The sequence below is a fragment of the Giraffa tippelskirchi genome, chromosome 1, assembly GCF_054371585.1.
Source record: "Giraffa tippelskirchi isolate mGirTip1 chromosome 1, T2T-mGirTip1v1.2.pri, whole genome shotgun sequence".
NCBI classification, from domain to species: domain Eukaryota; kingdom Metazoa; phylum Chordata; class Mammalia; order Artiodactyla; family Giraffidae; genus Giraffa; species Giraffa tippelskirchi.
Genome location: NC_137275.1, coordinates 101,871,187 through 102,099,084, shown reverse-complemented (window position 1 = coordinate 102,099,084; position 227,898 = coordinate 101,871,187). Strand labels below are relative to the sequence as shown.

General features: G+C 37.9%; 1 protein-coding gene and 1 non-coding gene across 2 annotated transcripts; one reads left to right on the top strand and one right to left on the bottom strand.

Annotated features, from left to right (window-relative positions):
* Positions 1-14,444: 14,444 nt before the first annotated feature.
* On the bottom strand, positions 14,445-193,595 carry LOC145504500 (bifunctional heparan sulfate N-deacetylase/N-sulfotransferase 3). Its single transcript, XM_081485496.1, has 14 exons — positions 193,166-193,595; positions 180,025-181,169; positions 132,199-132,286; positions 121,873-122,027; positions 98,518-98,703; positions 93,949-94,077; positions 52,199-52,381; positions 49,611-49,707; positions 45,577-45,700; positions 41,231-41,405; positions 37,111-37,281; positions 35,615-35,724; positions 21,046-21,148; positions 14,445-14,682 (listed from the first exon to the last, which is right to left on the bottom strand). Exons 2-14 carry the CDS (start codon positions 181,045-181,047, stop codon positions 14,563-14,565), a joined length of 2,664 nt encoding a protein of 887 aa, XP_081341622.1. The 5' UTR covers positions 181,048-181,169; positions 193,166-193,595; the 3' UTR covers positions 14,445-14,562.
* On the top strand, positions 151,200-151,271 carry TRNAG-GCC (transfer RNA glycine (anticodon GCC)). The gene has a single exon. It is a non-coding gene; the product is annotated as a tRNA-Gly (tRNA).
* Positions 193,596-227,898: the final 34,303 nt, after the last annotated feature.

Genomic DNA, 227,898 nt, shown 5'->3' with positions numbered 1-227,898 from the left:
ACTAGAGATCTCTTCAAGAAAATTAGAGATACCAAAGGAATATTTCATGCAAAGGTGGGCTCGATAAAGGACAGAAATGGTATGGACCTAACAGAAGCAGAAGATACTCAGAAGAGGTGGCAAGAATACACAGAAGAACTGTACAAAAAAGATCTTCACGACCCAGATAATCAGGATGGTGTGATCACTCACCTAGAGCCAGACATCCTGGAATGTGAAGTCAAGTGGGCCTTAGAAAGTGTCACTACGAACAAAGCTAGTGGAGGTGATGGAATTCCAGTTGAGCTATTTCAAATCCTCAAAGTTGATGCTGTGAAAGTGCTGCACTCAATATACCAGCAAATCTGGAAAACTCAGCAGTGGCCACAGGACTGGAAAAGGTCAGTTTTCATTCCAATCCCAAAGAAAGGCAATGCCAAAGAATGCTCAAACTACCGCACAATTGCACTCATCTCACACGCTAGTAAAGTAATGCTCAAAATTCTCCAAGCCAGGCTTCAGCAATACGTGAACCGTGAACTTCCAGATGTTCAAGCTGGTTTTGGAAAAGGCAGAGGAACCAGAGATCAAATTGCCAACATCCGATGGATCATCGAAAAAGCAAGAGAGTTCCAGAAAAACATCTATTTCTGCTTTATTGACTACCAAAGCCTTTGACTGTGTGGATCACAATGAACTGTGGACAATTCTGAAAGAGATGGGAATACCAGACCACCTGACCTGCCTCTTGAGAAACCTGTATGCAGGTCAGGAAGCAACAGTTAGAACTGGACATGGAACAACAGACTGGTTCCAAATAGGAAAAGGAGTACGTCAAGGCTGTATATTGTCACCCTGCTTATTTACCTTATATGCAGAGTACATCATGAGAAACGCTGGGCTGGAAGAAACACAAGCTGGAATCAAGATTGCCGGGAGAAATATCAATAACCTCAGATATGCAGATGACACCACCCTTATGGCAGAAAGCAAAGAAGAACTAAAGAGCCTCTTGATGAAAGTGAAAGAGGAGAGTGAAAAAGTTGGCTTAAAGCTCAACGTTCAGAAAATTAAGATCATGGCATCTGGTCCCATCACTTTATGGGAAACAGATGGGGAAACAGTGGAAACAGTGTCAGACTTTATTTTTTGGGGCTCCAAAATCACTGCTGATGGTGATTGCAGCCATGAAATTAAAAGACGCGTACTCCTTGGAAGGAAGGTTATGACCAACCTAGATAGCATATTGAAAAGCAGAGACATTACTTTGCCAACAAAGGTCCATCTAGTCAGGGCTATGGTTTTTCCAGTAGTCATGTATGGATGTGAGAGTTGGATGGTGAAGAAAGCTGAGCGCCAAAGAATTGATGCTTTTGAACTGTGGTGTTGGAGAAGACTCTTGAGAGTCCCTTGGACTGCAAGGAGATCCAACCAGTCCATCCTAAAGGAGATCAGTCCTGGGTGTTCACTGGAAAGACTGATGTTGAAGCTGAAACTCCAATACTTTGGCCACCTCATGAGAAGAGTTGACTCATTGGAAAAGACCCTAATGCTGGGAAGGATTGGGGGTAGGAGGAGAAGGGGACGACAGAGGATGAGATGGTTGGATGGCATCACCGACTCAATGGACATGGGTTTGGGTAGACTCCGGGAGTTGGTGATGGCCCGGGAGGCTTGGCGTGCTGAGGTTCATGGGGTTGCCATGAGTCGAACACGACTGAGCGACTGAACTGAACTGATTTATTGAGCGCCTATTACATGTCAGAGATGACACCCAGAATGCGGGGATACACTGATGAAAGGAAACAGATGCATTTGCCTTCATGAAGCTTATTTGAGTAGGGGAAGACAACAATGTTGTAAAATCACTAAACTACACAATTAGTTATAAGATTATAGGTACTATGGCAAAATAAAAATTAGATCAGGGAAATGGGAATCAGGAGAACTGAGGAAAGTGAAATTTTCTGTAAGGTTGTTGGTGCTGGCTTTTTTAAAAAAAGATGATATTTGAGCAGGGACTCATAAAACCTGCAGGAGCTGACCGTGTGGACCACCGAGGGAGCATCAGCACAGAAGCTGTATGTTAGTCAGTACGGAAGCCTGCGCAGCTGCCGCAGAGGGAGGAAGGGGCGAGGCGAACTGCAGTCTCCAAGGCGATGGACATCAGGTCACGGAAGACCTCAAACTCTGGAAAGGAGAGCTGCTGCGGGATATTTAACACAGGAGTACTTTATCTGTAAAAAGGTTGTTTTGGGTATAGAGTGGACAGTAGATTATTAGGACTGAGATGGAAGCGGGGAAGATATCTAAGTTAAAGAAGATGTTATCTCAGAGAAGCTGTGGAGTTGGTGTCTTGACAGATTGAATGTGGGGTGTGCTAATCAAGAGAGTGATTGTCCCAACATAGCTACAGGTTCACCCCACATTCAGGGCAGTATTACACAAGGGCATGACTCTCCAGGTGTGTCCACCACAGGATGGAACAGCTTATTTCATAGGAAGATGAAAATCTGCAAATGTGCTCCATCTGCACACTCATGCCTAGTAAATCACTATCCCTGGCTCTTCCTAGCTGAGGCAATCTAGCTTTACACTTGACCCTGGCTGTTTGTTCTTTTTCTGTGCATCTCCATTGTTGCTAACTGAACCTGGGACAGACTGCTTATATAGTGGGTATAAATTCCATAATCTACAACCTGTGCAGAAAGGTAGCTTTGTTTAGTTTTCAATGACTGTCCCATTTTAGATTTAGGGATTTTAAATTCTATTTTAGAAACAATGAAGAATTAAGCCAAAGACTTTCAAATTGTGGTGCTGGAGAAGACTCTTGAGAGTCCCTTGGACTGCAAGGAGATCAAACCAGTCAGTCCTAAAGGAAATCAACCTTGAATATTCGTTGCAAGGACTGATGCTGAAGATGAAGCTCTAATACTTTGGCCACCTGATGGAAAGAGCTGACTCACTGGAAAAATCCCTGATACTGAAAAGATGGAAGGCAAAAGAAGCGGGTGGCAGAAGGTGAGATGGTTAGATAGCATCACTGACTCAATGGACATGAATCTGAGCAAACTCCAGGAGACAGCAGAGTATAGGGGAGCCTGGTGTGCTGCAGTGTACGGGGTTTCAAAGAGTCGGACACGACTTCGCGAATGAACAACAATAGAAACACCCAAATTAAGAATGCTTCTCTCCTTTTTTGTCAGGGTGGTCTTGGACATGAGGAAGAAGGTGACACCGGGCCTCAGACGTGTCTGTCTTCTGCTGACACTGGATGAATCTCATCAAGTTTGGTCTTTGGTAAGTGGGCTCTGGCTTCCATGGTCTGGGCTCTTCGTATCCTGCAGTCATCAGTCTGTGCAGGTCATTAGATGTCCTGGTCCTGGCTTACAGTCCCTTTGGATCTAAAAAGGCCCATTCTTAGTGATTTCTGCAGCTTCCAATGGAGAATGGGAATTTCTATATATTCTTCTGTGCCACTGTGGAACCTGTGCAATTTTAGATTGTATGCCTAGAACACCATGTCCTGTTTTCACTGTTTTGTTCCTGTGCCATTAGTGGGCAGAGCACACAGAGGAGGTTGCTGTTTGGCAAACCTTTATTTGGAAAGTAGGACACAACTTTCTCTCTTCTTGGAGCCTCAGTTTTAAAGAAAATCTCCAACTAAAATAAATAAATTTATTTAAAAAATTAAAAAAAAATTAAAAAAAATGTAAAAAAAAAATAAAATAAAATAAAGAAAATCTCTCGTCCTGAACTCATACCCATGTTTGCCTCTCTTCTTCCTTTCCATTATTTCTTCATCTCCAGCCAGGAAACCTCCAGTCTGGGAGTGGAATAGGAAGTTGGTAGAAGGTATAGTCTGGCTTTCCATCTGTTTTCTTTCTAGCCTATTACTTATGGTATAAGTTTTGGCTTTGGTACATAAATTACTTTCAACTCCTATGCCAGTGATTCTCACATTTTTTGGTCTCAGGATCCCTTACATTTTAAAAAATTATTGAGGACTCCAAAATTTATAAAAGTTATATCTATCAATATTTACTGTACTAGAAATTCAAATTGAGGAACCAAAAATATTAATTCATTTAAGAACAAGAGCAAACCCATAATATCATAGTTTTAATAAAATATAACTGTTTTCCAAAACAAAAAAATTAGTGAAAAGAGTGATGTTGTGTTACATCTTTGTAAGTCTCTTTGTAAGTCTCTTGGCTTAGTAGAAGATAGGTGGATTCTGATTTCTGTTTTTGCATTCAGTCTTTTTTGTTGTTGCTTTTGCTGAAGTGTGTAGAGAAAATCTAAGCTTACCCAAATATGTGTTTGGGAAAGGGGAGTGTATACTTATAGCCTTTCAGGTAATTGTGGATATTTTTCTTTGATACTCTGCTAAAACTTGACAAGTAGTATTTTCTTAAAGGCTATTTGTAATGTGGAATCTGAAACCAAATCAGAGACCTTTTCACACTCTGCTACATTAAAAACTATTAGGTTATCTTGCCTAAGAATGGATGTTTTACCATTATAATGGTTGCACTACATATAATGATTTTTGTAACCTCATACATCAGTTGTTTGGAAAATACTGGTTTACTATTCAGATCTTCCAAATGTTGGTACATTTTAATATATAATATTAAAAGATCGTATTTGTTAATATCACCATCAGTCTCATCAGAGAAAGTATTTAAATAATACTATGCTGTTAAGCTCCAAGTAATGCATACAAGATCTACAACATTCTAATTTTCACTTGAAAGCTCAAATTTTATCATTGGCAATAAATACTGTTATTTATTGTTAATTGTTTTTCTTAAAGTGACAGCCTCACTTTTTTCATTAAAAAAAGTCTTAAAATTCTCAAGTTTGAATAATCATAGTTCCTGCCATTCTTTTAAGTCAAAATGATGCTCTGTGAGTGAGGCGACTAGTTTTTGTCAAATTAAATAAATTAAAACAGAAGTTCAATTTGCAACTCAAATAATTGCTCAGGTGCTTTTCCTTGAGACAGCTATCTATTTCAGTGTATGGTGGAGGTACTCCAGGTATGCTTCACATTTTGAAACAGAGAATATTAAAAAGATAGGTATTGAAGGGATGAAATTGAATGGTATTAATAATCCTTAGTGCCTTGTTGAGTGTTTTCTTAACCGAAGCTGACTTTGTAAATGAGTGTCTGATGGTGGAGAATAAAATGATCAGGAGACGTCTGTTAAAGCACCAGCAGTTTCAGCAGTTTTACCCATTATTACTCTTGCAAAAACAGTGAAAATATCAACACAATGACAAAGGAATATGATCAGTTCAGTTCAGTCGCTCAGTCGTGTCCAACTCTTCGTGACCCCATGAATCACAGCATGCCAGGCCTCCCTGTCCATCACCAACTCCCAGAGTTTACCCAAACCCATGTCCATCGAGTCGGTGATGTAATCCAACCATCTCATCCTCTGTCGTCCCTTTCTCCTCCTGCCCTCAATCCTTCACAGCATTAGGGTCTTTTCCAATGAGTCAACCCTTCTCATGAGGTGGCCGAAGTATTGGAGTTTCAGCTTCAACATCAGTCCTTCCAGTGAACACCCAGGACTGATCTCCTTTAGGATGGACTGGTTGGATCTCCTTGCAGTCCAAGGGACTCTCAAGAGTCTTCTCCAACACCACAGTTCAAAAGCATCAATTCTTTGGCGCTCAGCTTTCTTCACCATCCAACTCTCACATCCATACATGACTACTGGAAAAACCATAGCCCTGACTAGATGGACCTTTGTTGGCAAAGTAATGTCTCTGCTTTTCAATATGCTATCTAGGTTGGTCATAACCTTCCTTCCAAGGAGTATGCGTCTTTTAATTTCATGGCTGCAATCACCATCAGCAGTGACTTTGGAGCCCCAAAAAATAAAGTCTGACACTGTTTCCACTGTTTCCCCATCTGTTTCCCATAAAGTGATGGGACCAGATGCCATGATCTTAATTTTCTGAACGTTGAGCTTTAAGCCAACTTTTTCACTCTCCTCTTTCACTTTCATCAAGAGGCTCTTTAGTTCTTCTTTGCTTTCTGCCATAAGGGTGGTGTCATCTGCATATCTGAGGTTATTGATATTTCTCCCGGCAATCTTGATTCCAGCTTGTGTTTCTTCCAGCCCAGCGTTTCTCATGATGTACTCTGCATATAAGGTAGATAAGCAGGGTGACAATATACAGCCTTGACGTACTCCTTTTCCTATTTGGAACCAGTCTGTTGTTCCATGTCCAGTTCTAACTGTTGCTTCCTGACCTGCATACAGGTTTCTCAAGAGGCAGGTCAGGTGGTCTGGTATTCCCATCTCTTTCAGAATTGTCCACAGTTCATTGTGATCCACACAGTCAAAGGCTTTGGTAGTCAATAAAGCAGAAATAGATGTTTTTCTGGAACTCTCTTGCTTTTTCGATGATCCATCGGATGTTGGCAATTTGATCTCTGGTTCCTCTGCCTTTTCCAAAACCAGCTTGAACATCTGGAAGTTCACGGTTCACGTATTGCTGAAGCCTGGCTTGGAGAATTTTGAGCATTACTTTACTAGCGTGTGAGATGAGTGCAATTGTGCGGTAGTTTGAGCATTCTTTGGCATTGCCTTTCTTTGGGATTGGAATGAAAACTGACCTTTTCCAGTCCTGTGGCCACTGCTGAGTTTTCCAGATTTGCTGGTATATCGAGTGCAGCACTTTCACAGCATCAACTTTGAGGATTTGAAATAGCTCAACTGGAATTCCATCACCTCCACTAGCTTTGTTCGTAGTGACACTTTCTAAGGCCCACTTGACTTCACATTCCAGGATGTCTGGCTCTAGGTGAGTGATCACACCATCCTGATTATCTGGGTCGTGAAGATCTTTTTTGTACAGTTCTTCTGTGTATTCTTGCCACCTCTTCTGAATATCTTCTGCTTCTGTTAGGTCCATACCATTTCTGTCCTTTATCGGGCCCACCTTTGCATGAAATATTCCTTTGGTATCTCTAATTTTCTTGAAGAGATCTCTAGTCTTTCCCATTCTGTTGTTTTCCTCTATTTCTTTGCATTGATCGCTGAGGAAGGCTTTCTTATCTCTCCTTGCTATTCTTTGGAACTCTGCATTCAGATGGGAATATCTTTCCTTTTCTCCTTTTCTTTTCGCTTCTCTTCTTTTCACAGCTATTTGTAAGGCCTCCTCAGACAGCCATTTTGCTTGTTTGCATTTCTTTTCCATGGGGATGGTCTTGATCCCTGTCTCCTGTACAATGTCACGAACCTCTGTCCATAGTTCATCAGGCACTCTGTCTATTAGATCTAGTCCCATAAATCTATTTGTCACTTCCACTGTATAATCATAAGGGATTTGATTTAGGTCATACCTGAATGGTCTAGTGGTTTTCTCTACTTTCTTCAATTTAAGTCTGAATTTGGCAATAAGGAGTTCATGACCTGAGCCACAGTCTGCTCCCAGTCTTGTTTTTGCTGACTGCATAGAGCTTCTCCATCTTTGGCTGCAAAGAATATAATCAATCTGATTTCAGTGTTGACCATCTGGTGATGTCCACATGTACAGTCTTCTCTTGTGTTGTTGGAAGAGGGTGTTTGCTATGAGGAGTGTGTTCTCTTGGCAAAACTCTATTAGCCTTTGCCCTGCTTCATTCTGTACTCCAAGGCCAAATTTGCCTGTTACACCAGGTGTTTCCTGACTTCCTACTTTTGCATTCCAGTCCCCTACAATGAAAAGGACATCTTTTTTGGGTGTTAGTTCTACAAGGTCTTGTAGGTCTTCATAGAACCGTTCAAGTTCAGCTTCTTCAGCGTTACTGGTTGGGGGATATTCTTGGATTACCATGATATTGAATGGTTTGCCTTGGAAACAAACAGAGATCATTCTGTCATTTTTGAGATGGCATCCAAATACTGCATTTCGGACTCTTTTGTTGACTATGATGGCTACTCCATTTCTTCTAAGGGATCCCTGCCCACAGTAGTAGATATAATGGTCATCTGAGTTAAATTCACCCATTCCAGTCCATCTTAGTTCGCTGATTCCTAGAATGTCGACATTCATTCTTGCCGTCTCCTGTTTGACCACTTCCAATTTGCCTTGATTCATGGACGTAACATTCCAGGTTCCTATGCAATATTGCTCTTTACAGCATCGGACTTTGCTTCTATCACCAGTCACATCCACAGCTGGGTATTGTTTTTGCTTTGGCTCCATCCCGTCATTCTTTCTGGAGTTATTTCTCCACTGATCTCCAGTAGCATATTGGGCACCTACTGACCTGGGGAGTTCATCTTTCAGTGTCCTATCTGTTTGCCTTTTCATACTGTTCATAGGGAATATGATAAACTGGTATCATTATGAAAATAGTTCTGACCATGCAGATTCCCTGGAAAGGACTCGGGTGTGCCGGGGGACCACAGACTCTGCTTTGAGAACCATGTAAGCACTAAGTAAGACTCTGTATCACCGCAGAGGTCTTGCCCACCTGTTAGTTTCCTGGATAACATCCACCAGCTGATGCTAAAATCAGTTGCCAATTACTGTTGGGCCTGAATATTTATACTTATTTTTAAAAAATGATAGATTATTGCTGTTACTATTGATACTAAAGTAGTACATGCACTTGGAAAAGAAAATTCAAATGCTTCTCCCTGGTCCTGCACTCCAGCCCCATTTATCAAAGGTAAGTAACCATTCATATCCGAGTTGTGTTGATTGCCTCCATAATACCAACTATCATTCACCTTATCATCTTGGTTTGTCAACTTGAAGCATCATCGGTTGGTTCACACATGAAGGACAAGAGGTTTGGCTCATTTAGACCCTTATTCCTTGATGTGTGTAAATGTTTAACTCATTTATCCTCTTGGTCATCTTCCTATTTTTTTTTTTTAGCATATATTTATATTTTTGTTTTTTGTTCTTTTGGTTATGTTTGTGGCCTTAAATAATGTATTGAAAAATAGATTTTTGTTGAACTTACCACAGGCTAAAAGCAGACCAGAGTATTCTCCAAACAGAAGTGAGGAAGGAAGGATTGAAATACTCAGACCCCACTCCCTGCTTCCAGCTTTCCCACCTAGATAATTTGTGGCTCCTGCCTGTGGCAGAATGTGTGAGAGACAGGGAGAGCCACATGTCACAATAAATGATGATAAAATGGAACAAGGGAAAGAGCTGGTACTGATGATCTCATTTGACTTCTTCCATTGAAGGATGAGGAAATTGAGGCCCTAAAGGAAAACTGTTTTACTCAGTGTTGTTTTGGTTAAGAACCGGTATCAGGGCCAATATCTATGTTAGTCCAATCGATTCTGTCTGCTATTCCAGTTGTACTTAGTGTATCCTTAATTGGGGATAGAGGCAACATGGTTTCATCAAGTTGATCCCAGGTGGGAATGAAAATTGGTCAGTATTACATTTTCATAGCTTTTTATTGTTTTTAAACTTAGAATCTTTAACTTCGTTTAAATTTGTCAATTTATTTATCTGTCTGTAAAGCAGACCCTTTGTTTTTGATAGTATATGTTTTGTGGGCTTTTAAAAGTTTTGTTTACTTTGAAAGACATAAATTAAGTTCTGAAAAAATACACTGTAGCCCTAAGAGTATATCGCATCGTGAGCTTGCATTTCTGTTTAAAGTGGTTGAAACTGAAAAATTCAGAATGAGAATGGTATTTACCAAATAGAGAAAAGAAGACCAATCTTTCTGGTCCAACTGTATAAATTATGCATAATATTTAAGAGCGAGATCTGCCTTCCATTTCACTTATTGATTTGAAGAAGAGCATTTTGGCATTAGAAATGCAGACAGCAGGCATTTCCTACACCTAATTTATTCCCTCATAACCAAGAAACAGCTTGATATAGACGGTATTATGTAAGATTTGTCACAGATCCTGGGTGCTTTGGAAATGTTTCACATTTCATTCAGTTTAATTCTGTTTTCTGTATGAAAAAATGTGGGTAAATACATTCTTCCTAGCAATATCTTGGAGAATTTAATTTGTGGAATTTGCTTTGACTTCTGTGGAAGGAATTGATAGGCAAATAAAATATTTGACCTGAATCTGGCTAGTGGATGTCTTTCTTAAACACTTACTGACACTGTTCATGATTCTTCTTTTTCTAAAAAGGAGATGGTGAAAATATAGCAGGTTCCAATTTTAGTGATCTATTAATCTTCCTGTCTGTAACTTTTGGGAATAGACTGAGAAATGGTAGAAACTCAATGAGTAAGTTAGGTACAGGATTAAAGGAAGAAGGTGGAAGTGGAGGGCAAGAATAAATTTCACCTGCTAATAAATAAATGAATACATTTTTGTGACTTTTGTTAAGAAACAATATATAGAGAACTGTGTAGAAAATAAATTGACGACAAGATAGCAGGAACTTGTTAGTAGCACTAGATGGGGAGAAATGGCCCTAAAATTCTCTTAGCTACCGTTGGCCACAGGTGAAAGGCTTACTCAAAGTAAATTCTAGATTTTCCTGGGAATGGAATCAATGACACATTGTGTCTTTAGCTCTTATCCTCAAAGCATAAATTAATGGCTTGACCTTATAAAATTTAGTTTGCTTTTAGGTAAAGTGAAAAGAAGTTAAACATGTCAGGCCAACACAAATAATTTCTTAAGGATTATCCACCACAGGTATTCATTGTTCTTTCCATGACTCCTAACTATTTGGGGGTGGATGTGTGTGTGCATGGGGTGGGGTGGACAGTATGAAGGCGGTAGCCATCCTGTAGGTGGTAACCAAGCCATGTCAGTTTTGGCAGAATAGAACTCAGCTTTAGAGAATAATTTGAAAATAGAGAAATCCCTTCATTCTGAAATATTTGAAGTGCTCAGTGCCTCCTCCTCAGTGAGCCTTAAACATATCTCCTGGAAAATGCAGTGCTGATATCTCTTGAAAGTAAAATATTGTAAGTCATTATAAAGCCAGTAACATCGATGGGGTTGATTTATTAACCACTCACCAGTTGGTCTCAGAGTAAATAGAACATAGGATGGCACACATAGAAAATTGGGGGTCAGATGTATCCTAGACTGGAGAACTGTGTGTCTGGGAGATAATCCTATGAAGAATCAACTGGTGTATGATGACAGGGTGGGTTGCAACATGAGAAAGCCTGATGTTTAGAAAAGAAAGGGACTGAAATAGAGAAAAGGAAGTTTTGTGGAAAATGTAGATAAATGTCTAACTCTCCTGACCCCCTCCTTTTTTTTTTTTTTGCAGAGATGGTCTTTTTTGCTAGATTTTTAAGAAAAGAGAGACGAGCTAACTCCTTATAAAGCTCTAAAGAAAGCAGCTGATTTGCGGGGAGCAGAGCAGAGCACTAGGAGTAAGAGATGCTAATACTTCAGGTTCCCAGGTCCGTTAGGTAACAGCCGTGTGCTTTTCTCACTTTCTAGTTTCATGAGTGACCCTAGGAACTGTTTTGTATCTACTAGAACTAAACAAAAACTAACTAATATTGATTAGAAGATCTGTTTAAGGGTATATCATTAAAAATAAACTCATGTCTTCCTGGGAAGTTTTCCATGCATCTCTCCATTTTGAATTGTATTAGTGGTATCTTTGTTCTATGACCACCTCCCACTTGGTCACAGGCAAACACCGACTATCAAACAAATGCCTACTTGTTACCTAAAATCACCAGGCTCAAACTCTTTTCTTATCACAGTTTATTGTTTTACATATGAGGTACCATGCTACTATCAGAATTATATCCAGGTTTTTTATTTTAAAAAACTCAGAAAAAAAAATGTTTCCATTAATTTCATTCAATGTGAATGACAAGAATATTATAGCTATAAACACTGAAATAACCATTTCGTTTCTTCCTGAGGAAGTTTCATATTTTAAGCAATGAAAAAAGAATGTCATACAAAGCTAGTTTGAAATCACATTATCTCTTTCTTTCCCTACGTGTATTTATGTTACTTTCAGAAGAGCATAACAACCACCTGGAATATCCAATGTAGTAAGTATGTGTGTCCCCTAGAATTTGAGTTGTCTTCCAGATACACTGAGTGATCAAAATTCCTTTCAAAGGTTTGCTGCTCTGCTGCTGCTGCTAAGTCGCTTCAGTCGTGTCCGACTCTGTGCGACCCCATAGACGGCAGCCCATCAGGCTCCGCCGTCCCTGGGATTCTCCAGGCAAGAATACTGGAGTGGATTGCCATTTCCTTCTCCAGTGCATGAAAGGGAAAAGTGAAAGTGAAGTCGCTCAGTCGTGTCCGACTCTTAGCCACCCCATGGACTGTAGCCTACCAGGCTCCTCCATCCATGGGATTTTCCAGGCAAGAGTACTGGAGTGGGGTGCCATTGCCTTCTCCGGGTTTGCTGCTCTAGGTAGCATAATATCTATATTATGAATAAGTAAATTTTGGCATGATCTCTTCTTTTTTCTCCTTTCATCCCACAAGCATCAGTGTGTTTTTAACATTTCTTAAAGGGTAAGCTGTTTAGTTGACTCAGTTTATCCAGACAAAATTACACCATTAGCAGCTTTGTTTAGAAGTTTAAATGTACATCTCATCCTTGAAGCGTAAATGCATTGTTTTTCTTCCCCTTTCCTATTTTTTTTTTGAATCAGTAGAAATGTTGTCAAAATGAGAACACAATACCGTATGTAACTGCTGGGGCCTGTTCTCACTGTGTTTGACCCTCTTAAGCTAATTTTCTTAAAATAATGAAGATTAAAGGCTGTATTCATTTTCTAGTATGTTAGGCATGTGCTGTTCATAAAAGGTAGCGGTAAGCATGATGTTTACCATCTTTGTCCAAATGACTTTGATTTTGCTTTTACTGTCAGGGATCTTAAAATCTGGTTCTTTGTCTAATTCTTCCTGATAATAGCTTGTTTGTTGAAAAATTGGCTTATCATTTGGGTATACAAAACTTTAAAACATTTAATTAATTATTATAATATAATTTTAGAAATGAATAGTGAAGGTATCTCAAAATTTGTTTTCTAATTAGTGAATAGTTGATAGAGTTCAATTTCACATATTATAATGGCCATGAAACTAATTGGGCATAATTTTTTTTCTAATCATACTTTTGGTAACATTCATAAAAGCTTTTATAGTCATAGCAGGGAATTTATTTACTACTTAATTTCTTATGTTATAGTATATTTAAAAACTAAGTAAATATAAGCACAGGAAAATCAGCATGACATTCTTTTCTGTTTTTGAATACTTTATTAATTATATAATCATTAAAAATTTAAGTGTAAGGTATATTTTAAGAACCATGCCTGGCTCATCTTGGTACTTCCTCCATTTAATTTAGTAGATAACCCATAAATTTAACTGTGTTCTATTGTCTTCCATGAGAGTAATGTACAAAATGTTCTAAAAAACTGGCACTGAGCTTTGATTATCTTTTTCTGCCTTGTACCATTGCAAATACGAGATTAAAAATCATATTAATTTGTTTTTTGTCATAGATCTCTGCATTATACAATTCCATTTTGAATTATCTGAAAAGATGTAATTTTTCTGTAATTTAAATGTAAATAACCCAACATATCATCTGGAGAAACTGTCCTTAGTTTTCAGTTAATAGGTTTTGTTCTTGGGAACATTAAGAAAAAGTTGTTTACATTAAAAAGTCAGTCTGTTTCTGGAGATGACATGGACCTCAGATTCTGAGCAAACGTTTCTGTAGAACCAGTGAGAACTACTGGAGTTGATCTGCAGCTCACAGCAAAGGGACATAAGTTGTCAATCAGATATCTTCAGACCCCTACAATTTCTTGCTTTTAGAGGATTTAGTCAGTACACTTTATATTGCTTCTTACTGTTTTGGTACACTCAGTGTGTTTCTATTTCCCATCCAATAGCTGGTACAACATACCTTTCAGAATAATAATTATGTAATGATAGAGACATTAGTAACTTTTACAGAAATGCACTAGACTATGTGGATGAAAAATCATTTTTTCCCTTCTATAACACTTACCTTTTTTTTTTTTTTTTGGATGCAATAAAGCTCAGATATAACTTTCCCACTCTCTGATCTAGGACAAATTGTAAATTATAATTCTTTCTAAATACTTCAGTGGATTTTATATTTTTGCAAGCAGTTTTCACGGGCACTAGGCCTTTGGCGCTTTATGCTACATTGTGATGTTTTTGTTTTGTAGGACACTTAATAGAATCAAAGAATAACAAAACATTCTACAGGCAAACAGCAGCCTAAAAGTCTACAGAGACATAATCTTAGTTGATATATAAAAGTGTAAATATTACTACGAAATGGAACAGTTCTGCATTGGTATTTGATATTTATATTGGTTGCTATTGATGAACACATAAGTGCACAGTAGTCTCCAATAACCCCACAGGCTCAGATATGGGTTAAGAGAAAGGCCATAGGCCTCAAGGCTTGTAACAAATACTTTTAGTTTTGTTTTGTTTCTAATCATCCATGTGCCAGCACATGGAAAGAACTTTGTTTTTCTTTTCTCATTTGAAGAGGTATATTTTTAAACCACCTTTTGGTAGCTCCTGGAAGCTCTGGGAGAGGTGAGCATTCCACGGAGATGCATTCTTGAGCTTTCTCACAGTGCTATCTCACTTTCTGCAGCTCCTGCCTCAGCCAGGACGGCAGAGGCTGCCCCAGTCTGTGCAGCAGCTTAGAGAGTTCCACGTTGTGGTCACGATAGTAGCTGGATAGAAATGCTCTGCTCTGAGGTGGGAGGAGGAGATACAAGGACATTCAATTTTATTTGTTAGAGTATACTTCATATACTTTGACGATGTTTATTTATTTCTATAGATATTTACATAGTGGCTTAAAATTGATTTTAAGCATGCAGACTATTTATTTAGCACAATATAGTCAACAAAAGAGTCCAAAATACAATACTTGGGTGCAACCTCAAAAATGACAGAATGATCTTGGTTCGTTTTCAAGGCAAACCATTCAATATCACAGTAATCCAAGTCTATGCCCCAACCACTGATGCCAAAGAAGCTGAAGTTGACTGGTTCTATGAATACCTATTACACTTTCTAGAACTAGCACCCCAGAAAGACATCCTTTTCATCACAGGGGACTGAAATGCAAAAGTAGGAAGTCAAGAGATACCCAGAATAACAGGCAAGTTTGGCCTTGAAGTACAAAATGAAACAGGACAAAACCTAACAGAATTTTGTCAAGAGAACATGTTAGTTATAGCATTTCCAATAACTCAAAAGATGACTCTACCAGACATCACCAGATGGTGATGAAATCATACTGACTATGTTCTTTTCAGCCAAAGATGGAGAAGCTCTATACAGTTAGCGAAAATAAGACCTGGAGCTGACTGTGGCTCAGATCATGAACTCCTTATTGCAAAATTCATGCTTAAACTGAAGAAAGTAGGGAAAATCACTAGCCCACTCAGCTTTGACCTCAATCAAATCCCTTATGATTATATAGTGGAAGTAACAAATATATTCAGGGGATTAGATCTGGTAGACAGTGCCTGAAGAACTATGGATGGAAGTTTGTAATATTGTACCCAAGGCAATGACCAAAACCATCCTAATGAAAAAGAAATGCAAGGAGCTGAAGTGGTTGTTTGAGGAGGCTTTACAAATAGCTGAGGAAAGAAGAGAAGTGAAAGGCAAGGGAGAAAGGGAATAATATACCCATCTGAATGCAGAGTTCCAGAGAAGAGCAAGGAGAGATAAGAAGGCCTTGTTAAATAGAGGAAAACAATAGGATGGGGAAGACTAGCGTTATCTTCAAGAAAACTGGAGATCTCAAGGGAACATTTCATGCCAGGATGGGCATGATAAAGGACAGAAACAGTAAGGACTTAACAGAAGCAGAAGAGATTAAGAAGAGATAGCAAGAATACACAGAAGAGCTATACAAGAAAGTTCTTAATGACCCAGATAACCACGATGATGTGGTCTCTCACCTAGAGCTGGACGTCCTGGAATGTGAAGTCAGGTGGACCTTAGGAAGCACTACTATGAACAAACCTAGTGGAGGTGATGGAAATTCAGCTAAGTTATTTCAAATCCTAAAAGATGATGCTGTTAAAGTGCTACACTCAATATGTCAGCAAATTTGGAAACTCAGCAGTGGCCACAGGACTGGAAAAGGTTAGTTTTCATTCCAATCCCAAAGAAAGGCAATGCCAAAGAATGCTCAAACTACTGTATGGTTGTTCTCATTTCACATGTTAGTAAGGTTATGTTCAAAGTCCTTCAAGCTAGGCTTCAGCAGTACGTGAATTGAGAACTTCCAGATGTGCAAACTGGATTTAGAAAAAGCAGAGGAACCAGAGATCAAATTGCCAACATTTGCTGGATCATGGAGAAAGCAAGAGAGTTCTAGAAAAAACATCTGGAAGGTCCATCTAGTCAAAGCTATGGTCTTTCCAGTAGTCATGTATGGATGTGAGAGTTGGACCATAAAGAAGGCTGAGTGCTGAAGAATTGATGCTTTTGAACTGCAGTGCTGGAAAATACTGTTGAGAGTCCCTTGGACAGCAAGGAGATTAAACCAGTCAATCCTAAAGGAAATCAACCCTTGCATATTCACTGGAAGGACTGATGCTGAAGCTGAAGCTCCAGTACTTTGGCCACCTGATGCAAAAGAGCTGACTCATTGGAAAAGATCCTGATGCTGAGAAAAATTGAAGGCAAAAGTAGAAGGGAGTGGCAGAGGATGAGATGGTTGGATAGTTTCACTGGCTCAATGGACATGAATTTGAGCAAACTCCAGGAGATACTGGAGGACAGAGGACTGGGGCGTGATGCAGTCCATGGAGTTACAAAGAGTCAGACATGACTTAGCAGCTGAACAACAAAACACAGTGACTCTGTTCTTCAAAATACACAGTCCAAACACATAAATGTTTTCACTAGGGAAAAGGCTTTTGTGTTAAACATGTGGTTTATTTGTGCAGAATTAAATGTTCAAGTAGCTAGATTGAGTTTAGAAATATAGCTGTAACAACTGATTGGTTCCAGTATTATGCTCTATTAAAACCATTCTGGCTTTGGAGCAAGAGTTGGTAAATCTATAAAATAAAACACTCTTGTCATCATTCATTTACATGTAGAATTTGAAGATAATATTTTCTTAAGAGCACTTTTAAGGCATACACAAAACACTCACTGTTAAAACAGTACTGTGGTAAACCTTAAAAATATAGTAGGTAAATCAGATAAACCTATAACCTGATATATTTTCACTATTTGACCCAAGGAAGGAAAGGAATGCCTTGTAAACTATCCTGATTTACAAGGAGGTAGATTTTCCTTAAATAAAGGAAAATATTTTAATAATTTAAATTGTAAGAAATGGAAAGTGCTGTGTTGTAAGTGGTGTTTGGTGGGGTTCATATGTATTTCAAATGACTGTGGTTGGGAATGTCATGGAGGGTGGGTTTCTGGATCTTTATCTGTACCTCTCCACTCTACTATTCTGAGGGTTCAGTTCAGTTGAATCTTTAAAAGATTAATTTTAAATTAATCTTATTTTCTTCTGCTGTTCTCTTAAAATATCATATCTGGTACCCCATCTTAAATGCCATAGAAAAACGTCATTTTATGTTGATAACTTCAATGTAACATAGTGGTTTTTGCAGTAATTACAGTCACTGGAACAAGACTGACCATCTGTGCTATACTGTAACCATCACTGCAATCGAGGGAGAACCCAAACCTTGTGTGGTCATGTGTCAAGTCTCCCTGCTTTTCTCTGTTTTGGTCTCCTCAGTCATCAGCTCTAAAACCACTGACAGGCGATCAAAGGAGAACCCCACACCTTTGTGTGCCTCATGTGTCAGTCTCCCTGCTTTTCTCTGTTTTGGTCTCCTCAGTCATCAGCTCTAAAACCACCGACAGGCCCAGCTAGCACACCCTGGCCAGAGAAAGGTGGAGACAAAACATTCCCAGATCCTCTGTCTGGGGGCCTGATCATTCTGTGCCTCCTTTGCTGCCAACCAGACCTGGAATCCAGGGCTGAGCCCAAGGCCTTTGTGTAGAGGCTTCCCCACTGTGTTCTCTCCTAACATCTCCCTTTGCATTGTTCCTCTTTATGAATGAAGCCCTGGGGCAACAGCAGCCTGGGACTGCCCACATCCTGCCAGCTTGCTCCCCAATATTTCCCATGTGAGAAAGGCTTCTCCAACATCTCAACTAACTTTAGAATCGAACCTCCTGAGATCCACATCCTTCCTACATTCCCTTGGAGTTTCATATCAGTATCGTACCTCCTGATACTGAGGATCATCTCAACTACATCTCAATGTATTGGCTTTTTTGGCATTATTTTCAAACCTGACAGCCTGTATCAGCAGCCAAACACTTGTCCTGTGCCCTGTTGAGTATGTTGGTCCCCATAATCAAGTACCCCTTCTTCTGCTCCCTCATATGGCAAGATAACTGATAGGAGATTTGTAAAGTACAACGCGTCCTATTTGAGAGTCTAGTATGTTCAGGCCAAAAATTACTAGGACAGAATTCAGTGATATGCAGAATTTATTGTACATACATTGTTATCTGATGATTATTCAGAAAGGCTACTATTTTAGATGGCAAATCAGATAGAATATAGAATATATGCTAATATATGCCAGTGTAGTTCATTTTGTGGAAACTCACATGAAATTAATGTAATAAAAGGAATAATAATGTATACTTCTATAATATAAAACATGATAAAAGAAGGAATCATATAATAAATTCAGTATCAGGTTGTTTATTGGACTATTATTAAAGAAACTATAAAGTGCTTTTGATTTGGAGAGGTAATTGACTAAATGGTTCATTCAAAATGTCAGCTTTTATTCCTTTCCTATAATACATTTTGATAAACAAAGCCAAAGTGGAAGACAAATAATCCACCAAATCTTAATTTCTAGGATCAATTGTATCCTATGATGGTTTGGTGATACTTGTGGGGAAGGGTGCTGATCTTTTTTCTGTAGTAGAAGGAGAAGCAAGCAGTGTGGTGACTTACTGCTTACTCGAATCTGTTCTACGCATTTGTGTTTTCATTACCCCCAGGAAAGATGCCTTACTCTCGCCTCCTGTCTGGGCATTATCTGTATGAAGTCAGCCACCCTACTCCCTCAAATAAATCCATATGTATCAATATTATGATATAATAAGAAAAATAAATTTGGTTTTGACTCTGGTTCTGGCAGAGAGCTCCTAAGAACCTTGTAATTTCCTGAGTTACAGGGGTGAAAAGAGTGTCTTTTGTTATATACAGTAAGTTCCTTTAAACTTTGCCTAAGTTTATGCTAATGGTGACTCCTATGGGTCCCTAGATAGCTTCAGACGGGGGCTGGTTGCTAGAGAAGCCCTGGTGCTCAGGACCCTTCTGGACCTTGTCCTGTGTACCTCTCCATTTATAATAATAGGAAGTACAGTATTTCTTGGGCATGTGAGTCATTATATCAAATCATAAAACCTGGGGAGGAATCCTTGGGAGCCTCTGATTTGTAGCCAAGTTGGACAGATGTGTGAATAACCTGGGGCCCCACTGCTTGCTACTGGAGTCTGAAGGGGGCAGTTCTGTGGGACTGAGCCCTCAATCTGTGGGGACTGTGCTTAATCCTGGGTAGTTGGTGTCAGAATTGGATGAAATTGTAGGACACCTACCTGGTGTCTGCAGAAAATTACAGAATTGCTTGGTATGGAAAACCCACATATCTGATGTCAGAGGTGCTTGAGAAAAAACATCTTAGGAATGTATTACATAGAAACCTTATTTAGAGATATGGAACTAGTGATACCCTGAAAAGTTCTGGTTTTTTAATCTTTTTCTACCATGAATTTAATATCATGTCTCAGTATGTGTTTGATGGGAGTAAAATAAAATGCTAAGAAAGATGTTCTACAGTGTCTTAAATGTTTTAGTTTCAGTAAATATACAGAGAAATAGCTTTCACATACATGAAAATGAAACATTTTATATTGCTGTCTTGAAATGCTATGGAAATCACCCTTGAATATTTATTAATGTGTATTGTTTTCATAGTGCTCTGAAGGTATATTTTAATAATCCACCAAAGGAAACTGTAGTTCTGAGAGTACCCTTTGTTTATCAAAACAACAGTAAGAACCCCCACAATGTCTTTTAGATAGAATTTAATTATGAGCTTAGTGAGGACAAAGCTCTGTCTCTATCAGATTGGAATAATAAAAAAAAAATGGTCCTGAAAGTCTTCAAGTATTAAAAAGGATTCAGATAAGTTCAGAGCACGTTAAGATTCTCAGACCACTGTAGGATTCTTAGTTACCACAATATATTAAACATCGTGGGAAAACAGTCTCAAATAATGTTTTAATTTTTGAGTTAGTTTTTTTTTTTTTTAATAAAATCAATCTACTTGCAGTCTTATGTCCAAACCGCACATTAACTGGGCTGATTATGAACTCAAAATATTAATAAATTTTAATATATGTGTAGTAAGCTTTAAAGTGAAAATACAGGGCCAGCAAATTGGGAAAACTAGCTTTAAGTGACCACCATGGCCATGTCACCATTTGGAACAGAATAAACATGACGTGTTACATGTTTATTGCAAAGTTTGGGTGTCTCCATTCTCCAGAGCCTAAATTATCTGCTAGTATGTTATACATTTGGGAAATATATTAATTCTTTAATCTTATTATCATATTAGCAATTCAAAACTTAGTATACCAGTAATTAATATTATTATGCAGGCCACATTTACCACTACAGAGAGACTTAGTGAAAATAAAATCTTTTGGTCCTATTTTCAATTTCCAGTTGATATATTTCCTGCCCTGGTTTCAGTTAATATTTTTAGTGCTAAAATTTCTGTGAATGTATCTCTTTTTGGAATGAGATGTTGCCTTCTTTGTTCTGATTCAAAATGGCCTTTATTCTCGCATGACAGGTAATATATCACTGGAAAAATCAACAAGTGAGCGGGATGCGTCCAATCCAAATGTTACTTTTTATTTTTATAAAGTGAGTTTTTTATTTTAATCATTTTTCTAAGAAAATAGATATATTTTTATGTATCATTTTGCTTATTTAGTTTGTATTTTTAAGCTCTATACTTACATCAGGATCCATTGGAGGGTATTTTCTTCCTTTGCTCTTTCCAAGGCATTTTGTTTTACCTTCTTCCAGTAACTGACACCAGAAACCTTTATGAGAATCAAACCTTAAAAAGACACAAAGATCAAAATAGTAGTTTTCGAGCAACAAATATTATATACTGACCAAAAACATGGAATATTTTAATTTGGATATTAATCTATAACTGAGGAAACTGGCATATTTTTTGACTACATCACTTTACATAAAGTTTTTGGCATACTTCTGAATTCTCAGTCCATCTGTCATCTCTGTGAGCTTGCCAGGTTTCTAATAGAAAAATTGTCAGCAGAAGGTCTCCTATTAATAGAAATTAATAAGCCTACCTCCTTCATCTGGAAGGAAGAGTTTTATAAGTTTCAAGCCCATTCTTTCCTTTTGCAGGGTTTAAAAATGACATCAGGCTTCATCCATATCTGTGGATTTACATAGTACTTTTATCATTCGATTACAGGTTAATAGAAGAGATAGGGTTTTGATGTGTCATGGAGTGATTAATTTTAGAATTCTCTAGCTATAATCCATTTAATTTTTTTTCCAGAGATACTTTCTTATTTTGGTATGAGCTCTGTATTAAAGTAATAACACTTACAAAATGAAGATTTTATGTTATAATTATAATAAAAATAATAGCACATTAAATTTATATTTTAGTTTACCAAAATATTTCATATAACTCTTTTTCATTTGAGCTTTCATTATAACTCCTTAGTGATATGGAGTATAGCATTTGTCCCATTTAGTGGCACTTAGCTTAGTGTTTGGCTCTTTATGAACACTCACCAACTGTTAGTTGAATAAAAAATGAGAAAGAAGGAAATGTTTGTCGAGGTTTATCTATCTTGGACTATATACTTTTTAAGTATGCAGGTGACAAGTCAAGTCTGGGCCTCCTGACTCTAGCTCCAGGGCCTTTTCTTCTTTACTGGTCTCTGGTTATTTGTATTATCATTCATTATGAATATATAATAATTTCCATGCTTGACTATAAAAGTGACTGCTAACAGTATTCATGATTCTTTCATTTGCTTTGTTATTCAGTGATTCTATTGCTATAATTTCTTCTTCATTAGAAATTATTATCATTTAGGACCATGTTTTCTTTTGTTTTCAATCCATACCACTCAGAATGCTGCATCTGACTCTTTCTTAAAATTATAGTGTAAACAATGAACAACTGGAAATCAAAATAAAAACACATTTAATTTAGCATAAAACGTGAAATACCTAGGGGATAAATTTAACACAAAATATGTGCAAGATCTGTGCACTGAAAACAATTGTTAAGAGAAATTAAAGAAGACACAAACAAAAGAAGAGCTGTACCGTATTCACAGATCAGAAGACTAAATATTTTTAAAATATCAGTTCTCTCCAGATTTATCTAGAGATTCAATGTGAGTTCAATCAAAACTCCAGTGGACTTTTTTGGGTAGAAATTAAAAAGATGATTATAAAATGTGTATGGAAATAAAAGCTAACAATTTGTTTTAAACAAGCCAAAACAATTTGAAAGAGGAGATCAAAGCTGGAGATCTTATACTATTTAATTTCAAGATTTACTATAACGCCACTATAATGAAGTCTATGTAGTACTGGAACCAATGGATCAATGAACAAAATAGAATCTAGAAACAGACCAACACATCTACAGTCAACTGATTTTTAAATGTAGTTCAGTGGGAAAGGACAGTCTTTTAAGCAAATGGAACTGGAAAAATTGGATATCCATATGGAAAATATGAGTATCAATCCCAACCTCACACTGTATATGAAAATTAACTTGAAATGGGTTATAAAACCTAAATCTAAGAGCTAAACTAAGAATTGTGGAAGTAAACATAGGGAAAAACACATATAAAATTTTTGTACCTTTGTTTAGGCAAAGATTTCTTAGGAAGAATGGTAAAAGAATAATGATAATTTTGAATACTTCAAAATTTAAAACTTTTGCTTTTCTAAAATACTCACGAAAATGAAAGGAGAAACCACAGGTTGGGCAAAAGTATTTGTAAAATGTGTATCTAATAAAGGACTTATATTCAGAATACACAGCTAAACTCAATAAAAAAGATGACATTATCAGTAAAAACTGAATAAAAGATTGGAATAGACACTTCATCAAAAAAACATAGATGAATGATCAATAAACAAATGCAAGTTTGCTCAATATTGTTAGTCATTAAGAAAATGCAAATTAAAAATCACAAATGAAATATCAATAGATACTAGAATGACTTAATTAAAAAAGACCAATACCAAGCATTGACAAAGATATGGAACAGCTAAAACTGCTAAACTTTGTTAGGAGAAATTTAAAGATATTACAGCCACTTGGGAAAATTTCTTATAAAGTTAAATATGTCATTACTTTATAACCCACTAATCCCATTTCTAGGTATTTACCCAAAAGAAATGAAAATATATGTCCACACAAAGATCTGTACACAAATGTTCATAGTAGCTTTGTTTACAGTAGTCCCCAAATAGAAGCAACCTTATGACTATCAACTGGCAAAAGGATAAATTGTGCTATATTCATAAAATGGAATACTATGTAATAATAAAAAACCCCAATTACTGATGATGTAACATCATGGAGGTATGTCAGAAGTATTATGCTAAGTAAGGAAGTAGAAGAGGGGAAAAGATTGACTGTAAGAGAGCATGAGGAAACTTTTCTTTAAAAAACTTTAAAAAAACTTTCTTTTTCTTTGTGATGGTGTATACATGTTTGTCAAAATTCATCAAACTGTACAATTAAAATGGGTGAACTTTATTATATGTAAATTACACATCAATAAACCTGATTTAAAATTATATTCCGATTGAATGTGTGATTTAGAGAGTAGTCTTTGTGGCTAATCTTGTAGACTTGGTAACTATAGCCCTATGAGAAGAAGGCAAACCTGTATCTCTGTATCTGCACTGCTTTGGGTATTAGAGACACTACAGGATTACTCACATCCCACTTGTTCAAAGCCCATTTCAATCATTATTAAAGTGATTATGTGGACTTCCCTGATGATCCAGTGGTTAAGAATTCACCTGCCAATGCAGGGTACACATGGGTTCGATCCCTGGTCCAGGAAGATTCCACATGCCTTGGCAACTAATTAAATTTTTAAAAATTATTTAAAAAGTTAAAAAAGTGATTGTGTGTGGGAACAGGACACAACATGATATGTCTCCATATTGCTCATTTTCTTGTTTGAATCTGTAAGGCAACTGAAAAAATTAGTTTCATACTCAAAGGTATAAGAAAGGAGAGCATTAATAAATCAACTAAGTTCAATAAAATAAATCATTAAAAAATAAAGGCTGATTGAAATAATCTATACATGAAAGCTGGGAAGTTTTAATACAACATTTCTGAGAGTCTGCTATTGATATAACATTTTCCATGAACATTTTGCCATTAGTAATTTCCATAATTGAACTCTGATTCATTCAGGCCAGCTATTATTATGAGTTTTTTTGTTGTTAATACACCTAAATGTAGATACATGTCTGGGTCATACACATACCTTATATTAAAATGAGCAGTCTTCTGACATAATGTTTCTTTAAGGAACATTAAACTTCACACACGTTAAAGTTAAAAATCAAAATAAAAATAGGTTTTTCTTTCACCTCTGGTAACTGATTACATCTCATGCAGTGAGCTGTCATGCTGGACTTTACTGAGAAAAATATGTGTCTGTGTAGCTGACACCTAGCCCAGACATCTATATGCATAAGTTCACAGGCAGTTGTATAAGTGTATCATAGTGGAAACAAAAAGGAAAGGAAGGAAGATCATATTATTTTTCAGGTTGCCTGAGCAGGTGAGGGACTGATGTTGATGAAGGACCTTGTAAGCAATTCAGATCTCAAGTGAAGAAGCTTGACAGGAGATGGAGAAAGATCTTATTCCAGTCTTTTTATAATATCAGCAGCGTCCCTCAGGACTACTAATATCTGGTAGAACAGCAAGGAAACAACCTTTCCATGTAGGCACTGGCAGCTAGTCATTTCATGTGGGAACTAGTACTGGCTAGGAACATTTTGGAGAAAAATTAAGTGTTGTTTAGTGTCTCTCAATGTTTACCCCTCCCTGGAGGTAAGGTTACTTTATCATTGTGTCCCCAGAGTCATGACATAATATTATCATTCAACAGATCTTTGTGGAATTAAATTTAGAATAAAACAAGAATGGACTAGTACTTAAGTTTGTATGAAATATTGATATCACCTGGGGATGTCTAGAAATAACTGGAAGAGACTTGTGGGCAGGGACAGTCAAGATTCTCCAATGACTCAGCTTCCAAATGGTAACATTCTCTTTGTTGATGAAAATGTGACCCTCATCTTACCCTTGGGCAGGTGAATTCCAGGGAACATTCAGATTATACTTAGGTGCAAGGCTGTTTGAAATGTCTTTACATTGAATTGTTATTTTCATGAATGAATACTAAATTGTGTAGATATCCCAAATTTTCTTAAATCTATTTACCAGACTGGTTCCAGCTTTTGGCTATTATGAATAATGCTGCTGTGAACAATTCTTTGTGAACATAGGTTTTCATTTCTTTTGGGGTAGATTCGTAGGCGTGGCATTGGATTATTTGTAAACGTCTGTTTAATTTCTAAAAAACTATAAAACTGCTTTTCTGAAGTGGCTATACATTTACTATCAGCAGTATATGAGGTTACCAATTTCTCCACATTTGTGCCAATATTTGGTATTGTCTTTTGGATTATAGCTATTCTAGTGGTATTTTGATGTGGTTTTAATTTGAATATCATTATGATTATACATTTTTTGTGCATAGTGACAGTGTGTCTGGAGATGAATTCTTGTATTTTTATTTATTTATTTTTAGTGTATTTCAAAATTTATCCTGTTTTAATCAGTGAATAGTATTCCATTGGATGTATATATCACATTTATATTTATTTTTAATAGAAGTATAGTTGATTTCACGAACCTCCATCCACAGTTCTTCAGGCACTGTGTCTACCAGATCTAATCCCATGAATCTATTTGTTACTTCCACTGTTCATGACATTATACAGGTTCGTGACATTGTACAGGAGTCAGTGATCAAGACCATCCCCAAGATAAAGAAATGCAAAAGGGCAAATAGTTGTCTGAGGAGGCCTTACAAATAGCTGTGAAAAGAAGCGAAGTGAAAAGTAAAGGAGAAAAGGAAAGATATACCCATCTGAATGCAGAGTTCCAAAGAATAGCAAGGAGAGATAAGAAAGCCTTACTCAGTGATCAATGCAAAGAAATAGAGTAAAACAACAGAATGAGAAAGACTAGAGATCTCTTCAAGAAAATTAGAGATACCAAGGGAACATTTCATGCAAAGAAGGGCACGATAAAGGACAGAAATAGTATGGACCTAAGAGAAGCAGAAGATACTAAGAAGAGGTGGCAAGAACACACAGAAGAACTATACAAAAAAGATCTTCACCACCCAGATTACCATGATGGTGTGATCACTCACCTAGAGCCAGGCATCCTGGAATGTGAAGTTAAACGGGTCCTAGGAAGCATCACTACAACAAAGCTAGTGGAGGAGATGGAATTCCAGTTGAGTTATTTTAAATCCTAACAGATGATGCTGTTAAAGTGCTGCACTCATTATGCCAGCAAATCTGGAAAACTCAGCAGTGGCCACAGGACTGGAAAAGGTCAGTTTTTATTTCAATCCCAAAGAAAGGCAATGCCAAAGAATGTTCAAACTACTGCACAGTTGCACTCATCTAACACGCTAGCAAAGTAATGCTGAAAATCCTCTAAGCCAGGCTTCAACGGTACTTGAACCGTGAACATCCAGATGTTCAAACTGGATTTAGAAAAAGCAGAGATCAAATTGCCAACATCCATTGGATCATAGAAAAAGCAAGAGAGTTCCAGAAAAACATTTACTTCTGCTTCATTGACTATGCCAAAGCCTTTGACTGTGTGGATCACAACAAACTGGAAAATTCTGAAAGAGATGGGAATACCAGGCCACCTTACCTGCCTCCTGAGAAATTTGTATGCAGGTCAGGAAGTAACAATTAGAACTGGACACGGAATAACAGACTACTTCCAAATAGGAAAAGGAGTATGTCAAGGCTGATATCGTCACCCTGCTTATTTTACTTATACACAGAGTACATCATGCGAAATGCTGGACTGGATGAAGCACAAGCTGGAATCAAGATTACCGGGAGAAATAACAATAACCTCAGGTATGCAGGTGACACTACCCTTATGGCAGAAAGTGGAGAAGAACTAAAGGGCCTCTTGATGAAAGTGAAAGAGGAGCATGAGAAAGTTGGCTTAAAACTCAACATTCAGAAAACTGAGATTATGGCATCTGGTCCCATCACTTCATGGCAAATATAAGGGGAAATAGTGGAAACAGTGAGAGACTTTATTTGGGGGGCTCCCAAATCACTGCAGATGGTGACTGCAGTCATGAAATTAAAAGATCCTTGCTCCTTGGGAGAAAAGCTATGACCAACCTAGACAGCATATTAAAAAGCAGAGAGATTACACTGCTGACAAAGGTCCATCCAGTCAAAGCTACGGTTTTTCCAGTAGTCATGTATGGATGTGAGAGTTGGACTATAAAGAAAGCTGAGTGTTGAAGAATTGATGCTTTTGAACTGTGGTGTTGGAGAAGACTCTTGAGAGTCCCTTGGACTGCAAGGAGATTAAACCAGTCAATCCTAAAGGAAATCAGTCCTGAATATTCATTGGAAGGACTGATGCTGAAGCTGAAGCTCTAATACTTTGGCTACCTGATGTGAAGAACTAACTATTGTAAACAGTGCTGGGATGAACACTGGGTAAGCAGCCTAGATGCCCATGAGCAGACAAATGGATAAGGAAGCTGTGGTACATATACATAATGGAATATTACTCTGCCATTAAAAAGAATACATTCGAATCAGTTCTAATGAGGTGGATGAAACTGGAGCCTATTATACAGAGTGAAGTAAACCAGAAAGAAAAACACCAATACAGTATACTAACACATATATATGGTATTTAGTTAATCAGTAAAGATAACCCTGTATGCAAGACATCAGATAAGTAGAACAGTATTATGGACTCTATGGGAGAGGGTGAGGGCAGGATGATATGGGAGAATGGCATTGAAGCATGTAAATTATCATATGTGAGATGAATCTCCAGTCCAGGTTCGATGCATGATACAGGGCCCTCGGGGCTGGTGCACCAGGATGACCCAGAGGGATGGGATGGGGAGGGAGGTGGGAGGGGGGTTCTGGAAGGGGAATACATGTACACCCATGCTGGATTCATGTCAATGTATGGCAAAACAAATACAGTATTGTAAAGTTAAAAAAATAGATAAATAAACTAATTAAAAAAAAAGAACTAACTATTGGAAACAACCCTGATGTTGGGAAAGATTGAAGGCAGGAGAAGAAGGGGAAGACAGAGGATGAGTTGGTTGGATGGCATCACTGACTCCATGGACATGAGTTTGAGCAAGCTCTGAGAGCTGGTGATGGACAGGGAGGCCTGGGGTGCTACAGCCCATGGGGTCTCAAAGAGTCAGAAGCAACTGAACTGAACTGATAGTTGATTTACAACGTTGTGTTAATTTCTGCTATACAGCCAAGTGACTCAGTTGTACACACGGATACTTCCTTTTTTATATTCTTTTCCATTATGGTTTATCCTGGGACATTGACTATAGTTCCTGGTGCTATACAGTAGGACCTTGTTGTCCACCCATTCAGCATATAATAGTTTGCATCTATTAACCCCAAACTCCCGGTCCATCCTCCACCCACCCACTCACCCCTTTGTTGTTGTTGTTCAGTCACTGAGTCACGTCTGACTCTTTGAAACCTCATGAACTGCAGCATACCAAGCTTCCCTCTCCTACACTATCTCCTGGAGTTTGTTTAGGCTCATGTCCATTGAGTCAGTGATGCCATTCAACCATCTCATCCTCTGTCACCCCCTTTTCCCTTGTCCTCAATCATTCCCAGCATCAGGGTCTTTTCCAATGAGTTGGCTCTTCAAATCAGGTGGCCAAAGTATTGGCACTTCAGCCGCAGTCCTTGAATGAATATTTAGTGTTGATTTTCTTTAAGATTGACTGGCTTGATCTCCTTGCTGTCCAAGGGACTCTCAAGAGTCTTTCCAGCACCATAGTTTGAAAACATCAGTTCTTCAGTGCTCAGCCTTCTTTATGATCCAACTCTCATATCCATACATGACTACTGGAAAAATCATAGCTTTGACTATATGGACCTACGTCAGCAAAGTGATGTCTTGGCTTTTTAAAACACTGTCTAGGTTCGTCATAGCTATTCTTTCAAGGAGCAAGTGTTTTTTATTTTGTGGCTGCAGTCACCATCTGCATAGATTTTGGAGTCCAAGAAAATGAAATCTGACACTATTTCCACATTTTCCTAATCTATTTGCCATGAAGTGATAGGACTGGATGCCATAATTTTGTTTTATGAATGTTGAATTTTAAGCCAGCTTTTTCACTCTCCTTTTTCACCTTCAAGAGGCTCTTTAATTCCTCTTCACTTTCTGCCATTAGAGTGGTATCATCTGCGTATCTGAGGTTGTTGATATTTCTCCTGGCAATCTTGATTCCAGCTTGTGATTCATCCATACTGGCATTTCGAATGATGTACTCTGCATTTAAGCTAAATAAGGAGGGTTCAATATATAGCCTTGATGTACTCTTTTCCCAATTTGGAACCAGTCTGTTGTTCCATGTCCAGTTCTAACTGTTGCTTCTTGTCCTACATACAGGTTTCTCAGGAGGCAGGTAATGAGGTCTGGGATTCCCATCTCACTAAGAATATTCCACAGTTTGTTGTGATCTACACAGTCAAAGGCTTTAGCATAGTCAGTGAAGCAGAAGTAGATTTTTTTGGAATTCCCTTGCTTTTTCTATGATCCAGTGTATGTTGGCAATTTGATCTCTTGTTCCTCTACCTTCTCTAAATCTAGCATGTACACTTGGAAGTTCTTGGTTCACCTATTGCTGAAGCCTAGCTTGAAAGATTTTGAACATAATCCTCCTGGCATGTGAAATGAGTGCCATTGTGCAATAATTTGAACATTCTTCATCATTGCCTTTCTTTGGGATTGGAATGAAAACTGACCTTTTCCAGTCCTGTGGCCACACTGAGTTTTCCACATTTGCTGGCATATTGAGTGCAGCACTTTAACAGCATCATCTTCTAGGATTTGAAATAGCTCAGCTCGAATTCTGTCACCTCCATCTGCTTTGTTCATAGTGATGCTTCCCAAGGCCCACTTGACTTCACACTCCAGGATGTCTGGCTCTAGGACAGTTTCCTCCTTGGCAATTACAAGTCAGTTCTCTATGTCTGTGAGTCTGTTTCTCCTTCAGAGATAGGTTCATTTGTGTCATATTTTAGATTCTACATATAAGTGATATTATATGGTATTTTTCTCTCTAAGAGTTACTTCACTTAGTATGATAATCTCTAGTGGCATCCATGTTGCTGTAAATGGCATTATTTCATTCTTTTTCATGGCTGAGTATTATTCCATTATATATACATACCACATCTTCCTTATCCATTCATCTGTTGATGGACAATTAGGTTGTTTCCATGTCTTGGCCATTGTGAATAGTGCTGTTATGAATGGCTGCATGTATTCTTTTTGGATTATTGTTTTGTTCAGATATATTCCCAGTAGAACCCTGGATCACATGATAATTCTATTTTTAGTTTGGTGAGGAACCTCCATACTGTTTTCCATAGTGGCTGCACCAACTTACATTCCCACCAACAGTGTAGGGGGTTGTCTTTTCTCCACACCCTCTCCAGCATTTGTTATTTGTAGACTTTTTAATGATGCCCGTTCTAACTGGTGTGAGGTAGTACCTCACTATAGTCTCGATTTGCATTTCTCTAGGAATGGAGTCTTTTTATAATAATGTCTGAGACAACTTAAAAAACTCATTTTAAGGTTTTAGTTTTTTAAAGATAGTACTTCCTCTTGTTATACTATTCATTAGTAAAACTTCACGATGTTCTTTTTCTCTGGTTTTTGTGCCAGTTTGAAGAGCTGAATAGACTGGCAGTGCAGGCTCCAGAGGAATAAGTGTGTTGCAGCCCTGCCACCTCAGCTCAATTTTGAGTGACATTTGGCTTGGCTTTTCTGTGCCTCAGTTTTTGTAGCTGAAAAAAGGAGCTAATAGTACCTAGCACACAGTATTGTTATATATAAAGTATTTAGAACATATAAATGTATACTGATTTTGAAATGTTATAACCACTTTTAAAACAAATTTATATGAAATTGGAGTAGATTATTTTCTTCCTTTTCACTTAGCATTTCCAGCTGTTTCACAGGTCATCTAAGAACCAGCAGATTTTAGCTACTATGGCTACTGTTTTTTGCTACCAAAAAAGTTTTATTTTGGCACAGTTTTACTCAAACTCATCTTAAACGGGAAAGGATTCTTTGATCAATAGATTTGGTTGCCAGAGGAAGTGATATTAGAAACAACAGAAGCAGCTTCAGTTCTTTATGACTTAGGTAACCCCATCCATAACAAAATACACACACACACAATCTTCATTTAACTGTTCGCCTTCAAATCCTTATTGTCCATTTATTGACATTTTCATAGTAAAATTATTATTAAAAATTCATATAACTCAGTCTGGTTTCATTCATGTTAATGAACAGGTTAACTGAGAAATAGAGAAGTCAGGTTCAGTAAGTGTGAAGACTTGTCACAGACATTGATGGCTGGATATAATTGTTAGTGGATATATTCATGGGAAAATTAAAAGTTTACATTTTTTTCATTTTAGTTTATTTTAGTTTAGTTTAACACATATATAAACTGTATGTGCTAGTTTAGTTTAGCATGCCACACTAAGCATTATTTTTTCTGCTTTTTCTTAAATGATTAGACAGCTTAAACACTATATAACACATAATATACAAGCTAAAATAATGTTGGTATATCAATCCTATTTATAGTTTAGTGATTAAGGTTATATTGAACAAGAATTGTAAAATGTGAATTACTTAATTGAATGAGAACATTCCTATTCATATTTTTTAAAACTTATACTGCTTATTTCCAATAACAACCACACTCACTAAGAAAATTTGATTTATAAAAACTGGTTTTTTTGGTTGCACTGCACAGCATGTGGGATATTAGTTCCCTGACCAGAGGTTGAATCCGTGCCCCCTGCATTGGAAGCATGAAGCCTTAACCACTGGACCACCAGGAGAGTCCCAAGCAGATAAGATGTTTATGTATTCAGTGTATCATCTAAAATCCATGATGACAGTACTAAGCCATTTTAAGATACCGACTATCCATTACTGTATGAAATTTGGAAGTCTTGAACACTTCTGTAGTGACTGTGGAACGGAAAAAATAATACTCTTAATGATGGAGATTTATTGCCATTTTTTTTGAAAATAGTTTTGAAACTGGAACATTTTATATTGAAGATAACCAGGAGATTGTAGATCTCTCACACTGGAGTACTCTTTTGTGCCAAAATTGTATGGTAAGACTTTTGCAGAGGCCTAGTTTCATTGATTTATTGTATTGTGTGCAAAGAACTGAATTTATGTGGTTAGTTGAGAATTCATATCTGTTTGCAGTTTAGTACATTATCAGAAGGCTTTAAATAATTTTTTAACTACCAAAGAGGTAGTCTTCACTATCTTTAGCAGGAAAAATATAAAGCAGTTAAAGACATGCATTTTGTACACCCAGTCATCCCCAACATGTCCAAAGCACCACAGAAACAACTTAGCAGTACAGTTATTTTAACAAGAATAACTAAATTTTGAGGGTAGGATTCAGAACAACTGCAAAGGGCATGGGTGAAGGAGAATTCAGACCTAAGTCAATGACATGAAATTCCAAATATTCTACAACAGGTACACTGCTGTTTTTTCCAAGGTGGGTCAGGCCAACTGATTGAGAAGAGAATATACAAAGAAACTGAATGGCAGTACATTATCTTTATCAGCAGGGTGAGTGCTTGGGCAGCCCTACTGGACCAGAAACTGTGGTTTCAGAGACTACACATATCTTATCTTGCTACTTCACCCACTGAGCCCCCAACCAGGTTACAGAACCATATAAGGGGTAATTTTAGTCAGACACATCTCAGGTGCAAAGTGACCCACAGTTCTTTGTATATAGTATTTTGCTTTGGTATTAATTCCCTTAAGTTTACACTCCCTTGACTTGGCAGTGGAGATGAATTAAAAGCTTGCTGCTGAGCTGGATACAAAGGGGACAAAGACACAGCATGCAGGTCAAGGACCATTCCATAAGAAAAAGAGATTCTGTCTTTATAAAATACTTCAGTTCTTCTTTCTGAAATGCAGTGCTTTGCTACATACTCTATAAAAAAGATCCAAAGATAAGCCAACTTGAGTTAGAAACCTGTTTAGAAAATAAAAGCTTTCTTTTCTAAGAGATACTTAAAAAGACAAAGCAGAAAGTGGGCTCGAATTTCTAACTGAAGCTAAAATCACTCAGTTTTCTCTAAGGTCAAGCTGAAAGTTAAATACCTGAGGCTAGTGTCTGTGTAGGTACTTCAACTAAGCTCACCAAAGCTCTGATAGGACTCGCACTATAGAAAACATGAAGGTCAGAGGGTTAACAGCAACAACAGAGTAAATGACTCTTAGAGCTGCTGCTGCTGCTAAGTCACTTCAGTCGTGTCCGACTCTGTGCGACCCCACAGACGGCAGCCCACCAGGCTCCGCCGTCCCTAGGATTCTCCAGGCAAGAATACTGGAGTGGGTTGCCATTTCCTTCTCCAGTGCATGAAAGGGAAAAGTGAAAGTGAAGTTGCTCAGTCACGTCAGACTCTTAGTGACCCCATGGACTATAGCCTACCAGGCTCCTCCGTCCATGGGATTTTCCAGGCAAGAGTACTGCAGTGGGGTGCCATTGCCTTCTCCGAAATGACTCTTAGAGAGGAAGCTCAAAATTCTTGGGTTCCACTTACTCCTTTGTCCTCTAAATCAAAACATCTCTCTTACATGTGTGTCTCTACGTATGATTTGTGCAAGATGTTTGCAGTATCTGATGATTGTCTGCAAACCTTTTAAGGTTTGGTGGTGGGATGGTGAAAAAGTAAAGGAATCCTGTATCTCACTTTCTAAACTGCTACAGCATGAAGAGTACAATGAAAAGAGAAAATCAATTGATCTATAGAACTGAGTTTTATACTGAGAAATAGAATGAAGAAGAATCCCATACTACAGTCTTAATTGGTTTCTTTAAGGCTCAGTCTGTAACCTTAAAATTATATATATATGTATAAAATGCAATCATATTTATAATATAAAATTATATATCTATATAATATAACATTTTATATTATATATATGTGATATATATATTACAGAGAGAGCCAGGTCCACGGCTCATCCAACTGAGGCTCTCTCAGTTGCTTGTTCCAGTTGCATGTGAAATAAGAAGAAACACATCCCTCACACACCTCATTGCTGGGCTTCCCAGGAGGCTCAGTGGTAAAGAACCTGCCTTGCCAGCAGGAGATGTGGGTTCAACCCCTGGGTCGGGAAGATCCCATGGAGGAAAGCATGGCAACCCACTCTAGTATTCTTGCCTGGAGAAGACACAGACAGAGGAGCCTGGTGGGCTACAGTCCATGGGGTCGTAAAGAGTTGGACACTCATAAGGAGTTGGCCTAAGCGACTAAACAGCAACAACAGTAGCATAAATGCACAAAGTCAGATGGAGGTTTTATTTAAAATGTTAGATAAAGTCCAGAGTCAGGATTAAAGTGAAGCAAGAGAGGTAGGTACCTTGGCCACTCACTCTCAGGTACTTGTGGGGTCCTTAAATCCTTGGTGCTTTTCTTGTGTCACCCTGGCTCCCACCCTGATGGAATTGACTACTTAAGAAAATCAGTGGGAACCAGCAAAAGAAAACCAAACCAGAGCTGTAACAGCTGAGGCCTCTGAAGAAGAGGTGACAAGGTTAGTAACACAGTGGGTAAAGACCAAAAAATGGAAGTATGTGTAAGAGTAATAATAGCACCTCTCTCTCTGCTTATTCAGCCACCTATTGGGCTACTTTTTGCTGTGTGACGTTCGTTTTTTAAAATTACACAAAAGAGAGGAGTTCATAAATCACCTAGTTCAAGAGATCTTTTTATACTTCCAAGAGGTCTCAATACTAGCTGGTTAAATAGGCTTAGTGCTTCCAACATAGTTTCAGTAACCTCTTTTAAGGTTAGTTGTTGCTTTTAAGACTTAAAACACTTTGTTCCTCTCTTTTCCTTCCAGGGAAGACTTCCCTAGTTAGAAATCAATAGAGGATTTTGGACATTTCATAGCCAAACTGTTGACATGTTCTTTCTCAAGTAGTTAACACCAACTGGAAAATAATCAGTATGTAAGGGGCAGCTAACTCAATAGCTGCATCACAAAACTACAACTTCTCTAAAATCAGTTCTCTGCTGAAACTTCAGTAAATTAATTAGAATATAAACTTACGTTAATGCTTCTGAGTAATTGTAATGAGGAGAGACTCCTAGAAACTTCTGTACTTCATCCATCACTGTAGCAGGATCAGTTCTTAGCTGTTGCCCATCAATAATTAGCAGCTAAGTGACCAAGGAAATTAAAAAAAAAGACAATGCAGATTGGAAAAAGACATGTAACAGCATGATACAAAAATTTTGCACTTTGAATTTATTCCATGAAAGACACTGTACTGAGGGGATTTGCATTCATTGTTGTTAAGACTTAACCAGACCATCCTCATTAATGACAAAGAACAAAAAATAAATAACACTAATTAAATGCATTCATGTTTTATAGTTTGAGAAGTCCTGCAAACACTTTGAAAACAAAAAAAATTGAGGGTACCAAGAGAGCTTAAGAAAGGTGACTATAAAACCACAAATGAAAATCAAGTTTAAAAACAGATAAAGCAATGATTCCATGATTCAAGGTGGGAAGGGGACTTGTAGGAAAGAAGAAAAGTGACTGTGGACCAGGTACCATGACACAGAGGACATATTATTTTCCATGATTCCAGTCAAAGGAGCAGCACTGTAAAGTTTTTAGAAATTCTTTGATAACCCATTTGGAGAAAAAGGTAAGATTCCTAGAAAACCTTAAAGTAAACAGATGTTCCTCAACAGACTAAAGGGGAAAATTTGCTTGTTACTCTGGTGAGGGAAGGGGGTGGTCCCAGCAAGATAAATGACGGGACGGTGATGAAGGGCCATAAAGCCTAGAAAGCAATTCCTGCTCACACATCTTCTCCAGTGTTTCTGTTTAGTTTACACCAGCATTGTTCATTAGAAATTTCTGTGTTGATGGACATACTGTGAGGCTGTGGTATCTAACTGGTGGCTATTGAACATTTGAAGTGTGGCTCATATGACTGAGAAATAATTTCTAATTTTATATAATTTCAATAGAAATTTAAATAGCCATATATGCTTGCATGTATGGTATCACTGTGGCTAGCATGGTTCTAAACACACAGGTATACACTGTGTTTGATGTGATTAGATTGCTTTATGCAATCCAGTATAGGGGCTGGTTTTGTAGTCTAGGCTAACACTAGGCAAAAGAGAGAAATAAGGCTGCCAAGAAAAACATAGGACTTGTGAAAAATCCAGCAAGGTGGTTCAAAGGGAAATAATGGCACTGAAAGCAAAACAGTGTTTGCCTTGTTTGGTTAAGACGTTCTCAAGCTTTATTCTCAGAATAAGAATCAAGAGTATCAAGCTTCTGAAGCTCTTAACAATCAGGAAAGGCATGCACTAGAAAATAGGGCAGGGAGAATTATCCTGAAATGCTTCTAGAAAGAGAATTAGTTTTTCTACCTCTGCCTGTTATTGTTTGCCAGAGTCTCAATTACAGCTAAAGAGTGAATGCTAGCAATGTTTTAATGAGTAAAAATGCCCTCTATCCTAGAGGCAAAGTCATTGACTTAATGAGACTGTAATATGATGTAGATTCTTATCGCTCAATACCTGAAAGGGGGGGAAATAAACAAGCCATCTCTCGATGTGGCTGGCATACCACCCTGGGACCAAACATCTCTTCTGCAAGGCTCTAAGCTCGGAGGATGCATGGGGCCCAGCTGAGATCACTTCGTAGAAACTGAATTTCAGAGCTGCGGGGTCTTCATGTGATCGCTGATGCTATGATGAAAAGGTGGATAATTAAACTGACTTGAACCATAGGCATAAATAATTAAAAACCAATCTCTGTGACAAGTCTCAAAGCTAAAGGAAGGAGTGCCTCACTGAGGGAGAGTTATTTGTTTTGCAATTAATAAAGGATGAAAATGCTTGCTTGGAGCATCAGGCTTTAAAATTACGACACTGCTGAGAGTATATTTTTGAGAATTATTTGGTAGAGGCGGAATTCATCTTGATAGAATTTCCTAACCTATTTTTCTGAGTCATTTCCATAGTGTATATGTATATTATTCTGAAAGTAAACTTTTGAAAGTCACCTTAACACCCCCCTTTCAGTCCGTAAGAAACCATTTATCATGTCCAGTTAATATCCATAATGCACAAAACACTCTGCTAGTTCTGCCACATAGTTTTGTTCCATCTAGTAATGCAGTTTTAGAAGAGAAAAACACTATGGGATATTCAAATGGAGAAACTGGTGAAAACTCTGACATGTGCATTATCTGAAATCCACAGCTTTTATCATATACACTCTAGTATCTAAAAGCCAAGATTATTTTACCTAATGGTAACCTCTGTGATGAATCAGAACCACTTACTGTATAGAAAATGCAGACAGCAGCAGTCCTAAAAGGAAAGCACTTCATAATGGCTCAGGCTCAGGCCCAGGGGTCTGAGGAAATCACCTTTTCCCTAAATTGGCCAATAAATATTCAGGCTTAGTGTGGGTTTGTGGATGTTTACCACATCTAGTTGAGTAGCAAATTTGCAGCAATTGAGATTCAAATTACTATACTACAAACTCTACTAGACTTTGTTAAGGCCTGCATTTTGCCACTGTGGAGTGATTTATTTGTAGTATTTAGGATGTTTTGTTAGCTTTCAGCCTTGAAGCTTCCTTTTTCAGCAAATTCTCAATTTTTCAGGGGCTAAGTGGTTGCCAAGCTCCAATTTTCTGCTTTCTCTTCGAGTCAATTAAGATGTGTTTCTTTTTTCTCCAGATACCTAGCGATAAAGGTAAAAGGCGCAAGATCAAATCAGTCAATTTGCTGTATTTTTGGTTTAAAGGATGGTTCTAGGAGCTGGGCATGACTGATTAGTGTGGAATTGTGGATTTCATTTTTCCAGGATGTCTCACTCCCTGTTACGCAGATTATTATCAATATGCCTGTCTAAGGTCCCATGACATTTTCCTACTCTGTCCCAGCCATGAAGCCTTTCCTGACAATCTGTTCTTTCTTTAGTGAATCTGGAAAAATGGCTTTTGTTTAAAAAAAGGACCCCATGCTGAGAAATTTTGTTCTTTAATATCATAGATTGTCAGAAATTTAGATGTATGAGATCAGTGAGAATGCAGCATCCAGTCTTGTCTGGAGGATCAGAGCTATGTGGGTCACTTTAATTCAGAGAAACAGCCTTATTTCCAGCCCAGGTGCATAGTTTCAGATAAAGGATTTCTGGATATAACATTCCATGTATATCTATTTTTCAGGAAGTAAGTCTCTTAGTCTGTTTTTCAGCCCTGGCCCTGCTTGCTCCTATCAAACAGTTCATGTTAATTTTACCTACATTTCTCCCCATACAAATCCTCCCCTTCTTTGGGGAAATGCCTGAGAGTTCTTCAAGTGTTCAGGCTCCTCCGCTGCAGCCAATTAATACACCTAACTTGTCCCTGGTGGTCTTTATCAGGTAGGTTTTATTACTCTGTAGGAGTCTATCTATCACTTAATACTTTCTGATTTATACGCTGGTTATTTAAACATATTTCTCCAATTAGACTGAAAGCAATCTCAAGTGTAGCATCCACATTTGTTAATTTACTTTCAAATCATACTTAGAACAATACTTTGCATGTGGTAGTCATTAAAATTATTTAATGAAGGGATGAACACATGAACATTAGGAAAGTGATTTTTAAACTACAAAACTGAGGAATGATAACTAAGGATGCTGTGCTATGCTACGTCACTGCAGTCGTGTCCAACTCTTTGCAACCCTACGGACTATAGCCCATCAGGCTCCTCTGTCCTTGGGATTCTCCAGGCAAGAATACTGGGGTGCATTGCCATGCCCTCCTCCAGGGGACCTTCCGGACCCAGGGTTCAAAGCCATGTTTCATTATGTCTCCTGCATTTGGAGGTGGGTTCTTCACCACTAGTACCACCTGGGAAGCTTCTAACTAAGAATAATAGAGACTAAAGACACTGACTCTATTAATTTTGTTATATGCAGATGACACCACCCTTATGGCAGAAAGTGAAGAAGAACTAAAGAGCCTCTTGATGAAAGTAAAAGAGAAGAGTGAAAAAGTTGGCTTAAAGCTCAACGTTCAGAAAATTAAGATCATGGCATCTGGTCGCATTACTTCATGGGAAATAGATGGGGAAACAGTGGAAACAGTGTCAGATTTTATTTTTGGGGGCTCCAAAATCACTGCTGATGGTGATTGCAGCCATGAAATTAAAAGACGCTTACTCCTTGGAAGGAAGGTTATGACCAACCTAGATAGCATATTTAAAAGCAGAGACATTACTTTGCCAACAAGGTCCGTCTAGTCAAGGCTATGGTTTTTCCAGTGGTCATGTATGGATGTGAGAGCTGGACGGTGAAGAAAGCTGAGCGCCCAAGAATTGATGCTTTTGAACTGTGGAGTTGGAGAAGACTCTTGAGAGTCCTTTGGACTGCAAGGAGATCCAACCAGTCCATCCTAAAGGAGATCAGTCCTAGGTGTTCATTGGAAGGACTGATGTTGAAGCTGAAACTCCAGTACTTTGGCCACCTCAAGCGAAGAGTTGACTCATTGGAAAAGACCCTAACGCTGGGAAGGATTGGGGGCAGGAGGAGAAGGGGATGACAGAGGATGAGATTGCTGGATGGCATCACCGACTCGATGGACATGGGTTTGGGTAAACTCCGGGAGTTGGTGATGGACAGGGAGGCCTGGTGTGCTGCGATTCATGGGGTCGCAAAGAGTTGGACACGACTGAGCGACTGAACTGAACTGGAGTATATTTAATGTTGCTGTTTTTTATTAAACTTTTTCCATTTGGTGATTAATAAAATATCACTGAGGCAGTTTTTTTCCTATTATTTTTAATATTTATTCAGGTAAAAATGTATGGCGCATAAGTTTTATTATTAGAATCTGTTAAAATTCTTTCAAATTGATCGTTTCTGTGCTAGGTTCTAATCATCATAATGGCAATGTTTATATGTGAAAGAGGCTTAAAACAGGGGACACTGGCTGGGCTTTCAAGGATGAAGAATTCATTCTTATATTCTGTTTTGCTGCTACGTTATTTCTTCAATACAAGTAGTTATTTAAGCTCTTTCAGAATCAAGGTCATCAATCTATGGTCCATGGGCTAAATTTTGCTTGTTGTTTGTTTCTGTAAATAAAGTTTTACTGGAACACAGTTAGGCTCATTAATTTACATATTGTCTATGGCTGCTTCTGCAATACAATGGCAAGAGTTGCAATTATATGGCCTACAAAGCCTGAAATATTTACTCTCTGGACCTTTACAGAACAAAACCTCTGACTTTTGCTTCAGCGGAATCAGGTATATTTCTTATCTGTAAAACTGAGATAATAATAGCAGCATTATGTACATATTAGATGAAAAGAATGATTTTAAATGATAACATTTTACTTTTAAAATACAGATATATAGAAGCACACATACAAGCACATAATATTTTGTTTGCTTTACTTTAATTTCTTCATTATATTAATATATTTTATTAAATTAATCAAATGAATGCAAAATTAATAAAAACTAAGGGAACATGTCTTTATGGAAACAAAGAGAAATTTATCCACTTTCTTGAAGATGTAAGCTAACAAATCTTTTTTGTTAAAACCTGAGGCAGTGACTATTACTGAAAACCACCCTCCCTTCTCTATACTCCTCTTCTACTTGCTGGGTTTTGTCAGTATTTTCCTTACCTGGTACCAGGAATATGCTCGGTCTGATGGGTCAATGAGAATGGTGATGATCTTGGCTTTGGGGACCAAAGAAGCCGCTCTTTTAGGAGCTTCCTCTGAGTGGAAGTAGTTGGCACTCTTCTCAAACAGAAAATCAGTGGTAACATTAGATGGGACTGGGAAGAAATCCATATACCTAGAAAGGGAATATTTCTCAAAATGAAACTGTTGTTTATACTCATACCCTGGTGAGTGAAAGATGTTAAAGGTGTCCCACAAACAAAATTCATTTGTTTCCTAAAAAAAAAAGAGCCTTTTTCTTTAAGGCGTTTGTCCCACAAGCCTGTTAGCAAGGGAAAAACATACAGAATACTAATAGTGTATTTTCAAAATGCTTTTCTAAATACATTTTCTTTGTATTGTACTTAAGATCAATAAAAAGGTATGGGAAATAACAAAAATGTAGATACAAAGGGATCAAGTGGCAATAATCAACCTAACTGTATAAAATGTATCTAAAAGCAGAAATATTTTACTCCATGAGCCTCTGGAGCCAGACAAATATGAGTGCTCAACCAAAAAGAAAACTGGATCAAAACAAATAGTGTGTTCAGTTCAAAGGCATTTTAAACAGACTTAGACAAAACATTTTTTACTTCATCACAAGTAAAAAAAATTTCATTCCCACCAGTGTGTTGCCCTTACATTCAACTATAAAGTGTCAAAGGGCAGAACAGATGTGGTGTGAAAACACTGCCTATTTGCTTACGTTTTCACATAAAGAGCCGTTTATATTGTTTAGAATAATTATAGAAGTTTAAATAGTACATATTTCCAGATATGAAATACTATCAAATTTTCTAAGGTCAGGTTCTGTATCCTTAAGTGAGGTGAGATTTGTCACCAGCAGAGTGAAGACAGGAATACCTAGCTGTAGCCTGAAGCACAGAAATGTAGGACGTAATGGAATTTGTATAATGTGCCATTTGTACAAAATGTCAAATACAAGTGAATTCAAGCATATGATGATGGGTATTTCTGAAGCCTCAAAGAACATCTTTTAAAGGCAAAGGGCCTTTTTAGAAAGAATGTGCAAATTTAACTTTTAGGGTTTCTTACATTTTATAATAAAGGCATCACCTTCCAGACCCACACTGTCTCTAATTCATAAGCCACAATGATTTTGAGTTACCAAGACAAGGTAGTTCAATAATTACTGAAAAAGAGAGCCATTAACATTTATGTGGTGAGTTCTTTTTGCAGTGTGTTGTTTTCTTCCATTCACACAGTAAAGCTCCTAGTAGGATTCCAGTTGTTACCATATTACATAATTTGGCTGGCGCAACAAAGTGATGTCTTGAAACTCAGGGCAGCACAGAAATCATCTTATGTTTTCTGGAAATTGCTTTGTTGGTCATATGTCATGCTGGCATTCCTTTCTTTTAGGGGTAAAGACATGTCAACATTTCTGGAAAGTTTGATCTGCTCTCTGTTCTGGTATACACTCTATTAATAGAAGGTACCAAATTTTAGGACACTTTTTAATTTAGATGCCCACACTTGTTCCAGGGGTGCTAAGGTCATATCAAGTGTCTTGCTGCTGCTAAGTCACCTCAGTCGTGTCCGACTCTGTGCGACCCCATAGATGGCAGCCCAGCAGGCTCCGCCATCCCTGGGATTCTCCAGGCAAGCACACTGGAGTGGGTTGCCATTTCCTTCTCCAATGCATGAAAGTGAAAAGTGAAAGTGAAGTCGCTCAGTCGTGTCCGACTCTTAGCGACCCCGTGGACTGCAGCCTACCAGGCTCCTCCATCCATGGGATTTTCCAGGCAAGAGTACTGGAGTGGGGTGCCATTGCCTTCTCCTCAAGTGTCTTAGTGGTATCTTATTTGGTCCGAGCTTGCTTATTCTGAGAAAGGATCCAAAAATCACAAAAGAAGGGCAGGAGGTACTGAATTCAGATAACTTTTAACTTCTGAAAACTGTATCACCTTCCTGGTAGTCCTCTACAACTACAGCACTTTAGGCCCTGAAATTGTCCTCAAGCAGTTCTGGATCTTGGACCTATAATGTATTGATTTTGTCTGACTCCAGAGGCTCATGGAAAAAGCAGGGGCCAGTTCTTGTTTGCTTATGTGCCCACATTTTTTTAATATACTGGGTGGTACTTATAGGCACTTGAAAAGTGTTTGATGAATATACAAGGTGGTAAAGAATTCAGCTTCATATTTCCAGGGTGGAAACAGGTCCACATTTGGAGAATGTGAATTCAGGTTATTCAAAGAATTGGTGAGCAAAGTAGAGTGGTTTAATAATTTGGGGGTTAAACGTGAAATGCCTGCCTCATTTAAGCTTTGCTACTCCCATAACAGCTCAGCACTTTTTTTTAAAAACTGAAAGATGTAAATTTTGCAATACTCCACATTTATTTGTTTCTGGGTTGACCCTGTATTTCTAAGTGATTTTACTCAGAGCCAGATTAAGATGTTTAGGGTTTCTAAATGTTAGCAGGGTTGTACAGCCCTCCATGTGCTGCTCCAACCATCCACTGCCTCCCCAAGTAATTATAAAAAATAATATTAAACCGTAGAATATAAAACTTAACTGTATGCCTACACCAAACATTTTTCTTAGAAATTCTGATTGCAAATTTTGGCTATTTTTATCAAAGATGGAGTTTTTTCATTTTCATTTGCCCTGCTTTGCTTGTGCCCTAAACCGGTGTTTAGGTTGCCTGTTAGGGAAGCCCTGGTTTTGCCCAATTCTCCAGAAAGAACAGATCCATATATCCAGATTAATTAACTGTGCTTGGGCTAATTCTGTAAGTGACCTTGGCACGCTGAGACACACAGACTTCAACCTTGTGACTCTGTTGTCCTAAAGGTACTGCTGAGGTGCTGACACTTCAGGGAGAGGCAAGGCTGAATACGTTTGCTGTCCTTGAGAGCAAAGCTCTAGTTATTGCTAATAGATTGATATTTACAGTTATTGTTATTTGTATTAATTGCCTTTTATAAATGCATAATTTGTCAATCAAAAGTGTTTACAATTGGGGTATTTTTAGCAAGTTATCATTAAAATCTTTAATTGCTCTTTCGTTTTCTACTTATTTATGCCATCTCTTTGGAGACCATTTAAGGGGCTGTTCATTTCTGTTATAGTCCCTATACACATTACTGTCTAAGGAACAGCTTTTTTTTTAAAAAAATTGAATATTCTCACAGATATCCTCAAGTCCCAGGGAATCTAAGTATTATTGCGTTCCTCTCTACTTCCAAAGCAGTTTTTAATCAACCCCTTTAATCTTGATGTAAACAAGTACTAAATGTTTTATTCTACTGTATACAAGTATATTTATTTAAGTCAGTGGGAAAACAGCAACTGAAGTAGTTGATGGATCCTTGACTCTCACAGCTATTATTTAATACTACATAATCAATCAATATCAACCAGTGTGCTGAAGAATTGGCAAGAAAATATATAATAATTAGAATATATATAAATCCTAGTAGGAGCTCAGTTTATACTCAATCCATTTCTTTAGCTTTCTGTTTGGACTGCTCACAAGCAAACCTTGAGGGCTTTGATACATATAAAATAGAGATCATGCAATCTGACAACAGAAGTTAATATATAACACCTGTATGCTAAACTACATGCAAAATGTTTATGTTCATGCTCTACAGTTGTTATAAGAATTTACTTTTACACCACTTTCTGCACAGAATTTGAACATTAAAAGAAAGACTTCTAGATAACATTTTGGGATTAACACGTTTGTAACACCTATTCCTCCTACATTACATATTTTGTGTATAGTAGACATTTTAAGTTTTAATTTTAATTAACTCTTTTCCTCAAATAGCTGATATGGTTCTAATTTCAAAGGCCCAAAATTAAATTTTGTATATTGTTGATAGCTTTTTTAAAATAGCTTTCATTACTCATGAAATGCATATAGATGTCTAACTTTATTTATTTACCTTTTATACCAAAGTAAAATAGTATCTTATATGTGAACTGTAGCATCACTTTAATGCAAAGTACATAAGAACAGAAAATTATGAAAGTGTTTTCTTAAGAAATTAAATTCTTGTGTATTAGGTATTTCTCTTTTTATTTGTAATTACCATCAAAGATAATTAATGCAAATTAAAATTACACATGAGTCTCTTGAGGTGACAAATCCCTTCATAAACTGAGAAAAGTTTGTTATGAATAATTTCTGTGCTCCTTCATGTTATTTAATCAAGGCACAGAGATAACTACTATTTGTGGCTAACAGACTTAAATGTTGATTATAAGCACTAATTTAATACTGTGCACAGTACATATACTTTTAGATTTATACTAATAACCCATCTTACCAATCAATCCCCCTGTGGTAGTTATTTCTATTAAAGAACTGTACCTCCTCAAAGGTTTTTGGGCTGGGGGAGTTACTAAGGATGGAAGGATGCATAACCAGGAACAAATACAAAGCAGTGGTTCCTGAAAAGACAATAGAGGTTCAGAGATTAATTGAATGAAAACAGTTTCCTACTATTAGCATTTGAGTTGTTAATTAACTGTATTACAATGATCCAAACAGATACATATAAGTAATCCTTGAATTAAATTGAATAGATAACCAGCATCTTAAGAAACGAATTCTAAAAAACGAGGACAGTGTTATGTGAGAAAAGGCCTGTTGTAAGAACTGCAAGAACAGGCTTTTGACCTCAGTTCAGTCATTGACTTTGGCTTTTTGCTTTGTCTTGATTTATTAGTGGAAAATCACCTGCCTTAATCATTTGTTAGGCTTTCTCTGAGGCCAAAAAGACATATTGTACCTGAAGATATTTTGATATTAATAAAGTACCATGTAAATGAAAGACATCATTATTTAACATAAGATATTATATTATTAATACTTGGGTTCCCCTATAAAGTTCCTCCGAAAGCCTATGCTAAGTCACCTCAGTCATGCCCGACTCTGTGCGACCCCATAGATGGCAGCCCACCAGGCTCCGCCATCCCTGGGATTCTCCAGGCAAGCACACTGGAGTGGGTTGCCATTTCCTTCTCCAATGCATGAAAGTGAAAAGTGAAAGTGAAGTCGCTCAGTCGTGTTCGACTCTTAGCGACCCCATGGACTGCAGCCTACCAGGCTCCTCCATCCATGGGATTCTCCAGGCAAGAGTACTGGAGTGGGGTGCCATTGCCTTCTCCACCCAAGGCCTATGAAAGCTTATTAATTTGAGACAGAATGTAAACTTTTAACCAGTTTGTTTAAGTTTGAATGTACTTACATACCTATACAAAGTAGTGTCAAAATTGTTTAAATTTCTAAATTTGAAAAAAAAAATTGGTGCCTTTTCTTGGTGACATAACACAATCTGCATTTTTGGAAAGAGGGTGGCATGTCACAGGTACCCATGTAGATTTGTTAGAATAACTCTTGTCAACAGCAATATTATCTAAAACAATGAGTTGGAAGAGGCAGTGTTTCTAGATTTTATCTGAACCAAACAATGAACATTTTATCTACAATCATAGATAACTATAGGGAATGGAACACAGTAATCAATGCTTACAAGGTAAAAATGGTCTTCATAATCAATGCTTACAAGGTAAAAATGGTCTTCATAAACTCGACTTAAAACAGTGGTTCTCAAACTTTAGCATGTATCAGGTTCACCTGAAGTGAAAGTCAAAGTCACTCAGTCGTGTCCAACTTTGCGACCTGGAATTCTCCAGGCCAGAATACTGGAGTGGGTAGTGTTTCCCTTCTCCAGCGGATCTTCCCAACCCAGGAATCGAACCAGGGTCTCCTGCATTGCAGGCGGATTCTTTACCAACTGAGCTATTAGGGAAGCCCCAGTTTCACCTAGAGAGCTGTTAAAACAGAGCTGGGCCTGATCCCAGAGTTTCTGATTCAGCACACTTCAAGAATCATTGATTTACAAGAAATATGGGACAAAACCTAAAACTTGTTGGGGAAAAAAAAATGTTCCATTACTTGAAATCCATAGTAAAGCTTTCTAGAGCATAATACTTCAGAGTCTGATAACTTCTAGGATCAAGAGTTTTATTTCAAGCACTTACCAGCTGTTTGACCTTGAATAAAAAATATATGACCTAAGTCTTAGTGGTCTTTTCTGTGTAGTGGGGAAGAAAATACTTAGCTATTACAGCTTTATGAGGGTCAAGTGAGGTAATCTATTTAAAAATAGTTAAAAAGCTCGATATCTGAATATTGTAAGGTATTTTTAAAAAATAACATTTTTTGAGCTAAAATTCAGTAATGCATTTTAAAAAATTGAAAAGAATATAGTGTTTGTAAAGATGAATAGCTATTACAATATGAAAGAAGAAAACAGGTTAATCCTTTCTGAGATCAGCTGATAAAATTCTTTTCTGAATTTTATTTTTAAGAATTATATCATATTACTTGCTTTTAATAGCATGATGAGCATTAATAAGACAAGCAAAAAAAATGAATACAATCTAATTATCTGCCTCATCAGTAAAAGGCACACTGTAATTTATCAGTGGTCAAAAAATTAAGTTGTGGTTTCTGAATTCTGTCTTTACCTACTCATATTCTTGGGTCTGAATAAACTGTCGTGTGTGTGTGTATTTCAACAACATAATCATAGACACAAAAACAAGAATTCAAAAATTTAAAAAAAAGCTTCAGGTTTTCTGTTTTTGTTAGTTTCAACACTAAAAATATTTTAATATCCAGATGACTATACCTTTATGCAAAATTATTCAGAAAAATACTTTTGGCAAAACTAAAGATTAAAAATAAAGGTAGTTAATTTTTATGGAACTGATACAAGAAGCTATGTCTGTCCACTTAAAAAATAATCTCATAAAATATCAATAGATACGATATGGATGAATCTCAAAAGCAATATGCTTAGTGAAAGAAGTCCAGCACAAAAGATGTTTTATATTTCCACTTATGTGAAATTCTATAAAAGCGAAAACTACAGTGCCAGAAGGTGGTTTTCTGTGACTGAGGATTGGGGAAGGAAAACTGACTAGAAAAAAGATGTGGAGAAACTTTTTAGGGAGACAGAAGTGTTCTAAATCTTAAATGTTGTAGTGGTTACACCACTGTGTACAATTTCTGAGATTTATAAAACTAGCATTTAAAGTTGGTGAATTTTATTGTATGTAAATTATATCTCTATAAAACTGGGAAAATTTCAATTTCTATAAAAAGGATTTAAAAATTCCCTTCCAAAGGTAAATGTCATATACAAATTGTACCATAAACATTTGGAAACCCAATTGAGCTGAAGATGACAAGTAATAATTCTGCCATTTAGCCATGATATTAAAATGTCTGCATATCTAGCATAACACAAGGGGAAGTATATCTCGCAGGGCTTTCTGGAGCAAACTTGATTTGCCAAGCTTCCGAGAGAAGATGCGACCATTAATGACAAAGCTATGTGATGACAGTGGGAGTTTGCTAAAGAAACTTTAGTTTAAATGTCTTTCTAGTTGCTTCTTGACTGTAAATTAGGACAAGTGAGATAAATAAGGATAAGGGAAGTATGTGTCATATTTATTGTTGTTTTCAGATTGATATTTGTAAATGGGACTAAGAGAAAATGAATAGGTTAACTTAACTGTGTATATTACATAGAATTCTCCCAAGTTATTTCTGGAGAAATAAGGAAAGGAAATGTATTCCCCTTAGAAGGGATACGAAATGGCTGTTTTCTGTGAAGCTAGAAACGAAGAGCCCCAAATAATTTATCATGCAGGATACAGCTTGAATGTCTGGCATTTTTAAAGCTTCCATTGGGCTTCATTTTAATACTGTTTCTTACAGCAACAAGAAGTTTATGGGAAAAATTGTACACCAACTTAAAAAAAGGTGCCAGAGATTTCTTCTGGGTATGAATAAATATCTTTCTTAACACAAAGTTTTGTTTATGCTTAGGAATTCTGCTTGTCAAACATCCTTTATAAACTTTTGGAAAATAGTCATTTCTGCAAGAAATAGTTCAGAAATAAACTGTGTCAGGAAGGTGTCAGGAAAAGGCTAAATTTCTGGAAGATTTATAGGTACTTATATGTGTCCATCTTGAAATTTGATGAAATCTTATAAGTCACTCTTCAAACACATGATCAGTTTTGATTTTAGAAATGTTAATAACAGCAATTTTCAAATAGAATCTTTGGGAAAAAAGTAACAATCGCCACCAAATTGATATTAGCTGGATATTCCAACTCTGTAATATCTATTTTCATCCTTTTTTACTTTAAAAAACAAGAGAATAAAATGTTATTCATTCATCAATATTTACAGGGAGTTTGAGAAGTCATTGTGGCAAGAATTCACTGTCTAGTCATCAGAATTTTTATACGTGTTGATTATAACATAAAAAGTTCTCACCAGTTTTCTGGGGTCCTATTACCAAGAATTTTGGTAAGCGATCACAGGTTTTTTCTTTAGACCAAATGTCTCTGTGGCGTTTGTCATCACAAGGATTCTAAACAGGAGAAAAAAACAGAGATGTGTATTTTTTGTGGCTGCCCGTTGTGTGCTAGAGTTTTTCAGCTTCTGTCATTGAAAAGATATCCCCAGAAACAAGGCTATGGTGGCTCCCTCTTTTAAATGAAAGTCGTAAAGTGGCATCCATGGAGGATTTCAAATAAGTCCTTTTCCATCCTGAAGGTGAGTGTTGACTGAGGAGGTGAGGGAGGGGAGACATTTCCATTATGGGTAAACAGCTTCATAGCACTAAGGGTTTAATTATTTTTTTCTGCTATTGGCAGCTCTATGTCTTAATTGTGTGTGTGTGGTTTAAGTTTTAAAATAGTGAGCTTGTTGGGCAGAGGCTGAGCTTGCTTGCACTGCTAACCTAGAAGAGGATACACTCTCAGCACTCAATAAGTAACTGAAATATATAAGGTGTCAGATTTTTATTCTAAGTAACTTCAAGCTTTCCTGCTGTGCTTCAAAAGGAGATGGATCTGGTCATAACAACACTGTTTAAAGAGACAGCAGATTCCTTTCAGCTGCATTTAGAGGTCAGTGAATGTATGTCTAAAACTATAACTTTAGAAACTATGATGCTGAAAAGCACTAAATTTCAGCAAAAGGGTAAAATGAGGGTGAATTACTACCTTAGGGAATCTGCTTTTGGACAATAGTACTTAAACCAAACTCACTGTGCAAACTGCATCTAGAACATCTTTAATTTTAACTGCTAGCTGAATATTACATACATAAACAGTTACGGCACTTTTAATACTTTTCAGGAATAGGCAAATGGGACAGTGCTCTATTTCTATTCAATTAATACTACATGCGTAGTTAAACACACCTGCTTATTTAGCATAAACAACAGATTTTAAGACTAAGGTGAGGGTATATTTTTTTTGGTACTTGTTCTGGAGAAAAAGTGGTTTCACCTGAAATAATAATGATTTCAATTTTAAAATAAGGTGTTAAATTAGCAGGAAAGTTTCATATCTTTCCAGTGGCTGACACTTGGTGATGTTCTGTAGTGGTTAAGATAAAAAGACAGATGTTCTAAAAATCTTAACTGCCAAATAGTATGCAGTGATAATTCTACAACCACCAACTTTAACCTACTAAAACATGTAGTTATATATCTTCTTGGGGTTATCTGTTTGTGCCTACGAGGCAATTAGCTCAAGTTCACAGATAAATGAATAGAATATAAGTGCAGAGCTTAGTGCAACTTTAATCTGTGGAATTTACTGAGTTCTACTTCTAAACAACAACACCTTCTGAAGATCGTTATTATTATGCCATCAGCTCTGTCAGTAATTCTCATTTAGAACAGTGAATCACAATGCAGTGTCTGGAGCCATGTGGCCCAGAATTCATTACCATTCTGTCACACAGTAGTTGTATGACTGCTGAAGTGTCTCAGCCTCTCTGTGTTGCCCCAGTTTCTTTATCTGTAAAATGGGGATAATAACTATACCTCATAGGGTGGCTGTGAAGACTGAATGGATGAACATATGTAAAGAACTCAGTCAGACATATAATAGGCACTATGTAGCTACTTTCTAAGATTATTACTTTCCCCAGGTCCTAGGGTGGGCAATTTAAGCTCAAAGTGTGTTTCTGTATTTCTAGGACACATAGAGTGTAAGCTTTGAAATCTGGGTTATGCCTGGAACCGTTTGAATGTGCCACATTTACGTGACATTTTCTCTTAAGAAGCTCAGTGATTTTGTCACTAAACATTTTCCCCATGTCCAAAGTAATACCTGACTAATGCTTTTGCCTATATTCTGCAGCTGTCGGTGACCCTGTGGTTCAGAAGCAGATAGCAGTTCTGCACTCTCTTCACCTACCCCTTTAATGTTGTTTAGTCACGAGAGGTATACGGATGTGTTCAAGGCTGACTCCCTGTCTAACACATGCCTAAAACCATCTTCTGTTCTGTCAACCTACTGCAATCTGCAAATTGATCCCTCACTCCTGATTGAAAATATGACATCACTGACCCTCTCACTGAGCTTTCAGCATTCATAGTTTCTAAAGGGCCTGGGAACAGAGAATCTGGCTCACTATGAAGTTTCTCAAAGCTACTGCTGCTGCTGCTGCTAAGTTGCTTCAGTCGTGTCTGACTCTGTGTGACCCCATAAACGGCAGCCCACCAGGCTCCACCGTCCGTGAGATTCTCCAGGCAAGAATACTGGAGTGGGTTGCCATTTCCTTCTCCAATGCATGAAAGTGAAAAGTGAAAGTGAAGCCGCTCAGTCGTGTCCGACTCTTCGAGACCCCTTGGACTGCAGCCTACCAGGCTCCTCCGTCCATGGGATTTTCCAGGCAAGAGTACTGGAGTGGGTTGCCATTGCCTTCTCCGTCAAAGCTACTAACATTTCCAAAATATACATTATTTTTTCCCCCCGATGCCTTCACTTTTCAGATTTGTATTAACTCATAGAACATATGTTTGTGGGATTAATTAATTATACCAATTATTGACCCAATCTTACCTGCCAGAGAGGGTCTTTTTGATCAGGAAAGAGCTCAAAATATTTGTGAGCCAGCTGCACTGGAGGCAGAGTCTGAAGTCTCAAATTGGTCCAGCTCTGCACGAAGTTGGCCAGGTTGACAAATGTGTATAATCCCAGCCGGTCATTCCCGTAGTTAGACAAATGGGTCATGAAAATGCTGATCTGAAAAAGGCAAATGAACTTCAGTGTAAACACAAGTTATTTTCACCCTAGGGGGCAGTGCAACCATAGCAATGCTAGTTTTTCTAAAGAACTCTTTGCATAGGGTTTCAGTTCATGAAATGTTTTGGAATTTTGGACATATCTCAGATATTCTCACTATATTAATGCACTACGGAGGATGTGTTATTAGTAAGACTTGGTGAACATTTTTTTCTGAGGTTTTAATGTATTTCATAACAAAAAATGAGTCCAGCTGCCATAGCCCTTGTTGGTGCGACTTGACCAATGCTGAATAACACGTCCTAGATGTTCACACATAACGGCTTCACGATATGTGAACTATTCATAATTTGCGGTAGTAGGAGGGTGGGATTTTGTAATTTCAGTCAACTTAATCTGGTTTGTAACATAATACATAAAGTTAATGGACACAAATAATGAATGAGTTGTCATTATTAGCATTAGCTGAAAATCCTCTGATATGTATTTATTAGAGGCCATAATGACAAAAGACCAGCAACTGAAGTTTTACTAAGATAACTATCAACTATTTTCCATCCATAATACTCTGAAAGTCTTTTCCATATTTATTGAGTCTATTATTTCCAATATCAGATACTTGAAGAAAAAGTTTTCAAAGTTTTTAAAAGTTTTCAAGTTTTTAAACTTGAAGAAAAGTTTTCAATGCTTCAATAGGTAAAATAAATTCTTCCTATGCAAGCAGGTGTCCTAGATCAAATCTATAAATTGAAAAAAAAATTTTAGCAAACATGGGGAACTTTTTATAATGAAATAAATTTGAATTCTGTAGGTTTAATTAAATTGGTAAGGAATGTAGAGAGGGCATTTTTATAGCTATTGCTTTAAGTGAATGCAAATAGTTTTTTTGGTTAGTGTTGACAAATGGAAATAATTCTGCATGAGATTTTCAATGGCAATGAAAACCACTGTGGCATTTATGCTGCTATAAAAAGATCATAAAAATAATTCATGTGATAATAGTGTGCTCCTAAAATATATATCGTCATATGAATGAATAGTAATAATGGTTATTTTAATCATCATAATAATGAACATAATAGCTTCATTCATTAAGAGACAGAAATATTTAAGAAAATTTATTGAGGTAAAGTGGTAGCGATGAAAATTTTGATATAGAGAATCAGAAAAATACAGTTACTTGTAACTATGAATAAGGAAACAGTGATACCCTATATTCTATTGAACAAATCACACAGACTTTAACATGAAAAATTTCAAGTATGATCAAGGATATTTGTGTTTCTATTCATGCTGCCTGATTGTATTTAATATCTTAGAACTTTTACAGACAAAGATACTTCCAGGGTGATTTTACATAGCTACCAGCACACCGATGCACTCGTGGAGTTGATTGGTAAGACTTTTACCATTTAGGGTATTTGTGAAAAATGAGACTTTTAAAACTTAACCTTCTGGTTATTATGATTTTTTTTTAATAGTTTCAATTGTTTGACTTTTCTCACCCCCTCCTTTCTTCCTTCAAAATTCATCAAAACAGTAGGCTATTGAGAGACTTAAAATCATTCTTAAGTTTGGAAGTTCTTTTCTAATATCTACTATAGGCAGTCTTTCGTTATTTGTTTTATATGCCACATTTTTCATTGTAGCCCAATAACAATGGCAAAATACTTCATGTTGCCTTTCTACTAATTTTTTCATACAATGTAAAAAATACATATGTTAACCTAGCTAGCCACTAATTCGAATTTATTGCTTTATTTTTATGAAAAATTTATCAAAAAAATCTGTCTGCATTTCACTTGAACACTATCTGCATTGAACAGAAAATGAAAAACTTAGAGATACTGTATGACCTTCTGATACAAGTGCATTTGACATCCCTTTGAATTTATTTTTCAACACTGGAAAGCATTTTATGCTGTGACATTTAAAGCACAGTGCCACATTTTTACTTGTATGAATGCAGAAAGTAAAAAAATACCATTTTTCTGGTAAAAACAGAAGTGGCCCAAAGTGAATATGAGCTGGTTGCTGACATTGCTTTTGCTGAAACTGTACCTGATGGGCAAGAATTAAGGTTATACTTATAAGGTGTTGAACTTAATCCTGTAAAAGAAAAGCTACTTAACCTCCAACCAGCGAACCTTTTCTAAGTGAAAGTTTCCTAAGTTTCAATTCTATTTTTGTATGTCTACTTTAACATAATGCAAAGTGTACCATTAGCAAAAGGACTGTGTCAAAGTGATGGTTTTGTAATGATTGTCATCTCATGACACTATTCTAGGCTTTGGACTCAAGCCTGGGATTTGTTTTGTGCTCCTTAAAAGAAATATATTTGGTCAGGACATAAAGCATCTCAATTTCTTTTTAAACTTTTTTCTAGGGGGTGAATCATAGTATTCTCACCACATATACTGTTACATGTATCTTTTTTGATGAACATGTAGTCTCTCCAAGTTTTCTTTATTATGTTTTAGTTAGGAAGGTATGCATGCACAACAAGCAACAGGACAGGTGGGAACAGATATATAAGGAGAAAGTTTTGGTCAAAAATTAGCTTGCTTTCCAAATAGTATTCCTTCTTTTGTCCCGATCTGTGACAACTCTAGTGTCTCTTTACTTCTTGGCAATCCCTCACCTGACAGCAATGTCTACACAGAATAGAAAGAAATGAAGAAGGAGTTTGAGAAGGTTGCCATTTCAGGGAAAGTAGATATTAATCTTTTCCTAAAGAAGATGCTTTTATAATTTTAAGAGCGTTTCAGAACTGAGGGGTTTTGTTTGTTTTGCTTTAAACAAGGATTGAATGTATCAAAATAAGTTATCTTTACTATAGATACAGAATCCAATGAGAAGGAAAACGTCAAAGGAAGTAAGCACACTGCAAGCAATTCTTGTTGGTACTCAGAAGACTAGCTGCTTAAAATTCAAATCATTGGAAGTTACCAAAGGCATAAAGTCTATCCAATTAACAGCTGAAAACAATTTTAGCCCGATTAACATATATTTGTATAGCAAGATACTTACGTATATTTTTTTTTCTGTAAAGGCAAAAGGTGAATGCCAAACATCATATATCCTGGCATTTATGAGAAAGGAAACAGTTACCAGTTGTAAAAGAGTGACTAAGAGAAAGATATGGGAAGTTTTATCTACACTTTCCAGCCTCAACCATGTGACTCGGATAAGTTCCAGGCAGAAGAGATGAATGAACTACTACCAAGAAGAATAAGGAACAAAACATAGATCCTGGTGCAAACGCAGTTGACGATGCAGTAATTACTCTGTTTTGAGAAGGTCAGGAGGAGGGGAGACAAAATTTAGGTGAAGAAAAAAAGTATGTTATCCATACCTATATTTGTTATAAACTATGCCATTTATGGGGCTTCCCAGGTGGCACTAGTGGTAAAAAAATCGGGTGCCAATGCAGGAGACAAAAGAGATGGGGTTTGATCCTTGGGTCGGGAGTATCCCCTGAAGGAGGGCATGGCAACCCACTCAAGTATTCTTGCCTGGTGAACCCACAGACAGAGGATCTTGGTAGGCTATAGCCCACGAAGTGACTTAGCACGCACACATGCCATTTATGATCATGCTGCTTAGTTCAAATCCACCAACTTTCTTATCCTATTTGCCAGATGCTCTGATTGGTTCTGTAGAGGTACAAATATAAATATGATGCTCATTTTTCATGAGTCTTGTTTGTGAAAAAGTTTAGAATTCAAGAGGCACAAAAGGGTTTATAATGAAAAAGTCTTACCTCCCACCTCTCTCCTTTAGGCAACCAGTTCTGTTTTGTTTTGCCTAGCATACATACAAATTCAAAAGCCTAGCATACATACAAATCACCTAGGAAGTTTATAAAAGTTCAGATCACCAGGCCTTACACTCTGAGATTCTGATTTTCTGGTCTGGAGGGTGGCCTGGTACCTACATTTAGAGGAGCATCCCAAGGTGTTCAGATGCAGGTGCCACTGGAATATGATTTGAAGAAAACCAGCCAGACCCACCATTTAAAGCATCAGCTTTTCTGTAGTGATTCTTTTTAATATGTTTTAAAAACAAACACGACACATTTATGAATATGGTTTGATGTTATAGACTTAAAGCTAACCATGGCACAAAGAATAACTTGGAGAGTGCCCTTGGCCAGGCCTTTGGAGGGCTTCTGCATTGTTGACATATGCGTGGAGATCCACAGAAGACTGTGATAAAAAGAACTGGTTCACATAGATACATGCTATTGGTTCCTAAATCTCCTTCAACCCTGTTTTTTGTTTTTAAACCAAAGCAAAACTCTCTGTTTTGTCATGTACCCCTTAGATGCATATTGCCTTATAACTTCTCTATTTAATAGGCTGCTTTTCATATTCATTTTTACTTTATTTCATAGCATTTAAAAGATGTTCTGGAAGAGAACAAGCATAAGGTAATTAACTTCTTTAGGGAAAAAAATAAGGAAAACAGTTCATTTTTATAGGATAGTGATCAAACTGTGGAAGTCTTATTACCAAAAAAAATATGAGTTTCACCACTGTCAAGATGGTACATCATTCCATGAGGATGTCTCTTTCTGGAAAATAAATTAAAACTTCTGAGGAGAAGGTTCTTCTAATGAGGCCCTTGGCCTAAACCTCCAATCCTATAATTTCACAGATCAAACCCTCTGATAGTTTCTCACTGCCTTCTGAATTAAATAAAATTCAGGATGTCATCCTAAATTACATCATGCTTCCAGGTTACTTTTCCAATCTTATCTGTGTTCAGGGCACCAATCAGCTTGCCTTGCTTACTGCTCCCCAGTGTTCCCTAGACTCACTTACCTCCATGCTTAGTTCATGCAGTTTCTTTAGAAACACTGCCTTCCTTTTCTACTTGTCAATCCTACATATCCATAGGCTTACATCTAATTTTTCAGATCTCTCCAGGCAAATGCAGTCTTTCAAAAATTTGAGCCTCAGAGTATTACAGTTTAGTCTTTCTGACATTTCTTAACTCTGACTTGTATTATGCTTTTAAAAAATACTTGTTTTATTTGTGTCTAGATTGTCAGTTCCTTGGGGGCTGGCATGAGGTCTTTTCAACTTTATTCTCTGAACTTCCTTGAGTTTACTATGTATAGTATGCTCCTTGTGTTGGCACTAATAATCTTACTTACAAAGTTGGGCAATCTAGGGTCAGTTATTTTTTTCAGTGCCATTCATTCTGGTAATCCTTTAGCACCATTCAAATTGTTAGCCTCCTCAATGATTTATTCTTGCCTCTTCTAGCTTTATCCCTGTTTGTTCTGTACTCTTCCCCCGAACTTTGCCCACCCATTCTTCACTTATTTTTTACTGCCCATTCCCTTCTGTTTCCTGTGAAACTTCCTTCCTTTGTAAATTAACGGTATCTTTAGGTCTTTGACTTTAGCCTGCATTGTGGTTAACAAAGTGGGCTGTACCACATATTGGCTCTTTGATCTTAGCAAGTTAAACTCTCAGTACTTTAATTTACTTATCTGAATGGAAAAAAGGGGATAGAAAAATAGTAACTACCTCACAGTGTTGTTCTGATGTTTAAATGTAATAAAACATGTAAAGCACTCATTGGCACACAGGAATTGCTTAACGTGTGCCTGCATGCTAAGTTGCTTCAGTTGTGTCTGACTCTTTGCAACCTTATGGACTGTAGCCCATCAGGCTCTTGTGTTCATGGGATTCTTCAGGCAAGAACACTGGAGTAGGTTGCCATGCCCTACTCCAGGGGATCTTTCCAACCCAGGGATCGAACCCGCATCTCTTATGTCTCCTGCATTGGCAGGTGGGTTCTTTACCACTAGCACCACCTGGGAAGCCCCAACTGCTTAATATCTAATAGCCATTTGTTATTTTTTTTGTTGTTATATTACTATGGGTTTGGAGGAACATCAATTTTCATTTATAGCTTCCTTCCAGCAGCTCATCAACCTTATCTATATCTTAGTCTCTTAATCCCTTCATTTTTTCTGCATCTGCCAATGTTCATCTGATTACTTCCTTCATGAGGCAAAATTCTATGGTCAGTAATTTGAACTTCTCTCCCACTATCACCTCAGATTCCCAACCATCTTTTTGCTTTCTATTGTCTGCAGGTCTGAGACTTTCCATCAATTTTCCATTCAATTTCTTCACTCCCATGTATGGATGTTCAGCACAGTTAGAGAAAAAGTATACAGTGGGAGCTATCCGGGTCACAGGGCCCCCAATTTCAATGGAATCCTCTATACTATTGATATTCTCTTTATACATTCTTTATCTCTTCACTCTTCAGTAACCTTCAGCAGCTATTTCAAACTCGCATTCTTCTCTTAAGGCCTTTTTCTCAGTCTCCACTATCCCTAATCTCCCTAGTTTGTCATCTTGTGATTAACGGTCATAAGGCAGGAACTCTTTCAACTCCTACCCTCTCTGTAGATATTCGTCTTCTAAAAATTCCTCCTGATGCCATCAGTGTCAGACAGAAGTGTTCCATTTTGTTTTCAAGACCCAATATATCTCCAACTGCCTTTTACCCCCTTTACTTTCAACTCCTAAGATCTCATTCTCTCATTTATTCCTCTGTTTCCCTCTATTTTTAATCTGCTCTATTGTTCCTTCCCTAATACCTGAAAACATGCTTGAGTCTCTCTCACCTTAGGCTCTCTCTTGAGCTTTTTTATTTTCTAGAACTTGTCCTTCCCAGCCAGGTTCTCTAAAGGAGCAGCGTAGTAAGTGCTTTCACATCTCATTTTCATTCACTTTTTAGTCTTTTGTAATCTGGATTTTGTTCCCACCATTCCATTGAAAATGCCTTGTCAAAGGTGAGCAACTCCAAACATAATTTCTGCGGTCTTAAAAAATCATTGTGTAACTCACACAGTAAACATTTCAGATTCATGGGATACATTCATTAAAGTAACCTTATGGCTTTTTTGCACCGTCCCTTTAACATTTACTCAGTGTGGGTGGTTTCCCCTTATCCCTGGATGAGGCTGGGGCAGGCGGCGAGCCCTCCCAGGTTTCTTTAGTGAATAGATAGCTCTCATGTAGCTTTAAGTTGCTAGCACAGTGTTGATTTACTAGTTTAAATCTCCTTGTTCAGAGAAAATAATCAAAACTCCAAGCTTGATGCAATATTAAATCTTCTCCTTTCTCTCAGCTGCAGCCTGGTGCAGGAGAGAATCTGCCAGAGAGCCTGAGTGACTCTTCTCCAATGGTTGATGTTATTCTTCCTCTTGCTAGCTGACATTTCTTATCCCTTAGTGTTTGGGACATGGAGAAGGAAGGAAAAGGAGACAGGGAATTATTACATGGTTGATAATGTCATGAGATGGAGCATGCTTAAGTCATTCGAGATCTTTGGTGATACCTCTTCCAGGCCCCATCAATGCAGTTTCCTTTATGAGGCTCAGTCTTTAGTGGAGTCCCTTTAAAAGGATTCTCAGATAACATTCCTACTAAGAGTTCCACATCTGGGCCCTGAGAGCTAGAGGCCTTTGACCTGACTTTGGAAAAGAAGGTACATATTTTTTATAAGTGTCCTCCTCCTCTTTAAGTCCTCTAAAATAACTTACTTATATATAAAAATCTATAAGTAACACTGTCATCCAATGAGTTATATTTCCTAAAAGTGAATTATTTGAGGAATTAGGTAAATCAGCTTAAGAACTGGAGTTTTAAAATGTTACATTTCTGAAACTGTCAACGCTTTCAGACAGTAGCAACAACCCAGAACCACATGTAACAGACCATTGTAGCCAACATCTCTCTCATGGTTTAGTTTTATGATTCATGAGGCAGACTCTAGCCCAAAATGTCCCTTTTCTGCAGGGAAGCCATAGCAAGCTCTCTTATCGTTTCAGTGACCTTCACCCCAGAGCTGAGATGAGCAGCAGGTCATTTATCCTCTGCTCTCCCACAGGCAGAAAGTGGTAGGACCATGCTCACTGTAAAGCACAAGTCTCTCCAAAAATCTTCCTCACAAATTCCCCTTAATTTCTGGAAACTTGATCATTTGATTCTGGATATGGGTGAGACATCTGAAATTTTTTCATGGTGGTCCCAGGCACAGTTCACTTTGGTGTTAGTATCTTCCATATTTTTGTGCCATTTTATGCTAAAAATAATTTTCATTAACCTTATCACCCTGTCCAGTGGGAGAAAAAAGATGTCACTCATTTTTGAGGCTTAAATTCATTGAGTATCGTTTTTCTATCTGGCTTGTGCCTTGGTCATCATTTAAGAATCTCAAAGGAAAGCTCAGCTGCAGAATAATTTGGCAAAGGGCCCTTAACATTTTGAATTTGGGATCTGATAGGTTTTATAGGAAAGCTGGAATGGTAAATCAATTGCTCTCAATTAGGGACAGGTTTCAAAGGTACAGTGATGAGGTCAATGTAATTTAAAGCAATTTAGCTTGGAACATTTTTCTTTTTTATAACATTTATGCCTCTCACTTAATTTTTCTGGCTATACATTCAGAACTGCAAGTTCAGCCCTTTTATTACAAGCTAATGATTGATGATCAATTAACATTTCTGTTAGGTGCCAAAAGAAGTAATTCTACCGGTTTAATGTACTGCCATTACTTCAGCTGCTGAACAAATGTTTACACACACACGAGTGTCTCCAGCTCTCAGATCACCAGTTTTCAGTGAATTCTGAGTTGTGTACCTTGGGCATGCTGATCTGATATTGTCTCTGCATTACTCTGAAAGACTCTTACTTATTCAGACTAGAAAAACAGCTGTTCTCATTCTATTAGACTTACAAAGTGACAAGATAATGAATAGTTACAGCTTATCATACATTTAAAAATGATTAATTAAGAGAAATCTTTATTTAAGCAGCAATGTAGTATAAAAGTTATACTCAGTTTTGCAATGAAATTTTTTTTTTCCTAGCAGAAAACATTTTGCTTCTTAGTTTTCTCTGGCATAATGAAGACGTAGAGAGGAGATGAAATTAAACATCCTTTAAGGTGTCTCAACTGAAAAAACCTGACAGAATTTTTAAAAAGCTTTCAAAGTAAATGTACCTGCATGAAAATTTGATTTTGGCTCATATGTGAACGAATTATTTCTAGGTAATCACAAAGATCAGCTTCATCATCAGGAGATTTCAATTAATTATATTTGCTCATAAAGCTGAATTCACCCTGGGGGCAAAAATAACCATATGAAATAAGTGTATTTATTTTGTACAGAAAAGCTAGTTTTTAAAAGCTAGGAACTAATTGTCAAGTTTCTAAATATTCAAAGTCATTAAAATTTTTTCTTTTTACTTATTTAAGGCAGTCCCTTTAATAGTGATTTGTAAAATGTTGACAGATTTTGGATCTCCATTTTGCACAGAAATTTGAGTAGAGGGTGAGGACTCAGAGGACAAGAAAGAACAATGCTCAAGAATAAACTGCTGCCGCTGCTGGGCTCAGATGTGTCCAGCTCTTCACAACTCTGTGGACTGTAGCTCGCCAGGCTCCCCTGTCCAGGAGATTTTCCAGGCAAGAATACTGGAGTTGGCTGCCAGTTGCTACTGCAGGGGATCTTTCCAACCCGGTGATTAAACCCAAGTCTCCTGCATTGGCAGGCATATCCTTTACCACTGAGCCACCTGGGAAGTCTCCCTATACCTTCAATGGGAGGAAAAATGCCAGGGCTGAACTGGGCCTACACAGGCCATAGCTTAGTTCTGACAAAAAGAAAAAGATATTTTAAGAAAGTTTAGCACAGTGTAGCATAAGTGAATTAGTTCTTTTCAGGGCTTTGAAGGAGACCAACCAGATATGAGTCAGCTAAGGTGCTGTATGAAACTTTATTAAAATTAAGCTAACTAGAAGGGCTAACTAAAAGAAATGGATAAGGAGAAGAAATAGAAAGGATTCCAAACCCTTATGAGTTAGCACAGCTCCTACTGCCAAGGATATTGGCAGTTTGGAGGGTCTCTTTAAACTGTAGTGGGTTAATGCTATGATAGAGGTTTCTAAAAGGTGATTAGGGCATAAAAGATTGTAACTAAACCAAGTATCTTGTCTGTAGTAGGAACCCCACATTTGATTTATTTCTTATTATTGCTGTAAGTTATAAGTCCTCTAAAATAACTTATTTACAGGTAAAAATCTGTAAGTAATACTGTTACGTAATAAGGAGTTATAGTTTCTAAAAGTGAATTATCTGAGGAATTAGGTAAATAAGTTTAAGAAGAAGTGGAGTTTCAAAATGTTTCTTTTCTGAAACTGTCAACCCTTTCACACAGTAGCAGCTACTCAGAACTATACATAAGAGGTACCAGGAGATTTAATGAGGTTATTAAGTTTGAAATGTAGATTCTAATTTCTACTGAGGTCAGTGATTTGATTGGATAGCATTATCATCATCACCACAATCAGATAAGCCTCATACAGATCAGAATTTTGAAAGAACTTCAAGGGTTTTAATAAACAGTTTCATTAAACACCAATGTCTAGGGAATAGTGCATGCTGAATAAGAAAATTTACCTTATTTGGTAGATAACTGGGCAGAGGGGAGGAGGGCAGGTTTCCTTTCCAACCATGAAGGGAATTTTCTGTACTTTGATAAATATGGCTCCCATTTAAAGCTGTATGTAGAACTCTACTCTGACACTCATTTGTGTTAGTTTGGTTGAAGCAGTGACCCTCCAGGCATTCAGGTGCTTCGTTGGTAAAGATGGGATGGTAATTATATTTCCCAAAGGTTCAGGCTGCAATGCATGATTTTTTCCTTTCTTTGCTTAAACACACAAACTAATACTAGGTGTATTTCTGTTCTTGGATGTCTACATTCTTCCTTTATAAAAGTTTATTCATCACTACCAACTTCTGATTATCTCTCTAACCTTATAGCTACCCCTCTGACTTTAGGCCTCACTTCTTTTAAAACTTATTTTGGTTAGGTAATATTGCTTCATATAAAATCCTAAAGGCATGAGAAGGTATACAGTGAAAACTCTTCTTCCTCCTGTCCTTCAGCCACTCAATTCTTTTAAAGAAGCCACCAATATCACTGGTTTGTGTGTTCTTCCAGAAATATTATATGTATACAAAATCATGTATGTATATATATTCCTCCTCTTCTTTTTTATTTTTAAAACACAAATGGAAGCAAACTGAACACATGGTTTTATTTTACGTCTTGAGTTTTTTAAGCTTAAATCTTGGAAACTGTTCAGTATGTGTACACAAAGGGACTGCCTCTTTCTTATTGTATAGATGTACTATAATTCTGTTGTATGGATTGCTCCAATTTATCCAATAAGTCCTTGTGATTTTATGCTATTATGAATAACCTTGTGTGTCCATCAGTTCACTTTTTTTGCAAGTATATCTGAGCTTAAATTCTTGTAAGTGGAATTGCTGAAAATAATATGTGCATTTGTAATAATGATAGATATTGACAAGTTGCCTTTCATAGAGATTGTGCTAATTTACACTCCTGCTAGCAATGTGTAAGAGTCAGGCCTCGTTTTTGCCTGAACCACTCTAATAACTTCCTGAATATCTCCTCACTTTTATTTAGCCCAGCTCTATTATATCCCATATGTGCTGTCCTGTGCTTTGTTGCTCAGTCGTGTCCCAATCTTTGCTACCTCATGGGCTGTAGCCTGCCAGGCTTCTCTGCCCATGGAATTCTCCAGGCAAGAATACCGGAGTGGGCTGCCATGCCCTCCTCCAGGGGATCTTCCCGACCCAGGGACAGAACCCAGGTTTCTTGCAATGAAGGCAGATCCTTTACTGTCTGAGCCACCAGGGAAGCCCATATCCCATATGCTCACACCAGAAAAATCTTCCTAAAGCAAAACTCTTTTGCTTAGAAAATAATAATAACTCCATATTTTCTACTAAGTTAAATTCCTTTACCTGGCACTCAGAATCCTTGATGAAGCAGGCCCATATTCCTTCTTGAGTTTTATCTTCCCCCACATACACTCTCTAAGGAGAAAATGGAACTATTCATTATTCTGCAAACGCTCATGCTCTAGGGCTACTATCCCTGTCCTCTGTAAAGAATGCTTCTCTACCTATGTGTCTTTCAGGCTAAATTCTATCCACCTTTCAAGGACAGTCTCAAATTTTACCTACTTAAAGGTCAAAACTGATTTGGTTCTTTGACTTACATTCTTTATTCTGCTAATAGTGTACACGTAGAGTAAATAAGGGCTTTCCCGGTGGCCCAATGGTAAAGAATCTGCCCACAGTGCAGAAGATGCAGGAGACATGGGTTGGATCCCTGGGTTGGGAAGATCCCTGGAAGAGGGCATGGCAACCCAGTCCAGTATTCTTGCCTGGGGAATCCTATGGACAGAGGAGCTAGGCGGACTATGGCCCATGGGGTCGCAAAGATTAGGACATGACAGAAGCTTCTGAGCAGCAGCAGAATAAATAAATATTTCTACTATTATCATTGACTTTTGGCTCAGACGTAATTCAAAGCTTTTTGATTGTGTAGATGCTTAGTTCATGGATGACAGAAGGAAGAGGTCAGAAGCAGAACCTGGTGCCAGGTTTCCAGGGTGAGTGTTGTTGAGGGTGGTGGCAGGGAACACATACACACTGAATGCTCAATATGTGGTGGCTATTATATATTTGTAATCTCATGACTCATAAGGAACGGATATTATGATCCCCATTTTACCGTCAGACAAACCAGACAGCTGAGGCAGGATCTAAATTGAGGCCCTACTGGATGCGAAGCCTGGACGCTCTCACATTGCACTACACTGATGTATCTGGCAGAGAAGAGCAGCCAGAAATGGCTAATATCTTAAGTTACATTTCTGAAGATGAAGAAAGAAAAACCTACAAAATGCTGATATATGAACATTAGTATAATGACTGGAACCATTCAATGTAAAGCAACCTGCGCTTTGTGGATGTCAATTTTATTAGAGAACAAGGAGATAAGCAAATTATGTCCAGAGCAGTCTGATTTAGAAGGCAGGGAAAGGTTTACTGTATCTAGCAAGACTTCAACTCTGTTTTTTAAAATGATATGTGAATAAGTTAACTCTACTGAAAAATGAACTCACCTGTCTGATAAGTTAATTCTATCTGAAAAATGAACTCACTTGTCTATTGTTGGTCTGTCATTCTGTAAACAGAGGATAAATGGGTAGGGGTGTGTATGTTTGTGTGCATGTGTGTGTATGTGTATGTGTGTGTGTGTACACTCTTGAGATTTTGGCTTTCTCTTTGAGTGTCCATATGTCTTGAAGCTCATCTGCATCAGTGAAAATCTTCCCTATTTATACACAAACTGGTATCACTATAAACTGGGAGATAAGGCTGCTCAACTTTAGATAAATGTTGGACACATAAAAAATAGAAGCAACAATAATATTAACATTCTTATTATTAAATTAAAAAGAAACTAAACAAAAATAAGTGTTTCTAGAATTAACAGCTTTTTTTGAATTCACAGAAAATGAACTTAAAAGCCACTTTAATATGAGGCCAAGCAATTATACAGGTATAGAATGACTGAATGCTCAAAATTGTTAGGTTTGTTAACTCTAATTTCAGAATAAACTTGTTATAAACAAGTACACTCATATAAAAATTAGTTCAGCTAACTTTCCTTGCCTTCCAAACTTATCATATCAGTTGCTTTTAAATTCTAAATGATATTCAAAAACCAGTTAATAAGAAGCAACAGTATCTTAGAGGGTTTTTGTATCTATAGATCTATATATCTACATACACATGCACATATTATATATGGTATAAAAATATATAATTTATAATAAATATAATATAATTATTTATCATTTTGATTTAATCTTATACTTATTGACTTTAACTGACAGGGATTTATCGTTTCAAATCTTACATATTATACTAATGTTGGTAGTTGATTTTCTATTAAAGTAAGCTTTTCTTATTTATAAGTAATTACAGTGAATAGAAACTATTACAAATATTTTAATCTGCATATATACATGAAGTAAAATGCTTTCTAGAATATTCAATAAAAATGATAAAACATCTCAAATATTCCTTGAAATTCAACAGGCATTTACAAATATACTTTAGCATATGCATCTGTTTCAATTATATTTTAATGTTCTTTAGAAATGTAATTGAATGGCTATTTTACATCATGTGTTTCTTTAGCATTGTTACTTCTTAAGAAACATAAGGGGGTGGGGTGGGGGAAGATTAAAAAAAAAAAAAAAAAGAAAAAAAGAAACATAAGGAACCAATAGGATATTTTGTACAGAAGTTTGGTGAATCATATTTACTGTCCTTGAAGTAAAGTATACAAGTCTGACTTATTTGTGCCTCATTTCATTAGCCAACTGAGTAAGAATGCAGAAAAAAAATTGATAGAGAACAAGGTACTTCATGGAAAATGTAAAGGCCTAGGGATGGTCTGTAACCATTTAACTTCCATGGTCAGAGGGCACAGGTGAGAATGCAGACCACAGTTTATTTCTTTGGCATATGTAGAATAAAAGCACCTTTATACTGATCAGGTATGGACACTTGATATTGTGTATTATTACACAATATTATTAATAAGAATGTGTTAGTTAGGATTATCCAGAGAAATATAGCCAACAGGATGTATGTATATGTGTATGCTTGTGTATTATATATATATGTGTGTGTGTGTGTATATATATATATATATATATATATATATATATATAAGGAGGGCATGGCAACCTACTCCAGTATTCTTGCCTGGAGAATCCCATGGACAGAGAAGCCCAACCCACATTATGAAGGGTAATATGTTTTAGTCAACCTACTAACTTAAATGTTATCCTATCTAAAAAATATCTTCCCAGATACATCAATGTTTCTAGAATAATGTTTTACCAAATATCTGTATGCCTTGGCCTACCATGGAATTTGTAAAATTAGCCATCATAGAGAAGATGAATACTTTTTTCTAAAGGCTTCATTTTCTTTTTCAATAACAAGCATAACAAAACAATTCATTAAACTTTTTTGTGTCACATGCATTCTCTTTAGAACTAGTTTTATGAGAGGGCTTTGTTAGGAAAGAAGAGGGAGAGAGAGGTGCAAAACTCTGCAAAACTCTAACCAGGACAGAGGTTCTATGAGTGAGGAGGTGCCTTAGCCACCCTCTGACTCCCCTGGGTAACTGTGGGACCTCCCATCTGCGTGAAAGCCTCCATAGTCTGTCTGCGTAGACTGGGGCCAAGGCTTCTGGGTCTCCACATTCAGTCCAGGTTCCTTCATCCCAGCCTGACAAACATAGAAGTCAGGATCTGTTGACTTCTGTATCATCAGGCAGCTTAGCCAATGAACAATTAAGAGGATGTGAAAATGCAGTTATTTTAGCTTCAGTTTCATCTGAGGGCCCAAGATAAAAGCCGTTGAATCCTAAATTTCAGGGTGAGGGCCTGGACTGCTTGACTCGTAAGGGAAGTGGTAACAAATCTTTCACCATTCACCGTCTTGAGGACTGTTGTTACTAAGGAATTTGACTGTTCTTTGCCCCTGGTTCCTGGGAGGAAAACTCTAAACCCTTAGAATTGCCCTAGTGATAGAAGTTCTTTGTTATTCATGGTGAGTCCTAACAGTTTATGCTTTTGAGGTGACTCACAGTGGACCCTACATAGCTTATGCTAATGACTCAGAATAGGGATAGGCTAAGGCAGACTTTGGCAACAAAGGTCCATCTAGTCAAGGCTATGGTTTTTCTAGTAGTCATGTATGGATGTGAGAGTTGGACGGTGAAGAAAGCTGAGTGCCCAAGAATTGATGCTTTTGAACTGTGGTGTTGGAGAAGACTCTTGAGAGTCCCTTGGACTGCAAGGAGATCCAACCAGTCCATCCTAAAGGAGGTCAGTCCTGGGTGTTCATTGGAAGGACTGATGTTGAAGCTGAAACTCCAATACTTTGACCACCTCATGCGAAGAGTTGACTCACTGGAAAAGACCCTGATGCTGGGAAGGATTGGGGGCAGGAGAAGAAGGGGACTTCAGATGATGAGATGGCTGGATGGCATCACCGACTCGATGGGCATGGGTTTGAGTAGACTCCGGGAGTTGGTGATGGACAGGAAGGCCTGGCGTACTGCGATTCATGGGGTCGCAAAGAGTTGGACACGAATGAGCGACTGAACTGAACTGAACTGAAGGCAGAAAGAGCAATCATGTGATTAAAGGGTTGGAGCTTTAACCTACGTGATATCAAACTCAGCTTCTCTGAAGGAGAGGTGGAAGGAGAGGGCTGGTAATTAAGTTCGCATGTGGCCAGTGATTTAATCAAACATGCCAATGTAATGGAATCCCAATGAAAACCCTGGACACTGAAGGTCAGTGGTGCCTCTCGGCTGGTGAACACACTGACGTGCCGTGACGTCACCATGAGCGGCGAAGCAGCGCTGGGTTCTTTCCCAGGCCCCACCCTCTGTGTATCCTGCATAATAAGACTAATCATAATGGCAGTGCTCTCCTGAGGTCTGTGGGCCATTCTAGCAACTTGTGCAACCTGAAGGGATGGGGCAATGCCTGAATTTGTAACCAGGAGACCAGGGGGATCCCTCAGCCACTTGGGGCTGGCATCTGAGATAAAGGCAGTTTTCTTGGGAACCGGGCCCTTGAACCTGTGGAGTCTGATGCTAATACAAGCAGTTAACATCAGAACTGAATTGAATTACAGTACACTCTTTTCAGGTGGGCGTAGAATAGGATATGAAAGAGACAAATAGTGAAGTGGTAGAGGGAGTTAGAAAATTAGAAATTTTCTTTAATGAAAATTATTGATGTACCATGAGTGCCCTCCTTCTGACTCTTGTGGAGGAAGTGGTGCTATTTTTTCATCTTCAGACTAGAGCGTCAGGACTACACTGAGAGATTAATATATTTTTTCAGCATTATTTAGGGCAGGGGCCCTAACCGTCGGGCCATGGACCAGCACTGGTTTATGGTCAGTTAGGAACTGGGCTGCATAGCAGGAGGTGCTGCTGCTGCTGCTAAGTCGTGTCCGTCGTGTCCGACTCTGTGCGACCCCATAGACGGCAGCACACCAGGCTCCCCCGTCCCTGGGAATCTCCAGGCAAGAACACTGGAGTGGGTTGCCATTTCCTTCTCCAATGCATGAACGTGAAAAGTGAAAGTGAAGTCGCTTAGTCGTGTCTGACTCTTCGCGACCCCATGGACTGCAGCCTACCATGCTCCTCCGTCCATGGGATTTTCCAGGCGAGAGTACTGGAGTGGGTCGCCAGTACCTTCTCCGATAGCAGAAGGTGAGTGAAACCAAAACCAAACACCGCCCCCTCACGCCCCCCATGCCGGTCTGTGGAAAAACTGTCTTCCACATAACTGGTCCCTGTTGCCAAAAAGGTTGGGGACTGCTGATTTATGGAACTGAAAGTGAAAGCTTAGTAGAAGAGACAGCAACTTATATAAACAAGAGAAAGTAGTAAAAGTGGGCAAAACTTGGTGATGGATGAGTAATAATTAACAATAAATGATATTGGAAAAAAGGGAAATAAATGGTACCTGGAGCAAGAGGAACCTTAAGTTGGTAAATGAATGAACAGTGAGTCAAAAGAGGCAAGATAAAGATAGGGAAAAGAAAAAAATGGAAGAAAATATTTATGGTTTCATGGTTAAAGAGAGTTAGTTGGTAAAACTGACATGGATAGGCTTTTAGATTAAAAAAAGAGGCAGGTATATTTTGGTGGAAGTCTTTTGAGTACTCTCTGTGAGGCAAGAAAACAATCTGAAATCAAGCCTAAATGCTGGAGCCCTGAAATGATGAAATGAGTCAGTGGGTGTAGAGCCATACACACCCAAGAAAGGACTGCTGGTAAGAAATGGAGTATTATAAGGGCAACGTGAAGTTCTCTGTAGACTGTGACGAATATTCAGGGTTCTAGTTATGGGTTTCAGCTGTCAATCTTATGAGGGAATGGTGGGTCAGAGCATAAGAAATGACAAAATCAGAGGTGACAATGTGGAGGCAAGTGGAAAGGAAGTCACAGAAAGGGATTCTCAAGAAGGCTACTGAAGATGAACTCAAGGGTATCTGCAACTGGTGGAGTGACTATGAAGAGAGTTCTCTCAAGGCTCAGAGAGTCAAGGAGAAGTAAAAAATTAGAACGAAAATTGTGCCAAACATTTTGTGAATGTTCTTCCTGAATTGGAAAGAGTGGTGGGAGCATTTAAATAAAAATGACATCTGATAGAAATGTTTAAGTTAGTAGCACACTAACTCCTTTCACTCAGAAGCATAGATGCTTAAGAGCATGTTGGGCAGCGCTGCTGAAAGCTCTGTTCAACGCTGGTTAGTTCACAGTCCAGCCAGCCATTCCGAGTTAGGAATATACACTTAAAAATTCTGAACAAAATGGTGCGTTACTTCCTATATGCTTCATCAGATCTGATTTCTCTTGTAAATATAAGTAGGGATCATTTGCAAAATAACAGAGTAGAATTTCCTGTGCAGACAGATGCTTTTTATATTTATAAAGCTTGAGCTCTTTTTTTCCCCTCTTTAATGCTCTGGGAAACTGGAAACTGATATGATTTTTCATATCAAGTTTAGTTTAACATATGGCAGAGAACTCTATGAGACGATCTCCAAACGTTGCAGTTAACAGTTTCCAGCCTACACAGGAAGCGGAGCTGTGCTTCTGACGCATTCCTGTTCTATGGGAAGACCACAGAGAACAGCCTAAAGTTAAACCACAGAAACTGTGTGTATACAAAGTGCAGCGTTCAACTGAAGCCACAGTAGCACACAAAGCTTTGGTTGATGTTTCAATTCCACTTCTACATTGTTCTAGCAAAACATTTCAAGGCATATCGATAACTAAGTAGCTTTTAAGTCTATTCTTGGCTTTTACTTAAACAAACAAAAAATAAGCTCTGAATTTGGATATTGCATATTCTGAGGGGCCTCAGTTTAGTAATCACCTCATGTTTGTAAGTCTTCTACTAGATTCTTCAAAACAAACACCTCATCCATGCAGAGCCCTTGGGGAAGAGTCAGGATGATCTTTGTGCAGAATAGCTTTCAGGTACTACATTCCTCCTGTATTACAGAGTATATGAAAATTAAAGTATTGAATATATCAATTATCTCAGCTTTGCATAGAGTTGTATGTTTTGTTATAAAACCGTTCTATTCTACCGCATAGTTATGCTTTTTGAGTTCTTGGGTGCTTTTTATTAGGTGTTTTTGTTTTTTGGGGGGAGTAAATTCCTACTTTCTTTGTCAACTTTTATTTTCCACTCCCATTGCGCTAGTATTCTTTCTCTCATGTTTGTGCATAATATGTCCCTTAGGATGAGAAACCAGACTAAGCAGTGTGGCTTAATTCTGTTTAAAACTGAGACCCTTCAAGGCTCTGAATGTGGGCGAGGGATAGTCTATCAACAAAGCACAATGACAGAGAAAGAATGAGGACTTTTCTCTTTCTGTTTCTCTTTGGTCAAATTAGGGAATCTCTTTGAACCCCAGTTTCCTCATCTATGATGTGCCTCATAGAATTGCTGTTGAGATTGAATAAGTTAATATACACAAAGCCTCATGGAATTGTTGCTAGAATGAAACAGAGTCCCTTACGACAAGCATGGGCTTCCCTGGTGGCTCAGATGGTAAACAATCCATCTACGATGCAGGAGATACAGGTTTGATCCCTGGGTCAGGAAGATCTCCTCGAGAAGAGCCTGGCAATCCACTCCAGTATTCTTGCCTGGAGAATTCCATGGACAGAGAAGCCTGGCAGGCTTCGTGAGCTCGCAAAGAGTCGGACATGACTAAGGGACTAACACTTTTGCTTTCACAACAAGCATGGTGCCCATGGCTTGGCTCAAAATATCAACAGGTTCCCTTTGTTTCTTTTTCTCCTGCTCAAGGGCCCTTCTGGCTTATCGCCTTGTTCTTGCTGCAGTCCATACAGTTGTGACAGGGAAACAGCAGAATTACAGAAATATTAGTGTTTCACCACTTATCCTATGGAATTTTACAAGGTGTTAATATTTTGAAATTTGAAGAAAAAGAGAATTTATATGCTCAAAAAGTATTGTTGAACCAAATCCCCTAATATAATACCTTGACGTAAATAATTTCTATAAATGGTAATTCATAGTTGAACTGATTTATCATTATTTGTTAATAGAAACTCTTGTGTTAGTACTTTAAAAGTCAGTGCTTTATCTGTTAAAAAAGATGATGGAAACTCATTAAAAGAAAAATTATAAAATACAGAAAAGCAGGAAGAAAAATCTCCCAAATTTCAACATCCAAAGATCCATTTCTTTTCAGTACTTTTATCTATAGTTTTATCTATAGATTTTCAAGTCCAATGCTGTAAAGAGCAATATTGCATAGGAACCTGGAATGTTAGGTCCATGAATCAAGGCAAATTGGAAGTGGTCAAACAGGAGATCGCGAGAGTGAACATCAACATTCTAGGAATCAGCGAACTAAGATGGACTGGAATGGGTGAATTTAACTCAGATGACCATTATATCTACTACTGTGGGCAAGAATCCCTTAGAAGAAATGGAGTAGCCATCATGGTCAACAAAAGAGTCCAAAATGCAGTACTTGGATGCAATCTCAAAAATGATAGAATGATCTCTGTTCGTTTCCAAGGCAAACCATTCAATATCATGGTAATCCAAGTCTATGCCCCGACCGGTAACGCCGAAGAAGCTGAAGTTGAACGGTTCTATGAAGACCTACAAGACAGTCTAGAACTAACGCCCAAAAAAGATGTCCTTTTCATTATAGGGGACTGGAATGCAAAAGTAGGAAGTCAAGAAACACCTGGCGTAACAGGCAAGTTTGGCCTTGGAGTACAGAATGAAGCAGGGCAAAGGCTAATAGAGTTTTGCCATGAGAACACACTGGTAATAGCAAACACCTTATTCCAACAACACAAGAGAAGACTCTACACGTAGACGTCACCAGATGGTCAACACCGAAATCAGATTGATTATAGTCTTTGCAGCCAAAGATGGAGAAGCTCTATACAGTCAGCAAAAACAAGACCAGGAGCAGACTGTGGCTCAGATCATGAACTCCTTATTGCCAATTCAGACTTAAATTGAAGAAAGTAGGGAAAACCACTAGTCCATTCAGGTATGACCTAGATCAAATCCCTTATGAGTATACAGTGGAAGTGACAAATAGATTTAAGGGAATAGACCTGATAGACAGAGTGCCTGATGAACTATGGACAGAGGTTTGTGACACTGTACAGGAGACAGGGATCAAGAAAATCCCCATGGAAAAGAAATGCAAACAAGCAAAATGGCTGTCTGAGGATACCTTACAGATAGCTGGGAAGAGAAGAGAAGTGAAAAGCAAAGGAGAAAAGGAAAGATATTCCCATCTGAATGCAGAGTTCCAAAGAATAGCAAGGAGAGATAAGAAAACCTTCCTCAGCGATCAGTGCAAAGAAATAGAGGAAAACAACAGAATGGGAAAGACTAGAGATCTCTTCAAGAAACTTAGAGATACCAAAGGAATATTTCATGCAAAGGTGGGCTCGATAAAGGACAGAAATGGTATGGACCTAACAGAAGCAGAAGATATTCAGAAGAGGTGGCAAGAATACACAGAAGAACTGTACAAAAAAGATCTTCACGACCGAGATAATCATGATGGTGTGATCACTCACCTAGAGCCAGACATCCTGGAATGTGAAGTCAAGTGGGCCTTAGAAAGCATCACTACGAACAAAGCTAGTGGAGGTGATGGAATTCCAGTTGAGCTATTTCAAATCCTGAAAGTTGATGCTGTGAAAGTGCTGCACTCGATATGCTAGCAAATCTGGAAAACTCAGCAGTGGCCACAGGACTGGAAGAGGTCAGTCTTCGTTCCAATCCCAAAGAAAGGCAATGCCAAAGAATGCTCAAACTACCGCACAATTGCACTCATCTCACATGCTAGTAAAGTAATGCTCAAAATTCTCCAAGCCAGGCCACAGCAATCAGAGCTGAAAAAGAAATAAAAGGAATACAGATAGGAAAAGAAGAAGTAAAACTCTCACTGATTGCAGATGACATGATCCTCTACATAGAAAACCCTAAAGACTCTACTAGAAAATTACTAGAGTTAATCAATGAATATAGTAAAGTTGCAGGATATAAAATTAACACACAGAAATCCCTTGCATTCCTATACTCCAATAATGAGAAAACAGAAAGAGAAATTAAGGAAACAATACCATTCACCATTACAACAAAAAGAATAAAATACTTAGGAATATATCTACCTAAAGAAACAAAAGACTTATATATAGAAAACTATAAAACACTGATGAAAGAAATCAAAGAGGACACAAACAGATGGAGAAATATACCGTGTTCATGGATTGGAAGAATTAATATAGTGAAAATGAGTATACTACCCAAAGCAATCTATAGATTCAATGCAATTCCTATCAAGCTACCAATGGTATTTTTCACAGAACTAGAACAAATCATCTCACAATTTGTATGGAAATATAAGAAACCTCGAATAGCCAAAGCAATCTTGAGGAAGAAGAATGGAACTGGAGGAATCAACCTGCCTGACTTCAGGCTCTACTACAAAGCCACAGTCATCAAGACAGTATGGTACTGGCGCAAAGATAGAAATATAGATCAATGGAACAAAATAGAAAGCCCAGAGATAAACCCACGCACCTATGGACACCTTATCTTCGACAAAGGAGGCAAGAATATACAATGGAGGAAAGACAATCTCTTTAACAAGTGGTGCTGGGAAAACTGGTCAACCGCTTGTAAAAGAATGAAACTAGAACACTTCCTAACACCATACAAAAAAATAAACTCAAAATGGATTAAAGATCTAAACGTAAGGCCAGAAACTATAAAACTCCTAGAGGAAAACATAGGCAAAACACTCTCCGACATAAATCACAGCAGGATCCTCCATGACCCACCTCCCAGAATATTGGAAATAAAAGCAAAAATAAACAAATGGGACCTAATTAAAATTAAAAGCTTTTGCACAACAAAGGAAACTATAAGTAAGGTAAAAAGTCAGCATTCAGAATGGGAGAAAATAATAGCAAACGAAGCAACAGACAAACAATTAATCTCAAAAATATACAAGCAACATCTGCAGCTGAATTCCAGAAAAATAAATGACCCAATCAAAAAATGGGCCAAAGAACTAAACAGACATTTCTCCAAAGAAGACATACAGATGGCTAACAAACCCATGAAAAGATGCTCAACATCACTCATTATTAGAGAAATGCAAATCAAAACCACAATGAGGTATCATTTCACACCAGTCAGAATGGCTGCTATCCAAAAGTCTACAAGCAATAAATGCTGGAGAGGGTGTGGAGAAAAGGGAACCCTCTTACACTGTTGGTGGGAATGTAAACTAGTACAGCCACTCTGGAGAACAGTGTGGAGATTCCTTAAAAAACTGGGAATAGAACTGCCATATGACCCAGCAATCCCACTGCTGGGCATATACACCGAGGAAACCAGAATTGAAAGAGACACATGTACCCCAATGTTCATCGCAACACTGTTTACAATAGCCAGGACATGGAAGCAACCTAGATGTCCATCAGCAGACGAATGGATAAGGAAGCTGTGGTACATATACACAATGGAATATTACTCAGCCATTAAAAAAAATACATTTGAATCGGTTCTACTGAGATGGATGAAACTGGAGCCCATTATACAGAGTGAAGTAAGCCAGAAAGAAAAACACCAATACAGTATACTAATGCATATATATGGAATTTGAAAGATGGTAACGATAACCCTATATGCGAGACAGAATAAGAGACACAGATGCATAGAACAATTTTATGGACTCTGAGGGAGAAGGTGAGGGTGGGACGTTCTGGGAGAATAGCACTGAAACATGTATATTATCATATGTGAAACAGAACACCATTCCATGTTCGATGCATGAGACAAGGGCTCAGGGCCGGGGCAATGGGATGACCCAGAGGGATGGGATGGGGAGGGAGGAGGGTGGGGGGTCCAGGAAGGGGAACACATGTAAACCCATGGCTGATTCATGTCAATGTATGGCAAAAACTATTACAATATTGTAAAGTAATTAGCCCCCAACTAAAATAAATAAATTTATTAAAAAAAAAAAAAAAAGAGAGTCATAAAATAAAAAAAAAAATTAAAAAAAAAAAAAATTCTCCAAGCCAGGCTTCAGCAATACGTGAACCATGAACTTCCAGATGTTCAAGCTGGTTTTAGAAAAGGCAGAGGAACCAGAGATCAAATTGCCAATATCCGCTGGATCATCGAAAAAGCGAGAGAGTTCCAGAAAAACATCTATTTCTGCTTTATTGACTATGCCAAAGCCTTTGACTGTGTGGATCACAATAAACTGTGGAATATTCTGAAAGAGATGGGAATACCAGACCATCTGACCTGTCTCTTGAGAAACCTGTATGCAGATCAGGAAGCAATAGTTAGAACTGGACATGGAACGACAGACTGGTTCCAAATAGGAAAAGGAGTACGTCAAGGCTGTATATTGTCACCCTGCTTATTTACCTTATATGCAGAGTACATCATGAGAAACGCTGGGCTGGAAGAAACACAAGCTGGAATCAAGATTGCCGGGAGAAATATCAATAACCTCAGATATGCAGATGACACCACCCTTATGGCAGAGAGTGAAGAAGAACTAAAGAGCCTCTTGATGAAGGTGAAAGAGGAGAGTGAAAAAGTTGGCTTAAAGCTCAACGTTCAGAAAACTAAGATCATGGCATCTGGTCCCATCACTTCATGGGAAATAGATGGGGAAACAGTGGAAACAGTGTCAGACTTTATTTTTGGGGGCTCCAGAATCACTGCTGATGGTGACTGCAGCCATGAAATTAAAAGACGCTTTCTCCTTGGAAGGAAGGTTATGGCCAACCTAGATAGCATATTTAAAAGCAGAGACATTACTTTGCCAAGAAAAGTCCGTCTAGTCAAGGCTATGGTTTTTCCAGTGGTCATGTATGGATGTGAGAGTTGGACGGTGAAGAAAGCTGAGCGCCGAAGAATTGATGCTTTTGAACTGCGGTGTTGGAGAAGACTCTTGAGAGTCCCTTGGACTTCAAGGAGATCTAATCAATCCATCCTAAAGGAGCTCAGTCCTGGGTGTTCATTGGAAGGACTGATGTTGAAGCTGAAACTCCAATACTTTGGCCACCTCATGGGAAGAGTTGACTCGTTGGTAAAGACCCTAATGCTGGGTAGGATTGGGGGCGGGAGGAGAAGGGGACGACAGAGGATGAGATGGTTGGATGGCATCACCGACTCGATGGACATCAGTTTGGGTAGTCTCCGTGAGTTGGTGATGGACAGAGGGGTCTGGCGTGCTGCAATTCATGGGGCCGCAAAGAGTCGGACACGACTGAGCGACTGAACTAACTAACTGACTGATCTATAGTTTTTTTTAAAGCAAGATTCTGATACCTTATATATAATTTTGAATCCTAGTTATACATAATATAGGGCTTCCCTGGTGGCTCAGATGGTAAAGAATCTGCCTGCAATGCAGGTTCAATCCCTGGGTTGGGAAGATACACTGGAGAAGGGAATGGCAATCCACTCCAGTATTCTTGCCTGCAGAATTCCATGGACAGAAGAGCCTGATGGGTGCATGGGGTCGCATAGTCAGACATGACTGAGCAACTAACATAAATATACACATCTTTTACTTCTCATATTATTGCCAAATTATTTGTACACACAAATGTTTAAACCTGCGTAATAGCCTAAGTGGACATTATGTATACATTTCCTTTCAGTTGGACATCATTCCATTGTCTTTTCTTATTACAATTAGCACTTTAAAAAAAATCTAGAACGTAGACTGGCGATTCGTTTCACATATGATAATTTACATGTCTCAGTGACGACCTGGAGGGATGGGATGGGGAGGGAGGTGGAAGGGGGGTTCTGGAGGGGGAAAACATGCACACCCATGGTGGATTCATGTCAATGTATGGCAAAGCAAATACAATATTGTAAAGTTAAAAAATAGAAAATAAACTAATTAAAAAAAATCTAGAATAGATTCCTAGGAGTAGAATTATAATGTTAAAGGATAGGAAGATTTCTTTTAAAGGCTTTTGCCAAACTGGAAAACGGCAATCTCAGAATTATAATTTTAGTAGAGAGGACACCTAGCCGAGCCTCCCTGGCATTTCACTGTCCTGTTTTCTCCAAATGAGTGTCTTAGCATCTTTCACCCAGGATAGCAATCTCACCTGGGTTTGCTCACTTTACTGATGCCAGTGCAGTGAGTACTCAGATGGCCTGGAGATACTTTTGAACCCTGACTTCTAGTATCTATTAAATACCTAACTTCTAACAAGAGAGATCTGTATTGTTGTTATTATCTCATTGGCCCCTTATCTTGCTGAGTTCCTGACACACTGAGTTTACCTACAAGCCCTACTGAACACAGGGTTCACTGGTTTGGAAGGAAAGATATGGCCAACCTCCTCCTCTTGGAAATCAAAAGGCCCAATTATCTGTGGGACTGATACCTCCCCTGAAGACAGTATCATATGACCTTCAGAAAGAACCACAATTCTGCTGAGACCCAAGACCAAAACCTCAGAAACAAATATATGCAATGACAATATGGCTTCTGTGGGGGCCTCCATCCAAGACAGGACATCACTGATGCCTGTAGTAGGAGCACAGTTCTCTGGGCCCTCAGGCAAGTGAGGTCCAGTAGAACACTGAGCATTAGTGGAAGACAGCCATGAAGAAAGGCAGTGGATTAAACCCCGCAAAGCAAAATCTTGTTAAGATCCTACTAGTTACTACAGGGAATGCTGAGATAATCTAAACCTCAATTATAATACAATACAATATGCCTTGGAGGTAAGATTGAAATAGTACCAAGCATCCTGCAGAGAATATCAAATAGGTGAAATTCTAATTTGGACGTTACAGAACTTTCTTACATTATCCTGGCTAACTCTGATTTTCCTAAACAGAATTCTCAGGCATTTTGGGGAACAGTGAGAATTGATCTGGCTTTGACTTAGTTCTTCTAGAGCTGAAGTTCCTACAACCAAGAAAAGAGTGAGTAGACAGGGAACTGAGGCTTCACATCACACAAGAAGCTCTCTGAGATGTGTACACAGAGATTTATGGAGAAGATGCATAAGAGGCATCAATTAAAATAGAATATTGTAAACTACCTGCTGTTCCTAAAACACACCAAGCACACTTGTGGGGTTTTTGTACTTGCTGCTCCCTCTGCCTGGAGATAATATCAGGGAGGTAAGGGTTCAGTTCCCACAGGGTCCTGTAGGTCACCGTAAGGAGTCAAGCTTCTACACTGAAGAAGGAGGTCTGGAAGAAGTGAGCAGACATAATAAGATCTGACTTACAGTATTTCCCATTCAGTTACTTGAGGAGTATGTTATAAACCTAAGAAAAGCAAAAAATTAGGACCATGAATATCTGAATATCCTTTACCTATTCTCCAACTGCTTATATTTCACTCCATTTGCTTTGTATTTTCTTTGCTTCTATCTTAAATGTACCTGTTATTTTGCTAAATCACTTGAAAATAAGTTGCAGATAGCAAAATACTGCCACTAAATCCTTAGCATATACAGTGGAAGTGAGAAATAGATTTAAGGGACTAGATCTGATAGACAGAGTACCTGATGAACTATGGACAGAGGTTCGTGACATTGTACAGGAGACAGGAATCAAGACCATCCCCAAGAAAGAGAAATGAAAAAAAGCAAAATGGCTGTCTGAGGAGGCCTTACAAATAGCTGTGAAAAGAAGAGAAGTGAAAAGCAAAGGAGAAAAGGAAAGATATACCATTTGAATGCAGAGTTCCAAAGAATAACAAGGGGAAATAAGAAAACCTTCCTCAGTGATTAGTGCAAAGAAATAGAGGAAAACAATAGAATGGGAAAGACTAGATATCTCTTCAAGAAAATTAGAGATACCAAGGGAACATTTCATGCAAAGATGGGCTCAATAAAGGACAGAAATGGTATGGACCTACAAGAAGCAGAAGATATTAAGAAGAGGTGGCAAGAATACACAGAAGAATTGTACAAAAAAAGATCTTCATGACCCAGATAATCACGATGGTGTGATCACTCACACTCACCTAGAGCCAGACATCCTGGAATGTGAAGTCAAGTGGGCCTTAGGAAGCATCACTACGAACAAAGCTAGTGGAAGTGATGGAATTCCAGTTGAGCTATTTCAAATCCTAAAAGATGGTGCTGTGAAAGTGCTGCACTCAATATGTAAGCAAATTTGGAAAACTCAGCAGTGGCCACAGGACTGGAATAGGTCAGTTTTCATTCCAATCCCAAAGAAAGGCAATGCCAAAGAATGCACAAACTACCGCACAATTGCACTCATCTCACACGCTAGAAAAGTAATGCTCAAAATTCTCCAAGCCGGACTTCAGCAGTACGTGAACCGAAAACTTCCAGATGTTCAAGCTGGTTTTAGAAAAGGCAGAGGAACCAGAGATCAAATTGCCAACATCCGCTGGATCATCAAAAAAGCAAGAGAGTTCCAGAAAAACATCTATTTCTGCTTTATTGACTATGCCAAAGCCTTTGACTGTGTGGATCACAATAAACTGTGGAAAGTTCTGAAAGAGATGGGAATACCAGACCACCTGACCTGCCTCTTGAGAAACCTGTATGCAGGTCAGGAAGCAACAGTTAGAACTGGACATGGAACAACAGACTGGTTCCAAATTGGAAAAGGAGTACATCAAGGCTGTATATTGTCACCCTACTAATTTAACTTGTATGCAGAGTACATCATGAGAAACGCTGGGCTGGAGGAAGCACAAGCTGGAATCAAGATTGCTGGGAGAAATATCAATAACCTTGGATATGCAGATGACACCACCCTTATGGCAGAAAGTGAAGAAGAACTAAAGAGCTTCTTGATGAAAGTGAAAGAGGAGAGTGAAAAAGTTGGCTTAAAGCTCAACATTCAGAAAACTAAGATCATAGCATCTGGTCCCATCACTTCATGGGAAATAGATGGGGAAACAGTGGAAACAGTGTCAGACTTTATTTTTTTGGGCTCCAAAATCACTGCTGATGGTGATTGCAGCCATGAAATTAAAAGACGCCTTCTCCTTGGAAGGAAAGTTATGACCAACCTAGATAGCATATTGAAAAGCAAAGACATTACTTTGTCAACAAAGGTCCATCTAGTCAAGGCTATGGTTTTTCCAGGGGTCAGGTATGGATGTGAGAGTTGAACTATAAAGGAAGCTGAGCACCGAAGAATTGATGCTTTTGAACTGTGGTGTTGGGGAAGACTCTTGAGAGTCCCTTGGACTGCAAGGAGATTCAACCAGTCCATCCTAAAGGAGATCAGTCCTTCAATCATTGGAAGGACTGATGCTGAAGCTGAAACTCCAATCCTTTGGCCACCTGATGCAAAGAGCTGACTCATTTGAAAAGACCCTGTGCTGGGAAAGAGTGAGGGCAGGAGAAGATGGGGACAACAGAGGATGAGATGGTTGGATGGCATCACTGACTCAATGGACATGGGTTTGGGTAAACTCCGGTAATTAGGGATGGACTGGAGGCCTGGCGTGCTGCGGTTCATGGAGTCGCAAAGAGTTGGACATGACTGAGTGACTGAACTGAACTGTACTGAAATCCTTAGCATGCATCATCTAAGAACACTTTAAAATCAAATATAATCATGTCTAAGAAGATATAATTAATTCAATATCGTCTATTGTCCAGTTCCTATTTGAATTTCTCTATTTGTTCCACAGTTATATGTGATAAATCATATTTTCCAAAGATGTCCCCACCCCCGCCCCACCAGTTTCTCTCTCTTCTAGAACTCTGTCACTCCCTTGTAGAGAGGTGGAATCAAATTCTCCTCCCTCTGAATGTGGGCAAGCAGCATGTGAGCAGACACGCTGCTGTGACTTCTGAATGCCAGGCAGTTCTGCTTCTGCCTTGGTCATCCTGACACTTGATGAGTTCTGTGTGAGTGTTGGAGGCCTTCTTGCTGTGAGGAAGGCCCTAGAAGCCTGAGGGAGAGGTCACACAGGAGAGGGTGGGATGATTTGAGAGAATAGCATCAAACATATACATTATCATAGGTGAAACAGGTAACCGGTGCCAGTTCAAGTTTGATGCGTGAAGGAGGGCACCCAAAGCCGGTGCTCTGTGACAACCTAGAGGGAAGTCGGGAGAGAGAGGTGGGAGGTGGGTTCAGGATTGGGGGGGCGCATGTATACCTATGGCCAGTTCATGGTGATGTATGGCAGAAGCCATCACGATATTGTAAAATAATTATCGTACAATTAAAATTAAAAAATTAATTAAAAACAAACAACAAAAAAAAGAGCCTCTAGACAGTGAGGAGATGCCCTGCCAGCCAGCAGCTGTTCCAGCCGCCAAGTTTTCAGCTCTAGTCACCATCTGACTGCAGCCTCAAGAGACACTGGAGACCAGTGTGCAGCTGTCCCTGAGTTCTGACCGATAGAAACCCTGAGTCATGATAAAATGATTACTGTTTTCCTTTTAAGCCACTGTGTTTTGGGGACACTTTGTTACCCAGAAGTAATAACTAGAAAAATGACTTTTATAATATATATTTTTTTAAATAATTCAGGATTGAATGAAGGCTTAAGAGTTAAAAATTGTATTGGGTTATTATGTCTTTTGGGCTTCCCTGCTGGCTCAGATGGTAAAGAATCTGCCTGCAATGCAGGAGACCTGGGTTTGATCCCTGGGTTGGGAAGATCCCCTGGAGAAGGGCATGGCAACCCACTCCAGTATTCTTGCCTAGAAAATCCCCATGGACAGAGGAGCCTGGCAGGCTATAGTCCATGGGGTTGCAAAGAGTCAGACATGACTGAGAGACTAAGCACAGCACAGATTACATCTTTTAGTTTCTTTTAAACTAGAATGATCCCTCTTCTTTAATTTTTTTAAACATGATATTTTTTGGAAAACTCCAGGACATTTGTTTTATAGAGTACACCAGATTGTGGACTTGTGAGGTTGTTTTTTCATGATTAAATTCAAGGTTAAAATGTACTGTCACGGGATTTCTCTGCTGATCCAGTGCTGGGACTCCATACTTCCAATGCACGAGGTGTGGGTTCAGTCCCTCGTTGGGGATCTGGATCCTACATGCTGCAACTAAGAGTTTGCATGCTGAAACTAGGGATCCCACATGCCACAATTAAGATGTGTCATAGCCAAATAAATAAATAAAAACAAGTATTAAAAAAAATCACAGCTGGGACAAATTCTGGGGGCTACAAAGAGACTAAAAAATCCAACTACCCCCTTAAAAAAATGTACTGTCAAAAAGATGAAAAGGTATCTTTTAAAGTTCTTTCACTTTTAGAAAGAATGTGGTAAAAAACATGAAATCTACCCTCTTAGCAAATTTTTAATGAACAGTATAGTATGTACACATGGTTGTACAGTAGATGTCTAGAACTTTTCATCTTGCATAGCTAGACCTCTATACCCACTGAATAGCAACTCTCCATCTTCTCCCTCTAGCCCCTGGCAGCCACCATTCTACTTTGTTTCTATGAGTCTGACTACTTTAGACACCTCAAAAAATGGATTTATGCAGTATTTGTCCTTTTGTGACTGGCTTATTTCACTTAGCATATAATGTCCTCAAGTTTCATTCATGCTGTAGCCTATGACAGGACTTTCTTCCTTTTTAAGGCTGAATAATATTCCACTGTGTGCATATATACCATATTTTCTTTATTCATTCATCTGTCAAAGGACATTTCTTGTCTATTGCAAATAATGCTGCAGCGAACATAGGACAGCCAATATCTCTTTAAGATTTCATTTTCAATTCTTTTGGACAAATATCCAAAAGTAAGATTGCTGGATCATATGTGTTCTAAGTCGTTCCAGTCATGTCTGACTCTTTGTGACCCCATGGACTGTAGCCCACCAGGCTCCTCTGTCCATGAGATTCTCCAGGCAAGAATACTGGAGCGAGTTGCCATGTTCTCCTCCAGACTGGACCATATGGTAGTCCTATTTTTAATTTTTTCAGGAAACTTCAATTCTGTTTTCTATAGTGGCTGTAACATTTCACATTCTCTCCTTAGAGGTTGCACTACTTTGCACCACTATGATGTATGAAAGTATCTGTTTTCCCACAGCCCTGTTAACAGAATATTTTATCAGTCTTTTGAATTTTTGACAATATGGTGGATAAGATATGGTATCCCAGTATCTTTAACTTTGGATTTTTCTTCCTGTGCATGAAACTGACCATCTTTTCATAAAGTTAAGTTCGGTTCAGTTGCTCAGTCGTGTCCGACTCTTTGCGACCACATGGACTGCAGCACGCCAGGCCTCCCTGTCTATCACCAACTCCTGGAGTTTACTCAAACTCATGTCCATTGAGTCAGTGATGCCATCCAACCATGTCATCCTCTGTTGTCCCCTTCTCCTCTTGCCTTCAGTCTTTCCCAGCATCAGGGTCTTTTCCAATGAGTCAGCTCTTTGCATCAGGTGGCCAAAGTATTGGAGTTTCAGCTTCAACATCAGTCCTTCCAATGAACACCCAGGACTGATCTCCTTTAGGATGGACTGGTTGGATCTCCTTGCAGTCCAAGGGACTCTCAAGAGTCTTCTCCAACACCACAGTTCAAAAGCATCAATTCTTTGGTGCTCAGCTTGCATTATAGTCCAACTCTCACATCCATACATGACTACTAGAAAAACCATAGCCTTGACTAGATGGACCTTTGTTGACAAAGTAATGTCTCTGCTTTTTAATATGCTGTCTAGGTTGGTCATAACTTTTCTTCCAAGGAGTAAGTGTCTTTTTATTTCATGGCTGCAGTCACCATCAGCAGTGATTTTGGAGCCCAAAAACATAAAGTCTGCCACTGTTTCCACTGTTTGCCCATCTATCTGCCATGAAGTGATGGGACCGGATGCCATGATTTTAGTTTTCTGAATGTTGAGCTTTAAGCCAACTTTTTCACTCTCCTCTTTCACTTTCATCAAGAAGCTCTTTAGTTCTTTACTTCACTTTCTGCCATAAGGGTGGTGTCATCTGCACATCTGAGGTTATTGATATTTCTCCCGGCAATCTTGATTCCAGCTTGTGCTTCCTCCAGCCCAGCGTTTCTCATGATGTACTCTGCATATAAGTTAAATCAGCAGGGTGACAATATACAGCCTTGACATAGTCTTTTTCCTATTTGGAACCAGTCTGTTGTTCCATGTCCAGTTCTAACTGTTGCTTCCTGACCTGCATACAGGTTTCTCAAGAGGCAGGTCAGGTGGTCTGGTATTCCCATCTCTTTCAGAATTTTCCACAGTTTATTGTGATCCACACAGTCAAAGGCTTTGGCATAGTCAATAAAGCAGAAATAGATGTTTTTCTGGAACTCTCTTGCTTTTTCGATGATCCAGCAGATGTTGGTATTTGATCTCTGGTTCCTCTGCCTTTTCTAAAACCAGCTTGAATATCTGAAAGTTTTCGGTTCACGTATTGCAGAAGCCTGGCTTGGAGAATTTTGAGCATTACTTTTCTAGCGTGTGAGATGAGTGCAATTATGCGGTAGTTTGAGCATTATATACAACCCCATGGACTGTATGTAATTCTCCAGACCAGAATACTGGAGTGGGTAGCCTTTCCCTTCTCCAGCGGATCTTCCCAACCCAGGGATTGAACCCAGGTCTCCCATGTTGCAGGCAGATTCTTTACCAGCTGATCCACAAGGAAGCCATTTCATAAAGTTAATGACTTTCTAAAGGATATCTCTGAATGGCATGTTGGGAGAAATGAAAGCACAGTAATGCAAACTCTTGAGTCAAATGAATTCTGTGAGTAGGTATTTTCAAGGCACCTAGACTTTCCTTCAAATTCAAAGACAGTGTACATATATGCATGTATGTTAATCCACTGTCATTTATTGAGTCTACTATGCAACAAAACTTTGCAATATATCGCTTAAAAAATAGAATAAAACAGGATGTTTTCTATTAAGGGATGCACAAACTATTGGATGAGAAAGATAACTGATTATAGTATTGGGGGCCAGTTATGTTACGGTTATGCCATGTTCTATGAGAACACAGAAGAGAAACGGGAGAGTTGGGGGAAGTCTTCTATAAAAAGATGACAAATAACTCAGATTTTCTGGAAAGAATGCCAGCCTGAGGTAGAGGCACTTGAAGGCACAGAATGAGATAACAGGTCCTGTTTAGGGAACTACAAATTCTTCTGTATGTGTGGAGTGAAAGGTGGATATATGAGATAATTGAAAAAAGAAACCATAAAGGTGTGTAGGAGTCAGGCTTAATTTTTTCCAAGTTAAAGATTTTTTGTTTGTCTATCCTATAAGTTATGTGAAACTATGAAAGGATTAAACAAAGAATAATATAATATTCATTTCTTTAATATCTAATTTCTTAAAAATATCCATTTCAGTGAGTTGAGAATTTACAATATTCCTATCTTTCTTAACTGTAGAATCAGAAAGATTTGATCATGCTTCTTGGACTATTCTTAATTTCACAGTGGCAATTAATTATATAATACCAGTTAGTCATGAAGAACACTGATAGAAAAATTGGGCTAATATGGAAAGTAGGAAACAAATGATATAAAGTGTCTTTTGGCTTTGCAAATTTAAAAGTCTACATTTAATAGAACAAAAATTGTTTTAAATGTTGATGTTATATGTCACATCAACAAGATTTATTGTTTTAATGCAAAAAGTACATAGTTTATTATTCATAGTTCTTTTGACAATTTTCCTTAGCTATAACTGCTTATTATAGCTTGTTTTCAAAAGCACCTATTTTTTGTTTTTCACTCAATATGGAGATAGGTTGCTTTTTCTAGATAATGGCCAGAAATTTTAAGCCATTCTCACATTTTCCTGGTACCAGGTAACTGAGTCCTATTAAGCGGTGACGTGCGTCACATTAAGGCCAGTGTAGCCAGGAGTGCAGAGGCAGTGTGTTGCAGTGGTGGAAGCACAGAGCCCAGAGTCAAGAAGGCTGAGGTTCTCTTCAGAAAAACAGGCATGATCTTGAGTCTAAAATTGGGTGATCAAGTAGAGGAATTTTGTGGTTCTTTCCAGCTTTTTAATTATCCATTGTTCCACGTCAGGCTAATTCATCATCACTTGTAAAAACCTGCCAAACATTTAGGGCCCCGTAAAAATTTCCTGGATCCTGGATTTCTTTCTCTTGAAAGCAGAGAATCTGTTAGAATGTAGTTTTATTAAAACCAGGCTTGTTATTACTCACATTTGGATATGCCCCTAAGTCAAGCGATGCCCCTTAAACATAGCTATTCTTGCTTTTAGTTAATCATTTAGAAAACATTTAGTGACCTCTTACTAGATATAAAACATTAATCCAGATACCATGGGAAGCACAAAAATGAAACACACACAGATCATTCTGTAAGAATGTCCCCTCATATAGGAGAAAAGGTGCTATATATGGACACAAATAACTGTGCAGGAAGCAGGTGTTAGGTGACATATGGGACAGATAGAGAACAACTGGAACTGAGTAAATACTAACTCTTCCCCTGATATATCACCAAGGAAATAATTACATTTTATATCCTTCACTGTTACTGTTACATAATTCTTTATTATTGTTGTTTTTAATGTAACATTTATATGTGTGCGCTGGTTTTGAGAGTATACATGTTCAATGTAGACCTATAAAAATTAGGCAAATGAGTGAAAATCATCTTTAATCTTATGATCTAGGGAAACCTTTGTTAACATTCTGCTGAATTCATTCTAGTTTATTTTCATGCTCACATCTACTTTTCTAATAACTTACTTTTTTCCATTAAATATAAGTATTTTCTGTATCATTAAAAATTATTATACAGTGTATTTTTTAATGGCTGAATGTATTCCACTATGGGGGGAACATAATTTGCTCTTGTAGTACCTCTATCCCATTGTTGGACATTAAATTTCATTCATTAACATATTAAATTTTTTAGCACCTGCAACATGCCAGAACTCTTCCTAATTTGAGGATATAGAGTAAACAACACACAAGATGTACATGCCATCTTAGAACTTGCATTCTAGAAGCAAGATAGATAATAAAATGATGAATAAAATTAATTGATCCTGTCTAAGAGAGCTGCTTACCTGAACTTTACAAGTTTCCAAGTTAATCTTCAGGCCTTTTCCAAAGAGGTTCAGCTTACTCCCAGATCTCTGGGACTGGCTGAGACCATACTGACTGTTCCCACAGGATTCAGATTCAGGCTAGAGAGCAGTCACAGGACCTGTTTCTTCCAAGCTTCTGCTGAAGGGATGGGCCTCAGGCAGCCCACTCTCCAGTCAGTATAGAATGGAGGTTGGAGGCAGTTGTGGGAGACCCATAGCCAGGAGCAGTCAATTCACAGCAGAACAGGACCAATCCTGGCTGACTCAAAAAAGCAGGTGGGGCCAAATAGATTGCCTTCGGAATTTGATCTCATACATCAGAACAGGATGAGGTAGTCACTAAGTTAGACTTCAAGCTGAATCTTATATGCAAAACATTTGATGCAGTCACATTGGGCCATGCGTAAAATTAGTAAAATGAGGGTGCAGAAGCCATAAATGAGCAGCACTTTTGAGGCAGACAAGTAATATATAGTCAATAGTAGAAAAATGAGACACTAAGACACCTGAAAAACATCTGTTGTGTTTTTATTACTCAGGCAAGATCAAGATCGGTAATTCTCATTCTTATGAACCCTGAAATAGCCATGGGCTCAGAAGAACCCTCTAATCCTATGGGCCCCCATTGTTCAGCCTTCTGGAGTCCCACACTTCCATTACTTGGGTTAACTGGAGTGAGTCTGTAGTCCTTACAACCAGGGGAACTCAATGAAAACAAGTCTCAATAAGGAAGAGACAACTACATATATGAAGAACGGTACACAACAGTACATAATTCAGCCCCATCCAATGCATGATACAGGTTTTACTTATGCTTTTGATTTGAGAATTGTCTTATTGGAACCTAGATTTTCTTTCCTTTTAGATTCATTGTATTTTTTTTTTAATTAAATTTTATGTTTTTGGTACCAGGCCACTAGCAGCGAAAAATATTTTGGTAACAGTAGAACACTGGAGATGAGAGATATTCTCTTTAGGAATACAGTTATCTTTGCTGTGATCTATTCTAGTGTAACTCTGAGAGGTACTTCGTTGTAGCTACCTCTCATCCCAGTACTGGCAAAAGTTATTGTAGCACCTTGGTATTATGTTAACATGTAGGAAGAAAAATTTAAAAGCACATTAAATAATATCCTGCTCATATTTTCATTTTCAACTCAAGTGTATATGAATATATTTAAAAGTCTTATGTATGTTTCACTACACATCTACCTTTTTGAAGTAAGCAACAAAACTCATTTAGCATTCTCAGAAAATACTACTTCTTATCATGGTCTGGAGTATCACTGAAGCTCATAATTGCTATCTTTCAAATCTGCTATAATTAAATTTTTTTCTTTCCTGTAGCTAATAACTACTTGATTCCATCAGATTTTCTCATTCTCATTCAGTCCTTAAAAAGTGTCATGTGCTAAATTACTAGCATGCCTACTTGTACCTGGACCTTTCATTTTCTTTTCTTTTTTTAAAAAACTCTTTATTTTGTGTTGGGGTATAGCCAGTTAACAATGTTGTGATAGTTTCAGGTGAACAGCAAAGGGACTCAGCCATACATATACATGTATCCCTTCTCCCCCAAACTCCTCTTCCATATCCAGGCTGCCACATAACGCTGAGCAGAGTTCCATGTGTTATACAGTAAGGACCTTTCTTAATTTTAACACAAACTTTATCCAGACATTTTATTTTGGGATGGAGAATTGATGGGAAACAGGCCATGGGAAACACTCCTCACTCTGTTCTGCAAGGCAGATCTCACTAACTAATGATAGTAGTCTTTCCTTGGCTAGGACGTGGGCTGAGTCTAGAAGTGCGCTTCTTAACCACAAGTCTCTAGGGAACTACATTTGCTTCCAAAAATTGGAGTTTTCGTGCCAGATGAAGTTAATTTGGATTCCTTGAATATATTTTGGTATCTAACAAGATCTGTCATTTATTTTGAATACCAGGATTTATTTGAAAGTAATTGTCTACTGAAGGTTTTCTGAATCAGAAAAGAACAAGTTTTGGGAAGTTTTTTCTCCCATTTATTCCCTGTGAATCTCCTCAGTAAGACAAACAAATTTGCCAAAGGTTATTGATAAAGGCCTGAAAAGTAGCAAACTTTGCTAAACATTTGAAAGGTTTGTTCAGTTAGTTTAGTCCAAATTAGTATCCAAGATTAACATAAGCTTTACTATGAGATTTTTTTCAGTTAAGAAAATAATATGGTTTTTAATTAGTAAAAAATAAATATTTATAAATATATTCGATATGACCAATGCAAAGAAATAGAGGAAACAATAAAATGGGAAAGACTCGATATCTCTTCAAGGAAATTGGAGATACCAAGGGAACATTTCATACAAAGATGGGCACAATAAAGGACAGAAATGGTATGGACCTAACAGAGGTAGAAGAGATTAAGAACAAGTGGCAAGAATACATAGAAAAACTATACGAAAAAGGTCTTAACGACCCAGATAACCACCATGGTGTGGTCACTCACCTAGAGCCAGACATCCTGGAGGGTGAAGCGTAGTAGGCCTTAGGAAACCTCACTATGAACAAAGCTAGTGGAGGTGATGGAATTCCAGCTGAGCTATTTAAAAATCCTAAAAAATGATGCTGTTAAAGTACTGCTGTCAATATGCTAGCAAATTTGGAAAACTCAGCAGTGGCCACAGGACTGGAAAAGGTCAGTTTTCATTTCAATCCCAAAGGAAATGCCAGAGAATGTTCAAACTACTGTACAATTGTGCTAATTTCACATGCTAGCAAGGTAATACTCAACATCCTTCAAGCTAGGCTTCAATAGTATATGAACTGATAACTTCCAGATGTATAAGCTGGATTTAGAAAAGGCAGAGGAACCAGAAATCAAATTGCCAACATTGGTTGGATCACAGAAAAAGCAAGGGAATTAAAAAAGAAATCTGCCTCATTGACTAAAGCCTTTGACTGTATGGATCACAATAAACTGTGGAAAATTCTTGAAGAGATGGGAATATCAGACCACCTTACCTGCCTCCTCAGAAACCTGTATTCAGGTCAAGAAGCAACAGCTAGAACTGGACATGGAATAATGGACTGGTTCCAAATTGGGAAAGGAGTACATCAAGGCTGTATCTTATCACCCTGCCTATTTACAGAGTACATCAGGTGAAATGTTGGGCTGGATGAATCCCAAGCTGGAATCAAGATTGCTAGGAGAAATATCAGCAACCTCAGATTTGCAGATGATACCACCCTAATGGCAGAAAGCAGAGAGGACTAAAGAGCCTCTTGATGAGGGTGAAAGAGGAGAGTGAAAAACCTGGCTTAAAGCTTAACATTCAAAAAATGAAGATCATGGCATCTGGTCCCATCACTTCATGGCAAATTGATGGGAAAAAAGTGGAAATAGTGACAGATTTTATTTTCCTGGACTCCAAAATCACTGTGGACAGTGACTGTAGCCATGAAATTAAAAGACACTTCTCCTTGGAAGAAAAGCTATGACAAATCTAGACAGTGTATTAAAAAGTGGAGACATCACTTTGCTGACAAAGGTCCATATAGTCAAAGCTATGGTTTTTCCAGTAGTCAAATGTGGATGTGAGAGTTGGACCACAAAGAAGGCTGAGTACTGGAGAATTGATGCTTTCAAATTGTGGTGCTGGAGAAGACTCTTGAGAATCCCTTGGATGGCATGGAGATCAAACCAGTCAATCCTCAAGGAAATCAACCCTGAATATTCATTGGAAGGACTGATGCTGAAGCTCTAATACTTTGACCACCTGATGTGAAGAGCTGACTCATTGGAAAAGACCCTGATACTGGGAAAGATTGAAGGCAAGACGAGAAGTGGGTGACAGAGGATGAGTTGGTTGGATGGCATCACCAACTCAATGGACATGAGTTTGAGCAAACTCTGGGAGATAGTGAAAGACAGGAAAACCTGGCATGCTGCAGTTCATGGGGTCACAAAGAGTCAGACACGACTTTGCAACTGAACAACAACAACAATTGGTCATGAATGATCTAGTTTTGAATTTCTTCTATGTTAAATACAACTAATTTGGTTTAGAAAGTTCTGATATTACAATACTACTAAGAATTTCTTAAGTGCCAAAGCAACTGTTGTTTAAAAAAAATCAAATAAATGATTACCTGTTCACAGTCCTATTGCTCTTTGATGAAAGGAAATAGAAAACATTAGAATTTTACAGATTATAGATTAAGGAGTCTTAAAATTATGGTGATAATGTTACCATATTAAGAATATTTTAACTGAATTTTCAGTTCACAATCAGGCATTGGTTTAACTCTTTGGGTTGAATTGAAGAAAAAAAAGAAGAAAACCATATGAGATGATTCCAAAGAGACTTCTATTTGTAAAGAAGATAGAAGAATCAGGTTACTTCTGATATATAAATCAGAATTATTTATATATTGGCCAGTAGGAAAGTTAATAAACTTCCAAAAGGCCAAATGCCGTACTAATTCAGACTATAGTGATTTTTGGATATATGTGCTGATTTTGCCCAAAGATGAGTTAGCCTTACTTACTTCTATCTCATTTTCTAGGAGCTGAGAGATAGACAGCTATTGAATACTAGTAGACAATGAAAAAATCTGCAATTTTGATTGCAAGACCTGTAAAATTAAGGTCAAGAGAGGGGTCTTAGAATTTTTCTCCCGTTTGGAGAATTACATTTTCTTTAAAATATTGAATATTACTGACATTAGGGACAGATTTACTATAAATAAATACAGCTTTACATTTTATATCAGTGATTTTCAGAAGGGAGATAAAAATCCCTTCTTTTCCTTATACACCTTACTTCAATTAGTTATTTCTCATAAACTCTATGACACTTGCCTCAAACAGAAATAAATACAAATGGTTCCTTTGGGAGCTGACACCTTGGTATTAAGAAGTAAAGGAGAAAGAACAGTAGCAGCCCAACAAAACAGGCTGCTCTGCCCTGGCCTGAGACAGAGCAAAACAAGATCTAATGTGAATGTTCCAGCAATGACCATATTTGCTTATCTAATTTCTCTCCCATCTCACTTCTACTTTTACTTTAAGTAAGAAAAAAATCGACGTATAGTCACCTAAATGAAAAACTGGTCCCATTAGGAACAGAAGAGTTTTACAGGTGAAAATTTTATTCTGCATAAAAGCAAGAATATCTGAATTTTGATCACTTTCCAGTGCAGAGAAGGGTTTGCTAGAGCACTTCTTTGGTTCTTCTGTAAGTTCCTCATCTCATTACTACTTGAAGAATTAGTTTGCCTCCATTACTAAATGTGGTTCCATTTAGTTATTAATTGCTGTTTTATAACTGAAACTTCATATTGATTTGGGTGATAACTACCAAAACCCTGGCCTATTTGTCATCTGTTTTGTCATTTTTCATTATTTATTTGGAGAAGAGCTCAAAGTACTTACTGGGTTGAGGACCACAGTGAAGAAAAGTTCACCTCCCTGGATACTCTTGTCCAGCTCTTTAGGACCTCCTGGATATTCTTTATAGAAAATCGTGTGAGTGAAAAGCCCACAGGTTTGTCTTGGAAGAACCTGAAGGAAGAATGAACAAGTAAGGAAAAAGTTCCCTTCAACCAATTAATATGCTGACATAGCTTCTTCCCTCATGGAAGATAAAGTTGGTGTCATTATTCAACTCTTTACTGTGGTGGTTTAGTTGCCAAGTCATGTCCAACTCTTGCGACCCCATGGACTATAGCCTGCCAGGCTCCTTTGTCCGTGGGATTTCCCAGGCAAGAATACTGGAATGGGTTGCCATTCCTTCTCCAGGGGATCTTCCCAACCCAGGGATTGAACCCAAGTCTCCTGCATTGCAGGCGGATTCTTTATCTCTGAGATCCTTCATCACCCAAATCCTTCATAATCTGGAAAGTGGGGATGACATCACTATAGGAGGAATACTGAAGACAGTGGAAGAAATATGTGAAAACTAAGATAGACTTTGAATTATTTTAGCCACTTATCTATTTTAAATCTCCAACTCATTACTTCTGTTATGAAACCTAGTATGTTCCAGCATCTTATGAAATAAAACAAAAAAAGTAAAAATGAAATTTAAAAAGTATTGGATTTGCCTGTGCTATACATTATAATTCTAGTAGGCAAAAAATTTAAGAATAATACTTCTATCAAATTCTACACATGCATTAGAAAATGAAGTCAATTTGTAACTTAATATGATTCTTAGGAAATAACGTTTTAAATTAGAACAAATATTTGAGACACAAGTCATAGTTTCTGCTCTACTCTGAAAGGACTACTGTAGGTTGTAGTAACTGCCCCAAACTCTAAGTCTGAAGACTGCCAGTTCCAAAAGGAAGAAAGAGATTATGCATTTGGTTAGCAATTTTTGTAATGTATCACAAACAAAATGATAAAAAGGTCTCTTAGTAAAAAGTATTCTTTTTATCCTTTGTATATAGAAGCCATTATTTACTTCAGTTACACATATTTGTGATAAGGATTTTTTTTTCAAATTCTTACAGCTTTCCTGGTAAAATGGCAGTATGATTTTAAAAGGGTGAGCAAAAGCTGTGCAAGATGGTATAATCTTTAGCTAAATTTTATGTAATGATTTCTTTTGTCATTACGCACTTGAAGTGGTAGAAAATAAATGAATATATTTAGGAGAGATACAAGTTTTACAGAATTTTAAATAGGCAAGTCTTCAGCTTATTGTCCTAAGCAATCAATCTTCAGTTTTTGCCGTCTTGGTTCTTAAAGCACAGTTGGTTCAGTTAGTGTTGTCAAAATATTACTGTACAGGACTCCCTATGCTTTGCAATTCCCTAGAAATATACTGGCTCTTTTTCTTTCATTTGAATGTGTATTATAATAAATTTCAATCTAGTCCTTGAAAGTTTTCTTAGAAAACATGATTCTCAGCTCAATCAATATATTATATATTGCTGTGTAAATCAAAACTGAACATATCCTATTTATTTTGGTAAACTGGTTAAAGTTATATCCTTAGAAGCTATTTTATCTTGATGAGATCATTCAGAGAACTTCAGTTTAATTGCAGAGTATTAGCTCTGATGATGTTTATGTTTAAAAGCATTATATATTCTCATAATGTTATACACAAAATCAACAACAAAAAAGAACTAAGTGCAAAAATATTCTAACCGAATCAAATATATTCCTTAATAACTCATGGAAATACAATTTCCTGGAAATAGCAGTTATTAATTTCACAAATACTGATTCAAAATTCTATGCAAATCCAGGTGGGAGAACACAATGGTATATCCTTTATATTCAAGAAGGATTTAAAGTGTATGGGAGGTAGAGAGAATTATCTCAAAGCTAAATAATGAAATGCCTACATGTAATTAAATGCCAGGTTAGTTTTACATTGTAAATATGCATGATTCTGAATCACTTTTAGGATTTAGTTTGAATATCTTGCTTGTAAAACTGTGGTAACATAAAGAGCCAACTTTGGGACTTGATTATCTAGCTGATTCTATGCAAAAGAGAGAGAGAGAAGTGAAAAGATATTTGAGTCTCATTTATTTCTCAAATTATTTGTATTTGAACAGAAGGAAGAGGAAGTGTTAGGCTTTACCCTGCAACTGTGGGGAGGATCACACTTGCTGAGAGGATGCGAGTCACTGTGAGCCCTAGGATGGTCAGTGGACCACCGAAGGAGGCTGAGGAGACCATGAGGATGTAGGAGGGTCATTTCCCATTGCTTTGCTCCCTAATTCCAGTGCTACAGGACACTGACCATGTTTCTTGAAATAGCTCTCTTGTGTTAGAGAAGGAATAAGAGGTTTTAGGCATTCTGCTCTCTAGAACTGTTTCTGGGAGTGTAACACTATCAAATTCAAACTCTCATATATTGATAAGCCCCTGGAAACCTTACAGCTGCTGACCCTAACTAACTAGGAGATGGTTATGAAAACCATAATCACAAGAAACTCTGCTAATGGACCTAGAGCCAATATCCTGAATTTGGGCTTCCCTGATGGCTCAGTGGGTAAAGAATCCACCTGCAATGAAGGAGATGTGGGTTCAATCCCTGGGTCAGGAAGATCTCCTAGAGGAGGAAATGGCAACCCTCTCCAGTATTCTTGCCCGAAAAATCCCATGGACAGAGGAGCCTGGTGGGCAACAGTCCAAAGGGTCGCAAAGAGTCAGATATGACTGAACGATTGAGCATGCATGCACAAGCAAGGCCTGAATCTAGAGCAACTGCCAGTAAATGTTCCTGGTAAGTGCCACCCATGAGGCTGCTGGGAGGAGTGGTGGGAGTCTCTACCAGTGGGTATCTCCATTAGAAAGAGTAAGCAAACAGTCAGGTCTGTCATCTAATTGCTTTGAGATCTCTGGCTCTCTTCAGAGAGTCACATTTAACAACCGGGGATTAGGGTGGGATGTCTTGGTTTTCCATCAGTTCCTTACTGAATAAAGAGGAAAACTGCCCTATAACGCAATAGGACTGGAGCCTCAGAGCCTCTGGTTAGGGCACAAACACCTTGAAATGTGGTAAGTCTTTATGTTCCCAGTGGAGTTACAAGATGATATGTTATGGGAATTCAGAGGAGAATAAGACCAGTGTAGGCCGGACCTAGGTGCTGAACAGCTAGACATACACCAAGGCGCTTTATGTTATATAAGATATGGGACTTGATACTGAAGAATAAATGGAATAGGAATAGGTAGAGAGTGGTCAGAAAGTCTTTCAAGGTTGAAAGGATGACAAAGGCATGGACAGTGATATTGCTGCAGATCTTTTTGGCTGGAGTGAGTCTGTGCTAACTACGGGAAAATAGGAGCTAGAAAGGTAGACTTAGTTTAAATTGTTTTTAGGTCCCTGCAGAGCAAGTTAAGAGGTGTAGAAACAACTGGAAAGAATCAGGTTAGGAAGGTCAAGGTGAAGGCAGCATTTTAGGATTAAAGGGTTGGCATTGTCCATGGGATGGACTGTGGTAGGGGGTGGATAGAAGCTGTAAATAGATGAAATAGGAATCAGCCCTGTGGTTTATGCATAAAAGTCAAGGCAGTGAATTAGGCTGTGAGAAAGGTAGTGAATATTAAAATATAATGAAGGAATTATTGATGGAATGTAGAGACTGATTGGACATGGGGTGGGTAGTGCAATGTTCAAATCGCTGAACTGAATTAGGAATAGCAGGACCAATAGCTGGAATGAAGGGAAGATGATAGGTTTCATCTGAGGTCTTATGAGTTTGATTTGTAGACAGATCATCAAAACCCAGATGATCAGAATATGGGTGTGATCTAAATGTATGTCTAAATGTGTGTCTAAATCAGGAGACCTATGCTTAACACCACAGTACTCTTTAGGTCTTCTGATTTGGGAAAAAAATCAGGATTTTTTTTTCCTAATTACTTACTTTGAGAGGCCTCACAAGTAACAATATATCTTGACAATATATATTTGTCACCAGTGTAAAAACACAAAACCAAATAGAGACACTTTAGAGAGAATTTGACAACAGATATAAATGACTTAACATCATCTCTCATTTGTACTCTATATTATGACTTGTTAATGATTATGCAGGACATGTGGCTTCTTGTAAATACCTGAGTTTTTTTTTTTTTTTTTTTTAAGTCTGACATTGATAAAGAGGACAGTTTGGCTTGTAAAAGAGTGGCATGGTTAATATACAGAGAGATGGTGTTAGTTTTACATGCTAAGTAACTGAAGAAATGATGGCTTCTATAAGTTATCTGCAAGTTCAATGTAATATCTCCTTAGTGGTTTAACATCAGTGCCTGTTTAATAGCAGTAGTGTCAGTAAAAAAAAAACACTTTAAAGTTATGTCTGAAGAATTGAAAAAAAGTGTCTATAACTATAACATCCTTTGTTTGGATATGAAAATGATGTTTCCTGCTGCGTGGAGCTTTCCCTCTGTTAAGCTTTTAATATTTTGTTCTTGTCTTTCATTCTTTCTGGCAGAATGTGGTGTGCCCTACCCATACAGGAGGATGCTCACCATGATGTTTTTGTGGATGAAGCCCCTCCGGTATCTAGCTGGTTTCAGGTGTGGGTATTCTTCAGTGCTGGTGATTCTAATATTCCAAACTTTCTTCCAGGCTTCATATAGCTGAACATGTACAGGATAGACGCCTGAATGGTGAGGGGCCACTGCATAGCCCATGTCAGTAGGAATGCCATGCTCCTAAGACCAAGCAAATGTTAGTTAGAATGTGGGAATATTTATCTGCATCCTATTTTTACCCCAAGATTTTCACATATGCTATAAATACATTTGCTTCAGTCCATCATTACTTAATTATATGGTAAAATTAAAGTGATGAATATGAAGACCTCTGGACTTCATGAAGCCTGATAGCCATTCCACCAGTCTCAATGATGATGCATTTGTATTAAGAGGTGGTGAGACAGGACTGGCAATTTTAACAAACGATGTGAAAGAGCCTGTGTTCAGTGTATCCTGTAACAGCCACATCTTTTTCTCTCCTCACCATCTCAGTAAGTTAAATGACAAACACTTACTGTAAAGAACACTCAGTACTTCCCACAAAATAAAACCAACACTTGCTAGAGGGACAGAACACATTCTGCATTCATTAGACTTGCTAACAAGATTTTACTTTGCCTGTGTCCCGGTTTCTACCAAGTTTGCCACATTTCTGTTGGTCTTTCTTTTTTTTTTTTTTAATAAATTTATTTATTTTAGTTGGGGGCTAATTACTTTACAATATTGCAGTGGTTTTTGCCATACCTTGACATGAATCAGCCATGGGTTTACATGTGTTCCCCATCCTGAAACCCCCTCCTACCTCCCTCCCCATCCCATCCCTCTGGGTCATCCCATTGCCCCAGCCCTGGGCATTTGTCTCATGCATTGAACCTGGAATGGTGTTCTGTTTCACATATGATAATATGCATGTTTCAATGCTATTCTCCCAGATCGTCCCACCCTCACCTTCTCCCTCAGAGTCCATAAGACTGTTCTATGCATCTGTGTCTCTTATTCTGTTGGTCTTTCAAGGAGAGGGCCAGTAGCAGACAGTGTCCCCTGCCTTGGTAGAAGCACACACTTTTGACTAGGAAATGAGGTAAAAAATTTATAGACTAATTTTCTTTGAAGCCAAAGCTTGGTTACAGTGAAAGTAGGAAGTACTGAAAGAACCTAACAATCTGGAAATTCAGTTGATTTGAAATCCAGCTTTGGTATATAAAATGAATCCAGCTTAAAAATTTTCTAAATTAAACACATACACTCCCTCTCTGTCCCCCTTCTCTCCCAGCTCCTGCTCCTTCTATGCACTTGGTCTTGACCAAGTCTCAAAATTCCAAACATAAATCTACGTGATAACTGGGCTATTTTGGAGGGGGCTTGGGACAACTTTGTATAATTGTAATTATTCTTCTTCATTTCAGATGGCCCACTAATCCTGATAAGTGTCTTTTGCATATAAGATGAAATGCTTTTTATTAAAAGAACACTCATAGCTTCAGTAGCAGACATGTATTTTTTTCTCCTAAATGATATTTTATTTTTTCTACCTGTATTTTTAAAAAGTTCCACCCAAATAGACTTCCCGTGAATTAGTTGTGGTTATTCTTCATACCAAAGCACAATTTCACGTACAGAGAACCATAGTATCAGGAATTATAGAAATATGCTACAAACGGATATGGATAAAATGGAAAAGGCATGGCAAGCTTTGCTTTTCAACCTAAATAATAATAGGAGGTGAAGGAAGTATCTGAGCACCTAAGCACAGAAGGATCATGGGCTGCCAGTGGTTTGTCATTACTTAAGTATCTGTCAGACTTCTTCAGTACGGCAGAAAAGGCTCCCAAAATTTGGTCCCAACTTACCTAACATAGATTATGTCCTATTTGCATTCATCTCCCCACCCCAGTTTCTGATGATTCCCTTTACATCTTTGCTGTACATTGTACATATTATCTACCTAACTGGAATGCCCCTTTTCTCTTAACTTGTAAGTCTTCATCATTCAGAACTCAGCTCAGTCAGCTGTAGTTGAGGATGCTGGAAAGGGCGCTGGCACACTGTTGCTGTGAGGAAGAGAATGAGTGGGTTGTGAGGTGGAGTGGATTGTACTTGTGTTTCCGAAGAGTGGGAGGAAATTTCCATGTTCTTCACTTTATTTGCATCTTTGTTAGAAATTACCATAACTAGGCAAATATTATCTGGGCTTCCCAGGTGATGCTAGTGGTAAAGAACCTGCCTGCCAATGCAGGAGACGTAAGAGACACGGGTTCGATCCCTGGGTTGGGAAGATCCCCTGGAGAAGGAAATGGCAACCCACTCCAATATTCTTACCTAGAGAATCCCATGGACAGATGAGCCTAGCAGGCTACAGTCCATGAGGTCACAAAGAGTCAGACACAACTGAAGTGATTTTAGCATATTAGCAGGCAATTATTATTATGTCATTTAGAATTAGAAGCAGCAATTGAAGAAATAGTGAGTAATAATTTCCCAAAACTGATGGATACATTAAGAAATCTGTTAAACTTCAAAGCAAGTAAGTTTTAAAAAAAACCTAGATTTACAGAGCAAAGCTGTAAAACTAAAAGCAATGATAAAGTCTTAAAAATAGCAAAACCAAACAAAAACTTTTAAAGGGGGAAAATGTGATTGACAACTGACCACTTGATAGAAACACTATAAATGTGAAGAACATGGAATAAAATATTTTTTAACCAAAAAAAAATTGAATTTCACTACAAAGTGAATTGAAATATCATTTCTTTTCTTCCCCTTGGTTTTCAAAAACTCCAACTAAGGCAATTTTTTTCAACTAAAAATTACCAACATATACTTTGTGTTAGAAAAAGTCAGTGAAATATTTATCTAAAGTGGTTTAAGAACAGGGGTGTAATGATAATGGACCAGTAGAAAGCAAGTGAATTTCAACCACAGAAATTTAAAGGAAAATGGTGAACAATTACAGGTTAACAGCTTTTAAAGGGTATACGGGGAAGCAAGAATGAAATTCACAGTGACAGGAGCAACATTATAAAATTCAAGTATCTCCAAATGTGTGAGAAATTATGCTGACAGAAAGCTCAAGGTAGTTTTTAAACATCTGTAAGTGGTCAGCTATGTTTTCAGAACACCGTATAAGAAAAGGACTGTCCAATAGAGCAGAGACATTCCCCTTATTTTGGAATATTTCCCAGGCAAGAACATTGGAGTAGTTTGCCATTTCTTTCTCCAGGGGATCTTCCACCTAGGGATCGAACTGCATGTCCTGCCTTGGCAGGCGGATTCTTTACCACTGCACCGCCTGGAAAGCCAGGAATATTCCCAAATATTTGCAAACCAACATATACACAATTTCTGTTTTAGTTTTAGCTCTTAACTCTAAAGAACTACTGAGGTTCTTTAATCTCATCTTTGATTTGTATGCTGATGCACTGAGGCACAATGGTAGCAAACTCCACTTCTGGAGTCAAACAGATCTGGCCATTTCACTCTTGCATTTACCACCTATGTGGTCTTTGGAGAATGATTTATGACCTCTAAACCTCATAAGGGGTTTGGAGGAAATTCAATTACATAATACATGGAAAGCCTTTAGTGCAGTTCCTGAAAAATGATACACATTCAATGAATGTCTAGCACTGTTGTCATTACTGGTCTGCCTCCATTTTTAAATAAGCTATCATCCTACTTAACTCAATGATATTAATTAGGTTACACTAGATAGTACCACATTCCTGTTGACGATGTATCTTTTTGAAGCTGAGTTTTGGGCCACTGCTGTGATAAAAAGCTAGTGGTGTGTGTGTGCTCGGTCATATCGGACTCTTTGTGACCCCATGGACTGTATCCCACCAGGCTGCTCTCTCCGTGGGATTTCCCAACCAAGAATACTGGAATGGGTTGCCATTTCCTCCTCCAGGGGCTCTTCCTTACCCAAGGATCAAATCTGTGTCTCAGCTATAATGTGGAATTATGAAAATATTGGGCCACCCTTTCTCTGTGAATGAAAAATAGGCCCTTTTTTCTACTTTCACTGTGGACTTGGGGATTCTCCCTTATGAAGCTCTGTGCCTTCTATCCCACTCACTATCCCCTCCTGGGCCTGCTTTCCTCCTGATCTGTCTACCCTCAACCAATGCCATGTGGCTCCAGCCTGTGAATCACTGGGCATTATTAGTTAGTAGGTGGGCTGTTTTAAAAGAGATGAAGGCAATATAAATTGGCCCCCAAATTTGCATTCAATAGCAGGAAGAACACCTGAAATATTATTGCACAGAAAAGTTTGGGCTAAGATTGCAGGTTGTATGTTCTGGAAGGCAGTCTATTATGTTTTAGAAGATTTATTCCTAATGCTAAACTCCTGACTGATTATTCTCTTCCAGATCTTTTTCTTTCATCTTCCAGATCTTTTAATTGAATTAAGTACACTATTATTTTGGAATCTGGGTCAAAATGTCTAAGAGAGTAGACATTTTAGATTAAAAAGTTAATTCTCCTTATTATTTTCATTAATCCTTGATTGAAAGTAGCATCTTAGATCTAGCATCTGTAATCAAAATTTCCCTAGTAGAGGACATGGACCAAAAAGATTGGGGATTATGTCTATGTTACTATAAAATGTATGTTAAATACTTAGAACACAAGCAGGGTTAATTAGTCTCACAACTGAACTCTGCAACTCCATCTCTCAAGCTCTACCAGACAGGCTCTTTCCCCGGGTTCCTCCATGCGACTAAATAACATGATCAGTTATCAGCCAACAAGTTGTTGTGTCCAAAAGACAGGCTATTCTTGACACGTTTCTTCATTCTCTTCCTAATCTAGGTCATTGTCATGTTCTACCAGGATGTCTCTAGTATAAATCTGAAATCTATCCACTTTTCTCCAGTTCTAAAATCAGCATCATCATCACTACCCTAACCCAATCTGCCACCTTATTCCATGGCCTCCTAACCATTCTACCCATTCCACTCTTGTGTGCTTCCAATCCATCCTCTACATAGCAGCAGCCAGAGTAATGCTTAACACCCAACTATGACCCGGTGACGTCCTACTCAAAATCCTTCCACGGTTTCCGCTGGCACTTAAGATAAAATACAAAATTCTTAGAATGGTCATGAGTCTTGCACGGTGTGAGTTTTGCTCCTCTCTCTTGCCTCATTTTGTACCACCCTCCACATTTTACTGTATTTTAATCACATTAATTTTTCTGGAAAGTCACCAAGCAATTTCCACCCTCAACATCCTCCCACCTGTGATCTTTCCAGACTAGAATTTCCCTACTCTAACTCTTCACTTAGATAAATTTGATATCTCTCTTAGTTACTTTATTTGTGATATCTTCAGAGAAGCCTCCACTGACAAGTCCCAATCTAACTTAAGTCCACATTAGACTGCTCTTAGTAGTGCTCATCTTTTTTCCATGGTACACAGCACAGTTTGTAAGTGAATATTCCTTCATATAATTATTTCTTTGCTTTAAATAAGTGCTTTAAAATTTTTTATTCCTGTATTTGTTTTGGTTGTGCATGGTGCTTACTGCTGTGCGCAGGCTTCTCGTTGCAGAGCACGGACTCCAGGCACTAGGGCCTCAGCAGCTGCAGCACATGGGCTCTGTAGTTGTGGCCTGTGGGGTTAGTTGTTCTGCAGCATGTGGGATCTTCCTGGATCAGGGATCGAACCCAGGTTCCCCTGCGTTGGCAGGCAGATTCTTAACCACTGGACCATAAGGCAAGTCCCGTATAATTGTTTTCTTAATGTCTCTCTTCCTCATTAAACAATAAGCTCCATGAATTCTGGGTTCTGTTTTATCCACTGCTATAAGCCCAGTGTCTTGCCAACAACAAGCACTCCAGTAATATTAATGAACAAGTGTATGAACTGATTCTGACTACCTCCCTCCCATTCTAATTTTTACTCTCTCAATTATCTCAAACTGTCAGTTCTCTGCAGAATGGACATATGGTAACTCACAGAGAAATTTAACACCTATAAAATTAACACCCATGTAAGTAATACTTCAAAACAATTTGGAGACTACAGTTAAAGATTATTATTCAAGTAATAAACAGACATTTATTATTATGAACTTATATTTAAACTACACTGTATAGAATTAAAAATTGCAAGATTTTCCTAAATTGTATGTTCAGATGTTTCCACATGCAAATATGAAGATAACACAATTTTATTAAGCAAAAAGTGATGTGGTATTTCTCAGAAAAACTTTCTCAAAACCAAAAGAATAAAAGGATTCAATTGGCATTCATGTATTTGAGAAACACAATAACTTCATTCCTGAAGAAATAATTGTTTATTACTATCCTTGATAGTTGATGCTTTTGAACAGTAGTGTTGGACTCTAGAGTCCCTTGGACTGCAAGGAGATCAAACCAGTCAATCCTAAAGGAAATCAACCCTGAATATTCATTGGAAGGACTGATGCTGAAGCTGAAGCTCCAATACTTTGGCCACCTGATGCAAAGAGCCGGCTCATTAAAAAAGACCCTGATGCTGGGGAAGATTGAAGGTAGGAGGAGAAGGGGACGACAGAGGATGAGATGGTTGGATGGCATCACCGATTCAATGGACATGAGTTTGAGCAAACTCCAGGAGATAGTGAAGGACAGGGAAGCCTGGTGTGCTGCAGTCCACAGGGTCACAAAGAGTCAGACACAACTGAGCAACTGAAGAACAACAACAACAAATCCTTGGTAATATTTCTTATTTAAATTCTTGCTAGTAATCAAGAATGATACTTTACTTTTTTAAAATTGTAATTAATTTACAATGTGTTGTGCCAATCTCTGCTGTACCAGCAGAATGACTCAGTTTTATACATATATACATCTTTTTAAAAATGTTCTTTCCTATTATGGTTTATCCCAGGAGATTGGATTTAGTTTCCTGTGCTATACAGTAGGACTTTGCTGTTTATCCATTCTAAATAATAGCTGGCATCTGCAAACCCCAAATTCCAAGTTCATTCTTCTCTCTCCCTCCTTGTCCCTTGGCAACCACAAATCTGATCTCTGTGTCTGTGAGACTGTTTTCTGTTTTGTAGATAGGTTCATCTGTGCCGTATTTTAAACTACATGTAAGTGATATCATATAGTATTTGTCTTTCCTACTTACTTCACTTAGTGTAATGATCTTGAGTTGCATCCATGTTGCTGCATTATTATTATTTTTTTTTTATGGCTGAGTACTATTCCATTGTATATATGCACCATACCTTCTTTATCCATTCATCTGTCAGTGGACATTTAGGTTGTTTCCATGACTTGGCTACTGTGAACAGTGCTGTTATGAACACAGGGGTACAAGTATCTTTTTGAATTATAGTTTTGTCTAGGTGTATACCCAAGAATGTTACTTTATTTTTTATATTTTCCTCTATTTCAGTCTTTCTAAAGAGAACATTTTAAATTTCCACTAATGACCTGAAAATGTGTTGCATATTTCCATATTTTTCAGATTAGCATGTACACAAACTAATGTAATAAAAAATGTTCAATGATAGGAAATCAAACAGACACTCTGAAACAAAACAAAAACAAACATTCTACATTCTACAGTTGGAAGAAAATCTAAAATTTCTTTACAAACTTCATTACAAAGTAATTTCAAAATACTTCTAAATGCTTTTTTGAAGTTCATTTGCATTAGAATGTCCCATTTCTTCAGTATATAGAAGTTCATGCTTTGTTTAAATATCTCATAGTATTGAGAATTTACATTTACAGATAAAATGGGCTTCCAATAAAGTATACCTATGTTTATATTTGGTAGTATATTTTGGAGTTGTTTCTAGAAGAAAATGGTTTGCTTTGGTTTTTAAACTGGCTTCTTTAAAAGCTGTGGCTGTATAAGCTATTATTTCACACAGAAAATAATGCATTTTTTCAGATAATAGGAGCTTGTTTTGAGAAGTGAAATTAAAACCTTTTCACTAAAAGACATATGCATATGCATGTATATATACACACATGTATGTATACACACAATATGTGAAGAAAACAAATTCATAAACTATTCCCTTGAATTTAAGAAGCATTTTAAGCTTCTAAAGAGTGCTTTCCTAAGGTAATACTAATGATCAACACATGACTTTTTAGCTTATGAGACCCTGTGGGGCCTCTGGCACTGGGAGTGGTCCTAGAGCAGTTGCTGTAACTCAGAGAGGGAAGTAAGAAATGGAATTGATGGTGGCCCAACATATGTAAAGTTACTATTTGAAGGAATCTTATTTCCTTCTTCATCTAGAACCAAACTAGGCAAGTCAGGATTTATCTTTAGGTTAAGGAATTAGATTTGGTACTGAGTGCTAAGAGTGTAAATATTAGAACACATTCCTGTGATTAAATGATGGTATTTCTGGCATGGTATGTAATGGGAGATCTTGAAAGAAATAACTCCTTTAGTAAAGGAAGCTGAGTTTTTATTTTTTTCAATTGTAAATTAAATTGTGAATTGTGCAAGTAATCACTAAGATTCAGATTTAAAACTCTGTGTTTCTTTGACATAATCCTTGTGGTGTTTAGAAATAGTCTCATATTTGGATGCTAAATATAAATGCACTATTTTAAATCCATGATCTAATCTTAAACTAACATGTATAATTTTCTTCTTACATATTTCAGGAAGTGATAACACCCCAAAATGTGATAGGCATATTTACATAAATCTGGTTAGTATTTATAGATCTGGCTACTAGATTTCTTTCTAGTTTTTCAGTGTGCTCTTCAATTCATAATATAAATTCTGTTTTCTGGCTGGTATGTGAAAAATCTTCAGTGATGATCATGGTGTTTTTTAGATTTGGCTTATGAGTTTAAAATCATCCTCTGTTGGCAGCTGTTGTATAATTAAAAAACTGGCTGGTCTTCATCATCCCTGGTTCCTGGGAGGTAAGTCCTAAATCCTTGGAATTTTCTAAATGATAGGAATGTCCTGTTATTCATGGTGGATCCCTGAGACCAAAGATCTGAATTTACGTTAACAAAATGACTCAGTTCAGAATTTAGCCAGGCCTGAAAGACCAAACATCCGATTAGAGAGTTGGGCATTGAGCCAGCTTATATCAACCTGACCGTTAGGCACAGGAGGAGACTTTGATACTGAGTTCAATCATGTGGCCAGTAACTCAATCAATCATATCTATGAAATGAATAGATATGGTTGTGTGTATGTTAGTTGGTCAGTCGTGCCCGACTTTTTGCAATCCCATGGACTGTAGCCCACCAGGCTCCTCTGTCCATGGGCTTCTCCAGGCAAGAATACTGGAGTGGGTGGTCAATTCCCTTCTTCACGGGATCTTCCCAACCGAGGGATCAAACTTGGGTCTCCCACATTGCAAGTGGATCCTTTACCATCTGAGCCACCAAGGAAGCCCCCATGAAATGAAACTCCAGCAAAGACATGGAACACCAAGGCTGAGGCAAACTTCCCCAGTTAGTGATATTCCTGTGGGTCTAGAAACCCCAGGAAGGTGATGGTCTTTGTCTCACAGTTTGGAGTTTGAAAAAACATGACTACAGTAACAAAGGGCTTCCCAAGGGGTTCAGTGGTATAGAATCTGCCTGTGACATAGGAGACATGGGTTTGATCCCTGAGTTGGGAAGATCCCCTGGAGAAGGAAATGGTAACCCATTCCAGTATTTTTGCCTGGTAAATCCCATGGACAGAGGAGCCTGGTGGGCTACAGTCTGTGGGGTCACAAAGAGTCAGACAGGACTGAGAGATGAGACAAACAGCAACAACAGTAACGAAAGTCACAAAAGTCTTTGGATAAAGGTGTTAATAATGAGATCTTGTTTTTATAGTAATTCATAAAACAGAGGTATGACCTTATCCTTCTGAAGTCACTCAGATCTGGAGAGTCTGTAGTGTTTTATTAACTATACAGTGAGAAAAGAATCTTATTTTTCCCATATTCAAAGAGAGCCATAGAGGGAGGGATGGATTGGAAGTTGCGCATTAGCGGATGCAGACTATTATATATAGCATGGATAGTAACAAGGTCTTATTAATGTAGCGCAGGGAACTATATTCAGTATACTGTGATAAACCATAGTGGAAGAGAATAGGAAAAGAATATATACATATATAACTGAATCACTTTGGTATATAGCAGAAATTAACACAACATTGTAAATCAACTGTACTTGGATAAATTTTTTTTTAAAGGTAAATAAAAGATAGTCAAACCCACAACATAAAACAATCAGTGTTTACCAGGGAGTATCAGGGATGGGGAATGATTTAGTGTCATGGAGGAAGCACAAATTTAGACGTTCTAGGCTCAATCTTAGTGCTGCCCTTCATTACTTATATCACCCTGAGCAGGTTACACAGCTTCACCAAACCTCAATTCCTTTATTTGCCAAGTAGGGGTAATAAATTATCTTACTGTATTGTAGAAAATAAAACATACAAGCAATGCTAGAGGTCAAGTGCCATTTGATTTCCTTTCATCTGATTAACATTATTCTCTTTCTTATTGAAACAACAAATAAAACAAAGAAACAAAAGTAAACTAAGACTCTTTCCACCAGTACTTCCAGTTCCCCCTCAAAACTGAGGATTCTTATTTGAGAGAAAACATCCCTTAAAAGAAGATATGGGGGCTGAAAATACACTATTATTATCAATCTTATCTAAAAAAAAAGTTTCATCAAACAGTATACATTTCTTCTGGAAAAAGTAATTGATATTGTATGTAAAGTAGGAGATTAAAATATCCTTGGTGAACCATAAATTTGATAAGGCCATAATAATGACATCAGCAAAAGCCCTTTCTTGACATCAAATATTCCTCTTCAAGTATCCTAAAAGAATAGCTGAATTATTTGAAGAACTTTAATGAAATTTAGTAAGCCTAATGCTTTAAGAAATTCCAGAAACACATATAAAAATATCAAATCACTATGTTGTGTAACAGGAACTAACATGGTATTGTAGGTCAGTTATACACTGCAGCCATGAAATTAAAAGATGCTTACTCCTTAGAAGAAAAGCTATGACCAACCTAGACAGCATATTAAAAAGCAGAGATATTACTTTACAAATAAAGGTCCATCTAGTCAAAGCTATGGTTTTTCCAGGAGTCATGTATGGATGTGAGAGTTGGACTATAAAGAAAGCTGAGCACCAAAGAATTGATGCTTTTGAACTGTGGTGTTGGAGGAGACTCTTGAGAGTTCCTTGGACTGCAAGGAGATCCAACCAGTCCATCCTAAAGGAAATCAGTCCTGAATATTCATTGGAAGGACTGATGCTGAAGCTGAAACTCCAATACTTTGGCTACCTGATGCAAAGAACCGACTCATTGGAAAAGATCCTGCTGCTGGGAAAGATTGAAGGCAGGAAGAGAAGGGGACGACAGAGGATGAGATGGTTGGATGGCATCACTGACTCGATGGACGTGAGTTTGAGTAAGCTCCGGGAATTGGTGATGGACAGGGAAGCCTGGCGTGCTGCAGTCCATGGGGTCGCAAAGAGTCGCACATGACTGAGCGACTGAACTGAAGTGAATTGAACTATACTTCAAAAAACAAACAAACTCATAGAAAAAGAGATCAGATTTGTACTTATCAGATGTGGGGGATGGGGGAGTGGGAACTGGATGAAGTCAGTCAAAAGGTGCAAACTTTCAGTTATAAATAAGTACCAGGGATATAATATACGACATGATAAACATAACAGTTGTTAAGACAATAAATCCTAGGAGTTCTGATCACAAGGAAGTATTTTTTCTATCAATATTTTTTGATTTTATATCTATATGAGATGAGGGATGTTCCCTAAGCTTATTGTGGGAATCATTTCATGATGTATGTAAATCAAATTATGCTGCACTCCTTAAACTTGTACAATATTGAATGTGTATCAATTGTATCTCAATAAAACTGGAAGAAAAAAAAGATCGCAGAAGCAAAAGTTAAGCTAATAATTTAGTACCAATAAAGAAAGAGGGTATACATACTTAGCTTCATTTTCATTTGTAACCTCTAAGAAAGAATTATTTTGGGGAGAGTGATTGATTTTCTTCTAGTCTCCCCTAATAATTATGTAATATATTTCAAGTAAGTTTCCATTTAACAGAGCATGCTGTTTTCCTCTCTTAGAGTTCCCTTCAGAATTTCTGAAGTGTCATCATATCTTTGTTGAGTGTCTCATAAATAAATATACCACTAAAGGGTGCATTTTGTAAGAATACTCAACAGAATGATGTAAACACTTGTACTTTACACAGGCCAGGTTGATTTTTTTTTTTTTGAATTGCTAAGATTTCTTCAAATAAACACATGAATGGGGGTTTATAGAAATGTAAGAAAAAAAAGGAATCTATGAGGCTTTACTTTTTTATGCTGTAGCAAAATAACTGAAAATAAAATTATCTAGAGACACAGTGAAGGAATTGGAGGGTTTAGTTTAATCCAGCTTTCTCAGAGTTTGAAGTTATGAGTTTACTATGGACCTTTGGGGTCCTTGAGAAATAATAACGCTATAAACAATTCAGAGACAGGCTTAAACTCCCAAAGTATTTGCAAACACATTTAATCTTTTTGAAAATATATAAAGTTGAATAGACTAGGAATCTTTAAGACTTCATGGTATTAACTTTAACTGAAGTAATAATACTGACAGAGTAGAAAAGTTGATACTGATCTTTGTTATAACTACTGCATACCGTCTTGGATTTATAATAAACATCAGGACAGTTAATACTTGTGTGATGGCTGCACAAACACAACAAATTGCATAAATCATATAAACAGCAATTAAAAACAACATTGTAAAAATCCAGATTTTAATATTCTGAATTTGTTTAAATTAAATATAACTATTCAGAGAAATTAGTAACATTCCAGTCATGAGGTTTCTATAATAGCAATCAGTAACAGTATCAATGGCATGGGCAACTTTCAGTTACACAAACCATGCTGGTTATGGGGCTTTGGATCTTGACCGGCCTGAGACCAAATCCTTTCCCCAGTTTTCACTGGCTGTGTGATTTTAAGAAAATTACATAAGCTCTCTGAGCCTCACTTTTTGCATTTCAAATATGGGAATAACTAGGTTCACAGGTATCTGTTTGGATGAATTGAGGATACGTGGAAAGCACTAAGTTCAATGTCTGGTAGATATCTGGAGCTCAAAATGTTCTCTTCTTACATTTCCTCTGGAGACTCAAGAACCTTTCTCACTGAAAAGCAAGGTTCTGTTTCACACAGGGAAAATGGAATAATAGAATTTCAAGTTGCACAGCTTTCCCTATCTGAGCATAAATTAAAGGAAAAGAATGGGGAATTGGGGAGACTAGTTTGGATGCTGCTGCAGGCATCCAGGTGTGGAAGTGGAGTGGAGATGGGAAGTTTTGAGATGGAGCAGGAATAGTAAAAAGAAAACTCACAGAAACTACTGAATAACCGGGAACTTGAAGGGGGAGGTACAAAAAGGTGAAAATAGACACAAAGTTAGCAGTTGTATAGATTTTACTTTCATTGATGGATTGATCATATTCAGGGTGAACACTCAAAATATTTACCAGTCAACATGCCATCCACTGATTGGTCAGACCTGCTGCCAGCTGTAGAACTGAAGCTGGATGTTGGAGACTATGAGCCAGGCCTTCTTAGTTGCTGAGTAGTTGGGAGGCTTGGAACATGCATGGGTAGGGTCTAAGGTGGTACTGGGGGTATTGACATTTTTCAATATTGTAATAACTGGTATGGCCATACCAGTACTTTTAATGTGAATATTAACCCTGATAATATATCCCTTGCTCTCCTCTTTACGTCTTGCCCTCTCCAAGTTCTTTCAGCCATTCTTTTCATGAAATAAATTATATATTTCACCGTATTGGTCATCCTGACTGAATATTGGCTATTGGCTTTCTTAAACTGTGCTGCTTCCATTGGTCCAGAAGCAATCTACCAGCTCAGAGTAGACTTTGTGAATTCTGATTTAAACTCTGTTTCTATTAGGATAATTAGAATTACACTTTGTTTTCAATATCAATAAAATGACAACCTAATGTCCTTTTTTTATAAAGTGCTTCACTGAAGTGAAAATGATAAAATTCATTCATTCTCTAGCTGGCAAGCAAACTAATTAAAAGATTATTATATATTCCTTAAGCCAGCAAGTCTTTCAATATATTTTAAATTACATTTTGATACTGTAATCTTTATTTCCATTTTAGAAAAGTTAATGTGCTCACTAGCCTAAGAAGTTGCATAATTGACACTAGCCATTTCAGATAACGTAAATTAGCAGGTTCTGCTGAACTTGGAAAATAGGAGGAAAAGGACACTATGTGGAAGAATAATGATAATGCAATCAAAATGTACAGTCCTGGCCACGATTCTCTTTTCAGGATCCGGAACATTGTTCTACAGCTACCAATTTTAAAAGTATTGTCTATAACAGTGCTAGGTGACGAGTGCTATGATAAAAATTTCTACTGATTATTTTATCTCTAAAAATTAAACTACCATAATTCACTAAAATTTAAATCCAAGTTTCCAGTTGAGAGTATATATACTGATGGTTCTTTTGATATTTAAATGCAGTAAGTTCGTTTATTTTTCAAATAGAATTTTATCCAATTTAAAAAACTATAAGATATTTCCACTGTGTTGTAGGTCAATAATTAATGTTACAATTAATCTTTGCCTCAGAAATGGTCCCTTTCAAAAAATCCCCTGTTGAAATTTCATCTTAGTACCTGAATTATCCCATATTTGATAACTAAAAATAGTTTCTAATCAACTTCTAAAGCTGTATTTCCTGATGGCTGTAATCATCAAATGCAAGTTTGCTTAGAGGATTTGCTTGACCTTCCATAGTAAGCAATTAGACAGAGCTTTCAAAGCTAAATTAAAATGGACATCAAATTCCCTTGTGAGACAGAAGTGTCTATATTGTGCCGAAGGATTAATAGATAAGATGTGAAAATAGCAATGAAAATAGCTAGTGTTTGGCTGTAGATGGTGACAGAGAGGATCCAATCAAAGAGTCTTACATCGTAGCCTCAGATTCTCTTGGTTGGAAAAGAATTTAAATGTCCTTTAACTAACTCCTGTGAATATTAAATTTTATCCATGATGTGTAGTCTTGTTTGAACGCCCAGTTGCTTCTTTGTATGTGCTTTCAGTTCCTTCACTGTGAAACACTCATGCTCCTCTTTAAATTTAGAGCTTCCAAGCTGGTGGAAAAAAGCAGAATGTGACCCAATTTACAAATGCAATATTAGCACAATACTGCTTGTTCCATCTAGTGAGTGGAGAATTGAGGCAGAATCTCCTCCAGAACAGTTTCTTTGAATTAAAGTAGACTCTGTATCTAGCAGCAATGGAGACGCAGACATAGAGAGCAGACCATGGACATGGCTGGAGGGGAGGAAGGAGAGGGTGGGATGTATGGAGAGAGTAACATGGAAACATATATTACCATGTGTAAAATAGACAGCTGATGGGAATTTGCTATAGGACTCAGGGAACTCAAACTGGGGCTTGGTATCAACCTAGAGGGGTAGGATGGGGAGGAAGGTGGAAGGGATGTTGAACTGGGAAGGGAAACTTACAGCTGATTCATGCTGATGTTTGGTAGAAACCAACACAATACTGTAAAGCAATTATCCTTCAATTAAAAATAAATAAAGTTTAAGAAAGTACCACTGGGAAAAATAAAATAAAAAGTGCCATTGAACTCAAAAAATAAATAAATAAAGTAGACTCTGTATCTATACATGATGGGGCTTCCAAGGTGGTGCAGTTGGTAAAGAATCAGCCTGCCAATACAGGAGAGGAAAGGGATGTGGGTTTGATACCTAGGTTGGGAAGATCCCCTGGAGTAGGGAATGGCAACCCTCTCCAGTATTCTTGCCTGGAAAATTCCATGGTCATAGGAGCCTGGCGGGCTACAGTCCATGGTGTTGCAAAGATTTGGACATGACTGAGCACATACAACCAACCTGTATCGATACATGATAAATGCCATTTAGTCGTGTGGAAAGTTCCCCTGATTCAGTTGTTTGTCTTCCTTCCCAACATGTTATAAACTCTGCCTATCTCAAGGAGCATTTGGGAACCTAAGGGAAATGTTGGCCCTATGAATTTCACCTCTAGTTCTCAATTTCCCTGATGTTAGCAGAATTCCCAAATACCGCCTTGGGTTACCAGGCAAAAGAGAAATCTAGACTTATACCTGTGAATTGGTTTAGGAGGCTAGTGAGAAAGCTTGGAATCACAATTTATGGAGTTTAAAAATAAAAAAGGATTTCTGGTTTTAAATCCTATCACTAGTGAGCTTTATCACCATGAGTGGGTCACTGTCATCTCTCTGACTTTTCCGTTTTCTTCTTCATGCTGTGAGAGTAAGTATACCCACAGTTCAGAGCTGCTATAAGAATTTAGGGAAATAATATAGAATATATAAAAAAATTAATAAAACCCTTGAACTTTTCTTATTGCATCTTTAAATTTAACAGCAAAGCAGCTTTGTGACTCATGCCTTAGTGGGCATTAGAGAACACATACTAGAAAATGTAGGATTCACATGAACCAATGTCTTCTCAATATAAAATAAGCTTTTAAACTTGAGGATCTTCATTCCTGTTACCTGTCATTCTAAACACAGAAACCTAGGCAAAAACTGAAGATGGCAGTGTTATGATACTGAATAGAATGATAATAAAAACAACAGCTCTTCTCTACTGTGTGTTATATACTAATCACTGTTCCCAAAAGCTTCTGTTCTCTTTCATGTTGTTATGACCCAGGAGGGACTGATCCTGGATCCAGTATCTTTTTATGTGTGTCTTTTGTTTGTTTGTTTGTTGTTGTTTTTTTATTTTTTTTTTAATGTGTGTCTTATGCTAACAAAAAAGCCAATTGGTTCTGTAGTTGATTAAACTTTTATGAATGTTCTCTGCTGCCTCAAGACCATAATTTGGGTTGTCAACCGGAAACTAGGAATGGCATTTTTAAGAAGTGTCCTCTGTTTAACATGTGAGGTTAAGAATGACCAAATTTCAAATTTGAATTATTCTTTCAATTCATGATGATTTCAAGTTGAGAATTCCAAAATATATGTACAACTCCTGTACACGCCTGTTCTTACTATATGTACTTTCAAGTAGTTACATTTAAGTATAACCATAACATTGGCATATATATTCTTGCAGCCAAAGATGGAGAAGCTCTATACAGTCAGCAAAAACAAGACTGGGAGCTCACTGTGGTTCAGACCATGAACTCCTTATTGCCAAATTCAGACTTAAATTGAAGATAGTGGGGAATACCAATAGACCATTCAGGTACGACCTAAATCATATCCCTTACAGTTATACAGTGGGTGTGACAAATAGATCCAAGGGATTAGATCTGATAGACAGAGTGCCTGAAAAACTATGGATGGAGGTTCGTGACATTATAGAGGAGGCAGGGAGCAAGACCAATCCCAAGAAAAAGAAATGCAAAAAGGCAAAATGGTTGTCTGAAGAGGCCTTACAAATAGCTGTGAAAAGAAGAGAAATGAAAAGTAAAGGAGAAAAGGAAAGATATACCTATTTGAATGCAGAGTTCCAAAGAATAGCTAGGAGAGATAAGAAAGCCTTCCTACGTGATCAATGCAAAGAAATAGAGGAAAACAATAGAATGGGAAAGACTAGAAATCTCTTCAAGAAAATTAAAGATACCAAGGGAATATGTCATGCAAAGATGGGCACAATAAAGGACAGAAATGGTATGGACCTAACAGAAGCAGAAGATATTAAGAAGAGGTGGCAAGGATACACAGAAGAACTATACAAAAAAGATCTTCATGACCCAGATAATCATGATGGTGTGATGACTCACCTAGAGCCAGACATCCTGGAATGTGAAGTCAAGTGGGCCTAAGGAAGCATCACTATGAACAAAGCTTGTGGAGGTGATGGAATTCCAGTTGAGCTATTTCAAATCCTAAACGATGATGCTGTGAAAGTGCTGCACTCAATATGTCAGCAAATTTGGAAAACTCAGCAGTGGCCACAGGACTGGAAAAGATCAGTATTCAGTCCAATCCCAAAGAAAGGCAATGCCAAAGAATGCTCAAACTACCGCACAATTGCATTCATCTCACACACTAGTAAAGTAATGCTCAAAATACTCCAAGCCAGGCTTCAACAGTGTGTGAACTGTGAACGTCCAGATGTTCAAGCTGAATTTAGAAAAAGCAGAGGAACCAGAGATCAAATGGCCAACATCCATTGGATTGTGGAAAAAAGCAAGAGAGTTCCAGAAAGACATCTACTTCTGCTTTATTGATTATGTTAAAGCCTTTGATTGTGTGGATCACAACACACTGTGGAAAATTCTTAAAGAGATGGGAATACCTGACCACCTGTCTTGCCTCCTGAGAAATCTGTATGCAGGTCAGGAAGCAACAGTTAGAACTGGACATGGAACAACAGACTGGTTCCAAATAGGAAAAGGAGTACATAAAGGCTGTATGTTGTCACCATGCTTATTTAACTTATATGCAGAGTACATATGAGAAATGATGGGCTGGATGAAGCACAAGGTGGAATCTAGATTGCCAGGAGAAATATAAATAACTTCAGATATGCAGATGACACCACCCTCATGGTAGAAAGGGGAGAAGAACTAAAGAGCCTCTTGATGAAAGTGAGAGATGAAAGTGAAAAAGTTCACTTAAAACTCAACATTCAGAAAACCAAGATCATAGCATCTGGTCCCATCACTTCATGGCAAATAGATGGGGAAACAGTGACAGACTTTATTTTTGGGGACTCCAAAATCACTGCAGATGGTGATTGCAGCCATAAAATTAAAAGGCGTTTGCTCCTTGGAAGAAAAGCTATGACCAACCTAGACAGCATATTAAAAAGCAGAGATATTATTTTGCTAACAAAGGTCCATCTAATCAAAGCTATGGTTTTTCCACTAGTAAAGTATGGATGTGAGAGTTGGATTATAAAGAAAACTGAGCATCGAAAAATTGATGCTTTTGAAATGTAGTGTCGGAGAAGACTCTTGAGAGTCCCTTGGACTGCAAGGAGATCCAACCAGTCCATCCTAAAGGAAATCAGTCCTGACTGTTCATTGGAAGAACTGATGTCGAAGCTGAAACTCCAATACTTTGGCCACCTGATGCGAAGAACTGACTCATTAGAAAAGACCCTAATGCTGGGAAGGATTGGGGGCAGGAGGAGAAGGGGACGACAGAGGATGAGATGCTTGGATGGCATCACCGATTCAATGGGCATGAGTTTGAGTAAACTCCAGGAGCTGCGGATGGACAGGGAGGCCTGGTGTACTGTAGTCCATGGGGTCGAAAAGAGTTGGACATGACTGAGCGACTGAACTGAACAGATTAATATTGGCGTATGTTGATTCATTCATCCAAATCATAACAGAATACTATTATTCCAGATACTGTTCTATTTTCAGGGGAATATAACAGTGAATGTCATCAAATATGCCTTGGTAAAATTTTTTTTGAAGGCTACCAAAACAACAATAACAACATACCTAGAAATCTTCTCTATCACTTCTTAGTTTATCTTACATTAGTACTTTCTTTTATTTTATGTATGCATTTTCCTCTTTTACAAATTCCTTCCTTTCTCCACAGATTTAAAAAGAAACTACAAAATAATTTTCTTCTCCATATCCTCTCTTGCTGATTAACGTTGCTAATATTAGCAGTCTTTTAGATTTCTGAAGATGACAGAATTACTGTTTGCTGCATTGAGGGGATTTTTAGTGCTATTACAAACTGTGGCAATGTTTATCCACTTCTACGTGCTGTTTACTAGTCCTAGTTATATATATATATATTTTTGGGAAAAATCGTGGCTCTCCATCTCACCGGAGGTTGCAAATACTGTCAACATATTCAAAATACTAGCATGTAGGGAACTATTTGTGTTTTCTTGATGAAATATCAAGGTCTGAAAAAGGTGCATTTGAAGCCATTTGTTTATTTCGGGGAGTAGATTGAAGTTAAAAGATAAATATGGGCTCCTGATGCTACCCATAAGTATTTGTTCTTCTATATTCTTGTGGAAATAGCAGTATGTTTCATAAATTCTAAACTTTTGTTGTACAAATTTGAGTAAGATAGTGTTTGAGTCATCTATTCAAACCTCTTGGAGCTTTAGAAGTTTATGTAAAATACATTTTATGTTAATTGGGCAAGTAGCCAACAGCACTTTCTTAAATTCTGATTAACCAAAAAAAACTAATAGTTACACAACTAGGGGGCCAGCCAAGGGAGATATAACATGTGCTCTTGTTTCCACAGGATTCCACATAGTTTCAGGGTTTAAAGACTGTAACACTGGAAAAGGCAAAGATGCAAGAAACCTCAAAATTGAGATTATACTTCAAATTAGTCATTTCTAGTTTTGGTGCATGTTCAGTTCCTTCCAACTCTTTGCGACCCTATGGACTGTCACTCACCAGGCTCCTTTATCCATGGGATTCTCCCGCAAGAATACTGAAGGGGGTTACCATTTCCTCCTCCAAGAAATCTTTCCAACACTGAGATCGAGCCAGCATCTCCTGCATCTCCTGCATTAGCAGGCGGATTCTTTTACCACTGAGCTACCTGGGAAGCCCCTAGTTTTGGGGTCAGGACTTCAGATCTATAGAAAAAAATTTTTGGTCTGTCAAGGGAGTGGTTATATTTTAGAATTTCCCAAATCATTTCCAAATTAACCAGTGTAATGTATTTTAATTCTTTTGCACACTAGCCTTAGCTTACAATTAGTAGGATTTACCTAGAAATACAGTATGTGAACAACACTACACCAAAGCCTTTGACTGTGTGGATCACAACAAACTGTGAAAAATTCTTAAAGAGATGGGAATACCAGACCACCTGACCTGCCTCCTGAGAAATCTGTATGCAGGTCAAGAAGCAACACTTAGAACAGGACATGGAACAACAGGCTGGTTCCAAATTGGGAAAGGAGTACGTCAAGGATGTATATTGTCTCCTTGCTTATTAAACTTACATGCAGAGTACATCATGTGAAATGCTGGACTGAATGAAGCACAAGCTGGAATCAAGATTGCCAGGAGAAATATCAATAACCTCAGATATGCAGATGACACCACTCTTATGGCAGAACCGAAGAAGAACTAAAGAGCCTCTTGATGAAAGTGAATGAGGAGAGTGAAAAAGTTGGCTTAAAGTTCAACATTCAGAAAACTAAGATCATGGCATCTGGTCTCATAACTTCATGGCAAATAGATGGGGAAATAATGGAAACAGTGGCAGACTTTATTTTTTGGGGGGCTCCAAAATCACTGCAGATGGTGCCTGCAGCCACGAAATTAAAAGACGCTTGCTCCTTCGAAGAAAAGCTATGACCAACCTATATAGCATATTAAAAAGCAGACCTTTGCTATTTTTCTAACAAAGGTCCATCTAGTCAAAGCTATGGTTTTTCCAGTAGTAATGTATGGATGTGAGAGTTGGAGTATAAAGAAAGCTGGGTGCTGAAGAATTGATGCTTTTGAACTGTGGTGTTGGAGAAGACTTTTGTGAGTCCCTTGGACAGCAAGGAGATCCAACCAGTCCATCCTAAAGGAAATCAGTCCTGAATATTCATTGGAAGGACTGATGCTGAAGCTGAAACTCCAATACTTTGGCTACCTGATGCAAAGAACCGACTCATTGGAAAAGACCCTGATATAAGGAAAGATTGAAGGCCGGAGGAGAAGTGGATGACAGAGGACGAGTCGGTTGGATGGCATCACTGACACGATGGACATGAGTTTGAGTATGCTCCAGGAATTGGTGATGGACAGGGAAGCCTGGAGTGCTGCAGTCCATGGGGTCGCAAAGAGTTGGACACGACTGAGCGACTGAACTGAACCTAGAAACATGGTCTGATGGTTTTAGATGTATTAACAACATAATCTGTGAACACTGTAATATGAGTTTTGGGGTTTGCAAATAAGAAAAATGCTGTAATAAATAAAGATATATCACACTTCACTTGCTTTTTGAGAGGTAATTTCTGCTGCTTTAATTGTTCATCCTACAAATATTCACTGAGTGTGTTTATGAAATGGGAACTGTGATAGACAGAACATAGTTCTTGCCCCAATGTACTCTCTGCCCAGGGAAGGAGAATGCTGGTTAAGTAAAGAGTTACTTGTCTGGACTCCCTCCACATGTTTGTGTGCCCATTAGGATAATACAAAGATAAACACCCTCCCACCCCAAACATGCTTTATTGGCTTGTTAACCACTCTATACCATCTCCACTCATCACAAGCACATTCTCCCATGTACCGGACTTATTAGAACTTTAACTGTAAATTTTCCTGTCCAGAATCAGAATCCTTTTACTTATCAAACAGTGTGTCTTGCTCAGTCAAATGAATGTTCCATCCCTGTGTTATATGTATTTGATGTCTTTGAAATGGTTTTCTTCCCATTCCTCTCGCCTTTCCAGATTGAGATTTCATTAACTCCTGCCAGCAAACACCTCCTACCTGGTGTTTCCCTCAGCCTCATTTAACTGCAAATTCTCCCTGACACTTAAATCTTATTCTTATTTCAGAATGTACCTAAAATCCTATTTACACAACATTTCCCTGGGTACTCTCAATGACACTTCTCTGAATTGTGGATTTTAGGTCTATACAGTTTGGCACTAGGTCCAGGAATATCTCATTTTACTGAAGACTATTTTTTTAAACTGAACTATAGTTGATTTACAATGTTGTGCTAGTTTCTGTTGACAGGAAAATGGCTCAATTATATATCTATATGTATGTGTGTGTATATATATATTCATTTCACATTCTTTTCTATTATGGTTTATTACAGGATATCAAATATAGTTTCCCGTGCTATACAGTAGGACCTCATTGTTTATCTATTTTATATGTAGTAGTTTGTATCTGCTAATCCCCAATTCCTTTTTTATCCCTCCCCCATCTCCTTTGGTAACTGTACCTTTGTTTTCTAAATGGAGATTTGTTTTATCTGTTTATTTTGTCTTCTCAGTGCAGCAGAAAGCTCTTTCTGGATGTGAACCATATTTTATGAGCTCTGACCACAATGTCATGTAGCTGAGTCCTGTGAGTGTCCTGAAAATTTCCTTTTAAATTAGACCCCTCATGCATTAAGCATAGTGATGAGCATCCAATACAAATTCAAAAGTCACATACTGAAAGGCTGCAATACCAAGTTTTTCCGACTATCACATAGAAATGCCTGCTTAAAAAGTGCCAGTATGCCCCAAACCTCTAAGATGTTCTCAGTGTAAAAAGCCAGTCACTTTAGTAGTCTGTGCACTTTAGTTCAAAGTGAGTTACTTACTAAGGCAAATTTTTTGTTGAGAATCATCTGTTCCACCAAAGATGACTCATTATGGAAGAGGTGGGGCTGCATATGGCTCCACATATGTGGAAACCACCAGAACTCATCAACAGACCCCAAAAGATGGTCATCCCCTTCATCTTCCTCTTCAGTTCCTAGGGGGTAGGGAAGAGGGAAAAGATTATTCAATTAATTTCAGCTACACTGATTGCCTGTTCATCTGTAGGAATATCTATCTATCCATCCAATTATGTAATCCTATATATGTATTTAGAAGATACCATTTATACTATCTTACATACATAAAAAACTTTGAACATGAATTGTAACAAAGGAAAATCTGTTACTTGGGGAACAACCAGAGACTATAATACAACTCTAAGTTTTAAAACATGAGACATGCATATAAAATCGGTGCAAGAAGGAAATACAAAATCATTCCAAAGGACTTTAGAATTTTTAACTTTTAGGATCTTTGTATAGTTTAAGTTTGGAGAGAAATGGGGATAAGCAGGGAATGCAGTCCAGGGAATATGAGTGGGAAATGTGTTGTGGAGCTCTAATAGTATTTAGATCACTCTGACATGGGTTGTTACACAACACTGCCAACAACATAATTCCATAATTTATCTGGGTTACTCTTTACATTTGTGAATCAGTTCAGTTCAGTTCAGTTCAGTCGCTCAGTTGTGTCCAACTCTTTGGGACCCCATGAACTGCAGCACACCAGGCCTCCTTGTCCATTACCAACTGCCGGAGTTTACCCAAACTCATGTCCATGGAGTTGGTGATGCCACCCAACCATCTCATCCTCTGTCGTCCCCTTCTACTCCTGCCCTCAATCTTTCCCAGAATCAGGGTCTTTTCTAATGAGTCAGTTCTTCGCATCAGGTGGCCAAAGTATTGGAGTTTCAGCTTCAACATCAGTCCTTCCAATGAACACCCAGGACTGATCTCCTTTAGGATGGACTGGTTGGATCTCCTTGCAGTCCATGGGACTCTTAAGAGTCTTCTCCAGCACCATAGTTCAAAAGCATCAGTTCTTCGGTGTTCAGCCTTCTTTATAGTCCAACTCTCACATCCATACATGACTACTGGAAAAACCATAGCCTTGACTAGATGGACCTTTGTTGACAAAGTAATGTCTCTGCTTTTTAATATGCTATCTAGGTTGGTCATAACTTTCCTTCCAAGGAGTAAGCGTCTTTTAATTTCATGGCTGCAATCACCATCAGCAGTGATTTTGGAGCCCCCCAAAATAAAGTCAGCCACTGTTTCCCGATCTATTTGCCATGAAGTGATGGGACCAGATGCTATGATCTTAGTTTTCTAAATGTTGAGCTTTAAGCCAACTTTTTCACTCTCCTCGTTCACTTTCATCAAGAGGCTCTTTAGTTCTTCTTCACTTTCTGCCATAAGGGTGGTGTCATCTGTATATCTGAAGTTATTGATATTTCTCCTGGCAATCTAGATTCCAGCTTGTGCTTCTTCCAGCCCAGTGTTTCTCATGATGTACTCTGCATATAAGTTAAATGAGCAGGGTAACAATATACAGCCTTGATGTACTCCTTTTCCTATTTGGAACAAGTCTGTTGTTCCATGTCCAGTTCTAACTGTTGCTTCCTGACCTTCATACAGGTTTCTCAAGAGGCAGGTCAGGGGGTCTGGTATTCCCGTCTCTTTCAGAATTTTCCACAGTTTATTGTGATCCACACAGTCAAAGGCCTTGGCATAGTCAATAAAGCAGAAATAGATGTTTTTCTGGAACTCTCTTGCTTTTTTGATGACACGGATGTTGGCAATTTGATCTCTGTTTCCTCTGCCTTTTATACTAATGCATACAAGGGAGAAAAAGGGAAATGTGGGAATTGTTATTGAAAAAACTAGAGAAAACTGAAGGAAAGAAAAAAAAAAGAAAGATGGTGATGGAAAGAAGCTGAGAAATGAAGTCATCGCAAAACAGCCCAAGAATCACTGTGCTCCTTGCTGGGACTCATGTTTGTCATGCTTGTCCTTTCTTTCAAGTTCTTGGAAGCAAACTTTCCATCAAGAAACCTCTATTTCCTTGAGAGTCAGCTTTGTTGTTCTTCTGAATTTCATATTTGGGCTTATTTTATTTCCTTCATTTTCTCTGATCTGCGATTTAGTTGCGTGTGGGAAATGAAAGAGTTCTCTAATTTATATGAGGGCGTAGGAGTCTCTTTTTATACTTCTCCAGGCAGAGTTTCTTTACTAAAGCATAAATGAGAGCAGTGTAAGTTGTCTGTCCTGGCATCTCATAAGATGATGTTAATCATCACAAAATTATGCAGTCACACTTTAATTTCAGCGATGACACTCAATTCAGTAAGGTCCTAGAACAGTAGATTCTTCAAATGATGTCCCTTCTGCATGGAGAAAAATGTCCTCATATTTTCAATAGCAGTTCTTATGTGACTGATTCTGATGGGTCTCTAGAGGCTAACGGTGGAGGACAGACTGCTCCTCCAGCACAGCCAACCAAGCCTACTGCTTGTTACCACCCCTCTTTCATTTAATTTTCTGAAAGAATGAAGGTAGCGCCTACTGGCAGGAAAAGGATCAGTTAGATCTTATGATTTATTAGGCAATTAAAAAGACCAAAGATAAAGATGTACTACGAGGCTGCATGCTTGTTCTAATGTATGCAGAAGGAACAGGATTAGTGATATAGAATGGGTGTAATAACATAATCTTTCAATAAGGACAGTCTTCAATTTCACTTTCATATGCTTAAGTACTCTGCTGATGTGAGGGAAATCTTGCTCTCTGTGTAAAGGGCATATTTAAATCGAATCTGTTTTAGTTTCCTTATTTTATTCTCTTTAGCATACTACTCATGTTACTCTTGTTACTCATGTCAGTAGAGTTGAACAAGTACAGCCTTTGGAGTTAGAAGCTTTTTAGTTTATTTCTAGGTTCCAACACATTTGAGCTGTGTGGCTGTGGGCAAGTCATAGAACCCCTTTAATGTTGGTGTTCATGTAGGCAAAAATATGGACAGCAATACCTATTTTATTCCTTCTGTGAGAAAGTGTCTGCATAGTCCAGGCACATACTGGGTAATTGTAAATGCCCGTGTCCTTCCCTCCGGTATTTGTTGCTCCTGTTCTTGCATCTTCTACGTGTCTCCTAGAGTTTTTTCTTTTTTTCACTACTGTACTGTATGGGGGGCGGAGGCTCACCAGAGTGTTATGTGACAGAGGGGACATTGTATTTAAGAATTTAAGAACTGATCAAGCCATTATATTAAGTAATTGCTTGATTAATGAGTCACCCACACCAGGCATTCTTGGGGCTTCTAAGCTCTGAGAAGCCTTCTAGAAAGGAATGCGAAAGAATAGTAAGATACAGTCAGGGGCATAGAAATCTGATGACCCCAGTCATGGCAAAGTCTTGTGTCCTGCTACCTTTTAGGTAATAAATAAGGTGGCCCTGGGAAAGAGACATTTGCTAAGTGTGACTGGTGATGCTTAAATATGTTTTTCTTTTTTTTCTGACATAAGGATGATGCTCTTGGTTTCCCTGCAGTTAAATGTCTCTACTTATGTACTCTCCTCTTGCTTAACATTTTGCATGTCCTCAGCACACCCTATTAGTTAAGATTACAAGTCAATTACTTGTTGCAGTTTTACTTTCGCATACTGAAAATAAGTAGATTTCTCTTAGGGTTTCCTAGTAATCAGTTCATTGCTGATTTCCACCTCCTCTGGGAAAAGTGAGCTGAGATTTCCTAGTTTATGAATAAAGCCACCCCTCCAACTACTTTTAAGCTCTATTCTCTGTCTCCTATAGTTCCTACCTTTCCCTATCTTTCTTCTTCTCTCCTCTTTATTCATTTTTCTAGTTGGCCTTTACTCAAAGTTTATATATGAGGACAGTGCAACAGATTTCAGAATTCTTTGGAAAGATTGCTCAGGCATTTGTTGTCCTTTTCTGAGCATCATAGAGGGCCCCTCTGATAGGCTTATGTAAATTCATAGCAGGCATAACTGTAGGCCCTTCCTTTTTTCTTTACAGCTCTCCCTTATCTGATTTCCTTTAATTGTACTTTGCTGATGTTTTACATCAGAATTAATTATATTGAGAGTAAGTATCTGTTGCCTAATACTTCAAACATTATGATAAAAAACAGTTGAAACATAGTTATTCCTGGTTTGATTATCCTGGCTTCTTGTCACTCCTTTATTTCTCCACTTTACCAACTTTTGTCAGAACTGGAGAGAGAAGAACTCAAGTCAAATTCCTCAATTTTAAGTGTCATTCTTAAGTTGTTACAAAACTACACTGAAATCTTATAGTTAATGTAAATTATTATTTTATTATGTATCTATTTAAATAACTGATGTCTCTTCAATATTTTTTCTGTTGTATTTCCTACTGTGATATTATACTAAAAACTATCATTGATTGAGACTATCTTAACTGTTTTTCAAGTATTGTCTCATTTAATTCTCACTAGAACTCTGTACCTGAAGCCACTAACTCCATTTTACAGATAAGGAAATTGATATTTGGAAAGGCGATATAATTTGCCACAAGTCAATGGAAATACAGGATAGAACCTGAATTCAGAATCTTAATTCTAACCCAGATTACACAACTCCAAATTCAGGACTCTTAACCATCATTCATGGACCAAATGTGGAGTTTAGAGATAAGATGAGCATTTTCTAATTTATATAACTTTGCTCTTCACATTGTTAATTAATTCTCTGATATAATTAAAATTTACAAACACTATTGGTTCTCATCTGCAACACTATTTCAGATGGTTACTGCAGCCATGAAATTAAAAGATGCTTGCTCCTTGGAAGAAAAGTTATGACCAACCTAGATAGCTTATTAAAAAGCAGAGACATTACTTTGCCAACAAAGGTCCATCTAGTCAAAGCTATGGTTTTTCCAGTAGTCATGTATGGATGTGAGAGTTGGACTGTAAAGAAAGCTGAGTGCTGAAGAATTGATGCTTTTGAACTGTGGTGTTAGAGAAGACTCTTGAGAGTCCCTCGGACTGCAAGGAGATCCAACCAGTCCATCCTAAAGGAAATCAGTCCTGAATATTCATTGGAAGGACTGATGCTGAAGCTGAAACTCCAATACTTTGGCCACCTGATGCGAAGAACTGACTCATTTGAAAAGACCCTGATGCTGGGAAAGATCGAAGGTGGAAGGAGAAGGGGATGACAGAGGATGAGATGGTTGGATGGCATCACTGACTCAATGGACATGAGTTTGGGTAAACTCCAGGAATTGGTGATGGACAGGGAGGCCTGGCATGGGGTTGCAAAGAGTTGGACACGACTGAGCAACTGAACTGAACTGATTGGTTCTTGGTGATTTGGAAAAATATACAAACCTGAAGAGCCTATAGATAAGGGGAAGGCACCTTTTGCCACTCAGCTTCCTTAATCAAGGATTGCCAATTAAATAATAAAAATCCATTTTTTCCTAATATATAAGACTTGGGCTCTGACTAAATTTAAGAGTATTTTTTTTTTTACACTTAATTCGCTATATAACCTTGGGCCCCTCTAAGTTTCTATGTTATTATCTAGAAAACAAGATAACACATTCTTTAATTCCTAGAATTCAATGAAAAGTTACATGAAAAGTGCTTAGTTAAGTACCTAGAATATGGTATTTCTCACTAAAAGGGAATTATAATTTTTATTCTTTCATCTCTTTATCTTTCACAAAATGCACAAATCTTTCAAAAACTAAACTAAGCCAAATAAGATGAAACCCTTTCCTAAAATAAAACTTACTAGTATGATCGTGCTGTTTTTCTTCTTCCCTTCAAGACTGAATAAAATAGAATTTTAAAGGAGTTACTCATTTAGAAAGGAAGACACTGTAATTCAATTAAACTTTACAATATCCAATTTTCAAAGGATTCAGATTATTAAATATTATATCTGTTCCCACTGAAAACTGATTTTACTGGTTTTAGACAACCCGAGCTAAGTTTTGTGGGAACTTTCAGATCTTACAGAAAACTCTGTCAAGCTTTCTCCTTAGCTTCCTTCCTCCTGTGCTCTACTCTCCTTGGCTTAGAGAGAGAGCACACGTACTGTGAGCTGTTTGGGAGAACCCAAGAAGGGAAGAGGTGAGTCTCTCAGAAACAGAAATGAAGGGGAGCAGCTGGTGAGAGTCGTTCTCTAGTATCAGCATTGGACAAAAAAAACTTAGTTGCCAGGAATGTTTCCATGTATTTCTATTATGTTTGGGATAGAAGTTTTTAGTTATTCTTAATGTTTAGGGTGATTTTCTTTCACAACACAACATGGTCAAATTTTATTCTCTGACCTTGTTCCTTATAAATACTAATGGTGAAAAGAAAGGTAATTTTATTTTCACCCAATCCTTTATTCATTAACTCATTTTTTTTCAATAGGCACTGTTCTGCTTGTTGGTGTTACAACAATAAAGCGTTTGTAGAGTGATCATTTTAGTGAGGAATGATAACAGATAATTTACAAATAAAGTACATTCAACATCCATACATTTAGCAATCTAAGAACAGAAGGGATCTTCCTTAAGCTAATAAAGAAATTGCTTTGAAATTGTCTTCACAGCATAGCTAATTGCTTTGAAATTGTCTATTGAAAGAATTCCTCTCAAGAACAGGAACAAAACTACTTAAGGGTTTCCCCTGAGGTCAGGAACAGGACACGAGCATTGTTATCACCATGTTTATTTAATATTTACTGGACATCCAAGCTAATGCAGTAGGCAAGGAAAAGAAAAAAGATTTCATAAAGCTCAGAAAGGAAGAAATAAAATTTTTACTATCCAAAAATTGTATGATTGAATAGGTAGAAAATCCAAAGGAATCTTGAAAGTATAGAATTAATAAGTGAGTGTAGCAAGGCTGCTGAATATTAATATCAGCACACAAAATCAATTTTACTTTTACATATTAACAGAGAAACGGGGAAAAAACTTTAAAAAAGACACCATTAATTATTGCATCAAAAAACTCACCAAGGAATAAATAGAAAAATAGCAAAGCTTTGTCAAGTATAATTAAAGAGGACCTAAATATGAGTTCTTCCCAGTTGGAAAAGAATTTGCCTGCCAATTTGCAGGAGACGCGAGAGACTCGGGTTTGATCCCTGGGTCAGAAAGATCCCTTGAAGTAGGAACTGGCAACCCACTCCAATATTCTTGCCTGGAAAATTCCATGGATAGAGGAGCCTGGCAGGCTACAGTCCTTGGGGTGGCAGAGAGTCAGACATGACTGAGCATACACTGAGCACAAACATGTTCAAGCATAGGAAGACTCAATGTTTAGTACAACAATTCTCCCCAAATTAATTAACAGATTTAATGTAATTTCAATAAAAATTCTACAGGGTGATAAAGCTGTATATTGTCACCCTGCTTATTTAAGTTGTACGCAGAGTACTTCATGAGAAATGCTGGGCTGGACGAATCACAAGCTGAAATTTGATTCCAGGAGAAATATCAACCACCTCAGATATGCACACGATACCATTCTAATGGCAGAAAGTGAAGAGGAGCTAAAAAGCCTCTAGATGAGGGTGAAAGAGGAGAGTGAAAAAGCTGGCCTGAAACTCAACATTAAAAAACTAATATGGCATCCGATTCCATCATTTCATGGCAAACAGATGGGGAAAAAGCAGAAGCAGTGCGAGTTTCCTTTCTTGGGTTCCAAGATAGCTGTGGACAATGACTGCAGCCATGAAATTAAAAGATGCTTGCTTCTTGGAAGGAAAGCTGACAAACAGCATATTAAAAAGCAGAGACATCACTTTGTCAGCAAAGGTCTGTGTAGTCAAAGCTATGATTTTCTCAGTAGTCATGTATGGATGTGAGAGTTGGACCATAAAGAAGGCTGAGCGCTGAAGAATTGATGCTTTCGAATTGCGGTGCTACAGAAGACTCTTGAGAGTCCCTTGGACTGCAAGGAGATCAAACTGGTCAATACTAAAGGAAATCAACTTTGAATATTCATTGGAAGAACTTGCTGAAATGGAAGCTCCAATACTTTGGCCACCTGATGTGAAAAGGTGGCTCACTGAAAAAGACCCTGATGCTGGGAAAGGTTGAAGGCAAAAGAACAACAGGGCTACAGAGGATAAGATGGTTCAGACAGTATCATTGACTCAATTGACATGAATTTGAGCAATCTCTGGGAGACAGTCAATGACAGAGGAGCCTGGTGTGCTACAGTCCCTGGGGTTGCAAAGAGTAGGACAGGACTTAGTGACTGGACAAAACAACAGCAGCAGCAACAATAAAATAATAATTCTAATGAGGATCTTTTTGGATATGGTAAGCTAATTTAAAAATTTATAGAAAAATGCAAAAGGCCAAGAATAGCCAAGGCAATCTTGAAGATGATGAACAAACTTAGAGGACTTAAATAGCAGATATTAGTATCAACTTTGATGCTTTGACCACCTGATACAAAAAACTGACTCATTGGAAAAGACCCTGATGCTGGGAAAGATTGAAGGCAGGAGGAGAAGGGGATGACAGAGGATGAGATGGTTGGATGGCATCACCAACTTGATGGACATGAATTTGAGCAAGCTCCCGAAGTTGGTGATGGACAGGGAAGCCTGGAGTGCTGCAGTCTATGGGGTCGCAAAGAGTCGGACATGACTGAGTGACTGAACTGAACCAATTAGTATCAACTATAGAGTTATAGTAAATAAGACAGCATGATGACACAAATAGAACCAATGAGAAGGAAAGTCCAGAAACAGAGTCCACACATCTATGGTCATCTAATTTATTACAATGATGACACCATAGTGCAGTGAAAAAAGGATGGTCTTTTCAATACTTGGTACCAATTAGACATCTTTATGAAAAAAAGAAGGTTTCTTTCTATTCTTTTTGTTGTGGAGTAGAACCCTCACCCTGAAATTACAACAAGTGTCTTCAAATTAATTAGAAAACAACACTAGCTCACAAAGCAGGTATCTTGACCCTTATCTCACACATACACAAAAATCAATTCTAGATGGATCTCAGATGCATACCTTTTAAGAATGTAGGGACATATTTGCATGATTTTTTGACATGCAAAAATGTCTTTAAAAAGACACAAAAAGGAAAAAAAGATAAATTGGACTACATTTTGTTCATCAAAAAGTATCAGTAGGAATGTAAAATTGATAAACCACACATCAGGAGAAAATATTTGCAATACATATAACTGACAAAGAGGTCATTAAGAATATATAAAGAATTTCTACAAGTCAATAAGTAAAAGCAGACAACCCAATAAAAGTACTAAGATATTTCAAAACAGAAGAGATACAAATGGTCAATAAAAACATGAAAGAAACTCAGTTTTACTACTTGTCAGTGAAATGTACATTCAAGCCATAATATGGTATCACTACATGTGCACCAGAAGGGCTAAAATAATAAGATAAATATTAATAATATTAAATACTTGGAGGAATATAAAACAACAAGAAAACTCATATAGTATTGGAAATATAAATTGATATCACCACTTTGAAAAAGTGTGTGGCATTTTCTGCTAAAGCTGATCATAAGTATACCATATAGCCAGCAATTCTACTGGTTGATAAACAACAGAAATAAATATTTATGTCCTCTGAAGGACAACTATTTTTAACAATAGTTGTGTTTAAAAAGTTCTTAACATGACTATTCAAAAAAAGAAAGGCTAAGATTGAAAACAACCCAACCATCCACATTGGAACAGAATGGAATAAAGAAATTTTGTTAAATTCAAACAGTGAAATACTACAGAACAATAAAGTTGAAAGAAATACAACCCTGCACAGTAATGTCTGCAAAACCAAAATAATGTTAGACAAAACAAGCTATACATAGACGAGTCCATTTATATGATTCTTTTTATACACAGCTTAAAGCCAGGCAAACTAATTTATGATATTAGAAGTCAGGATAGTGGTTTTCTTGGTGGGAAGCTAATGACTATAAAGCAGCACAAGGGAGAGGGTGTGTAGATTCTGGTAGCACCTCTTTCTTGATCTGGGTGCATTAGCTCTGTACACTTTGTGAAATTCATTGAGCACTATACTTATTGCTTATACAGTTTTATATATGTAAATTATAGCTCAATAGAGAAAAGGCCATTAAATAATAACATGGTGAATAAACTTTCAAGCTATTAACATTTGTAAAGGTGAAAAAATAAGTTAAATGAAATTGAGTAATATGAAGAAAATAAAGTAGTGGAGAGACATAAGAAGGTGTGAAGAGGAGGGGGTCACAGTTTTAAAGAGAGTGGTCAGAGAGGCCAACTATGGGGATGGTTAATCTCTGTCTTACCTGTATGGTAAAATTTCCCTGAAAATCCCAGGTTGAAAGTAAAATTTGTGATTTGTGCACGCAAAAGATTCTGAGTATCAAGCAGGGCCTGAAATACATAATTAAAAAAATGTATCAGGTAGAGAATGGCTTTGAGAAGATATCTTCCTTTAGCAGTCAAAAGGAAAAATACTTCTTTAGGCATGAGAGAATTAAATGATGGAAAGTAGTTTTTTTACCACCTTACAACTTAGCAAGATGGTTCTGAGATTACATAATTACATACTCATATATTTATTCTTTAGATGCAGTAAATCAGCAAAATGTGTCAGTTAGAAAAAGAAAGTTAAATGAAAAGTTTATTCTTCATGTTCGAAGGAATTAGTATCTAATACATAAAATACATCTCATTTTACCCTTTAGGGGATGTAATTCACCAACTGTCAAAAAAAAAAAAAGACATTCTTTTAAAGTGAAATTATGTAAAAACATATATTGAAAGAAACAGTTGTTTTTCAGATACCTCTTTGGTCTTCAAAATCCAATTCTTTTTAATCTGTAAGTCTTAGATTCCCCAAAGATAGTGATTATTCTTCAAAAATGGGTATCATGGTAAAGTAAATTTCTAATTTGCCCTTTCATTGGAAAACAGATAAACAAACTTTGTACTAATGACAGGTAAAGCTATTTTGAGGTTTAATTATTATATCGTATAAAGTATCATGCTATGAGTATTTAATGGACTTCTCTTTCTCCTTTTCTTTCTCATTCTTATTCAAATTCACATTCTTTTCCTCGTCTTCCCCTTCCCCGGACTATGGTAGTTCAGTGCCCACCTAAAGGAAGCAAAAAGTAACTCTAAATGGTACACTTGTAAAGGATCTTAGTTAATACTTCTTTTATACATGAAGAAAATCAGGAAAATGATTTACCTATTTTCACAGATAAAATCAGTGGTATGTCCTAGATTAAGGATACAGATCACCTGATTCCAAGTTAGGTACTCTTTTTACTGTACCACACGAAATCTTTTCCTACCCTCCCATAGGACAGCTGGACACAACGGAATCTCTTCTTAGTTTCTGATACCTGGAAGCCCTGCCCCCTCAGGCTCATGACCTGAATCTTTTGAGAGGATAAACAGATACTCATTTTATTCAGAGACCCTCTCACAACTGCATGTGTTCAACAATTACTAGTTGCCACTCCTCTCTTATTGCTGCTGCTACAATTACTACTACTAATTTGTTGTTGTTATCGTTAGTGATAGATAATACAAATCTATCTGAACTTTACCCTTCATTTGTTAAAGTGGAGACAATTACATAGTTCATAGAACTGTAATGAGGAATGTAGAAGATGTAATATATGCAGGAATGTCTGATAAACTTTTTAAAAAGTGGCATAAAATATTAGGTGTTCATATAATTATCAGCAATATATTACATGTTAATGTAATTATGTGCATTATATTATTGATAACTGTATCTATCTATATATTGTGTACCTCTCATCTACTTACTTTTTATTTTAAATACAGCTGACAAACAATATTATGTTAGCTTCAGGAATATAAAATATTAATTTGACATTTAAATACATTATGAAATGATCAAACCTGAAGTCTAGGAATCATCTGTGCCCATACAAAGTCATTACAGTATTACTGACCATATTTCTTATGCATATGTATATAAATTACATCCCCATGACTTAATTATTTTGTAATCAGCAGTTTGTACTCTTAATTTCACTTACCTATTACTTTAATTTCACTCATTTCCCCAAATTTCTTCTTTTTGGGAACCACCCATTTGTTCTCCATATCTACGAGTCTGTTTTTGTTTTGTTTTGTTTGTTTTTTAGATTCTACATATAAGTGAGATCATATGGTATTTATCTTTCTCTGTTTATTTACTTCACTGAGCATAATACCCTCTAGACCCATCCATGATGTCCCATGGCAAGATTTCACTCTTTTTTTAAATGGCAAATATTCTACTGTATATACATACTACATCTTTATCCATTCATATATTGATGGACCTTAGCTTGCTTCTGTATCTTGGCTGTTATAAATAATACTACAATGAAAATAGGGTTTTTTAATTAGTGATTTTGCTTTCTTTGGGTAGATACTCAAAAGTGAAATTGCTGTGAGATATGGTAGTTTTATTTTTAATTTTTTGAGGAAGGTTTATACTGTTTTCCATAGTGGCTGCACCAATTTAAAACCACACCAACAGTATACAGGAGTTCTTTTTTATCCACATCCTTTCCAGCACTTGTTATTTCTTGTCCTTTTCTTAGCTATTCTGAAGTGATATCTCATTGTAGTTTTTGTATTTCCCTGATGATTAGTGATGCTTAACATCTTTTTCTGTGTGTGCTGGCTATCTGTATGTCTTCTTTGTGTTCTCTGTTTTTTTACCACAATCAAATAGGTATATATATATATATATATATATATATATATATATATATATACACACACACACAAACACAAATACACACACACACCCATACACACATTTCGTAAGCTTCCCTAGTGGCTCAGTGGTAAAGAATCGACCTGCCAGTGCAGAAGACCAGGTTCAATCCCTGGATCAGGAAGATCCCGTGGAGGAGGAAATTGCAACCCATTCTAGTATTCTTCCCTGGGAAATCCCATGGACAGAGTGGCCTGGGAGTCTACCATCCACAAGGTTGCAAAGAGTTGGACATGACTTAGAGACTAAAGCAACAAAAAAAACTTATACTTAGATATACAGATGTATAGATAAGTGAAATTAGAGCCATAAAGTAAAAATTAGAACTGTACCAATTATAATTAAAAATATAGTTTTGAATTTTGCCTTTTCCATTTAACAGTATATCACGAGCTTTCTCTCATCACTTTAACCATTCAAATGCAAAGTTTTTAATCTATTGATTTTAATGGATGTTGAATATTACATCAAATGCATATACTATAATTTATTTAACCATTTTATACTACTGTTGTACATTCAGATTGTTTACTTTTTTGTCTAATATAAATTCTGCTCTATGTATCAATACATATTTATATAGCAATAAAGTAACCATTTCCTCAGTGGAAAATAATTCTGCTTACTCTTACCAAGCAAAACAATTTCTGAGCAAATCTGAAAATGCTTATAAAAGTATTGGGCTTCCCTGGTGGCTCAGTGGTAAAAAATCTGCCTGTCAATGTGGAGACTTGGGTTCAGTCCTGGGTTGGGAAGATTCCCTGGAGAAGGAAATGGTAACCCACTCCAGTATTCTTGCCTGGGAAATCCCATTGACAGAGGAGCCTGGTGGGCTACAGACAATGGGATCACAAAAGAGTTGGACTGGACATAGCAACTAAACTACAGCAAATAAAAGTATTATAGAGAACATAATATCCAATAAACATTATAAGAAAATTGTATTTGAATACAATTGAACACAAAAATTTGACTATTTCCAAAATTATTTTTCCAAATTTGAATCTCTATGTTACCCCACTAACTTAGTTTTTCAAAGCTTTGTTCTATAAAGCCAAAAGCAGTTACAGGCATTAAAACATCTAGTTGAAGGCAGAAAAAAACAGCAAAAAAGATCTAATTTAAAGAAACAGGGGTCTGAGAACTGAGTGAAATGGGAGATTTTATATATCTTTGGATTTTCTCCAAATTTCTTTAACAGAATGAACATATCAATTAAAGCAAATCTAAAAGACAAAATTTTTTAAAATAACTGCAAAAGAGTTTTATATGGAGATTTATGTTAGGACTCATTACATGTGTGACATTCTTTGGAGAATTATCTGCTAGCTTTTTGTTTCTTATCTGGGCTTCCTAAATTATATTTTGACTTATTTTATCTTTTGATAGTTAACAAAAGTAGTTGGCGACCAAATTAAGGCTGGGAAAGAAATTTTAGTGTTTAATATGGTTTTTTAGCAATAGGCAAAAGTATGTTTCAGCACAGAATTTTAGAGTTAATATTTTCCTAATCAACCAAATACTAATTATAATATAAATATGTATAATGTAGCTAGATCTGCTAAAGTAAACAAAAACAATTAGGCAGCTAATTACCAATATAAGCTCCTGTATCTCTCGTTCTAAGTACACATACACACAAACATCAGAGATATTCATGGGTTTGGCATGAAGATCAAATGAGAACATGGATATATGACCTTAATACCTTTCCTAGCAGCAGAAGTGGAGTTTTAGACCTATGAGTGGAATTTTTCATCCTTTCCTCTGTCAAGGAACCTTAAAAGTTCCTTATCATCCTGTCACAGAATTCCATCTTCTATTTCTTACTGTTGTTCACTTGGTGTAAAGTCAGGCATATGTCTAAAATTTTAAATGTTATTTTTAAATTGAGCCTTGGCATTTTTGTAGTTGTCTAATCAGCACTGGGGCTTCAGATGGCTGAGTGGTAAAGAATCCGCTTGCCAATGCAGGAGACACAGGAGATGTGGGTTGGATCCCTGGGTCGGGAAGATTCCCTGGAGAAGGAAATGGCAACTTGCTCCAGTATTCTTGCCTGGAAAATTTCATGGACAGAGGAACCTGGTGGGCTACAGTCCATGGAGTTGCAAACAGTCAGACATGACTGAGCACACACACGTTATCAGCACTGAGGATTTTAAACAAAAGAGGAATATGGTCCACGTGGCTGTATTATAGCAACGTTTACAGTGCTGTGCATTTCTTTCTAAGTGACCTTGTATGCTTAGTCACTCAGTCGTGTCTGACGCTTTGTGACTCCATGGACTGTAGTCCGCCAGGCTCCTCTGTCCATGGGATTCTCCAGGCAAGAAGACTGGGGTGGATTGCCATGCCCTCCTGCAGGGGATCTTCCTCAACCCAGGGATTGAACCCAGGTCTCCCGCATTGCAGGCAGATTCTTTACCAACTGAGCCTCCTGGGAAACCCTTAGTGAATCATTTATTCTCCAACAAAATGTTCATGTATTTTATTGTTTGTATTGTAGTAAAAGAATAATGACAATGTTTTTTATGGAAACCAAGGAGAAGACAGTAACACAATCATCTTGAATTATTCGCTGATCATACCTAAACAGTCCAAAGCATAATTATATAACCTCTAAATCATACACATGAGAGATGGTTTGCTAGAAAATTTATTGGACTGAAATTGGCAAATAATGACATATGAGTAGGAAAACAGAAAACAAGTTAAGTACCATTCTCATTAAGCATTCATTTGAAATTGTTATACATATTCTATTTAGCTTATGGCTGTACACCCAAATAGTCAAAATGCTAATGTACTTTTTCAAAAAAGAAATAAAAATAAAAGCTAGTTCTCAGCACCTTTAGGCAACTGTAAGTTGTATCCCACTCATTCAATTATACAGAAAAGGTTTTTATGTGTTGTAATAAACATAATTTTTAAACCTTAGTAATTTAAAATACTTGCTTCTAGCAGCAAAGCAGAAAAGGATGGAGAGGTATAGGATTCCATATGAAGGGACTAAAACATCTCAACCCATGTACTACTGTTCCAGAGCAAATTAGGTTTCCTTTAACAGTTGCAGAGTTATGTTGGAAACCCCTTAAGTAGCATTATTTGTTCTGCTTAAGAAGTGAAAGTGGTAAATACTTTATAAAAACTCTGAGAACTAGGAGTTGGTGAAGGACAAGGAGGCCTGGCGTGCTGCGATTCATGGGGTCGCAAAGAATTGGACATGACTGAGAGACTGAACTGAACTGAGTATTTATTTATTTATAATCATTCATTCGGCTCTCCCCTTCTACAATCATTCATTTAGCTTTCTAAGAGAGTAGATATGACATCTGTCTTTATGATGCTGGATCTGCAGTGCCCAAAGCAATGCCTGGCACATAGTGGGCTCCAAATAGCTCCTTGTTGAGTGAATGAAAGAATAAATGAATGGAGGTAATGCCACGATACTCCCCAACCAGAAGAGGAAAGAACAACATGAACTTTTTTGTAGGACCACTAAAGAGTAAACAGACGTGATGGCTTCCATGAAGAGGACATAGGAATTAGGTTGCACAAAGTGGGTAGATCATTAACACTGGACAGGAGCTGTTGCTTTGGTGAGGGCTAAGTAGTGCTCAGATAAACCTGTGGGTGCTCCAGGGAACGAGGTCCAGTGTGACCCAACAAGGAAACTTTGAGTCTGGCTTTAGATCATGTCATGGAACCTGTTTGGTTCCTTTGGACTGAAATGCTCTATAAATTTTCTTCTTTTTTTTAGTGAAAGCTAGGGTAAAGACACAAGTGTATACTTTGCTTAGCAACTTAGTCCACTAGAACCTAACTGTAAATCTATAAATAAAAAAGATGAAGTCAAAACAACAGGAAGCATGAATTAATCATATTGAACTTATTAAAAAAAGTTTCATGCTCTCACTTAGAATCACTTTTACATTATAGGTTCTGATAAGCTTTATGAAATGAATTCCAAGAATATGGCAGATTAGATAAATTTGAAGTTATGGAAACTAACTACAAGAAAAAGTGCTGAAGCACCTAATGGAAGAGTTAGATAGAAAAGCATAAATTACTACAAAAAATAAATACATATATATATATTACAGTGGAGGCAAATGACCTGACACATCACCATAGCTTCTAAGGCTTCCCTACATTATAACCCAATCAGTGGTCAATAAAAATGAATATCGTAAGGTTGAAAAAGTTGTCCCATTGATTTCATAAGTCAGCTTATTAATTCAATATACATTCATTGAGTGCCTACTCTATTTTATGTCCTATGTTAGTTGCTGGGATAATCAAATTAGACTTATCACTCAGTCACAGGAAGTTTTAAGGAGAAAATGAGATAATATCTGAGAAAAGTCTCTTTATACTTTAAAGTCCTAAACAATGTATAAAAATATTAATATTGTCTAAAATAAGTTTTCTGGGAAACGATTTCTATTTTTAAAGTCAGATGACATTCTTGAATGACTTACAGATGAATCAAGCAATTTCAGGCATCAACTCATTTTTCTCAGCTCTAGCCCACAGGCTTTCTTATTGTCAGGGAAAAACTCTAAGCTGCTTCCGGCATGTGGGCCTTTGTTCTTGCTGTTCTTTTTCTCTTCCCCATATAGTCACATTTTTGATTCACATTTATGTCTCTGCTCAAATATTACCTTATTGAAGAAGCTTTCCCTGGCCATCCTTTTAAACTTTGCAACAACACACCTCCACCCTGAGGCCCATACTTTCCCATCTCTTTTTCCCTACACTATTTTCTACAGCACTGTCATGCCTAATATGTTGTACCATATGTTTGTTTATTGTTGTCTACTCCCACTGAACATAAGGAACATGAGAGCAAGGACTTGACCTTGTATGAAGACTGCCCACTGCCTGATATGTAGTAGGTACTCATAAATATTTGTTGAATAAATAAATGAATGAATGGATGCTCCTGAATTGAAATTTAGGGTAGTTTGAGCTGAAGCACAAGTATAATTCTTTAGCCAAAGTTGGGACTGAAATTGAGAAAAAATTATTTGGACCAGTCCACCTTCTTTGAAACAGCACTAAAAGCAAAAGAATAGAAGCTCTAAAGATGGAAAGAGAGAAAAGGCCAGTTGTCTCGACGAGACCAGAAATAGAAATGTCTAACATCTGACAAAGACTTCAAGCCAAGTCAAGCTACCAGGATAACTTCCTCTGACTTTCTGACAACATTTTAATTGTGAGGCTATTCAGAAAGATAATAGTGTGGTTTCTGGAGGGAAGGTTCCTGGGCTTGAATCCCAGCTCCAAGTACACTAAGTAATTTTTCACACTGGCAAGTGCCTTTCCTTAAGCCTCAATTTTCTTATTTCAACAACACTGTGTTTCAATACCTATTTCATAAGGTTGTAAGTTTTGGATGATATAATCTGTGTAAAGAGCACTGTCTGGAACATAAAAATCATGATAGAATTTTAATACTTTAGCCTAAATCTAAAAAAAGAGACTTAAAATCATCACAAGAATGTTTAACATTGGGGCTTCCCAGGGGGCGCTAGTGGTAAAGAATCCGCCTGCCTATGCTGGAGAAATAAGAGACACCGGTTTGATCACTGGGTTGGGAAGATCCCCTGGAGGAGGAAATGGCAACCCACTTCAGTACTCTTGCCTGGAGAATCCCATGGACAGAGGAGCCTGGCGGGCTACAGTCCGTGGGGTCACACAGAGTCAACTTAGCATGCACATATGTGTAACACTAAAGTGACAAATATCATATAAAGTGGTTTAAAAGGGAAAGAATGATAGATATAAAATGGAATAAATTATAATAAAAATTAAAAAGTGCACATTACTTTGGGTGCTAATATTAGCTCTGTATGGACTGTGCAGCAGTGGACAGAGTGGAGGAAGGCATATTACTACAACTGGAAAGGGGAAAGATCCAGAAATTCTTTCATGGAGGAGGCTTTCCATTCCTTCAGAGAGCAGGGAAGAGCAGGAAATATTTGGCAACCAAAACTTGACTAGAGAGTCCTCTGCCTGTGGCTGAACTAAGAATGCATCGTAAATAATGAGAATCACACAGGAGAATCACAGAATCTGAAGCTGGACAATTTTTAAGAGATGGCCAAGCCTGGTATTTCTCAAACTGTTGCACTGAGGTCACTATCTTTGATCACGAGGATAAGCATATTACTGCTGATCCCTCATACCCCCAGGACTTTGCTCTATAGACTGACATGATTCCTACCAAAAAAAAGAAAAGAGAGAATAGTTTAAATTATTCATGTTAATTTATAAAACCAAACCAAATCAAACCAAACCAAGAAAAATTAATTTTTAAATTAAATTTGGAAAACACAATTCTATTCATATACATTATTTTATCTTTCATAGCCGATCCAATCAGTCCATTTCATAAAACTCTTCTACTTCATAAAACTCTGGAATTTTGGTCCAGAATTATTTTATAGTAAAGAAGCCTCTTTAAATGCTGGAACTAGTTTACAAGACATCTGAAAATTACTTATTTCTGATTAATTTACCTAAGAGAAGTATTTCCTTCCTTTCTTGATTTTTTTTCTTCTTTTTGAGTGAATAAAGTTATGAAAGGTTACAAGGTTCAAATAAATGGTAAGATGAAAATCAAAAGCAGTACTGGCAGATTTCAACATCAGATTTTAGATTGTTTATTTGTTAATGAAAAAAATAGTGGTTTGTTACTATTGCTCTCCCAGCCTTGCATTATTTCAAGCTTATCTAGTAAACAGGAAGTTCATTTATTCATCTGTTTGAATTAGTTAAAAGCCAAAGAACTTACAATTAATGAAAAGTTAAATGGGAAGCATGAATTAATAATATTGAACTTTTACTGACTTTATAAATTACTGACTTTATATTTAATTACTGACTTTATATTCAACCCACAGGCTCTAATAAGATGGGGTAATCCATTCCATTTTAGAATGAGCCTTTCAGTTGTTTGTAAATATCTCAAAAAATGTCTTAAAGCAGAAGTAAGCTTCAAATCAGATTTGCTCTCAAAGTTTAACATACTCTTTAAAATATTCCCCATTCACTTTTTGTGAAATGTGGTATCAAATACAGAAGTGCTCAATGCCCCACCAAGTCCTGTCACAGCAGGGCTGTGCTGGGTATGAGGGTGGAGGTGGAGGTAGTTTAGGTGGCTTCTTATTCCTAATGGAAAAATAAAGGGTCCTGTGAGACGATGCCATGAGGATCAGGCATTCCTTTGCCATGAGTGCTCCATAGGCTGGAAGTATACAGTTGTTCCACTCATTTGTATGAGTAGCAGGTGGTCTCTTCCACTGGTGCTCTAAACCTTTAACCCTTTGTGCGGTTTCTTCTAGGCATGGTCTTTCAGCTATAAGAAGGGTGACATTTAATCTCCATGATGGAGTTGGCTTGACATGTGCCATCTTTGACTAGATTTTCTTTCCTAGTTATCATTCTGCTTCTACCCTTGTTTGCAAAGTTTATGTCTTAACTCTTCATAGCTCAGGTTCAACAGTGGGGGTCCTAGTTACATGAAGCCCTTCTTATTCTTAAGTATATAATTTTTAATAAAATGCTCTGTCATGGGTCTCTCCTTTGGAAAGAAATTGGGAACACACACCAGAGGCTGATGTGTGACTGATGTGGGGGATTCACATACACAAAAGCAAAGCACAGAACACAGACTTCAGTGCTTTAGTCTTTGAAATTATTAAACAGACTATCTAAAGTCACATTTGTCTGACATTATGACTTCAGACCATTCTTCTAATAATAAATCCTAGGCTTGATTTAAATTTTGAGTTATAATTGGTAGGTTGACTCTAAACTTGGGAAAGATGCCATTATTTTCTTCTTTTTTCAGTTTTACTGAGGTTATTTATTCTACTTAGGTCATCAAATAGTTATTTGCTCTTGGTGACCAATTTCAGATGTAAATAAATGAGCTAGATGGGAATCCTCTTACTACCTCAGAAGGCGTCCAGGACAACATCTCTTCAGTTCCCTAGTGGAAAATTTTTTCTTCATAAATCTAATTTAACATAAAACTAAAATGAAAGTCTAGTCAATGACAGAATTGGCTAGAATCAAAAGGCTCTACAGTACTGTCTGCAGTGACTTAAAAAAATTTTATATATACATCCTATTACTAAGGAAGAGAGAATTTACGAATCAAATTATTTAACTTGTTTCTGCAAGATTGATTAAAAACTTTCAAAAAGCTTTGAAACATGTTCTTTTTCCACAGAGCCTTCCAATATCATAAATTCCAAATAGGAGTTAAACTTGTCATTCCCTGACCTATAAAAATCAATTTCCTTAGATGAAGAGACCAGTTGTGACCTATACCTGCTTTTGTTTGTCTTATGTAAAAATCTCATAATAACATCATTAACTATCAGAGGGTCAGCAACAGTCTGAACGTGGAGGCTGTGAGTTCACACCTAAACTCCTCAACTGAGGCACAGCTGATGTGGCAAGGAAGCTCCTAACCACTTTGTTCTTTATTCCTCTGTTTGAAAATACAGATGAAAATATGCACAGCTTTCAGAGTGGGCTTTAGAAAGGCCCTCTTTGCAAACACAAGGAAAATCTTTGTGTTAGTTTCCATTTAAACATTTCAGCGATTAATGAAGTTACAGAAAGTTGACAAAAACTAAATGACAATTTCTTTGTTTTGGCAGTTTGTTACTACAGATCACATAAAACTGACATTCTAAGAAACACTATAAAAATGCTGATCGGACTGAGAGGAGAGTGCTTCCTCTGAAGGTCCTGTGAGCAGCACGAGGCAGAGCTGGGCACGCCCTGGCCATGCCCCAGCGTGAGTCAGCTGAGCACAGCAATGGCCATGCAGTTGTTCAGATAATTTTGAGTTTCATATTTATTTGTAATCTGTGAATGTTAATTTGCTTGCCATTCACAATTAGATGCCCTAGGAACAACCTAGGGAATACAACATTTTATTTTGACCATGGTTTTAGTCACTGCAGATAACCCTAAAAATCTGCTTTCATCAAATTCTGGATAGCATGATTTTGATAAGGAATGGTTTGAAACACTATTTCCAATTCTCCCATTGCTATTATTTTTATTCTCAATATTAAAAAAAAAATACCTAGCACTGGACCTCACCTAGATGACTCTCATTTCTGCAATTCGACTGGTACTTTCACAGAAAACCCAAGTGGTGACTAAGGTTTTATTGTAGACAGTTCCACTTACTTTCAACTTCACTTTAAAAAAGGGTGGGAATTGAAACCAAAGAAAGAAAATAATGCAACATTCAAAACCTAGTATGGTGTTTCCTTATGTCTGACAACATCCCACAGGTTGTACCTGGGGACGCCTATCCTAGTTGAGAATGGTTAAGATCAGTCTCCCTTGTGTTAAAATCTAACCTTCTAAATCTTCCCACACTAATATTTTTGTATTGGTATGAAAAGATAATGTTTTTTGTTAGTATGTTTACTTATTCATCTACACTCTCCCTGTATTCATGTTCTTTCTATATACATATATCTGTATACACATATATATTGTTGTTGTTCAGTTGCTGAGTTGTGTCCCACTCTTTTTGTGACCCCATGGACTGTAGCCTGCCAGGATCCTCTGTCTAGGGGGATCTTCAGGCAAGAATACTGGAGTGAGTTGCCATTTCCTCTTCCAGGGGATCTTCCTGACGGAGGGATTGAACCCGCATCTCCTGCATTAGCAGGTGGGCTCTTTACCACTGAGCCACCTGGAAAGCCCATATATATATATATATATATACATATATATATATATATATGTATATACATAATATAAATGTAATCTTTCTTGAGTATAAATTAGTCTTTCATTTATGTATCATACACACAAAAAATATTTAAAATGGAAGAAGTTGAGACCAAACTGTTGAATGCATAGCATTTATAAGTTCACTCTTTATATTACAGAGAATAGATTAAGGCTGAATATCCTGAGAGTTAGGGTCTTAAAAGTTCTCTATTGTGACTTTCCACAAGCAAGAGTGGCTTTCACATTGATACAAAACGTGATTTTCTGTCCTCAGGCCAAGCTGGTAGGCAGATTGCTTTTATGAAATTCCTGTGAAGCTGGCAGGAGGTGACTCATATACATAAATGCCTCTTTCAATCAGAAAGAAGGTGTCAGAGGGCAGGTGGGTGGTGTCTGAGTGACTAAGATTTAAGATGTTAGGGGTACTGAAAAAATTCTCCTAAAATGAAAGTTTCTACGGAGATGTACACGTGAGGCTCTGGATCACATAGATGAATCAAAGGAAAATGTTAAAAGATTTTTTACTACATTGTTTGAATCTCAGTCTTTACTTCATAACTCAATGCAAAGAGAAACTCACATATAATCTTAAACTACTCATAAATTAAAAGCAGTACAGACTTTAAACAAGCTCTAGGAATGAGCCTTGATTCCAAGACATTCAAATTAAAATACTAAGTACATTGTATGAAAGGGACAGAGAAGTTATGGGTATGAAAAAGGTGTGAGAAAGTCACAGAAATGTTTAGCAGTAGCCACAGACTACATTAGAGGAGGAGTATATTCCTGAGAAAATAAGGGACTACTCACGGTAAAGCATCTGCCTACAATGTGGGAGACCTGGGTTCAGTCCCTGGGTTGGGAAGATCTGGAGAAGGAAATGGCAACCCACTCCAGTACTTTTGCCTGGAAAATCCCATGGACGGAGGAGCCTGGTAGGCTACAGTCCATGGGGTCACAAAGAGTCGGACACGACTGAGCGACTTCACTTTCTTTTCACTCACTATCTCATTCAAGTAAAATAAAACTTTCTTACTAATGGCAGTGGTATGGAACAGAAAAAAAAATCTTTATTGAAATCCTTGAGAGGATTTCAGAAAAACATGAAGTAACAAAACGGCCAAGTATCTAGGTAGTAGTCCATAATAGCTGACGTTTTCAGTAAATGCTCAGTGGAACAGATAAAAGCCAATACAGTGATTGAACTCCTAGCGAAAGCTGAACAGGTTGACAGAGTGAAATTCTTTATTTCATGGCTTTGTGTTCTGGTTTTCTCACAAGACCATGTTATATGGCTACTGTTTTTTCCCTCTAAAAAATTTAAAGGAGGCAGAACAACAGCAACAACAAAAAACAAGGGTAGATCACGTATGAAGTTGTTTTAATAGTAGCCAAGAGTGACCACTGTGAGCGAGGGTGGGGTCTGGATTCAACAACATTAGCAACGAAAGGCTGCAAAGTTTTTTCACTCACTTATTCTGTGTGTTTTTTTGGTTGACTGGCTTTCGCTCTAGTATCAATTTATTATTTTCACGGACTATATGATTACTTTCAATGATTGTACCAGAATAGTTTCTATTACTACCTTTCCCCGTTCATATATGTTTAAGATTATATATGAATTCTAAATATCCTCAGGCAGTTCTGGGACATTTGTCTGAACCCTTCTATCAGATATTTAAAAACTTTTATTTTGGAGTTTTCTTGATGTGGTGAATTTCTGAGAGAGCCGGAAGCATTATTTCAGAAAACTTCTGATTTGGTTCACTACTGTCAATAAAGATTTCAGGAAACATAGATCTTAATTCTGCAGCAAATCTATAGCAAACCTTACTCCAGTGTTAGGAAGCAATCATTATTTTCCACAGCCTGATTTTTTCTGTAGTTCTTTAAAGAATGTATAATCGATTTTCTGAGCAGAGTTGCTAAGAAAGAAAATTCCTTTGGAACTGTTAAAAAGGCAAGTTTTTACCTTTGTTTGTTGTAGTGTAGCATGAGGAATCTATCTTCCAAAGTTAAAAGGAGTTTGTAGGATTTACCTGAATGAGGGTTTTGTTATTATTGCAGGCTTATTATAATTTATTTTCATAATTTGTTTAATGGCTCTCAAAAAAGCCAACATACTACAGAAGTGGTCATGCTTGCATTTCTCAAATATGTCATTCTGTAATTAAGGTTCCTGAGAGAGATTTGAAAGCTACCAAAACCAGGAACCATATATTCAAAATGACTGAGAAAAACATGTTGATTGGACCTATGTATCTGGCAATAGGCTGTGGTACAAAAAGTGGCATTTAGGCTACAAGTATAGCTCAAACCTAGCAAGTTGTATATATTATTGTTCCTAAAGATGGGCTTCCCTTGTAGCTCAGTAGGTAAAGAATCTACCTGCAAGGCAGGAGACCTGAGTTTGATTCCTGGGTTGGGAAGATACCCTGGAGAAGGAAATGGCAACCCACTCCAGTATTCTTGCCTGGAGAATCCCATGGACAGAGGAGCCTGGTGGGCTACAGTCCACAGGGTTGCAAAGAGTTGGACATGACTAAAGTGATTTAGCATGCACATGTGGATTCCTGATAAATGCTTCAATAACAACAAAAAGCAAAAGAGCACCCCAAGGTACATTTGGCAATGGGCCCAGTGGTGTTGGTTTAGTGAATGAGGTGTTTTAAGTACTTCTCATTAAGCTGCACTTATAGCCAGTTCTAATGAAAGCTAATATTTATTGAGCAATGGGTACTCAATGTTTACTAGGCTGTGTGCTAAAGATGGACAATCTCATTTCACTTATTCAGCAATGTGTTGTTGTATTATCTACTTAATCTATTCAACAAGTAGATACTATTATTTAATTCATTATACAAAAAAAGAAAAAAAATTCATTATACATATAAGGAAATTGAAGCACACAGAGGTTAAGTAAATTAAGCAGAAATTAAAAACTGCAATTTTGATTCAGTTAAAAAAAAGATGCATAAGGTATTCCTTTGCAAGAGTTGACTTATGTGATTTGGGGATTTAGTTCAGTTCAGTTGCTCAGTTGTGTCCGACTCTTTGCAACCCCATGAACTGCAGCACGCCAGGCCTCCCTGTCCATCACCAACTACCGGAGTTTACACAAACTCATGTCCATTGAGTCGGTGATGCCATCCAACCGTCTCATCCTCTGCCATCCCCTTCTCCTCCCGCCCTCAATCTTTCCCAGCATCAGGGTCTTTTCCAATGAGTCAATTCTTCGCAACAGGTAGCCAAAGTATTGGAGTTTCAGCTGCAGCATCAGCCCTTCCAATGAATATTCAGGACTGATTTCCTTTAGGATGGACTGGTTGGATCTCCTTGAAGTCCAAGGGACTCTCAAGAGTCTTCTCCAACACCACAGTTCAAAAGCATCAATTCTTCAGCGCTCAGCTTTCTTTATAGTCCAACTCTCACATCCATACATGACTACTAGAAAAACCATAGCTTTGACTAACTAGATGGACATTTGTTGGCAAAATAATGTCTCTGCTTTTTAATATGCTGTCTAGGTTGGTCATAACTTTCCTTCCAAGGAGCAAGCGTCTTTTAATTTCATGGCTGCAGTCACCATCTGCAGTGATTTTGGAGCCCAAACAATTAAAGTCAGCCACTGTTTCCATTGTTTCTCCATCTATTTGCCATGAAGTGATGGGACCAGATGCCATGATCTTAGTTTTCTGAATGTTGAGCTTTAAGCCAACTTTTTCACTCTCCTCTTTCACTTTCATCAAGAAGCTCTTTAGTTCTTCTTCACTTTCTGCCATAAGGGTGGTGTCATCTGCATATCTGAGGTTATTGATATTTCTCCCAGCAATCTTGATTCCAGCCTGTGCTTCTTCCAGCCCAGCGTTTCTCATGATGTACTCTGCATATAAGTTAAATAAGAAGGGTGACAATATACAGCCTTGATGTACTCCTTTTCCTATTTGGAACCAGTCTGTTGTTCCATGTCCAGTTCTAACTGTTGCTTCCTGACCTGCATACAGATTTCTCAAGAGACAAGTCAGGTGGTCTGATATTCCCATCTCTTTCAGAATTTTCCACAGTTTATTGTGATCCACACAGTCAAAGGCTTTGGCATAGTTAATAAAGTAGAAATAGATGTTTTTCTGGAACTCTCTTGCTTTTTCGATGATCCAGCGGGTGTTGGCAATTTGATCTCTCCTTCCTCTGCCTTTTCGAAATCCAGCTTGAACATTTGGAATTTCACGGTTCACGTATTGCTGAAGCCTGGCTTGGAGAATTTTGAGCATTAGTTTACTAGCATGTGAGATGAGTGCAATTGTGCAGTAGTTTGAGCCTTCTTTGGCATTGCTTTTCTTTGGGATTGGAATGAAAACTGACCTTTTCCAGTCCCGTTGCCACTGCTGAGTTTTCCACATTTGCTGACATATTGAGTGCAGCACTTTCACAGCATCATCTTTTAGGATTTGAAATAATTCAACTGGAATTCCATCACCTCCACTAGCTTTGTTCGTAGTAATGCTTCCTAAGGCTCACTTGACTTCTTCCTAAGGCCCACTTGATTTGGGGATTACAGGTTCATAGAACTAAATCCATGTTAACTTTAAAAGCATGTATTGAAAACACTAATAAAATGTAACACAGGTCCATTACGAAAAAGCTTTGGTGGTGTTGGAAGATAATTCTGTGTGCTATTCTTGCATGCCTGCATGTCTGTGAGCAGAGGCACTGACTATCTTGGCTTGGAACTGTCTTTTCAAGGATGTTTATAGAACAGACAGCTTTCCAATGTAGAGGCAGTATCTCTGCTCAGAGCAAAGGGCAAGATGCCTACTCTCCAGTATAAACAAGACCATGTCTATCCTTGGGGCAAAGATCACACAGGATTACCACCCATTATAAAAGATTTGGATTCCTCGACGATAGGATTCCTCTCCTGTAATGCAATCCATTGCATGTGCGGGTATCAATCTAGACTTCTGCACATCACCCTGCAGGAACAGGGACTTGGGGAACCAGCACACATGTGAATACTCTGGCTGCTGCTATTGCTGTGAGTAATATAACACTTTCTCTCTGCCCCAGGAGTCTTGCACCTTCTGAGAGCATCCCCGAAACTGTGGCAGGTGGACTTGTTAGCTTGCAAACAGGATGAAATCTCAGACCCTTCCCAGTTCTTAAATGGAAAAAGGAGAATTGTAAACATTCAAGGACAGGAAAAGATCGAGTCTATTTAAGATACTATTAACAGCAACTGCACAAGGATGTATGTGGGAAAATAACCATCCCCAAAGGCTGTGTTTTAGGACAAACCAGAGCAGCTTTAGTATAGGAATTTGTGTGTGTGCATAGAGAAAAACAGGATAGGGCAAAGAAAACATATTGCCTGAAACCATGGGATACTAATAAATATACATGACAGTAAACAGCTTTCTAAAGACAGTACACTGTGCTGCACATGATTTATATGTTTGCTCCTGGCTTAAAAATGAGCACCAGTACTAGATTCACAAAAGCTGTTAAATTCTTCTGATGTTCAGAGCTGCAGGAAACAGTTTCATATCTATAGACTCAAGAAGCCAGCAGGCTGGTTTGTAGCTTTATGCAACTATTTTATCTGGCAAATTGAGTGGAGAAAGAAGGGTTAAATTACCATGAATTATAATTCATAGTTAATAAAATATAACTGGTGACAGTAAGTAAAAACACCACAATAGCTTAATGGTGATATGGCAAAGAGGCATTTTTTTTCACTTTAATTTTACTTCATTAACACAGTTCATCCTCTGAGGGGCAGGGGATAACGAGACCATAGCAGCCTTGGCCTCTGGATCCTGCTAAGTCTATTTAAAAGCAGCAAACAACCTGATTTAAACTTCTATGGGTAGAAGACCTGAATAGACATTTTTCCAAAGAAGAAATGCAGATAACCAACAGGCACATGAAAAGATGTTCAGTATTGCTAATTATCAGGGTGATGCGAATCAAGGACACAATGAGATATCACCTCACACGTATCAGAATGGCTATCATCTAAATGAATATAAATAATGAATGTTGGTGAGGATGTGGATAAAAGAGAACCCTTGTACATTGTTGGTGGGAATGTAAACTGGTGCAGCTACTATGGAAAACAGTATGGAGGTTTCTCAAAATACTAAGAACTACCCTATGACCCAGAAATTCCTTTCCTAGGTATATATATCTGAGAAAAACAAAATACTAATTCTAAAAGATATATGTGCCCCAATGTTCACAGCAGCATTATTTACAATTTCCAAGATATGGAAGAAACCTGTTTTCATCAACAGATGAATGGATAAAGATGTGGTACATATACACAATAGGATTAAAAGAATGAAAATTTTCCATTTGCATCAACATGGATGGACTTAGAGGATATTATGCTAAGTGAAATAAGTCAGACAGAGAAAAACAAATAACTTACATCATCATATACATGTAATCTAAAAGTAAAACAAACTAGTGACTAAAACAAAAAAGAAGCAGACTCACAGATATAGAGAACAAATTAATGGTCACCAGTGGGGAAGAGGGAGGGGCAATAGAGCAGTAGGGATTAAGAGGTACAAACTATTATCTACAAAACAAGCTATAAGAATGTATTGTACAATGTGGGGAATATAGCTAATATTTTATGATAACTATAAATGGAGTATAACCTTAGAAAATTGTGAATCACTCTATTGTATACCTGTAACTTGCACAATATTATACATCAATTATACCTAATAAAAAACCCAAACCACAGCTTCCCTGGTGGCTCATATGGTAGAGAACCTGCCTGCCATGCAGGAGACCCAGGTTCGATCCCTGGGTTGGGAAGATCCCCTGGAGAAGGGAATGGCAACCTATTCCAGTATCCTTATCTGGAGAATTCCATGGACAGAAAAGCCTGATGGCTACAGGCCATGAGGTCACAAAAGGCAGACACGACTGAGTGACTAACACTTTCACTTTCACACCTCAATAAAAAAAAACCCAAACTGAAACAAAAGAGAAAAAGGAACAAATTACTGGCCAGCACAGAAGGAGTTCTTAACCCCAGGTGCAGTTTTCCGCAAACCAGACAAGTGTAAGATGCTGAGCCACTCAGGAGGCAGTTCAAGATGGCCACAGAGTAAGACCCTGAACTCACCTCCTCCCACAGACACACCAAGTCTACAGCTACGTATAGAACAATTCCCACAGAAAAAGACCCAAAAACTAGCTGAACTGTTCCTCCACAAAAAAGGATAAAAGAGCCATGCTGGGATGGGTAGGAGAGGGAGAGATACAATCTCTCCAAATGTGTCTCCTACCCACCCAGTGCAGCCAACCATGGTTGGGAGGTTAGCTCACAAAAATGGCACTTCTGAGGAGTGAAGTTTGTGTCCCACGTCAGTCACCTCAACCCTTGGGACCTTCACTGGAGAGACAAGCCCCCCAAACACCTGGCTTTTAAAACCAACAAGGTTTATGTCCTAGAGGCCCAAAGGGCTATAAGGAACTGAAATTCTGCTGTTAAAGTGCTTATGCGCAGACTCACTAACTCCAGGACTAGGGCAAAAGCAGCAGTTTGAAAAGCACCTAGATCACATGTGAAGGACATTCAGTGCACTTCTGAGTATTTAACTCAAGAAAACAAAAATAACTAATTTGAAGAGAAATATGCACTCCTCTGTTCATTGTAGCATTATTTACAATAGCCAAGATACGTAAACAACCTAAGTGTCTACTGATGTATGAATGGGTAAAGAAGATGTTTTCACACACTCACACACACACACACACACACACACACACACACACACACACACATCCAATGGAATACTGCTGCTGCTGCTAAGTCACTTCAGTCATGTCCGACTCTGTACGACCCCATAGACGGCAGCTCACCAGGCTCCGCCGTCCCTAGGATTCTCCAGACAAGAATACTGGAGTGGGTTGCCATTTCCTTCTCCAGTGCATGAAAGGGAAAAGTGAAAGTGAAGTTGCTCAGTCATGTCCGTCTGTTAGCGACCCCATGGACTGTAGCCTACCAGCCTCCATCGTCCATGGGATTTTCCAGGCAAGAGTACTGGAGTGGGGTGCCATTGCATAAAAAGAAAATCTTGTTATTTGGGACAACATGGATGGACGTTGAAGGTTTTGTGCTAAGTGAAATAAGCAAAACAGGGAAAGACAAACAATGGATGATTCACTTACATGTGGGATCTGAAAAACAAAACAGATGAACAAATAAAACAAAACTCATAGATACAGAGAACAGACTGGTGGTTGCCAAGGGGAAGATGGAGGGGATCAAAAGTTACAAATTTCTAACTATTAAGTAAATAAATCATGGGAATATAGTGTACAGCATGGTGACTACAGGCAAAATATTATATTGAATATTTGAATGTTGCTAAGAGACTAAATCTTAAAAGTTCTCATCACAAGAAGAAAATTTTGTAGCTTTTTATGGATACAGATGACAACTAGACTAGTTCTGGTGATCATTTTGGAGTGTATACAAATATTTAGGTGTACATTATGTTGTACACCTAAAATATAGTGTTATATATCAATTATACTGCAATTTTAAAAAATTACACTTGCAGTAATTAAAATGACCATTCCACCCAAGGCAGTCTGCAGATTTAACACAATCTCTATTAAATTACTGATGGAATTTTTCACAGAAGTAGAACAAAACTTTTTAATATATATAGAAACACAAAAGACACTGAATAGCCAAACCAATCTTGAGAAAGAAGAACAGAGCCAGAGGAACCATGCTCCCTGACTTCAGACTATACTACAAAGCTACAGTAATTAGAACAGTATGGTACTGGCACAAAGACAGATATATGAATAAATGCAACAGGATAGAAAGCCCAGAAATAAACCCATGCACCATGGTCAGTTAATCTATAACAAAGGAGGTAAGAAAACACAATAAAGAAAAGACATTCCCTTCAATAAACGCTGCTGGGAAGTTTGGACAGCTACATGTAAAAGAATAAAATTAGAGCATAATCTAACACAATATACAAAAGTAAACTCAAAATGGATTAAAGACCTAAATGTAAGATAAAATTCCTAGAGGAAAACATAGGCAGAACACCCTTGGGCTTCCTTGGTGGTCCAGTGGTTAAGAACCCACCCTGCAATGCAAGGTACACCAGTTTGATCCCTGGTCCAGAAAGACCCACATGCCATGGAGCAACTAAGCTCATGTGTCACAATTACTAAGCCTGTGCTCTAGAGCCCATGAGCCACAACTCCTGAACCCATACGCTGCAACAACTAAAGCCCATGCATCCTGCGTCCCTGGTCTGCAACAAGAGAAGCCACTGCAGAGAGAACCCCGTGCACCTCAACCAGAGAGTAGTCCTCACTTGTGCAACTAGAGAAAGCCTGCATGCAGCAACAAAGTCACACCACGGTCAAAATAAATAAATAAATCTTAACAAGAAGAATGCTCTTTGACATAAATTGCAGCACTATTTTTTTGGATCTGTCTCCTAGAGTAATGGAAATAAAAATAAATAAATGAGGGACTTCCTTGGTGGCACAGTGGATAAGAATCTGCCCTCCAATTGCAAGGGACATGGGTGTGATCCCTAGTCCAAGAAGATCCCACATGCTGCAGTAGCTAAAGTCCATGTGCCACAACTACTGAGCCCAGATGCTGCAGCTGCTGAAGCCTGTGTGCCTGGAGCCTGTGCTCTGGAACGAGGGAAGCCATCACAATGAGGAGCCTGTGCACGGAAATGAAGAGTAGCCCCCACTCACTGCAACCAGAGAAAGCCCATGCACATCAATGAAGACCCATTACAAACAAAAACGAATAAATAAATACATAAATTAACTAAAAGAATAATCAAATGGGACCTAATTAAACTCAAAACCTTTTGCACATTAAAGAAAATCATAAAGAAAATGAAAAGACACCCTATGGTCTGGGAGAAAGAAAATATTTGTAAACAATGCAAGTGACAAGGAGTTCATCTCTCAACTGTACAAAGAGCTTGTACAGATTAATATAAAAAACCAAACAATCCAATAAAAAAATGTGTAGGGGATCTAAACAGACATTTCTCCAAAGAAGACATACCAATAGGCACATGAAAAGATGCTCAATGTTGCTAATTATTGGAGAAATACAAACAAATCTACAACGAGGTATCACTTCACAGTGTTTAGAGTGGCCATCATCAAAAAGTCTACAAATAATAAATGCTGGAGAGGGTGTGGAGGAAAAAAAAATACCTTTCTACACTACTGGTGGGAATGTAAATCGGTATAGCCACTGTGGAAAACACTATGGAGTTTCCTTTAAAAATTAAAAACAGGGCTACCACATGACCCTGCAGTCCCACTCCTGGGCATATATCCAGACAAAGCTATAATTCTAAAAGAGACATCCATATAAATGTTCATTGCAGCACTGTTTACAACAGCCAGTACATGGAAGCAACCTACATATCCATCGACAGAAGAGTGGATGAAGAAGATATGCTATTAATATGAGCCATGAAAAAGAATGAAATAATGCCATTTGGAGTCACATGGTTGGACCTAGAGATTATCATATAAGAAAATCAGACAGCGAAAGACAAATATCATATGATATCATTTATATGTGGAATCTAGAAAGATGGTACAAATGAATTTATTTACAAAACAGAAATGGACTCACAGATATGGAGGGCAGGCTTGTAGTTATCAAAGGGTACAGTGGAAGGAGGGAGAGCTGGTTTGGGAGTTTGGGATTGGCATGTGCTTAGTGCTGTACATGGGTGGGCCTGCCATTTAGCACAGGGAGCTATGCTCAGTGTTTTGTGGTAGCCTATAATGGAAAAGAACAAAAGACAAGAACATCACAAATTACTATATGTGTAACAAGTCTCACCTGTTACATATGAAAGATCTTGTCATATGTATTTTAATTTAAAAATGAGTAAATTTATATATGTAAAACTAAACAGTACATATTTATAACTCAATGTACTTTTTATATATACAGATAATATATAATCTACAATTTGCATACATAATTTGAAAAATAAACTGAATTTTATATATACAATGAATGCATAAGTGCAAAAAACTTTCCATAAGGTTTTTTTTTTTTAATATATATATGGCACTATAATTTGTAGGAGAGAAAAGGAATTCAACATGTGAGTGTGCAAAGTATAGTATCATTTAGACTTCTTCAAACTTTATGATGTAGGTATTATCATCACCCCTACTTTAAAGATAAGGAGACGGGGGTTCAGACTGGTTGAGTCACTTGTTCAGGTCTCACGACTTGCATGGATCTGAGATTTGAGCACAAATTTGCTTTCCAGAGCCTCATTATCTTTACACTTTAAATCTCTTCCTTGTGCAACAGAGAGAGATAAGAATCTAGACCGACACATAAATTTACCTTCTTAGAACCTGTTTGTTTTTTTTCCAAAAGAGTCATATTTTTTTTTCAATAAAACACTTTCAACTGATGTTCTTCCTCAGAGAAAAATAATCCATGTCTTTAGTAATTGGTCATTCATATGGTAACATGGAAAAGATACATTATTATTATAATTCTTTAAATAGCCTGATATCCAATGGGGATTTATTGAGAGAGCCCATGTGTATTACTCTGTATATTAGGGACAGAGAAGAACATGAAAAAAAGGATGCTACATAATTTTACTGTGAGGACCCTATAATCTGATGGAAGAGTATATATGTGAAATATGAAATGGAGGACAGTTTGTGATCCAGAACTTCAAGTGAAATTTTTATGAATTAATTTAGGAAAAAGATGTATCTAAAAACAACAAATGAGATAAAGAACTCTTTCAGACTCTCCACCATTTCTCTGACATCTAAATGTATCTGAGCCATGACCTTAACGGTGAAGCACCTCAGGGCCGGTCCTGTTTTATTCTCTTCTCTACTGTCTTCTCCCAGGTGATGTCATCCAGTGCCAGGACTGGAAATGTCATCAATATGTTAACGAGTTCTTGATTTATATCTTTCCACATGACTTCTCCTTGAACTCTAAGCTTGCATGCTCAACTGCCTGCACATCTCCACTTGGACATCTAAAAAATGTTAAAAACAAGTCCAAAAGAACTCTTGATTTTTCTCCCTTGTTGTTGTTTTCAGCCGTTAAGTCGTATCCAGCTCTTTGTGACCCCATTAACTGCAGCATGCTAGGCTTCCCTGTTCTTCACTGTCTCCCAGAGCTTGCTCAGACTCACGTCCATTGAGTCAGTGATGCCATCCAATCATCTCATCCTCTGTTGCTCCCTTCTCCTCTTGCCCTCAATCTTTCCCAACATCAAGGTCTTTTAACACCGTAAGATAGGCACTGCCCTAAGTACTTTGCTGCTGCTGCTGCTAAGTCGCTTCAGTCGTGTCCGACTCTGTGCGACCCTATAGACGGCAGCCCACCAGGCTCCGCCGTCCCTAGGATTCTCCAGGCAAGAACACTGCAGTGGGTTGCCATTTCCTTCTCCAGTGCATGAAAGGGAAAAGTTAAAGTGAAGTCGCTCAGTCGTGTCCGACTCTTAGCGACCCCGTGGACTATAGCCTACCAGGCTCCTCCGTCCATGGGATTTTCCAGGCAAGTGTACTGGAGTGGGGTGCCATTGCCTTCTCCGAGTACTTTACATGTACTTAATTTATTTAATCCTTAGGGTATACTTATGAGATGGGTGTATGATGGGTCTAATTTTACCCAAAAGGAAACTGAGGCACAGAGGCTAATAAGTAAATTGGCCAAAGCTAGTAGCTGATGAAGATGAGAGTCCCGCTTAGCCTGTGTCCACAGCGCATGCTCTTCCAGCCGGTGCAGGATACTCCTTTTCCCTCCATGGCCTCCAACTCAGGGCACATACCACTGTCAGGACAAACATCTTAGGATTTGCCCTTGATTTCACCTTTTCTTGAAGTCCCCTACATAATGTCCATCGGCTGACTCATTAATGTCTCCAAACTAGATTCCAAACCTGCTGTCTTCTTGTGGTGATCCGCCTGGCCAGCAAAGGGCACCTGACTGTGTTCTAACATTTGTTTCTCTACAGTCCATTCTCCATATGACAGCCTGTATGGTTTTTTCAAAAAACTAAATTTGACCCTGTTACTGCCATGCCAAAGATCTCCAATGGTTTCTCCCTGAAATTAGAATAAAATCCAAACTCCTCTTGAGGAGAGAGGCAAGAGGCTGCCTTCCTGAACTAATCTCACTGCAGGGTCCTTCAGGGCCACTGGGCTGCACTCTTACTAGCCTCCTTTTTCTCCTTCCTTTTCTCCTTCTCTTCCATTTCTGACCACATGCAGCTTGTTCCATAGCATCTTTCTGCATGGGGACTCTCTTACCCTAGGTCTTTGTATTCATCCCTCTCTCCAGTCTCAGGCCAAATATCACACCAGAGAAGATTTTTTTATCTAGTTTCTCCCAAATCAGAACTCTCCTGTGTCCTCCTGCCCTGCCCTGTCTCTGCACCTTCCACCACTCTTGACCTCACAGAACCTGTTTTATTGTTTTTCACTGTGCTCATCTCTATCTGAGATTTATGTGTTTATTGTCACTAGAGAGGTAAGATGTATATGGGTAGTGAACTGGTCTGTCTTGGTCACCACTAATATCCCCAGCTGCTAAAAGAATTTCTGGCACATGGTAGATATTCACTTTTTTGAATGGATAACCAAAAATAGTCTCATTTTCTTCTAGCTGATTTTGTATCTCTCAGGTATTCAAAAGAACTAATTTTACTCATGTTAGAATTTTATCCAAAATACTGCTCAAATATTCTTTCCTGGTATATGACATGTTCATAATAAAAACTAGCTTAAATGTATTGAGGGCCTACTGGAATTAGGCATTTGACATACACTGTCATTCTCACAAATGGCATACATGCTGTGAAGTAGGTATTCTCACTTTAAAGATGTGGAAACTGATGATGGGAGAGATAAAGAAATTTGCCTAAGCTTTCTCAGCTAGAAAGGGAGAGAGCTGAGATTTGGACCCCGGTTGATTTTTGACTTTAGATCCCAAGCTATTTTCAACAGGAATATTATGTTCAGCTATGCAACTGGCTAGAAAAAATAAAGAATCAGAAAGATGAAATGAGAAGTTTTTCAGTCTATGAAAATGAGAAAGGTAAAAGGGCAATGGTTGAGGTCTATAAATGGTTGATGTTGAACAGAATGATTACAAATTTCTTAACAGTTAGGGGCTGGGAAATTTATTTCACATTAAAAGTAAGCTTACAGAATGTACTACAATAACAGATGGTAAGAGTAAGTATATAAATATTTTAAATGTTATGCTATAAATGGATAATAACTTATTCAGGGGAACCAGTGTCTTGGAATTATCTCTCTCACCTGAAGAGGTACAAGTCAGGGAGGCCAACTATACCTTCTCACACACACCCTCCATGTAGGGCTGTTAGGTCAAGCTTATCATGTGGACAGACAATGGAATTCTAGCTCCCAGAAGAGGGTGTTCTGCTCACCCTGCGCGCGCGTGTGTGTGTATGTGTGTGAGCGCTCAGTTGCTTAGTCATATCTAATTCTTTGGAGAAATATCAATAACCTCAGATATGCAGATGGCACCACCCTTATGGCAGAAAGTGAAGAAGAACTAAAGAGCCTCTTGATGAAAGTGAAAGAGGAGAGTGAAAAAGTTGGCTTAAAGCTCAACATTCAGAAAACTAAGATCATGGCATCCGATCCCATCACTTCATGGCAAATAGATCGGGAAACAGTGGAAACAGTGTCAGACGTTATTTTTTTGGGCTCCAAAATCACTGCAGATGGTGATTGCAGCCATGAAATTAAAAGACACTTACTCCTTGGAAGGAAAGTTATGACCAACCTAGACAGCATATTAAAAAGCAGAGACATTGCTTTGCCAACAAATGTCCGTCTAGTCAAGGCTATAGTTTTTCCAGTATTCATGTATGGATGTGAGAGTTGGACTATAAAGAAAGCTGAGTGCCCAAGAATTGATGCTTTTGAACTGTGGTGCTGGAGAAGACTCTTGAGAGTCCCTTGGACTGCAAGGAAATCCAACCAGTCCATCCTAAAGGAAATCAGTCCTGAATGTTCATTGGGAGGACTGATGCTGAAGCTGAAACTCCCATACTTTGGCCACCTGTTGCAAAGAACTGACTCATTTGAAAAGACCCTGATGCTGGGAAAGATTGAGGGCGGGAGGAGAAGGGCATGACAGAGGATGAGATGGTTGGATGGCATCACTGGCTAGATGGACATGAATTTGAGTAAACTCCGGGAGTTGGTGATGGAGAGGGAAGCCTGGTGTGCTGCAGTCCATTGGGTTGCAAAGAGTCGGACGCGACTGAGCGACTGAACTGAACTGAATTCTTTGGGACTGCATGGACTGTAGCCTATCAGGCTCCTCTGTCCATGGAATTTTCCAGGCAAGAACACTGAAGTGGCTTGCCATTTCCTTCTCCAGGGGATCTTCCCAACCCAGGGATTGAACCTGTATTTCTAATATCTCCTGCATTGGTAGGTGGACTTTTTACCACTAGCACCACCTTGGAAGGCCCTCTGTTCATCCTACTTCACCATATAATTATTCTGTTCCAATCAATTCATGATGGGCTTCCCATAGTAATATTTAAAAAAAAATCTCACATAGTTACCTAGCAGAAGCCTTGGCAATGCTTAAATCTAATGCTCTCATCTCAGAAAATGAAACAAACCCAGAGATAATGATTTCTAATTTATAAAGTTCTTTCACATTATAGGTTTACCACATCCTCACAAAGGCCCTCTGACAAAGCTGGTACAGTTATTTTCATTATCATCCTTACATGGGTGGGAAGAATGAGGCTCTGAGTGGTTACATACACGTCAGTGATCTTGTCGTTACAGGAGTAGCGTGAGGTGCTGAGACTTGGTATCTTTTGAAAGAGGCTGCATGAACTTTGTCCCTCTGATACTAATGAGAGTCTCAGTTTAATTTGTGAGAATTTTCATAAGGTTTTCTTGGATTATGCATATGTGTAGTTTAAATACCAAGTAGTCGCTAGGTCATGTCCGACTCTTGTGACCCCATGGCCTGTAGCTCGCCAGGCTTCTCTGTCCATAGGATTTTCCAGGCCAGAATACTGGAGTGGGTTGCCATTTCCTTCTCCAGGGGATCTTCCCAACCCAGGGATCGAACCCAGGTCTCCTGCACTACAGGCAGGTTCTTTACTGACTGAGCTACCAGCGAAGCCCTTACCAAGTGGAAAACATAGTATTCTACTTATGGAACATGAAATAAAAGGAAAAATGATAACTAGTTGGAGAGATCTATAAATATAAGGAAAGCAAGTCCTCCCTTTAATTACATGAATGAATGAAAGTAATTTATGATATGTTAGACTGGGAAGAAAAGGAGGAGATCATCACTGATATCTTTTTCTTTGCAAAGAGATAGCATCCTAAAGATCAATAACAAAAGCACCATAATGGAAAAATAGACAAAAGGCAATTCCCCAAAGAGAAATACAAATGTGCAATAAACATATGAAAGTGAAAAGTGAAGTGAAAGTCGCTCAGTCGTGTCTGACTCTTTGCGACCCATGGACTATAGAGTCCATGGAATTCTCCAGGCCAGAATACTAGAGTGGGTAGCCATTCTCTTCTCCAGGGGATATTCCCAATCCAGGGATCGAACCCAAGTCTCCTGCATTGCAGGCAGATGTAAACATGTGTGACCATGGTAATTTGCTCTCACATTTAAATAAAGATAAAATTTTAAAAATTAATGAAAATTTTTTTTTACCTTTTAGATTTTCAAACATTAAAGAATGACTAAATTCAGTCTCTAGTGGGAATTAGGGTAAACTTTTTCTTCCGTCTTTTCTCTTTATAGTTTTCTACATTGTTTAATTGCTTTTATTACAAAGTACGTGTATTATCTATATATTTGAAAACAAAATTTATGTTTTATACAAAATGATGGTAACGATAACCCTATATGCGAGACAGAATAAGAGACACAGATGCATGGAACAATTTTATGGACTCTGAGGGAGAAGGCGAGGGTGGGACGTTCTGGGAGAATAGCATTGAAACATGTATATTATCATATGTGAAACAGAACACCATTCCATGTTCGATGCATGAGACAAGGGCTCAGGGCCGGGGCAATGGGATGATCCAGAAGGATGGGATGGGGAGGGAGGTGGGTGGGGGGTCCAGGAGGGGGAACACATGTAAACCCATGGCTGATTCATGTCAATGTATGGCAAAAACTATTGCAATGTTGTGAAGTGATTGGCCCCCAACTAAAATAAATAAATTTATAAAAAAAAAAAAAAAAAAAAAAAGAAAGAAAAAAAACAAAATGAACAAACAAGTGTAGCCCATTCTAACTGTAGCTTTTTAGAGACAAATGTTTAAAGCTTTCTAAGATACAATTCTTTTCTTCATTCAAAAATATTCCCCTTTTGAATGATTTTTAAAATCATCTGGTGGGGTACCTCTAGCCCACCTATAATTTTCAGCCCAAACCTTTGTGATTTCTTTGATTTTGTATTATAAGCACATTCACTTAGACTTGAAACACAAAGAATACATCCCACTCTTCTGTCTCCCTACCTGCTTCCTTTCTTTGGTCCTTTGTCCCTCCCCTTTCTTCCCTCCCCACCCAATACCACTTCTCATCCTAGTTCTTATAAAGCTCTTGCTCATGGCCCTCTTTGCCTCCATAATCCTTCTTCCTGAAAGATCACAGAAGCAACATACCTCTCATTAATTTACTGTGTTAAAATTACCCATTGTCATCTTACTAGGTCATACTAAGCTATGAATTTGCTGGAATCACCACCTCAAATCTTCTGCTTCCTGTGCCTTCATGTAAAATCTACTCTATCTATATCCATAAGAAGCTTCACATGTATACACATTGGCTAAAGTATTGTTGAAGAGTCTTGCTGTATGGCTCAAAATAAGAACTCTTTAAGCATTAGGTTGAGCATTAGGTTGCAAAGCTATTAATTCTGTTATGACCTGCTTCCATTATATTAGTGCTTAACTATGTAGAATTAACTATTTTTATGAAAAATTTAACATTTTTCTACAGAGAAAAGTAATAGGACCCACGTCTTTGTATCCTGCAGTAATACTGAATGCAGTTTATTTAAACCAGTATTTCTCCAAACTTGCACATTTTCCATCTACATTAGAATCATCTAAGTGAACATATGAAATATAGCTTCCTTTGCTCTCCCTAGATCTACCAAGGAAAAATATGTGAGTGTTGGACTGGGAAATCTGAAGTTTAAACAAGCATTTTAAATGATTATTTTGCCACTTCTGATTTGGAAACTCATGAAAATAGTTTCATTTTGATAAGTGACTAAATACATCTAGACATCTCTGAGTGAAAGATTGTCAAGATGAAACTAGGGGAAAATTCTTGGATTGTTCCTTAAAAAAACTATATAGCACCCTGCTTTTTGTTAATTTACAAGTTGATTCATCACTGGTGACTTTAAAAGTATCTCTGTTTTAGGCTCATCAACAATAAAATACAACTGTAAACTGTTGACTACGTCATACACAGGGGCTTAAAGGGAGAACATAAGTTCAGTAATGATTTTGCTCCTTAAAGGCATTCAATTATAATAGAGAGCCAGTGTGAGAACGTGATGGCTTAAAAGGAAGATGTTCAGTGAATCACCATCCTAGGCTGCCCTTTCTCTTGAAGATGTTACACTGACATTGTATTAATTACCAAGTGTACAGAGCCTCTGCTAAAGCTCTGAATTAACCTGAAGGGTTGATGAACAGCCTTCTGTCACTGGCATCCATTAGAGATTGATCCCATCCAGGGAAACAGAACTTTTTGAACGTAACAAGCTACTGGGTCTTCACCGAGAATGGCGATTGAGTACTCATTAGTTCTTGTGAGACTGCAAGCGACAGTGATTTTGGAGGTCTAATTCTAGCAATAAAGTTTTAACAAGAATGAAAAATACAGCTTTCCTCTTCAGTTATTCATTTGCCCCTCAGTCAGACCAACGGCAATGCTCCCGTATCAGTTAAGAAGTGTCAAAGCCTGGGAAAGTATTTTTTCTTCTCTCTTTATTCTCTTCAAATGCTGCTTACATTTCTAAAGCAGATTAGCAAATTATGCAAAAATATTTTGAATATAAACCTAAACTATTTTTTAGTCAAAGCAAATACACTATAGTTAAAATGAGCCTTCATTACAATGCCTTCTTTCTCTTCAAAATATTGTCAGATAATTTTTTTGTTAAAAATTTTGTTAAACACAAAACCTCTTAAAGGTATTATTCAGTAGTAGATCAGAAATCCAAGTGTGGCAGGATACAAAATGTTGTGATGACAGCAACTCTAATCTTTGAATGGTTTATTTTTAAAACCACTCAATTCAATTACTCAAAACTATCAAGTAAGTTGTCTTTCTATGTGGACTCAAATACCTTGTTTCTTAGGATTTTTGAACAAGGAAAGGCTGTTATATGTTGTTCTGATGTATATAGATTATTTAATCCAAGACAAAGAACAGAATAGTGAAGTGCTTTTTTTCCCCACAGATTATTGTTCAATGTCCTAACCAGCTGGCTCAATTTCTACATGCAGTTTTTTTCTTTTTTTGGAGAGCTGATTCTACTCAGTATATATAGTTCAGAGAGAAAAATAGAGACAGTAAGTTACGTAAAAATAAATATGTAAATCTAAAGGGGGAGAAAATGAGGCACTGCTGTACAAATCCAAACACCAGGGAATCAAGGCAGGGGAGAGGAGGAGAGAAGGGATAAGCAGATGGAATAGAACTCTGCTGTTGTTTTTGGGTTGGGGTAATTAGAGGATGGATTCTAAAGAGAGTAAAGTGGTAAAATAAGGACTGAGGTGGGTGCAGGAACACAAGATATGTCAAAGAAGATAAAATGGAAAGAGAAAAAGTGTGTAACAAAGCTGATGATCAGTGCTTAAGTAACTTTATGGTAATTAGTCCTAATAAACTGGTTTTTTATTAAATTGGTTTTTAGTCGATCTCATAATACCTGCACTTTAAGAAAAAATGGCTTTAGAAACTACTGAAGTAGTAAACTAGTGATAGTCATACATCTGCTTCTACTGAGAAATCTTTGGAGGCTAAATTTCTTAAACTGCCCAGGTGAATAAAGGGTTACTTGCTTGCTGGTGTGAATTTGTAGAGTGTAAGGAATAGGAAAAGTTTATGAGCAGAATAACTTAATTTCCCTGATTAATTACTACTGACTCAGAAGGCTGAATTCATTATTCGAGAATAGGTTGGCATCCAAGTTTCATTTCCCAATGAGAAGAGTAGTCAAGTCTTTCCGGGCACTGAGCAGCTGTAACAATTGCGGACATGATTACACGAACAGCATAATTTGTGGCAGAATGCTGCCTCCTTCTTCCCCTTCTCTCCCCAGATAAACAGGTCCTAAGCCTTGAGACATGAGGGCTTCCCAGGTGGCACAAGTGGTGAAGAACCCGCCTGCCAATTCGGGAGACATAAGAGGTGCAGGTTCATTCCCCGGGCTGGGAAGATCCCCTAAAGGAGGGCATGACAACCACTCCAGTAATCTTGCCTGGAGAATCCTATAGACAGAGGAGCCTGGTGGACATGGGGTCACAAAGATTCGGACACGACTGAGGCGACTTAACATGCACACAACACAAGCCCTGAAACCTGTGAATATGGTAACTTACATGGCAAGAAGGATTTGGCAGATGTGATTAAGTTAAGGACCTCGAGATAGGGATTGCGTAGGTGTATCAGTCTGATCACATGAGTCTTTAAAAAGTGGAAAACCTTCCCAGTTTTAATCAGAGGGAGACGTGACTATGAAAGAAAGGCACAGAGATCTACTGTTGCTAGCTTTGGGAATGAAGGAAGGGAACACAAGCAAAGGGATGTGGATAGACTTCGGAAGATAGAAAAGGTGAGGCAGTAAGAACACAGTGCTGACAAGACCTGGAACTTTACCCAGTGAGACCCATGTGGAACCCCAGGCCTCCAGAATTGTTAAATGATAGTCTGGGTTGTTTTAAGCCACTAAGTTGTCATTGGTTACAGCCACAAAAGAAAACACACAGCTTTTTTAACAACTGGTATAATTAACAGCAATTATTATTTATAATCACTCAAATTATTAATATGAAAATGAAAAAGCACCTAATCTTTTAAGGTAAAATTCCAATATGTAAATTTTATTTTATTTTATTTTAATTTTTAAAATTAGTTTATCTATATTTTAACTTTACAATATTGTATTTGTTTTGCCATACATTGACATCAAAATTTTAGTCCACCTAGAAGTTTAATGAAACTAGTTGGCATATTTCCTTGGTCTGTTTATAAACAGTCCATAAATGTAAAGTAGATCTCATAATTTATTTTCATATTGTGATTTTAAGACTTATTTAGTGTGAGTCTATAGTTCCATTATGCATAAACAGCCCATAAAAGTTAAGAATACAAAAAGTGCTTTAGCTATTAATTCATTCTTCCCAAAGACAAAGAGACAATATATCAGCATTTACTTCATTTGAAAAAATGTGTGTACTTAAAAAAGTATTAGGAATGCCTATATAAAGCACATTAAAACATCATAGGAACTATAAAATCTGAGTGTATACAGAGAGAAAAAGTTAAATTATCAGGCAATTTCTGTTCTTTTTTTTTTTTTTAATAAATTCATTTATTTTAGTTGGGGGCTAATCACCTTACAATATTGTAGTAGTTTTTGCCATACATTGCCAAGAATCAGCCATGGGTTTACATGTGTTCCCCTTCCTGGATCCCCCTCCCACCTCCCTCCCCATCCCATCCCTCTGGGTCATCCCATTGCCCCAGCCCTGAGCATTTGTCTCATGCATCGAACATGGAATGGTGTTCTGTTTCACATATGATAATATACATGTTTCAATGCTATTCTCCCAGAACGTCCCACCCTCACCTTCTCCCTCAGAGTCCATAAGACTGTTCTATGCATCTGTGTCTCTTATTCTGTCTCACATATAGAGTTATCGTTACCATCTTTCAAATTCCATATATATGCATTAGTATACTGTATTCGTGTTTTTCTTTCTGGCTTACTTCACTCTGTATTATGGGCTCCAGTTTCATCCATCTCAATAGAACCGATTCAAATGTATTTTTTTTAGTGGCTGAGTAATATTCCATTGTGTATATGTACCACAGCTTCCTTATCCATTCGTCTGCTGATGGACATCTAGGTTGCTTCCATGTCCTGGCTATTGTAAACAGTGCTGCGATGAACATTGGGGTACACGCGTCTCTTTCAATTCTGGTTTCCTCGGTGTGTATGCCCAGCAGTGGGATTGCTGGGTCATATGGCAGTTCTATTCCCAGTTTTTTAAGGAATCTCCACACTGAGCTAGCACCAAAAGTATCTGTCATTATGTCAATCCCAATTCAATCAAAACTGCTAAAGTGGTAATAGTAACCAGAACTGCAGGCAAAGTGCCTAGAAAGAAGAATTTTGGTGCCTAGGCAGGTGAACTTAACTCAAATCTTCAAGTAAAATCTGCCCTGGCCATATCATTCCAGTTACTTGAGTCCAGGGCATTTCAAGAAGTAACTGATTGTTTCAAACTTAAAATTAAATCCAGGCCAGAGCTTCAGATATGACCCATCAAGCTGTAATAGACTCTGTCTTGGATCAAATTTGCTGCAGAGTTTCATAGGAAGGATTTGATATGGACACCCCATTGCTGTCTTAGGAGGAAACTAGGAACCAGTGTGTGGTGGCAAAGCTGAGGTTGTGGAGCAGGTGAAGCTGCATTTTGTATCCCGGGACTGCCTCTTGCTGGTTGAAACATCTTAGGCAGGTTAATCTTACTGAGTCTCTGAACCTCAGTTTCCTCATATGAACTGATGTACTTATAGTCATTGTTTTATAGGATTTTTTAATGAGAATTAAATGATAATAAATATAAAACACAAAACAATGTATGTACTCTGTGTTACCTATTTGGGGGGTAGTTAAGTACCCCCATACCATTTCTGTCCTTCATTGAGCCCATCTTTGCATGACATGTTCCCTTGGTATCTCTAATTTTCTTGGAGAGATCTCTTGTCTTTCCCATTCTATTGTTTTCTTCTATTTCTTGGCACTGATCACCGAGGAAGGCTTTCTTTACTCTCCTTGCTATTCTTTGGAACTCCGCATTCAAATGGGTATATCTTTCCTTTTCTCCTTTGCCTTTTGCTTCTCTTCTTTTCACAGCTATTTGTAAGGCCTCCTCAGACAGCAGCCATTTTGCTTTTTTGTATTTCTTTTTCTTGGGGATGGCCTTGATCCCTGTCTCCATGTCACAAACCTCTGTCCATAGTTCATCAGGCACTCTGTCTATCGGATCTAGTCCCTTAAATCTATCTCTCACTTCCACTGTATAATCATTAGGGATTTGATTTAGGTCATACCTGAATGGTCTAGTGGTTTTCCCTACTTTCTTCAATTTAAGTCTGAATTTGGCAATAAGGAGTTCATGATCTGAGCCACAGTCTGCTCCCGGTCTTGTTTTTGCTGACTGTATAGAGCTTCTCCATCTTTGGCTGCAAAGAACCTAATCAATCTGATTTCGGTGTTGACCATCTGGTGATGTCCATGTGTAGAGTCTTCTCTTGTGTTGTTGGAAGAGGGTGTTTGCTATGAGCAGTGTGTTCTCTTGGCAAAACTCTATTAGCCTTTTCCCTGCCTCATTCTGTACTCCAAGGCCAAATTCGCCTGTTACTCCAGGTGTTTCTTGACTTCCTACTTTTCCTCAATATGACAGCAAATTTGGAAAACTCAGCAGTGGCCATAGGACTGGAAAAGGTCAGTTTTCTTTCCAATCCCTAAGAAAGGCAATGCCAAAGAATGCTAACTACTGCACAAATGCACTCATCTCACACACTAGCAAAGTAATGCCCAAAATGCTCCAAGCTAGGCTTCAACAGTACATGAACTGTGAACTTCCAGATGTTCAAGCTGGATTTAGAAAAGGCAGAGGAATGGGAGATCAAATTGCCAACATCTGCTGGATCACTGAAAAAGCAAGGGAGTTCCAGAAAAACATCTATTTCTGCTTTATTGACTATGCCAAAGCCTTTGACTGTGTGGATCACAATAAACTGTGGAAAATTCTGAAAGAGATGGGAATACCAGACCACCTGACCTGTCTCTTGAGAAACCTGTATGCAGGTCAGGAAGCAACAGTTAGAACTGGACATGGAACAACAGACTGGTTCCAAATAGGAAAAGGAGTACGTCAAGGCTGTATATTGTCACCCTGCTTATTTAACTTATATGCAAAGTACATCATGAGAAATGCTGGACTGGATGAAGCACAAGCTGAAATCAAGAGTGCCGGGAGAAATATCAATAACCTCAGATATGCAGATGACACCACCCTTATGGCAGAAAGTGAAGAAGAACTAAAGAGCCTCTTGATGAAAGTGAAAGAGGAGAGTGAAAAAGTTGGCTTAAAGCTCAACGTTCAGAAAACTAAGATCATGGCATCCGATCCCATCACTTCATGGCAAATAGATGGGGAAACAGTGGAAACAGTGACAGACTTTATTTTGGGGGGCTCCAAAATCACTGCAGATGGTGACTGCAGCCATGAAATAAAAAGACGCTTACTCCTTGGAAGAAAAGTTATGACCAACCTAGATAGCATATTAAAAAACAGAGACATTACTTTGCCAACAAAGGTATGTCTAGTCAAGGCTATGGTTTTTCCAGTAGCCGTGTATGGATGTGAGAGTTGTACTATAAAGAAAGCTGAGTGCCGAAGAATTGATGCTTTTAACTGTGGTGTTGGAGAAGAATCTTGAGAGTCCCTTGGACTGCAAGGAGATCCATCCAGTCCATCCTTAAGGAAATCAGTCCTGAATATTCATTGGAAGGACTGATGCTGAAGCTGAAACTCCAATACTTTGGCCACCTGATGCAAAAAAAGCTGACTCATTTGAAAAGACCCTGACGCTGGGAAAGATTGAGGGCAGGAGGAGAAGGGGACAACAGAGGATGAGATGGTTGGATGGCATCACCAACTCAATGGACATGAGTTTGAGTAAACTCGGTAGTTGGCAATGGACAGGGAGGCTTGGTGTGCTGCATTCCATGGGGTTGCAAAGAGTTGGACACAACTGAGTGATTGAACTTAACTAAGTACCCCCAAACATATCATTATAAAATAGTACATCTTTTATGGGCCTGTACGCCATCAGCACGGAAATACAATAAAAGATCCATTTATGTTTTGATTTATTCCTAAGAATTATGCAATATTTGAAAAATCAATCCAAAGAAGGAAGAACCCTGTAAATTTTTTTCCTTTCTTCTTCTCTTCCTTTATAAAGAATTGTGTTTCATTATTCATCAGTGTACCCCTTGAAATCCTTATCATAGCACTTTGATGGAGTAGATGTTCATTTTCTGAAGTGGACTGAATATCTCTAGCACCTAAATCTGTACTCAGAGTTTTCCTCTTGTCATCTCCTGCTTGTCCCCAAGTTTGTCATTGCCTGGTTGAGCTTTCATACTATCTACGATTGTTTTGCTCTTTATCCTGCTTGGGGTGGATTCACCACATCAGATCTTTAAAAATGTAAGCAGTCACCAGATATTCTGCTTATGTATTCATGTGGTGTTCAGAAATAGCATTTTGTCTCCTTTAAATAATTTAGAACTCATTCTTTTAGAATGTCAGTGTATAACAAATGTCTCCTTGATATTAATAATAATAGAGATGCATTCCATCTCACAATGTAACAAATTTAATAAATTTAAGTAGAAGTAGACTATCGATATAAAAGTCTTTCCCTTTGCTAAACTATTTTCTTATTTCCCCATGTTACTGCCGAAAATTATTTTCAGAAAATTATTTGTTTCATATAATTGTCTTCATAGTTGCTAGCACACTATGGCTACTTGATCTTGACAATAATATTGAGAATGATTCTTTTCCTGTATATTATAAATCACATTGTATCAAATTTACAAATCGGTGTTCTACCAAACTAAAGGAAAGGGAGAGAAACATTACATAAACATTCACAACAACAGTTCCAAATTGCCTAACTTTTTTGACAATTATAAAAGAATTATGGTCAAGGGGGATTCTGATACATCTTACCAACACAAACATTCAGGTGACTTCTAGGGAGCCGTATATTTCCAAATATGAGCAGCAATGGTTATACATGAAGAAACCATCAACTAGACTCTGTAAATTCAAGAAAGCTATCTTTCAAAGACAAGAGTGAATAAAGACATTTACATACCATAAAATTGGAGAGAGTTTACCATGAATACACTCATTAAAGGTACATCTAAAGGGTATGCTCCAGGAGAATGAGATTCAGTCATTCAACAGGTATATAAGGAGCCAGGCACAATTCCAGATGCTGGAGATACCTCAGTGAACAGACAGAAGAGAAAATCTTGTCCCCACAGCATTTACATTTTAGTAGCCAAAGTCACAAACCAACAAAAACAAGTAATCACACAGAGTCTGTTCAGTTGTGGGCTGTAAACCTTTAAGACTGCTCTTTGAAAAGAAAAAAGCCTGAATTTGTATCATTTACCAATTTTTGTGGTAATACTACCCTCATGTAAAAATTCCAAACTACTGGCCATGTTACTGAAGCCGGGAAGAGATGTATACAGTTGACCTGGTGGGCATGTGTGCGCCAGTTTCAGCACATTATAGATGATCACAAGTTTCAGGGAAAAATTTAGCAGGAAAAGATGAGAAGTCTTGGGGGTTGCCATTTTAAAGAGAATGGTCAGAAGAAGGTGACCAAGTGACCAAGTGACCAAATGTCACCTGAGAAGGTGACATTTGAATAGAGACCTGAAAGAAGTGTGGAAGAACCAATTTAGCTCACACCCAAGTGAGCCATGACCCAATCTGGGGGAAAAGCATTTAAGTCAGAAAGAACAGCAAGTGTAAAACCCTGAACCGGGAGCTGGAACAGCAAGGACCGTAGGGGGGATTAGAGTGAAGAGGAGCAGAGAAGGACATGTGATCAGTGAGTTACAGAGAGGGTAGAGGAGACTAAGAACTTTGGCAGTTATCATGGTTGAGACTGGAAGTCATTGGAGGGTTCTAGGCAGAAGGACATGATCTGAATTGCATGTTAATGACATCACTCTGGCTTACCTGTTGAAAAGAAGTAGGCTAATCTAATTAAATCATGATGATAGTAAAAGGAAAATGTCTAATATCTGGGATTAAACAGACAAATGCAGTTAGCTTTATTTTGGGGGGCTCCAAAATCACTGCAGATGGTGACTGCAGCCATGAAATTAAAAGATGCTTGCTCCTTGGAAGAAAAGTTATGACCAACCTAGACAGCATATTGAAAAGCAGAGACATTACTTTGCCAACAAAGGTCCATCTAGTCAAAGCTATGGTTTTTCCAGTAGTTATGTGTGAATGTGAGAGTTGGACTATAAAGAAAGCTGAGTGCCGAAGAATTGATGGTTTTGAACTGTGGTGTTGGAAAAGACTCTTGAGAGTCCCTTGGACTGCAAGGAGATCCAGCCAGTCCATCCTAAAGGAAATCAGTCCTGAATGTTCATTGGAAGGACTGAAGTTGAAGCTGAAACTCCAATACTTTGGCCACCTGATGCAAAGAACTGACTCATTTGAAAAGACCCTGATGTTGGGAAAGATTGAAGGTGGGAGGAGAAGGGCACGACAGAGGATGAGATGGTTGGATGGCATCACCGACTCAATGGACATGAGTTTGAGTAAACTCTGGGAGTTGGTGATGGACAGGGAGGCCTAGCGTGCTGCAGTCCATGGGGTCGCAAAGAGTCGGTCGGACATGACTGAGCGACTGAACTGAGTGCAGTTAACGTCCATAACAGGAATGGCTCATCAGAGTGGTCAGGGAGGGAAGGACTGGGAGTCTGGGATTTGCAGATGCAAACTATTTTATATAAGATGGATAAACAACAAGGTCCTACTGTATAGCACAGGGAAATATATTTATTATCTTATAATAAACCATAATGGAAAAGAACATATATATAGATACATCTATCTATCTATCTATATATATCTGAATCACTTTCCTATACATCAAAAATTAACACATTGTAAATCAGATTCTCAAGTGGTGCTAGTGGTAAAGAACCTGCCTGCCAATGCAGGAGATGTAAGAGACATGGGTTGGACTTCTGGGTCAGGAAGATCCCCTGGGGGAGGGCATAGTAACCCACTCCAGTATTCTTGCCTGCAGAATCCCATGAACAGAGGAGCCTGGCAGGCTACAGTCCATAGGGTCACAAAGAGTCAGATATGATTGGAGCAACTTAACATGCATGCACACATACTTCAATAAAATAAATTTAGAAAAAAGAACGACTCATCAGCCAAAGGAAAACAGAGATGATTGGAGACAAAGTAGCTAGCACTTGCTGACTGAGGTGTGAGAATATTAATATTAGCACTTGCTTAGCACATATGTTTAAATTTCTGGAGAAGCCACTAGTGGAAACTGTATATATATATCAAACCAAGAATAGGTAGAAAATAGAAGAAAACTGACAGTAAAGGAAAAAAAGGAGAGAAAGAGAAGACACAGAACAAGTGGGACAAATATAAAGCACAAAATAAGATAGCCGAAATTACTTTATACACATTGATAATCATATTTAAGTGTATGTAGACTGATCATGGAGAAGGCTATGGCACCCCACTCCAGTACTCTTGCCTGGAAAATCCCATGGACAGAGGAGCCTGGCAGGCTTCAGTCCGTGGGGTCGCTAAGAGTCGGACACGACTGAGTGACTTCACTTTCACTTTTCACTTTCATTCATTGGAGAAGGAAATGGCAACCCACTCCAGTGTTCTTGCCTGGAGAATCCCAGGGACGGGGGAGCCTGGTGGGCTGCCGTCTATGGGGTCGCACAGAGTCGGACACGACTGAAGCGACTTAGCAGCAGCAGCAGCAACAGACTGATCATATCAATTAAAAGACAAATGTTGACATAGTAGATAAATAAGAGAATTCCAGAGAGAGTTGTTTTCAAACCTGATTCATAATGTAAAGAAAGAAGATAGAGCAAATATAAAAATGAGATAAAGTAAAATTTTAAAATAGTAACCCCCCCAAAAAAGCTGATTGTAGCTCTACTATTATTAAGGAAGCCATAGAATAATAAAATATTAAATTAATATATATACATATGTAAAAACCACACACTTAAATAATAGCTTCAAAATAGGTAAGTTAACAACTGACAGAAAAACACGGATATATTTACAATCTACTATCAGAGTTGGAGAATTAAACACACCACCTTTGGTAATATTAGTTAGTACACTCTATTCCTTCCCCTTCATCCAAAAAAAAAAAAAAAAGAGAGAGAGATCAAAACAGGAAGAATATAGAAGCTCTGAACAACACAGGTAACAAAGATGAGCTAATAGATATACCCCGAATGTAGAATATATGTTCTTACAAGCAATACTGTATCCAGTCAAAAAGTGACTCTAGCAGATGGAAAGTGTGGTATCAAACAAACACATGTTTCCAGGGCATAATGCAATTAAAGTGGATATTAGCAAATACAAGATAAGAAACATCAGAGATAATGGAAAGGAATTAGAGAAGTATGGGCTTACAGGGGGAAAAAAGGTTGGTGCTATGTACAGGTCTTGACATCCATCCAGAGCACTGTCAGTAGTGAACTATCTGGAGAAATTTGTGGCCCTTCTATTTCTGCTTATGACAGAACAATTGATTGCAGTTGCCTTTTCCCTGCAAACATCTGGTGTGTTAGGTTCTTTTTCAGTGACTTTATGAAGCCTCTGGTTTGACCTCAGCTGGGGCAGAGAAGGTTCTTGTCAGAGGGTAAAGTCAGGCAGCATGAAGCTCCCCTTCACTGAAGCTTCCAGTTTCAGCCTCCGGGGTGTCAGCCCCTCTGCACGACTGAGAAGCCCGCCAGGTCTGTCCTCTGAGCCTGATACCACTGACTTCTCAGAGCTCTATGGCTTCCTACTTCTGTTTGCAGCACTTTCTTTTCCCTAAGCGGTCTGGGGCCTGCAGTTCGCAAGAAAAATGATGATAAAATCACTCACAGCATTTTATTAAAGACTGAAGAACTGTCCTCTCAAGAGGCTACTTACAAAATGTAAGGGGCAATCGACAAACAGCCAAACTGAGGAACAGTGCAGTGTAAGGAAAGAGAAGGAAAGGTTTGGGTAGTGAGGACAGGGGAGGGTTGCTGAGCTCCTCTGACCATACTCAGGCCCCTGCTCAGTGTGCTTGGGATACGGCCGGGCTGGTTCTTCATTTTCTCACGGACGTTAGAAAGTCTGTCAAAACTGGAAAGAGTGTATGTGCCTATGACAGAAAGACAAGCAGGGCAAATGTAGCCATGAGAGTAGTATGCAGCTCTTTTATCTGCTGAGAGCACAGATGCACAGAGTTCAGTAAAACCCTTAAGACCACTTTTATCAGAGCCTCCCCTCTGTTCTACGTCCCATCTATCTTAGGGCTAAAATGTTACACGACGTGGTCTAAGTCTAAAGGTATAATGAATCTTAGGCCAAGACTGAATTCATTCTTCTAGGAGAGAATTTAAATTGTTAGTATTCACTCCATCATGCTGGGCTTTCATGTATAACTTCAAAATGCTTTAATGGGAGAAGCATCTATTTATATATCACTTTCCTTCTCCAAAAAGCTTTTTTTCTCCCAGAACCACTAGTCCAGGAAGTTTGAGGACAGATCTTAGAACACTAGAAACTTGAATTTTATAACATCACAAAACTAGCCCAAGGTAAATTTGAGACATGTCTTGTCCATATAGATCAATTACACACACACACACACACACACATCCTGACTTCAATTTTACTGAACATAATACTGCCTCTATGAAGCGTATTTTCACGTCTAAACTATTTAATATGTTCTTTGGTTCTTTAAGGGCTATGGCTTGTGGCATAGCTCTGTAACTAATGAAGACAACCCCTTAGATTTGTTATTTATTTTCTTCCTCTTGAAGAGTCATGTGTTTTGTGCTATGTCACAGTTTCTTCTTAGCTTTGAGGCTCTTTGAAATGTACTCATATTATTCAATAGCAAGGCAGGTAAACACTGATACTGCATTGCTAATTTTTATCTCCCAATTAAATGAGGAAACAGTTTTTTTGTTCCATGTGAGCTAAAAAAGCACTTTTGCAGTAATTAGCATTCTTGTTAAAATTTATATGATATGCACCATCCTTCTAATTTTGCAAGAAACATCATAGTATGTCACCTTCAATTTCCTCACATTCCTTTCAGTTTTCCTAATACATAAAACAGGGACCACATAATACTTGTTTTTTAGTGGTAATAATTAAATAAAAGAGCTTAATGAAAATATTTCTGTTAATTATGGACTATTAACCACTGCATCCATGACCTTTTCTTAGACCACCTGCTCTTGGATCTTTCTTCCTAGGAAAATATCCTTCCCTTACCCTAGTTAGTTAGGGAGATCCATCATTCCAGTCTGCTTGGGACTGAGTTGTAGCCTTGAATGCCCTTAGTCTAAGCAAACCAGGATGGTTGGTCACTCAAACTCCAGTCCACACTCCAGCTAATTTCTCTTCTTTTATATCAAAGTTTCTCTACTGAGCACTCTATGCTCTCCTTCTTCATATCTTAAACTTAAATTTACTCCTGAATTTACTTAAGCTGTGCTTCTATTACCCTGGATTTTTATAAGAGTCCCCAGTGACCTGTATCTTTTGCCAAAGGAAACTTGCCAGTTCTTACCTCGGTGGACCCTGATAATAGATTTTATATTGCTGTTCACATCCTCACTGAAGCCCTTTACTCCCAAGGCTTGTATAGCATAACTTTCAAATCTCTGACTATTTTTTTTGACTCTTATTCATGGGATTATCTTTCTCCATTTGTTTTCTGAAAGATGATTTTCCTCAAGATTCTGTACTCAATCTTTTAATCTTTTTTTCTTATCATTCTATAAACATTTTCCTTGGCTGATCTGACATACTTTCTTGCTTTGAACCATCCCTTATACAGCATGGTAGCTTCAAAAACTACACTTGCTACCCAGACTTCTCTAGTGAGCCAACTACTTGTTAAACATTTGTATACCTGTATGCCCCAGATGCACTTCAATAAAACTGAAATTTTTACCATGACCTCCAATGACCCTCTTGCTCTCTCCTCTTTCTTTGTCATTGGAATAATCAACTGTCATTCAATGATGCTAGAAATCTTTTAACTTTAAAGAATTTTTTATTTGGGTATAGTTGATTTACAATAATGTGTTTTCCACTGTACAGCAAAGTGACTCAGTTGTACATGTATTCTTTTTCATATTTTTCCAATATGATTTATCCCAGGATATTGAATATAGTTCCTTGTGTTATACAGTAGCACCTTGATGTCCATCCATCGTACATATAATAGTTTGCATCTACTAATCTCAAACTCCCAACCCTTCCCAAGTCTGTTCTCTATGTCTGTGAATCTGTTTCTATTTCATAGATATATTCATCTGTGTTGTATTTTAGATTCCACATATAAGTGATATACAGTATTTGTCTTTCTGACTTCTCTTATTATGATAATCTCTAGGTCCATACATGTTGCTGCAAATGGCATTATTTCATTATTTTTAATGATTGAATAATATTCCATTGTCCTTATATACCACATCTTTATTCATTCATCTGTTGACAGACATTTAAGTTATTTTCATATCTTGGCTATTGTAACTAGTGCTGCTATGAGTACAGCAGTGCATGTACATGTATCTTTTTGAATTATAGTTTTGTCTGGGTATGTGCCCAGGAGAGGGAGTGCTGAACCATATGGAAATTCTATTCAACTATGCTAAAAGTCTTAATGTCATTCTTGGTTATATTCCCTTTCATCTCCATTGACTCAGTTACTAAGTTGTTCAGTTTTACCTTCTATATAGTTCTTAAATTGGTCATTCCTTCTCCATTCTTATTCTCATTTCCTAGTTTCTAGAAATCTTCTTTTGTCTGAATATCATCGCTACAGCCTCTCAAATCATCCTATCGCTATAGATTTGCCTTCTCAATTTGTCCTGCTTAGTAGGACTTAATAGTTCTGGTATACAGCACACAGTATAGGTGTTTCACACAGCATTACTTACATAAAACCACACAGGCACCTTTACTATTGTGCTCACCACATTGCAAGCTACCTATGTGTTTATCACTCCCACCCCATCCCTAACAAGACAGTGGTACACTGATTAAGGAGGAGCCATGCTTTATTAATCTTTGTATCCCTGGTGCCTGACTCCATGGCTGGCATATAATACGTCTATACCAAGTACTAAGCAGGAAGATGCTCAGCACTTTTTTCAACTATGTGCTTTCCGAATTTCTCTAACTGTACTCTCTCTACCCTCTCTTCTAATGGGATAAGACCAAGGTGTATGATTCTACGATTCTATTTCACTTTCACTTTTATATCGGGCTTCCCTGATAGCTCAGTTGGTAAAGAATCCACCTGCAATGCAGCAGACCCTGGTTTGGTTCCTGGGTCAGGAAGATTAGCTGGAGAAGGGATAGACTACCCACTCTAGTATTCTTGGGCTTTCCTGGTGGCTTAGCTGGTAAAGAATCTCCCTGCAATGCAGGAGACCTGGGTTTGATCCCTGGGTTGGGAAGATTCCCTGGAGAAGGGAAAGGCTACCCACTCCATATTCTGGTCTGGAGAATTCCATGGACTGTATAATCCATGGGGTTGCAAGGAGTCAGACATGACTGAGCGACTTTTACTCTATTCACATAGCACCAAAAATACTTCACATGTAGGACATGCTTAATAACTAGTTACAGAATGAATCAGTGAACAAATGAATGAATGGGTGAATGACTATGTTTAGACACAATCACAGATACAACTTAGAAGTAGTTCAAAATCAAAGAATTCAAAACATACTTTCTTTTAAGCCTTTAGGTTGGTTAGAAAGTATATTCCTATCTAAATGTGAGCAATTCATAAAATATTTTACAATGTTAAATTCTTACTGAATTTATTCAGTAAAGTTTTTGTTTTTTTATACCACTTAAAAATGGCTTAACCTTAAGAGCACCAAAGGCATTTTGTATTTTGTATAATTTTAGAGAATATATTAGAGTTTCATAAAAATTTGGAGATTTATCTAGCTTATTTTTAAATGACATAAGAACATATTTAGGCAGTTTTAAAGACACATTTCAGATATAAAGCTTTAAAATATTTTTATCATAATATTTTAGAATGGAAAAATTAGAAAGAATTATATATTGTTTATAATTTTCAAGGACATAATAAATGTTTAAACTACCAGCTCAGTTTTAATTTGGCTACACTTTCAAAGACTATCTCAAAACTTAAGCACAACTTTTTTATTAATTAATTTATATTGACTTAAAAGGAAAAATCTAAAATATTACCAAGAATATGAAAGTTTTTTTTTTCTTTTCAGTCTTCACACTCTTATGGTAACATTTAATAATTCTTCTGATATCCTTAGTTCATTTAAGTAGTGTGATGAACATTACTATTGTTTGCCAGATGCTCAGTGTCTGGAGAAAAGAATGCAGTTTCAAGACTTTTTCCATCTGATTCAGTACTCTGTATTTTACCAAAAGGTCAAAACTGTATAGAATAAAAAATTATGTGTCAAATTTTTCCTTTCACTTTTATGTGAAATCAATATGTAGTGTAACAGATAGAATCCAATGGCATTTTGAATGTGAAACTAAGATGAATGTAGATCATTTTAATTTTAAATTCCATTAATATTAAACAGCCAGTCACATTATGTAATAAAATACCTTCACAATGATAATCAACTATCTTCAAATAATCGTTTTCTGTCTAAGGGCAGCAGCTTACATAATGAGAAATCTAATCCAATATAAATGTAGCATGATAGGTTTCATGTATGAACAAGAAGTGTTCAATGAATTTTGACAATTAATGTAAATCCTTCTGTGTATATGTGAATAAGTTTGCTTGTGTATTCATAACTCTCCACATTTAGTAGTGCTAATTTTCAGAGTTTCAAAAAAAGTAATAAGAGAAAATGAGTCGTACATTTAACTTGCCAAACATCTGAACTTGCTACTTATGAGGTCTTTAATTCTTGAAAATTTGTGGGAGTATTTATTTTCATTAAAACAAATTCACCATGATTTCATATTTAAATGGACTAACGTCTCAGATTCATAATCATTTGCAGAGGTAGACATTTCTGGAAAGTAATTAAACAAAGTGGTTTCTATCCTGTAGCTTTGAATACACACAGAAATGCATTTCAGGACTCTGCCACACTCAATCCTTTAGTACACTCTTCATTTTTTTCTTGATTCAGAGAAAAATAGATTATCTACTTAGCTGTTCTAGGGCTGAGATATATCCCCATATCTCAAAAATAGCTGAGGGTAGGCAACTCATCCCAGTTTGCCTAAGAATTTCCCCGCAAAATAAAAATCCTCTGTCCCAGGAAATCCCTTAGCCCTAGACAAACCTACTGAGAGATGAACTACACTTTGAGATAAAGAGCCTTACCTGAACATCATTGGTGTTCATTCTTGTTCCTTCCTTTCCCACAAAAATATCATCAATATCCACGAGAATGTACCTGTCCAAGGACAAAGTGAGCCTCTTCCCTGACAAGAAGGAAACAGCATCTATGAAGATAAGCTTGTGCAACCAAAAGTTCAAATTGTTGCCAAAGAGAACTCTTTGAATTCCATCATGGAGCCCCAGGTCATGTATGACAGTGGCGTAAAAAGCACCTTTAGAGATGGGAGGAGACAGGTTTTCTGGGGTCTTTACTTTGGCAAATATTACTGGTTGGTAGGCTGAGTGATTAATCTGGAAAACAGTCCAGTCAGTTCCAGGTAAAGAACCTTTTTCAAGCTTGGAAGATTTGGTCACATGAAGCAATGGAGAATGAGGATTAATACAACAATCTTTTACTGCAAGATTTCCATACACAGAAAAAGGGAAGCCTTTCAACTGAAAGCTCTGTAGGCTCTTCTCACTAGTTTTGTGGAATCCAATGACACCCACACCATATTCAACACAGTATTTATCTAAAAGACTTCGATTCCAAGCGTCCATATTTATATACTTTAAAATGTTCTCATAAATAATGAGAATATATTTGCCTCTAGATTTTTCAGTAAGTGCTGGAAGATCCCCTTTGCCAGGAGCAATTTCAATGTGATACTGGAATCTACTGGATTCTAGAATCATAATGATGTCCTGACCAAGCGATGAGTACTGGCTCTCCACAAACACCAGGACCGTGGTGTCTGTGCTCGAGGCATCAGAGAGCTTCGCTGGCTTCACTGCCATCAGCCGGGATGGTAGGTGCTGGAAGTCCCCACAGTCTACTTCTAAAGCCATCTCAGACAGTTCATTTTCCTGTTTGTAGCCATTGTACAGGTAGTAAGCAGAAATAATAATGCTTACCATACAAAATGTGGCAAGCAGAATCACTGTCCTTTGAAAGTGTCTGTGCAGCTTCATGATAAAACTCATGTTGCATATACTTCCCTCAGACTGTTCCAACAGAAGCACCATAAAAAAATGAAAGAAGAAAAGAAAAGATGATGTTTCAGATACGTTTCCAGTTTCAGTCAATAGTTTATGTCACCATTGCAGCACATTTGTATCACTTGATCAGGACTCACAGAAAATATAGCCTGAAAAGTAGAATAAGATACAATAGAATATTAAACATTCAATCTGCAGCATTAAAATGAGAAAGTTTTTATCTTGGTGACTGGCACACGTGGCACCCTGTTAGGCAGATGAATTGGTATCTGCTAATTAAGAAAACCTGTCTTTTCTTCTCCCAAATATGAATGAGGACAAGGGAGGAATGGAAAGAGGGAAGGGCTCCACTGAACAGAGGTCTCTACCCCTAGTATACAAAAGGCACTGGACTAACAAGGAGTTTCCTTTTATTCCTTGAGCTTTGGATCAAACTGTATAGATCATAATAACCATTTTAATAACTGTATGGATTATTATAATATAAACCTAATGCCACAGAGATGTCACCTGAGCCATACACTGTCACAACATGCAATACAGGTCCAAACTATTTGTGTTAATTACATACACTGAAAAGTCATAAAAGTTTGGATGTATTTGATTAAATGCTACAATTAAGATACCAGTTTCTACTTTTTAGAAAATCTCAGTAATTATATAAAAAGTACTATGTTTTTTTAAAACATAATGAAAACAACTGCAACTTCATGAAATACTTTGTTATAATTTCAATTCTTTTTCAAGTCTTAGTAACCTTTGAAAAATTCAGTAACTTTTGAAAAATAACAAGAAAGAAATATGGGTGCTTTTTAGAGCAGAAGTTTATTAGGTCTTATGGTCCTGGAAATTTTCAAGGAAATATCATGGGATATAAAAACTATTAAGAAAGATCTTATTATTGCCCATAAGACAGGATGAAAGCTAGCTGTATGATAGCTGAAAGCACTAATGGAGAATACCGCAGTTGACGTTCTTCATAAGATTAGGGTTTATTACACTTCTGTCTAGTATTAATTGTCACTTTGGCCCTGGTACCTTCTCAGTAAAATGATAAGGTTAGAATAAATGATCACCAAGAACATTCTGGCTCTCTATTATACAGAGTGAAGTAAGTCAGAAAGAAAAAAACAAATATTGTATATTTTAACGCATATATATGGAATCTAGAAAGATGGTACTGATGAACCTGTTTACAGGGCAACAATGGATATGCAGACATAGAAAACAGACTTATGGACACAGGCGGAGGGGGCAAGAAGGAGAGGGTGGAATGAATGGAGAGAGTAACATGGAAGCATATACAGTACCATGTGTAAAACAGACAATGGGAATTTGCTGTGTGACTCAGGGAATGCAAACTGGAGCTCTGTAACAACTGAGAGGAGTGGGAAGGGCTGGGAGGTGAGAGGGAAGTTAAAGAGGGATGCCTGTGGTTGATTCATGTGGATGTATGGCAGAGGCCAACACAATATTGTGAAGTAACTTTACTTCAATTAAAAATAAATAAGTTTTGGAAAATAAAGAACATTCTGGCTCTAAAATTCTGTGATATTCACCTGTGAAACAATCAATAAGGAATATTTTGAGTAATATGTTTATCTTTATGAATAATATAATATTCTGTAATTGCAGAATACTTATAGGATAAATATCTTACTTATCCTATAAATTATATATCATACTTTATTCATTCAAATATTTAGGGAAACTATATCATTCACTCAAGTAATTATGGGATAACTATCTTTTTATTTCAAATATAAATCATCAGCAGAATGAATTTCTTTAAAGGGTCCCAAATTATAAGGTAGAGACAGTAACTTGAATGCAAACAATAATGTATGGGTTGTTGATTAGAGACAAATGTCTGTCACAGGATGAGAGAAAAAAAGACACCATGGCAAGTGGGGGTGTCTGCAATGTGGGGAGGGGCTGGATTTGGGCAGAGCCTTGAGGGATGAGGGTAAAATGAATAGGCATTTGAGATAGAGAGGATTTTACGGAGGAGGAATGAGTACAGTATTGGGCAAGGGACACTGAAGACTTGAAGGAAAGAGTAAGGAATACCTCAAAAGTAAATTGTATAAATATAGGTAACTCAGATCATAGAGATCAGATAACATAGAAGTTTATTGTCAAGAAAGCCTTGTAGGGAACCATTACTTTTTCCTGATTTGGGAAATAAAATGAATTAATCAAGAATGTAGACGGTATCACAGGGCAGTGTGAGAGCAACTCTGGCAAGCCAGTGCAGGCTCATCTCTCACCGTCCAAGCACAAACTGTTTAGTGATCACAGAGCAGACAGAACATGGGCATGGATGAGTCTGAGGGACAACTGCAAAGAGAGGAGGTGCTGGACTTCATATGTCACCAAAGGTCTATGGGACCCCACCCTTGGCCGAGGGAAACGCCATTAAGGGATCTGACACACTCCAAAAGAAATCCTACTCTAAAAGATTTTCCCACAGGTTTAGGTGTAATTCAAGCAAATCAAAATTACCAGAGAAAACTGAGAGTTTTCATTGTAACTGTAGCTATTTCATTTTGAAAAGTAATTGCACTTTTAAAGTTAGGTACATGTTTATGAATAACATAATAGTCTGTGGTACAATAGCAGGATATAAAATCTCACATCTCTCTAGGCCTCTGTTTTAGTTCCAGCTGTGAAATGTTTCTGAGTGGATACAAAACCTGTTCTCACTTTTGCAGTTCAGATAGCAGTGTCTCATAGTTTGTTCCTATTGTCAGAAGTGAAAGGCATGTAATTCATAAAATCCTTACCTATGATGAGACAGGGTGGTGAGGTGTATTTGCTCTCACTGTGTAAGATAGTTACTAGAAACCTATCAAAGCTGCCACCTCCATTAGCAGGAATAAAATACTGAAAAACGTAGGAAACAACAGCCAACACTATGTTGCACATAATGAGTAGGGATTTGTGCTGTACAGACTATGTCTACTAGAAGTTTCAGAAGAAAGAGCAAGAGAGAATAATGAAACTGAAAGTCAGTGGTACTTGCTAAGAGACATGGTGCTTGAGGGGGACATAGCGTGATGGGCGGATCTGGGTATGAGGATGTGGTGCACATGCCCAGCATAGAAACCTGGCAAGGATGAAATGCAATGATTACAGCGCATTTATCTGAGAATCAGTCTAAACTAATCATAAGGCACTATGTATTGGACTGAAAATGGAAATAATGTTTCACTGAAAAAGTGCTGCAGATTAAAGTGACTGTGAACACAAAAGCGTTGACTGGGAAATAGCACTGGATGCAACTGAACAGAAGACAGACAATAAAAATAGGGTTTACAGATGATTAGTGTAGCAGTGACACCCAGGATGGACAAAGAACAATCATACGAACAGAGAGAGTACATGCTGCATTGCATGGAGTGAAGAAGCAGGTGGAATCAGAATAGTCCCAGCAAAGATGCTGCTGCACAAGCCAGGTAGGGGTGGTCTGAGTCCAGACAAGGGTGGTTATCAGAGAGGATGACAACAAAGAGGGACTCAGGAGGAAAAGAGAAAAGGACATGATTACTGGTGGGGGCGGGGGTAGGCAGGCTTAGGGACTAGGGGAATAACAATGCCAGTAATAAAAGCACCATGGCACAGAGTGGAAATTGGCTTGAGCGACTGCTGGACACTTAGGGTTCAAGCAGGCGACCAAATGATGCGTGAGGAGATAGCAAAATCACAATGTTCTACAAAATAGTTGGATGTTGACAAATAAGAAAGTCGAGGAAATTGACTAGGGTCAAAATTGATGGGTTGCAGGCAAATCTCAATATGCTGCACAAATTCAGTTCTTCAGGAAAGTCTTTCCGACCAACTCCACTCCTCTCGCCTCTAGGCCAGGTCCCCAGATTATATACTCTAATTATAACCACTTTTCCTTTAAGGCCTCTACCAAAGGCTTACTATTATTAGCAACATGATTTGTTTAAGGTCTCACTGCTTTTTCAGAGTGAACTTTCCGAGGGTAGGTTTCATGTTATTCCCAGTGGTCTTTTAAACAAGACACGGGATAAAAACATTTTTAAAGGTCAAGAAGATCAACAAGCCAAACACTTCAGTATAGTGACAACTGTGTTCCTGAAGTGCTCTCACAAAAATATATTAAAAAGTACAGACTCTGCATGGTCTGAAGGGCTCTCTGAATGACTGAAGAACAGGCACATGAACTTGTGGGTCAAGAGAGTTTCCATGGACACCACTGTCTTAAAGCACAGAGTTGACAGCTATGGTTGAACTTGGCTACCTATTTGACCATAATAAGGAATATGCTGAATGGCCAAGAAACTGTATATGAAACTGAGAATATCAACAAGCCATTTAGGCAGGCAAAGTTTTGGAACAGTCACAGGAGATACAGGAAGTTACAAGGTTGGGCTGGTTATAAGCATCACCACCTCATTAGGATTTCCTATAAGGCACTCTGAAGCAAATCACATCTGTGGGCAGGGAGAATGCCAGCAACAGCAGCTCAGCTAACATTAATGAACACTTAACTATAAGCCAACACAGTCTGAGGCCCTTTAAAGGCTAAGCAGCCTGCCCAAGGTGCAACAGCTTGTAGTAGCTGAACTGATTTTGAACCTGACAGCCCACATTCAAGATATCATCTACCTGGGAAGGCAACTGCAAACATGTCCCTTTCATGCTAGGAACATGTAAGAAATGGATATCAGGCATCTCTTCCCTTTAGATGCTGCAGTTTCCTCATTAAAAGTGAGATACTTGTGGTACCTACTTAACAGGGTTTGTTTTTTTTTTTTTTTACATGCACTAACTTTTTATTAGTCATTTTATTCTTTTTAAAATTAATTTAATTGGAGGATGATTACAATATTGTGATGGCTTTGATGAGGATTATGAAATAAAAGTGTAAAAAATCTCTTAGAAAATTATCTGGCACAGAGAATGAATATACTAAATGGTACCTGTGATGATGATGATGATGGTATAAATAACATAATAAAATGAGAGAAATATCCTGAAGATGACCAATAAAAATGTACTAAGAGTTCATAAAAGGATAGCTACAAACATTTGAGTATAAGCAGCGTGGTGGGAGGTACAGAAAGTCCACTTTTGATGCAGGAAGTCAGATGGGTCTCAGAGCAGAGGAAGAAGCCCCAAAGAGACATAATTGGCACTGTGTCCATCCGTGGGCTTCTAATTCCTCCCCCTTCTCCTAGATGAGCTCACACGCCCCCTGGCTTTCATTACCAATGATGCTCCCCCCAATTCCAAATGTTGATTTCAAATTGAACTACTGACTTGGTATAATAACAATTTCCAGTAACCATGCCCTTTCTAACAACAGACCAGCCACTCCTTGCCTCCACTAGAACTGCGTCACAAGCAAGCTCAACCTGTCCATAACCAAACTTGTGATCCACCCTCTAAACCTGTCTCCATCTTCCTACAACCATCTGGTGGCTCCTCTCAACACCTTCTTTTCCCTCACTTCTGCCTATCGAAATAGACCCAAGTGCTCTCATTTCCATTTTCCAAAACGCGTTGGACAAAACGCCCTTCTCTCTTTTTCCCGGCAGGGTCCCTCTCACTTGAACCACCTCAACAACTAGCCCTACCAGAAACCCTCTCAGCTCCCTCTCTACTTTTCTCAATCCAGCACCAAAGTACAACTCTGATTTTCTTCCCAGCTGAAAATCCAGCGATGGCCGCCAATCTCACTTGCTGATGAAAACTCACATTCCTGTACATATCCCATAAGACCTGAGACATGCTCCCCTCTGCCTCTGATGTCTCAGGCCTGATTCAATGGTGTGTTCTCTTAAGCTCTGCACAGGAGCTGGGCCTGAAACTCTTTTCTGACCTAGGATGCTCTCACATGCTGTTTTCTTTGTTTGGGAGTTTTTTCTGCTCTCCTCATTTTACTTCATTCTCCAAATCCTGTGGCTCTCTGCGTATATGTCCCAGCCTCGCAAAAACTTCCCTGCTTCCCCTGATCTGTCAGGTCCCCGGAACACACTCTCATATCACTATTTACTTGTGCTCTGCAGCACGTTCCATAGTTATAATTAGTCATGGGATTTTCTGGGGAATATTTCTTCATAGTTTGGAAACAGCTGGAAGCACCTGTCCCGTTCACTTCTATACTCTTGATATCAGCACAGTGCCTGTAGTAAGCACATTCCACTGAATACTTGAAAAATGGGTGAAAAAGGGCCTCTACTAAATTTACGAATGGTAGCTGCAGTCACAAACTGGGGAAGTCATGAAGTAAAACCGTCTTCCATGAATGGATACCTCGATCAGCCACACTGGCCCAAACAGTCAGGGTGATAATATAAACACTGTGAACGGCAGTGACCACTTTGACCATAGCCATCAATCAGACACATCCAGAATGTACCTTTTACTGGCTTATTTGAACACCCATTTTTCCTCTTCTGATAGTTCTCAGAATTCAGAGTGGTTAGAGTTCTTTTGCAATTCATTTGTTTTTAAAAAGGAAAACATCTGTTTTTTCACCACGGGAACATTAGCCAGCCATTATTTAATTATCTACCATTAATGAAAGACAAAGGGAGCAATTATTTTTTGGGAATCACAGGCCATTCTATACACATAGTGAAGAACTGACTATATACAAACCTACACTTTGCAACACACCGCACAATCTGCAGGGGAAAGCACCTACTTGTCCCTGTGACCTATCTTTTTTCTTCCACTCTCTCCCACCATCATTCCAAAGTAAAAATCAATTTCTAAATGAAATAGAATCATGTTGGCAGCATAAGGAATGTGAAAAAAAAGATTGCCATCTGGAAAATGAGTATTAATAACTAAAGAACTTCAGGTTCTAACATAAATGAAAGATATTTAAAAGATCTTGACAGTATTCCTCTTTCACAAAATTAACCATATTGTATAGTATTGAAAAATGCATTGAGACGCCTCAAATACATTGCATGGATTTGCTAAAAGTGATTTTAGCAATATTAAAAATTGACAAAGAACATGCTTTTGTCTGAGAAAGAATGTGTGAAATTGTGTCATATTTATTGAACCCTGCTGTGGTAGGCAAGTAAGATGCTGATTTATATGGACTACAAACCAAGAATATACTCTTGTCTCTTAGAACTGGGCTTTTCTTTTTTTTTTTTTTAGAGTGAATGTACTTTAATTTACTGGCATTGTCAATCTTTTGTTTTAAAGCTGGATGGGAAAAAAGCTGCACTTACGGGGGTATTAGCTTTGTTTAATACATTAGATGGAAAATGAATTTCTATTGCAACTTTCCATTCTTTGTACTTAGAAATTATGAAGGAAAGAATCCATTTTGTTCACTTCCCTCAGTGGTGTGCCATCCAGTGAGGCAAGAGAAGAAAACTCTCCCACTGCTGCTTGTTTCTGCCTCTATGACTTAAAGGTGAAAATGTCTGCCTCTATCTTCTTAAATTCAGCTAGAATGTATGTATCAATGCACACCTAATAGCAGGCCACTATGCCTACTGCCAGTGCAGCTTTCAGCACATACTCTAACCTGTGTCATTTTTATCCTTCTTCAGAGACATGGGAACAGAAGATATTAACCCAGCCTCTTACTGTTTGCCTGGAGCGTAAGATATAAAGTTACAGATCAGGTTTTGGCTGTGTTTTAGGGCAGGTTACATGAAGTTGCGAGGCAGACGCAGTCAATCTGCATAGAGGATAAAAAAGAGCAGAGAGGAGCAATGAAAAAATATGATAGGCAGTCCTGAGGAGGTCTGAGGTCCTGGTTCTCTTACTCACTACCCCATGGATGCATCAATGAAGAGGTCAGATAAATTACTCCTCTGTTGTCATGGGCACCTTTTAGAACAAGTGAAACTCAACCCATTTGGAGTAGCAAGAGAGGACAAAGAAATAACCTAAACTAGACTATATATAGCTCATTAAGGAAGGCATCACACGTAATGGTCCTGGGAACTACTTTAAGCCTGGCACAAAAGTAGGTGCAGAGTAAATTTTTCTTGAATAAATGATTGATCATTTCATACATAAGGGGAGAGGTGGTAGAAATGACTGGAGAGGTACATGAGTTTCCTGTGTTATATCAAGAGGTGTATCAAGCACAAATATTTGAAGCCTATGGAGAGAAAATGTAATTGAGTTGTTAAGGGCATATACATTAGAATCAGAGTCAAACTGAATCCAGGCTTTACCACTTGCCAGGGATGCAATCTTTGACAGGTAGATAACCTCTCAGTGCCTCAATTTCCTCATCTGTGAAGTGGAAATAATTACAGTATCTACCTCACATAATCTTTGTGAAGATTACATAGCTAAAAATTAATATATAAACTGCTTAAACAGTGCCTGGTACAGGTGTCCATCCTATGAATGTTGGCTGTTATTTATTTAAGATTTTTTGATGTGGACCATTTTTTTAAAAGTCTTTATTGAATTTGTCACCGTATTGCTTCTGTTTTCATGTTTTGGTTTTTTGGCCCCTGAGCATGTGGGATCTCAGCTCCATCACCAGCAATTGAACCTGTACATCCTGACTTGACGGAGAAGTCCTAACCACTAACACACCTACTACTAAAATTCTAGACAATAGCACTTAAGTTTAGTTTTGCATTATTCTTCAATTTTTTTTCATGTCCCGTTGTCCAGTCCTCCAGAATAATTTCCACAGTGTTGGGCTATTGCCCAGAGGACAGGAAAGGATCTCTGAGACCCTTATTTTCCAGGTGAGGGACCAAGGCCCAGAGCCAGTAAGGGAGTTGTCCAAGACTAGAGCTCTCATGGCAGAACCCAGCCTTCAAGCCAGATCTAGTTTCATGTTATTCTCAAACACTGCAATCAGAGAAGATTTAAAAGTGAATTGTATGTAAAATGGATACCCATCAGTGAGATGCTAAAAGGTTTCAGTACAGAACTCTACTACCTGATTTTTTGGCAACAAGTGGTGAAGAATTGGGCTTCCCTTGTGGTTCAGCTGGTAAAGAATGTTCCTGCAATGTGGGAGACCTGGGTTCGATCCCTGGGTTGGGAACATCCCCTGGAGAAGAGAAAGGCTACCCACTCCAGTATTCTGGCCTGGAGAATTCCATGGACTATACAGTCCATGGGGTCATAAAGAGTCGGACACAACTGAGCAACTTTCACACACACAAGCGAAGAGTTACATCTCTCAGTAATTTGCAGGAGTTTTTGTGAAATAATTTATTATATATAATAATTGCAAAAAAGTAATTACAGAAGGGCTTGATATTTTCCTAGTTATACAACTTACATGAAATTGATGAGCAATGTTTAACACAACATGAAGGGATAAATCACCCACTGTGACATCCCAGAGCCGAGAATATGGTTTTTATTAAAAGCAAACAAGCAGCCAAATAAACCAATTGGTTTTCTAAAACCAATTCTTTGGGTATTATAAGAGAATCTTCAGTTATAAAACAATTTTAAGCATTGTTCAGACTAGTTATCATCATAATGCAAGCTGTTACTTTTGTGGCCTGGTAGCATCCTCTAATCTGGACAGCTGTTCAGAGTTCATGCATTTCAGTGTAGATGCTCATTTCCAATAGTCACAGCACAGGATAGGTAAACTTCCACTGTCTTTTCTCTATTGTCTAAACTGTTAAGTAATTAGAAATCCAAGGCATTTATTTAGTTGAGAATAGTGTTTTTATTACCAATTCTACTCCCCTGTTTTTGTAGCACAAACAACAAAGTATTTTATAGCTCAAATTTTATTTAAATTTAAAAGTTGCCATTAATCACCAAAGAGCAGTTGAGACTCTACCAGGATTCAATGAAGTCATATAAGATTCTCTGAATTAAATGCAAATTTTGTAACTTCTTTATTGTTTTAAAATTCTTAACTGACAAGTCAGCCTTTAATATAAAGATTCTAGCTCATAGTAACTTTTTTTTTTTTTTTTTATTTGCTGCATTTTACATAGTAACTTCTTCAACAAAATATACTATTCAGAAAAAAAGAACCTCAAATGCCTGGTTATCTCTTCCACTGTATTTTTTTTCTTTTAACAAATCTTTCAGTCAGCACAAATTAGTCTAACATTTGTTGTAATCTTCAGAGACAATACTTTTCTCAAGGAAATGTATTAAAAGAGAAGGGAAGGAAAGGGAAAGGGCTAGTTGCTCAGTCATGTCTGACTCTTTGAGACCCCATGAACTACTGTAGCCCATCAGGCTCCTCTGTCCATGGGGTTCTCCAGGCAAGAATACTGGGTATGCTATAACTCAACTGAACTGAACTATAACAAATCTCTCTAGAATGAGATAAAAGTTTTGTTTTATCTAAAATAGCTTATTAACATGAGAATCTTTATTCTAAAGACTATGAAGAGAATTAACTCATGTGACCAGTTTAATATCAATATTTACTTATACAAAGAAAGAAACCTCTGTTTTACCATCAAGACCATAGAGGAAAACAATAAAAATATCAGAGAAATGGCAGATATTGTCTGTGTTAACAGGAGAAAGAAAAGGCGGAAAGCTTCTGTTAAGGCAAGACTCTTGATATGTTCAGTACTATTTTCCAAAAGAATGTCTTTCAAATTTATTTTTGAAATCTCCTTCTCAAATTCAATATTAATAGGGAGCTATGGCTGAAGAAAAAGGAAAAATTTGTCCTTTAGCTGAGTATCAGATGTTTGGGAGTTTCTCTTCCACATCATTCTGCTCTCTTGTGGTGAATAGCATTATTCAATAGTTGATAACATATTTTCTAAGAAAAATAAAAAGTGGATTTGAGATCAGTTTCACATGTGTCTTAAGATTTGATTTGTATTTTAATATCAAGATGTAGCTGTTTACATCACTTAGGAGTGATTTCCTTAAAACTGTTCCAGATTACATATGTTGCTATAACCAATATGTTTATAGAGAATATGGATAAATTTCAACTTTAAATGAGTTTGAGGCTTAAGTAGCTTCCAGATATTAGAAGAACTAGTCGGAAGATCATCTAGGTAAACCCCTTAAAAAAATCTTAGTTCTTTAAAAAAAAAAACGTAGATATAGTAAATGGACTATATATGTATTTTCTTTTAATTTTAAACTTCTGTATTGAATACTTAGGGTATTTCTTACCAGTTGCATTTAAAGTTATTAACTGTATAATCTTAAATGATATTTATAAAACTAATTGCATCAAATAGAAAGATTTGTTGAGGATCATTACTATATAGATAGATAGGTAGTTGTAGTTTAAATCTCCAATGTTGCTTACAAATTTCTAGTCCAACAAGCAACAGACATATGTTCTGTTTAGCAAATCTTCTGAAGAATAATTACAAGTCGTTGGTGGAGATCTGAAACAATTGTAAGAGATCATTGCCTTAATACTTTAATTTTATAAAAGAGAAGCTTTAAAATTAAGCCAAGGTAAGACATTTCTTTGTTTCACTCAATTTAATTAAATGATTTATTTCTTTTATAAGGATAAAATCAGGCACTTGTTCAATCCTGAAATTCTTAGATCAATTGTAAACAAAGTTGCTACTCCTACATTTATGAGTTAGCCATTAAAGTGTAGTATAAATAAATAGATACACTTACCTGGAATTAAAACGGAAAGAGCTGCAGAGGTTTCAGAAAGTTTCAAAAGAAGAGAAACGGAAAGAGCAGTATCCAGTACCAGTGGCTCAGGCTTTTTGGTTTTACAAGTGGCAGCACTACCAGTTCAGACCCAGTACCCTTGTGTTATGTAACATCTCATTAATATTAGCCATCAAACTGCTACCAAGCTGCTGAGGCACTAGAGGGCAAGAGTGTCACGTGCAAGACCCGTCGCCAAGGGACAGGTTTTGGTACCACTTGGGGAAGACAGATGCTAAATAAGCTGATAAATACGATGCCTGAAAGCAGCAGCGAACTAGAAATGTTTCTCAAATAATATTTTAAATGTCAATTTTCTGTCCAGCTGAAGAGTTAACAGGTTAATAAATATGTATAAGCAGATAACCACACCATGCAAAACTTTCGGGATTGTATTTAAAAACCTCCAGTTACCCAGGAAGCTATCCTTCTTTTCTTTGTCTAAATAAACTTATTTTTAACAGGCGAGGAAAGATCGATTAAATAAAACGAGTGGCAGTCTCAGGACCCCTTTAAACCGCGAGTAACTTGTCCTGACCGTGCGCGCCGCTGCCTCTGGAGTCCGCGTTCCAAGTCTCCGGGGGCGGGTGTCTGGGCGAGGACCGCCCGGTCCCTGGTGATTCCCTGGGGCTGCGGGCGTCCGCGGGATCCTCCGTCCCGGGTCCTCGGCCTCCGCGGCTCGGGGAGCGCTCCCCGTTCGGGCGGCGCTCGGGGGCGACGCGGTACCGGGATCCGAGCGGGGGCGACGCGCGGGCGGCCCCTCCCCTCGGGTGCCCGGGTCCCTGCGGCCGCAGCCGGTGGGCGCCTCGCGGGTCCCGCAGCGAGGGCGGCGCCGGGCGGGAGCGGCCGCGGGGCGAGCGCGGCGGGCGCGCCGGGGACTCGTGCGCTCGCTCGGACGCGCTCCGCGGCCCCGGGACCCGCCCGGCCGCGCCGCCGCCGCCCTCACGCCGCCTCCCCGCTCCCGGCCCGCGCGCGCCCGCCCGCCCGGGGAAAGGGAGGAGGCGGGAGCCGGGGGGCTGGAGGCGCCTGCATCCGCCCGCCTTGCGCCCGCTTCTGCTCCGCCCGACTGCCTGCCCAGCCCTAGGCTTGGGGACCCTGGGTGTCCCGCCCCGGTCGGCCGGCTCCGACGGTCGCCAAGAAGGGTTGGACCGTTTGTGGGAAGTGGGTGTGAGTTCCAGGGGCGGTGCGGGGAAGGTGCGGCGCACCCTCGTGGTCCCCTCAGGTCGCGCTCCCGCCAGTGACGCTGAACCTGACAGAGCGCCGCGGGCGGCTTCGAGGTTGTAAGCTGGTAATTGCCTCGACTCGCCGGCTTTCTAAAGGCCACGTGCTGTGTTCCAGCTCCTGAAGACAGATGAAGGCCAACAACTGGAGCGACATTTTGGATACAAGGTGTGAGGTTGCACTTGTCCTAAAATATAGGTTGATCAGCAGCCTAAATTGAACGATTTTTTCCCTTTTAATTTCTGTTTTGATCCACTGAGTGGGTTCCCATGCCCTTCTCCAGGGGCTTGATCCACTAACAACAGCATATGTGAAAGTTTTAGTAAGTGGTGGAGGTGGATCTACTAAAGATATACGTTGGACTGGATTTTTATGGTTTTGCCTCTAGCTGCGCATTCCTACGCATACCCTCGTTTACTTTGGAAGATCAAGCCAGCGCCCCTCAGCCCATTTTACTCAGGTGATGTCAACCACTCAGTGGGTGAACCACGACTCTCGTGTGGCCACTGGAAGATTTATGTCCTCTTAGTAGTAGCTAGGGTTGGTTTACAGAAAAGTATGTGACCAAGTCTGGCCAATCAGAGACAAGAAAGCACTGTTTGGGGTCAATTTTGCCCCCCTTAAAGAAGGGACTCCTTTCTGTTGGACTTTGCAGAGCGAATTGTGAGCCTAGAGCTATTTTGTGTCATCATGTGAAGTCTGAGAATGCAGATAGTACTCAGAGAGGCGGACGTGGGAGCTGGAGGAAAGTTAAATCTAGATGGGGATATTTGAGCTCTGAACCCAGCTGAAAAAAGGTCCTAACTCTGGATATTTTCAAATATGAATCACCAAATTCAGTTTTGTCTTAAGGCAGCTTGAGTTGAAATTTCTGCTCAGTTAATATGAAAGAGACCCAAAATGATAACAGAAATTAAACATTTTGGTAGATTACTAATGGGAGCATTTGAATATTGTATGGCAGGACTTTTGATTAGATCCTAATGTGGAAATCTTAAAAAGCCTGAAGGATTTTGCTCTTTTGAAAAAGAGGTTACAGAAGTAACTGAACCAATTACTCCTTCTGGAAGCCAAAAAGATGTCAAGATGGTAGAATTATTTCACCAGATGACATGCGTTAAATTGGTTTTACTTATTTATTTATTTTATTATGGTGTTCCCTCCTCCTCTGCCCCCAGAGTCTTGTGCCTTTCAGGAATTTTAAGATTCTACATTTTTTTTTTTTCATACTTCTTTTCCAAACAACTTCCTCTGTCATCCAGGCACCTTTACAGTCTTCATTCCAATGATTAAAAAAAAAAAAGAAATTATTGGATATCTACTAAATGATCCTGGAAATACAATAATATTTTAATAAGAAAATTAAAGCAGGGACATTTCCTACCCTTCTGTTACTTGTTATGTATTGATATAGGGATAGGAAGTCAGACTTTTCTACAAAAAAAATAGAAAAGTTCTACAGAATAATTCATTTAGTATTTTTATGACTGTATCTTGAGGCTTTCTTCAGCTAGGTGTGCTGGAGGCACAAATTTTCTGATGCTTGGGAAGAATTGCTCCCTTCACCAGTGACTGCTACCCTATCCATCTATCTGGAAGTACAGACACCTTAGAAAATGTGAAAGTGTTAGTCACTCAGTCGTGTCCAGCTCTTTGCTACCCCATGGACTGTAGCCCGCCAGGCTCCTCTGTCCATTGGAATTCTCTAGGCAAGAATACTGGAGTGGGTTGTCCTTTCCTTCTCCAGAGGATCTTCTGGGATTTTTTTCCTATGAGACAGACAAATATTACAGTGCTATTCCACAAGTTCCTATCTGTGCACATGTGAAATTTCAGTCAGTGTAATAGCAGATTGGTATGTTGCCTCTATTTACTTACTCTTTACTTGCCCAGCAGAAGATAAAGTGGCAACAGAGACCACTGTCAACCATTGTTCCCTCTAGCCCTTCCTTCCTGTCATCTTTCCTTAACTGAGAAATATTAAAGCCAGGGAATAATTTTTCCTCTGAAGAGATTCCAAATTGCAGAACACTCATTATAGAGAGCAAAGAACCTGTGGCATGGCTGAGGCAGAGGTGGAGAAGGTGGTCTGGTCCAATGCCTCACGTTTGCAAAGCACTTGTATAATTTAGTATAATCTCTAAATGAGTTTATACAATATTTTTTAATGTGGTAAATGTGTTAGGTTTATTTTAGACTTATAGGATAAACCACAGAGTTTATAGCTTTGGCATATCTACTATTACTATTTATATAAATATTATGTACCTCAAAAATGGAAGAAGTTCAGACTTCTATCAGTCTCTGAGAAACCCTGAGACAATATGAAATATATTTATTAGAGGCCCAGCTTCCAATCCGAAAGGAAGAATCTATAAATTAAATACCTGTGGAAACCGTTAAAGAGAAGAGGCAAAGAAAAAAACTATACATTTTTGTATATTGAATATTCAACCCTTGAATTTAGTTACTCTGAAATAAGACTTGAATAATGGAGATTTAAAAATTTATGCTTTTTATAGTTTAAAAATTATTTCTGTCTTTGATGGTCTTTTCCCCCTTCATCTAAATACTTCTATATAGAGGTGATGATTATGAAGGAATAGGAAACTCATTTCAGTTTGCAGAGTCTTCTATTTTTTCAGTGTCTAAATTAAAGCAATGTAGTATTCTAATAAGTTTTTTAAAATGCAAGTATTAATAAAGACTACATCAGTATTTCTGACCTGAAATAGCTAGTAAGTGTGTGTGTGTGTGTGTGTGTGTGTGTGTGTGTGTGTGTGTGTGTTAGTCGCTCAGTCGTATCCGACTCTTTGCAACCCCATGGACTGACCCGCCAGGCTCCTCTGTCCATGGGATTCTCCAGGCAAGAATACTGGAGTAGGTTGCCATTTCCTTCTCCAAGCTAGTAAGTATAAGTATTACTTTTCTTGGAAATATTCAGTTTGGGTTTATAGTTGTGGTAAATAATGACATTATAAAGCTGCTGAAATGTAATGGGATAAAGATTTAAAAGAAAGCATATTCTAGCTAAAAACTGCTAACTCAGCTCAAGGAAACATACCCCAGATTTCTTTATTGTCTAAAGAGACGTTTAAGTGGAAATAGATCGAAACCAAAAATCTCAACAAAGTGATTGGTTAGGATGAAGAGAAATGAAAGTGTTATCTGGCTTCTCAAAAGCCACAGAAAAGGTGAATTTTACCTGCTTCTAAGTCTCCTTACAAACAGGCCTGTGAAAAGTGTACTAGGTTGATTTAGTAGAATGAAAATCTTGCCTTATTTTATAAAGACCAATTTAAAACTTAATAGACTACTTTGGAGTAGTGGTTCTCAAATTTAGTGTACATCGGTGTAATCTGGAAGCTTTATTAAATCAAAGGTTGCAGGGCCTCACCCCCAGAGTTTCTGACTCACTAGGAGTGGGGTAGGGCTGAAGAATTTGCATTTTTCGCAAGTTGCCTGGTGAAGGTGATATTGCTTATCTGAGACCACACTTTACGATCCTCTGGATTAGAGCACTATTGAGAACACAGATTGTGTGGTTTTTTTAAAATGTTTATTGCTATCTTTATTTATCTTCAGCCTTTTTTTCCAGGAAGAGATTTAAAGTGGATGGTAGTGGGGGGAGGGGGGGGGGTGTTATTACACCTTACAAAGTTCCTGAAGGGCAAAAGACCCTGCCTGTGGCACTCCTTTGATGCAAGACCCAGGCCTGGAGAACTGTGGTCTGTAAGAATGAACATTTATTATTATATAAATTATTTGGTTTTCAAAACTAATTCTCTTTTTTTTTTTATGTTGACCATAATATACAATAAAGTCAAGATTTTAATTGGCTTCCGATACAATTGATTAAGTAAATCATCAATGAAAAGGAAATTGTTTGTTAAAAAATATGGGGTCTTTGGGATAGTAAAAAGTAGCAGGATTTTCAAACAGGTGAACAGATGCTGTGCTTACCTCTTTGAGGGCTGCCTCCCTTCCTGGTTTATTTTGTGTCTTTCATTGCCCGTAGGACCAGAGTCTTGCACAGCAGCGATCATTTAAAATGAAGTAAAGAAGAGAAAGACATTATTTCTTAGATAATAGGTAATGTTTTACATTGCCGCTGATCAAGGAAATCACCTTATTCTATTACGTCATTAAAAATTGTTTTTATTCTCTAGCCAAAAATACCTCTACACATTATTTTCTATCATTTCTGTTTAATTTTCAAATGCTTTGTCCTCAAAAATAGCTTTTTCCCTAGTATGCAACTAGTTTTAAGTTCTTCTGTTCTGATCATAATGTATGTAATTAATTACCAGCCTTGGGTAATGGCTACTTGGTAGTATGAGCATATTCATATCCATAGATTTAGTATAAACTATTGAAATAACTGTTGTTTTGTTCCATTTTAATGGGGAAATATGAGTAATTGTCAAATTGTAGAACATACTGTGTGAGTCTTCAAAGCTATCTCTTAGTAAATATTCAGGCAGAACCAAACATCATTAAGGTGTTCCTTTGATCTAGCTTGCAACATTAAAACATCATTTTATAGCTTGGCCTCATGCCATGTAGTACAAGAGAGATTCATTGTGAAAGAAAAATGGATGATTTCTCTTTCAGTTTGTGTGTAAAACAAGCTTCATAACAAGACCACAGAATACTTTCCCTACCACTTTAGTATGATGTTTCTCCATTATATCTGATCCTTCAATTTCAAGAAATTGAAGAAAATAATAAATATTCAAGAAGTAGGAGTTGTATGAATTAATTTTGTTTTGCTCCTCTGAAAGTATCTTTGAAATAGTGACATGGGAAGTTGTTAGAACAAAAGAGAAATAGCAGAGAAAATTGAGATGCCCTGTACATTATGGATCAACACATCCAATATTCTTAGGCTTGAGGCTTTTGGATTGAACTGTCCACCAAACATTTGAATTAAGAGAACTTTGAGCATAAAATTGAAAATTTAATTGGGAAAGGGAAAACTTATGCATATAGTTTTTCTCCCCCAGACCTGAGCAAGTACTCTCAGTAGTATAGAAGAAATAGAAAATGGAAACGCAGTTCACTTAGCATCAAATTTAAGTGTTGTTCCGCATCTTCTGCCTTCTGAGGAAAAAAAATGTAGATTCCCTTACTAATTTTTTTTTAAAACTCACACCTGAAATCAAGCACATACACTTAAAAGAAATAAAGTTACTGGAACCTAATGGTTAAACCCAAAGTAGTTTTCTCCAAAGTCTCATTTTAATTTTAAAGTTGAGAATCCATGATCACTTTTTTTTCCCTCTGCCAGATAGAGCTCAGCCCTCTGGAAAAGATAAATACGTGTTGGTTGGACAAATGAATCTAGAACTTAAAATGTTCTTTTCCTTAAGCCCTTTATGTAAACTATATTTAAGAATTCATCTTTGAAAGATTCCATTTGTAGTTTGTGCCTATGGTTTTGTATATAAATTATACATTTAGAACTTAATTCTTTTGTTGATCACAGCAGGGAATAAGGTTAGCAGAGACCTTCTAGAGTTCCAAAACTTGTCATAGCCTTGTGTTTACAGCAAAAGAAAAAATTTAAAACTGATTAAAGAGCTTGAAGTGATAACGGAAATGTTTTTTATCCAAGCCTGACTGTTCTGGGGGCAAAAGCTTTCTGGCGCTTGTGAAAAATCTTAACTTTAACTCAAGATAGAAAACTATTCATTTTCAGCATAGGATAGAGTTTAAACCATATGCTAGAAGAACCATATCAATTTAATTTTATTACTTTATAAATAATAAACTATGTATTAGCATTCTTTGAAGTCAGTCTCGGTTACTTTATATACTCTATCTCTGTGAGTTTTATACAACTCCTTTACCTAAGAACTTAACCATTTTGACAAATAGTAATGATAGAACCCTTACACATTAATAACAGATACTGCAATGAACCCCTACACCTTAATAACAACAGACACTGTAATGAGACAGAAAACAAGTACTTACCATGTGTTGGAAGTCTTCGTATGCTGTGTTATGTAATGTATATGTTAACTCTCAGGCTCTCCTTCCCAGCTTGATGAAGTAAGTGGCCACACTGGGGAAGCCCATGTGTCAAAGAACTTCAGGAGTCCTCAGAAAGCCATGAGAAGCCTCTGGGAATCGTGGCCTCTTGGAGTCAAGGGCAGTCAAGGGCAGCCAGCAATAAGCTGAACCCTCACTCCTATAAGCATAGGAAACAAATTCTGCTAACAACCTGGGTCATCTTAGAAGGAGATTCTTCCATAGCTGAGCCCCCCGATGAGAATGCAGCCTGGCCAGTATTTTCACAGCAATATTATGAAACCCTAAGCCAAGGAACTAGCTAAGCTGAGTCTGTATTCCTGACTATGGAAACCATAAGATAATAAATTGTTGTCATTTAGTTGCTAAGTCATGTCTGACTCTTTTGCAACTCCATCACTTTAGCCCACCAATCTCCTTCTTTCCATGGGATTTCCCGGGCAAGAATACTGGAGTGTGTTGCCATTTCCTTCTTCAGGGGATCTTCCTAACCCAGGGATTGAACCCACGTCTCTGTCTCCTTCATTGGCAGGCAAGTTCTTTACCACTGAGCCACCAGGAAAGCCCAAGATAATAAATATCTTGTTGCTAAAGTTGCTAAGTGCATGGTAGCTTGTTTTGTGGAAGATAACTAATATACTTCCTCAGAAACAGTTGGCACAAGCCCTATGCCCTCTTTTTCTTCCTTCCTGTCTTCTATCCTTTGCCTAAAACTCGGCTACATCTTTACTGGACCAAAGCTTTGAGGACCACACTTTTGGAATGCTGGTGCTTTGAGCTGGAAGACATCTAAGTTTCTAAGGGGCAGGGAAATTCATGTGAGCATAACCATTTATCTTATTTTAGCCATTATTTTGCTTTTTCTAGTTTTCTATCGTTATTCAAATAATATTGTAAATATTATTAACTGGACTTTGTTTCATTTTATTGTTTATTACAATAAGAATTTATGTTTATTATTGGAGATTGGGAAAGAACAAACAAATATCACTTATAACTTTATACTCAGAAACACCCACTACTAACATGTAGTGTATTTCTATAAATACTAAAGTATTTTGATGTAACTGTTGGGAAAAAAGACATCTATAGCAAATATTTGTGACATTTAAATGTCATGACTTCTCCGTCATTAGGATAAAGTTTATTGAAATTACTTTAAAACATCTGCTTGGAATATGGAAAATGCAATCAAACAAGCGTTTGGCAAGAGAGAGACAGGATATCTTTTTTTTTTCCCCCACTAAATTTAAGCTTTTTTAAAAAAGTCAATTTAGGCTGTTTGTTTTTGTCTTCAGAAATACAACCTCTATATTTAAGCAGATAATTCAAGTTCGAAACTGCTGGCTATTGACATGGGAGTTAATTTTGGGCACCCAAAATATGTAGGTTTTTTTTTTTTTCCCACATTCCATATGAATCTCAGATTATTGCTTAACTTTGTAAACATATATATGAGTTGTGATTTTGCTAATATTTTCACATGCTAGTTAAAATTTGTTTGGACTCAAACTTGTATCTTTCATTACAGCTTTTTAAAAGTTGAAGATTTGCTAATCTTAGTTTGAGAGTTTTAAACTAAAAATTCTGAAGTCCAAGATTCTTAGTAGTTATGATCTTCTACATATTGGTGCCAGTCTGTCTTTACTAAAGTGCCTCCCAGAACAACCCTCAGCTCTCATCCTGCTTGCTTACCCCGAATAAGCTTTCTAAAGCGCTCCGCCACACCTTAACTCAGCTCTCCAGCTTATTATGATCACACCCCCTCTGCACTTTATTTTTTGACCTATTTTTAAAAATATTTATTTATTTTTTATTTATTTGGCTGTACTGGCTCTTAGTTGTGGCATGTAGGATCTATTTCTCTGACTAGGGATTGAACCCAGGCCACCTGCATTGAAGGTGGAATCTTAGCCACTGGGCCACCAGGAAAGTCCTCTCTATACCTTAAATGGACCCATCTTTTAAAATTCAGTTGAACTGTCAGCTTTTTCATAGAATCTCTTAGATCAAATCAGACCTTTATGATTTCTCCAGAGATTATTTCCTCTGCACCTACCCAGATGGCATTAGAACTTGATACTTTCTTATAATTAGACTTTCTTATTCCTGCCTCTCATCTGCTTGTCTGTATGGCATAGAGATTGATTAGCATTTTTGTTGGAAAGTGAATTGATAAATACAGCTCAAATCTCTATTAATAGCTGTATTTTCCACTTATTAAAATGAGTAGAATCATTTTCAATGAAAAGTCTATGAATTTACTTCATCCAAGGGGAAAGATTTGAGAAGAAAATAGAGAGCAAGGAAATACAAGCCTGAATTTTGGAAATCGGTAACTTTAACTTCTGAACTAAAGTCATATTAAGGACACACTGTTCAGGTCATTGTGTTTCAGTGTATTGTCCTTGAAAGGAACAAGCCTGTCCATGTGATTTTACTGCATTTCCTTTGGAAATGAGGAAAACTAAATAAAATGATATGAGGAGTGCAACATGACATTTTCCAAAAAATGATAATTTGTAGAAACTCTCCAATTCGAGGTGAAGGTGTCAGTTAGCACTTAGAAGCTTTCATGTTCAAGAGTACTTCACAGAAAATAGATAACCAAATTGAGGTGCTCCTCTTTTGAAATCCTCCCAGGGTATTTAGCTGCGTCTTTGTACTATAAGGCCTCAAGAGCCCTGATGGCAGGATCCAAACAGTGTTCAGGTTTGATTATGTTCCTTTTTATTGTGCTTGAAGGGTATTGTGCTTTTTTTTTTTTTTTTTTTGCAAACTGAAGGTTTGTGTCAACCCTGCATGGAGCAGGTCTATTGGTGCCATTTCCCCAACAACATTTGCTCACTTTTTCTCTGTGTCACATTTTGGTATTTCTTACAATCTTTGAAGCCCTCCACTAACCAAAAGATTATGACTTGCTGAAGTATCAGATAATGGTTAGTGTTTTTTAGTGTGAAGGTATTTTTTAATCAATATATGCATAAAGGTTTTTCAGACATAATGCTATTGCACACTTCATAGACTATAGTACAGTGTAAACAAAACTTTTATATGTACTGGGAAACCAAGAAATTTGTACAACTTACTTTATTGTAATATTCAGTTTACTGTGGTAGTCTGGAACTGAACCTGCAATATGTCCAAGGGATGATTGTGTTTAATGGAGTAAGTTGTAATTTTTAAAAATTTAAAAAATTCTCATAATTATGTGAGCCTTTCCAGGCGATACAGGAGACATGACTTCAATCCCTGGGTCAGGAAGATTCCCTGGAGAAGGAAATGGCAACCTGCTCTAGTTTTCTTGCCTGGAGAATTCCATGGAGAGAGGAACCTGGTGGGTTACAGCCCATGGGGTCACAAAGAGTAGGACATGACTGAGCACTACCTCCTCCTCCTCTTCTTCCTCATAATTATGTAAAAAACGGAAATGAATTTCCTAATTAGAAAATCAAAATATAGGTGGGATTGAAAAACATGACTTGATTGTTTGCAAAATACTTCAATTTTTGCAAATACTTTATTACTTCAAAATAATTCAGTTTTATTAAACTCTTAGATGATTCCATGTATTATCTACAGGTAAAGCAGAGATTCAAGGTACAGGCTTTCAGATGTTCTACTCAGTGGTAGAATGAAGTCTTCAGTTCTGATCCTTTAACTCCTTTGAACAAACTCTCATTCTTGTGAAAAGGAACATTTATTTATGGTGGTATGGCATTTTAATCCATGCCAGGTTATTAAAGAATAAAAACTCTTTGTTATTTAAATTTCAAAAAAGCTGGTAATTATCCTAAATTGAACAGTTCTGTTTTCTCTCTCACTTTCTGGGATATTTCTTTCTGCAATGTTTCTTAGACTTGGCACAATTTTAGATTTAGCCACTTTCTGCTTAATCAGGGTAGAGTGGGCAGGGGACTGTTCCTCTAGGAGGTAAAGCAGAAAGCTGGTGAAAGGGGGGATAATTTACTTTTTCCTCTTCATTGACAAATTGCTTTATACATTTTGATGTACAACTCCAGATTACATCTTGTTGCAGTCTTATTTTCTAAGTTTCTAGGTAAGGTAAAATATTCCAATGATTTGCCATTTTAAGAATAATTTTCAATTTTAGATGTAGAGGTGCAGTACTTTTTAAAATTGTGTGTGTGTGTGTCTGTGTGTGTGTGTTGCTCAGTTGTGTCCAACTCTTTGTGAGTCCATGGACTTTACCCACCAGGCTCCTCTGTCCATGGAATTCTCCAGGCAAGAATACTGGAGTGAGTTGCCATTTGCTTCTCTGGGGATCTTCCTGAGGAACTGAATCTGGGTCTCCTGCACTGCAGGCAGATTCTTTACCATCTAAGCCACAAGGGAAGGCTTGGTTTGGAATACAACTACTGTTCAGTGGTGAGATTTACAAGGATGCCACCACCTTGAACAAAAACTACTCAGGGAATATATGAGTGACAGCATTTGAATTACCATCATTAAATGTGCTCTGGTAACAATTGCATATACATATATATATAACAAATAAATATAAATAATATATAAAAGAAAGTGCTAGTCACTCAGTCATGTTTGACTCTTTGTGACCCCATGGACACAGGATAGAATTCCTTTGTAATTCTATTTCCAAATAATAACACCTTGTTTAAAAATGGAATTTAAACATAATGGCAGAAACAATATTGAACTTGGAATTAAGGGTGCTGAGTTCTGCTCATTATTTCTCAAATAGACTCTCTGAATCAGAAGCATTGGGAATATTGTTAAAATGCAGATTCCCAAAATCTGACCAAACACATTAAACTCTAGTCTTTGGTGGAGACATATGGGTAGCTGTATTTTTACCAATCACCTTAAGTGAGTCTTATACACTCTAAAGTTCAAGATCCTCTTTTCCTATATCTGCTTCCTAAATTTTCCTTAAGTTTCTTTTATTTCCTATTGATATAAACTGCTCTGTTGATTCCATTGGTCTTTAAATACCATATTTGGGGCACAGCAGTCATTTTTTAATATTATTATTTCTTCTATAAAATACAAAAAAATTAAAATCTGTAAATATAGTTAATGATGAACAACATTGTAGTCATTTCCATATGAGCTATTTTTGAACTGAAATTTCAGAAGAATTTAGTCCTGTGTGATTTCCCTTGCTCCTGATTTTTGTAGGCCTTTGCTGATGGCTCAGCAGTAAAGAGTCTGCCTGCCATGCAAGAGACTCGGGAGATGTGGGTTCCATCCCTGGTCGGGAATAGTTTAGTGCTGCATGATTTCCCTTGCTCCTGATTTTTAGATCATACAAAAAATTTTCTTCCCATAAAAAATATAATATTGGTGTTATGTTATGCCCTTAGAAGAAGATCTATAACAGAGATGAAGGAGATACACAATCTTAACGATCACACTGCCACCAAATCCTATAAGGATTCCACAGTCAGGTTTTATTTCAACAAGATTTTCGTACTGAAGAAAAGCACTGAAAATAAAACTGGAATGATTGAAGAGCTTTGAAGAGGGATGAATAGAATAATAAAATGAAATTATTGAGAGAGGTACTAAAATCAAAGATGATGATGAATCTTCACTCCTCTGTTAGTACCACAAGCTTCATAAGGGCAGTGGATTCTTAGAAAATTCCTCTGAGTACTAGTTTAGCTTGATTTAAAAAATATATATTACTGCTTCTTATTAACATATTTTTCCCCTCTTCCATATTATTCTGACTGAATAGTAGGGAAAAAGCACATAATTCCTTTGTAAAAATAAGGAAACTATAGTATGAAAGATTTTTTTTTTTTTTATTGCAGAGGAAGAAAAGAGGATATAGACCTGAAATTGAGTATGCTTTATGTGGTTGTCTGAGATAATATTTGAGTGTAGCTCAGCTAGTAAAAAATCTGCCTGCAATGCATGAGACCCTGGTTAGATCCCCAGGTTGGAAAGATCCCCTGGCAAAGGGATAGGCTACCCACTCCAGTATTTTTGCCTGGAGAATACCATGGACAGAGGAGCCTGGCAAGCTACAGCCCATGGGGTCCTGAAGACTCAGACATGACTGAGCAGCTATCACTTCACTTCATGACCAATGACACTGTTACTGGTCCCCATGCCCCAAATATCTTCATATCTCATCTGCTAAAAGTTTTACACTGGGGAGATTGGATTATAATTTTTCATCATGTTCACATCAGTCACTCAGTTGTGTACAATCCTGCGACCCCATGAGCTGCAGCATGCCAGGACCCTCTGTCCAACACCAACTCCTGGAGCCCACCCAAACTCATGTTCACTGAGTTGGTGATGCCATCCAACCATCTCATCCTCTGTCGTCCCCTGCTCCTCCTGCCCTCAGTCTTACCCAGCATCAGGGTCTTTTCCAATGAGTCAACTCTTCGCATGAGGTGGCCAAAGTACTGGAGTTTCAGCTTCAACATCAGTCCTTCCAGTGAACACCCAGGACTGATCTCCTTTAGGATGGACTGGTTGGATCTCCTTGCAGTCCAAGGGACTCTCAAGAGTCTTCTCCAACACCACAGTTCAAAAGCATCAATTCTTCGGCGCTCAGCTTTCTTCACTGTCCAGCTCTCACATCTGTACATGACTACTGGAAAAACCATAGACTTGACTAGATGGACCTTTGTTGGCAGAGTAATATCTCTGCTTTTAAATATGCTGTCTAGGTTAGTCATAACTTTCCTTCCAAGAAGTAAGTGTCTTTTAATTTCATGGCTGCAATCACCATATGCAGTGATTTTGGAGCCCAAAAAAATAAAGTCTGACACTGTTTCCACTGTTTCCCCATCTATTTGCCATGAAGTGATGGGACCAGATGCCATGATCTTAGTTTTCTGAATATTGAGCTTTAAGCCAACTTTTTCACTCTCCTCATTCACTTTCATCAAGAGGCTCTTTAGTTCCTCTTCTATTTCTGCCATAAGGGTGGTGTCATCTGCATATCTGAGGTTATTGATATTTCTCCTGGCAATCTTGATTCCAGCTTGTGCTTCCTCCAGTCCAGTGTTTCTCATGATGTACTCTGCATATAAGTTAAATCAGCAGGGTGACAATATACAGCCTTGATGTACTCCTTTTCCTATTTGGAACCAGTCTGTTGTTCCATGTCCAGTTCTAACTGTTGCTTCCTGACCTGCATACAGGTTTTTCAAGAGGCAGGTCAAGTGGTCTGGTATTCCCATCTCTTTCAGAATTTTCCAGTTTATTGTGATCCACACAGTCAAAGGCTTTGGCATAGTCAATAAAGCAGAAACAGATGTTTTTCTGGAACTCTCTTGCTTTTTCGATGAACCAGCGGATGTTGGCAGTTTGATCTCTGGTTCCTCTGCCTTTTCGAAATCCAGCTTGAACATCTGGAAGTTCACGGTTCACGTATTGCTAAATCCTGGCTTGGAGAATTTTGAGCATTACTTTACTAGCGTGTGAGATGAGTGCATTGTGTGGTAGTTTGAGCATTCTTTGGCATTTCCTTTCTTTGGGATTGGAATGAAAACTGACCTTTTTCAGTCCTGTGGCCACTGCTGAGTTTTCCAAATTTACTGACATATTGAGTGCAGCACTTTCACAGCATCATCTTTCAGGATTTGAAATAGCTCAACTAGAATTCCATCACCTCTACTAGCTTTGTTGGTAGTGATGCTTCCTAAAGCCCTTGACTTCACATTCCAGGATGTCTGGCTCTAGGTGAGTGATCACACCATCGTGATTATCTGGGTCGTGAAGATCTTTTTTGTACAGCTCTTCTGTGTATTCTTGCCACCTTTTCTTAATATCTTCTGCTTCTGTCAGGTTCATACCATTTCTGTCCTTTATTGAGCCCATCTTTGCATGAAATGTTCCCTTGGTATCTGTAATTTTCTTGAAGCGATCTCTATTCTTTCCCATTCTATTGTTTTCCTCTATTTCTTTGCACTGATCACTGAGAAAGGCTTTCTTATCTCTCCTTGTTATTCTTTGGAACTCTGCATTCAAATGGGAATATCTTTCCTTTTCTCCTTTGCTTTTCCCTTCTCTTCTTTTCATGGCTATTTGTAAGGCCTCTTCAGACAACTATTTTGCTTTTTTGCATTTCTTTTTCCTGGGGATGGTCTTGATCCCTGTCTCCTGTACAATGTCATGAACCTCTGTCCATAGTTCATCAGGCACTCTATCAGATCTAGTCCCTCAAAGATAACATTAAATGGAAAAATATAAAAGCAGAAAGTTCAGCCTAAGACCTTTATGGAAGAAAATATATAATTTACTTTTGTCTTGGGGAAAATGTGATGTGTGTAGATTAGTCATTTGTAAAAAGCACTGGCTGAACATTAATCTTCCTTTTCCCTGTACCATTATGTAACTCTCACCACATGGAACCCTTGGGTTAAATTTAAGATTTTTAGCTTTAGCAATTGACTTTCAATTTAGTATAAAATGGTTTTTCACATTTCCTAAAATTCATAGTTAATATGATAAAGAACTTAAATTTTAATACTAGATATAACTAAGAACATTTCAGGGTATGTTTATCACTTCTGAAATATTGGGTTATAAGAACCAATTAAAAGAAACATATCATAGCTCTAGAGTTTTTATAGTCTCAGATGTCAGAAGTATTCTGCCTTGAAAGTGGATAAACAAATAATTATGAAATATTTATAAGAAATGTTAACATACCAAAAATCAATGGCATTGAGGCACTTTTTCCAAGTGCCTTTTTTTAAAGAACTCATCAATCAGTTTGACCTCTGTCTCTTAGACACATGATATTATTCAACACATGTCTTTTGCGGTGTGTTTCCTTCTAATCCTTCTGATAATAGATATAAAGTAGATCTCCAAGGAATGCCCTAGCCAAAAGACAGAAATACAGTAAAAGAACAACAAGAAGAAACATGAGGATAACGATTAAGCTACAATTGAAAATAAATTATCAGTTATTAGAGAATGACTCACCACCTCAATGGACATGAGTCTGAGCAAACTCTGGGAGTTGGTGATGGACAGGGAGGCCTGGCGTGCTGTAGTCTATGGGGTCACATGGAGTTGGACATGACTGAGCGACTGAACTGAACTGAACTGTTGTATTACCTGTTTTTGTTGTTTGGTCACCAAGTTGTGTCCAGCTCTTTGTGATCCTATGGACTCTAGCCTACCAGACTCCTCCCACGGGATTTCCAGGCAAGAATACTGGAGTGGATTACCATTTCCTTCTTCAGGGGATCTACCTTACTCAGGAATGGAACCCACGTCTCTTGCATCTACTGCACTGGCAGGTGGATTTTTTACCATTGAGCCACCAGGAAATCCCACTAAAGAGTATTCAGTTCAGTTCAGTTGCTCAGTTGTGTCTGACTCTTTGCGACCCCATGAACTGCAGCACGTCAGGCCTCCCTGTCCATCACCAACTCCTGGAGTCCACCCAAACCCATGTCCATCGAGTTGGTGATGCCATCCAGCCATCTCATCCTCTGTCTTCCCCTTCTCCTCCTGCCCCCAATCCTTCCCAGCATCAGGGTCTTTTCCAGTGAGTCAGCTCTTCGTATCAGGTGGCCAAAGTATTGGAGTTTCAGCTTCAACATCAGTCCTTCCAATGAACACTCAGGACTGATCTCTTTTAGGATGGACTGGTTGGATCTCCTTGCAGTCCAAGGGACTCTCAAGAATCTTCTCCAACACCACAGTTCAAAAGCATCAATTCTTCGGAGCTCCGCTTTCTTCACCTTCCAACTCTCACATCCATATATGACCACTGGAAAAACCATAGCCTTGACTAGATGGACTTTTGTTGGCAAAGTAATGTCTCTGCTTTTAAATATGCTATCTAGGTTGGTCATAACCTTCCTTCCAAGGAGTAAGCATCTTTTAATTTCATGGCTGCACTCACCATCAGCAGTGATTTTGGAGCCCCCAAAAATAAAGTCTGACACTGTTTCCACTGTTTTCCCATCTATTTGCCATGAAGTGATGGGACCAGATGCCATGATCTTAGTTTCCTGAATGTTGAGCTTTAAGCCAACTTTTTCACTCTCCTCTTTCACTTTCATCAAGAAGCTGTTTAGTTCCTCCTCTCTTTCTGCTATAAAGGGTGGTGTCATCTGCATATCTGAGGTTATTGATATTTCTCCCGGCAATCTTGATTCCAGCTTGTATTTCTTATTACTTAGAGCAAATTTCGAATAGCTAGAATTAGAAACAATTTTGTTTCATGTTTACTAAGCCAACATTGTTTGCCAATAGGCGTTTTCTGAGCATGAAATTTCTAGTTATGTCATGTGTAACTTTTATAATTCCAACAGCCATTTGGCACTTTGTTCCTGATCATGGTCTAGTAGAAGTGAATTCTGTATCTTTAGTAAAGGAATATAACCTTTCTTTGTCTAACTGCTGTAATATTTCTTCTTGTTGACATCAGCAATGTCCAAAGTACTCTTATCAAGGTACATGTGGTACAAATGGAACAAACATAAAATGATTTATGCACACTTGAGTGTGTCCTACACTTTATCAAATGAAGATGAATTGCTGTACTTTGCAGGGGTGCATTGTCTCTCTCCCTCAAATTCTTTCTTAGTAGATTTCAAGAGCTTGCACTTAGGTCTACTGAAAATGTGTTTTACTATAGTACTACTGTTTTTCTACTTTCTGTTGTCTGCTACATGATGGATCATTGCAGTGTTCCTCTAGGGAATCTTGGTTGAATTCCATTTTGGTCAAAACTCAGCATACACAAGATTTAGATTTCTCTTAATATTACTTGTTCTTTTGTGGTTTATAAGGAAAGATTTCCAACTGTGTATGTGATAGTCAAGTTTTTGACTTCTATGATTTAACTCAATTTTCCTTTTGCATGTGTATCATTTTATGAGGTCACTAATGAACTTTCTACTAAAGTACTTTGGTTAAAGCATTTTAGTACAAAGAGTGGCTTTTAGGGATCAATAATTATGGCAAATAAAGTAATGCATTAATGTAGGAAAGAGCATTTATCATTAATTTCATGAGTGCACATTATCTTGTAGCTTAATGGACAAGCTCACTTCAGTCTATCACCCTATAGAGTATTATCCTTCATAGTCTGACTGCCGCTTTATCAGCAAAGTGTTAAAGCAAAGAATTAAGAAGCCAAAGAAAGACTATGTGATCTCACCCTTAAGCCTCAGGGAAATATTTTGCATAAAATCTGTTCCCTGATGCTTTTAAGTTTAGGGTTGTGAAGATTCTTTGATTTTTCTTGTTTGATTCTGCCAATGTGCTGAAAGGTCAAATGGGAAAGACAATTAAGTAATATGGATACTGAAAGACTTATTGTTCCAAAACTTAAGTAGTACACATTCCATTTCTAAAGAAGTCCATAATCATTCATATTTGTGTGAAAAGAAAACCTTCAGTCAAAACTGTATTACAAATATATACCAGTATAACTGTTAATCTATTTAGGATCCAGAGATTTAATTTTAAAGTACTTAAAAATATTTTAATCTTGCTCTATAATTGAAAATTCAAAACGTAGTCTTATGTAAACAACAGAAGATCTCTAAAGTGTTTGTAAGTCAGTGAACTGGATTTTCTTTTTATAGCAGTTCTTGTTCCTTGTGCAGCAGGAAGGAGGGGATCCCATTGATATTGTTATCCATATCTTATACCATTTTAATAATGAAGCTACCAAAGATTGAAGGACTTAACCAACTTGTTGAATTTTACATAAATAAGTGATAGAACAATGCAGGTATTTTGATTTTGAAAGAAAAGCTAAATGGCACAAAAATCAGAGGAAATTATAGATTAGATAATCCCCAAACCCAAAATAACAACACAAGATTTGCCTCTAGTTGCTTAGAAAAATCCTTCTGCTACTTTCATATATTTTGTGAAATCATCAATTCTTAACTGTTTAGAACAAGTAAGAGATTTCCTTCCTGGTGTAATTATGAGTATGTACTAAAATGAATAAATAGCATTAAATTTAAAACTTTTCAATTTCAGATGAGGTTTTTAACTGAAGAATTAGGCATTTTATTGAAGAATTTAGGCACTAAAATATTTTAAAATATTTATTTTGATTTATATTAATATTTGGGACTTGTCAGGTGGCTCAGTGGTAGAGAATCTGCTTGCCAATGCAGGAGACGTGGGATTGATCCCTGGGTTGAGAAGATCTCCTGGAGTAGGAAATAGCAACCCACTCCAGTACTCTTGCTTGCAAAATTCCATGGACAGAGGAGCCTAGTGGGCTACAGTCCACGGGATCACAAGGAGTCAGACACAACTGTGCGACTGAACACACACACAATCTTTTTTATAGGTTGTATCTATCCCATTAAGAATGGCTCATTTTATTCCAAGCTTAATTTACTTTTCTTTTAATCAAAAGCCTCTTCAACATCTGATATTGCATTGTATTTTCAAGCTTGACCTATTAATTTGATCATATAATGCTGTAATTATTTATTGGAATATTCACTCCTTTGCTTCTCCCCCTCTTCCTTTTTCAGTAAAATTACATTATGTGCCTGTCATAGACTATTCCTTTAATGTAAACATTTTAATCTTTAAATATAAATGTTAGTTGATGAAATGGGTCTTTGATTACATAATATTTTCTATTGAATATTCTTCAAAAGATATGTGAAACACTTATTGAGTTCTTTTTCAGAAACTATATCCTCTAGTACAAATCCTAGGATCGAGATTTGTTCCTGACAATTCTCCCAAAATGTAGCTAAGCTTTTTTTTTTTTTTTGATAAGACACATGGAAGTCTAGCAAACAAAAATAAAGAACAGTCTTTGCAAATTATACATTTAGTGGAGAAACTTACCTCATTTTCAGTATTATCAAGACACATTTAGTATCAGTCTATTTAAAGGACTAGTTTAAAGAAAAATAATAGAAAATAAACTTGGATAGCTAATGTTAATGTTTACATATATATTTTTTTAAATCTGGAACTCAATTTCATGACAATTGTCTTTAAGCATGTTGTATTTATCATTTATTACTTATTATTATCTCTTATTTTGGTTAAAGCAAACTACACAGAAAATACTTGGGGTCATCGATAAATAGTCTTTCATGTGATAATCCTTTTGGTGGGAAACACATTCTCATAATTTACTACTAAGTCAAAATTAGATCAATAGGTTTTGTTGTAATCAATTCTGTATGGCTGCATTGGTCAATAAAGAACCGTCTAACCACAACAGCACCTGAAGAATAAGCAGGAAGTATGTGTATTGCTGGTGGCAAATGAAAACATCTTGTCTTTCATAACCTCCCTAAGAATATTTTGTGTTTAGTTATAATCGTAAAGTTGAAGCTACATAAAATTTCCTCAGCTATTTCCCTGTTATTGTGAATCCAATCAATGGAAAACACTAGTCAAGGCAGTCATAAGAATGAACTTTAAACACATCTTATTTTGAAGACTCAAGTATATAGAATTATTTCAGAACTAAATGAAAATACCATGAATAAAGAATTATTTGAAAGGTGGATGTATTTGCAGTATTGGAATATATCAGAATATCAGACAGTTAAGAATATTATAGGTATCAGCTTTAGGAAAATATTTGTTGTTGTTATTCAATGGCTAAGTCATGTCTGACTCTTTGTGACCCCGTGGACTGCAGCACACCAGGCTAGCCTGTCCTTCACTATCTCCCGGAGTTTGCTCAAACTCACATCTATTGAATCAATGATGCCATCCAACCATCTCATCCTCTGTCACCCTCTTTTCCACTTGCCCTCAATCTTTCCTAACATCATGGTCTTTTCCAGTGAGTTGGCTCTTTGCATCAGGTGGCCAAAGTATTCGAGTTTCAGCTTTAACATCAGTCCTTCCAATGAATATTCAGGGTTGATTTCCTTTGGGATCGAGTGGTTTGATCTCCTTGCTGTCCAAGAGATTCTCAAGAGTCTTCTCTAGGACCACAATTCAAAAGCATGATCCTAGAATAAGAAAATATTGGGTTGGTCAAAAAAATTGTTGGGTTTTTCTATAGCATCTTACAAAAAAACCCAAATGAATGTTTTGCCACCCCAATAATTCCATGTGGATGGTTTCATGATGAATTATCATGTTGATGGCAATGTGGGTTGGGATAAAGTGAGGAAAGTTCTGTATTTTTAAATAATTTTCCTGTGGTGTCAACACGCATTATGAGGATATCTCACTTTTACTTTTTTATTTAGGTAAAGAAAAGTTGATTATCTAACTTTTTGATCCAGTATTCCAAATAAGTGCTTCCCAGGTGGCACTAGTGGTAAAGAATCTGCCTGCCAATGCAGGAGACATGGGAGACATGGGTTCGATCCCTGGGTTGGGAAGATCCCCTGGAGTAGGAAATGGCAACCCACTCAAGTATTCTTGCTGGAATAATCCCGTGCACAGAGGAACCGGACAGGCTACAATCCATGGGGTCACAAAGAGTAGGACCTGAGTGACTGAGCACTCATGAGTACCAAGTCCCATGTTGAAATTTCTGACATTACTAATATTCAAAAGAATGCAAGTTTAAATGACTCAATTATCTTTTCAATTGATGTAGACATTTAAAATGATAATTGGTTAAGGCTGGCAAGTTTCTAACAAATCTGGCACCTTAAATGTGAATTTATATACCTCTAGGAAAACACTTTGGCTATATATATCATAAACCATAGAGAAGTTTATACTCTTTAACTCTGTAATTCTACTGTTGAAAATTTGCCCTGAGGAAACTCTTTAAAAGGAGGGGAAAAAAGGCTTTGAGTGGCTGTGTCAGGCCGCTGAGCCTCTGCGCCAGAGGTTAGCGCTGAGATCCGGGCACTGCAATCCTGAGGACCCAGGCCCCTCTGACACCTCCGGCCAGGGAATCAGTGGCATCCACAGTGGGAGGGGTTGAAACGGCCTCAGCTCCTCTCGTGTACTTCGCCTCACATTGCTGAGAGCTTGTCCCGGGCACGGGGACACCCCTTTCGTCCTCCTTCCAAGGATCACTGGACTGATGGACGCCCCAGTGTCCGAGGGGTGGACTGCGGGCAGCAGCAAGGTGGTCCTCTGTGATGCTACCCAGCATTCTTTGCCTGTGGACTGAATAACTTTGCAAGCCTGTGGACTGTAGTGGTGGCTGAGATCCTTTGAAACTAAAGCAGACTCTTACTTGGAGAGCTGGGAGTCTCTGTATATGTTCCAAGGAGGCTGTGTGGTTAGTCTCACAAGTTGAGAATACCCCACCACCCCTGCTGGTTCTCCCTGCATGAGTGTGCATGAATGGTGCTCTTGAATACTTTCTGTGAGTACCACTCGCAACTGTTCCTGGGGACACTTTTCTTTAAAGGATCAGCAAGCATTCAGTTCAATTCCAGATTCGTGGGGTTGTTGCACACCAGATACTGCTTGTCTCACTAAGATGAGAGATCAAGCCCTGAGCCTTTGGAGTGGGAAGACTGACTCCAAGACCATAGACTACTGGAGAACTAACCCTAGGGAGATCAAATAGTGAGAACTCCCACAAAGGAAATGACTTGAATTCAAGACCTGGTATCACCCAACCACCAGTAGCACCCTGTGCAGGATGCCTCTTCCAAACAACAAACAAAACAAAACTACAAACTCAATCATCAGCAGAAAGGATTGCCACCTCACTCAGCCTTGCTCATCAGAGGAGAAACAAGCAAACAAAGACTCAGGACAAATATCACCCAATATGAAGCTTACACAAACCACTGCACCAACCTTAGGAGGACAGAAACCAAAAGGAAGAAAGAATTGAGCCTTGAAGCCTGGGAAAAGGAGACCTCAAACAGAATAAATTTAAAAAAATGAATGAAAAGAGAGAAATACAGCACAAATGAAGGAATAAACTAGAAACACAGAAGTCCAAATAGATGAAGAGGAAATAGGCAAACTACCTGAAAAAGAACTCAGAATAATGATAGTAAAGATGATCAAAAACCTTGAAAACAGAATGGAGAAAATGCAAGAATCAATTAACAAAGATTTGGAAGAATTGAAGAATAAACATACAGAGACAAACAACACAATTACTGAAATTAAAAATACTCTAGAAGGAATCAATAGCAGAATATTTGAAGCAGATGAATGAATCAGTGAGCTGGAAGATAAAATGGTGGAAATAACTTCTGAAGAGCAGAATAAATTAAAAGAATGAAAAAAATTGAAGATAGTCTCAGAGACCTCTGGGACAATATCAAATGCACCAACATTTGAATTTTGGGGGTCTCAGAAGAAGAGAAAAACAAAGAATATGAGAAAAATTTTGAAGAGATTATAATTGAAAATTTCCCCAATATGGAAAAGTAAATAGTCAATCAAGTCCAAGAGGTGCAAAGAGTCCCATACAGGATAAACCCAAGGAGAAACATGCCAAGACACATACTAATAAAACTAACAAAGATTAAACACAAAGAAAGTATAGTAAAAGGAGCAAGAGAAAAGCAACAAGTAACATACAAGGGAACCGCATACTTTTAACAACTGATCTTTCAGCAGAAACTTTGCAGGCCAGAAGGGAGTGGCAGGATATATTTAAAGTACTGAAAGGGAAGAATCTACCTGGCACGGATCTCATTCAAAATTGATGGAGAAATCAAAAGGTTTTCAGACAAGCAAAAGTTAACAGAATTCAGTACCACCAAACCAGCTTTACAACAAATGTTAAGGAGATTTATATAGTCAAGAAATACAAGAGAAGAAAAAAAATCTACAAAATCAAACCCCAAACAATTCAGAAAATGGCAACAGGAACATATATACCAATAGCTACTTTAAATGTAAATGGATTAAATGCTCCAACTAAATGACACAGACAAGCTGAATGGATACAAAAACAAGACCCATATATATGCTGTCTACAAGAAACCCACTTCAGACCTCAAGACATATATAGACTGAAAGTGAGAGGATGGAAAAATATATTCCATGCAAATGGGAAGCAAAAGAAAGCTGGAGTAGAAATCTTCATATCAGACAAAATAGACCTTAAAATAAAGAATATGACAAGAGATAAGGAAGGGGACTGCATAATGATCAAGGTATCAATCCAAGAGGAATACATAATGATTGTAAATATCCATGGACCCAACATAAGAGCACCTTAATACATAAGAAAAACACTAAAAGATATAGAAGGAGAAACTGACAGTAACGCAATAATAGTAGGAGACTTTAACACCCCACTCACACCAATGGATAGATAATCAAAACAGAAAATTAGTAAGGAAACATGTCTTAAATAATACATTAACTGAGATGGATCTCATTGATATCTTCAGGACATCCCATCCAAATGCAGAAGAATACATTTGCACGTCTCAAGTGCACATGGAACATTCTCCAGGACAGACCACATCTTGGGTCACAAATCAAACCTCAGTAAATTTAAGAAAATTGAGATCATATCAAGGATCTTTTCTGACCACAATGCTATGAGACTAGATATCAATGACAAGGAAAAAAACTAAAAAACACAAATACATGGAGATTAAACAATACATTTCTAAAGAACCAACAGGTTACTGAAGAAATCAAAAGGGAAATCAAAAATTTTCTAGAAGCACATGACAATGAAAACACGACAACTCATCACCTATGGGATGCAGCAAAAAGTAGTTCTAAGAGTGAAGTTTATAGCAATATAATCTTACCTCAAGAAACAAGAAAAACATCAAGTAAACAACCTAACTTTACACCTAAAACAACTGGAAAAAGAACCAAAAAACCCCCAAAATTAGCAGAAGGAAAGAAATCATAAAGATCAGAGCAGAAATAAATGAAATGAAAGAAACAATAGTAAAGATTAATAAAACTAAAAGCTGGTTCTTTGAGAAGATAAACAAAATTGACAAATCTTTAACCAGACTCATCAGGAAAAAAAGAGAGAAAATCAAATCAACAAAATTAGAAATGAAAAAAGGAGAGGTTACAACAGACAGTGAAGAAATACAAAGGATTATAAGAGACTATTGTGAGTAACAATGTGGCAATAAAATGGATAACCGGGAAGAAATGGACAGATTCTTAGAAGAGTCAATTCTTCCAAGACTGAACCAGAAAGAAATAGAAATTATGAACAACCCAATTAGAAGCACTGAAATTGAAGCTATGATCAAAAATCTCCCAAAAAACAAAAGCCCAGGACCAGATAGCTTCACAAGAGAATTCTATCAAACATTTAGAGAAGAGCTAATACCTATCTTTCTAAAACTCTTCCAAAAAATTGCAGAGGAAGGAACACTTCCAAACTCATTCTACGAGGCCACTATCACCCTGATACCAAAACCAGACAAAGATAACACACAAAAAAGAAAACTACAGGCCAATATCACTGATGAACATAGATGCCAAAATTCTCAACAGAATTTTAGTAAACAATTCAGCAACACATTAAAAAGCTCATACACCATGATCAAGTTGGGTTTATTCCAGGATGCAAGGATTCTACAATATACACAAATCAATGTGATACACCATATTAACAGATTGAAAGATAAAAACCATATGATAATCTCAATAGATACAGAAAAAGCCTTTGACAAAATTCAGCACCGATTTATGATTAAAACTCTTTAAAAAATGGGCATAGAAGGAACCTACCTCAGCATAGTAAAAGCCATATATGATAAACCTACAGCAAACATTATTCTCAATGGTGAAAAACTGAAAGCATTCGCCCTAAGATCAGGAACAAGACAAGGGTGTCCACTTTCACCACTATTATTCAACATAGTTTTGGAAGTCCTAGCTACAGCAATCAGAAAATAAAAAGAAATAAAAGGAATTCAGATGGGAAAAGAAGAAGTAAAACTCTCACTGTTTGCAGATGACATGATACTCTACATAGAAAACCCTAAAGACAGTATCAGAAGATTACTAGAGCTAATCAGTGAATGTAGCACAGTTGCAGGTTATGAAATCAATACACATAAATCACTTGCATTTCTATATGCTAACAATGAAAAATCTGAAAGAGAATTTAAGGAGTCAATCCCATTCACCATTGTAACAAAAAGAATAAAATATCTTGGAATAAGCTTACCTAAGGAGACAAAAGAACTGTACATAGAAAATTATAAGACACTAATGAAAGAAATCAAAGATGATATAAACAGATGGAGAGATAGTCCATGTTCCTGGGTAGGAAGAATCAATATTGTGAAAAATGACTATACTACCAAATGCAATCTACAGATTCAATGTGATCCCTATCAAATTACCGATGGCATTTTTCACAGAACTAGAACAAAAAATTTCACAATTCATACAGAAACACAAAAGACTCCGAATAGCCAAAGCAGTCTTGAGAAAGAAGAATGAAACTGGAGGAATCAACCTTCCTGACCTCAGATAATACTACAAAGCTACAGCCATCAGGACAATGTGGTGCTGGCACAAAAACAGAAATATAGACCAATGGGACAAGATAGAAAGCCCAGAAATAAACCCATGCACCTATGGGTACCTTATTTTTGACAAAGGAGGCAAGAATACACAATGGAGCAAAGACAGCCTCTTCAATAAATGGTGCTGGGAAAACTGGACAGCTACATGTAAAAGAATGAAATTAGAACACTTCCTAACACCACACACAAAGATAAACTCAAAATGGATTAAAGACCTAAATGTAAGATCAGAAACTATAAAACTCTTATTGGAAAACATAGGCAGAACATTTGATGACATATATCAAAGCAAGATCCTCTATGACCCACCTCCTAGAGTAATGGAAATAAAAACAAAAGTAAGCAATTGGTACCTGATTAAACTTAAAATCTTTGCACAGCAAAGGAAACTATAAGCAAGGTGAAAAGACAGCCCTCAGAATGGGAGAAAATAATAGCAAATGAAACAACTGACAAAGGATTGATTTTCAAAATATACAAGCAGCTCTTACAGCTCAATGCCAGAAAAACAAGCAACCCAATCCAAAAGTGAGAAAAAGACCTAAACAGACATTTCTCCAAAGAAGACATACAGATGGCTAACAAACACATGAAAAGATGCTCAACATCGCTCATTATTAGAGAAATGCAAATCAAAACTACAGTGAGACATCACCTCACACTGGTCAGAATGACCATGATAAAAAGGTCTACAAAGACCTAGAGAGGGTGTGGAGAAAAGGGAATGCTCTTGCACTGTTCGGAGTAGGCAATGGCACCCCACTCCAGTACTCTTGCCTGTAAAATCCCATGGACGGAGGAGCCTGGTGGGCTGCAGTCTGTGGGGTTGCTAGGAGTCAGACACGACTGAGCAACTTCACTTTCACTTTTCACTTTCATGCATTGGAGAAGGAAATGGCGACCCACTCCAGTGTTCTTGCCTGGAGAATCCAAGGACGGGGGAGCCTGGTGGGCTGCCGTCTATGGGGTCGCACAGAGTCGGACACGACTGAAGCGACTTAGCAGCAGCAGCAGGTTGCACTGTTGGTGGGAGTGTAAGTCGATACAGCCACTATGGAAGATGGTATGGAGAGTCCTTAAAAAACTAGGAATAAAACCACCATATGACCCAGCAATCCCACTCCTAGGCATATACCCTGAGGAAACAAAAATTGAAAAAGACACGGGTATCACATTGCTCACTGCAGCACTGTTTACAATAGCTAGAACATGGAAGCAACCTAGATGTCCATCGACAGATGAATGGATAAAGAAGTTGTGGTACATATGCACGATGGAATATTACTCAGCCATAAAAAGGAACACATTTGAGTCAGTTCTGATGAGGTGGATGAACCTAGAGTCTATTATACAGAGTGAAGTGAGTCAGAAAGAGAAAGAGAAATATCATATACTAATGCATATATGCAGAATCTAGAAAAATAATAATGAATTTATTTACAGGGAAGCAATGGAGAAACACGGAGAAGGCAATGGCACCCCACTCCAGTACTCTTGCCTGGAAAATCCCATGGACGGAGGAGCCTGGTGGGCTGCAGTCCATGGAGTCGCTAAGAGTCGGACACGACTGAGCGACTTCACTTTCACTTTTCCCTTTCATGCACTGGAGAAGGAAATGGCAACCCACTCCAGTATTCTTGCCTGGAGAATCCCAGGGACGGCGGAGCCTGGTGGGCTGCCATCTATGGGGTCACACAGAGTCGGACACGACTGAAGCGACTTAGCAGCAGCAGCAATGGAGAAACAGACATAGAGAATAGAGTTGTGGACATGGGGAGAGGGGAGGAGAGGGTGAGATGTATGGAGAGAGTAACATGGAAACCTACATACCATGTGTAAAATAGATAGCCAACCGGAATTTGCAGTGTGTCTCAGGAAACTCAAACAGGGGCTCTGTATCAACGTAGAGGGGTGGGATGTGGTGGGAGATGGGAGGGAGATTCAATAGGGAGGAGATATATGTATATCTATGGCTGATTCATGTTGAGTTTTGACAGGAAACAATTCTGTAAAGCAATTATCCTTCAATTAAAAAATAAATTAATTAAAAAAAATCACAAACCGTAGGGAAAAAAATCTATGGGCATTAAGAAGCTCATTATAGTAATGATTATAGTGAAAAACTGAGAATAAATTTAATACTGAAAACATGGGAATAAGTAAGTAAAGCAAGGTACAAGCATTAGATGTAATATTCTGGTGTCACTAAGTAAAAGTTATGAAATTTGTGCAACATGAAAAAGTGTTTGGGATGTCAGACTAAATGGCAAAAAGTGAGAAGCAATATTTTGTGTAATCAGAACTATAAGCCGAAGTCCATATGTACATATTCTGGAAAGAAAAACTAAAAAACCTTTTAGATAAGTAAATTACAGGTTTTTTCTTTTAAAATGTATGTTGATATTTTAAATGTGTGTAAACTCGGGTTGTAAACTCAAATCCTATAAGGACCAGACTCCGGGCACTAATAAACAAAGCTTTTGGGTTTCATTTACAGTGTGTGAACCATCCAAGGAGCACAGCAGTGACCAAGGTCTTGCTCATTGCCTTGGAAGAATAGAGGCTGAGTGTTCAAAGGAAGCCAGACAGACACCTAGAGTTTTATGTGAAAACTCTTCTTAGCCTTTAAGTGCATAAAACAGCATGTTACTACAACCACACTTATTCCACCCGTCCTCCAAGACAGAGCTGGAGCTTGGATTCTCTTTCTCAGGGACAAGAAAGGGCTGAAGTTACTCCTTTCTTCTTTGTAGTGATCGTGACTTTCTTTTAGTAATTGATACGGTGTTGCTTCATCTCATTTTTTCCTCTCAAAGTATTTGTATTTTACATGCGTGAAACTATTTATCATTTCACATCTTTATATTGTTTTGCTAGTATATTAGATTTTAGCTCCTTTAAGAAAGGAACTGTGTTTTGTATACCCTGGTAGCCATCAGGATTTTTACCCTCATACACTTACTAGATACAGATTTGATTCATTTATTGCTTTTACCTTTTGTTCTTAGTATTCATATATCTTCCTATTTCTCCTTTGGTATAGTTTAAATATATCTTAAAAAATGTGATGGCATCTAGTATTTTTCCAATGCAAACAAATTACTTGATTTTTTTTTTTTTTTTTTTTTTTGTCAAAGCTTTCAACTGGTAAACATTCTTTATGATTTTGACCAACCTATCCCAAGATAAATGGCAAGTGAAAAAAATGGGTTTTGTTTTCTAAGTCCTTCAGCATCTCAGGTGCATCAGAGTTGCTTCCTTTTGTGTTGAGCAGCATTGTTGGCCAACCTTAACACTTTATGAATTTCACAGTCTAGTTTGCTTTATTTGAAGTATATAGCAGTGAGCTCTGGGTAACTGGGAAATGAGTTACAATCTGATATACAAACAAATCCTCTAGGGCTCAATAGATGTTTTTATGGGGTTGCTCTGCTCTACTGAATTTCTTTTCCTTGGTGTGTAACTTTTATATCATATTAGAACTGAGAATAATACAGAAGTTAGGAAAAAAACTAATCTCAAAATATTTAAGTCATTTTCAAAGAAAACTCAATTGGTCTTCCATGTCTAAAGACAAAGAAGCATGTTCATTGTCTCCTGTTTTACTAAAAAGAGTGGCAGACTTAAACACAAAATGAAAACTCCTGATATCAATGAAACTTCTTCAGTTCCAGAACTTTCTGTGCCCAGAGTGGATTTACATATCTTTTAGGAAGTCTGTAAGGCTATGGATAGACTGTCAGATTTCAGATTTGGTGTTATCTTTGACTTGACAAAGATATTTCTTGTTTAAATCTGAGAGATTTAAAAGACAGTAGTATCCTTATTAAATGCCTAATTGTGTTTATTTAACTGCACTTATCCAACATGATTATTCTTAAAAATATCTTTAATCAACATAAAGAAAAATATCTTAGATTCTCTTGCTTATATATCCTTTGCCACAAAAGAAATAATTATTTTTCTCTTAATTCTAGTGTAAAAAGCCATTTCTCCATTAGATTAGAAAGCTGAATCTACTTCTGTACTCTTTACTGATTTTTTTAATCTAACAACCTCCCTTAATTTCTGCTCCTGCATATGCAGTCTGCACAGTGGAGTTCTTCATCTCTACTTCTAGAATTAGCAGGGCTTAAGTTTCAACTGGTGGCCAACACTGAATATTTGGTAATTTTACATGAAATTTGTCTTCTGTTTAAAAGTTGGAAAATCCAAAATTTTCTGGTTCACATTTTCTATCACACTGATCTGATAGAGTTTAACATTTTTGACAAATCCTGAAATAAACAAACCATATACATAGTCCAAGATTCTGGTGTCCTTTCTGCTAGGCTTGCAGTGGGCTGGAGTGGGTAGAATGAATTTTGTCTTGATCCTAAGAACAACTGCTCCTTGAGATCCCTGGCTTTTGTAAGTGCTTACTGTCTTAATAATCTTAATGATATCTTAACAATTTGTCTGGTTCTTTAGTTTTCTTGCTTGTACTTCCATAATACCCTGTATGAGCTACTGAGCTCTACTGTGTCCCCTTGAAGCTCGCAATGCCGTGTGTTCCTAACTCTGTATGGCCTTTTTTAGATTACCCTCCACCCGGCCATCCCTGTCCCAGCACTTTTTCCTCATAATGATTTATTTTGTGGCCTTAACTTTATTCTGAAGTTCAGTTGAGTTACAGAGGGGATGGAGAAAAAGAAGAGAGGTAATAAGTAAGGGCACAAAGTAGTAGTGTGTGAAGGTAGATTCTCCAAGTTCAGAAGGATTGGGTGGGTATGAAAGACCCTGCATTAAAACAAAGGTGAGCTTCTCCAGTGGCTCAGCAGTAAAGAGTCCACCTGCAATACAGGAGACCTGGGTTTGATCCCTTGGTTGGGAAGATCCCCTGAAGAAGGAAATGGCAACCCACTCTAGTATTCTTGCCTGGACAATCCCCATGGACAGAGGAGCCTGGCAGGTTACAGTCCATGGGGTCACAAAGAGTCAGACACGACTGAGCAACTAACCTTGAGTTTCTCACTAGTGTTGGCGTGGCAGGCTCTCTGTGCTTTAGCCACCTCCATGGGCCTCTTTTACTAGCCTAGAGACTACATGATTTCCGTCTAGCTAACCAGCAGAACAGGTGATGTCTTGAGAGCCCCTTGTATCCGGTCCAGCATTTGTCTTGGACAAGGTGCCAGGATTGGTGTGCTTCTGAAGACATTCTTAGTAGCATATTTCTCCTGGAAGATGGCTTTTCCACCAGTGTCGTTATTGTGTGTGAAATTACCACTCAGGTATGAAAGCAGAGTAATCATTCTGTAAATATAGAAACTTCTGTCACACAGCCCTTTCTCTCTGGTTTTCAGAGACCAAAGATTTTCTGCTATTTTTAGAGCTTTGTCTGAGAAGACCTTCGTAAAAGACTAGGGCTCATTGTCAACAGTAATATCAGATTATGTGACTGAGCTGATCCTGACTGAATCAGCCTGGCATTTACATGAGGGCAGCTCTAAGAGGCAGCATGTGCAACTGTCTTGCCCCTTCGCTGGGCCTCCACCTGTCTCCTCTTTTGGATACTGAATTCCCTCCTGGCTAGAATCTTACTCCCTGAGGCTGATTCTTGAGCCTAAGCACTGCAGTTTTCTCAGTGAGGAAGGTTGGTCTCTAGGTTCAGACTTCCCCCATTTGCTGTGAACTACTGGGTTGTGTACTTAGCTGGGTCAAAGGATTTAACAAACCGCATGTTCCTAGATCTTGTGTTCTGGTTTAGAGTTAGAGGAGGTGGAGTGCGTGCAGCCATGACAATGCTTAGAAGAATGGATGTGATTATCTTAAGGATTTGCCAGTGGGGAGATAAAAGAGGACTCTCCGTTGTGGGCGTGAAGGGAAAAGCATCAGCATATAAAACTTTGTTTCACATGATCATTTTGATAGCGAAATCTATGGGAAACTGTGTGCAGGCATGAGTGCTCAGTCATGTCCGATTCTTTTGTGACTCCGTGGACTGTAGCCTGCCAGTCTCCTCTGTCCATGGAATTTTCCAGTCAAGAATACTGGAGTGGGTTACCATTTCCTCCTCCAGCGGATCTTTCTGACCCAGAGATTGAACTAGTGTCTCCTGCATCTCTTGCATTGGCAGGTGGATTCTTTACCACTGAGCCACCTGGGAAGTCAACTAAATATATCAGTTCAGTTCAGTTCAGTCGCTCAGTCGTGTCCAACTCTTTGTGACCCCATGAATTGCAGCACGCCAGGCCTCTCTGTCCATCACCAACTCCCGGAGTCTACCCAAACCCATGTCCATCGAGTCGATGATGCCATCCAACCATCTCATCCTCTGTTGTCCCCTTCTCCTCCCGCCCCCAATCCTACCCAGCATTAGGGTCTTTTCCAATGAGTCAACCCTTCACATGAGGTGGCCAAAGTATTGCAGTTTCAGCTTCAACATCAGACCTTCCAATGAACACCCAGGATTGATCTCCTTTAGGATGGATTGATTGGATCTCCTTGCAGTCCAAGGGACTCTCAAGAGTCTTCTCCAACACCACAGTTCAAAAGCATCAATTCTGCGGTGCTCAGCTTTCTTCACAGTCCAACTCTCACATCCATACATGACCACTGGAAAAACCATAGCCTTGACTAGACGGACTTTTGTTGGCAAAGTAATGTCTCTGCTTTTAACTATGCTACCTAGGTTGGCCATAACCTTCCTTCCAAGGAGTAAGCGTCTTTTAATTTCATGGCTGCAATCACCATCAGCAGTGATTTTGGAGCCCAAAAAAATAAAGTCTGACACTGTTTCCACTGTTTCCCCATCTATTTCCCATGGAGTGATGGGACCAGATGCCATGATCTTAGTTTTCTGAACGTTGAGCTTTAAGCCAACTTTTTCACTCCTCCTTCACCTTCATCAAGAGGCTCTTTAGTTCTTCTTCACTTTCTGCCATAAGGGTGGTGTCATCCGCATATCCGAGGTTATTGATATTTATCCCGGCAATCTTGATTCCAGCTTGTGTTTCTTCCAGCCCAGCGTTTCTCATGATGTACTCTGCATATAAGTTAAATAAGCAGGGTGACAATATACAGCCTTGACGTACTCCTTTTCCTATTTGGAACCAGTCTGTTGTTCCATGTCCAGTTCTAACTGTTGCTTCCTGACCTGCATACAGGTTTCTCAAGAGACAGGTCAGGTGGTCTGGTATTCCCATGTCTTTCAGAATTTTCCACAGTTTATTGTGATCCACACAGTCAAAGGCTTTGGCATAGTCAATAAAGCAGAAATAGATGTTTTTCTGGAACTCTCTTGCTTTTTCGATGATCCAGCGGATATTGGCAATTTGATCTCCGGTTCCTCTGCCTTTTCTAAAACCAGCTTGAACATCTGGAAGTTCATGGTTCACGTATTGCTGAAGCCTGGCTTGGAGAATTTTGAGCATTACTTTACTAGCATGTGAGATGAGTGCAATTGTGCGGTAGTTTGAGCATTCTTTGGCATTGCCTTTCGGGCCGGGGGGCCGGGGCCGGGGGCCAGGGGCGGCGGCCGACAGGGGCTAGGCTGGGCCGGGGGCTGGGGGCAGCAGCCGACAGGGGCTCGGCGGGGCCGGGGGCTGGGGGCTGGCGGCGAGAGGAATTACCCAAGGCCCAATAGTTTAATGTAAATATGGATGATTAACTGTAAAGCATAATAGAATTTCTTACATTCACTCATGGAGCTTTAAATATTCCATGTTGGCACGTCCTGGACCAAGACCCACTCCTGCTCCCTTGTTTGGAAACCCGTTTTCATTGGTGAGAAATATTCTCCTCGGATGAAATGCTAGTTATAGTGATAAAGAGAAGTAATAACTAAAGTTATGAGAGATTTGATATCCTGACTTGTATTATCTCATCCTTACTTCTCTTTCCACATAAGATTTAGAGCTTGCACAGGTTTAATGGCCAGCATTGAAAAATTTGCCTAAGTCCTGGCCTCCTACGCTGCTCCCCTTAATGGGCACTTGCCTGCCTGACAACTTGTGTGGACTTGGATTCTGACTAATTTTTTTCTTAATGCAACTGAGAAATTCTGATCTTTTCAAACACCTTATTCAATAGTGAAAAAGAGCCAAGAAAATAGATGCAGGAGAAGAAATCTAAACGTTCTTGTTTACAAAGGTATAGCTTGCTCCTTGGAGAGGACAAGCCTCATCAAATTCCACATGAAGTGATAATCACAGCTCTTATTTTCTGAGTGTTTAGCCATCTGCCACATACCATATTGGGGTGAGATTTATTTATTTATTCATTAAATCTTTACAAAAACCCTACAGGGTAATGATATTTTCTCCCATTTGCCAACAGGAAACTGAGGTTGAGAGGCAAAGTAAATCTCAATACATCGGCACAGCTTATTAATTGAAAAGCTGGGCTTTTACCCCAGACCTGATTCATTTCGCCATAGTGAGAAAAATAGTAGCTGAAGCCTTTTCCTTCTTTGCTGCAGGTCTACAAAGGCAACCAGACTGGCAACCTCTTTAACATCTGTTCCCCAGTTTGCCAGACTTGGTATCTTGAAATCCTGAAAGAACGATGTTGCACATTTCTGTAAAAGGCTTGTCTTTGCAATTGTGTGTGTGAGTGTTTATAAGATGCATCCTTTTTGAATCTTTTG

Excerpts from the sequence above, each read along its gene's own strand:
- LOC145504500 (XM_081485496.1), bottom strand. The coding sequence starts at position 181,047 with ATGGTGCTTCTGTTGGAACAGTCTGAGGGAAGTATATGCAACATGAGT. Across the intron at positions 132,287-180,024 it reads TGAACACCAATGATGTTCAG|GCCCTGCTTGATACTCAGAA; the intron begins GTAAGGCTCTTT and ends TATGTATTTCAG. Across the intron at positions 122,028-132,198 it reads AGGGAAATTTTACCATACAG|GAACTGAAGAGGAAGATGAA; the intron begins GTAAGACAGAGA and ends CCTACCCCCTAG.